General features: G+C 54.6%; 12 protein-coding genes and 3 long non-coding RNA genes across 33 annotated transcripts; 5 read left to right on the top strand and 10 right to left on the bottom strand.

The window, feature by feature from the left end:
* The first annotated feature begins 54,113 nt into the window (after nucleotides 1-54,113).
* On the top strand, nucleotides 54,114-127,744 carry NFIC (nuclear factor I C). Of its 6 annotated transcripts, none has more exons than XM_027969892.3 (11): nucleotides 54,114-54,169; nucleotides 70,924-71,455; nucleotides 100,434-100,505; nucleotides 104,605-104,679; nucleotides 105,619-105,742; nucleotides 106,355-106,479; nucleotides 112,241-112,366; nucleotides 114,306-114,490; nucleotides 115,051-115,198; nucleotides 117,096-117,181; nucleotides 121,342-127,744. In XM_027969892.3, exons 1-11 carry the CDS (start codon nucleotides 54,167-54,169, stop codon nucleotides 121,357-121,359), a joined length of 1,494 nt encoding a protein of 497 aa, XP_027825693.1. In that variant the 5' UTR covers nucleotides 54,114-54,166; the 3' UTR covers nucleotides 121,360-127,744. The 6 variants fall into 6 exon arrangements, with proteins under 6 accessions (XP_027825693.1, XP_027825695.1, XP_027825697.1 ...); XM_027969890.3 differs by lacking the exon at nucleotides 54,114-54,169 and adding an exon at nucleotides 60,774-60,857; XM_027969894.3 differs by lacking the exon at nucleotides 115,051-115,198 and having other exon boundaries at nucleotides 121,342-121,457.
* Nucleotides 57,602-62,406, bottom strand: LOC121819620 (uncharacterized). Its single transcript, XR_006059896.2, has 2 exons — nucleotides 62,304-62,406; nucleotides 57,602-58,017 (listed from the first exon to the last, which is right to left on the bottom strand). It is a non-coding gene; the product is annotated as an uncharacterized LOC121819620 (long non-coding RNA).
* LOC121819619 (uncharacterized) lies at nucleotides 101,524-106,186 on the bottom strand. The gene is made up of 2 exons (XR_006059895.2): nucleotides 106,037-106,186; nucleotides 101,524-104,710 (listed from the first exon to the last, which is right to left on the bottom strand). It is a non-coding gene; the product is annotated as an uncharacterized LOC121819619 (long non-coding RNA).
* A 2,393-nt stretch (nucleotides 127,745-130,137) lies between the features above and the next one.
* Nucleotides 130,138-133,058, bottom strand: LOC114114843 (small integral membrane protein 24-like). Its single transcript, XM_027969889.3, has 3 exons — nucleotides 132,116-133,058; nucleotides 131,913-132,024; nucleotides 130,138-131,042 (listed from the first exon to the last, which is right to left on the bottom strand). Exons 1-3 carry the CDS (start codon nucleotides 132,192-132,194, stop codon nucleotides 130,922-130,924), a joined length of 312 nt encoding a protein of 103 aa, XP_027825690.1. The 5' UTR covers nucleotides 132,195-133,058; the 3' UTR covers nucleotides 130,138-130,921.
* Nucleotides 133,059-133,170: 112 nt separating this feature from the next.
* On the bottom strand, nucleotides 133,171-136,575 carry LOC101117756 (small integral membrane protein 24). Its single transcript, XM_027969888.2, has 4 exons — nucleotides 136,453-136,575; nucleotides 135,626-135,731; nucleotides 135,302-135,367; nucleotides 133,171-134,138 (listed from the first exon to the last, which is right to left on the bottom strand). The coding sequence occupies exons 1-4, from the start codon at nucleotides 136,517-136,519 to the stop codon at nucleotides 133,973-133,975; spliced, it is 405 nt and encodes a 134-aa protein (XP_027825689.1). The 5' UTR covers nucleotides 136,520-136,575; the 3' UTR covers nucleotides 133,171-133,972.
* SMIM44 (small integral membrane protein 44) lies at nucleotides 135,302-138,670 on the bottom strand. Its single transcript, XM_060416322.1, has 3 exons — nucleotides 138,426-138,670; nucleotides 136,453-138,285; nucleotides 135,302-135,367 (listed from the first exon to the last, which is right to left on the bottom strand). Exons 1-2 carry the CDS (start codon nucleotides 138,625-138,627, stop codon nucleotides 138,047-138,049), a joined length of 441 nt encoding a protein of 146 aa, XP_060272305.1. The 5' UTR covers nucleotides 138,628-138,670; the 3' UTR covers nucleotides 135,302-135,367; nucleotides 136,453-138,046.
* A 3,861-nt stretch (nucleotides 138,671-142,531) lies between these two features.
* Nucleotides 142,532-151,399, bottom strand: DOHH (deoxyhypusine hydroxylase). 2 transcript variants are annotated; one of them, XM_004008617.5, is made up of 5 exons: nucleotides 151,311-151,399; nucleotides 147,734-148,068; nucleotides 145,933-146,009; nucleotides 144,329-144,569; nucleotides 142,532-143,242 (listed from the first exon to the last, which is right to left on the bottom strand). In XM_004008617.5, the coding sequence occupies exons 2-5, from the start codon at nucleotides 148,005-148,007 to the stop codon at nucleotides 142,923-142,925; spliced, it is 912 nt and encodes a 303-aa protein (XP_004008666.3). In that variant the 5' UTR covers nucleotides 148,008-148,068; nucleotides 151,311-151,399; the 3' UTR covers nucleotides 142,532-142,922. The 2 variants fall into 2 exon arrangements, with proteins under 2 accessions (XP_004008666.3, XP_027825688.2); XM_027969887.2 differs by having other exon boundaries at nucleotides 147,734-148,065.
* Nucleotides 151,400-154,754: 3,355 nt separating this feature from the next.
* On the top strand, nucleotides 154,755-183,999 carry FZR1 (fizzy and cell division cycle 20 related 1). 7 transcript variants are annotated; one of them, XM_042250174.1, is made up of 14 exons: nucleotides 154,755-154,864; nucleotides 176,932-177,052; nucleotides 178,093-178,218; nucleotides 178,321-178,384; nucleotides 178,457-178,584; nucleotides 178,979-179,061; nucleotides 179,343-179,526; nucleotides 180,163-180,228; nucleotides 180,614-180,716; nucleotides 180,799-180,983; nucleotides 181,079-181,312; nucleotides 181,621-181,725; nucleotides 182,211-182,312; nucleotides 182,580-183,999. In XM_042250174.1, coding segments are annotated over exons 1-14 (1,545 nt in total). In that variant the 5' UTR covers nucleotides 154,755-154,862; the 3' UTR covers nucleotides 182,622-183,999. The 7 variants fall into 7 exon arrangements, with proteins under 7 accessions (XP_042106108.1, XP_060272300.1, XP_060272299.1 ...); XM_060416317.1 differs by lacking the exon at nucleotides 154,755-154,864 and adding an exon at nucleotides 164,805-165,005 and having other exon boundaries at nucleotides 182,211-182,303; XM_060416316.1 differs by lacking the exon at nucleotides 154,755-154,864 and adding an exon at nucleotides 164,805-165,005.
* Nucleotides 184,000-185,902: 1,903 nt separating this feature from the next.
* TEKTIP1 (tektin bundle interacting protein 1) lies at nucleotides 185,903-191,931 on the top strand. The gene is made up of 4 exons (XM_027969886.2): nucleotides 185,903-186,040; nucleotides 188,578-188,816; nucleotides 188,921-189,046; nucleotides 189,135-191,931. The coding sequence occupies exons 1-4, from the start codon at nucleotides 185,907-185,909 to the stop codon at nucleotides 189,311-189,313; spliced, it is 678 nt and encodes a 225-aa protein (XP_027825687.2). The 5' UTR covers nucleotides 185,903-185,906; the 3' UTR covers nucleotides 189,314-191,931.
* Nucleotides 187,410-198,990, bottom strand: MFSD12 (major facilitator superfamily domain containing 12). Of its 2 annotated transcripts, XM_015095897.3 has the most exons (10): nucleotides 198,571-198,990; nucleotides 194,752-194,962; nucleotides 192,947-193,085; nucleotides 192,669-192,851; nucleotides 192,283-192,375; nucleotides 192,106-192,198; nucleotides 191,470-191,640; nucleotides 191,290-191,384; nucleotides 190,200-190,330; nucleotides 187,410-190,077 (listed from the first exon to the last, which is right to left on the bottom strand). In XM_015095897.3, the coding sequence occupies exons 1-10, from the start codon at nucleotides 198,866-198,868 to the stop codon at nucleotides 190,061-190,063; spliced, it is 1,431 nt and encodes a 476-aa protein (XP_014951383.3). In that variant the 5' UTR covers nucleotides 198,869-198,990; the 3' UTR covers nucleotides 187,410-190,060. The 2 variants fall into 2 exon arrangements, with proteins under 2 accessions (XP_014951383.3, XP_027825686.2); XM_027969885.2 differs by lacking the exon at nucleotides 191,470-191,640.
* Nucleotides 198,991-208,844: 9,854 nt separating this feature from the next.
* On the bottom strand, nucleotides 208,845-213,965 carry LOC121819618 (uncharacterized). The gene is made up of 2 exons (XR_006059892.1): nucleotides 213,417-213,965; nucleotides 208,845-211,893 (listed from the first exon to the last, which is right to left on the bottom strand). It is a non-coding gene; the product is annotated as an uncharacterized LOC121819618 (long non-coding RNA).
* Nucleotides 210,057-215,917, top strand: HMG20B (high mobility group 20B). 2 transcript variants are annotated; one of them, XM_015095895.3, is made up of 10 exons: nucleotides 210,057-210,108; nucleotides 210,389-210,444; nucleotides 210,923-211,031; nucleotides 211,521-211,724; nucleotides 212,606-212,726; nucleotides 213,112-213,158; nucleotides 213,435-213,507; nucleotides 213,746-213,961; nucleotides 214,555-214,687; nucleotides 215,220-215,917. In XM_015095895.3, exons 2-10 carry the CDS (start codon nucleotides 210,407-210,409, stop codon nucleotides 215,230-215,232), a joined length of 954 nt encoding a protein of 317 aa, XP_014951381.2. In that variant the 5' UTR covers nucleotides 210,057-210,108; nucleotides 210,389-210,406; the 3' UTR covers nucleotides 215,233-215,917. The 2 variants fall into 2 exon arrangements, with proteins under 2 accessions (XP_014951381.2, XP_042106107.1); XM_042250173.1 differs by having other exon boundaries at nucleotides 211,503-211,724.
* A 2,980-nt stretch (nucleotides 215,918-218,897) lies between these two features.
* Nucleotides 218,898-225,112, top strand: GIPC3 (GIPC PDZ domain containing family member 3). 4 transcript variants are annotated; one of them, XM_015095893.4, is made up of 6 exons: nucleotides 218,898-219,208; nucleotides 219,969-220,154; nucleotides 220,305-220,485; nucleotides 221,538-221,650; nucleotides 221,934-222,015; nucleotides 222,137-225,112. In XM_015095893.4, the coding sequence occupies exons 1-6, from the start codon at nucleotides 218,966-218,968 to the stop codon at nucleotides 222,286-222,288; spliced, it is 957 nt and encodes a 318-aa protein (XP_014951379.2). In that variant the 5' UTR covers nucleotides 218,898-218,965; the 3' UTR covers nucleotides 222,289-225,112. The 4 variants fall into 4 exon arrangements, with proteins under 4 accessions (XP_014951379.2, XP_042106099.1, XP_042106100.1 ...); XM_042250165.2 differs by having other exon boundaries at nucleotides 221,934-222,028; XM_042250166.2 differs by lacking the exon at nucleotides 219,969-220,154 and having other exon boundaries at nucleotides 221,934-222,028.
* Nucleotides 225,113-225,277: 165 nt separating this feature from the next.
* Nucleotides 225,278-236,864, bottom strand: TBXA2R (thromboxane A2 receptor). Of its 2 annotated transcripts, none has more exons than XM_015095894.4 (3): nucleotides 236,507-236,864; nucleotides 231,142-231,994; nucleotides 225,278-226,490 (listed from the first exon to the last, which is right to left on the bottom strand). In XM_015095894.4, the coding sequence occupies exons 2-3, from the start codon at nucleotides 231,925-231,927 to the stop codon at nucleotides 226,245-226,247; spliced, it is 1,032 nt and encodes a 343-aa protein (XP_014951380.2). In that variant the 5' UTR covers nucleotides 231,928-231,994; nucleotides 236,507-236,864; the 3' UTR covers nucleotides 225,278-226,244. The 2 variants fall into 2 exon arrangements, with proteins under 2 accessions (XP_014951380.2, XP_027825683.1); XM_027969882.2 differs by lacking the exon at nucleotides 236,507-236,864 and adding an exon at nucleotides 235,879-235,935.
* A 4,083-nt stretch (nucleotides 236,865-240,947) lies between these two features.
* On the bottom strand, nucleotides 240,948-253,134 carry CACTIN (cactin, spliceosome C complex subunit). The gene is made up of 10 exons (XM_027969881.2): nucleotides 252,937-253,134; nucleotides 249,779-250,268; nucleotides 249,125-249,220; nucleotides 248,524-248,669; nucleotides 247,557-247,719; nucleotides 247,362-247,476; nucleotides 243,841-244,033; nucleotides 243,283-243,405; nucleotides 242,923-243,203; nucleotides 240,948-242,422 (listed from the first exon to the last, which is right to left on the bottom strand). Exons 1-10 carry the CDS (start codon nucleotides 253,107-253,109, stop codon nucleotides 241,932-241,934), a joined length of 2,271 nt encoding a protein of 756 aa, XP_027825682.1. The 5' UTR covers nucleotides 253,110-253,134; the 3' UTR covers nucleotides 240,948-241,931.
* Nucleotides 253,135-254,488: the final 1,354 nt, after the last annotated feature.

The raw sequence follows: 254,488 nt of genomic DNA, 5'->3' as shown, positions 1-254,488 counted from the left end.
GCGCCCAAGTGTGCTGAGTGACACGTTCATTCATTCATTCAGCAAGTGTCTGCTGTTCACTGAATGCCAGCTGAGTGGCTGTGGCTCCCCTGGTGGCTTAGTGGTAAAGAATCCACCTGTGAATACAGGGGATGAGGGTTCAGTCCCTGGATAGGGGAGACCCCCTGTAGAAGGGAGTGGCAACCCACTCCAGTTTTCTTGCCTGGGAAATGCCATGGTCAGAGTAGCCTGGTGAGCAACAGTCCATGGGGTTGCAAAGGAGTCGACACCACTCGGCGACTAAAACAGCAACAACTGAGTGACTGACCCCATGCTGGCCATCAGGGACGTAGCAGTGACCAGATGGTTCTGGGCTCTGGCTTCAAGGAGGCAGCCAGGGGTGGGGGCAGGGGAGACATTGTACAGTACATATTTTTGTAATTGGGGTAAAATTCACCATTTTCAAGTGTACAATTCAGTGTCATTAAGTACATTCACAATGTTGTGCAACCATCACATCTATCTAGTCCCAGATGATAGAGTTCATCACCCCAAAAAGAAGCCCTGTCCCCATGAACACTCACTCCCCAGCCCCTGACAACCAGGAACCCACTCTCTGTGGATTTGCCTGTTCTGGACGTTTCCTATCAAGGGAATCACACACTGTGTATCCTCTTTTTCTTTAAAAAGTTTTTTTATTGTGGGCATAGCTGATTTACAGTGTTGTTTTAGTTCCAGGTGTATAGCAAAATGACCTGTGTCCTTTTTAAAAAATATATTTACTTGGCTGTGCTGGGTCTTAGTTGCAGCACATGGGATCTTTAGTTGCACCATTTGAACTCTTAATTTCGACATATGGGATCTAGTTCCCTAACCAAGGGTAGAACCCAGGTCCCCTGCGCTGAAAGCACGGAGCCTGAGCCATTGCACCACCAGATAAATCCCATGGCTTTGTGTCCTTCTGTGTCTGGCTTCTCTCACTGAGCATTGTCATCGTGCTCTCAAGGTCTAGCCACATTGTAACGAGTGTCAGTGCTCCTCTTCTTTTTAAATCGGAATCATATTCCAGTCTGGATGGCCCATTCATCCATTGATGGGCATTTGGGTCTGCTTTTTGGTCACTATGAATTACACTACTATAATTATTCATGTGTGAGTTTCTGTCTGAACACTCAGCTCAGTTCTCTAAGGTACATACCTAGGGGCAGAATTGCTGGGTCCTGGTCACTCTGTGGTCCCACCAGCAGCTCATGAGAGTTCCCATGTCTTCACAGCCTCACCAATACTTGTTACACAACAGATTCAAATTGGAATGTGGAGGGAGAAATCCCCCCATTGGAGCTGAGGTAGTCAAGGACCCAGAAGTGTCCTGAAGAGGTGAGACCTGAAGGAGGTAAGATCCAAGAGAGGAATTGACTTTGGCTGAAAAAGCACATATAAGACAGTCTGCAGACCCTGCCCTACTCCAGTGAAGTCCTCGAAGGTCCCCCCCCCCAAAAAAAATCCTGAGACCTGGGATACAGAAGAGTGGGCTCCAGAGTAAGAGCCTGTAGTGGGGATGTGAGTAGAGGGGGGTGGCCACACCCAAGCTGGGCCTTTCCAAATTCATGGGAGGGATACTAAGCACTTGATTTAATGAGCCACTCGTCCTGCCAGGGGCTTTGCAGAAACTATGTCTTTTAATCTTATCAATGACTCCATTTTACAGTTGAGGAAACAGGCTCAGAGACAGGAAATGCTTGATTCAGCTCCAGCAGAGAGGCCCAGCTCTGGTGGGAGTTGGAAAGGTGAGTCCGAGTCCACCTGGAAGGCTTTTCTGGGTGGAAGGAACAGCCTGGGCAAAGGCTCAAAGGCTTGGGATGTGGTTTTTAGTTGGGCCACTGGCTAAGACCTCAGCACTGGATGAAGAGATGGATGCAGAGGTGATAGGTTACAGAGGTTCTTTGGTGACAGCACTACCATGTGCTGGACCTTGTCTCTGCCCTCCAAAGTTGCAGTTGAGGAGAAAGTACTTATAGGACCCCCCCCCCCAAAAGAAAAACCAAAAGTACTCCATCCCCACAAGAAAGAGTAATTTGCAATGTACTAAAAGTTGTAATCACAATGAAACCAACAAATCTGGGACATTACCTTTTGTTTTCCTTTTGGCAGTGGCACATGGCCTGTTCGATCTTAGTTCTCCAACCAGAGATCGAGCACATGCCTCCTGCAGTGGAGATGGGGAATCCTAACTACTGGACCACCAGGGAATTCCCTGGGACATTATCTTGATGTCAATAGGGAGTCACAGAGGATTTTGAGCAGGGGAGGGGCATAATAGGCCACCTCAGGTGACTTTTGTGCTGCTGTTGAGGTGTAAATTGGCATTCTGGATAACAACTGGGCAGGGTAATATTTCTATCAAGCATTTATTAAGCACTTACTGTTTGCCAAGTGTTGTTTCAAGCCTGTGTCATCCACTACAGTAGCCACTGGCCACCTGTGGCTCTTTACATTTCGATCAGTTTATCAATCTATAATTTCCTCAGTCACACTAAGCCACATTTCAAGGGCTTAAGAGCCACGTGTTCATCACTTCTGAAGTTTTCTCGGACGACACCAGTCTAAACATTGTACATGACATAACCTGCCACAACCTTGTGAGGTGCGTCCTATCAATAGCCTCACTTTGTGAGTCAGTAATCTGAAGCTCAGAGAGGTTAACTAACCTGCCTGAGGCTGCACAGCTGGAGGTGAACCCAGGATCTCAGGTTGGTCTCAACCACTGTGCTATCCCATTTCCCTGTACTGTGTAGTGGCTGAAATGAGATGTATTAGATCTTAGTTCAAGTTGTTATTTGAGATAGTCCAATTTAAGCTTTTAAATTTAACTCAAAGTCATCAAACAATTAAAATGTGCACCTGTACAATACAGCAGTTGTACCTGAGTATCTCCATAGAGTGACTTAGGGGTGTGCTTGGGATGGCTGAGTCCTGGTTGTGAGGTAGGGTGTTCATCTTGGGAAAGTAGGCACCCAGGGTGTATCAGTTAGCTGTTGCTGCATAACAAATATTCTATCTTCAAATTAGCTGCTTAAAACATCCCACACATTTATTATCTCACCCAGTTTCTATGGATCAGAAATCCAGGAGTAACTTAACTGAGCTGTGGTTCAGGGTCTCTCACAAAGTCAAAGTCATTATCTGAGGCTCGACTAAGGCTGGAGGAGCTGCCTCCAAGCCGGCACCCTAGCATGGTTGTTGGCTGGAGGCCTCAGTGCGTTACTGCATGGACCTGCCCACACGGTTTCTCATGCCATAGCAGCTGGCTTCTCCCAGAGAGTGCATTATCCAACATGGGGGAGAGAGAGAGTTAGAGAGAGAAATAATATATATATTTAAAACTTTCTCTCTGGGGACACGTATATGGTTGTAAGAATGAGAAGAAAAGACTAGTGATGGGGGTGGTTTTGGGGAAGTGAAGAATTGGAGGCCAAGATTAAGCAGAGTTGAAGCTCAGCTGAAATCTTTACAAGGTGAATATATTATTATTTAGGAATTTAAGAGTTAGTTTTAAATATTCTTCTTTAAAAGATTTTTTGATGTGGACCATCTTTAAAGTCTTTTATTGAATTTGTTACAACATCGCTTCTGTTTTATGTTTTGGTTCTTTGGCCACAAGGTATGGGGGATCCTAGCTCTCTGACCAGGGATTGAACCCACAACCCTTGCTTTAGAAGGTGAAGTCTTAACCACTGGACTACCAGGGAAGTCCCCAAATATTCTTTTTTCTTTTGAAGATGAAAGAATGGAAATGACAGGTATGAGAGTTATTTGGGGGGAAATACCTACATTTAACTCAAGTGCTCCACTGTCCTTCAGAGAGGCCCTCAGGGCAAGGAATGGGGTGGGGAATGGGGGCCACCTCCAGCCAACAGCCTGCAAGGAACTGAAGCCTACCAGCAACCACCTGGGCTGGGAAGTGGATCTTGACCCAGTCAAGCTTTCAGATGAGACACCACCCCAGCACAACACCTTGATTGCAGCCTGTGGGAGACCCTAAAGCAGAGAACCCAGCTAAGCACCCCTAGATTTCTGAAACTAGGAAGTGGTTTAAGCCATGAAGTTTTTAGGTAATTCATCGTGCAGCAGTGGTAAATAACACATCAGCAAAAGCTCATCAGCTATGACAGAGACTGCTAAGTACCTGGAAGAAACCTCAGAAAAACCTGAGAGAGAAAACGGTAAGATCTTACGGAAAGACATAAATGGAAAAGCAGACAGGTGGTGAACTGGGTGACAGAGGAACCTGGGGCAACTCACGATCTTAAGGGATCAGTTCTCTCCCAGATGAACCTTGAACTTCATCACAATTCAGATCCCTACAAAGTTTGCTTGGAACTGGATAGGCCAATTCTCAAATTCATCTGGATCTTTGAATTGTAAGGGAAGCAAGGCTGGAATGTCCTGAGATGAATGGCTGTTTATTGAGCATATACTATGTGTCAGGCACAGTTCCTTGTGCACTATTAGGTTTAACTCATCTATCACCCCAGGAGGTGGGATCTCATTCACAGATGGGGAATACAGAGAGATTGGGTGACTGGCCACAGTCTGCCCACTGAACTGTGATAAAGAATCCACAAGGCCCTGCAGAACAGAAAGACATCTTATAAAACTATAGTAACTAAAATTATACCTCATCAGTGCCTGCCCTGTTTTATTTGCTCTTCTGTTCCCTAGATCCCAGTACATAGTATCTGCTCACTGACTGTCCTAAAATTATAGTGTTTAAATCTGGAGGCTAAAGCTTAAATCTAGAGACTGCCCAGGGTTTGACTCTCAATTATGACATGTATCAGCCCAGTGGCTCATCTCTCTGAGGCTCAGTCGCCCCCAAGGCTGGAATATGAGGTTTAATGGGCACACACTTCTGAGCGTTGTTGTGTGAATGAGTACGTTAATATCTATAAAGCCCAGAGTAAGTGCTACTGCTGCTGCTGCTAAGTCGCTTCAGTCGTGTCTGACTCTGTGCGACGCCATAGACGGCAGCCCACCAGGCTCCTCCGTCCCTGGGATTCTCCAGGTAAGAACACTGGAGTGTGGAAAAGAAATCAATCCCATAGAAAATTTACTTTCCAGAGGCTTGGCTCCTGGCCACCAGCAGGGGGCAACAGAGACTCACGCCTTCGTTCAGTAGTATTGGCGCCTTCACTTGAAATGGGACAAGCGTTTACTGAACACCCAATGAGGCTTCCCAGGTTGCTCAGTGGTAAAGAATCCGCCTGCCAAACAGAAGGAACGGGTTCGATTCTTGGGTGGGGAAGATCTCCTGAAGAAGGAAATGGCAACCCATTTCAGTATTCTTGCCTGAGAAATCCCATGGACAGAGAAGCCTGGCAGGCTTCCATGGGGTGACAAAAGAGTCAGATACAACTTAGCGACTAAACAACAAATGCGTGTTGCAGGCGTGCTGGGGGCTGGATGAGGTGGTGAAGGAGACCCCTGGGCTCTCTCCTGGGACATGAAAGCTACCTTGCCCAAATTTCTTAGCCTGTCCCTTAAAGCCTGTGGGATCAGCCCCACCTCCCTTCTGCCCCCTCATTTCTCCAGCTGCCAGGCCTCTCCATCTGTGATTTCCTCCACCGGGAAACCCTCCCACTCTGGAGTTCTGAGATGCTGGCTTGGGGTGAGGGCACAGGAAATCTTCCGAGTACAGGGAACAGAACTGGCCGAGGTGGAGAGGTGGCAATGGTCTAGATCCTAGTGACAGAACAGGAAACCTTTCACCCTGGTTGGCCTCAAAGCTACACGGAGGATGCAGGCAGGGCATGTGGTGGTTAAACATGGTGACACAGGATGTGAAGCCCACGAGGACAGAGACCAGTATGCTTACGTCTGGGTCCTCAACATTTGTCACTCTCTCTCTAAGCCTCAGTTTCTTCATCTGTAAAATACTGTGCATCATCCAGGATTGTTAAGACAATCAAGATTAATGCATACGAATAACAGCCATTGTCATTATAATACAACACTTACAGACAAGACAAGATCTCCTAAATCAGAAAAGTGAACACTGTGGATTCGAATGTCAACAGGCATTTATTGAGCTCCAGCCGTGTGCCAGGCGCTGCTGTAGGTAGGTCCTGGAGACACAGCCGGGAACAAAATGCGCGCGCGCGCGCACACACACACACACACACACACACACACACGCGCGCACACACACACACACACACACACACACACACACACACGGCCCTGACCACGCCCCCAGCCCCTCACCACGATCCCGCCTCATCTCCGCCCCTCTCTTTCCTGAGCCTACCAGAACGAGGTGGAAGTGGGGATTATCTACATACTCATGAGCCCATCAGCCAATCCACAGCCTAAACTCAGGCCTGTCTTTAGAGCCTCGGGGGTTGTGACCTCAGAAGTGACGCAGTCAGCGATACTTAAAGGCGCAGTAACCTTCTGAAGAGCAGGGAGTCTGGAACTGACTTAGAGCAACATATACCTGCCTCTTTTTAGGAGTCTGTACAATATAGGTTGGGAAATCAGCGCATACTAATAGCAAAGGAAGAGCGTTGCCGTTGTGCTTGAAGTCAGGGATACGTTTGGAGCGCACACTCCCTGCCAGGCACTGGAGCTGGAGTTTCAGCACCTGGGGTCGCGGACAGCTCCAGAGCCCAGCTGGAGGGCCCTGAGTGGGTGGGTGTACCCGTTTGTAGAGGGTTCTGGGAACAAGGTCCAGAAAAAGCGTCCCAGACCCTCAGCCAACCCACAGGAACAAGGGCCTACTCTCTTTCTGTCTGTCTACTCCACCCCCATGCTATGCTATGCTATGCTGTCACTTCAATCGTGTCCGACTCTGTGCGACCCCATAGACGGAAGCCCACCAGACTCCCCCATCCCTGGGATTCTCCAGGCAAGAACATAGGAATGGGTTGCCATTTCCTTCTCCAATGCATGAAAGTGAAAAGTCAAAGTGAGGTCGCTCAGTCGTGTCCAACTCCCACAAAAAGCCTCAAAGGAGCCCAGATGCATGAGTCCACTTGACATATTCAAGCGGAAGTTCCTCAGGTCAAAACTATTCCTGGTCCTTAGTCCTGCTAGTCCCACGTCGGCTCCATGCCAATAGATGGCAGTTCCATCCTTCCACGTGCTGGGCCCACGTATGTCAATGTTATCCTTGACCTTTTGCTTGCTCTTTCCATAACTAATCTATTAGCAAGTCTGTCGCCTCTGCCTTCAAATATCCTAACTCTCCCACCTGGACCAGTGCAGTCCCCTCCATCCAGGTCCTTGGCTCATCTTCACCACCCCCCTCCCCCAACCCATCTGTCCTACCTGAAGCACACTCCTCAGAGGGTGCTCATGAGCACCTGAGTCAGGCCCCAACCCTCCTCTGCCTACAGACCTCCTGGGGGTAAAAATCCAAGTCCTATCCCCGGCCCTGCATGACCTACCTTGTCCCCTCCCTGCCTTCTCCTCCTCCCTCTCTCCCCCTCGCTCACTCTGCTCCAGCCACACAGGCCTCCTCACTGCTTCTCCAGCATGCCAGCCATGGCTCACAGTCTCTGCACTGGCTGACCCTTTGCCTGGAACCCTCTTTCCCTAGATAATCACCTCCTTTCCACTCACAGGAACTAGCCTGGAGGGAGTGGGGGTGGGATAAGTTAGCAGGGGGTTAACTGTCAGGCATCAAAGGCCCTGGAGACCTGGTGGGGATGTCAGTCTCTGTCCCAAAGGCAATAGGGAGCCATGAAAGGGTTTTTTAGGAGGGAGGGGTGAGGTGTGCGGTCACATCTGCATTGTTTAGTCGCCCTCTGGCTGCTGTGTGGAGAACATAGTGCAGGGGAGACTGTAAAGAGAAGAGGCTTGTTCCAGCTCCCAGGTGGGCAGTGCTGTGGCTTAGATGAGGTCAGGGCCCCCCCAAATTCCCCTCGGCAGAATCTGGGGTCTGCCTTGATTGTGCTATGCTCAGTACAGGGCCTGGCATACAGCAGGTGCTCAACAAAGGTCTGATAAAGGAAAGAAGGAAGGAATGTCCCATGCTCAGAACCCCGGCTTGGAAACATTTGACACTGGATTGACTCTCACACCAAAGCTGCAAAGAAGACATTGTTGGACCCATTATACAGATGAGGAAATTGAGTTTCAAACAAAAGAAGGGATTTGCCTGAGCAAACCCAGGCTGATTCAAGACTCAAGTCCTCTGGAGGTCATGGAAGGTTTCCAGGGGCCAGGTGGCATTTGGCTGGAGCCTAGAGGATGAGGATGAAGGTCAAGGGCCAGAGGTGGGCACTCTTGGCTATAGAAAAGGCATGAGCCAGTGTTAAGTGGTGCGATGGAAGGAGAATGAAAGCCAGTTGGAAACCTGATGGACAAGGCTGGATGGTCAGGGAGAAGGTCCCGAGCTGGGAAGGTCTCTGTAGAGGTGAGCTTCTGTGTCAGTCCTGCCCACAGCCCTGGCATCACCCCTCCCCTTGAGTGTGGACAAAGCTTGTGACCTGTTCTAACTAATGGAATATACAAAGTGATATATCAAGGTGATAGCCTCATTCCCATGGTTAGGTTACTTTTTCTTCTCTTGTGGTTTTTCCAATTGTAGATAAATATATGTAACATAAAATTTACCATTTTAACCATTTTCAGAGTGCAGCTCCAATGACATTAAGTACATTCACCTGATTTATAATATAAGCATTTAATGCTATCATTTTTCTCCTAAACGCTGTTTTAGCTGCATCTCACAAACCTTCATTTTCATTTTCATTGAATTAAGTGTTTTCTCATGGCACTTCCATCTAGGTTATTAAGAAGTTTATGGTTTAATCTCAAAGTTGTTGGAGATTTTTTTCCACATAGCTATTACTGATATCTAGTTTAATTTTGTTACATATTTTGGTTGGTTTGACTTCTCTTAAATGTAGGGTTTCTTTTATGACCCACCTTGATGAATATGATTAAAGAATATGGCCTGTCTTGGTGTATGTTCCATGTTCACTTGAAAAGAAAGTGTATTCTGCTGTTGTTGGGTGGCATGTTCTAGAAATGCCATTTCAAGTTGGTTGATAGTATTGTTCAGGTTTTCTAGATATTTGCACGTTTTCTGTCTACTTTTTCTATCCATGGGGCTTCCCAGGTGGCACTAGTGGTAAAGAACCTGCCTACCAGTGCAGGAGATGCAAGAGACACAGGCTCGAACCCTGGGTTGGGAAGATCCCCTGGAGTAGGAAATGGTACCTTACTTCAGGATTCTTGCCTAGAGAATCCCATGGACAGGGGAGCCTGGTGGGCTACAGTCCCTGGGGCTGCAAAGAGCTGGACAATGTCATTGCTGTTTTCCATCAACTGCTGGGAGCATAGTTTGAAGTCTCCAAGTATACACGTGGATATGTCTGTTTTCCTTTCGGAATCATCAGCTTTTTTTCTCTTCTTGACTGTATTGTCGGATTGTTTGCTAGTTGTATGTGGCAAGAAGCATACCCATTCCAGATCAGTGAGTTGGCCCTTTTCTCATATATGTCCCTTGTTAAGATGTCTGCTTTGTCTGATTTTAATATAGCCACTCCAGCATTTTTTTAAGTTTAAAAAGTGTTATAATGGTTGATTTACAATATCATTCAGTTTCAGGTGTACAGCAAAGTGATTTAGTTATATATATTCTTTTTCAGATTCTATTTATTACATGATATTGAATATAGTTCCTTATGCTCTGCAGCAAACCCTTGTTGTTAGTCAACTTTTTTAAACAAACAAAAAAAAACCTTGGTATTTTATTCATCATGGATTTTTGTATTATATTTTCTTTTTTAAAAAAATAGTGTAGGAAATATTGTTTACTTACTGAGTTGTCTTTTGTGGGCTTCTTTTTTTTCTTTTGGCAGCTCCTGGTGTATGTGGGATCTTAGCTCCCCAGCCAGGGATCAAACCTGAGTACAGTGGGAACTCAGAGTCTTAACCACTGGACCCCCAGGGAAGTCCCCTGTTAATCTCTGTTATGTAGAGTGGTATTCTGGTGCCTTTTGCTTTATTTGTTTTGGGGGCACCGCATCTTCCTTGCCATGTGTGGGCTTTTCTCTAGTTGCAGGCGGTGGGGGCCACTCTCTAGCTGCAGTGTGCAGGCTCCTCATTTTGGTGGCTTCTCTTGTTGCAGGGCATGGGCTCTGGAACTTGGGCTCAACAGTTGCGGCACCCAGGCTTAGCTGCCCCAAAGCACGTGGAACCTTCCCAAACCAGGGACTGAACCCATGTCCCCGGCATTAACAGGCAGATTCTTAACCACTGGACCACCAGGCAAGTCCCTCTAGTACTTTTTAAATGCTTATTTTCTTGGTATATTTCCCACATACTTTTACTTTTACCTATGTTTTATATTTAAAGTGGGTATCTTGCTAATCATGAATTTCCTCTGTTTTTGTTTGCTGGAAAAGCCTTTATTTCTCCTTCATTTTCAAATGGTATTTTCACTGGGCATAAACCTCTGGCTGGCCAGTATTTTCCTATCAGCACTTTAAAGATATCTTTTTTTTTTTTTTTTAATTTTGCTTACATAGTTGAGTCTGATCATTCTTGTCTTTGGCCCTCTGTATGTGTGTGTCTTCTCATCTGCCTTCGAGAATTTTCTCTTTGTTTTTAAATTTCTGCATTTTGAGTGTGACATGTATGGGTCTGTTTTAGGGGGAATATTTGTCCCGTTTGGTATCTTCTGAGCTTCTTGGAACTGTGACTCCATATGTTTAATTTTGGGAAATTATTGGCCATTCTCTGTTAAGATAGTCTTCTGCTTGCTTTTCCTCATCCTTCTGGGATTCCAATTACACATCTATTAGATCGTTTGATCTTGTCCTATGGCCTTCGGGGGCCCTGAAACTGACGTCAAGAGCAAGCTTCAGGCTTGTTCTCTGGTTAGGAGTTGGATAGGGTTGAGGAGGGGTTTTTTTGATATTTATCTTTTCAGCTGACCTTGACTGGTGGCAGCCTGTAGTGGTGAGCTGTAATTTTTAAATACCTCCAAGTCTTTTGGTAGACGTGGTTGGATTGCAAGAAAACTGTTCAGTCATACTTGGATACAGACAAAAGATGGAAGGTGGTCTGAGTGGCAGGAGGCTGAAGGGGGCTTCCCTACTTAACCTCCTCCTTTAAAATTTTTAAAATTTATTTACTGTCATGGTCTGGGCTTGGGCTGGAAAAGAATTTCCAGACATGAGACAGAATGAGAGGGAAATAAAGCTTATTAGAGTGGGAGACGCTGTTAGAACAGTGGGCCAACTCAAGAGAGAACCGACAGTGAACAGGGGTCCTTACTCCACTTCTTTTTTTTTTAACTCCACTTTTACAGCAAGCATACAAGGAGTGGGATAGGGGCCTTGCGGGTCATTTGCTGATTGGGTGAGGCACGTATACTGGCTCTGGGAAAGAGTAAGCCAAATACCTTCTCCCTATGGGGTAGGAGGGGAGAGAGGTTATACTGCTCAGGAGGACCTGAAATCCATTAATAGTTTCAGCATGGGGGAGGGAAGGACGATAAGGGGCTGGTTTTTCTGTTCCTGCATTCCGAGACCCTCCTTGGTTTTCTCTGCTCTTTCATTCTTGGGTCAGCACATTCCTCCCTCTCTTTATTTTTAGGGCCAATTCTTTGGCCCCTTTTGATGCCCTACTCATGTCTATGTCTACCTCTTTGCCTTCCCAGGCATTTGGGAGCCCAGTCTCAAAGAAAAAGGGGCAATGACAGCTCTGATTTCTTCAGGCTGTACAGGGCGTCGTGGGGCTCTGGGTTCCCTCTGCCTGCTCTCTGTCAGGGTGCATTTACAGGGGGAGATGAGAGGCCACGGAATGATAAGGTTACTTGTTTCAGCATCATCTGGCTGTTGGTCAGGGAATATTCTTGTCGTACTACCACTTGAGATTTGTTGTATTCTAGAAGAAACAAACTTAACAAGAAAGTTAAAGGTACGTGGCCCAAAGATTAATAGAAGTAGAAAAGCTGCTCAGGGGCTATCAGGAGAGCTAGGCCCAGACACTGGTCATGACATTAGTGTTTCACTAGGTACAAAAAGATGCAAGAATTTGAGCTCATAAAATCTTTACCTGAAAACAACTGACTGTCTGAAGGCCAGTTCTTCTGGGTGTTTCCCAGAGCACAGAGTGCCTTATTTCTAATCTCCACCCTGAACTCCTTTCAGGGGGTGTTGAAGTTCATCAGCTTGCAGTGGTCATGACGTAATCTTTGTAGAGGCAGCTGGCAAATGCCAACTTCCAGTCAGCTGGGTCGCTTCATAGCCACATATTTGACCATGCTTTGGGGGCATTTCATGCCCATTGTGCCCCGCAGTGCTGGGAAGGCTCATTCCCAGGTCTAGGGAAGATTCCACTGATAAGCCACTTAGTTTGCTGTTATTGGACCAGGCCTTGCAAGTAGCAGAAGTCTCTGGACCATACCTGTCTTACTAGCCTCTTGGTCCAGGAAAATATTCCCTCTTGTTGCTTCTTCCAATATCTAGAGTTACATTATTACTATCATTGCTCTCATATGGAGTAAGGTAAGAAACAACCTTCTGAAACAAGCAACATAGAAAATAATATAGCTCGCAGTTACTAGTAAGATCACAAGCAAGAATTTAAGTCAAGAACTTTCATTAGAGATACCCTAGTATTCCTCAGGTCATCTGACTTAGTTAAATGATTATAGCAAGGTGTGAATCTCCTGGTTGTACTTCATGGAGCATCTGACCTTTATCCAGAGATTGGGTATTGAGATTTGCTTTAGAAACAAACTTAGAGTGGCCTTTTAAATAACTTAGTTATTTAAACCTTTCAGCAATATAACATAGCAACAAGGAACTATCTCAAGAGGGAGTTGTAGTAAACACAGAGCTTAGTTAACAAAACTAGAGCTTAACATTAAGTGAAATATAATTTTTTTGTCATTGTGAGGGCATTAACCCTGTAACCAGGGAAGGTTTTAACCTATCAAATAAAAATGAGGTTTGTCAGGGAGCCAGGAAAATCCAAGGAGCCGTCTTGGATTTCCCATAGCCTTGACTCTTTGATTTATGTTATTGTCCACCCATTTTTAATTCCCTGATTTAGGAGTAGACTGTAGCCATGTTTTAAGGATATCAGGATAGAAAAAGTCTAACCGCGAGGGCTTATTTTTTCGTAGAAGCAGAATGAGCTTTGTCTACATGTACCATAATCTTAAATAATGTTTATTTACTTTACCAAAGCAACAAAAGATTTTAAAAACAAATATAAATCACTTAAAGGCAAATAAATTCATAATCTGTTATCGAAAGCTTCATTCTCAGAAAACTTTGTTCTCTTAACATAGACAGAAAGTTTACCAGATAACAAACAAAATTTGTTTATTGCTTAACCTTAGAAGTCTTTTCCATAAATCTTGAAGTGGCAGTATTCTTGCAAAGGCATCAGAGTGGAACCATAGAAGGCATATTTAAAACCTGACGAAATTGCAATTGACAAAGTAGCCTGGTCATTGCTGTGAAATATAACACCTTACTATGATAACTAGAATTATAACTGACAACATTTTACCAGGACATATCAGATTTTCATGAATTTCACATAATTTCTAGGATATCTATGTTAGTAACATCAACCATACAATATAACCTGAGAAGATTCATCACTCCTCCAACGATACTTCCCATGTAATTTAACATGTACGTGTCAAATGAACTCAGGTAGTTCAATATCTCTCTTTGGGATGTTTCAGGAGCTCTCTGAAGCATCCCAAAGTTAGCTAGAAGTCAAATGATTTAGGAAGTGTTTCCAATAAATATCAAAAGGGTTTATAACACTCAGTCAGATAGGATCATATAGGTCACTGTGAAACAATATATTCATTTAGCCAAAGTAACAAAGATTTCAAAGGTAAACACAGAACAGATCACTTCAGAGGTAAAAAACTTAAAATCCATTATCAAAGACAGTTCAACGTCTCAAGAAAATTTGCATTTATGCACAAAACTCTTCCCTTGGGGTCCACTTTCCATAAAACTTCTTAACACTTTCTGTACCCATTACTTTGTTCTCCCATCCTGAAACAGCCACCTGTAAGTCAGACCTACTTCTTTTTCCCTTCATAAAATGTAATTTCATTCCTCATACCTTCGTTACTGAAAACACACATCCTGCTTTCCTTAAGCAACCAAGAACTGACTTTTATATTAGCATTCTATAGACTGGTGAACACAAATACCAGTGATAATTCCTTAAAATTTTTTTTTCTTTTTGCTTTCTGATAGAGAACATCTCAGGATGGCATCAAACATTATTCATTAATAGCCCAAAATCTTTAGTTTCTCTGTAAGAGGAAGTTAGTGTTTAGTTATGAATGTTTCAGAATCTTACTTTATTTGGAAATGACCTAGCTATTCAATAAACTTCTGTCACTTAGTTTAGCACAACCCTAGAAATTCAGGTTACCAAAATCTAGAGAGACCGTTTTAGACAGACATTTTTAATCTTAATAGAGTTTATCTAAAAGCTCATATCTCATTTACATTTTTTTTGAAGTTTCTTCACTTGGAGGTACCTTCTTGGCTGAGAAACTTGTAACAGATATAATAATATTTAACAATATAACAGTATTTAACTTATAATAAACCTAGGCACGATGAAAATATTATACTTAAGATTAATGACTCTTGGACATGTCTATATTAGATTTGCAAGCAAACATTTATACTAGATATTTAGTATTGTATTCCCAAGTTCATTCATGTGAATCTGAATTCATTTAGGTTAATTTCTCTTGTATTTAGAATTGTCTGATTTGTAAGTGCTTACTTTTCTTTCAGTTCAGTTCAGTTCAGTCGCTCAGTCGTATCTGACTCTTTGCGACCCCATGAATTGCAGCACGTCAGGCCAATTAAATTAGAACTCATTTACAACTTCAGCAATATTATTTAAAAAAAAAACAAACCCAAAAGACACACACTGAGACATACATAAATCAGATAGGCAGACAGAGATCTCATAGTTTTCCGCTTGAGATTTAAAATGTCTCTTTAACAGCACCCCGCCTCTCTTTTTGGCTTGAAGTTCTAATTTGCTCAAGGTTGAGGTCTCAGTCAAAGTTGGCTGTGTATTTCAAGGACATGGAAGGGGTTAACTTCAAGTTTTTCCCTAGGCAGGCCTTTTAACAAGCTAGTTGTTTTTAATTTCATATGCAAAAAGAACCAGTTTTGCAGTTTCCAAGAAAAAAAATTCATGTTAGTTTTATAGCTAAAATATAGACCAAATAGTATTGAAATTGACTCTGATATCGGGGCAGATCAGCTGATAAAATCTTGGATTGTCTCTCTGGTGGGAAGTGAGGTCTTTGTCCCATCAGAAGAATCTAAAGGGTTAAGGAAATCTGCAAGAGTCGGGGAAGCTTGGTCCTTCTCCACCTTGAGAAACAGGAGTAGTTAGAAGGGAATTTTTTAGGATGTTCAGGAATGGGGGAAGCTTGGTTCCCTCCCCACCTGAGAGATAAGCTAGTTAGAAGGGGATTCTTTAGAATGTTAGGAGAGTTTTTGATCCTTCAGGCTTTTGAATATAGGAGAAAGACCTGGACCAAAGGGAACCTCAGAATCCTTTCCTAGAGGTCATGTGGCTATGAAAGGTCAAGTAGGGGTTGTCTAGGAAATCTGATGGAGAAGACGAAGGGGAACAGGAGATAGGGAGGCAACAGAAACACATGAACCGTGAGTCCCTCAGATCTGGATTCTGACTGAGGGCCACGAAGGACTGGATGAAAGGAAATTCTGAGTCCTTTCCCTGCTTTTGACAAAAGCTAGTGTGCCTTTCCAGAGAAGGCAATGGCACCCCACTCCAGTACCCTTGCTTGGAAAATCCCATGGGTAGAGGAGCCTGGTGGGCTGCAGTCCATGGGATCGCGAAGAGTCGGACACAACTGAGCGACTTGCCTATCACTTTTCACTTTCCTGCATTGGAGAAGGAAATGGCAACCCACTCCAGTGTTCTTGCCTGGAGAATCCCAGGGATGGGGAAGTCTGATGGGCTGCCGTCTACGGGGTCACACAGAGTCGGACACGACTGAAGCGACTTAGCAGCAGCAGCAGTAGCAGTGTGCCTTTCAGAGGCCATTTTTTGGGTCCCCCCGTTTGTTTTGGGGCCAGGTCTTTTGCAGGGTCAAAATTTTCCGGTTTCTGAGAATGTAGTCAAAGGGTGAGTCTGAGAAAGGCTCCCAAGATGTACTCGTACCATGTGACCCAGGCAGAGAAAGACAGAGCTCCCTGGGAGCAGCCGGGTGACTCACTGTTAGGCGATTCCCTGAAACGTGGAAGGCACTCTTGGGATGGCTCAGAGGCAACACCTCGGCTCCTGTAAATCAATCCGGACCGAAAGGGAAAGAAACGAAAGTGACAGGGAAGAAGGCTGAGGAATCCGCCTTACAATCCTATCGGGGAGGCAGTGGTAAGGAGACAATTGTCTCTGTTTTGCTTCAACCACTGTGTGCCCGACTCGGTGCACAGAAGTTGTCTTGCTGGGGGCGGATGCCCTTGCGGCCTGATCCATTCTGTGTCCCTGTTATCTTCACACAGGAGTCTTCATATGGCAGGCACCCTAATGGCTTTTAAGTGCCTGACCTGTGCCCACACAATATTGGTTGGCCTAGTCCTCAGTTGGAGAGAAGAAAAAGGAGAGACCCTCTCCCATTCGGGCAGCAGCTACTGGGGCGCTTTGAGCAGTGGGGCATTTGGAAAACACCAGAGGGTAACCCTGGCCAGAGTTTCTCAGTTGCTTCTACAGCACTTGCCTGTTCGCAGAGGGTCCCTATGAAAAAGGAGAAGTGAGGAGGTGGGGAAAGAGACCCCAGGTCTCTTTCGGGCCACCAAAAATGTTGTGGTCCAGGCACGGGGTTGGAAAAGAATTTCCAGACATGAGACAGAATGAGAGGGAAATAAAGTTTATTAGAGTGGAAGACGCTGTTAGAACAGTGGGCCAGCTCAGTGGGCCCCGACATTGAACAGGGGTCCTTACTCCACTTTTTTTTTCTTAGTCCATACCCAGGGTACAAGGAGTGAGATAGGGGTCTTGTTGGTCATTTACTGATTGGGTGAGGCACGTATACTGGCTGTGGGGAAGAGTAAGCCAAATACCTTCCCCCTATGGGGTAGGAGGGGAGACAGGTTGTACTGCTCAGGAGGATCTGAAATCCATTAATAGTTAAACGAAATGTGGGAGGGAAGGATGATAAGGGTCTGGTTTTTCCGTTCCTGCATTCCAAGACCCTCCTTGGCTTTATCTGCTCTTTCATCCTTGGGTCACCACATTTACTTATTTATTTATTTGGCCATGCCAGGGTCTTAGTTTTGGCTTGTGGGATCTTTCACTGCAGCACGTGAATTCTTAGTTGTGGCATGTGGGACCTAGTTCCCTGACCAGGGATAGAACCTGGGCCCCCTGCACTGGGAGCTTAGAGTCTTAGCCACTGGACCACCAGGGAAGCCCCCTAAGCTCCTTTTGCAACTAGGGAAACAGGCTCAGAGTGACTCTAGCCCTGTGCCCTCGGGATCAGGGGATGGGAAGTCAGGGGAGGTGCTGGGAGGCCCTCACTGGGCTCTAGTCCAGCTAGCTGCTGCTGAAGGCTTGGGCATTCCCTGACCCTCAGGGGTCTCAGTTTCCCTGGGCGGAAGTGCAGCTGATGAACCAGAGACCCCTCGATTGGTGTGTAGGTGACCCAGCAGCCCAACCACCTACCCTGATGAACAGGGAGTGGATGAGTCTCTGAAAAGTGAAGCAAAGGAGTTAGTCACTCAGTCCTGCTGACTCTTTGTGACCCCATGGACTGCAGCCCACCAGGCTCCTCTGTTCGCGGGATTCTCCAGGCGCGAATACTAGAGTGGGTTGCCATTCCCTCCTCCAGGGAATCTTCCTGACCCAGGGATAAAACTGGGGCCTCTTGCATTGCAGGGGGTTTCTTTGCCATCTGAACCACCAGGGAAGCCTGGCTGGGTCTCTAGGTCTTCCTTGTTCTGTTTGTGTGTGTGTGTCTTTTTCTCAGTTTGTCTTTCTTTGTCTCACTCTCCCTGTCTCTCTCTCTCTCTCTCTGTGAAGTCGCCCTCTCTCCCTTCCCATTTGAAAGCCGCCTCCCACATCTGTCTTCCGCCAAGGCCCGGGCTCTGACCCGCCGTCTGAATGCCTCACTCCAACCACACATCTGTGGGGTAATTGTCTCCTACGACCACAAGGTACTGAGGCAAATTATAGTTACGGGGCGGGGGCCTCCATGTGGGCGAACCCGCGTCCGCTGGGCTGGGCCCTGCTGGCCTCAGCTGGGCAAGCTGGCCAAGGCGTGGCCCCGTTTGTTCCTTTGGTTTGTTCGGGCCCTGGCAGCAGCCAGGCCCAGCCCCTGGTCCCTCCCCACCCCCACCCCCTTGCCAGACCTGCAGCTTTTGCGCCAAGAGGAAAATGCCTTTGGGGAGAGTCAGCAGGAAATGCCAGTGTTTGCAAAACCCTGACCCGGTTCATTCATTCATTCATTCAACAAATAGATTACTGGGCGCCTGCTCGGTGCCAGGCGATGTTCCAGGCACTGAGGCCAAAGCCGTGAAGAAGACAGACAAAAGCTGACTTCCCCACCTCCCCCCATGCCTAGGGGATGGCCACAGATGAGCAATATGTAAAATGATAAAGAAAAACTAAAATTGGAAGAGGGGATGCTCATGAAGGGTAGGGGCACTTTTTAAATAATTTTTTAAAATATTTGTTTTATTATTTATTTATTTTGGCTACTCTGGGTTTTAGTGGTGTCACGCAAACTCTTAGTTGTGGCATGTGGTATCTAGCTCCCTGGCTGGGGATTGAACCCAGGTTCTCTGCATTAGGACCTCAGAGTCTTAGCCTCTGGACCACCAGGGATGTCCTGTGGGGAGCACTTTTAAATGGCGGGTGGGGGGTGCTGGGCGGGCTCCTCAGAGGTGTCATCTAAACTGCGACTTGAGGAGGTGAAGGTGGGAGCTAGGTAGGTGTCCAGCATCCCCCTGAAATCGCAGAAGTGAGCCCTCCTTGCTGTGTGTCCCTAGGCTCCTGACTTAACTTTTCTGAGCCTCCATTTTCCTGTCGGTACTGACTTGCATGGCTCCTGGCATGCAGTTGGTGTCAATAGTGGTGATTGGAATCGTCAGGTCTAATCTGCACCCTTGCACTTGGTCTGTGATCTTTGGATCCTGTTGCGTGCCTCACTGGAGTCCCAGTGAGGGCTTGGACCCAGGTGCTGTCTTCTGGGAGCCCCCAAGCCAGACCCAGAAACTCTCAGTCCTGTGTGCTTGGGTGTTGGAACCTGGGGCCAGCAGGTATGTGTCATACAGTGTCTTTCCATCAAGAAAAAAGTGGCTGATAATCCAAGCCTCTTAGGATGGGTGGTAAGAGTGTGTAGTCCAGACAGTGTACTGGGCATGGCTGGGTCTCTCTCTGTCTCTCTCACTCACTCTGTCTCTCTCTGAGTATCTCCGTTTCTTTTTTATCTCTGTATAACTTTCACCCTCAGGGGAAGGTGGGAAATATTGAGCTGGGTTTTGAAGGATGCATAGGAGTCCACAGGTAATGCAAAGAGGAAGAATGTGTCAGGCAGAGAGGCCAGGGGGAAGTCAGTCCCATTCCCGGCAGGGGAGGCTTAACCTGGGGACACTGGGGAGCATGGAGGGCGGCAGGCAGGAAAGAAAACCCATGAGAGCCATGTTTTAGTCAGAATCCTCCAGGTTGGTGGGAGACAGGGCAGAAGAGGTGGGCCTGGGGCAGGCACACTCCCAGTGTGCCCCTCTGCTTGCTCCCAATGTCACGGGGGCCAGCTCCAGTCCCGGCTGCACCCAGTCTCACTGCCACCGTCCCCCCTTCCCTCATCCACTCCTAACTGAAAGCCTTAAGGGCCGTAGGAACCTAGGGGCCACATGCTTTCTGGCCAGACCTCGCCTCTGCCACTTCAGAGCTCCTGGCAGCCCCTAGCCGGGTTGGGAAGTCTTGCCAATCTCTCCTGCTGCCAGTGTGAGGCTAGGACATCGACTCACACAGAGAATCGACCAGCCGCTTCTCATGGAGTTCAGGCACACACTTGGTGCTCCGTAAATGCACAGCAATGATTAGATGATGAGATCAAAGGGATCCCCCTTGCTCACTTCTGCTCAGAAGTTGGGAGAAGAAAGGGAAGAAGTCAACCAGTGATGATCGCATCCCCTTCTAAGGGCTTCTGTGTTTTGTCCCATCACCCCCTCCCACCCCACCACTGTCCTCAGTGATGTCATCTGACATCTTGAAGACAAGGAGAGTGAAGCCCAGAGAGGCCCAGGAACTGGTCTGGGATCACACAGCCAGCCTCGGATGCCACCTTGTTTGTGCACCAGGAGTGCCTCTCTCTCCCCAGCTCTCTAAAGGTACCATCTGCTGTCCCTGGCCCCACCTGGACTTAATGAGGCCTGAGGCCCCAGCACCACCCCAGCCAGCATCCAGCACAGGGCGGTGGGTGTGTGGGACGGCAGGGGGGTTGACGCCCCCCACTGCACATGCACCAACTCCCTCCCAGCCCAGCCTTTCTTCCCTGATAGAGCTGATGGGTGGCTGGTAGGCAGGGGAGGGGGGAGACAAGCCACGCTCCTTCCGGGGGTGGGAGGGGGGATTCCCAATCAGAGGCTCATTCACAAATCCTTGGTTGGTATGACAGTGCTGACTGCTCACACACGCACATGAACACACACACACACACTCACATACACACAGGGCCTGCGACGGCCTCCTCGGGGTGTGGGTGGCCACTTGCAAGAGCCCGGCCTGGTGTGTTTCAGACCAGTGCATCCGCGCCCCTCCCTCTCCCCCTCAAGCCTGTGATCTCCAGCTTTGAGTGTCCCTCAGAGAAAGCCCCTCGCCCCGGGGGCTATGGAAGCCCGGACCCCGGACCTGCACCCCTGGCGGCCGGCCCAGCCTGTGCTTCTGACCGAGTGAGGCGGCTCGGGCCGCCCTGCCCTCCGTCCGAGCATGGAGGTGCCCGGGCCCCTCGTGTCCAGCAAGCCGGGCGAGACCTCGGTCAAATGGCAGCTCTGCTACGACATGACGGCCAAGATGTGGTGGATGGTGAGTGAGGAGGTGCCTGCTGTTGCTGGCCAGGGGCTTGGGCAGGGACTCAGACCGCCATCTCGGGGGGCAGGAGGGGACGGCGGGCAGACGGGGGCTTCTCGCCCCATTTTCCAGCCTCTTGGATCTGGGGACACTTGGACGTTGGTGAAGGGGAGTCAGGCATGGTTAGCGGTTGGCGGTGACCCGTCCCTGAGTGTTTAGAAAATGGGGAAAGGTGATTGGAAGTGGGGAAACCAAGGCCAGGCGATGGAGAAAAAGTTATTCCACTTGGAAGCATGACCGGGTTGCCCAGAGGCAGCTGAGAGTCCAGATTTGACTGTGTCCAGAGCGGCCAAGGGCGCCGAGAGAGGCCATCCTCTGAGAAGGTTTTCAGAGAGTTGACTGGACCTGAAACCTGGCAGTGGCCGAGACTCAGTTGCCCTCAGGGCCTACGAAAGGAAGTTCTGAGCGCAGGAAGGCATGGGGCCTGGGGGCTCTGGGGGCCAGATTAACAGACAGAAGGCGGCAGGCTTATGATCTGAGCCACTGTAGGAACCTGGCCGCACCTCTGCCCGTTTCTGGGCTCCCAGACCTCAGAGAGGGTATGGGCACCCCGTAGTATCTGCTCCTAGGACTGGGCACCCTTCTGGAAGCTTCGAGGTAGATGGGCACGTTCAGGTTCCAGCCGATGGGAGAGGAGACATTCTAGAGTAGGCTGTGGCTCCTGGAGGCTGGGGGCTGGGGGCTGGACATTTGCTGCGGCTCTCTGACCAGCATGAGGCCGTAAGCCAGTGTACCGTTGTCTGCCCCACTGCCCATCTATCCATCTGTCCCTCCAGCAGCTGGCCTACCACCCAAAGTGGAATTGTGAAACCCTCTGCCTACCTGTATGGTTCTAGGTCTGAACCTGGGTGTGCTGTGTGACCTCAGGCCAGTGACTTGCCCTCTCTGGTCCTCAGGTTTCCCCATGAGGGAAACGGTTTGGGGTCTGGACATCTCAGGCTTGGCAGCCAGTGTTCTCCAAGGAGAACTGAGCCTTAGATGGGAGATCTCCTTTGATCCCTCATTACAACCCCCCTGGAGTTGAGGTGACTCAAGTTGGTTGGGGGCAGGAGGAGCTGATTGCTCTTGGAGTATGAAGGTTTTGGGGTCCACCAGTTCAGAGGTGTTCCCACATTCCTGAGAAGTGTTGTGCATTGCTTTCATTTTCATTCCTCATTTAGCCAACACTGATTAAACACGTACTGTGCCTCTAGCCCTGTTCTGCTGCTGAGGACACACCAGTGACCCAGACAAAGATCCCTTTCCTCTTGGGGCTGATGTTGCAATACGGGAAAAAAGCAAAATCAGTGCACAAAATCAGATTTAGTTATGATTGTGGAAGGGGTTCTAAGAAGCTGGAGGCTTTGAGCTAGGCTGGGCAATCTAGGAGGCCTTCACTGAGGAGGTGACATATCACCTGAGACCAGGCAGATGACAAAATTCATTAGAAGCGAAAAGGGCCCATGCAAAGGCCCTGGGGCAGGACTGTGCCTGGTGTACTGGAGGAACAGTAAGGAGGCCATGTGGAGCAGACTGAGCGAAGGGTAGAGAGGGAGGAAGGGAGGGGATGGAGGGGATGGGGCCGGTCGTGCAGGGTCTTGGGGGCCATTGGGAGGACTCAGGCTTTTACCCCGAGGGAGGTTGGAGCCCTGAAGGGCTGTGGGCAGAGGAGGGATGGGGCCTGTTTTACATTCTTTAAAGTTCCCTTGGGGAGAAGGAATTGTCTGAGACTGACGTGGCAGCTGGTACCAAGGGGAGGCCGGGAAGCATCCACGCCAGCTATGATGGGTGCCTGGGGGGTGGAGGGAAGTGGATGGATTGCAGATGAAGAAAAGCGAGAACCTGACGATTAGATTGGAAGCTCAGATAACGGCATAATTTGCTTAAAGTCACCCAGGAAGTGGCAGGCAGAGCTGGAAACTGGAGGAGACAGCTGGGGCTGAAGGTCAGAAATGAGCGGGCAATTCCCTATCACCTACCGCCAGGGTCTTGGGAAAGTCGAGCAGAACTGGCACTTTGTGACAAGGAAAATAGTTCTGTGCAAACTTGAGGTCTTATCAATAGAGGCAGAAGCCCCAGTACAAGGGAGGTTATGGATCAGCTATTGGGCTTCCCTTGTGGCTCAGCTTGTAGAGACTCTGCCTGCAATGTGGGAGACCTGGATTCGATCCCTGGATTGGGAAGATTCCCTGGAAAAGGGAAAGGCTATCCACTCATTCTGGCCTTGAGAATTCCATGGACTGTATAGTCTATGGGGTTGCAAAGAGTGGGACACAACTGAACAACTTTCACTTCCATGGATCAGCTAAGGACAGGTATCAAACCGGGATATATCCGGAAGAGCAAAGAGAATGGGGTTCAACAGCCTGCAGGTAAAGACTGAGACTTGGGGCCTCAGCCCTAAAAAGCCTGGGCAAATTTAGTCAAATTCACCATCTTGTTCTGGACTCAAGTCTCAAGCTTGGTTACCTGGGCCCCACACAGAAGATCTGCCCCAGCCCCACCCACATGGAGCTCCCAACACAAGAGCTGAAACAGCCAGACCCAAGATAGGTCTTAAATCTCCCCAGGTGAGGCTGTCCTTGGGCACAGGAAGCCGAGGAGGTTGTAGGGGAGGGCGTTGAGGTCTATGTAATGCCAGAAGGCAGGGTTCAGCCTCTGCAAGGAGGGTTCAGCCTCAGCTCATCCTTAGGAAGAAGGCTGAAAGGTAATAAGGCATCCATCACAGGAGGCATCCAAGCCCCACCTGGTGGGAACTGCATCCTCTTAAGTGGAGAGGATCAAGCGAGTCTAAAAAGGTCCCTTTACGCTCAGAGCTTCAACGATCGCAAGGTGGGTGAAGGGACCAGGCAGCATTCAAAATGTGGGTCTGGACAGGGGAGTGTGGGGAAGTGTCCAAGATTTCAGTCTCAGTCCCCAGTACCCCAGGCAGACTCAACATCTACAGTGACCGGGGTCCATGGGACTGTCAGTGTCCTCAGAAACATTTTAAGTTTTTTTAAAAAATAATGAGAAGAACACTGAGTATGATAATAATGAACATACAGCAGTGAGTCTAGCCCGGATTATGTTCATGTGTTTACCAACGCAGCCAGAAAGCATAATTGTTAATAATTTTATTTTTAGGGAGGAAGGCAAAATTCACTGGGCCCTCAAAAGTCATAATGCAGCTCTGTTTGTTCACTCTCTGTTCATTCATTCAAAGAGCAAATTAGCTCACATTTCTGAACCTCAATTTCCTCACCTGTAAAATGGGGGTGGGGAGCATGAATGATAAGGCCTCTCTCCTACAGGGTCTTTGTGGGAAATCCAAAGAGCTTATGACGGTGGAGGTGTCTGGCAAGCTGTTAAGGGCTGTGCCCAGGTCAGGAACTGTGTGATACTCACACAGCTAAAGCAGGAGAGATTGTGGTTAGATTCTAGGAGGACTTCATGGCTGCTCGCTCCATCTATTCAGAGGGTGCCTACTACGTGTCAGCAGCGAACCAGGCTGACCCAGCCCTGCCCTTTCTAGGCTCATGGTCCAGCTTGGGGTGGGGGTGGGGAGTAAGAGAGAAAATGAATAAACACAGGAGACAATTTCAAATTGATAGGGAAGCTTTAAAGACATATGCAGAGAGAGCGATGGACCTGACCGGGGAGCCGGGTGTGCAAGGAAGGTCTGTCTCTTTGAGTTGCAACCTGAGTGATCGCAGGGACTAAAGATCTGGAGGTCGTGAGCACAATGCATGCAAAGGCCCTGGGGCATGACTGTGCCTGGTGTGTTGGAGGGACAGCAAGGAGGCCCGTTTGGCTGGAGCAGAGCGAGCAAGGGGGAGAGAGGGAGGAGGGGATGGGGCAGGTCGTGCGAGCCTTGTGGGCTTGTGGGGAGGACTTGGGGTTTTATGCAAGGGGCACTAGCAAGCCCTGGGAGGGCTGTGAGTAGCGGAGGGCCTCCCCATCTGCCAAGGAGGTCTCTCTGCCAGTCTGCGAGTACCGCCCGCTGCCTCCCCCGCCGTGTGCCCGGCGCTGGGGTGGGATTCGGGGGGCACGCAGTCTCCCCAGCCCCCGGCCCGCGCCCGCCCGGCCGCCGCCCACTCTGCCCACATCTGAGGGACTGAGGAGCCGGACAGTCTGCTGCAAACCACGGAATGTTTCCCGGAGCGCCCGGGCCGGGAATGTCGGCGGTGAGGAGGGGAAGGGCGGGGAGCCCCGGAGAAGAGAGTTGGGGAGACACAGAGAGCAGGGCCGGGGCGGGGGGATGGGCAGTGCAGACCCGGACAGCACAGAGGGCAGAAGGGGTCACAGTATGCCACCCTCCACTTTACAGAGGGGGAAACTGAGGCACGGGATGGTAAATGGATTTGTCCACAGAGCTAGGGTTGAAGCAGCATAAGGATTCGAACCCAGGCCACTAGGCTGCAGAGCCTGGGGGCTTCACCGCTAAAGAAGTCAGTGCGATATTTTGTGAATGAATGAAAGAATGAATGAATGGTCTCCAAGTGAGTGAATGAAGGCAGCCGACCCTGCCAGCCCCGCCTCTCACTTCAGCCCGAGACGACTTGTCCCTGACCACATGCACGAACCCCCCACCTCCACCCTGACTCCAAGTCCCAGCACTTTCCCACCTTCCAGAAGCCCTTCCTCTCTCCCACCCTTTCTTCTCCTGGGCTGGCAAATGTGGGGTGTGAAGACCCTCCCCTGGGGGCTCCTGAGGCTGCCCCTCCAGGAGCAGGGCAGAGCTGGCCGCTGCTCATTCTAGAAGTCAAGAGAAGGGACAGAGTGGCTCAGAGAGGGACAGCACCTTTCCCAAGGTCACACAGCGAATCGCCATAACTTCACCGTGCTGAGCAGACAGCTCAAGACAATAACCAACTGGAGTCTTCCCAACAAGCCCACAAAGGAGACTTGTTGCCCACATTCCAGATGAGGATACAGACTCAGAGAGGGGCGGTAGCTGTGTGAGGATGCAGAGATGTGCCAGAGCAACATAGCGGCGCAGGGCTTGCCTTCTGAAGCAGCCTCCATCTCTGTCATCCGTGAGTGGCTGCTATTACTGGAGGTCAGGTCACCCGGTTGGTGAGTGTCACACCCTGGCCCCACACCAGCTGCTGACACGGTGCTCTGGTCCATCTCTACACCTGGTGGCCTTGCGAGGCTCCGAGAACCTGAGGGGCAGAGCCGAAGGCAGGGTGGAAGAGGCTGGTCCTTAGATGGAAACCCAGGGAACAGGCTCTGTTCGGGAGGGCTCCCTGGAGGAAATGGCATGTGAGCCAAGCTGGGGCGGGGGGGATGCCAAGGCTTTCAGCTCAGAGAGATGGCAAGGAGGGCATTCCTGGCAGAAGGAGCCACACAGAGGCAGGTGTGGCGGTGGGGATGTGCTGGGTGTGACCGAGCTAAGGTGGGGAGGAAATGAGGAGGCAGAGTGGGGCGAGAGGGAAGTGTGAAGCCAGACCCTGGTGGGCCTAGCCTGGAGGGATGCAGAGCAAGGCCTTCCTTCTGGGGTAGCAGGGAGCCATAGAGGGTGTTTGAGCATGGAGGGGTGTGACCAGATTTCAGGCAGCTGTGACATTTGGAATGGAGGCCAGGAGGAAATGGAGGTGGTGATACACATGGCAGAAAGTGAGACCTGGGCATGGGTGGGAGAGTCCCACGGGGGTGAATGAGAATGTGGGGGGCCACAAGCTGTGGAGTGGGAGATGGGGGAGGATGTGAGGCTAATGCTGGGATCCCAGCTTCAGGGACAGAAAGCAAGGGTGGGATTGTTCCTGAGATGGGAGCATAAGGGGCAGGCAGGACTGTGCAGGAAGATGCTGAGTCTAGCGACCCTAAGGGATGGTCTGGGAGGAATACTAGGTAAGGTGTGGAGAAAACCACTGGGGCCCAAAGTAGTGCCTGGTTCATGTTAGGTGATCAGTAACTGCTTGTCCGTGGCAGGGAGCGATAGAGGGATGGAGGGGTGGATGGATGGATGAGTGAGTGGGTGGGTAGGTGGATAGACTGTGGGTGGATGAATACTTGAGTGAGTTGGGGGATGGATGGATGAGTAGAGGGATGGATAGACTGTGGGTGGATGGATGGATGATGGATGGAAATAAGTGGATGGATAGACTGTGGATGAGGGATGGATGGATGGATGAACATATGGACAACTGGGTGGCTGAATGGACAGATGGGTGGGTGGAGGTTGAAGACAGAAGTGGCTGTCAGAGTGTGAAGGACAAAGGACCGAGTACAACCCGGGAAATCCCCAGTGTAGGGCCAGGCTGGTGAGATTTGGGGCAGGCAGAAATCATGTTAGTTGCCCCCTAACTGCTTCTCAGTGAGGCCCCCCCAAGCCCTCTCCTCTGCCCTCACTCCCTGTAGATGGCTATGGGGCTGGATGCTCCTCTGCACACACACACATGGCTCAGCTCTGGGGGGCCCACCGCACACAAATCAGTGGAAAATTAAACTAGTGCCTGTGCGCTGGTTATCGGTGGCCTCAGCTGGGCCACTTAATGACCCCTTTCTGGGGATTGTTACCAGCTGGAGATGGCTGGGGGAGGGCATCAGCACCAAGCCACCCAATCTGAAAGGGAGAGGGAGGGGGTGGTCCCTGGAAGCAGTGCTGCTGGGGAGAGCCGAAGGGCCATATCTTGGAAAGATGGCGCTGGTTGCTAGGTATGGGCCCACCTGGGCCGCGCTTCCTGGTGGGTCTTCCCTCGGGGCCTCTGCCCTGCAAGGCCTCCTGCAAAGGCGCCTCATAGTTTTAGCTCATCTTTTAAGTCTCGGTCCGCCACCTCCAGACAGTCCTCCCAGACGAGATCAACTACTCCCGTCATTCACGCTCAGAAACGTCTGCCCTGCCCACCCGTGTGTATAATCTTAGCTCCCTGGTGTCACGCAAGGGAGTTAAGAGCAAGAACTTCACTTTGCCACTCGCCAGCTGTGTGTCCTTGAGTAAGTCGCCTTCCCTCTCGGCGCCTCCTTTTCCTCATCCGTAAAACAGGGATGATAATAACTCCTTCCTCATAGAGCTGTTGGGAGGATTCAGTGAGCTATTCAGGGAAAACTGGTAATTACTGAACATGGACTAAATGCTGGGCAGTGCCATTTACGGAGGGGGTCCCTGAGGCCCACAGTTGGATAAACTGACCTGATACTATCATTGTGTCCTTCAGTCCTGATTCCCCAGCTCCCATCTTGGTCTCCACAGTCTGTTATCCCCATAGTGGCCACCAGAGGGAGGCAGTGAGCACCCGGGTCAAGTTACACTTCCGCCACGGCCCCTCCCTGTTCCCGACAGACTTCCAGGGCCTGTAACTCCCTTGGGGGGCGGAAAACCCAAGTCCTCCCTGTGGACCACAAGGTCCTGCATAAACCGCCCCACCGCCTACCTGCCCGCCTTTCCTCCCTCTCCCCCTCGCTCACTCTGCTCCAGCCACACAGGCCTCCTCCCCCTTCCACAATGAACCTGTCACAGCCCTGCCCCAGGGCCTTTGCACTGACCATGCCCTCTGCCTTAGATGCTGTTTCATATCCCCTTTGCCAAGCTGGCTTAGTTTCATTCCTCCGTCTTCAGCTCAAATGGCCCTCAGACAGCCTCACTTCCCAACTAAAGCAGGTCTTTCTTTTGTCCTGTCCTTACTCCTCCCCCATTCTCCTGAATGCAGCAAGCACAGGTTGCAATTATATTCTGTAATTCCGTATCCCCTACTGTGCCACAAGTGGGAGCGGGGATTTCTGCCCTGGCCTTCTCTGGGTTCCCAGTGTTCTGTATAAGGCATGACACACAGGAGGCGCTGAAATTATGTATTGAAAAATGAATAAAGGAATATTAATAAATATCACGTAAATAATGTGGCTGACAAAGTGGTCACGAACTCCCATCTCTCCAAGCTCAAGCATCTTTATTTCCCCTCCGCTGGCTGACATCACTTTGCTGATAAAGGACCATACAGTCAAAGCTGTGGTTTTTCCAGTAGTCATGTACAGATGTGAGATTTGGACCATAAGGAGCGCTGAGCGCCGAAGAATTGAAGCTTTCAAGCTGTGGTGCTGGAGAAGACGCTTGAGAATCCCTTGGACTGCAAAGAGATCAAACCAGTCAATCCTAAAGGAAATCAACCCTGAATATTCATTGGAAGGACCGATGCTGCAGCAGAAGCTGCAATCCTTTGGCCACCTGACGCAAAGAGCTGACTCTTTGGAAAAGACCCCGATGCTGGGAAAGATCGAAGGCAGGAGGAGAAGGGGACGACAGAGGATGAGATGGTCGGATGACATCACTAACTCAATGGGCATGAGTTTGAGCAAACTATGGGAAATAACAAGGACAGGGGAGCCTGGCATGCAGCAGTCCATGGGGTTGCAAAGAGCTGGACACAACTGAGCGACTGAACAACAGCAAAGGTCTTAATTGTGGCACGCAAGATCTTCCTTGTGTCATGGGGGATCTTTCACTGTGGCACACAGAGTCTTTAGTTGTTGTGTACAGACTCCAGAGCACGTGGGCTTCAGTAGTTACAGTAGGTACATGTACAGTAGGTACATGGGCTTAGTTGCTCTGCAACACGTGGGAGCTTAGTTCCCCGACCAGGAATCAAATGCTCATACCCTGCATTGCAAGGTGGATTCTTAACCACTGGACCCCCAGAGAAGTTTGTCGTGTATCTTTTGAATTAGGGTTTTCTCTGGATATATACCTAGGAGTGGGATTGCTGGGGAATATGGTAACTCTTATTTAGTTGTTTTTTTTTTTTTTTCTGGGAGGAATCACTTGTGTCCTCCAGGGTTTGTTTTATTTTATTTTTTTTCAAAATTTATTTTTTATTTTTTAAATTTTAAAATCTTTAATTCTTACATGCGTTCCCAAACATGAACCCCCCTCCCTCCCTCCCCATAACATCTCTCTGGGTCATCCCCATGCACCAGCCCCAAGTATGCTGTATCCTGCGTCAGACATAGACTGGCGATTCGATTCTTACATGATAGTATACATGGTAGAATTCCCATTCTCCCAAATCATCCCACCCTCTCCCTCTCCCTCTGAGTCCAAAAGTCCTTTATACACATCTGTGTCTTTTTTGCTGTCTTGCATACAGGGTCGTCATTGCCATCTTTCTAAATTCCATATGTATGTGTTAGTATACTGTATTGGTGTTTTTCTTTCTGGCTTACTTCATCCATGTATAATCAGCTCCAGTTTCATCCATTTCATCAGAACTGATTCAAATGAATTCTTTTTAACGGCTGAGTAATGCTCCATTGTGTATATGTACCACAGCTTTCTTATCCATTCATCTGCTGATGGACATCTAGGTTGTTTCCATGTCCTGGCTATTATAAACAGTGCTGCGATGAACATTGGGGTACATGTGTCTCTTTCAATTCTGGTTTCCTTGGTGTGTATGCCCAGCACTGGGATTGCTGGGTCATAAGGTCGTTCTATTTGCAATTTTTTAAGGAATCTCCACACTGTTCTCCATAGTGGCTGTACTAGTTTGCATTCCCACCAACAGTGTAGGACGGTTCCCTTTTCTCCACACCCTCTCCAGCATTTATTGCTTGCAGTTATTTAGTTTTTTAAGGAACCTCCATGCTCCTCTTCATAGTGGTTGTATGAATTTACATTCCCACCGACAGTGTAGGAGAGTTCCCTTTTCTTCACACCCTCCCCAGGTGTGAAAGTAGGTAGTGGGGCCAGAGGGTGGTGGAGGAGACAGGCAGTCAGTGTTTAATGAGGACAGAGTTTCAGTTTGGGAAGATGAGAAAGTTCTGGAGATGATGGCGGGGATGGTTTGCATGTCAATATGAATGTGCGTAATGCCGCTGAGCTGTGAGCTTAAAAATGATTAATACATTAAATTTTATGTTCTATGTATTTTACCACAATTTTTTAAGGTGCATCCATGCAGTGGACTTCAGCCCTTAACAAGGTGCTTTGGTTATTGATCCGTAACCATCTCTTGCTAGCGTGTCAGGTGTATCCAACTGTTTGTGACCCTGTGGACTGTAACCCACCAGGCTCTTCTGCCCATGGGATTTTCCAGGCAAGAGTACTGGAGTGGGTTGCCATTTCCCCCTCCAAGGCATCTTCCCGACCCAGAGATCGAACCTGCGTTTCTTGCATCTCCTGCGTTGCAGACAGATTTTTACCGCTCGAACCCTGGTAGAATCCCTCTGTTAGGACAAACCAAGTGATAGAGGTCGCAATGCTTATGGATCCCACGAGAGGGCAGCATGTGACCAGGAGACCTGCCCTAACCCTTTGATCCATATTCCCACGTTATTGAAGATTTCCTTTCTGTTTCCTATCTTTGTTTTATTTACCTCCGTATTTCTGTCCTTTTTTCCTAATCCTGTCCTTCCATAGGCAAATGTCTTCAGTGTCAATGTGTATCTTCTTCACATCTTTGTGTCCTTGAAAATGTATTTTGTTAGGCTGCACATATAGGTAATAGGCCTGGAAGTGAAAGTGAATAGTGAAAGTGTTAGTGGCTCACTCATGTCTGACTCTTTGTAACCCCACGGACTGTAACCCCCCAGGCTCCTAGGTCGATGGGATTTTCCAGGAAAGAATAATGGAATTTTTACAGGAAAGAATAGAGGATTCCCTTCAGGGAAACTTCCTGACCCAGGGATCGAACCTGGGTTTCCTGCATTACAGATGGATCCTTTACTGTCTGAGCCACCAGGGGAGTTAACAGGCCTGCAAAAATGATGCAAAAGTGAATGGTGTGTCTGTGTGCCAATAAAACTTTATTTCTGAAAGGCAGGGATGGGCTACATATTCGTCAAGGTTCTCCAGAGAAGCAGAACCAACAGGGTGTGTGTGTGTGTGGGTGTGTGTGTGGGTGTGTGTGTGTGTGTGTGTGTGTGTGGACATAAACAGACATAGGTATAAGTAGATAAATACATTTATTTTAAGAAGTTGCCTCATGTACTGTGGGAACTGGCCAGTCTGGAATCTGCAGGGCAGGCCAGCATGCTGGAAATTCAGTTAAGAAGTAATGTTGCACCTTTGAGTCTGAAATCTGCAAGCTGGGCAGGCTGAAGACAGGCAGGACTTCTGTGTGACAGTTTTGTGGCAGAATTCCTCCTTTCATCAGGAAACCTCAGCATTTGCAGTTGGATCCTTCAACTGACTGGATGTTTGGTTGTTTCCAGTTTGGGGCTTTTATGAGCGAAGCTGCTGTGGCCGTTCCTAAGCATGTCTTCTTGTGGGATGCTGCATTGCTGTTCGGAGAAGGTGATGGCAACCCACTCCAGTGCTCTTGCCTGGAGGATCCCATGGATGGAGGAGCCTGGTAGGCTGCAGTCCATGGGGTCACGAAGGGTCGGACGCGACTGAGCAACTTCACTTTCACTTTTCACTTTCATGCATTGGAGAAGGAAAAGGCAACCCACTCCAGTGTTCTTGCCTGGAGAATCTCAGGGACGGGGGAGCCTGGTGGGCTGCTGTCCATGGGGTCGCGCAGAGTCGGACACCACTGAAGCGTGGCAGCAGGCTGCATTGCTGTTGGGTGTATATATCTACCTCTGGCAACTGCTAGTGAGTGGCTGCTTCCCAGAGGGGCTGCTGTAGTCTCACACACACACACCCTCACACACGCACACGGGCTCTCAGCAACCCTCAGCACCCCCTGTCTTTCCCTGACAGGTGTAAGGTGATACCAACTGCACTGCTTATGGTGGACCATTTCTCCTCTGAAAGCTGCTGGTTCATACACATTGTTCAGTCTGCTCTAGGGATACCACCTTTTTGAAATGGTTTTGAGGAGCAGAGCCACCATATTGTATACCTCCAGGGTAAACATTCCCACTGGGATGTCTTGGAACTCAATTAGACTAGAGTGAGAGTGACTCCACCTGCCATATGCAATACAGCAGCCCTGACTAGGAGTTCCTGTACACTCCAGCTGTTGGTCCTGGCATTTCTCCTCCTGTCCCTTCATCTCTCTATTCGCTCTGTTCCTAGTGTCCTAGGAACAGAAGTCTTTCATTTTAATGTCCTAGAATTTACACATCCTTTGCTGTCTCATGTAGCTCAGTTGTTAAAGCATATGCCTGCAATGTGGGAGACTAGGGTTCAGTTCCTGAGTCGGGAAGATCCCCTGGAGAAGGAAATGGCAACCCATTCCAATATTCTTGCCTGGAGAAAACCATGGACAGAGGAGCCTGGCAGGCTACAGTTCACGGGATCACAAGAGTTGTACACAACTTAGCGCTGTCTTTCTTTCTTTGTCTTCTAGTTTGTGCTTCAGAGGTTTTGTTTACAAAGTCGTTTCCCACCCCCAGGTCCTAAAGTTCTTCTCCTACATCTTCTTCTGCCAATGGTCCCATTCTTTTTTTCACATTTAGGTCTTTAATCTAGGGAGACATCCATCTGTAGGTGACATCAGCCAGGGAGACAGTTTGAGTTTTCTCAAGGAGCAAGTCAGTTTTCCCCAAGACCGTTTGTCCAGCTGCCCTAGTCTTTCCCTTGTTGGCTTGTGATGTCACATCTGCAGATATCCGAGGACACACCTCTAGACTCTCGAATGTCTCTGATGAGTCTGTTTGATGACTTTATTATAATTACTGTAGTGTTTTGGCTGCCCTGGGTTTTCGTGGCTGTGGGCGGGCTTTCTCTAGTCATGGTGAGTGGGGGCTACTCTCTAGTTGTGGGGCACAGGCTTCTCATTGTGATGGCCTTTCTCTTGTTGCAGAGCATGAGCTCCAGGGCACACGGGCTTCAGTAGTTGTGGCATATAGGCTTAGCTGCCCTGCAGGGCAGTGGAATCTTCTCAGAACAGGGATAGATCCCACATTCCCTGCACTGGAAGGCAGATTCTGACGCCCTGGACCACCAGGGAAGTCCCATCATTTGATTATTTTAAACATCTTGACCTACTGGCTGCAATTGGTGAGACGTGGAAGTTTACTCTATTTGACAGTGGGCAAAACTGAGACTCAGGGGAAGGCAAGACAGTTCCTAAAGTCATACTGTCCGAGGCTGAGGGGACAGTCAGGACCGGAAGCTGGGGCAGGTTGAGTGTTTTCTTTGGTTTTGTTACATCTGTTAGTTGCAAAGCAGGGGGAGGGGGACGGGGTCACAAGTTTTTTCTATTAAAAGGTAGATGGTCAATATATTTAGCTGTGTGGGCCATTCAGCCTCTGTCGCCGTTACTCAATCCTGCAGTTGTACCATAAAAGCAGCATATATGACATGTACCTAAATGGGATGGCTCTGTGCCAATAAAACTTTATTTATAAAAACAAGCAGTGGGCTGGACGTGGTCAGAGTCTGCTGACCACTGGCCTAAATGTTTATCAGACTCCTACTGGGTGTCGAGCCCTGTTCCAGGCACTGGAGATACAGCAGTGACCAAGCCAGGTGTACACAGACACAGTATCTAATCAATGCTGAGGCTATGAAACAAACAAACAAAACTAGGATGATAGGCGGGTGGCAAGTGGAAGGGATGAGGGAGAGAAGGCCTTATAGAGAAATGTCCTGAAAGATGAGAAGCCAGCCTTAAGACATTGGGGGAATATAGCCCTGGCAGAAAGTGTAGTCTGTGAAGAGGTCTGGGCACAGGACCGGTCCTGGTGTATTGGAGGAACAAGAAGGAGGCCCATGAGGCACGAGCAGAGTGAGTGAAGGGGAGGGAAGGAGCAGGGGAGGGGACGGAGGGGATGGGGCAGGTCATGCAGGGCCTTGTGGGCCGTGACGATGACAGTGGATTTTACTCTTAGAGCAATGAAGAGCCATGGAGAAATTGGGAGACATTTTTCAGATGGGATTGGGTGGAGGCAGGAGTGAAGTCCAGGAAACCAGAGAGGATCTGAATCAGCCCCCACTGGGCAAATTTCTTCACCTCTCAGATTCTCAGTTTTCCCATCTATAAAATGGGACCCATGAAATCCACTTAACCCCGCAGCAAAGCAAGAGTGCATGGAATGTTCATACCCGCAGGTTGTAAAGTCAGAGGCAGATCGGGGGTCTATCCTGAGCACTTAGAAACCACGTGTGCCCGGTCGGTGCCCCACGCACAGTGGACCCACAGGGATGTTACAGGCTATGAGCAGTGGAGGAAGTTAGGTAACTGGCCATCTGGAAGACAGAAGAGCTGGAGGAGGGAGAGAGCAGAGGATGAAGGACTGAAGCCTGGCCCTGCTTGCCAACTCCTCGGGGCAGAGCCCCTCCTGCCGCCTCCCATCTCACTCTCCCTGGATCTGCGCCAGTCACAGGGTGGGGGGGTTCACAGAGCTGCCTGATAGATTCAGTTACAGTGGTGAGTGTGTGTCCCGAAGGCTGGCGACAGGTGGTCAGCATGGGAGGAAGTGGATCGTGGGCTGGACCAGCATGGAGTCTGCCCTGTATGACTGTCTGGGCCATATAGAGATCGGGGAGTCTATCCTGCCCCCTCCCTGCCTCTGGGGACATCCAACACCTGCAAGGAGGCAGCGGGAAGCCAGCCTGGGCATTGGGAGGAGTGGGAATGCCACCCTCTCCCTCATCCAGTCCAGTTACTGCCGCTGGCCATGTCCCTGACCTTTCTCCCAGATCCCGGAGCTGAGTAATAGTTACCGGAAAAAGAAGTCAGCCAGCTGAGTGGTTGCAGCGCATCCTCCTTGGGGGTGGGGGTCACTCTGGATCCCCAGCCTGGTTGTTGGAGGCCAGGGTACCATGGCTGTGATGTGTGATGGGAACAAGTTTCCTCTTCCCCTCCCCCTGCACTGTTTATCCCCTATTGCGCCAACAGTCCCCCAACACAGGTCCCCCCCAAAAAAGTGACACTGCTGACCTCCCCTTGTAGCTCCCCACAAGGCCTGATGGGTGGATGCACAGGTCCAGGCATCTCTGGTTGCCCCATGTTTCCTGGCGCTTTAGTCCTGCAAGTGTCTGAGTCCAGGAGGAGCCAGGCAGCACCTTGGCCGGGAGCCTCGGAGGGCAAAGTGAGCTGGATGCGAACCTCAGCTCTGTCACTTCTTTGCAGGATGACCTTGAGCAGGTGAGCCTCCCTTTCTGAGCATCATTCTGCCTCTGGGAAATGGGAGCCATAAAACAGCCCTTCCTGGTTTTGTGAGGTTGCCAAGGGATTCCCATGTGAGCGTCGCAGCACAGAGCATGTTCCTGAGTGGCTGTGCAGTACACATGAGCAGCGCCACAGTCGTGTGCAGCGTGCTTCCTGGGTGCCTGTGGAGCTGGCATTCCAGGAGAGAGACAGACTACAGAGGAAAAACAACACATACTATCAAGGGACGCTGAATGGCATATGGAAAACTGAAATGATTGTTAGACTTCATTATTTTGCAGTCAGCATTCGTTTTTAGAATATTTTTTATTTTTGGCTGCACTGGGTCTCCACTGCTGTGTGCGGGCTTTCTCTAGTTGCCATGAGTGTGGGGCTACCCTCTAGGTGTGGGGCGTGGGCTTCTCATTGCTGTGGCTGGCAGGCTCTAGAGCGCAGGCCCAGTAGTTGTGGCCCTCAGGCTTAGTTACCAAGCAGCATGTGTAATCTTCCTAGACCAGGGATCAAGCCCGTGTCCCCTGCATTGGCAGGTGAATTCTTAACCACTGGGCCACCAGGGAAGTCCATCAGCAATGTTGATAGCCAATGGATGGTGTGGCTAGCCCACATTTCAGCTTCCAAGCCCTCCCAAGGTCTAGGATTATTCAGCACCAACCGTGTACTATGCTCCAAATGCTTAAACCTGCAAAACCCATTCTCCAGAAGAGAACTTGAGGCCTCGGGTTTGTCCAGGGTCAGGAGCCGGTTGTGCAAGGCAGAATCTGGGAGTGGATCTGCCAGGTGGCACACTTCCTAGACCCGTCTCCCCCTCCTTGGGCAGAGCTGGCGCCCTCCCAGAGGCACCGGCCCCTGCAGCCCCCAAGCTTCCCCCAGCAGGTGTCCAAGAGGGCTGGGTTGGGGAGGGGGTAGCTCCAGTGGAGCAGGGCAGAGCAGGAGCGGAATGCCACCTCCCCCAATGCTGCCTGGGAAACGGCAGGACCTAATCCTGGCTCCAGAGGACACATCGTACCCATACCGGAGATTATATAAACCAACCTCTCCAAGCGCTGGCTTTATTCTTTCAGGCTTTCCCCCGCCCGCCCCGCATCTGTCATTCTTTAACCGCCTTGTTAACGGAGCTCTTGGCCAGGCCCCTCCCAGAAGGGGGCGGGGTCTGCAGTCTGACCTTAGCCACCGCCCCACCCCCAATCCGTGAAGATACAGTGGCCTCTGCCCACCCCCAAGTCCAGGCCTAGGTGGTGGAAGGGGCTCAGGGGTGGGGGGCTGGGCGTGGTGGGTGCAGCGCGTGTCTGAGGGATGGTAGTGGTGATGGTGGTTGCTAAGTCGTGTCCGACTCTTTGTGATCCCATGGACGGTAAAGCCCGCCAGGCTCCTCTGTCCATGGGATTTTCCTGGCAAGCATATTGGAGTGGGTTGCCATTTCCTCCTCCTGGGGATCTTCCCAACCCAGGGATGGAACCCGGGTCTCCTGCACTACAGACAGATTCTTTACCGACTGAGCTACCGAGGATGGAAGCATAGGGCCGAAAGTGAGGACACCCAAGTCAGGCTCCGGCCCCTCTCTGACCCCAGATTTGTCCCCTCAGTTTCCTCTTCCAGAAAGTGGGGGTCCCGCCCTGCAGGTTGTGGAGAAAGCCCCGGAGGGAGTGAGCGTATAGCAGGTGCTCAATTAACGCGGGCTGATGAACCAAAACGTGGGATGCACGCCGGGGACAGGGCAGCTTGGGACTGGACGGAAGACCTCATGGCCGTGGTGGTCCTCACCAAGACTCAGTGTGTTCCTTTGTGAAGTGGAGAGGCCACCTCCCCTCAGCCAAGCCTGTTCAGAGAGTCCTCAACACAAGGAAAAAAAATTTTTTTCTATTTCTTTAATTTTGTATCTACATGATATGATGGATAAATGTATGGTGATGGTGATGGTGGTTATGGTGGTGGTGGTTTAGTCACTAAGTCATGTCTGACTCTTTGCCACCCCATGGACTGTAGCTCGCCAGGCTCCTCTGTCCATGGGATTCTCCAGGCAAGAATACCGGAGTGGGTTGCCATTTCTTTCTCCAGGGGATCTTCCTAACCGAGGGATTGAACCCACATCTCCTGCATTGAAGGAGGATTCTTTACAACTGAGCCACCTGGGAAGCCCAAACATATAGTTATCATCAAAAAAAAAAATTAAAATAAATTAAAAAGTCTCTTATCCTTGAGGAAAAAAAAAGAAAGAACAACAACAACAACAAAAGTAAATAAATATGCAAGCCAGGCCTATTGCACAGACCAGCAAACCAAGACTGGGGTCCTCTGCCTCTGGGGCAGGGCGGGGAGAGTTGAGAAACCCAGAGGGCTGCCTCCCACCCCTCCACCTGATGGTGCCCAGTGGATGGGAGGCTGAGGAGGTGGAGAAATGAGCTGAGGGCATCAGTCCCCATGGTCCGATTCAAATTAATGCCAACCTGTGCTCTGAAACTCTGTCCCTCCATTGTCAGCTGGGCCAGGTGGGCAACAATGTCGAGGTGCCCGCCCTCCCCACCCCGCGGCTCTGCCCTTTACATAACCCAGCAGCACAGCCGGAAATCACAGTGCCAACGACTCTCTCCCTCTGTAACCGACTTCCTGCCGTTATGACCCACCTTGGGTGCCAGCCACCCGCTCCCCGCCCCCCAGCCTGGGCTGCAGTGCTAGGACTTCAATCCTCACCTGAGGCTCCCATTCCCAATAAATGCCCCCCTAAGTGGCACATCTACCTGGGTGTGACCTGGGGCCCAATTACCAGGCTCCTACCGCCCTCCTGACTTGCTCTCACTACTTGTTGGCTTCCCCCTACCTGGCTGCTGGAGGTCAGAGGGCAAAGGGCAAAGGCCAAGGAGCTCCCTTTTAAGACCTAGAGGAGCAGGAGTTGCCCCCTAACTTTTCGAAGGCAAAGAAACCTCCCATTTGGCAGGACTTTTAGGAGCAGCTGGCAGGAGGTGGGAGAGAGCCCCCATGGTGGGAAGAGGAGACCCCAGCCCTACTCAGGGGATGTGGGAGGGCTGTCTCTGGGCCCCTCCTCCAGCCAGCAAGGCAGCCTGCAAAGAGTGGCAACTGTGATCATCATGTGGATGTGCCCATTTTACAGATGGGGAAACTGAGGCAAGGATGCCTCCTGCTCAAGGCCACACCATCTGTGAGCAGCAGAGCTCGGGTCTGAGCCTTCAGTGGCCTGACTGCTGGGGCCTGGCAGGTGGGATTCAGGGGAAGAGGCCTCCTGGGCCCTGTGGGACTGGAAATCGCAGTGTCACTCCTGCCCCTTTGCTTCACGGAAGTGCATGATATCTGTTCCTTGCAGCAGCCCCGCCAGGCACATCAGTGAATTCCTCTCAGACCAATGGGGAAACTGAGGACCAGAAAACAGAAGCAACTTGTCTGAGTTCCCATATGACAACAGGAGACACGCAGCCTGGGGAGCCCTGAGCTGGGCGGTCACGGGGACCAGGTGGGCTGTGTCCCCACGGCCACCCTGAATTGCTCAGTGGCTCCCACCTCATGAGGTCCCAGCCTCAGCTTCTTCATTCGAAGGAGAGATACCAGAGACACAAGAGTGGGACTCTGGAGGCTGTGCCCAGGTTGGCATGTGTGGGCAGGCTCCAGAGTGCCAGGCGGTGCCCACGTCCACACCCAGGTGCTGTGCCAGGCCCTCTGGCAGAGGTGCTGGGTGGAGGCCTTCCCCAGTGGCCTCTGTGGAAGTCTGGGCTTGACTCCGGCCACCACCCTCCATGGCATTCTCAGTATCCCCAGCAATGGCAAGCTCCCCCACCAAGTAACCAGGCAAACTAATGACCAAACCAGGATTCCAACCCAGTTCAGCCTGACTCTAGAGCCAAGGGATCTGGACAGTATCAAAGCCCTCAGGGATACACTTCCCCAGCTGCTGGGCATCCCCTGCCCATGGGCAAATGGTCATGCCTCCTGGAACTGCAGTCTCCCTGTCTTGTCCAGAAGGGTCATCACTCACTTGCTCTTTGCTCTTCTCCAAGGATATGAAATGTTTCCAGTAGAGGGAATATTTCAGGTACATTTCCTGCTCTACCAGTCTCCAAACCCAGGAAGTGCTACTAGGTGTCTAACCCCAGTCTCTCTTGCTGCTTTGCTCCCCTTTCCTCCTGTTTGGAGGGCTGCAGGGATGAGCCCAGAGAAGCTGGGGGGCTGGAGGAACTCCACCCTGAGTGGGTCAACAGCAGCACCTCCCACCTTCTGGGAGGATTGGGGTGAAGGGCCAGGGAGCAGACCTACCTTGGCAGAAACAGGGGTATGAGTACAAGATGACCTGGGAAGCTAGCTGTATGTTGTACAGAACCCTGGAACAGACCCGCTTCTCTCTGGGCCTCAATTTCCCCATCTATAAAATGGAGGCAACAGTCCTACACCCCTGAAAGGGCAGCTTTGAGAATTACTGCATTGAGTCTGTAAAAGTTAGCACAAAGTAGGGCCCCATCGGCTGTTGATGTTCTTATTATGATACGAGTGAGTCTGTCTACACCATAGGCAAAGGTGCTACCTGTGGTGATTGTGGGCAGGTGCCTTAATTTGTGCATCAGTGAAATGGGCTAAGGAAGAATGGAAGCTCGGTGGCAGGGGGTAGAATGTGAGATGGTCATGTGTAGAAGAGGCATGGGAGGTACCTGGCACACAGTAGGTGCACAACAAAACTGTCCTGTTTTCATTGTCCTCACATCCCTTAGCTGTCAGGAAGATAAATGAAGCCCGCTCTGTAAAGGTCTGGCCCGCCGCAGGAGGATATATGCTTGCACACAACGTTTCCAACTTCCAAAACACCTAGCCCTCTCTTGCAGTTTCTCCCCCGTGGACACTGTGGATATTTGGGGAAGGGGATCATTCTCTGTGAGACTGTCCTGGGCACTGTGAATAAGGAGCAGCATCCTTTCCATCCCCCCCCCCCGATCATGACAACCGCAGATGTCCCCAGACACAGCTCAGTGTCCTCTGGAGGACAGAACCGCCCCTCTGAGAACCTCTACAGCCTCCTTAGCACCCTCACGTTCAGAGATCTCCTTTAGCAGAGGAGAGAATTCAGGCTCAGAGAGAGCACAGCACATCAGGGTGCAACCAGGCTCTACAGTCTCCCCAGGCAACCCATTGCTCAGGACACTAGTCCCACCTGGGGAGGGGTGGGCAGTCAATGTGATCGGCCATGCCAGGGTTCCAGAAACTGGTAGAAGGAGCCCAAGGCATGCCACAGTTGCAAAATCTGAGGGTGGCATGCCTGGGCAGTGCCACTGCCTTGGCCCCGCAGGCACCATCAGGATAGAAAAAGCAACTCAGAACTGGGCACCAGCACAAACAGTGGAATCCCGGGCCTGGATATGGGGTGGAGAAGAAGGAGCCAATCAGCTTGCGCCTGGCCGCGAGGCCTATCAGAACATGCCTGGGTACATGCTGGCCAATGACAATGCTCCAACAAGTCACGCCCCATCTCCAGGTGAAGCCCATTGGCCCAGCAAAGGGTTTCGGAGTGGGTCCCTTTAGTCCCCCAAATCTACCCCTCTTGGTCCCTTAGAGACATCCTTCTGCTGGTGCTTCCTAATCTGTGGGCCTCAGAGTTGATCTGAGGGAGCTCTTTGCTCAGATGTGAGCTCTTGGCCTGTTATCGTCTTAACAAAGCCCGAATTATACTTAAACGTTCAGTAAGTCACTCACTAAATACTTGTTGAGCAATTGCCATGTACCAGGCACTAAGGAAGTGAAGATGCAGAGGAAAAGCCACATTGGAAGGAGAGGAGTCAGGGCAGCAGGCATGGCACATGCAAGGCCCGGGGGCAGGGCCTGACCGGGCGTGTTAGAGGGATAGCTTGGAGGCCTGTGTGTCTGGAGCAGAGTGAGTGAAGGGGGGAGAGGGAGAAGGGGCAGGTCATGCAGGGCCTCAAGGGCCGCGGGGAAGACTTACTCATCCCGAGGGCAACAGGGAGCCCTGGAGGGCTTTAGACACTGATACGATGTGCTGTGCCACCTAAACACTGGGATTTGGGGTGCAGTCCTGCCTTTCTCTGGGCCTCCCAGTGGCGCTGGTGGTAAAGAACCTGCCTGCCAATGCAGGAGACGTAAGAGACTTCAGAGTTCAATCCCGAAGTTGGGAAAATCCCTTGGAGGAGAAAATGGCAACCCACCCCAATATTCTTGCCTGGAGAATCTCATGGACAGAGGAGCCTGGCAAGCTACTATCCATTGGTTCGCGGAGTCCGACATGACTGAAGCCACTTAGCACGCACAGACGCAATACGTACCTGTGGAGCTAATGTGAAGGCAAAGGAACATCCCAGCAAATAGCGTTTTACATAGTAGGCATACAATCTTCACCTGATCTAGCACAGCCCTCATTACCACCCACCTGGACCCCGGACATCGCTCATCCTGGGCCCCGACTCCCACCTGTTCCCTCAGTCTGTCCTCCCCGCAGCAGCTAGAGGGCGCCCGAGAGAACCTGAGTCAGGCCCCGCCCCCTCCTCTGCTTGGTGCGCTCCAGGGCTCCCATCTCCCTGGGATAACAGTCCAAGTCCTTTCTGAGGCTGGGAGGCCCAGCTCGACCTGCCGCACCCTCTTCCTGCCCTCCCTTCCTCCCTCGCTCACTCTGCTCCATCCACAGGGACCTCCTTGCTGTTCCTCCAATGCACCAGTTGTGGACCTGCCCCAGGGCCTTTGCAGGTGCTATGCCTTCTGAACCACTCTCCCTCTAGACACCCACATGGCTTCTTCTCCACCTCCTTTAGCTTATTAAATTGCACCCCCAAGCCTGACCCGCCCACTTCCCATCCCCATCTCTCTCATTTTTTTTTCTCCAAGTTACTCATCACCACCCAACTGTACATTCCCCTTCCATGTCTTGCTCCCCACCTATCTGCCCCTTTGCACCATGAGCTCCATGAGGGCAAGAATTTTTCGCTTTTTTTGTCCCCTACCGCATCCTCAGTGCCCAGAACAGTGCCTGGCAACAGAAGGTGCTGGATCAATGTTGTTAGATGAATTAATGAAAGAAGACTAATTCTCTTTAACCCCTCTGCATATGTTCTAGCTCAGCCCCCACCCCCTTCCAGTATCCCCTCTGCCCCACCCCTGCCCCACCCCACCCCCCAGCTCTGGGGGAGCCCCCAGGGTTCCCTGGGCTGAGAGAGGGAAAAGCAGGTGTGGTAAGAAGAACCCAGGGCTCCAGAGTCTGGACAGAGCCCCCCCCATACTCTGGCAATTGGGCAACCACCTCCAGCAGCCGTCAGCCACTTTGGCTGTCAACCGGGATTTGCTTTCTGAATTAGAGGAGGGGGAGTAATCAGGGCGGGTGTATTTGTGTTTGTGGGAAGGCTTCATGGCCTGGCGGCCTGGTGAGGTCTTGCTAGGTGACTGGCTGGAACTCAGTTCTGGCCCGATTCCCGGGATTGGGGGGACCGAGGAAATGGAGCCGTGTGTGTGTGTGTGTGTCTGTGTGTCTGTGTGCATGTGCACGTGCGTGCAGATGTATGGAGGGGTCTCAAACCCCACCCAGCCCAGAAGTCTCATATGGCCCATCTTAGGGGGCGCCAAGACCTGGGAAAGCCCTCTGCTCCTTCAGGGCCCAGGGTCCCTGACCTGCAGCTCCAGAGATCTCTGCCAACCAAACCCAGTGTTGAGGTTTCAATGATGAACAGATGGTCTCTGGCCTGGCAGGGAGCTAAGTGCCAGGCTGAGCCCTGGGGGACAGGGTGGGCCCCTAGAGGGCTCACCAGAGTCAGGAGCTCCTCTGCGTCCAAGGTGGGGAGAGTGCCATCTTCATACGGTCCTCCCCGGTGTGGCCACGTCGTGCTTGGCAGAGGACTGCCTGGGGGAGGGTGGAGGCCTGGGCCTGCTGCCATGTCAAATTCCTCCCGGCAGCGGTGGGGGGTGGGGTGGGGAGGGAGAGGTTTTTTGTTTTTTGTTTTTTTTCCAACAGAATCCAAAGGAGGAGAGAGAGCTGTTGGCAGGAGGAAGGGATTGGAGCTAAGCCTAGGCCGGGCCACTCTGAATCATACTCCTGGCCTTGCACTCTCGGCAGCTGGAAAGGGGGGGCAGGTGGTGGGAAGGGAGGATTGTGCTCTTCATCCTCTGCCTGCACCCCCTTTTCAGAGACGAGGGGTGGCCGCCTCAAAGGACAGCAGACCTGGCCTTCAAGGTCCATGCCTGGCTGCTGCCTTGTCTCCCCCCATTTTCGCTTAGGCTGTTCCTTTGGCCTGGGGTGCCCTTTGCATCCATCTCAGGGTCTCCCCAAGCCACACTGAATCTGGTCTTCCTCAAATCTGGTCTTCTGTCCCTGCCTACCTGCAGGCCTGAGGTTGGAGTCTGAGGTCAAAAAAAAAAAAAAAAAAAAATCACTAATACCAATCCTGACTTTATTTAATTGCGATATTTTGTTGGTCCTAGATTTTCTGCAGATACTTTAAAAGATTATTTATCTTGACGACTGAGCTTTTGGTGCCCTCTTAGATATCACACCCCTTGATAAGTGCCCCATTGGCCTCACCCCTATTGCAGCCCTGGGGATCTAGTTTGTGCCAGGCCGAAATCAGTCCTGAGGATGGAGACAAGGCAAAGAATACAAAGGTCATGGGACTTCCCTCATGGTTCAGTGGCTCAGACGTCATGCTCCCAGTGTAGGGTCCCCCAATTCAATCCCTGATCAGGGAACTAAGATCCCACATGTTTCAAATAAGAGACCAAATGCCACAACTAAAGACCCCACACGTTTCAACTAAGACTTGGTGCAGCCAAATGAATGAATGAATGCCAAGTTCAGGCATCTAGTTCCTATCACTGGAGGCAGATGCTGAACCAGTGAGAGCCTCAGGCACCGGCAATGATGGAGGAGCCCCAACATTGCACACATAGCTCAGCCACTGTGTGACCCTGGGCAAATCATTTCCTTCCTTGGGCCTTAATGATGTTTCTTCTATCACACAAACTAATAAGGGTTTCCCTGCCCCTCCTTGAGGGCTCTTTGTGCAAATGGTTTAATAGCCGGAAATGGCTGCTTACACAATGTAAAGCTGTTATTAGGGCTTCAAGGCCACCCGTGGGCCTCAATTTACTCATCTATAAAATGGGGGTAATGATACCTGCTACAGTTAACCTCCCAGGGACCCAGAGAATTCAAAGGGGAAGGATGGTGCTTTGTGGGGGAACTGTGTGAAGGCTGGGAAAGTAGGGATGGTGGTTTCTGTTTGGAAGACTGGACCCCCCACCCCACCATCAAAGTAACACCTCCTGCAGAAGCATTGAAAAGCTTACTGGCTGTGTGACCTTGGGCAACTCCCTCAACTTCTCTGTGCTTCAGTTTCCTCATCTGTACTACGGGAATGATAACAGTACCTTCCACTGGGAGCCACGACAGTGAGTTAAGGCAGAGATCAGCAAACTACGTGTCAAGGGCTAGATTATTCTGTTCAGCCGTTGAGCTAAAGTTTTTTTGTAATAAATATTTTTAAATTAACTAATTATTTGGCTGCACTGGGTTTTATTTGTGGCATGCAGGATCTTCATTGCAGTATGGGATTTAGTTCTCCAATGAAGGATTGAACCCGGGCCCCCTGCATTGGGAGCTTGAAGTCATAGCCACTGGACTACCAGAGAAGTCCCTAAGCGTGTTTAAATTGTTGAAGGGAATCAAAAGAATACTATTTCATGACACATGAAAATGATGTGAAATTACATTTTGGTGTTTGTCAATAAAGTTTTGTTGGCACCCAGCCACACCCATGCATTGACAGGTTGTCCACAGCAGCTTTTAAACTACAGAACAAGTGGGTGCAACAGAGATCCTCTGGCCTGAAAGGCTGAAAATAGTCATTCTCTGGCTCTCAGCTGGAAAAGTTTGCAAGCTCTGGGTTCCTTTGAACTGTGGTAGGCACAAAATGAGCCTGACCCAGGTGTGTTTGCTACTGTTATTAAATCTGGCCCAACCCCACCTCTGTCAACTTCAAATAGCCAGCATTTCCCTCACACCACTGAGGATTCCTGAAAGCCTGCCTTACTGCCTCATCCTATTCCATCTCCTCCACAATTGCCAATGGCTGGGCACTTAGTTTGTTCCCAGTTGCTAAGGCAAATCTGCAGAGGACAGACTTGTGTCTCAAGCTGGTTTGTTACTACAAACAAACACCTTCCATCATTCACTGGGTGTTAGGTCCCATTCTGCTGCTGCTGCTGCTAAGTCACTTCAGTCGTGTCGGACTCTGTGTGACCCCATAGATGGCAGCCCACCAGGCTCCCCCGTCCCTGGGACTCTCCAGGCAAGAATACTGGAGTGGGTTGCCATTTCCTTCTCCAATGCAGGAAAGTGAAAAGTGAAAGTGAAATTGCTCGGTCGTGTCCAACTCTTAGTGACCCCCTGGACTGAAGCCCACCAGGCTCCTCCGTCCATGGGATTTTCCAAGCAAGAGCACTGGAGTGGGGTGCCATTGCCTTCTCCATTCTAGGCACTTGGCAAATATTAAATTATTTAATCCTTAGCATGACCCTGATGCTAGGAAAGACTGAAGGCAGGAGGAGAAGCAGATGACAGAGGATGAGATGGTTGAATGGCATCACCGACTCAATGGACATGAGTTTGAGCAAACTCACGGAGATGGTGAAGGACAGAGAAGTCTGGCTTGCTGCAGTCCATGGAGTAGCAAAGAGCTGGACATGACTGAAAGACTGAACAACAATGACTACTGTGTTCCCCTCCCCCATTTTACAGATGGGCAAATTGAGGCTCAGCAAGTTGAGCTGACTTGCCCAGGGTCACACTACAGGGATCTGAACCCAGGCTAGGCAGCTCCTGTCTGTGCCTTGAGGTAGAGATCCAGAAGCTCTAGTCCTTGTAGCAAAAGGAGCAAGGATTCAAAAACTCTCTGGTTCACTGGCAAACTGTCCCCACCGGATACATCTGAAGATCACTTAGGGCCAACTCATTGATGTTTCACTCCCACCTATGGCCTCCCAAAGGCAGGCCCTGAACTCTGAGATTCTCCAGGAGAACTGGTCATCACTGCCAAGACGGGAAAGTCACGACCCCTGGGTGCAATCCTGTTATGGATTTAGGTTGTTGTTCAGTCATTCAGTCATGTCCGACCCTTTGTGGCCCCATGGGCTGCAGCACGCCAGGCTTCCTTGTCCTTCACTATCACCCAGAGCTTGCTCAAACTCAGGTCCATTGAGTCGATGATGCCATCCAACCATCTGATCCTCTGTCACCCCCTTCTCCTCCGCCCTCAATCTTTCCCAGCATCAGGGTCTTTTCCAATGAGCACTTCATGTCAGGTGGCCAAAGTATTGGAGCTTCAGCTTCAGCATCAGTCCTTCCAATGGATTTAGGGGTCCAAATCAGTAGCTGCTTTGCACCTGGACCTGATGGAGCTGGGGGCAGAGGGCTCTGCGGAATCCAGCAAGCCTCAGATTTATGCCTCACCTTGCCTGCTCCCCCACCCCTGCTGCCATCTGACTGGCACTCTCCCCATCCCTCACCAGGTCTGCAATGATGCATCTGCTCCTGTGTTTGTTCAGTCTTGGCCACCGGATGTAGAGCAACTGAAATTCCCTCTGGAGGGCGTGTCCCATGGTGCAACTACTTTGGCGAATAGTTTGGCAGGTTCTTATAAAGTTAAACATACCTACCACCATGGGATCCAATCTTTTACTCTGAGATCTTTGCCCAAGAGAAACGAAAGCTTATGGCCATGGAAGACTCTGACATAAATGCACTTGGCTGTGATCATTCTACTCCCAGACCTTTACCACCACAAGGAATGAAAGCAAATGTTCATAGGAAGGCTTGTGCCCAGAGGTTCATAGCAGCTTCATTTGTAATAGTCCAGAACTGGAAACAACTCAGATGTCCATCAGCAGGTGAACGGATAGACACTGTGTAACATATCCAGACTGCGGAACACTAGCCCAGGATAGAAAGGCATGAGCTGTTGGTACAAGGGACAATGAGGATGAGCCTCAAAATAAGTATGCCCAGTGAAAGAAGCCAGACACAAATAATGTTATTGACACTTGGCCACACCCATTCATTTACTCATTGTCTGGGTCTGCTTTTGTGCCAGAGGCAGAGCTGAGTGATAAGTGATTTAGAGTAGTTAGGAAGTAACTCTGGGCCTCAGTTCCCACATCTGTAAAATGGGGCTAAGCTAAGTCTATCACCTGCACACAGGGTGTCTGCTGCAGCTTTGGGACTATGTGGCTTTCTTCATGTTCTTATGTAAATGTTGAACACATGTTTTTAACATTCAGCAGTTTGGGTTTTCTTTTTTTTTTTCCTCTGCCTAACAAAAAATCTTGGAGATAAGTTCATTATCAGTGCTGTGGTTGAGGAACCCTAGTGTGTGTATAAATCTTTTAAATATACATTTAATACATACACATATTCTATAATGTACAAATATAAATTATATAATTAATAATAATTATACATGTTGTTGTTGTTTTTCAGTCCCTTAGTCATGTCCGGCTCTATGAGACCCCATGGACTGCAGTATACCAGGCTTCCCTGTTCTTCACTATCTTCTGGAGTTTGCTCAAACTCATGTCCATTGAGTCAGTGATGCCATCCAACCATCTCATTCTCTGTCGCCCCCTTCTCCTCCTGCCCTCAGTCTTTCCCAGCATCAGGGTCTTTTGGCTCCTATGCATACGTTTATACGTTTAGTACATATACATTTTATATGATACATTTTTTTGTATATATAAGACTTAAGATAAACACATGTGATTATTTTTAAAAATGGGATTTTAAACAGGCATTGCTCCCGAGACTTTCACTTATTCAACAAATATGTACTGAGCCCCCACTGTGCACCAGGCACTGTTCTCAGCATCAGGAACACAGCTGTGAACCAAGCAGACACCCTCCCCTCTCCCAACATGGAGCTGACAGTCTCTTCTTAGTCCATCCTAATTTTGAGTTCGTGATTTTGCTGTTTATTTGGGTAGATGCTGGCATGAGTTTAATCCCAGCCTGACTAGCGACTTGCACTTATCATTGTTCCATTTATTAGTAAATTTAAATGTTTGCTTATAGAATAAATACCCTAAATCCTCAAAATAAATACCACTAGGATAAACAGAACTTTCACAATAGCTCACACCTCAGAAATGCTTCTCCCCCATCCTATGTTTTGGGCTCTTCTTCCCAGAATTAATCATGCTTTTTAACCTAGAATGTCTCCTTTCTTTGCTTGAAAATAACTGTACCTCAAATATGTATTCCCCAAAAATGTTGTCTCATTTTAGTTATCTTAAATCCATAAAGACCTTGAGGCTGGGAAAGATTGAAGGCAGGAGGAGAACCGGACAATAGATGATGAGATGGTTGGATGGCATCACCAACTCAATGGACATGAGTTTGGGCAAACTCCGGGAGTTGGTGATAGACAGGGAAGCCTAGTGTGCTGCAGTCCATGGAGTTGCAGAGTCAAACACAACTGAACAACTGAACTGAAATTCATAGAGGGACTCATGCTGTGCCTAATATTGGGGAGGTTTTGTTCCACTCCATGTAATATTGCTAAGTCCATCCGTGCTGTTTGCCTGTGGCTGAGAACACCACTGTAGCTGATTACTATGCCATTGGGTGAATTTCCCAGAATGCATTTCTTCTGTGTTTTCTTCGAGATGAGAATTTGGGTTGTTTCTGGGTGTCTGCCTTCTTCACAGTGCAGTAATGAACATTTGGGGGCATGTTTCCTGGGGCAAAAAGTCAAGGTTTCTTGTGGATATTTATCTGGGTGAGGAATGGCTATGTTATGTGGCACATGAATGTTCAGTGTTGTGATTAATATCAGTCTGCTTTCCAAAATGGTTGCAGTGTGGAGGAGTCCTGTGAACCCACAGCCTCTCCAACATTTGGTATTGTTGGACATTTTAAATTTGGAACAATGATACAGGGATGAAACTGGACCTTGATGTGGCTTTGTCATGCATTTTCTTGATCCCTAAAGAGGTCAGGCATCTCCTCAACCTTCATGCACTTTCTGGTGACCTATGTGTCATCATTTGCATGCTTTCCTCATTTTCTTTTGGGGATGGCTGCCTTTTTCATATTGAAACTTCTTTTTAAAGGACTGTACCATTCCATCAGAAGGCTATACCATTCTTTATAGCATGCATTCTTAGCAAGGGCAAAAATCAGTTCTTGGGGAGTAAAAAAATCTTACTCTTTCCATGTAGAAAACATAGCTATACATATACTATATAAACAAATATTTGGTATATCTGTGGTATTAAAATTTCATAAGAGGTGATTAGGGAAAAAAATGTCTAAAACAACCAGGGAGGGATAATGCAAAAAAGGCTGAGAAACACTGATTTATAGCAATTTACCCAAGTCTGTGGCAATAAACATCATTAGGGGTATACCTTTTCCCAAGTTCAGGATAGACTCCCAGAAATTGAACCATAAGGTCTGAACTTGTCTTAGGCCTCTACCATGTGTGCCAAACTGCTTTCCCAGTTCATATATACTTTTACCTCCAAGTAATTTATGAAAATGCTTGTTTTACCACATCCTCACCAGTACTGGGTTTTATCAATTCAGAAATCTTTACTGATCTTGATGAGTAACAAAGCATGGTAAGTTCTTATTATACTTTCTTTGGTCTCTATAAGGCTGGGCATTTTTAATATGCTTGCTAATCAGTCTGTCTTTTGGAAATGTTCTAGGGTGGAAGAAACATAAGTCAACACATCTGGGAGAAAGGGGATCTTTTATATATACAGTGGTGGTAACTTAACAGAGTAGTGTCCTACAGTTATGCAGAAAGCAGAACTTGTAAGTGATGAACTTGGATATTCAGCAGAGGGGAATTTCCAGTTGTCAGAGGTGCAGATCAGTTTCTTCTTGCTGCTTATAGCAAAATGTGAGAGGAAAGATAGATGGAGAGAAGCACTGTTAAGCAAAAAGGAAACAAGACTTGATGATTTGGGAGAATCTCAGCCTATGCAGATTGCCAAAGAAGCCAAAATTAGGAGATTCATTGTCAGGAAAGCGTCCTCTGGACCATTATCACTTACAGGTTGGGTGAAGCTGGGCAAGAGTCTAAAACCCGGTCTGAGCCTCAGTTTCCTCATCTGTGAAATGGGGATATAGAGGTAATAGCACCCACCTCCTAGGGCTGCTGTAAGAGTAAATGAGTAGTCCTGTGTAAAGCATTTAACTCTATGCCTGCAGACCAAAGGATGGCCTTGTGGGCAAAATGATGGGTACGGGGGCATCTTCCAGGCCTCCAGTATAGCCCTCAAGAAAATCACTGCAGATGGTGATTGCAACCATGAAATTAAAAGACGCTTACTCCTTGGAAGAAAAGTTATGACCAACCTAGATGGTATATTCAAAAGCAGAGATATTACTTTGCCAACAAAGGTCCGTCTAGTCAAGGCTATGGTTTTTCCTATGGTCATGTATGGATGTGAGAGTTGGACTGTGAAGAAGGCTGAGTGCCGAAGAATTGATCCTTTTGAACTGTGGTGTTGGAAAAGACTCTTGAGAGTCCCTTGGACTGCAAGGAGATCCAACCAGTCCATTCTGAAGGAGATCAACCCCGGGATTTCTTTGGAAGGAATGATGCTGAAGCTGAAACTCCAGTACTTTGGCCACCTCATGCGAAGATTTGACTCATTGGAAAGGACTCTGATGCTGGGAGGGATTGGAGGCAGGAGGAGAAGGGGACGACAGAGGATGAGATGGCTGGATGGCATCACTGACTCGATGGACCTGAGTCTGAGTGAACTCCGGGAGTTGGTGATGGACAGGAAGGCCTGGCATGCTGCGATTCATGGGGTCGCAAAGAGTCGGACACGACTGAGCAACTGAACTGAACTGAACCCCAATCTCTGTCTGGCTGACGTTAACCCACCCCTTCCCTCCTCTCCTTTTCTCTCTTCTCCTCCCAGGTACCTAATTCCCTGAGGCAAGGGAGGAGTGGAGTGTTCAAGCTGGGGATTAACAGAGGCCGATTAGAGAGGAGCTGGGAGCAAAGGGTCTCTGTCCTCTTCACCCTTTCCTCTCCAGAGCCAGAGCTGGGGTATGCGCCCTACTTTCTTTGGCTTCAGGTGTGTGAGACGGAAGGCTCCCCCTCCAGAACCTCCCCATTCCGACCTGCGGAGCACCTGGTTAGAGACGTCAGGATCAGGACCCATGGGTTTCTGATATGCTGGTTGATGAGTTTCCCTTTCTTCTTAAAAATCCGGCAAGAGGGACTTCCCCAGCAATCCAGTGGTTAAGACTCTGCCTTCCAATGCGGGACGCAGGGGGTTCGATCCCTGGTCTGGGAACAAGGATCCCACATGCCGCTGGGTGCAGCCAAAAATTTTTTTTCAAGTGGGGGAGGAATGCGTAGAAGAAAGAAGAAAACTTCAGCGTCCCAGAGCGAACGCTCCCTGGACGCCGGAGATATAGGCTACTTCCGTACCACTGAACACATACTATGTTGGCAGGGCTGTTGTTACCACCGATTGCCTGAGATTTTTTTGGCCGGCCCCCGGTTTGCCCAGCAAGGCACAGAATGAACTTCCGGAAGCCCCCAGAGTCAGCTAGGGCTCTATAAGGGCAGTCAGGGCCTGATTCTGCTCCCGGAGTGCTGCCTGCCCCGACTCGAAACCCTGGCGCTCTCCCTGTGGGAGCTGAGAATCATTTCCCCAAAGGGATCCCTGAATCCCCGAGCCCCAGTTGGGGGAAGTGAGGTCGCAGGCGGGAGGGGGGAACCCAGACCGAAGGACGGCCACAGAATTGCCTCTACCCCACTAGGTCTCAGCAAGCGCCCCTCGCATCGTGCCGGGGTTGCGCCAGAGGCAGAGCCTGGGAGGAGGAGGGGAGAAGGGGGCGGTGCCTATTCTGCGGCTGCCCGAGGAGGGGGACTGCGGGAAAGCGCTCAGTGGGGTGGGGGTGGGGGGACGCTGCGGCAAGGCTTCCCAGCCCGCAGCGGCCCGCGAGGCAGGGGCGGGGGCGCTGACCCTCCCCGTCCGGCCCCTCCCCCGCTGCGGAGGCTTCGCCATTAATCCCGACCCAGGGAGGGGGCACCGGCTCCCCCCAACACCCACGGAGCCACCGCGTGCGCTCCCCGCCCCCGCCCCGCCTGGAGCCCCTGCGGGATCCCCAGGGAACCCCTGCCCCCCAGGTCTGTCACCCTCGCTGTCCGAGTCTGTCTGTGTCCCCATCTGTCCCGTCTCCCCGCTGTGCGTGTTCGTGTCTGTGTATCCGGGACACCTGCACTTGGGGGCAAGGGTGGCTGCGGCGATGGCCGGGAGGGAGGGGTCGTGGGGTCGGCATGGGACTCAGAGGTCTGAAGTGTCTTCCTGCGATTGTCAGTCTGTGCGGCTGTCTGAGTGACACCCTGCAGGCTGTGAATTTGTGTATGTGACAGCGTGGAGGCTGTGGGTGTCTAGGCGACACCCTGCAGACTGTGAGCATGTGTCTGGGTGACACCCGCAGGTTGTGAGTGTGAGTCTGTGTTGGTGGCATCCTGCAGAAGGTGTGCGTCCGAGAACCGAACCGACTGAGCGTGGGCCCCGGGGTATCTAGGTGACACCCTCAGGCTGTGTGTGTCTGTAACACGTCGCAGGCGCGTCGCTGTGCTTTCTGTGTCGGTGCCGGAGTCGAGGAGGCCCGGGCCGCGAGTGTCCCAGCTGCCTCTGTGTGTGTGTGTGTGTGTGTGTGTGTGTGTGTGTGTGTGTGTGTGTGTGTGTGTGTGAGCGCGCGCGCGCCGTAAAGGTGGATCCGCTCCCTCTGCAGCGAGCCCGACCCGGGCCCAACGACCAGCTGCCGCGACCGTTCTCCCGGCTTCCCCTAGCGCGGGCCGGGCCGGGGATGGAGCCGCTGCCGAAGCCGCCGGAGCCGGGGCCGGGACGCGGAGCTGCCTGAGGCGCGGGCGGCGAGCGGGACCGGGGGGAGGGCGGGCCGAGGGGAGGGTCCTGAGCCGGGGGGGCGGGCACGGCGCGCCCCCTCCCTAGCGCGCTCGCTCCCTCCCCCGCGCGCCCTCCCTCACCGCCTCCTCCCGCCGCCTCCGGCCCCCCCTCGCCGGGGACCGAGCGCGCTCGCTCCGGCGCCGGCCTCGCCTCCTCGCAGCAGCGCCATGGTACGTCGCCGCCCCCACTTTCGTTTTCGCCGGGGGAGTTTTTGGGGTGGTGCGTGGGCTCCCGGCGAAAGTTGCGAGGTCTAGGGGGGCAGGGGGCGGGGGCCGCCCGGGGGAGGGGCTCGATGCGGGGAACCCCCCTCCCGCCCGCCGCCCCGGGACCCCCGCCCGCCGATCCACCCCCCCGCGGCTGGGGGCGGAGCTGGCGCGCGGGGAGCAGCGGGGGACCCCAAGTGGGGGGCCCCTCACGGGCGCGGCGGAGTTAGAGGGGAGGGCGGGGCTCCCGAGAGAGGGTCCCCCCAGGCCAGGCCTCCGCCCCCTCCTTGGCCCAGCGGGAGGGCGCGGCTCCAGGCTCGAGACCCCCGAGCACGCAGCCCGCTGGGGATCCGGGGTCGGGGAGGGGGCGCCCGCCGGGGCCGTGCGGGCCGGGGGTCGCGGCGGACCCAGCGGGCTGCCCCGGCCCGGGCGAGCGCGGCGCGCCAGCTAGCGGAAAATGGCCGCTGCGGAGAGGGGCGGAGAGCGCGCAGCGGCCGCCGCCGGGCGCCTTGAACTTGGAGCCGGGCGGGCGGCCGCGCTCGGCGCGGCGCAGGGGCAGCCACCCGGCTGGCCCTAGCGCTGCCTGAGCCCCGCCCCCGGGCCGACCCCGGCCCTGCCGCGTCGGGCGACGGGTCCCAGCCAAGAGGGGTCACTGGGTCTAGGCCAGGCGCGCCCCAGGCCCGCAAGCGCCGGTAGCTGCACTTGAAGGTTCCGGTGTCCGGTCCGCCGGTGTCGGTGGCATCCGCACTCGAGGGCTGCGTTTGGGGGCCCCTGTGCTCTGCAACGGGTCAACACGGGTTCCTGGGGGTGCATTCGAGGGTCTGTGCGGCTGGGTGGTCCCATCCCTATCCGTGGGTCCCCAGGCGTGGGGTCCTCTCCTTTATGAATCTGTGTATCTGCTCATCCACGTGGCTGTGTGTGTGTTGTGTTGCGTGTTGTTAGAGCATTGTGCAACTATGGGACAGTGTGTACGTGTTGGGGTAACTGGGAGACTGTGCCATGCGTCCCCGTGGGGCGGTGTTGTGAAGCAGTGTGTCTGGGTTGTGTGTCTCCGGGGAATGTGATGTCCCTGGATGACCGTGGGGTGTCCCCGTGTGAATGGGAGGGGGGGTTGGGGGTTGCCACTGAGTGGGGAGCTGTGTCGTGTGACTGCGTCTCAGTGGACATTTCGGTGTCACTGTGTGCGTGTGACTGGCGCTCAATGACTATTCCTGAGGATGGGTCTACGCTTTCTCCCCCACTCCCCCCAGTCCCTTTCTTCCCTGTAACCCGAGCTACCAGGTGGGGAACGGTGGCTTCCTTCACTTTGCCAAAGCTCTGTCCCTTCCTCTCACTCCCCACCCAGTTCCTTCGAACTCCTCTTGCCTCGGGGTCCCCCATCCGCACGGCCCCAGGTGGTCTCAGCTTGAGGTTTGGGCGCGAGGTGGCGCCGGGACGCGATCACTCGGCGGCGACGTCTCCCGCCAGGGGCTGCGCGTGCGCGGGGACCTGGCCTAGAGGGGGGGCGGGGCCGCGGGGGTCCCCACTCCCCCTCTGAGGAGGTCCGGAGGGATGGGTGGTTACCCAGGCTCGCGTGGGTGAGGTCTGGACCAGAGAAGTGGCCAAGGAGACCCTCTGGGCTGGATGGACAGGGAGCCGCGCCCCGAGCCCTGCCTCCGGCACTTGTCTGGGACGGGGCAGACGCATGGGCACGCAGTGTTGGTTTCTCCCCTCCAGGGGAATCCCCGCCGCGCCCCCACGCCCCACCCCAGGGCGCTTTATATAATTTTCTAAATATAAAAGCCCCAAGACTAGGCTCGAGTCTTTGGGTCTTACTTTGAACCTGCATCCCTTTTGGGAGTGCTGTTTGGGAAGGGGAGAAAAAGGGGTCCCACAGTGACACAGGGAAGCATCCACACGCAATACTTGGGTCCTCAGCTCATGTGAGCTCCCCCACCCTCAGGCCCCTCCACAGCCTGTGCTCCCCATCCCGTACACCCACGGCCAGCGCTGAAACACTGTCCCCCCATCCTCCATCCCCCACCCCCAGGCACTGCCCTCCACCACACTGGCCTCCCTCCCCACCCGTCACCGGGTTCGCAGGGGAACACCTTCGTGTAATCGCAGTCAGTAGCACACACCCGTGACACTCACAGCTATCTGTTCACAGCCACACATGTATAGAATTTTGCCCCTACACAGGTGCACACACAATCACACACAGGCAGGCAGCAGACACACAAACAGGCACCTGCGTTTGTGGGAGGGGGAGGAGCCAAGCCCATCCCGCCCTCCCCCAGCTCCATGTACAAGCCACGGTCCCTGAGGATCTGGAGAGCAAAGAGGAAAGCTGTGGGGGCAACTGTGGGAGGGGCGGCGGACAGCCATGAGCGAAGAGCAGGAATGCACTGTGTTGTGTGTCACTGTGCGTGTATTGTGTGCGTGTGTGATAGTCACTCAGTCGTGTCCAACTCTTGGCGACCCCATGGACTATAGCTTGCCAGGCTCCCTCTGTCCATGGGATTTTCCAGGCAAGAATACTGGAGCGGGTTGCCAGTTCTTCAGGAGATCTTCCCAACTCAGGGATCCCGAATTACAGGCGGATTCTTTACCGTCTGAACCACCAGGGAAGCCTCTGTGTGACTGTGTGAGTGTGTGTGTGCGCTGGTGTATAATCCTGGGAGGTGTTCTGCCTATGGGTGCGTGTGCTCCTAAGCATGTATGGTCGTGTTGTGGTCTGAGTATGTTATTGTGGCTGGTTGCACTTGTATTACACTTGGGGTTGTGCATGCCCTCGTATGGGTCTGTGTGTCTCTGTGAGTCTACGTGAGTCTGTGTGTGTGTCCCCTTGGGTCTGGGTATCTGTCGGGGTCTGTGACACGCAAGAATCTGTGTGTCTCCGTGTGAGGTGTTTCTGTACATCTGTGTGTCTCTTCATGACATGCTGGGTGTATTTGTGTGCCTCTGTGTTGTATGTCTGTGTCAGCCCCAATGTCAGCCCACCACCACTTCTCAAGGCTGAGGACCTTAACCTCCCCTTCTGGAGGTTCTATTTCTCATCTGTAAAATGGAGACACACAGGATGCCCTGCAAGGTTGGAGGAGGAATCATCCTGCCCACCTGGCTGGAACTCAGTTTTCTGGGTATGGCAGCTGGGGGCTTCCCAGGTGGCTCCTGCTCTTATCCTTCCTCCCTGAGCTGCTCTTGCTTTTTACAATTTTGCTGTGGATTCCACTCACATTTTAAAAGTTTGCCTTTTAATAACACAAGCCACTCATGAACATCTTAAGAGGATGTAGAAGTGCCCAGAGTAAAAATCAAACCTTCCTCGTCACCCCCACCCTGTGGGACTCCCTACTCCAGAAAAGCCCTATTTTCACCCAGCTTTGTCTGAGCAGCTACACGTGTAACAGAAACACATTCTCATAAAGGATATATGTATATTCTTTAAAAAAAATTCCCAAATGAGATCTTGAGTCTACAGCAGAGGTTCTCCCCAGGGGACAGTGAGTGAGGTCTGGGGACACTCGTGGTTGTCACACTGGGGGGCGGGGCTCCTGTTGTCCAGCCCTGTACAGTGCTCAGGACAGCCCAACCAGAGAGGATGGTCCGAAGTGTCGAGTGGGGAGGAGCCCTGGGCTGCAGAGTGTTTCTTGGAGGCGTCTCCAGGTAGGAGTCCCTTGTTCTTTTGTGGAGCTGTGTAGTATTTCCAGGTGGCACTGCTGAACTGGTCCCCACGACGGACATGGTAGCTGGCTCCAGATTGTTGGCATTTGTGTTATAGGGTGACAGTCAACACCCTCCTGCGTCTGTAGCTGGGACAGTTACAGAGGAGCCTAAGAATGAGTGATGGGGAGAGCATTTTTAAACAAATGAGTTAACTTATGTTCCAAAGCGCCAGGAGCTAAAGTCATGCCCCTCCTCCCCAGATGTTTCACACATAGGTCCAGTCCAGCAATTGTTTTTTTTCAAAAACACTATGTGCATGCCAAACATTGGCGGGTTTACCCACAACAGGCCAGAGGGGTAGAAACTATTATCACCCCATTTCTCAGAACGGGAAGCTGAGGCACAGGCAATTTGGGCTCCTGGCTAAAGGAGACGTAGACCCAAGGCTGTAACCCTGCACTAAAACTGCCCTGCTGTGGACCTACTGTTTACACTGTAGGGACCTCTTCCTGCTGAACTAGATGATATAGATAGATAGATACAGACAAATGCATTGCTAAGTCGCTTCAGTCATGTCTAACTCTTTGCGACCCCATGGACTGTAGCCCGCCAGGCTCCTCTGTCCATCGGATTCCACAGGCAAGGATACTGAAGTGGGTTGCCATTTCCTTCTCCAGGGGATCTTCCCAACCCAGGGATCAAACCTTCATCTCTTATGTCTCCTGCATTGGCAGGCGGGTTCTTTACGGCTAGCACCACCTGGGAAGCCTAGATAGATAGATAGACAGATAGATAGACAGATAAAACTCTTCACTCTCAATGGTGAACTTGCACCCGCCACCACTAATGTATTAATACTGTCTTTCCACACCTTATCTCAAGGATTCCAATCTGCCCAACCTCCCAAAATGTGTGTTGTATCTATTGTAACCATTTTACAGATGTGGGAACTGAGGTTTAGAGAGAGACAGAGAGAGTCTGTGCTCTCCAAACTGTGTTCCAGAGTAACCCAAACTGCCTGGTGAAGGCTGCATGCCGGGTGGGTGTTGGGAACAGTCTGGCAGTCGCAGCCACCTGGGAGAAAGCTCCTAAGGCAACTTGAACTTGAAAATGTCTGTGAATTGGGGATTCTGCCCTCCAGGTGTTCACAATGTTTTTAAAAATAATAAAATATTGCTTTCTGTTATTTTGGCATTTGGATTCCTAGACACCTGTCTCTCCCTTTCATCCTGAGGTTTAAATGACCCCCATGGTTGCACAGTGGGAATTTAGAAAAACAAAACATTAGTGAAGTGCCATTTGAGTGACTGTCACTCACAGCAGGGGGAGCCGGCAGGACAGAGGGCGTATGTGTCCCGTGTGAATCCTGCTTCCTTCTGGCCTAGCCCCAGGGCCCCAGGTCAGTAGCATCTTTACCTCGCCTCGAGCCTCGGGATCCTCCCCTATAATATGGGGAAAAAGCATTCTTTCTGGGCATGGGCCGGCTGCCCCAAGTTGGCGAGGGGTTATCATTTGTCCTTGGAGATGGGTCAGAATGGCCAAGCTTTCTAAGAGCATCTCAGTGCATATTTAACGGAAGGTCAAGGCGTTTCTAAGTGCTGTTCTTCTGCTGACCAACACCAGGAGGTGGGCACTGTTCATCCACTTCACAGGGGAGGATGCCAAGGGGGGAGCTTCCTGCTCTTTGAGGTGGCAAAGGTGCCTGAGAGAGGCTGGGAGGGTGTGCAGGATGAACCCAAGGAGGGGTGAGGCCAGGTCCGTCAGGCTCCCTGGGGGCTCAGACTGGAGGAGGGCAGGTCTGTTCTCCAGAGGGAGAACAACAGAGCCTGCCTTGTGGGCTCTGGGGCCAGGTAACTGGGCTCCAAGCCACTCCAGTGCCTCAGTTTCTGGATCCGTCAAATGGGTACACTGTGGGTGGGGGTCAGTAAGAATCTCTGGACACCTAGGAAGAGGCTGCAAGGGTTTATCTGGCCAGCCTGAGGTTCTTCCTGGACACCTTCCTCCTGGGGTACTGGGGAAACATATGGGGGAGGCCCAAACCCCACCCAGTTCTCCTTTGGTGCTGGCTGAGGAAGCAAGAGCAGAGTTCTGGAGGCTCCCCTGCTGGTTGGGGCCCTTCTGGCCACGGAAGGGCAATTGTAGCCAAGCCCCTCTGCCTGGGAACTGCAGTCCCGGTCTGGCTTTCCGGGGCGATCAGGGGGAGAGGACACCATGAGACCCCCTTCTCCGGCCATGCACCCCGGGTTGTACATCTTTAAGGGGAAAAGCGCGCTCGCGCCGGGCCTCTGCACACGTCACTTCTTCATTCTTTCCCTCCCCCCCACCTTGGCTCCTTTCTCCAACTTCCCGGCCAGCTTGGGGCGGGTTGGGGGGCGGCCTTCAAAATCCACCTTCGGCCCCCAAATGTCCCGCAAGAGCCACCAACCCCTACCCACTCGACTCGGGCGGGCGATCCAGGGGGACCCGCTGCGGCCGGGGTGTGCGCAGGCCCTTTGGTCCCCGTCCGGTGCCCTGGTACAGGGCGGCTCGAAATTTGTAATAATAAGCAATGTTGGGGGTTCAGGAGGCATGGGGAGCGCGGGGGGAGCGGTTTTCCTTCCTCGCTCGCGCTCTTTCCCCCCCCTCCTCTTTTCTTTGAAAGTTGGATGTTGAGAAGTGGGAGGTTCGGGGTGGGAGGGGAGAGAAATCGGGGGAGGGAGGGAGGTGGTTGCCGGAGGGAGGAGAGACAGAGACACAGAGAGAGACAGAGACGGGGGGGGGGGACAGGAAAGGAAGAGAGAGAGACAGAGAGAGGGAGAGAGAGAGGGAGTCGGGCGCAGGAGAGAGGGAGAGCGCGGGAGGGAGGAGGGAGGCAGACCAAGGGAGGAGGCGGCGAGGAGCGCGCCGGCCGCGGCCGCGGGGGGGGGGTTTGGAAAAATGACTCAGTAAGTTCAGCGCGCCCGCTCCGGCCGGCCCTGCGCCTCCCGCCGCGCCCGGGATGTATTCGTCCCCGCTCTGCCTGACCCAGGTACGCCCCCCGCCCGGCCCCGGGTGCGTGCCCCCGGTGCCCCGGCCCCGAGCCCCCCGCCACCGGGCCCCGGAGTTTGGAAGCCCGAGGAGGCGGGACGAAAAAGGCGCGCGTCCCTCCCGCCCCCGCCTCAGGCCAGGGTCCGGTAGGCGGCGGGGGGATGGGCTGGGACCCTCATCCGGGACGCCCGCCCTGTGCGCCCCACGGGACCTCTCCCCCTGGCGGACGTGGGGGCTCACCCTGCAGTCTCGCCCTCCCCAGACGCAGGAGGCGCACCCCCACCCCACCCGGGAAGGTCGAGGGGTGCCGGGGAGAAGGCCAAAGGCGGGGTTCTGTGCGAACCCCTGGACTGGACCCAGGCCTGCTTATAGGAGAAATCAAGGGGGTCCCGGTTGGACCCTGGACGCCAGGAGACTCTGGAGGGGAGGACCCCTCTGATACGGGGACGCACGGCCCCCCTCATAAGGTGGTGCCCCGCCACCCCGGCCCTGGCCGCCTTTCCCCCATTATTGGCCCACGTGTGCGCGGAGGGGGAGGGGGCACGCGAAGTTGGAGGCACCAGCGGTGGGGGGAGGGGGTGCGCCAACTTCCCGTCGGGTCTCCCACTCCCCGCGCGCCCCCAACCCCGGCCCGATATTTTCGCTGCATCGATTGTGGATTATTGAGCCGCCGCCGCCGGCGGGAGGAGCCGGGAGGCCGGGCGAGCCCGGGTCTGGCCCGGGCACTGCGGCGCTGCAGACGCCCTCGCCAGCCCGGCACCTGCCCCTGCCCCCTCCTGTAGCCTCTCACCCCTGGCCGCGCTCCCAGGCTGCCCGGGCTCGGCCCTTGTGCAATGACCCAGGGGGTGTGTGGGGAGGGGGCGGCTGTGCCTGGGGTTGCCCCAGGGGACCCCTTCTCTCCCCCAGCTTCCTCCAGGGGGACCCTCCCAGGTCCGCTGGTTCCACCCTCCAGCTCCGCCCCCACCCCACGTCCTTGGATGTCTTTAACCATGGGGGTCGGGCCTCAGTTTCCCTCAAAGTGACAAGCGGCTGCGGAGGCAGTTTCTGGAGGGAGAGGCAGGGTCAAGTGCGGGGCCGCAGAAGTTGGGCATCCAGCGGGGCACCGAATATCCTGAGGACCAACTACTGTGTGGGGAGCACGTGGATGCTAGTCTCTGCTGGACGTCCCCTGCCACAATTGACGATCCTGGGGTGCCCCTCCGCATAGCAGGCTCTTTCTCACAGGCCTCCTCCAGCCCCCGCAGTTTCTGGCTCCCTGCAGGGTATATAAGGGCCCATGCCAAGGGGGCCACGGGGCTTGTCTTACCCCGTATCCTCCGAGTGACCTTGGGGATGTCCCTGCCCCTCTCCAGACCTCCCTTCCCCTTCAGAGCAAATTTTGGGGTCCCCCAAAGCAGTCATCGCTGGCTCCCCTCTGCCGCCTGTTGCCCTAAAGCTCCCCAAGTACCGTGAGGGTCCTAGTCAGGGTTGCTGGGTGACCTTGGGGCTCAAGGGGTGGCCTGGGTGGCCCCGAGGTGCCCCCGCCCCCTCCGTCCTTCCCGCGCTTGCTGGCTCCCTCCCTCTGGGAACCGCCCAGGGGGGCTGAGCCCAGGGAGGCTATTCCAGGCGAGGAGATTGGACGGCAGCCTATTGTCACTGCGCCCTGGAATTCCCCCATCAGGACTCCTTGGGAGACAGGCCTCGGTCCACGTTGCCCGGGGGTGGGGGTGGCAGTGAGAAGCAAAGCTGGCCTTCCGCTGCTCCCCGGGCCTGGCTTTCCCCGGGCACAGGGCAAGGATCAGCCAGGCAGGCTCTCGGTGGAAACATGGTAATGAAAAATACCTGAGGTTCTGTGTGCAAAGGACAGGACGACCGGGAGACAGTCAGGTGGAGAGAGAACTTGGGAGCTCCCAGGCCAGGGTGGGGATGGGGTGACCCAGAGGCAAGGGGATCCCTCTCCTCTGCTTATTCTCCCATGGGTGCCCCTCACCCTGGAGGGATGCCTGGGAGCCCCTTCAGCACAGCCTCGGTGTAATCTCCAAAGCTGCATGCAGGCTCAGTCTGGTCTGGGCTTTCCAGCTGGGGGATCTGGAAAGACTGTCCACGGAGGACCCCCACTCCTGGCTGCATCTTAATCTCGCCTTACCCACCTCTCTCTGACTGCCTGCATCTCTCCCTGTCTCTCTCCCTCTCCATCTCTGGGCCTCTGTCTCCCCTCCTCTACTGACTAATTTTACAACCTGAGCCCATCCGAAAATAGCTCCCTTTTAGCTGATCCGACCCGGATCTTCTCAGAGCCGAGACCGGCTGGGGATGTGTGAAGGGGGGGAGCCGGGCTGCTCCCGGTGCCAGCCCGCCCTGTGCCCCAAGGTCCTGCCCACCTGGGGTGGGGGTAGTGCGGCCATGGCCCAGGCGGCCCTGGAGGATTCTGGGAGCGCCGTCCTTGTTTCAGTGGTGACTCAAACGCTTTTCACTTTTACTCTTAAGAGGAACTGTGTGGAGCAGCCGTTACTTCCATAAATCCTGCCGGCGGGAAGGCCGGCCTCCCCACGCTTGCCCCGCTCTGGGCCTCCCTCCCTGCCTCCCGCCCGCCTCTACCGCCACGTTAGTTATTCCGGGTTTGGGGCCAAATCCCTCTTGGCTGCAGTGCCCAGGATTCCCCGGGGCTGAGGCTGGGCCTGGGCCGTGGCCACAGCAGCGCCGGCTGCCAGGGCCCCCCTCATTCATTCATTCTTCCCTTCATTGCTTCACCCCATTGCCTGGTGGGGCAACACTCTTTTAAAAAATCACTGTTTCTCCAGTGGGGAGACTGAGACTAGGAGAGGGTCCCCGACTCTGTCTTGATTGAATATAATAGATCTTCATTAAGTGCCTCCTATGGGCCAGATGTATGTGGCAGCGGCTTGTGGCAGGGCACAGAAGGCATGAAGTGCCAGCCTGGTATGAGTTCATGGAGGCTCTGCTGGGATTAGGGGGGTGGGTCTCCCAGCCTTTCAGGATTGGGAGAGGGGCCAAGACCAGAGAGGGCTAGGGCCTGCCCCCGGGTGGCGCAGCATGGCTGGTGAGTCTGGAACTGGAGCCATTGCCCACCTGACTGGTTAGGCCTGGGCAGGTGGGTGCTCCCTGAGGTTACCCCCTCCATGACCTGTGGTCTGGTGGTCTCCGATTGGCTCCTGTACAAGGCACAACCTCGCCCCATGTTTCTCTCCCTCTCTCTGTCTCTCTCTGAGTCTAAGTCCGTGTCTCTCCCCCTCCCTCCTCTGCAGTGGAGGTGCTTCAACACGTCAGGGTCGGGTGCCTTGTAAATCACGACACTGGGCTTCTGGCCGAGTCAGCGTTCTCTCCCTTCCTCCCCTCCTCGCTCGCTCTCTGCCTGAGCTGACTTACCTTCCTGTCTCCCACCTAACGGATGGGACCCACCAAATGTCCTGGGGCTTCCTGTCGCACGAGCAAGCGGGTTCGCAGTGACCCGCACACACGTGTACTGGCTCGTGGCCTGGGTGCGAGTGGACCCTGGGTGTGCCATCCCCAAAGCTCACACTCCCACGTGTGTAGGCACACAGATGTGCACACACATGTGCCCTGCCTGGGGTCGAGAGGTAGGAACCCAGGTTGGCCTTGGATATGCATGTAGATCCTGCCCAGGTGGCTGTGTGTCTCTAGGCAGCTGACCTAGTGCTTCCTTGCATGCTTCAACCTTAGCTTGGGGCCTGGTATACAGTCGGTGCCAAATAAGCTTGGCTGTGATGATGATTGTCACTAAACTAAGCACTGCAGCTTCCCAGGTGGCACTAGTGGTAAAGAACCTACCTGCCAAGGCAGGAGATGCAAGAGACACAGGTTCAATCTCTGGGTCGGGAAGATCCTCTGGCGGAGGGCATAGCAACCCACTCCAGTATCCTTGCCTGGAGAATCCCATGAACAGAGGAGCCTGGTAGGCTACAGTCCATGGGGTGGCAAAGAGTCAGAAATGACTGAAGTGACTTAGCACAGAAACTGATAACTGGATTAAACACCCCATAGGCATTTTCCAGCTCTTCCTCCTTGCCTTCTGTCACTGTCTACTCAGGGCAAGCTGGGAGCCAGGGGCAGCAGTGACTCCCCAGAACCTTGAGCCCTAACCACCCCCACCCCCACCAGCGTTTTTCTCTTGGTCTTTACCCCCCTACCTGCCTAGCCCTGTACAGGGTCTCCCTGAGTTTGACCAGACCCACGTGGGAACTGGCTTCCTTCATCCACTGGGGTGTGTGCACTGGGAACAAGCAGAGGATGAAGTTGGTCCTTTCTAATCTGGATGCCGTTGAAGCAGCAGTGAAGAAACAAATCAAAGCCACACCCTTGAGGGGCTGCAGTGTAGTGAGGGGATGGCAGGAGCCGGCTGATGCTTTGGCTTCCCGAGGAGGAGGTGACACGTGGCCCAGGGCTGAGCAGCAGAAGGGGGCCACATGGGTTTGAGAGAGAGCAGGTGGGGTACAGAACAGGAAGCCCTGAACAATGACCAGACCCCGGGCTCGAGGGGTTGGGGGAGCTGGCAGTGGGGCCAAGGATCAGGAAGTTCAAGGTCATGGGACCCAGGTTCAAGTCCCAGCTCAGCTCCTTCCTGGCTCTGTGGCTGTGGGCCAGTGGCTTTGGGGCTCTGTGCCTCAGTCTTTCCCTCTGGACAGTGGGTACAACAATTTCCCCCATTTTGTAGAGTTGAGAGCTCAGTAAATGCTCAGCCTTGCTCCCCGTCTCTCCCCCTCACACCCGAACCTTCTGGCTCAGCATCCACCCAGGACCCCAGGGCACAGAGAGTAAAGTCAGGAGATTCAGGGCTCAGGCTCACTGGTCACTTTGCCAGATTTTCTCCTCCCTGGACTTAGTTTACCCAGAGTCTTCCCAGGGGGTCCTCAAAAGCCCTGCCTGACCTGCCCATCCCCTCCCTGCCCTCCCTCTTTTCCTCTCCCTCTCCCTCACTCTGCTCCAGCCTCACTGGTCTCCCCTCTGTTCTCTTCAAACATAAGGCGTGATCCTGCCTCAGGACTTTTGCCTGTGCTGTGTTCTCCACTTGGAAAGCTCCTACCATGGACGCTCATCTTTTAGGTCCTTGTTCAAGTGTCCTCTCCTATGAGAGACCCTCCCTGACCACCTCCAGCTAAAAAGAACCATCCCCAGGGGACTCCTTGGACCCCCCCCCCCACCACCACCACCGCTGCCGCCACAAACTCCTTTAAATTTCTTTAGAGCACATTGTTCAACCTGACATTTTTTTTGTTCCATCCGTCCTTTCTTTCCCTTTCTTTCCTTCTTTCTGTCTTTCATTTATTTATTTATTTATTTATTTATTTATTTATTTATTTATTTTAGCCATACCTCCAACTTGTGGGATCTTAGTCCCCCAACCAGAGATGAAACCCAGACCCTCAGCAGTGAGAGTGTGGAGGCAGAGTCCTGACCACTGGATCACCAGGGAATTCCCTGTGTTATTTACTTATTGGCTGTGGCTTGTGGGATCTTAGTCCCCCAACTAGGGATTGAACACATGCCCCCTGCAGTTGAAGTGCAGAGTCTTAACCACTGGACCGCCAGGGAAGTCCAACCTGACATTTTATTACATTTCCTAGCTTGTTTAAGGAGAAGGCAATGGCAACCCACTCCAGTACTCTTGCCTGGAAAATCCCATGGATGGAAGAGCCTGGTAGGCTGCAGTCCATGGGGTGTCTAGGAGTCGGACATGACTGAGCGACTTCACTTTCACTTTTCACTTTCCTGCATTGGAGAAGGAAATGGCAATCAACTCCAGTGTTCTTGCCTGGAGAATCCCAGGGATGGGGGAGCCTGCTGGGCTGCCGTCTCTGGGGTCGCACAGAATCGGACATGACTGAAGCAACTTAGCAGCAGCAGCTTGCTTAATATACATCCCTGTCCAAATCAGGATCCAGGTGAGGGCTGAGCCCAGGACTCTGCTGGGCCCCAGCATCATGCATGGAGCTAGCACTCAGTAGATGTTTGTTGAACCATCAAAGGCATTTTTCCCTCATTGGATAAGAGCCGTTCATAAGCTATGATGCTCTGAACTTGGAAGGAGAAATCACTAGCAAGAACACTTAGTCTGGCACCAAATGGGCCTGCATTCAAATATGAGTTCTGCTGTTTGACACTTAACAGACAGTGGGCTTACCTGGAAGAAGGGACATTGGAACCTGAGTTTAGAAGGATGCACAGGAGTCTGGGATAAGCACTTAGGAGGTGGACAAGAGATTCTCAGTAACATTTGTTGAGTCACTGAGGAGGGAGAATGCTTTGTGGAAAACTTTTGGTTTGGAAATTGGAGTTTCAAATCCTGGTTTGCTGTCCTGGACTCGCAGAGTGGGTGAGCCACAGGGACGCCCAGTAAGGGACACAGCCCAAAGCACAGTTGACCAGTCCATAGTGCCCAGCAAGGGCTTGGACCCAAGTGTCTGCCTGCCAGCTGCTGCTGTCCTCTTTGGCCAAGTAAGGTTTTTGGAGTTCTTAATTCTCCAAACAGGAATCAAACCCATGTCCCCTGCAGTCAAAGCATAGAGTCTTAACCACTGGACCACCAAGGAAGTCCAGCTTGACATTTTATTATACTTCTTAGCTTGTGAAGTCCCAGTGGGCCAAGTAAAGTTTCTGGGGTTTCTTGCTGTCTTCCTTAACCTTGCATCTATGATTACCAGAGCAGTGGATAAGCTCCCCACTGATCCCCAGCAGGGTGCCAGGTCCCTTTTTGCCCATTGTACAGGATGAGAAACTGATGCCCAAGGCATAGCAGTGATTTGTTCCTGGATTATACAGAAAGTGAAAATGGAGGCCATTGTCACCCAAGCTTGTTCCCTCCAGTCTGCCTGGCAGCAAGTGCCTCAACCCTGGGCCTCAGGGTTAGGGGAGACTGATTGAGCTGGACTAAAAATGCCCAGCAGTGTGGTCTAGGCTAGGTCTGGGAGAACCCTAAGGAAAGCAGGAAAGGCTGCCTGAAGGAAGGAACATTGGAGATGGGGTTTTGAGGGATGCATAGAAGTTCAGGAGGATTCTTGGCTTCTAGCTTTCCTTGGCTGTCTCCCTTGCCCTGTCAACCAGTGAGGGCACTGGGAAGTGTCTGGAGAAGAGGCCTTGGTTGTCACAGGTCTTGTGGGACAAAGAGAGCGACAGGCCTGCCTCTCACCTGGGTTGACCTCCCTGGGAGGACATGGAGGCTCAGGCAGCAGGTCCGTGACCCAGTTACAGGATGTTTGTCTTCCTTCCTCCAGAACCAGCTGGGGTCACCAGTGACGTGGGCTCCCGCCCCTGCCCACCTCCCTGGCATCTTTCCCCAGAGAGGGCCCAGGGAGGAGGGGGTAGGCATACGACAGGGGTGAGAGGGCTTGGAGAGGGGAGGAGAAGGAAAGGGAGAGAGCTCATCAAACGGGAGGGGGCTCAGAGGCAAAGGGGTTCAGGGAGAGATAGAGTCTGGGCCCAAAATAATCCTAGCAACAACAACAATAATAATAGCATAATTCAGGCTTTTGAGAGCTGGGCAGATAAGGGGGTTCCTATGCTAGAAGGAGATAGCACCCCAGTTCAGCTGGCTGACACCCCAACTGCCCCTTCCCAGCTCCCTCTGATCACTCCCCCAATAAGCTCCAGGCCTCGGATGACAGCCACAGCCCAGGCCTCCTTCTACCATGGTGTCCCCTCCATGGGGGACAGTGCCCCATGCCTCCATGGATTCCCTGCCCCGATTCTCTGGCCAGACTCCCAGGCTCTGGACCCAGGTCTGCAGATCAGCTGTGTGACCCTGGGCGAGCCACTCCCCACCCCCGGGGCTGGCATGTTGAGTGACATGGTGACACAGGAAAAGCACCTCTGAGGTTGGAGGGGACCTGGCAGGAGACAGCGCCTCAGCAGGTCAGCTGGGGCAGGGTGGGGTGGGGCATGGAAAGGGGCTGTAAGGTCCAGTCCCTGCCACAGCTGTTACGGTGACTCACATGTCGGGGGACACTGGCATAGAAGGGGCTGGGCTGGCACAAACAGTACCCCATCCTGCCCCACCCCATGAGAACAGAAGGCTATTTTCAGACCCTCAGTAATAGGGGAGATCTGAGGTCGTCTCCCACCCCCAGTACCCATGGCTACAAGTGACCCAGGGGAGATGGGGTACAGGACAAGGAGAGGGCACCTGGGGTGGAGAGTACCATGGGCATCCAGGCCTGGAGGTGGGACCGAGCCTGGCCACATCCACCTGGAAACCAACTGGTAGCCCAGAGCAACTGTGTCACCATCTCCCCGAGAGACCCCTGCCTCACGGAGAGCAAGCTGTTCTGAGAAAGGGGCGGATAGGGTCTTGGTTTGTGTCCTCACACAGACGCTGAGAGCCTCTAGGACCTCAGCCAAGTCTCTGCCTGTCTCTGAGCTTAGCCTCCCCATCACGCAAGGCATAGAGGAGCCTGAGGCCTTTTCCTGCCCCTAGAAGATTGTAAGCAACTAATCGTTATGGCGACAACAATGTCAATAACAATAATAATAATAGCATAATGCAGGCTTTGGAGAGCTGGGCAGATAATGAGATTCACATGCTAGAGAGAGACATAACCTCCATTCAAGAAGCCCAGTGCAGCCCCCAAGCAAGAGTGGGGATCGAAACTTCTCTTCTCTGTCTTCCTTTCTCCTTGAATTTCTCACCCCTTGAGGGTGAGAAAGCATACCTGGGATGTTCTGCAGACTCAGTTTCCCTTGTTGAAAATGGCAAGAATGAGACAGCCTCCTCCCACCTCCAGAGAAGAGGAAAGGGGCCTCCCATGGCCCCATTATTCTCCTAGGTGCCCAACAGTGGGGAGGGCTGCTGTTGTTTTTATGGAGAAGTTGGTTAGGTGTGGCTTCCTGTCCCAGCTCTGCTCCTCGTGACTGAGTCGCTTCTTGGGGGTCTCAGTTTCTTCATCTGTAAAATGGGTGTTGTGGCTGCTCAGTAGCCCCACTCAGGCAGTAGGAGGGGGCTGTTGAAGTCACAGCTCTGGGCAGGTCTCTGACCCTCCTCGGGCCTCAGTTTTTCCATCTGTGGAATGGGTCTGTGGGGGGCAGGCTAGGGTGAACTGGCCCCTGGGAACCCCTCTCTCCAGCTCTGAACCTCCATGACTGAGCTCCCCTTTCTCTACTGCATGCTGATCTTGCCTCCTTGGGCCTCACCTTTCCCTGCCCCTGCAATGGGTCTGTATAGGAACTGCCCCACCCTACCCCACCCTTTCATTAGCCCCTGACATACAGTAGGCCTCAGTGGACCTGTAGACCTCTTGGCCTGTGGACCTCAGCTGGTTCTGTCTGTATCTCTGGGCTATAGAAAAGATGTCTTGTCCTCATTTTTTCATCACTGCCAAGAGCCAGTAGAGGCAACCCTTGAACCTCCATCTCATGTCAGCTGCCTCTGCCGAGCAGTGGGTCTGGCAGACAAGTGACACCTGTTTGCTCCTGAACTGTCAGTGCCCAGTGTGTGCTCAGCCCTGCTTTGGACATTTGAGCTCACACTCTAGTTCAGTGCTTTGCAAAGTACAGTCCAAGGGCCCAAGGCCCACTGTCTGTGTTCATAAGTTTTACTGAAACACTACCATGCCGGTGACATCTCTGTGGCATCTTGCAACAGAGACTAAAATACTCACTACTGGTTCTTTATGGTACTTTTAAAGTTTCTGACCCCAGTTCTAGAAGGCAGAGAATGGATCCATGCCACTATTCTATCAACCTCAGTTTTCCCCATCTGTTTAGTGGGTCCCCATCAACTTCCACCTGGAACCCTCAGCTTGTCCTGCCTGTACATTGGAGTTCAAGACAGCCCTCCATGACTGGCTTCCTTGGCCTGTGCCTTCCACCATGGTCAGAGCCTCAGTTTCCCCATCTGGGCAGTGGGTTCTCATATGACCCAGTGAACTGCTGGGCCCCTCTGGCCCTGTTTTTTTCCCTGGGAGTTCGGAGGTATCTGCAGAGGACCTCTGCACCCCTCTGCTCCACCATCCCTCCAATGGGTCTGCCTGGGGCCTCTGCAGCCTCAGTCTTCCGGGCCGGGCAGTGGGTCCACGGGCCCCAGCGCCTCCTGATCTCTGGCCTCTTCCTCCCCGCAGGATGAGTTCCACCCTTTCATCGAGGCGCTGCTGCCTCACGTCCGCGCCTTCGCCTACACCTGGTTCAACCTGCAGGCGCGGAAGCGCAAGTACTTCAAGAAGCATGAAAAACGGATGTCGAAGGATGAGGAGCGGGCGGTGAAGGACGAGCTGCTGGGCGAGAAGGCCGAAGTCAAGCAGAAGTGGGCATCGCGGCTGCTGGCCAAGCTGCGCAAGGACATCCGGCCCGAGTGCCGCGAGGACTTCGTGCTGGCCATCACTGGCAAGAAGGCGCCGGGCTGCGTGCTCTCCAACCCCGACCAGAAGGGCAAGATGCGCCGCATCGACTGCCTGCGCCAGGCCGACAAGGTGTGGCGGCTGGACCTGGTCATGGTCATCCTCTTCAAGGGCATCCCCCTGGAGAGCACCGACGGCGAGCGCCTGGTCAAGGCGGCGCAGTGCGGCCACCCGGTGCTCTGCGTGCAGCCTCACCACATCGGTGTGGCGGTCAAGGAGCTCGATCTCTACCTGGCCTATTTCGTGCGGGAGCGAGGTGAGTAAAGGGCGTGCGCATGCACGGGGCTGGAGGTGGAGAGGGCTGGGGATGTGCCTATCGCCTATCGCACGGGCGTCAACCAGGCCCGCAGATCTGAGCGAGGAGGCGGGTCCACGTGCCCTGCGCGCGCGTGTGCGTGCGTGCGTGCGTGCGTGCGTGTGGCTGACCTATGAGAGGTCCAAGGAGGGAGGCGAGTCTCGCAAGGTTTGAGCAAGGAGGGGGGCCTTCTTCAAGTCAAAGGGAGGAGGCACATGCCTTGTGAAGTGTAAGGGAAAGAGAGCCGGTTCACGGGGAGAGTGGGATAGGGGGCAGGTGTGTCCTGGGGGTCTGAAGGGAGGACATCGGACCTTGATGTCCAAGGGGGTTGGCAGGTCACAGGAAATGAGATGCTGTCCCAGAAGGTCTGTTGGCAACAGGGGTGAGGATGGGCCACTGACAGGTGGGAGAGGAACAGCCTTATCCTTCCTGGGGAAGCTGGAAGGGTGCTGGGTGGCACACTGAATGCTGGTTGATCGATTCTCAGACCTTCCCAGAGTCCTGACAGGTGTCATGTTGATGCCAAGTGGGAAGCTGGGGCACCGTGTGACTTGAGCTATGTCATCAATCTCTGGTCGTCAGGGTTCCCTACTCCTGCCCTTATAGCTGGGTGTTTCTGGTGTTTGCTGGCTCTGTGGTCAAATGGTCCACATGGAGACCAGTGGGGTTTGTGAGGATGGAGAAATCCAGGACAGCTTCCTGGAGAAGGAGGCTCCCCTGAGCTGAGCTCTGCAGGATGACTGGGCAGTGACGAGCATGGGGCTCTCCCAGGGGGTCAACAGCCTGGGCAGAGGTGCAGAGGCTGGACAGGTGGCCCAGTCCTGAATGTCAACAGGTCCTGGTGGTCGTGGGCAGGGCCTGGTTGCGCGGACAGTGGGCTTCACTGACCCACTGCTTCCTGGTGGTGTGGCCAGTGGAGCTGTCACATGGAGGTTATCCAGGTTCTTACCTGGATTGGACCTGGGGAGATTCTCGGAGATGGTGTGTGTAGCGTGTTGAACTCTGGTCTGCTGTGTGGCGGGTGGCAGCTGTGACTGTCTTCATGCGGATGGAATCAGGTGTGCCCTGGGGAACCTAACTGGTACAAGTCCCGTGCCCTGCTGTTCCCACCCAAGCTGAGCCTGGTACCCTTGTGGGCATGAACCTGCACACACCTGGGCTGCCTGAGCCTGTCAGGTGGGTGCACTTGGCTTGGAGACCCAGTCCCACCACCGGTAGCCCCACAGGAACCCACTTGATCACACAACCAGAAATGACTGGGGAGGACTTGGGAGGAGGGGAGAAGGGGCAGTGAGAAGCGGGGACTCCAGGCAGGACCGCCCAGCTTCTGATCGTAGCCCTGCCGTGTGTCGTGTGCCGGCTGTGTGGCTCTAGACCTAGCTCTGTCCTGTAACTCAGTTTCCTCCTCTGTACAGTGGGAGGAACAACCATGCCAACTCCTAGCGGTGCTGTGAGCCTTCTATGAGGTTTCCTGGTCACCATGGTGTGTGGGAGGGACAGCCAGGCCAGAGTTCCCAGTCTTGACCTTGATTCCTTGACCTTGACCCCATCCGCCCCATCCCTCACCCCCCACCGGAATTCGACGGGGCCAGAAGCAGAGGGGTAGACAAGGTGGCTGTTGCGGCCTGGTGGGAGGAGGGGAGGGCACGGGCAGCCTGGGGGCTGCAGCATTCATTACCATGCAGGTCCCGGTCTCTCCCACCACATCCATCCTCCGCGCCCGGCCCCACCCCCACCTCCTCCGCGCTGAGCTGATAAAATTTTGAAGCAAGTTTTCTGCCGGCGTCAGCACAATCTCCGGGCGGCTCCCCTCCCCCATCGACCCCCTCCCCCCTCCGCTCAGCAGGCAGGCGGGGCCTCCAGGCCTCCACAGACACCTTCGTGTCCCTCGGCCATGCTTTTGCTACCTATCTGGTCAACCTCTTCCAACCTCCTCACATGAGGGCTGGGGAAGGTCAAGGCTGCACCCTCTCCTGCTTCTAGCCAGCTCCATCATCCCAGGGGACCGCCGCTCAAACACGCCCCAGCTGACCCAGCTGGGAGTGAGGGTCGGGTTTGAGGGCTGGGCAGGGAGCCCAACCCCAGCTCAGCCTCCTGCCTGCCTGCCTGGCAGCTGAGTTACCCAAAACAAGTCACTGAATCTCTCTGCGCCTGCTTTCCTTGTCTTTAAAATGAGCCGATCAAAAATAGCTGTTGGAATGTTGGATTCTTATGATAAAAGTGTTCGACAAATAACCCCTGTGGGGTCATGGAGAGAAGTACCCAACACAAGGATAGGACTTTGTGGGCCGTTATTTTTTTTTCTTGGACCATTATTATTATCATCCTTACTAAGGTTATAATTTCCCACCTCCATGCCTTTGCCCATATGGTTCCCTCTGCTGTGGATGTCATTCCCATCTGGAAAACTCATACTTATGCTTCAAAACCCCATCTCCCAGTGCCACTTTCTTTCTGTCAAGCAATTTTTCTGAGGACTTAGCAGTTATTTTCCATTCTCATGGCAAGCCTGTGAGGCAGGAATCATATCCATTGTACAGATGAGGAAACGGAAGCCTCAAAAGAAGGAAACTAAAAAGTACCCTGGAAGATGTTACCTGCGCTGCCCAAGGTCACAGTTAGAAAAGGGCAGGATTAGGGTTTGGACATGGGCAACTTCTGTTCCTGGGGCTTCCCTGGTAGCTCAGCTGGTAAAGAATTAGCCAGCAATGCAAGAGACCCAGGTTCGATTCCTGGGTTGGGAAGATCCCCTGGAGAAGGGTTAGGCCACCCACTCCAGTATTCTTGGGCTTCCCTGGTAGCTCAGACAGTAAAAATCTGCCTGAAATGTGGGAGACCTGAGTTCGATCCCTGAGCTGGGAAGATCCCCTGGAGGAGGGTATGGCAATCCACTCCAGTATTCATGCCTGGAGAATTCCCATGGACAGAGGAGCCTGATGGGGTACAGTCCATGGGGTCACGAGGAGTCGGACACGACTGAGGCACCCCTGCTAGCCCTCCATGCTTAGTGGCAGAAGGGGATGGAGGTAAGTTGCAGTGTAGGATGTGGGTGTCCAGTCTGTGTGGCTTGGCCACCCCTGGGCTGGGTCTGTGTTCTAAGCTCCTAGTAACCAGAGCTTCCTCCAGGATTCCCAAGCTGAGGCTGCCCCCCCAGAACCCCCTGCTGAGCCCCAGCTCCCTGACTTCCATCGCAGGACCCCCATCCTCATCTGGGCCAGAGTTACATCTCATCGCAGGACCCCCATCCCCATCTAGGCCAGAGTTACATCTCTGTTCTTAGCCAAGCAGTCATCTGATGGCAGAGAGAACTGGCCACCTCTTCTCTCCTCTCCCCTTGTGGGTCTCAGGGCTACAGGGTGTCTGGGCCAAGGTCAGAGCACAGTGGCCACTCAAACCAGCCCTGCTGGGAGGCCATGGGGTTGATGGGGAGTGGGGAAAGCAGGCCTTGCTTGACTTCTGGGACAGGTCACAGGCAGGATGTTGAGATGGGCAACTGCCGTTCAGCTGGAAGGAGGTACCACCTCGGGTGTCAGATGTGGGGCCTCGGGGCCAACAGAATGACAGTGAGAGAGACTCAGAGACACAGGGGGACCCAGAGACAGGAAGAAACACGCGGAGACCCACACACTCGGCCGTCCCCTGTCCCCAGACCTGGGGATGAGGCTTGGCTCCCCCTACCCCCACAGCCTCTGTTTCTCCCTGGGGCTGTCAGATGGATTGCTGGGGCCCCACCCCAAGGAGGAATCCCAGGCCTCCCTCCCCAGGTTTATTTTGGAGGATAGAAGAGTGGGGACAAGCCGGGAGAAGATCCCTTTAGCCCTGGGGCTGCCAGGCTCCTCAGAGCCCAGGGCACCACCTTGGGCCAAACTTGGCTGCCTCGGGCATCCATCTGGTGTTGTTGCAGACACGGGGCCCTGATTCCAGGAATGGACTCCGTGTGTGCCCTGAGGGTGGCCTAGGGGACAGCTGGGGGACCCTGATGAGGGGAGTGACATGAGCTCTGCCTTGGGACATTGGGGCTGCTTGCTCCTGGCATGCCCTTTGTGGGTGGATGTGCCATTGAGCAGGAGATGGGGAAGCTGACAATTCTCAGTTAAATTAATAAAAAGCTAAGGACAGGGAGGGGTGTGGAGAGGCATGGCGGGTACTCTGGTTGGGCCACAGAGAGATTTGAGTGAGAGTGTGCCAGGCCACTGGGGGGGCATAGCCAGTGCAAAGGCCCTGGGGCTGGAATGGTCCCAAGCACAAGGGCTGGAGGGTGGGGCCCAGGACCGCTGCCTGGCAGTGGGAAGGCCGGCCTCTTCCCCGGCCTCTTGTTTGGGAAGGAGCCCGGAGGAAGCAGGGCCCAGAGAGAGAAGCTGTCTGCCCAGCCCCAGAGCCCAGCCAGGGCTCCCCACCCCCTCTGGCGGCCTGAGAAACCTGAGGCGGGCGGGCACCATGCCAGGGCGGGTGGGGGAGGGGCTGCCAGGCCCGCCCGCTCCGGCAGCTGCCAGCCCGCCCTGAGCCGCCAGCCCAGATGGTGCCCATCTGCTGACGCCGCCGTGGGCTGGCCTCCCGTTCCCGCCTCCTGTTCCCGCCTTGTTCGGTGCCAACCTCCTGGAACGGCACTGTGGGCAGGGGCCTGCTTGGGAAGCTCACAGCTGCTCAAGGGGCTGCCCAGGGTGCCCAGGAAGGGGGCAGAAGGATCGAGGGGGGAGGGGTTCCCACCCCCTCTTGGATGAACCTGGGAAGCAATCATAACAACAGATGATAGTAACAGCAGACATGTATTGCGTACCCGATGCTGAGCCTGCCCCACATCTGGTTTAATTCTCTCCACCACCCAGGGAGACCATCCTGGTGGCTCAGATGGTAAAGAATCTGCCTGCAATGCAGGAGACCCAAGTTCAATCCGTGGGTCAGGAAGATCCCCTGGAGGAGAGCATGGCAACCTATTCCAATATTCTTGCCTGGAGAATTCCACGGACAGAGGAGACTGGTGGGCTACAGTCCATGGAGTTGCAAAGAGTTAACACGACTGAGCGACTAACACTTTCACTTTCACCACCCAGGGAGGCAGCAACTATTACCTACTCCCGTGTTTCAGTAAGAAAACAGGCCCAGAGATGGTCAGTCACTTGTCTAGGGTCACACAGCTCCTAAGAAGTAGAGCAGAATTAGAACCCACAGATCCTGAGTCCTCAAAACCACTAAAGGAAAAAACTGAAAACTGCTTTTGGGATTACTGAATGGAACCCACACCCTCCCAGTTGTACAGATGATGAAGAGAGCTGGCCCAGAATACATAGTGAACCAATGAATATAATATTGGTGAACCCTCCTGAAGTGCCTACCGTGCCCCAGCCTGGGGGCCAGGATCCTCATAAAGTGCACCCTGGGCTCGGATGGCAGGAGAAAGGGCAGGAGAAAAGATCGAAGGAGCCTGGGTCGGCTTCAGCTCTGCCTGGGCTTGCTGTGTGACTTAGGGCAGAGCCCTGCCCTCTCTATTCTGAGGTTGGAGGAGAGCTGAGCCAGGAAGGTAGGGCCTTGTGGGACCACGGAGAGAAGCAAGCTGGACCTTGACGGAGGGAGGGTCCCCCATCTCTTCAAACCCCTGTTCCATTCCAGCCCAGGACACTGTGCCAGGGGAGACAGGACGGATGTGGACAGGAGGGCATGTGAGAGCACCCATTGGCTTGTATGATGGACACAATTTGTGTCCACACTTGTTCCAGGCTGTGTGAGATGTACTCCTCTCTCTGACCCTTCATTTTCCCACCTAGAGAGTGGAAAAAGTAACTGTGTTGTGTCCACTGCATTGACAATTGGAGTCAGTGACCCCTAGATAGCATAAAACAGGTGGAGTGAGGGTCTCCTGGCAGCCTGGACTCCCCCAGGGCAGGGAAGCCAGGTGGACCAGCTGTCTGTCCATGCAGGGGAGGTGGCTGCCCAGGGGTGAGGTTCAGACACCAGCTGATGATGTATTTATAGCGGTGGTGGGAGGCCTCTGGGTTCCTGGTTAGCGGTGCCAAGGATGCTGCTAATGCAGCAGGTGGGAGCCTCGCATCAGGAAGAGGTAGGGATGACATCTATAGCCAGATGGCCCAGGTTGAGATCCCACCGCTCATGTGCCATGTAGCCTTGGGCAGGTGACATCACTGCCCTGGGCCTCAGTTGCCTTCCCTCTGAAAAGGGCGTGAAACAGATGGTGCCTGCTTCGCTGGGCTATATGGGGTTAAGTGAGATAATGCATGAAGAGTGCTAGGAGAGGGCCTGGCATACAGTAGGTGCTCAAACATACGTGCTAAGTCACTTCACTGGTGTCTGACTCTTTGCGACCAGGTGGACTGTACCCCACCAGGCTCCTCTGTCCATGAGATTCCCCATGCAAGAATACTGGAGTGGGTTGCCATGCCCTCCTCCAGGCTCAAACATAATTTGGTGCCTTTAAAAGGAAAGAGATCCTGACCCACGTTACAGTGTGGATGGACCCTGAGAACATGATGCTCAATGAGAGAAGCAGACACAAAAGGACACACTGTCTGGTTCCACTCACAGGAGGTCTTAGAGGAGTCAGATCTAGAGACAGGAAGTAGATGGTGGGGCCAGGGGCTCTGGGGGTGGGGGTCAGTTAATGGGGACAGTTTTCCTTTGGGAAAATGAGGCAGTTCTGGAGATGATGGTGGGGGTGGTTGCAAGGCAGTGTGAAGGTATCCAGTGCCACTGAACTGTGCACTTAAAAATGGCTAAGGTGGTGTATTTGGGGGCCTCCCCTGGTGGTTCCAGTGGTTAGGACCCTGTGCTTCCAATGCCAGGGGCATGGATTCAATCCCTGGCTGGGAAACTAAGATCCCACGTGCCAAAAAATAAATAAAATAACAATGGAAGTGGTGGTGTTAGTTGTTCAGTCATGTCCAACTCTTTGCAACCCTGTGGACTGTAGCCCGCCAGGCTCCTCTGTCCATGGGATTCTCCGGGTTAGAATACTGGAGTGGGTAGCCATTCCCTTCTCCAGGGGATCTTCTCAACCTGGGATCAAAGCTGGGTCTCTCGAATTGCAGGCAGATTCTTTACCACTGAGCCACCAAGTGAATTTTATGCTATTGATATTCTGCTAAGTCGCTTCAGTCGTGTCCGACTCTGTGCGACCCCATAGATGGCAGCCCACCAGGCTCCCCCGTCCCTGGGATTCTCCAGGCAAGAACACTGGAGTGGGTTGCCTTTTCCTTCTCTAATGCATGAAAGTGAAAAGTGAAAGTGAAGTCTCTCAGTCATGTCTGACTCTTAGCGACCCCATGGACTGCAGCCTACCAGGCTCCTCTGTCCATGGGATTTTCCAGGCAAGAGTACTGGAGTGGGGTGCCATTGCCTTCTCCGACTGATATTCTACCACAATTTTAAAAAATTATTTGTTGTTAGTGATAATTTGTAACTCAATTAGGCTTCATTTTCAAAATTAAAAAAAATGATAGTAATAATGAATAATACATCCTCTATTATTATACAATGATAAGTTATAAAAATAAAACCAGTGATGGTAATATAATCATAGTTACTATTAGGGCTTCCCTTGTGGCTCAGTTGGTAAAAAATCTGCCTGCAATACAAGAGACCCAGGTTCAATCCCTGGGTGGGGAAAATACTCTGGAGAAGGAAATGGCAACCCACTCCTGTATTCTTGCCTGAAAAATCTCATGGACGTGGGGTCACAAAAGTGTCGGACACGACTGAGCATCACCACCTTTATCATCATCATCACCATTACTGTGTTTCCAGCTCCAGTTCTGCCCTCTGGCCAGCTGGGCAACCTTGGGCAAGTTAATGCCCATCTCTGGGCTTCTGCTTTCTTCATCTGCAGGCTGAGTGGAGGCCAGTGTTCAGTGACTCAAGTTAAGATGTGATCTCTGAGAAAGGAACCTCTCAGCATGACAAGTGCTCAGAAATTTTAAGTTCTTTCCCGGAGAAGGGAATGGCTACCCACTCCAGTGTTCTTGCCTGGAGAAACCCATGGACAAAGGAGCCTGGCGGGCAGCAGTCCATGGGGTTGCAAAGAGTCGGACAGGACTGAGCAAGTAACGCTTTCCTGAGTAGATCGCCCCTCCCCCACGGACACCGCTGCTCGGGTGCCCAGCTTGCGCGTCCACACCTGCTGAGGCTCCCGAGGACTCGAGAGGTGTGGAGCCCGCAGAAAGCGGGAAGCATCTCCCTGCACCTGTGGCGGCCGCCCCAGTGTGGCGGGGCTGCAGTTGCCACTCTGGCCCTGCGCCCGGCCAGCCAGGGGGGGCTGAGGGCAGCTAGGGACATCTCCGGGCACCCCCACCTCCACAGACAGCTGCCAGTCCAGCCCCTCTCCCTCCAGCTGGGTGTGGGCAGGAAGTCACAGATGGTCAGAGTCAGTGAGGGACAAGGGAGGGGGCGCGTGGGAACACTGGGTTTCTTGTCCACATCAGGAAACTGAGGCCCAGAGAGGGTCCTTCCTCAGGTCCATTCTATCCCGCCTTCTGTCCCAGGCTGTCTTGTGTGGGCGTCAGGATGGGGGGACAAGGGTGCTCTGCAGGAGGTCTGTGTTCGATCCCTGGGTTAGGAAGATTCCCTGGAGAAGGGAATGGCCATCCACTCCAGTATTCTTGCCTGGAGAATCCCCATGGACAGAGGAGCCTCATGGGCTAGAGTCCTTGGGATTGCAAAGAGTTGGTCATGACTGAGCAAATACCACTGGTACTTCAGGGTAAATGGCTTACAAGTGGGAAAGAGGTTTCAAGAGAGGCAGGGGGGCTGTTCTAGATCCTCCACAGGACAAGTTTTGGAGTTCCCAAGGCCTGTTTTAGACCCTTCACAGCTAGGATCTTAGGACCTCCCTGGTGGTCCAGTGGCTAAGACGCCATGCTCCCAGTGCAGGGGACTCAGGTTTGATCCCTGGTCAGGGAGCTAGATCTCACATGCTGCAAACTAAGACTTGGCGCAGCCAAATAAATACTAAAAACAAACAGCCAACCAATGCTGGGATCTTCACCTTTTGACAATTCTAGAATTCTCCCAGGGAATTCCAGAATTTCCAGAATTCCACCTGTGGGATTTTCTCATGTCCAAGGACAGGCTCTGAAATGTTCTCAACTTGGGTTCTAGAACATCCAGGGCCAGTTCTAGAATTCTCTTTCTGGCAGGGATCCAGAACGTTCAGGTCAGAGTTGAGTAAGCCTGTCCTCAGATGTCTAGTGACTGAGCTGAGTATTCTAGAAAAGACCCTTACAGAGGGAGACAGGTAAATTTTTTAAGGCTTTTTCCAGACTTCCTGAGGCAGGGGCTGCCTGCTTGAGTGGGCGCCCTGTGGTGGGGAAAGATTTGGGAGCAGGACTGTGAGAAACTGGGACTAGGGGGCCCTTGAATAAGTCGGGATTTTGTTTAATCTGCAATAAAAGTCTGTTGTTTATCACGTGTGGGGACACGGAACCCAGGGTGTTTCCAGAGGCTGCGGGGGAACAGAGCACACAGTATGTCCTCGCTGGAAGGCAGAAGCTGTAATTGACCCTGGTGACCTCTGGCAGGAGGAAGGGGTTGTCTGTATGTGTCTGGGATGTCGGGGTGCATTTTGGGGGGGGAACTGCAGGCATACTGAGGGCTTACTAAGAAGTAAATCCTCAGTACATACCAGGGATTATTCACACCATTTTGTTTCACCGTAATCCCACAAAGGTAGGGATCATCATGAACCACATTTCACACATGGGAAAATAGAGGCCCAGGGAGGTTAAGACAACAACCTGAGGCCACACAACTAAATGGTAGAGTCAGGATTCGAACCCAGGTGGAAAAGAATCTGCCTGCAGTGCAGGAGACCTGGGTTCGCTCTCTGGATCGGGCAGATCCCCTGCAGGAAGGCATGGCAACCCACTCCAGTATTCTTGCCTGGAGAATCCCATGGACAGAGGAGCCTGGCGGGCTACAGTCCACAGGTGGTCACAAAGAGTTGGTTATGACTAAGCGACTAACACTCACTTTTCACTTTCACTGGCAGATATGAGGGAATACAGAAGTCCCCTAGGAAGGGGCTGTTTGGGGTGTGTCAGGGACCTCCCTTAGAATGTCCCAGGATCCCTCCTTTGGGCCTAGAGAGTTTGGGTGCTGGTGAGCAGGTGCCAGGCTCAGCTGGATCAAGTTGGGGCTGCAACCTGGCTGGGAGTAGGCCGGCCTCAAACCCTTGATGTGGTGGAACCAGGGAGGCAGGAGATGCAGCCCAGGCCAGGAGTCTCCCTGTCTGGGTCTCTGTCTCTTTGTCTATCTCAGCCCCCTGGTCTCTCTCCCCCGGTCCTGGCCAGTCTCCACCCCTCACCACCCCAGGCCAGCCTGTGGGCTGCCCGGAGGCGGCAACAGCAATTGAATGGGCCCCTTGTTCCTGACCACACCCGGCCCTTGGGGTCACTCCAGGACAAGCCCTGGCAGCCTGCTGGCTTAAAGGGCCAGTGCCCAGAGAAAGGGGAAAGGAGGGGGCCACCGCTTTACTCCCAAGCCCCACCCCCCAGCCTCCCAAAGATGGAGGAACTGAAGTGCATGCGTGGGGGTGGGGGTGGGCAGCATCGCATCCAGACATCCCAGCCGCACATGGTCAGATGGCGGCTGCATGTGCCTGGTGGCGTGTGGGTTTCATCTGGGAAAAATTCCTCCTCTTCTCTCGGCTGCTGGGCAGATGAAATGGTATCTGGGTCAGGGTTTGATACACAGTCGGTGCTCCTCTGTGCTCATGGCATTGCTTGAGCCTCATGGTGTTCCCCTGCCCTTGGGATTGGGCAGTTACCTCTTCACCTTCCTTCGTTACCTCCACTTCTCAAGTGTCAAATGAGGCAAGGGTTAGGCTGGTTAACAGAATTAAAAGGGTTTTAATTGCAGCTGAGTTTCAGGCTGCATTTATTGAGTGCCAGCTGCACACCAGGCCCTGTTGAGAAAGGTCCTGTCTGCAGCCCCATTTTACAGAGGCACTGAGAGTTTATGCGGCTCAGGTGTCAGTCAACCCTTCCACCTCCACCCTCCACCCAGGGCTGTGAAGCTGAAGGCTGCTCGCTTGCCTTCTCTGGGCCTTGGTTCCCCTTCAGAGCAATGGGAATAGCTCCTGTCCACTTTCAGGCTGGAAATCGTTCACTTCTCCTGCCCAGGGGATGCTGTGGCTGGGGGAGTCTGGGACATCCTCCACACAAGGGCCGACCTAGAAGGCCTTCAATTGGGCTGCCCTCGCTGGCCGCTCTGGGTAGCCTCGGCGCTCCTATGCCCCAGGCCGGCCCCTCAGACAGCCTGGGACAGGTTGCTGCCGGATGGACAAGCCTGTTCCCTGCTTCCTTATGTAACCGGGTTATGCAAGGGCAGCTGGCCTGCTTACATAAGGGGAGGCCGGGCCAGCCCCATCTGGGGAGGGGGAGGCTCTTAAAGGGGCTGGCGTCCCCCAAGTCTCCCCTTCAGGACTCTGCACCGACCCATGGATGGGAGCCTTTACCAGCTCTCATCGTTTCTGTCGTTAGAGTGCACCGTCATTATTATTACTGCTGTTGATGTTGCTCATCATCGCTCTGTTCTTTCCCAGGAGGCACAGAGCCCACTCTGCTTCTGACCCTCAGCTAGTCCCTTCTGTCCCTGAGCCTCAGTTTCCCCATCTGGGCAAGGGGGTGTCAGCAAAGTAAGGCAGTGGGTCTTAACAGGGGTGCTGGCCCTGCCACCTGCTTGCTGTATGACCTCAGGAAAATGGCAGCCCTCTCTGGGCCTCCATAGCACCATCTGTAAAACACGCTGCCTTTCAGGGTTGCCGAGGGGAAATGAGTTCAGATGTGTGAAGGGTTAAGATAGCATGGGGCATGCATGCGCTCAGTCAGTACAACTTCTTGGTAGTTGATAAATATTTATTAAGTACTTACTGTATGCCAAGCCCTTTTCCAGGTCCTAGGGACACCACCATGAACAAGACAGACAGAAATCCAGCCCTGGTGAGGTTCCCAGTCGGGTGGGGGAGACGGACAAAGAACAAGTTCATGATGAGGGCTGTCGAGAAAAATAAAGTTAAGGAACACAGAGTGATGGACTATTTGGGGAGGGACTGTCTGAGGACCTAATATTTGAGCTGAGACCTGAGGGGTGAGGAGGAACCAGTTGTGCAAAGAACTGGGGGAAGGGCACCCTAAGCAAAGGGCACAGCCAGTGCAAAGGCCCTGGGGCAGGACTGGACCTGGCAGGTTGGAGGAACAGCCAGGAGGCCCGAGTGGACAGAGCAGACTGAGTGAGGGGGAGACAGGGAGGAAGGGAGGGCAGGGAGGGGAACTGGTTTTTTACCACTGGGGAGGTGGGAGCCCTGGAGGGCTGTGGGCAGAGAAGGCATGGGGCCTGACTCAGTGCTCACTGGCGCCCTCTGGCCACTGTGGGGAGAACAGGCTTTGGAGGACAAGGGTGGGAGTTGAGAAGACAGGGTGGGTTCCCACTCAGGCCAGGGATGGCCAGGGGCCAGCCAGGCAGAGGCGGACTCCAGAAGCATGAGAATTCAGTGGCATTGGTCAGTCTGGGCAGAGCAAGACCATGCACTTCACTTGGACGATCACTTGGGTCATGAGACCCCTTCCAAGGCTGGTGCTGGCCCTCCTGTGCCCTTGCCTCCTGCCTGGACCCAGGCAGGGAAAAGGGGGAGCAGGTCGGCCCCCAGACATACCCAGGGCCCTCTCCTGGGGTCAGGATATTGTTTGCAGGCAAGCTGAGGTAGGGCAGTGGTTCCCCAGGTGGCCCGCAGGGCTCTGGGTGGGCAGGCAACTGTGAGGCCCCCAGCCTCCAGCTGGGGGTTCTGTTTGCATGGCTGCATTGTTCCCGTTTTTTTATTCCTGACCTCACCTGGTAGGCTTGGGCTGGCACCTCAGTTTCCTTGGCTGTGAAATGGGAATGATCGCCTGTAACTGCTCTGTGGGTTCCAGGAGCACTGGCACACAGTAGGCACCAATTCAGGGATCAGTAGCAATAATGTGGGAGGCAGAAAGTACCACTCCCCCATGCCTGACATGGGAGACAGGTATGAGGAAACCCATGATACTCATTGAGATGGGCCATTGGGCAACTGGGTGACTCCTCTATCTGAGCCCATCTTGTCCTGCAAATGAGACCACAGCTATGGAGCCCCTGTGGCATGTTGCATGGTTAGTCACTCAGTCATAGTCAGCTATGTGGCCCCACAGATGGTAGCCCTTCAGGCTCTTCTGTCCGTGGGATTTCCCAGGCAAGAATACTAGAGTGGGTTGCCATTTCCTTCTCCAGGGGATCTTCCAGACCCAGGAATTGAACTTGCATCTCCTGCATTGGCAGGTGGATTCTTTACCTCTAAACCACCTGGGAAGTACAGAACCCCTGTGACACCTGGTCAAAGGCCAACACAGAAAGCTGTTTAGACTGTTACTATGCTGTCCCAGCCCCATGTGCCACGTGGGAAAACAGACCCAGAGAGAACCAGGGGCTTAACCTGGAGTCACACAGTTGGGCAAGAAGTTGCCCCTGAAACAGATAGCCTGGCTCTAAGCCACTCCAGTGCCTCAGTTTCTGGATCCATGAAATGGGCACACTGTGGGGGTCAGTGGGAATACCTGGACACCCAAGTAGAGGCTGCAGGGTTTATGTGGCCAGCCTGAGATTCTGTCTGGATGCCTTCCTCCTGGGGTACTGAGGTGACATATGGAGGGTCTTTGGCCTCCACCCTGCAAGTTTCCCTTAGGTGCTGACTGAGGAGATTCCTGGAGGCTCCTGGGTTCACTGGGGCCATTCTGGCCAAGGAGAGGCAGTAGGAGCCATGCCCCTCTTCCCAGAAACTGTATCCCTTTCTCTCTGGGGAAAGCAAGCCTATAGGGTCCTCCTCTGCCCTGCAGAATGTCTAGAGCTGGACAGTCTGGCCCACCGCATACAGACAGTGCTGTCTGTCTTTGCTACACACCCACCATGTGCTGCCTGCCCAGTCTCTGCCAGACCCAGACACATTCAGGCAGCAGGTGGTAAGGCCAAATCTCTGCGTGGGTTCAAGTCCTGGCTGCATGCACTTGATCCAATTGTTTGACGTCCCTGAGACCTCTTCTGCCCCTCTGTAAATCTGTACATAGCTCTTGTGATTGTATACAGCTCCTGGCATATAAGGACTCAATAAATGGCAGTTACGATTATCATTATTTTCATACACTGTCTCTATAGTGTATGACTATGTATTTCATACTCCGTCATTACAAGCGCCTTCTGTACCTGGCAAACTCCTACTCAGACATCAAGGCCCCAGCTCCAATGTCCCCTCTAACAGAAAGCCTTCCTGGGTCCCCAAGCCAAGTTTCTGTTATTTTGGGGGGATCCTCCTGTCCTGAGATCCTGCCTTTGATAGCTAGGCCTGGAGCAGTTGGGTGGGCTTTGCAAAAGAGGATTTCCGCTGATCCTCAAAAGACCAGGGGGGCCTGAGATGGGCAATGCTTGGATGACATTTCGTATCCTGCCCTAGCCTGTTGTGGAAATCCACTGTATCACCACTGGTTGGAGTCTACACTCCTAAACCTGGTCTTTCCCTGTGAATATCCCTGTTTTCCCAACAGGGGGTTCCCGTGTCCTACACGCATTTATTTTGTACCTGTTGTATACCAGGCCCTAGCAGGATCATCCCAATTATTCATGCTATAGGCCCGTATTGAGTGCCTACCATGTGCCAGGCTCTGCAGGAATAATCACACTCACTTGTCTACAAACATCTGTTGACTGCCATCTATGTGTAAGCACTGTTTAAGCACCAATTGCATGCCAGGCTCCATGAAAAGAGGCCACAGGAGGACCAGGGAAGAAAAGTCTCCCCACCAACTATGATGCCAGGCTTGGCCCTCGGGTTTCCTACCTCCTCCTGCATTTCAGGCAGCAGGTTACAAATGTGGGCACCAGAACCAGACTGAGTTCCCATCTGATTGTCCTTACTGACATGAGACGTGGGACAAGCCCCTTCCCATCTCTGACCCCTCTGGAAAACGGGGCTCCCAGCAGTCTGAAAGGCTTGCATCTCAAAATCTATTTTCTGCATAGAAGGAAACTGAGGTAGTCAGCAGGCTCCCCATTCACTCCAGGTGTGATTCCCCGCCAGGCAACACTAGGGAGAGCACTCAGTCTTAGTTCAGAGAGGGGCAGTGCTGGCCCAAGGGCACACAGCTCAGGGCGGGCCTCTGCCCTGTTCTAGAGGCCTCCCCTTGGTGCCTGCCTCCCTGGCCCAGGCTGCCAGCCTCCGGCCTCCCCCAAACACCTCCCCCACCCCTCCCTGGGGCTGCTGAGTTGGTGACACGAAGCCTGAGCAACTTCAGAAAGAAGGGAAACTGGGAGGGGCTGGGCGCCCCCACCCCGTCCTTGGCAGGGGGTATGCTCTGGGCTTCCGCCGCCTCACACGGCTTCCGGGGCCGCGTCCCCTCCCGCGGCCACACGTGCGCACTCAGCCCTTGGGCACATGCGGCTCCACAGCTCCCAACCCCTGGCGGGGCTGCCAGGGAGGCAGGCCGAGGCCTTGGCTTGGCTGCGGGCGAAGCCAAGAATTCACTCCAAATGTAAACAGCGAGTTATTTTAAGTCTGCCCCCCTCCCCGGGTGGCGCTGACACATTTGACATTGGAGGGGACGGGGAGGGGGGGGGGTGCCGAGGTTGCGCGTGTGGGTATTTTTAACCTTGTTTTTCACATCCTTGGTGCCACCCGGAGTCTGGTTTGTGCCGAGAGAGTGGCGGGGGGCACCAGGCCCCGGGTGGCAGCAGGCGGGTTCCTACCCCTGCCTGGCACAGCCGCCACCCTCCTGGCACAAGAGCCTTTAACCCCGCAGAGGCCGCAAAGGAGGCCTGGCACCCCTCACCGAGGCTGCCCCCCACCCCCACCCCAGGGGATCCCGGACTCCAGGCCCAGCCATCCCACTCCTCCCGCGCCCACAAAATGGCCGCCTAGGTCGGAGAAGCATCTGGAAGCCGGGAGGAAGCGCTGACAAAATGGCCGCCAGAGCGCTGATGTCATAGGTGGCGTGGCCGCCAAGAGCGGCCGGGGTGGGACGAGCCCCGGCCTGCAGGCCTCAGAGTGGGCCCCGCGGCCTACGGGGGCCTCCCTGCCAGCTTCTCGGGCCAGACACCCCCAAACCGCCTGTGCCAAAGCCCCCCAGAGCCCACCGGATGCCCCAAGTTCGGCCCAAAGCCACGCGTTAGCACCTCCCGGGCCTGGCGCTGTGGCCGGCCGGGGGGTGGTGGACGGCCGCTGTCCTGACCCGCTGGCGAGGTGTCCACGAGTGCCCGGCGGGGCCCACAGCCAGGCCGCGCTGCAGGCGGGGGCGAGAGCCGGGCCGGGTGGGAAGAAAAAAGAAACTTTTCTTTGAAAGTGATTCCGAAGCAGGTTGGCTGGGGCCCAGGCGGCCGGCAGCAGGGCAGAGGGAGATGGAAAGTGTGGTCCAGACTCGAGGAACGTGGCGGGTCAGGAAGGACAAGGCGGGGGGGGGGGGGGGGGGGGGGGGGGGGGGGGGGGGGGGGGCGGCGCCTGGGAGGTCACCCTTTCCACCAGACGCCTTTTCCAGATTTCCCCCTGAGGGCTGAGGATGTCTAGCATCTTGCCTTTTTTCCCTTTGATTTATCCAAATATCCCTGGTAGGAGGGCCACCAGGGGGTGGTTTAGAGCCTCTCTATCAGGATGTGGAGGCTCAGAGAGGGAAAGTACTTTTGCTGAGATCACACAGCATTGGTGAGACTGACATCCAGTTCTCCTGGTGGTTGGCCTTGGGGGTTCTGCAGTCCTGAGCCTGCAGGGGCAAGACGGGGTGTCCCCAGGGAGAGTCAGGATTTGTACTAGAATTCCTTGAAGCCCAGAGTAATTTTGGTTCTGGGCCTTCCTCCTGCTACTCTGCCAGGAAAGTCCAAGTTCAGTCTGTTAGTCACTCAGCCAGTCCAACTGTTTGCAGCCCCATGGACTGTAGCCCACCAGTCTTCTCTGTCCAGGGGATTTCCCAGACAAGGATATGGAAGTGGGTTGCCATTCCTTCTCCAGGGGATCTTCCCCACCTAGGGGTCAAACACAGGTCCCCTGCATTGCAGGCAGATTCTTTACCGTGGGAGCCACCAGGGAAGTCCAGGTTCAGTTTAGCTTGAAGCCTTCCTGCTGTGACTGATCTGGCCTTCCTCGAGATGGCCTAGAGGAAACCTTGACCTCAAACTTCATGGGGCAGAACTTTGTGTCTCTTTGGTACATTGCTGTGTCCCTGGACTCTAGGACAGAGCCCGGTATACTGTAGGTGCTAATACATGAGTGAAAGAATCAACCTTTCCCCTTATGCTTGGGTTTGCACAGAGACTCATGTGGGAGGCAGGTGGAGGCTTGGAACACAAAGCAGGTTGTAAGATTATGGGACATACCTGGGAATCCATGATCACATTTCTTAGGAGGGACATGCGGGTGTGAACCCCCAAACTTCCAGAGCATCAAGGCCAGATCCTGTGGACATGAAATCCCACTTGAACAGGAACTTGAATAAAGGTCTCCTGAGCCAAGCAGGCATTTGCAAGAAAGGCATTCCAGGCAGTGCAAAGGCCCTGGGGCAGGACCATGCCTGGCATGTTGGAGAACTAGGAAGGACCCCATTTGGCTAGAGCAGAGTGAACAAGGGAGAGAGGGGAGAGGAGAGCAGGGAGGGGATGGGGCAGGTCATGCAGAACCTTGTGGGCCACAAGAAGGACTTGGGACTTTTATACATTTAAAGACCCACACTTGGGAATTCCCTGGTGGTCCAGTGTCTTAAGACACCATGTTCCCAACACTAGGGGCCTGGGTTTGAGCCGATTGGGGAACTAGGTCCTGCATGCTGCAACTAATAGTTTGAATGCCACAGCTAAGACCCAGCGCAGCCAAGTGAATATATTTTAAAAACTTTTTTAGTTAAAAAAAGACCCAGGCTCAGTCCAGTGTGATGAGAACTCAGACAAAAGTTGCACAAAGTACGAAAGGAGGGTGTTCCAAAAGAGATGTTAGATCCGGGCTTGGAGAGATGGTTGGAGTTGGCATGAGAGCAAGAGGGGCAGGGAAGTTTCCATGGCAAGAACGAAAAGGATGAGGGCCAGGGTCGCCTGACCAGCGAGGCCTTCCAGGACAAAGTTGAACCTTGGCCGGCGATGTTTAAAAGTGACCGGTGACACCCAGGAGCTGGGAATTCCAGGGCCTGGCTTTGGTTCTCTCTCTAGCTGGCCGGTGCTGGGAGGCAGACGTGGCAGCCCGGCAGAGCCAGCTCCATTTGGAAGCCCGCTGAGGTTGGACGAGAAAGCCCGCGTGCGAGTTCTCTGTGGCAGCGGAGGCTAGCCCAGCGGATGCACTGTGGGGCCTGAGCGGGAACCCTAGGCTCTTCCGTATCCTGCCAGGTGTAAATGGGTATAATCATAGTTTCAGCAAGTCCTGTCCTTTCTACATCCAAAAGATGAATTAAGTGTGACCCTTTATTCACTCTGTCCACCCCTGGCTGACACCCTAGGCCAAGCTGTTATGCCCACTGGGATCCTTGTCTACCCTTCCTCCTCCCTGGACTTCCAGCCGCTGAGAGTGCAGAAATCACTCAGCAGCCAGATTTAATGTGTGTTTGCTTTATTATGGTGAAATATATGTGATATAAAACTCACTGTCTTAACCATTTATGAGTGCATAGCTCAGTGGCATCAAGCACATTCATACTGTCCTGCAACCATCCCCACCATAATCTCCAGAACCTTCTCATCTTCCAAAACCGAAACTCTGTCCGCATTGAACATTCACTCCTTTCCCCTCCCCCAGCCCCTGGCCCCACCATCTACTTCCTCTCTATGTGGATCTCACTCCTCTAGGACCTTGTATGAGTGGAACCAGACAGTATTTGTCCTTTTGTGTCTGGCTTCTCTCATAAGCATCACATCTTCAAGGTCCATCCACATAGTAGCAGGTGCCAGAACCTCCTTCCTTTTTTAAGGCTGAGTAATATTCCACTGCATGGCTGGACCACAATTTGTTTATCCTTTGTGCTTTGATGGACTCTTGGTGTGTTTCTGTCTTTTGGCTTCTCTGAGTGTAGCTGCTGTGAACATGGTGGGCAAGTGTCTGCTTGAGCCCTGTTTTCAGTTCTTTGGGGTATAGACATAGGTGTGGGTCACATGGTGATTCTATGTTTAGCTTTTGGAGGGACCTGCACCAAGCTGTTTTCCACCACAGCTGCACCATCTTATGTTCCCACCAGCAATGCACAAGGGTTCCAATTTCTCCACATCCTCATAGCCAGAGACATTTTAAAATGTAACGTAGATCCAAGCATCACCCTTGTGACCAAAATCGAAGCTTCCCACAGGGCCCAGGATGGGGGGGTGGGCTGCTGCCCTGAGTGGCCTGAGGTCTCCTGGCTTTATGTACCGTGTTTGGGCCAGGTGCTCTGTTCCTCAAACATCCTATGTTTGTTCCTGCCCCAGGGCCTTTGCACTTGCCGTGCCATCTGCCCTCAGCTCTCCACAAAGCTGGTTCCTTCCCTTCCCTACGTGTTTATAGAGAGTTTTCTCCTGACTTTTTGGTTAAAAGTCACCTCTGCCCCCACCAGCCATTCTCTGTCCCCTGACCCAGCTTTATTGCCTCAGTGGAACTTAGAACCAGTGAAATTATCTCAGTCTCCTTCTGTTGGCTCACTTCCTGTCTGTCTCCCCTCCCTTGGCTCCCTGCCACTTCTCCAGTGCCCGACAAGCATAGGTGGTCAGTAAACATCTGGGAGATGAATGGCGGGGCGGTGTCTGGATCGCCAAGTTAGGAACTGCTGGAGTTTCAGCCACCAGGATGGCGAGAGTTGCTTGGTACAGAGGGGGTGGGTGCTCCAGGGCGGGAAGGGCTGGACCGGAGGCCATGGCGGCGCCTTTGTCACAGGCTGGGACAGACCAAATTTGGGCTCATGGCCACGGACAGGAAAGAACAGTTTGTACACGCTGTCAATGGGATCCAGTTTACATTTCTGTTGCTGCTGTGATCATGTGTTTGTTTGAAGGAAAGGCCACGGGAGGTGATGACGTTCCGGCTGCCGACAAACACCCCGCAGACCTGGGAAGTCGAGAGAACTGGTGCTGGGCCAAGCCAGGGTGTCGCTTGAGACACATCCGCTGTCTGTCCAGGGCCAGTCTCACTTATCCTAGCATGAGCATGGTTAGCTGCGCTTTGGGAATGGTGCTGGAGAGCTTTGAGTGTCTCTCAGGATAGAAACCTTTCAGGAAAGTCCCAGAGAGAGGAGAGAATGTGAGCCACGTAGATACAGAGGGAACAGTGTTCTAGGCAGTGGACACAGCTGGTGCAAAGGCCCTGGGGCAGGGCGATGTTGGAGGAACAGCCAGGAGGCCCATGTGGCCAGAACAGAGTGAGCGAGGGGGAGAACAGATGGGGAGGGGAGAGAGGGGATGGGACAGGTTGTGCAGAGCCTGTGAGCCACAAGGAGGACTCGGGCTTTTACCCCAAGGGAGGTGAGAGCCCTGGAGGGCTGTGGGCAGAGGAGGGACAAAGTTCATGTAACTTCTGAGCTTGGAAATATGCTGTCACACAAACAGTATTTATCCTTTAGACTGTGATGGACCCCTCCCCTCCTGAGGCTCCTCTGATTTCAGCCTCGCACCCATATAAAGTAAGGCAGCAACAGAGAAACCCCACTTGATAGATGGGGAAAACTGAGGCTCAGAGGGAGAGAGGCCTGACTCAACCCAGATCACAGGCCAACTTGTGTCAGGGCTGGGTCACCAGCACAGGAGGGCTCCAGGACTCCCGCTTCTGAAACATGCTCCAGGATCATACAGGTTTGGGCCCCACAGCCTGTTCTTCATGACCCCAGGGTGCCTGAAAGACTCTGAGGAGTCCCACAGCTGCCCAAGAGGCCCACAGCAAGGCTTAGGCTTTTTGACTACAAACCCCAGGGTCAGGTGGAGTCTGTGGACACCCAAGGCACACCTGTAGGTGCCCCACTCCCCAGGTCCCCTGCTCAGTGGTCAAGAACGTGCATTTTGGTTCTGTGGTACTTCTCTGGGGTGTCTACGTTTTTCTCACACAGTCTGGAATGTAATCTGAGCAGCACCAAGTGCCAAATCGAACACCTGATCTGAGTGGGGCTGCAGAAAATCACGTCTTTGGGGATGGGCAGTGGGGGACTCCAGGAACAGCAGCAGGTCAGGAGAAAGCTTGTCAACAGGCAAATGTCTTAAAGCCAGCAATCGACATGATATAAAATTCGATGAGACATTCAAGGATGTTTCCCCTGGCCCCCTCTTTCTAAAAATAAATGTTACTGGAGAATAGTTGATTTACAGTGCTGTATTAGTTTCAAGGGTACAGCAAAGCGATTCAGTTATACATTTACATGTATCTGTTATTTTCAGGTTCATTTCCCACATAGGTTATTTCAGAATATTGAGTACAGTTTCCTGTGCTATTCAGTAGGTCCTTGTTGTTTATCTGTTTTATATATAGTTGTGCATAAGTTAAGCCTTTTCAGGTGGTGCTAGTGGTAAAGAACCCACCTGCCAATTCAGGAGACCTAAGAGATGCTACGGAGAAGGCAATGGCACACCACTCCAGTACTCTTGCCTGGAAAATCCCATGGACGGAGGATCCTGGTAGGCTGCAGTCCATGGGGTCACTAAGAGTCGGGCACGACTGAGCGACTTCACTTTCGCTTTTCACTTTCATGCATTGGAGAAGGAAATGGCAACCCACTCCAGTGTTCTTGCCTGGAGAATCCCAGAGACAGTGGGCCCGTGTCTGTGGGGTCGCACAGAGTTGGACATGACTGAAGTGACTTAGCAGCAGTAGCAGCAAGAGATGCTGGTTTGATCCCTGGGTCGGGAAGATCCCCTGGAGGAGGGCATGGCAGCCCACTCCAGTATCCTTGCCTGGAGAATCCCATAGACAGAGGAGCCTGGCGGGCTGTGGTCCACAGGGTCGCAAAGAGTCAGACACGGCTGAAGTGACTTAGCACATACGCACTCACAGTGTATGTTAATCCCAGACTCCTAATTTATTCCTCCCCATCACGATTTCTCCTTTGGTGACCATAATTTTATTTTTGAAAATCTGTTTCTGTTTTGTAAATTAAGTTCATTTATATCATCTTTTATATTAGATCCTGCATGTAAGTGACATCATTTGCTATTTGTCTTTCTGTGTCTGACTTCACTCAGTGTGATAATCTCTAGGTGCAGCCATGTTGCTGCACATGGCATTTATTTCATTCTTTTCTTGGCCAAATAGCATTGCGTTTTGTATATACCCCGCATTGTCTATCCATTCATCTGTCTATGGACACTTCGGTGGTTTGGCTGTTGTAAATAGTGCCACTGTGAACACTGAGGTGCATGTATCTTTTTAAATTATGGCTTTCTATGGATAGGTTCTTTAAGAGAGGAGCAGATAAATCTGGGTTGGCCCATCAGCTTTCCTTGCTGTGTGACCTTGGGTAACTTACTTGCCCTATCTGGGTAACGTATGGTTGTCAGCCTCAGTCAAGGATTGCTGCAGGGTGCTAGGACTGTCAAATGCACAGCCTGACCCCTGGCCTTTGGTACGCCATCTGTGCTTGGTCGTTGCCCCTCTTTTGTTATTGTTATTTAGCATCATCATCTCCTATCTTCTCACTCTACACCTTAGCTCTCTGCTCAGTGAGGTGAGGGTGCTCTGAAATTTCCTTGACCCATGCAGCAGGGTCTGGGGCATCTGCCCCCATGGACATTAGGGTCTGGGGGCTCTTGTCCCATGAGGGGCTTGTTGACATAAGTGAAATGGCTGTTCCTTACTGCCCCCAGCTGTCCCAACACCACAAATAGTAACAGAAGGAACTTTGGCAAAAGCTGAGCATCAGGGGACCCCCAGCTAGGGGCTTTATCTGGTTAGACAACAGGGTTCAAACACTGGGGAATCACCCCAAACTACTAACAAAGAAGGGGTTCTGTCAGGGGGTACCGAGCCCCCCTCCAAGGGCCCCCACTGGATCCCTCCTAGTCAAAAGCACCGGACCCAAATGTGAGGCCTCAGGGTGTCTGGGCATTGACCCCAGGTCCCATTGCTGTCACCTGGTGTTGTGTGAGTTTGCATATGGCGCCACCTCGCTTTGTGCCTCAGTTTCCCCATCTGGAAAATGGGGGTGATAACCACACATCCCTCCTGGGAGAGTTTCAAAGATTAGATGAGTCAGTGGCGGTGAAACATGCATCCCAACACAGCCAAAGGGATGACTCATGAAGTATTAATTACTGGAATGTACCGTTTCACATGATGTGGGCTTGATGACCCTCCAGGAGCTCCAGTCACAGCCCTTCACCCACCAGGGGCTGCCACTCTCATCTCTGGGTTGAATGACCTCCCTTGCACCTGACCCAGCCTGAAATTATATACTCCTGGTTAATCTGCCTCCTTGTCGATTGCCTGGCACTCCACCACTAGGACATCAGAACCATGAGGGCAGAGAATTTTCCTCATCTTGTTTGTTGCTGTGTTCCCCCAGGCAGGTGGCACCCAGAGGTGCTTGGCTATCAATTTGCCAAGTGCTCAAAGGAGAGAGGTACACGTAGTGCAGTTCAGCCCTGATTCATGGTGAGGAGATGGAGGCTCAGGGATGTCAGGCGCTTGTGTGAGGACACACAGCAGAAGTTGGCAGACTTTGAATAAAGTAAATGCTCCAGACCACGTAGGTCACTTCCGGTTTCTGTTGCATATTCTTTCTCTTTTGACAGCCCTTTAAAATTGTACAGGACACTTTTCTTTCATTATTACCTCCCCCTAAAGAGTCTTTTTGGGCTTCCCAGGTGGCACTAGTGGTAAAGAACCTGCGGGTTTGATCCCTGGGTCGGGAAGATCCCCTGGAGGAGGGCATGGCAGCCCACTCCAGTATTCTTGCCTGGAGAATCCCATGGACAGAGGAGCCTGGCGGGCAACAGTTCATGGGGTCACAAAGAGTTGGACAAGACTGAAGTGACTTAACACACACAAAAAGCCTTTTTAGACAGATTTTTCCCTAATCAGTGAACCTCATGAAATTTTAATAGCACAGGGGTATTATGTATCTATTTATATATTGTATCTATGTCTATATATCTGTGTTTTATTAAATAAAAGATTTAAAAAATTTTAGCCCCCTCCCTGCCCCAAGAGCCAGTTTTTGCTCCTACTGAGAATGGTTGGACCTGGACTGGACTCCCTCCCCAGTCCAGACACCAGAGGCTGGGCAGCTCTCGGTGGGATTCCCCCAGGCCAGCATCCCTGGCCCAACCGCTCAATGCCAGGAGCTCCTTCCCCTGTCATGACAACCACAGATGTCCCCAGACATCGTCTTGGGGAGCAGGAATGTCCCAGTCAAGTCCCTCTGTGCTAGGCAATTTCTTTCCATAGACATCAACTTTGAAATATAGACTCTCTGAGCTGGGCCTCAGTTTACAAACCTCATCAACTGGGTAGATTTAGTCAGATAGTGCCATGAAGCGCATAACACAGTAAAAGCTCAACAAATGAAAGCTGCCCGCTTGGGGACTGGGATGTCGGACATTAGCCAGCCGTTAGGCACTATCCACTCTGGGTCTCTAAGTAGAAAGGAGGTGGAAGAATTATCTGTGCTCTATTTCTGATTTTTCATGGAAATATCCAGAGCAGCTCAGCCTGATAGAACTTTCTGTGATGATGGCGTGTTCAGTGCTGGCCAATTCAGTCACCACTGACCAAATGTGTCGGTCCAATATTGAAAGGTAACTGGCATGGCTGAAGTCCTGAAAATTGCATTTAATTTCAGTTTAGCCAATTTAAATTTCAAGTCACACGTTGCTTGGGGCTCCCACACTGGATAGCTCCAGAAGATTGGGAGTTTCCAGAAGTCAAATGACTGGCAAATGGTCAGCAGGTGGGTGAGAAATAGTTTGAGGTTTTTAGGGATGATTAAAAATAAGATGGCATGATAGAAAGGAAGGAGGTTCTGACACCTGCTACAATGTAGATGAACCTCAGACAACATGATGCTCAGTGAGAGAAGCCAGACACTGGAGTCAAATCTATAGAGATAACAAGTAGATGGTGGGGGCCAGGAGTTGGGGTAGGGGACAGAGAGTCAGTGTTTCATGGAAACAGAGTTTCAGTTTGAGAAGATAAGAAAGTTCTGGAGATAGATGGTGGAATGATCACAAGACAGTCTGAATTTACTTAGTGCCACTAAGCTGTACACTTAGAACCAGTTAAATGGCAGAGTACATGTAATGTATATTTCAAAACAATCTAAAAATCAAATTAAAAAAATTTTAATGAGATGTCATATAAGTATAGCATCGTATAATTTAGAAACTATACTTATTTAAATTTAAAAAAAAAAAACAAACTCCCAGGAGTATAGGAAACAGAGAGAAAGGTGGGGGGTGGGTTGGGCGGGGAATGAGCTTCTTCAACCCAGTAAAGGAATTTACAGAAACCCACAGCTAACATAGTTCTTAGTGGTGAGAGACTGGATGGGTTTCCTCTAAGATTAAAAGCAAGACGAGGACACCTGCTCCCACCACTTGTAGTCGACAGGGTTTTGGAAGGCTTGCTGCTGCTACTGCTGCTAAGTCGCTTCAGTCGTGTCTGATTCTGTGTGAGCCCATAGACGGCAGCCCACAAGGCTATCCGTCCCTGGGATTCTCCAGGCAAGAACACTGGAGTGAGTTGCCATTTCCTTTTCCAATGCATGAAAGTGAAAAGTGAAAGTGAAGTCACTCAGTCGTGTCTGACCCTTAGCAACCCCATGGACTGCAGCCTACCAGGCTCCTCCACCCATGGGAGTTTCCAAGCAAGAGTATTGGAGTGGGGTGCCATTTCATTCTTCGTTTGGAAGGCCTAGCCAGCACAATAGGGCAAGAAAACAATCAAGGCATACTGATTGGGGAGGAAGAAATAAAATTAGCTCTGCTTGCAAGTGATGCAGTTGTCTACACAGATAATCCCAAGCAATCTATTAAAAAAGGGGGGGTGGAGTCTTAGAACTAATATGTGAGTTCAGCAAGGTTGCAGGATACAGAATTTTGTTGTTGTTTTTTAGTCACTAAGTCATGTTGGACTCTTTTGCAACCCCATGGACTGTAGCCCGCCAGGCTCCTCTGTCCATGGGATTTCTCAGGCAAGAATACTGGAATGAGTTATCATTTCCTTCTCCAACAAGCTTAACACCCCCAAACCAATTCTGTTTCTAAATTTTAGCAATGATCAGTTAGAAACCTAAATTAAAAGGACTTCCCTGGTGGTCCAGTGGTTAAGACTCCATGCTTCCCCTACAGGAAGTGTGGGTTTGGTCCATGGTCAGGGAACTAAGATCCTGCATGCTGTGCAGTCAAAAGAAAGAAAGGCCTTAACCAATTTCTCTTCCATAAGAAAAGAGAAAAAGGAAAGAAACTTGAAAACACACTCTCGTTTAGGTCCCCTAAACCTACCATGTATTGAATGTCAGTTTGGCACCAACATTTTACAGTTGTTATTCGCTGACATGGAGACCTGACAAACACTGGGAGGTGGGTTGTGTTATATCCTCATTTTACAGATGAGGAAGGTGAGGCTCAGACACATGATATGGCCAGCCTGAGGTCAAGAGCAAAGGATGAGGGCGCCAGACTAGAGCCAGCCATAGCCCAGCGCCATGGCTTTCAATCCATAGGAAGTAAAAGCACCCAAGGCAGAAACAACCAGAGAATAATAACAGTAATGAAACTCTCCTCTGGTGGGTGAAGTGCTTACAGCTCTGAGGGAGACGCTGTAATGATGCCCATTTCACAGATGCGGGGAGTGAGGCATGGGGAGAGGCCCGCAGTCCCGGCTGCCTAGTTCCAAAGCAGGAACACACAGACAGCACTCGAGAAATACCCCCACCTCCTTGGGTAGGCGCCTGAGTGCCAGTCGGGCACCGCTGCCTGCTGAGTCCATATGGGCGCTGGTTCTGGAAGAGGGTCTGTGCCCAAGGCCTGGAGCCCAACGGCTGGCTGCCCGGGCTGGGCCCTTCCCAACAGTGGCCACCCATGCCCAGCCACACAGCCATTCAAGCAGGACAGGCTGGCTCCAAGGGGCTGCTGGCTGCCCAGCCCGGGAGTTGCCACGGGGCGTGGGGCCCAGCCGGGCACAATCCCCTTGCTGCTGCCCAGCCTTGCCCAGCCGAGCTGGCCACACAGGGGGCTGCTCAGCCAAGCCAAGGAGGGCTGCCTGCACATGCTTCTGTCGTGGATGGGACGCGGAGGCGGGGAGGGGGGCCACTCCTGGGTTCTTTACAGCATCCACGGTCTTGGCTGCCAGCAGGTGCTCAGCACACAGTGTGTACAAAGCTGCAGGTTCCATGCCGGGCAGATGGCACGGGCTCAGTGACTGTTGTGAGCAGTGTCATCATTACTATTATCCCCAGCAACCCTGGGTGAACTGAGGCCCCAGGAGGGGAAGTGACCTCCCCAGGACCACATGGCCTCGGATGCTCCCAGAGCTGGGATGGAAACTCAGGCACTGAACTGCAGATGCCAAGCAGTTTATGTTGGTTGCTGCATGTCTGGGCACATGTGCAGAGTATGAATTAAATTAACAAGGGGAGGCTTCCCCGGTGGGCCAGTGGTTAGGATTCTGCAGTTCCATTGCCGGGACCGTGGGTTTGATCCCTGACCAGGGAACTAAGATCCCCACAAGTTGCTCCCCTGGTTGGGTGGGGGGGAGATTAAAAAGTAAGTAAAAGAAAATGATACACTACTGTAAAAAAAAAACAAAACAAAACAACAAGGGGTGTAGTGCAGGCACTTTTTCGGCATTCTAACCATCTATTTTCTTTGTCTATAAAATGGGGACACTAATAATGCCAGGGAAGTGGCTCTTAATGGTTTAAGGGAAGGTATGAAATGAGAACAACAAAGCGCCATATCTACGGTCATCTTAGGGACTTAAAAATAACAATAATAATAATGGGATAGATGTTACCATGTATATAGAGCTCAATATGCCCTAAGTGCTTAATATATACTGTTAATATCCCCTTGCCACCTCCTGGCAACCCAGTCGGGCCTGTGAAATGCTTTCACACATTTGAAAGAGAAAACTCTGAGGCTCAGGGCAGGTAAGCAACTTGCCTGAGGTCACACAGCGAACAGCCCTGGGCTTGGAGTGTGGCAGGAGGCAGGGGCCTGATTCTTTCTGCATCATTTGATGGTGCTTCCTGCCACCTTTGTCCTTGACCTGAGACATAAATGAATAGGGCTCTAGGGGTTCTGTCCATCTGGGCTTGGCCATGTGCTCCCCTGCCCCCAACCCAGGGTGGAGGGTGGGGGTGCGGACTGCAGAGGGGGCTGGCGTGACTCGCCCTTCATCTAGTTCTCTGGAGCCAATAACGCTGAGCTCAGCGTCTGTCTGCTTCACCCGGCTGCCAAGGAGCCTGATTATTTTTAGATAAGATGGGGGGGGCGGGCGCCGGAGTGGGAGGGAGCCCCCAAGTTGGGCAGGGGAGGGGGAGATCACAGCTGTGGAAATGTGTCCCTCAGCCCCCTCTCTGGGGACCCTGAATAGCAACCCAAGACCATGGGCTGGGCTCCTGGGACTCTGAAGGCAGAGGAAGATGGGAGGGGGCCTAAGGGGTCAAGGACTCACCTGTCTGGCCCTCAGTTTTCCCATCTGTAAAATGGGCATGAGGGTTCCCACCTCATACAGTGGAGGCAGGATTAAATGAATTATCCTTACTTGACAGAAGAGGAATCTGAGGCTCAGAGAGCACTTCCCTATGACCAAGCCAGCTCCTGCACTTGGGTTCTCACCCATGACCCCAGTGACAGAAGACATTCATGACCCTCTGTGGCAGCAGCCAGGGAACGCCATGCTCCAGACCGCTGTCTCCATGGTGCTGGTCCCAGCTAGTGCTGGGCTGACGCTTCCTCCCCTCGGGATAGGGACCCCTGTGGCAATGTCACCAATTTCCCATCCCTCTCTTTGCAGATTCAGAGCAGAGTGGCAGTCCCCGGGCAGGGATGGGCTCCGACCAGGAGGACAGCAAGCCCATCACACTGGGTGAGTCTGGAGGTGGCGGGGTGGAGGGTACGGTTACATTCCCATCTTTTATTTAGGAGTAATTTTGGGAACACCCTTTGTGGGTTCTGTGTGGTCCTGTGTGAGTACATGAGTCATTCCTGGAGTAGGTGCTGCTATTTTGTGAGGAGGAGACTGAGGCCCAAAGAGGCATATGAACCTTCCAGGGGCATGCAGGGAGCTGGGGTTGGAACCCATGACCCTGAGCTCCAGCATCTGGGCTCAGAGGTGCTCCCCCAACAGTCTCACAGGATGTTCAATGAATGAGTAGGACAAGTCAGTTCTGTGTTGGGGTGGGGTGGGGGGGTGGGAAGCAGGAGAATTTGCTTGCATCAGGGCTGGGAGCAGACACCTGAAGGACAGAAAGGTTTTGGAAGCTGAAGAGATTTTGCTTCTACTCTATCCCCTGGCTCCTATCTGTCACAGTCTTGTCTTCCCTGAAGTGGTCAGAGGGCCCCTGTGAGCACTTGAGTCACATATTGCCCCTCCCCCACCCACAGCCCTCAGGGTAAAAGCTCAAGTCCTTCCTGCAGACCAGGAGGCCCTGTACAACCTGCCCCATGCCCTCCGTCCCCCACCTCCTCCTTCTCTGCCCGTTGCTCACTCTGGTCCAGCCACAGGGGGCCTCCTCACTTCTCCTCCAATATGCCAGGCACCAGCCTTTCCAAGGCCTTTGCACAGGCTATACCCTCTATCTGGACAGCTAACTGCTCTGTCTCTCTCAGATCACCCAAGTCTTAGCTCAAATGCCTCCCTCTCAGAGAGATCTTCTCTGAGCTCCTTAGCTCAAGCCGCCTGGCCACTCTCAATCCCAGCCCTCTGTTTTAGTTCCTTTAGAGGAAGTTAGTGATTGTGTATGTATTTGCTTAGCTGCTTAGTGATTGCATATGTGTTTGCTTATCTCACCTGGTGGAACATCCCCTCCTAAAGGGCAGAGGTGTTTGTCTTGATCACTGCCCTGTCCTCAGTACCTAGAACAAGACACAGTACACAGCACATGCTCAAAAAACATTTATAGAAAGAAGAAAAAAAAAAGGAGAGGAGGGTTAAAGCAGAGAGGAAAAGGGAAACTAGAGAGATAGTACACCAGGAGCGAGGACAGAGGAGAGATGAAAAGGGAGAAGGGAAGAAACACCGGGTGGATGAGGGCATCCCCCATGGAACATCCGTCACAGGCATGCACAGGGAGGCTGGATGGTTCCAGGAGGTTCACAGGCCCCCGGGCCACATCTCACTGGCCATCTGTGACCTGAGTCCTCCTTGGCCTCCTGTGATCCCCACGTGCCTCCTTCCAAGCCAGATGTTCGAGGCAGGCGGCGGGGGCTGCGGCGTTTGGCCGGGTCCCATGGGGAGCTCCAGCGTCTGGTGGAGGAAGTCACTTCCTCCCCGCCCGCCAGGGAGTCCCCTGGAGATGGAGCTGGGCGAGCGCTGCACAAACAGGAAACCCCTGTGAGGGGAGGGTGGAGGGGCGTGCTGACAGCAGCTGGCCAGCTGGGTCAGCAGGAAATGGCCATGGCCACTTCCCCTGGACACTGGGAGCCACCGCCCTGTCCTCCTCGGGAATGTTGTGGTCCCCAGCCTTCCATCATGGGCCTAGGCAGGCAGTAATTGCTCAATAAATGGTGGACACAAAGCTCTTAAGCAAGGAGGGGGTTTAAGTGACGGACAGCGGGGGAGCCCACCGCTGCTCTGCGCTCCCTGCGGCTAGTGCTGCCCCCTAGGGGCCCGGACAAGAACTACTCCTACCACCGCCTCGAAACCGAGAGCTGCCACCTCTATTCTGACCGCTCTCCCGGCTCCAACTCCAGCCCTGTCAGCCTCCAATTCACCAAGTGTGTCCCCACCCCAGGGCCTTGGATTTCCCTGATGGTCCAATGTTCCACGTTCCCACTGCAGGGCACGCGGGTTCGATCCCTGGTCAGGGATTTTCCGCAGGCTGTGTGAAAGTGAGTCACTCAGTCGTGTCCAACTCTTTGCAACCCCATGGACTATACAGGCCAGAATACTGGAATGGGTATCCAGTCTCTTCTCCAGGGCATCTTTCCAACCCAGGGATCGAACCCAGGTCTCCCGCATTGCAGGAGGATTCTTTACCAGCTGAGCCACTACGGAAGCCCAAGAATACTGGATTGGGTAGCCTATCACTTCTCCAGCAGATCTTCCCAACCCAGGAATCGAACTGGGATCTCCTGCATTGCAGGCAGATTATTTATCAGCTGAGCTACCAGAGAATTCCCCACACACTGTGTGGTGCCTCCAGAAAAAAATGCCCTATGCCCTATGTTCCAACCCTAGGGCCTTTGCATAAGCCATCCCCACTGCCAGGAACATTGTAGCCCACAGGCAGGTGGCAAAACATTGAGTTTAAGATCATCCTCTGTGCCAGGGGCTGTCTGGGCACTTCTCAAATTTAAACTCACGTTTCTCTTTTCCACCCCTACCCTGATGTCTTGGTTGAATGTCACCCTCCCAGTGAAGCCTTCTCTGAGCCCTTTGTGCAAAATAGGTCCCCTCCCCATCAGGCTCCCCCACCTTGCCACGCCCTGACACAGCTCATGTTTGGCTTAATGATCTTTAAAAGTTTTTTTTAATTGTGGTACAACACACACAAAATGTATCATTTTAACCATATTAAAATGTACCATTCGGTGGTATTACGTACATTCACCAAACTGTGCACACATCACCTCTCTAGTTCCAGAATATTTTCATTACTCCCAAAGCAACCCCATCTTCATTAATCACTCCCCTTCCTTAGGTAACCACTCGTCCACTCTGTGTCTGTGGATCGGCCTGTTCTGGATCTGTCTCCCATCAGTGGAATCACAGCCTGTGTGTCCTTCTGTGTCTGCTTCTCTCACTGAGCATCCTGTTCTCAGGGTCCGTCCACATGGTGGCAAGTGTCAGGGCTTCTCTCCTTTTCATGGCTGAGTGATGCTCCCATGTGTAAAGGGACCACATTCTGTCTATCCATCATCACTGATGGACATTTGGGTGTTCTCTGATTTCAGCTACTGTAAATCATGCTGCTATGAACATTTATGTACAAGGGTTTTTGACTTCCTGCTCTTATGTGGCTTCCTTTGCCCACTCCAGACTGTGAGTCCTGGAGAGCAGTGGCCCATTAGTCTTGTTCCCCATGGTTTCCCCAGTGTCCAGCTCGGAGGCAGACACAGGAAGTGCCAGGGAAGCACTTGCTGAGAGAATGGGTCCTGCCTGTGAGGGCCTCTGGGCAGGACAGGCCTGTTCCCTCCCAGCTGTCCATGTGGGTCAGGGCTCTTGCCCTCTTGGGGCCAGCCTCAGTTTCCAAATCCATGAAATGGGTCTAAACCACCCCATCCTGGAGAGGAGGCTGTCCAAGTGTCCAGACAGCCCCTGGAACAGTGAAACTGCCTTTAATATTAGGCAGGAGTGGGTCTAGGCACACTGGAGATTTTAACTGCTGCCTGTGGACCCTCCATTCAGCCCATGGTTCTTAGCCCCTGCTGTCTTCTAGGTTCTGGTCCAGGAACTGGGGATGCCATAGAGCTCCCAGCCTGGCAGCAGAAAGCTAAAAGACTGCAGTGTCGCATGGGGCAATAAGTGAGGCAAAAGGACTGAGCTGGTCCCTCTTGGGTTGTAGCATTCACATCTCACAATCACCCAGGCTGACAGGGTGTATGGTCCCCACTTTTGAGACCAAAGAGGTAAAGTGACTTGTCCAGAATCACACACCAGTGGGCACCCTAGCTGGGATGTGAACCCAGGTCTGGCCTCCACTCAGGTGTGCAGCCTGCCATGCCACAAAGACCCTGGAGGAAGGTTGGGAGGCTGGAGGACAGGAGGCTGGCTGCAGCTGCGCTGAGAAGGACGGAGCAGAGACTCAGGAAAGAAGATCTGCTCCAGCTGCGTTAGGGAAGAGGACTCCTCAGCCTGGAGGGGTTGAAACAGCCATCCTCCCCCTGCAGTCAAGGAGAATGGGGTAGACGGGGGTGCCTGGTCAGGCACCCCAGAGTCTGGGCAGCCCAGAGGTGTCAAGGTCGGGGAACAAACCCAGCTCAGCCAGACGCCTGCTGAGCCCCGTCCTCCGTCTCTTTTCCAGACACCACCGACTTCCAGGAGAGCTTCGTCACCTCTGGTGTGTTCAGTGTCACTGAGCTCATCCAAGTGTCCCGGAGTAAGTGTCCCCGCCTACCCTGTTCTGGGACCTGCTGGGGGAGGGGGGCAGCTGTCAGGAAGAAGAAGTGGCTTTGGGATGGGGGCTCCCAGGGGGAAAGGGACTCAGGGAGGGAGGAAGAAGGAACCCATATCCCTGCCCCACTCCCCCTCGTCCTCTCCAGCCACCCCTATCACTAAACTAAGGTTCCTAGGAAGGGCAGTATCCAGGCCCTTTCCAGAGTCCAAGGTCAGGCTGACATGCGCTTCCCCAGTAGGGACTCTAGATGCTGGGTGGAGGGGCCAAACGAACTTCCGCCCCAACATCCCCCTCTAGGGGCCTCCCTCACTCCATGAGGAGGAGACCCCAGAGGGTCTCCCAATCTGCTTTGCCTCTTGTCCTTTTGCCTTACCTATGGACCTGCTGGGGACCCCCCACCCCCCAGACACCTCCATTTCAAATCTAAACCTCAGGGAGCCCTGGTGTCTCAGATGGTAAAGAATCCACCTGCAATGTGGGAGACCTAGGTTCAATCCCTGGGTTGGGAACATCCCCTGGAGAAGGAAACAGCAACCCACTCCAGTATTCTGGCCTGGAGAATCCCATGGACAGAGGAGCCTCATGGGCTATAGTCCGTGGGTTGCAAAGAGTCAGACACAACTGAGTGACTAAGCACAGCACAGCACCCTACCTCAACCCTAACCATCTCCCTCCCCATCCAGATCAGCAGAACCTGGCCTCGGAATGCTGGGAAGCTTGGCCTCTGGCTCAGGCTATGTCTCTGCCTCACAGTGTGACCTTGGCCTCTCTCAATGGCCTTGTTCTTCTGATATATAGAATTTAGGCCAGTTTCAGCCAAACTAGTGCCAGCCCCCAGAGGGCTCTCCCCACCCCTCCAGGGCAAATCACAGTCCTGGACCTTGTCCCCTCCCTCACCCTCCTCTCTGTCGCCTTCTGCAGCACCTGTGGTGACTGGAACAGGACCCAACTTCTCCCTGGGGGAGCTGCAGGGACACCTGGCATATGACCTAAATCCAGCCAGCACCGGCATGAGAAGAACGCTACCCAGCACATCCTCCAGCGGGTATGTCCCCTGGGCCTCACCTCTGGGCATTCCATAACCCCACCCACCCACCTCCATCCAGCCCCAGCTGGTTCATTCGTTTCCGTGTTTCCACATTCCACCTGGAAAACTCTTATTTATCCTTCAAAATCCAGGACCCCACACTAGACTCCCACAGACTAGAGCCCTACCGGCCCAGCTCTTGAGATAAGAACACAGCCAATGATTCTTGCTGAGATATGCTGTGTGACCGTGAGCCAGTCACATTATGTTTGCCTCGGTTTCCTCGTGTGTAAAATGGGATCATGATCCTACCGGGTTGTTCTGGGGATTACAGCAGCTCAAGAGATGAGCCAGGTCTTCAGGGCTTTAGTCTCCACTCTGCTAATTTTCTAGCTTGGACCTCAGCCGAGTCCCTCCCTGTCTCTGGTCCCAGGTGTCCCATCCAAGTAACGGGCAGATTGTAACAGGTGTTATCTGAGGGTCAGGGGCAAGTCCGCGGCTCGCGTGGCGTCTCGCGATAGCACCCTCCTCGCCCCGCCCTCCCCCCAAGGGCCGGAAGTAGCGACGCCCGCTGGGCCCCCTGCGGTAACCGTGGTAACCGCCCTGCTGGCTTCCTCCTTCGCCCTTTAGGAGCAAGCGGCACAAATCTGGCTCGATGGAGGAAGACGTGGACACGAGCCCCGGCGGCGATTACTACACCTCGCCCAGTTCTCCCACGAGTAGCAGCCGCAACTGGACGGAGGACATGGAAGGAGGTGGGCCTGGCGGCGGGAGCTGGCCGGCTTTCCGGTCGGGGTTACCGCGGCTGGGACTACGTATTCCGACAGGCACTGCGCGGGCGCCAGAGAGTCGGGAGTCGGCCTGGAGCCATGGGGCCTCCTGGGGATTGTAGTCGCGCGGGTTGCGTTCGGCTGGACGTAAACTCCGGGTTTGCATTCCCGGAGCTCTTTGGTTCCACTCTGGCCGGCTTTCTTGCCCTCTGCCTGTAAACAGGCTATCTCTGTGAGTTTCTTGCTCTACAGAATTGACTCAGTATAGATTCGATCAGCAGGGTGCTTCTTCTTGGGGTTCCCCATAGACCCTCCAATATAGGGTCGCCGCTAGAGGGTCCTGATACATAGGTTCCTTACTCACGGGGTCCTTTCTGGAGTTCCTTCCCGACCAAGATTCCCATCTCCAGGGGATCTTGGTATGGGTGATTCCAGTTCCATAGGAGCCCCTCTTCTCTTATAGCATCCTTTCCCTGGCAGGTTTTCTTGTTGCTCCTTTGTCTTCATAGGGTCCTCTCCAGAATGTCTGTCTCATGAGGCCCCTGTTCTGTAGGGTCACCTGTTTCATAGTGGCTCTTTTCTGTTGAGCGCTGGCTGCTCCGGATTCTTTGTTTACTAACCGTCTCCCCAAGGGCATTCTCCAAAGGCTTCCCTTTGGCGTTTCCATCTCCACCGTCGTTGTCATCTAAAGAATCCCTTTATGGGAATTCCCTAGCGATTCAGTGGTTAGAACTTGGCGCTTTCACTGCAGAGGGCCCTGGTTGGATCCCACAAACCGCGGGGCGCAGCCAGGGGGAAGAAAGAGAGAGGCAGCCTTTCACCTTAAGATTCCGCTCTCTAGTGAGCCAGCGCTAGCCATAAAGGAAGTGGTTTGCAGAGTCGCCTGTGGAGAGGACGTCCCTGGCATTCCTCAGATTCTCTTGTCCCCCAATTTTAGAAGCTTGGCTTTACTCGATGTCTTTTCCCTTACTGGTTCACCCCATCATATAGCCTAGTGGTTATGAACGGTGGACTGTTGAGTCCCCCAACCCTTAGCAGCTTCCTGGTGCCCCCACCTCTCTGTGCCTCAGTTTCTTCATTTGTAAAATGAGGGTGTTAATACCTACATTACCCACTCCATAGGGTTGTTGTGGGGATTAAGTAAATTTATGATATCTAATGTTCCTAAAACAGGCCTGGCACATAATAAGTACCCAGTATAACTTTAGAATTTATTTTCTTCCCTCCTCCTCCTCCTGTTTCCCTCTTCCCTACTCATGTAGAGCCTGATGTCTTATAGAGATATGTCTATACAAAGTGCCATACCTATAGGATCCTTGAAAAGTATTCTAAGATTACAATTAAAAGGGCAGATTCACTAGGAAAAGAATCTGATATATATATATGAAATTGAATCATTTTACTGTACACCTGAATCATCGTAAATAAACTATGCTTCAGTAAAAAGAAAAGAAGGAAGGAAGGAAGAAAAAGAAGGCAGGTTCAGGCATCAGAGAAACAAAGGTACAAATCCCAAGCCTGCCTTTTGCTCACTATGTAGGCTGCGTGCCCTTGGACAGGTGACTTAACTTCTCTGAGCCTCAGTTGCCTCATCTCCAAAGTGGGAAGATGAGAACAATCATTCTTTTGGAGAGTTGGAAGGAGGACATGGTGGAATGTGAATAAAGCAACCATCTGGCATGTGATAAGTGACCAGGAAACAGGAGGGTTTCTCAGTGTTCACGTCCTTATAAAATTCCCATCTCTTTGAATCAGTCTGTAACACAGCTGGTTGTGACATCTGAGATCCCAAGGGTCCTCCCTCTTCCTCATTGTGGGCTCCCAGAGCAGGTACCTAATGCTGGGGGGACCTCTCTCTGTTAGGCACTATGGACCTCTCTCTAGGACCTCTCTCTATTAGGCTCTAATTTATGAGTCAGTGTCTCTATGGTTCTGTCTCTCTCAAGTTTGTCTCTATAAAGACCTGCATTCAATAAGCTTTAGGTCTGATTGCAGATAACAGAAAACTCAACAGGAAGTACATTTCTTTCTCAAATAGATGTCCAGCCATCAGCAGCCTGGGCAAGTGTGATGTGAGGGTTTTAGTCTCCTGCATATGCAGCACTGAATATGGTTTTTATTCCTACATTGTGGTCCAGAGTAACTGCTGGAGCTTCAACCATCATGTATCATATCCAGCCATTAGGAAAGAAGGGTCAAGTATGGGCATGTCCTCCCCCTTTAAACATAATTCTCAGAAGACTCTCTTAGCTCTTCTGCTTGTCTCTGAGCCCCTGAGTTAGTCCTAAGGCCATAGTTGGCTGTGTGATGGATGCTGGGAAATGTAGTTTTACTTGGGGCAATCGTGTGCCATCTCAAATTAATGGTTCTGTTACTAAGAAAGAAGGATAAAGTAGATATTGGAAGACAGTGAACTTCTGCCCTGTCATTTCCTGATTGGAAACTCAAAAGCACTTCTCATTAACTCTGTAATTGAAGAGATTGTCTACATATAAAGTATATACTATTTAGAGCTGAAAGACAGCCTGTGCTGGGGTAGCCATAGCAGTCCTGAGAGGAAAAATTATAGCCTTCAGTCTGTTGATTAAGAAAAGAGGAAGGCTGGAAATAAAGAGCCCAGCTTTCAATACAGGATGCTCAAAAAAGAAAAACAGCATTTTAAAAGGAAGGGAATACTGGAGAGAGTCACTAGGGCTGGATCTGAGAATGACATGGCTGTGACAGGGGAGGACAAGAAGGAAGCCTGTAACAGCTTCTGGTGTGTGATAGGGAATCACAGAGCCAGAAGGGGATGCCAGAGGGGGTCAGTCCCCCTGGAGCTCCCATTGGTTGCCTCAGATGATGACAAACTTGCTTCCTTCTGTGGGCATCTCAGTGGGCATCACACACAAACACAAACACACAAACCTCTAGTGTGTGCCTGTCCCTGCTTCCCTGTTGCTCACAGCCTGTTGGGGAGATGGATTCTGTCTTTTCCTCCCCGCTCCTCCTCCCCCTTCCTCTCCTTCCCTTCCTACACTGCCTCCTCCTCTTTCTCCTCCTCCTGACTTCCTCCAGCTTCCTGTCTAGACAGCCCCCAATTAGCTGTTCATTAAGGGGGTTAAGCTGATTAGAGCAGTCTCTCCCTTCCTCCGCTGTGGCCTCCATGGGCAGCAGGCAGCACTCAGCTAACTCCCAACCCCAGCCTCCACACTCCTGCCTTAGGGGAGCAGAGGCCTATTGCGGGGGGTGGCGGGGGCGATCCAGCCCCTTTAGGACAAGACCACCCCGCCCAGTCCAGGCAAGACCCCCTGCCTAGGCAAGACACACCCCCCCCACCCAGGCAAGACCCCTGCAGCTACATCTCTCAGGCCCCTTATACCAGCTTCCAGGCCTTTGCATCCTCCATGCCCAGGCCAGGAGTGCCAAGAGTGCCTGTTCGTGTGGCCACCTCCTCCCGAGGCCTTCCCCGATTACTCAGCCAAGCCTGGCAAAGAGAGGATCCCAGAGTGCTTTGCTCTCGCTGCTTCTGTGGCCCTTCGCCAGGGGACATAGGCCCTTCACAGGTAGTTATTCCATTGTGGGGAGGGGGGTTGGCTTACCTCATCCCTTTTTTAACTTTGCTGGGTGAGGGGGCAGGTGGGGGTGGCAGAGCATTGCCTGTGGTTATGGATTGGGTTTGAGTCCCAGCTCCACCACTCTGTAGCTCCCCAGGGTCTCACAGAGGGTCCTCACCCAGGTCATCTCTGCCCCCAAGGGACACTGGGTGATGTCTGGGGCATCTCTGGCCATCATGACTGGGAAGCTCCTGGCTTTGAGTGGGTGGGGCCAAGGAGGCTGCTCCACACCCCACAGAGCCCAAGATGGTCCCACAGAGGGTGACCGGCTGAGATCAGCAGTGCTGGGGAGAGCATCCCATATAGTAAGTGCCCACGGAGTGGTGGCGGTTCCTACCAGAACTGTGCTCCGCCCACCCACCCATCCACTTTGCACCCCCTCTGCCCATGCTGTGTTGTGGGCCCTGGAGACTAGAAGGCTCCACCATGGTGGGCTGCAGGGGTATGGGCTAGTTTGTGGGTCTCAAATGCGGGAGGTACAGGCCTACCTGTTAGATGAAGAGTGTGTGCTTAAATGGGGGACAGACAGGCATTTGAGACAAGCAAGTGGAAAGATGCTGAAGGGAGCGGGGCACCTATTGGCACCTGTCTCCAGTTAGGTGTGTATCTTCCACCAGCGGCATAGGGATGCTCAAGGAGGACGTATACATATGTGTATTGAACAGAAAGATGGCCGGTTGCATCAGGATGGAGTGGTCAAGGGCACACCTGCTAAGTGGAGAGATGCTTACTTTGATGGGGCACCTAGGGGCACCGTGTTAACTGCCACGGTTGCGCACGTGGGGCTGTTCCTGGTGTGTTTGTTGGACGAACTAGAAATGTTCAGATACAGGAGCATCAGATGGGGTGTGTGGAACATGAGGGTGACTCTTTCTTGCAATGCAGGGCCTCCCTGCCCCCACCCCACGCCCTGGCTCCCTCAAGTTCTGGAAGCTCTAGAAAGGCCTGCGGAGGTGTGGCTGGGGGTGGGTCTGGGCCGGGCTATTTCCATGCAGGACAGGCTGTTCTAGGAGATCCTGAGCGAGCGTCTGACAGCCCTAACCTCATTCTCAGCACAGCCACGCGCCAGCCAGGTGCCTGCTGTGCGTGCAAACGTGCGTGCGTGTGCGCACACACCCTCCATGGCTGTAGGGGCCCACACACCCCGCCCTGGGTCCTACCAGCTCCTCCTATCCCTGAGAAAGCCCAGACCTGCCCCCAAGCCCCTGCTCGGCTGCCTGGCCCCTCTGGACCGCCAGCCCCATCACAGGACATGCCACCGACCCCCTACACAAACACACAGTGGGTGCGCACCCAGAGCCATCACGGGCAGTGGTCTTTGTAATGGCGAAAGCAGTTTTGGCCTGAATGCCCTTAATGGGCCTGACACTTGGATTGGGCTCACGCCCCCACCCCCGCCCCCAGCGGTGCTAGTGCAGCAACCAGAGCGCCCTGTGGCAAAATGCCTCGGGGAAGAGGGTGCAGCAAGTGTCCCAGATGGGACAGCGCTAGGGCCACATGCAGGTGTCAGCGCACAGAACCACGGGCAGGAGACCGCAGAAACAGGGCCCACTTACTTTATACCATTCTTTCATTCACTGAGGCTGAGCTGGAGACCTTCTGGGTTCCCCCAGGGCATTCAGGGTAGGTAGTGAGACCCCTATTTGCAGAGGAATGGAAGCAGGTGATTCCAGCACATGGGTTTGTGCTGGATCCTGGTCTGACGACTTTACCTGTCGTATCTCATGTAATAGTCACGATGACCCCAGAGGGAAGGTTCTGCACCCCCAGGAAGAATGCCGGGGGCATAAGCATAGAGCCACTTGGACTTTGGGCCAGACCTTCCCCTCTGCCCACCCTGCTGCCTTCTCCAGGGCTCTGGCGTCCCCCAGGGGATGAGGGCAGCCCTGAGCTGACCCACGTCTGGAAGAAGAGAAGATGCGGGCCAGGCTTTGTTATCCAGGGGTCCATGAGGCATTAGGTCCCTCATCCCCGTGGGCCACATGACCTTGGGTGGCTCCTGCCCCGCTCTGGACCTCAGTTTGCCCTCTCTGCAATGGGCTCCCGGCCTCTTGCCCACGAGTGGCTGGTGGAAGGACGAGGAGGCCCAAGGGTCCTAGGAGTGGAGAGACCCTGCCTGCAGGCCCTTAACTATCTGGCTCTCCTTGCAGGCATCTCATCCCCAGTGAAGAAAACAGAGATGGACAAGTCTCCTTTCAACAGCCCATCTCCCCAGGACTCACCTCGCCTCTCCAGCTTCACCCAGCATCACCGGCCCGTCATCGCCGTGCACAGTGGTGAGCACTGCAGGCCCCAGCAGTGGAGGGGTGGCTGGGCCCTTTCAACAGGCCCCTTGCAGCCAGGGAAGTCCCACCAGTTGTCTGACTACAAGTCCTATTGCTGTAGCCTCCCATCCAGGCAAGAAAGCCTGCAGGTGCTGTGGCAGAAAGCACCCAGGCCTGACTCTTTGGAGGCCTCAGTTTCCCCTTTTGTACCAAGACGTGCAGCCAGGGGCTCATCTCTCAACCTGCTCCCCGTATGTCATACTCAAGTGACCCATGGACAGATCCCAGGGTTGGACCGCCACGAAAAGAGGCAGACACACAGGACACACACGGTGTGTCACACACGGACCTCCCTGGTGGTCCAGTGGTTAAGACTCTGTGCTTCCACTGCAGGGGCCATGTGTTGATCCCTGGTTGGGGAACTAAAATCCCACATGCTGCTTGGTATGGCAAAAAGATTTAAAAAAATTTTTTTTAAGTTTAATACAAAGGCCACACACAGGCCACACAGGAATATGGATGCTCCTGGCCACCCACATGGGCAGCATCACACTCACAGCAGCAGAGACAGATTCTAGCCACCACGGGGCTTGAGCTAAGCCAGTCACCCGTCCATCAGGGCTCCCTAAATGTCCCCCACCCAAGGCTGTCTATAGAACCAAATGAGTTAAATCAGACTGAGTTAAACAGGAACCTGAATGTCATCTGTTGTCCCTTGGTTGTGATAATAATGATTTGGTGCCATACAAAGGCAGGTATGTATACAGGACAGAGGCAAAAGTCAAGATAGCACAGCAGTTTAGACTGGGACTCAGCAATGCAGGACCCCCAACTGCCACCTGTTCTTGTAAATAAAGTTTTATTGGCACAGGGCCACACCCATCCATATACACATCATCTGTGGCAGCTTTCAGGTGACAAGGGCAGAGTTGAGTAGCCCTATCAGAAACCCTATGGCCTGGAAAGCCAAAAAGATTTACTGTCTGGCCAGAGAGAGAGAGAATAAAGGGGAGTGACCACTAATAGACACAGGGCTTCTTTTGTGGGGAAAGAAGATGTTCTGGAATTAAAAGTGTCACTGAATTATTTAGAACAAGAGAGAAAAAAAGCAAATGCCACACTGGACTATTACTGAGCAATGAAAAGGGGTGAGACCCTGACACTCACTACCACGTGGATGGACCCTGAGGACATGGTGCTCGGTGAGGGAGGCAGACACAGAAGGACGCACAACGTGTGACTCCACTGATGGGAGACGTGCAGAGCAGGCAGATCCGCAGACACAGAGAGTGGGTTCCTGGTGGTCAGGGGCGGGGGAGGGAATAGGAGTGTTGCTAATGGGAACAGGGCTTCTTTTGGTGGATATGAGAATATTCTAAAAGAGATTATAGTGATGGTTGCACAGCTCCATGAATGTGCTAAAAAAGAAAGTGAATGTACACTTTAAGAGGGTGTATTTTATAGTGTGCAAATGGTATCTCAATTTTTAAAAAATTGGCCCACCTTCCATTTATGGAAAGAGCTAGCTGAGCCCTGGGTCAAGGTGCGGGCTGTGGGGCTAGTCAGTGTGGGCTCAGACCCCCGGGTCTGCCATCTGCCTGTTGTGTGGCAGGGGACAGTCCCTCTGAGAGTCACAGTCATCCTCTGTTCAACAAAAGGGACGGTGGAATTTCCTGGTGGTCCAGTGATTAGGACTCCACACTTTCACTGCTGAGGCCTGGGCTCAGTCCTTAGTCAGGGAACTAAGATCCCATTAGCTACGCAACATAGCAAAATAACAATAGTAAATTTTAAAAAATGAATAAAAATTGTAAAAGGGGTGATTCCAGGCCCCCATGGGCTCATGGTGGAGATGTAGGTGTAACCCACTTGCATAAAACACAGTGACTCTGAGACAGGGCAGCTCAGTGGGAGCCCCCGATGACCACTGCCCACCCCCCAATCTCTACAGGGATCGCCCGAAGCCCTCACCCGTCCTCAGCCCTGCACTTCCCCACCACCTCCATCCTGCCCCAGACGGCCTCTACGTACTTCCCGCACACGGCCATCCGCTACCCGCCTCACCTCAACCCCCAGGACCCGCTCAAAGATCTCGTCTCACTGGCCTGTGACCCGGCCAGTCAGCAGCCTGGACCGGTGAGTGCGGGGCGGCGCGACCGCCCCGGGGGCCCCAGGGCATCGTTTATGAGTGCCAGGCGGCCCTTCCTCCGACTGGGCAGCTTCTGGTTTGCAAACATCTGGGTCTGCAGCCCCTGGAGTCAGACCAGTGGGAACTTAAGTCTGTTTCAAATGTCTGAGTGGACGACCTCGAAATCAGACACGATTACCGCTGAGCTCAGGCTGGCTTTGGCCAAATGTCCACTAAAGCTTTGCTGTCCGGAGGCTTTTGGACCTGGGGACTGTGGGCAAGGTGACAGATGAAGGGGTACTCGTGGCAAATGCGGGGAGACGTGTCCAGGCCACCCGTGCGGTCTGGTGGTGCTGATCCTGTTTAGGAGAAAGTGGGCACGAAGTGGCTTGAGAAGGCGGTGATGATACGGCCATCCCAGGATGCTGGAGGCCTGCGGGGCCAGGCGAGCCCCGGGCACCCACCAAACTCGTCCCGGCCAGGCCCATCCACAGCCCCGGGGTGGACAGCAGCCCAAGGCGGAGGGGGCACCCGCCGCCTTAACCACCTGTCTCTCTGTTCCCCCCAGTTAAATGGAAGTGGCCAGCTCAAAATGTCCAGTCACTGCCTTTCTGCTCAGATGCTGGCACCCCCGCCCCCCGGGCTGCCGCGGCTGGCGCTCCCCCCTGCCACCAAACCCACCTCCGAGGGAGGAAGCTCGTCGCCGACCTCGCCCTGTAAGCACCCAGGAAGGCGTCCTCCAGGGGCCCCTCCCCTCCCTGGCCCTGCTGCTGGGGTTGGGGGCTTAGGCCCACCCGGTGTGTGCCGGCGAGTTTGGTGGGTCCCCAGACGGAGGCCTGGTCCACGCAGGGCCGCGGCAGCCTGGGGAGATGGCCGGGGGCGAGTCTGGGGTCGCCTCCGTTGGCAGAGTGGCCTGGGGCCCCCCGCGTGCCACCCCGCCCCCACTCCCATACCCAGGCCCCAGGCCCCCCTCTGTACAGCGAGCAGCAGGGGAGGACCTCAGACTGGAGGCAGGCCAGCCCCAGCCGCCAGGTGCCTTCCGTCTGTGAAAAAGGGGGCTTTGCTATGACGGTTGCTGTTTTAAAGTCAGGACATTTCACGTAAAACTCCCACATTTCCCCTGGATTCTCAGGGAAAACCGGCCACAGTGGGCTCTGTTCCTGGCTGCCAGACTGGGCCACACCTTCAGGTGGGACAGTCCCCGCTTGCCTGTCTGTCCCCAGGAGGCCAGGAGGGGCTGCCCCGCCTTGTAGACCTTTCTGCTTTCTAGATGTAGGTCTGGGTGGTAGCCTAGTGGGAGGCCCTGGCTGGGTCTCCTAACCTTCCCGAGCTTTCCACTTTGGGGATGTGGCTGGAGAGACTACAGCTCACCAGCCCCCAGTGGACCCTCCCCACCATGATCCAGGTATCCCCATCGCCATGGCTCTGCCCCCAGCCTCTCCCTGAACCCCATCTTTTTGAATGTCTCTCTCTCCCTCACTCCCCAAATGAGCTTCCTCACCACCACCCCCCCAGCAGGAGGGGCCAGCCCCCCTCCCCACACACAGCACTCCCACCCCTAGTGTTTCTTCCCCAGCATCCACTGCCTGCCAAGACCCCAGGCAGCCTCACATGTAGACATCTTTCTCCAAACACCAAGACGCAATGCTGGAACACTGGGCTCCAGCCCCACCCCTGAAGCTCCTTCCCTGTGTGACCTTGGGCAACTGTCCTCCCCTCTCTGAGCCTCAGTTTTCTCAGCCGCAAAATGGGACAGTCACCAGAGGTGGTGCAGAGCGAGTCAGTGAAACAGATCAGGGAGAACACAGCAGGAGGCAGGCACAGGGCACAGAGTTGGCATGAGGGGCTGGTCATCACCTTCTCGCCCTACTTCCTCATCTGTGAAGTGGGCAGAATAGTCTTGTCTGCTGTGTTGAGGCCACTGAGTTAACCCTGGAATGCTGCCCACTGCGTGGTATACAGTAGACACTTAATAGACAGGGAGTGAACGTGGATTTCTTCTCTTTTGCCTTGTACCAACTTCTCTACTGCAGGTCCAGCCTGCTTTCCCCCTGCAAGCTCCCCAAGCCTCGCTGCCTCCCACTTAACCCTTGCTCCAGTGGAGACCACACGGGGATCCTCCTGCCACCCACTTCCCCCCACCCCAGCCTGGATTTCGAATCATTCCCTCACCCACAAAGCGTGATCAGTGAGATTAAAATATAAAGATGCTGCGTGTGTGCACCCAGCCTTCCCTGAGCCCTCTCCAGGAGGGAAATTAATAAATAAAACGCCCTCAATAATTCATGGCACCCCGCACGGCGGGAGGCAGGCCACGAGAGCAGGATGGACCAGGCACTGGAACTCTCTGAATAATTCACAGGCGGTTTCTGGATTATGAATCTTTCATCCCGCGCCTTCCCTCCCGGCAGACACCTGCCCGCACAACCCCGGGGGCCTGAGCCTGTGGGCTTTTCGGGGTGCCCGGACCGTCCGGGGGAGGGCGGCCAGCTCAGAGGTGCCAGGTGCTGGGCGCGCAGGCCTGGCTATCTGACCCTGAGCAACGGCCACCCTCTCTGGTGCTCCCGCGCCGCCCCCGCGCTAACGGGCTCTCGGTCTCTCTCCTCCTCGCAGCCTACTCTACGCCCGGCACGTCCCCTGCAAACCGTTCCTTTGTGGGATTAGGACCAAGGGATCCAGCGGGCATTTATCAGGCACAGGTAGGGGCCAAGAGGCCGGCTGGTGGGGGGGTGGGAGGGACAGGGCAGAGGGGCCGGCCGGGCGTGCAGGGAGCCCTCCCCAAGCTGTACCCCTGACATGGCGGCTGTTGAGTGTGGCCGGGGGACCCGCCTGCCAGGTCCTTTCAGGGCCTTGAGCCCATACCGGGGGATGTGGTAAAGCCCCAAATCCCGCCAGGGAATGTGGGGCTGGGCTTGTCACTGCCCCGGTCCTATTTGTACAGATGGGAAGACTGAGGCTCACAGAGGAGAGGGGCTTTGCTCAGGATCACACACTGCATCAGCCCAAGCTTTCAGACCCCCAACCTTCATCCCCTCCCACGCTGGCCAGAGGGAGGCAAAGGGTGGCAAGGGATCCCAGGATGCCAGAGGAAGCTGGGGAAACCAAGGCAGCCCATGGCAGGGGGCTAGGGCCTCCTGGTAGGGCATGCAGGCCCCCACCCCAGGCTCCAGCCCGCAAGGTGGGAGGGAGACAGCAGAGGTGGGGTTGGCATCACTGCCACTGAGTGTGCACCAGGTTGGGGGGACCAAGGCTGGCTGAGGACAAGACAAGGAGGCTCAGAGAGGAGGAGTGAGTTGCCTGAGGCTGCACAGCACTGCGGGGCCAAGCCTCAAATGTGTCTGGAATTGAGACCCGTGGCTCCCAGCATCTCTTGAGGCAGGAGGTAGCCTCAGCCCCTCCCTGTGTGTCCCCACCTCCCACCTTTGGTCTGGCATCTGTATCCGTGTGCAGGCCAGGAAGGTGCTGGCAGGTGGTGTTCAGTGGTGGTGGCTGTACCCCCGAGCCCTGCTCCCTGGTTGGTGCGTGTTGAGGAGGGGATCACAGGATGTAAAACGGCTGCTGCAGCCCCTCTGAGTCTCAGACACACAGAGAAACGTCCTGGGGCTCCCCAATAACCATAGAGCATGGGGATTTGCAGGGTCCCCAGGGGTCACGTTTGGATCCTCAAGCCACCATGAGAGAGTGATCTCTTGTAACAGAGTCCATGGGCAGGGGGCAGGGGTGAGGGCAAGAGGTAGACAGGTAGCCATGTCCCCCTTCCTCCGCTGAGATCAGAATCGACCACTCGGGAGGCCCAAGGAACTTCCCGCCATAGCCTGGCCCCCTGGGGACCATTCGAGGCTGCCCTGGCTGCTGCTGGCAGCTCAAGGGGTCCAGAGTGGGCGGGACCTAGCAGTCGCCCTCCCTCCCTTCCCAGACTTTAGCTGGGGGTCCTGGGGTCAGGAGATGAGGGCTTGTGCCCAGCTCTCCTTCACCCACTCTGAACCTCAGTCTTTTCTTCCAGCCTTGGGCACCTTCTGGGGAGTCCTTGAAGGGTCTGGAGCATCAGGGGACCAGTTTGATCCAGAAAGGGCATGGAAAGGCCAGGACTGCCCCTCGCACACCCGAAACACTAAGTGTCCCACCTCACTGAGCCCTGCCGGGATCCAGCAGAGGGATTGCTTGCTCAGAGTCACCCACTGAGCTGGCGCAACCCCAGGCCACCCTGCTTCCAGCTGGGTTTCGAGTTCTGCCCCGGTGTGGATACCCCTGCCCCAGAGTGCTCAGGGAGCCAGGAATTTCCTCTTCCACTCTCACCTGACAGCCCTCCCCACTGGAGGCTGGGCATGTCCTAATTGCTTCCGAAACCAAAGCTAATAAAAGCAACGGACGGGTGTGGGCTGCCTTCTTCATCCTGCCCCAGTCTCCCCCATCCATGGTGTCACCTCCCCTATTATCAGCCTCTGCATGGGGGGAGAGGGGACCACCCCAAGTGGACGGCCTAGAAGGAGAGGGAAACCAAGGCAGGCAGGTGGGGTCAACCTTTGTTTCTCTGTGCCTATGGTCACCCCCTGCTTGGTGAGCAGCCCCGCTGGGGACCCAGAGAGGGTGGGACCGGGACTGTGGAGGAACCTGGGGGAGGGGGCATCTGGGCCCCTTCCTGGGAGGGGAGAGGTTGGAGCCTGGTGTCTGACAGAGGATGAGGATGTCCAGGCAGGGGGCTCAGCGCCGCCGAGGGCTGGGAATAGTGGGGAAGCAGCCTGAGCATAGCTGGCAGGCCTGGAGCGTGGGCTTCGGCCTGGGGGCCCAGGGGAGCCAGGGAAGAGGTCAGAGGGAGGAGGGGTGTACACAGCCAGGGCTAGCAGCCGGAGAGAACTGCGTGGGGCTGGTGTCAGGGGCCAGCGAAGGTGCTGGATGGAGGACCCTGCCAGAATCGGGTAGGCAGGACCCTGCGTCCCTGGACTAAGGGGTCCCCCGACCCCAGCAGACCCCAAAGGGAGGGAAGGGGGAGGAAGGAGCCACGAGACCCATTCCCCCCTCTCGGAGCCCCTGTGCTAAGGGCTGAGCGGAGAGGCCTCCTCTTTCTGGCACAGTCAGCACTTCCTCCGCCTTCCTTGTTCCTGGCGGGTTTGCTCTCCTCTGCACACGCCCCCCGCCCCTACCACCTCCACCCCGACTCCCAGCCTGCATCAGCTTCTCCCCTCCCCACTTCCATCTCCTGCCCTCACCCTTATCAGCGCCTGGCCCCCTGATCAATATTCTCTGACCCAAATCAGCACCCCTCCTCTAATCAATGGCAATTGATCTCTCCCTGATCAATTGCCTACCTTCTTCATCTCCCCACCCCCGTCTCTCACCATCTCACCCCTCCCCTGCAGTCCTGAGCCAGCCATCACTTTGGCCTCCAGAGTAGGGCTCTGTGGGGTCTGACACCTCCCCCCACTCCCCTGTGTGAAGGGGTGGGTCCGCCTGGCCTAGCATTTTCCCCCAATCCTTCTCTGCCCATCACACCTGGTCAGCAGATGAGCAGAGGGCCTGAGTGGTTAAGCCATGTTCCCAGAGCCACACTGGGGGCTCCAGCCAGGCCAGGGGGTGACAGAGCCCAGACCTCACTGTTGGCACCATGCAGCCTTAGTCTCCTCCTCAGCTGATGGGAGAGGATGTTGAGTTGAGGGTGCCTGCCCCCCCACCACCACCATTACGGGGGCCAGAGTCGGGCTGGCAGAGAGCTTAGGAGAGGAGGAGGCAGGGAGGAAGGGCCTGGGGAGGCCGGCCACCACAGGGGAGGGTCACGCCCAGAATCTGTCTGGTTGCCAACGGAAACCAGACATGAGGTAATGGCCAAGATGAACTTGAACTTGGCTGGAGGTGGGGGGCTGGGAGCCACGGCGCCAGTTCGATGGGATGGCCCAGCGGCTGCAGGCAGCCTGGTGGGATTGATCGCCCGGTTGGAGGGAGTGTGACTGGTTTACATGAGGAGTGGGGTCAGGGATGGGGCAAAAGGGTCCCTACCCCAGTCCCACTCCCCAGGTGGATTGGATGTATTTCCAGGGGAAGGGTCTGTACAGCAGCTTCCCTGTGGGGACCCAGGCCAGAGCTGTCCCTATAGACCTGGCTGCCTGACCCCAAGCCTCAGTCTCCTCTGTAAAGTGGAAGTCATGACCCCCTCAGTGGCCAGGCTAAGGGGTCAGCCCCAGGCAGGGGGACAAGCAAGTAGCTTCTCAGGCCCTAGTTCAAATTCTGCCTTCTTCCCTCAAACGCTGATGGACTTAGGCAAGGTACTTTACCTCTGAGCCCCTGTCTTCTTCACTGCAAAACGGGGTCGGGGGCAGTAGTCCCTCTTTCTTGAGGGTTCTAGGGGACCCATTAAATGCGAAAATGTTAAAAGTAAAAAAGAAACAAACAACCCCAGTCACAGTGCCTGAACATGGTGCCTGTCTGTAAAGATTCACCAGTGGCCCTCCTTCGACGAGGGGGAGTATCCCCTCCCGCATTTTATACTCAGGGTTGGAGGTGGGGTTGCCAGATTTAGCAAACAAAACCTCAGAGTTCAGGTAGATTGCAGTTCCAGATAAAGAATTAAAAAAAAAATTTTTTTAAGCACAAGTATATCCCAAAAGTTGCGTGGGATATACTTACACTCAAAGGTTTATTGAGGATTCAGGTGTAACTGAACTTCTGAGTTTTATCCAGCAGCCCTGCTTAGGGGCCCAATCACTCGCCCAGGGTCACCTAGCAGGTTACACAAGTCTGGGACAGAGGTCATAGGTTCCAGGGGTCGAGGGGGCCAAAGTGGGTATAGACTGTGGCCCACAGAGCCTGACCCCCATCTCTCTCTCTCTCTCTCTCTCTCTCTCTGTGTCCCCCTCCGGCCGCCCAGTCCTGGTATCTGGGATAAGAAAGATTTCTTCCCACGCCCTGCTCCTTCGTCCCAGGAATCCCAGGGTGCCGCATGGCCGGCCCCCGGCCCACGTTTTCGGTGGAAAGCTACAGCAAGCAAGAACGCCCCGCCGCCGACTCCCAGCCCGGCCGAAAGACAAAATCACACAGACACAAACACAGGAGGAAAAAAAAAGAAAAAAAAAAAAAAAAACGGAAAAAAAAAAAAAGACAAACGGGGGAAAAAATTACAATACATAAAAATAAACCCACCCAACCAAGAAGATAGACGGTAAAGATGACAACGCTTCGGACTCTCGGGACACCACGGCCGGACGGACCGGACGCTCGGGATCGTCCTAAGTTATTCATCTCCTCTCGCTGCTGCTGCTGCTGGTCAGGGAGGCCCAGCCACCCCCACCTCCTCCCAGGACCAGGTGAGCGCAGCCTGGAGCCCACGCCAGGCCCGCGGGGCAGGGCACCCAGTGTGGCCGCTGCTCCACCCGCGCGCCCACCGCCGCCTCCGGGACAGTGTTCGCCAGGCTGGGGAGGCAGGCCCTGGGGGGCCACCAGGGACCCCAGCAGCAGGCAGCGGAGGCAGCTGGGTGGGCAGGGGGCGACGGGGCCAGAAGAGGATGGCGGGGAGGCCCCGGCAAGGCCAGGGCACTAGCATGTGACGGACGCTCGGCGAAGGCGCGCCCGGCAGGCGTGGACCTCTACCTGCTCTTTCGCGAAGCCCCTCCGCACCTGCCGGGTTTGGGAGACGTCTCTATGCAAATGACCCCCAGCCCCACCCCAGGCACAGGAGGCCACCCCAGCGCACCCCAGCCCCCCTCCCACCGGCTCCACACCCCCCACCCACCCTGGGAGGGCCCCACGTTGCACACACTGTAAGCAATGCACTTTTCCAAGGAAGGGGCTGGGGGCGGTGGAGCGGAGGGGCCTGGGGGCTGCTCTGGTCTCTCTACCCACCCAACCCTTGAACTGGGGAGGACCCCCCACCACTTAGCCCGTGGAGGTGGGAGGTGAGAGCGAGTGGTTTAAGTGCCTGATTTCCACCGCCCGCCCCCCTCCCCTGTGTCCAGCTGGGATGTGAGTGGCCGTGGGCCTCCCCTCTCCCTCCTTTCCCGCAACCTGGCCCCTTCCAGTCACTGACCCCTCATTGCTATGCCCCCATCAGAGCTAGAGAGATGGAACCTCCGCCTCCAACAGGCCCAGGGGGCAGAGCTGGGCCTCCTCCCGGCACCCTGCCCTGCTGGGGCACGGGGCCTGGGGTCTCAAGAAGCTGGTGTGCCCCCTCCGCCCCCATGCCTCCTCTGCCAGTGCCTTACATCCTGGAGCGACAGCCCCTCCCTGGTGCCTCCCGGCCCAAAGGGGGACCACGGTTTGCACTTTCATCCCCCACCCCCTGCCGAAGTGGGGCACAGCCAGGAGGCGTTGCCGCTGGGTGGCCAGAAGGAGAGGGGCCAGGCCGCCTGTGGTCCAGAACGGCCGGGGGCTCTGGCTGGGGGCGGGGAGGTTGGCGCCTTGGGGCTCCCTGCTACCATGTAGGGGGGCCTCCCATCTGCTAAACATTTTCCGTTGAGCCGCTCCAAAAACACTAAACCTGGGGGCATGGGGTGCCCCTTCACCCCCGCTCCCCGGCCCCGTCCACGCCTCCTCCCCGGGATAGCCGTCTCGGGAAGAGGGGCCTGGGAAGGGTGTTAGGTGTTCTGGGATCACCAGCCCAAACACAAAGCCGCCTTCCGGCCGTCTGTCTGAATCCCAGCTGGTCTCCACGCCTGGTGCTGGGGAATGCCGACCCCCATCCCCGGCCTAGGCCAAAGCCATGGCCCTGGGAGGGCCTCCGCCCACTGCTCCCAGCCTGACCCGCCTCTCCCTCTCCTGGTAAACCCCTGGTGCCCCGGGCCTGGCCAGCCTCCTCCCACCTCCCCAGACACCGGACTTTCATCCCAAACTAGCCCGAGGGGCCTGGCGAACCCACCCGATCATAAAGAGAAAGATACCCCCCACACACAAGACCCTTCCCCTCCAGCTGCACTCCCACTGTCCGGAGGGGTTCGAGAACCCTTGGTCCGTCCGTCTGTCCCCAGGCCCCCTCCAGCAGGTGGCCGTTGGGGACCAAAGCATGGGCCGCTCTGGGGGAGGGCAGGAGGGGTGGGTTGTGCAGTTTGGGGTATCCAGAAGCTTGTCAGCCGGGAACCTGAGGGTGCGGGTAGGCAGGGAAGGGGAAGGGGCACCCGGCAGCCCCCAGCTTCCTAACTTTGCATGGTGCTTAGTCGAGGATTTCTGTGACCTGGCTCCTGACTTCAGCTCGAGGCGGCTGAAACTGCATGGCAATTGATACTGGCTCTATCTCCCTCCCCACGCCACCCCCAACTCCAGCCCTCCACCACCACCCTCCTTCTCTTTAAAAGAAAACAAAAAAAAAGATACAGAAAAAAAAAAACCCTTAAAAAAATTCCATGTTTCCTAATTTGCACGAAATTTTCTATCACATGATGTGCCTTGCCTTCCAAGAATAAGTATTACCTTTAAACAATATCAGCGCACACAGATAGCTGCATGCACTGCTCGTGTAGTTTAAAAGGAAAAAAATGACAAAACAATGACATGAAATAAAAAGTAAAAATTGAAAAGGGATGTATTTCTATTTGTAAAAAAAAAATTAAGAATCAAAAAAAATCACACGCTTAAAAATCACATTGCTTAAAAAAAACAAAGCGATGCCCGCAATGATCACCCCACAGCTTGCCCTGCCCCCAGCCTGCCCTGGGCTCTCGTCTCCCCATCTCCTGCTGCATGGGGGGTGCCCCCTGGTGCTCTGCAACCCCCCCACCCCTGGCCCCATCCTCGGGCTCCAGAGGGGTCATTTCGCATCCCCTGCCCACAGCAGCGGACAGACCTCAGGGGTGTGCCCTGGCCCCAGGCAAGGGCCTCTCCCCTCACTGGGCCACAGGCCAGCCCCCCCCAGACGCCGTGCATGCACCTATGCGTTCTCACCCCCCCACCCTGGGGCGGCCACCCTGCCGACAGCCAGACTCCCCCCGCCTCCTCTCCCACAGGCTGGCATCCCCCTGGCTCAGGGTCACATCGCTGTCTCACTACCCCCCTACAGCCCCCTCCTTCTTGCCAAAGGACCCATCCCCATAGACTGATCTTGGGGTAGCAGGAAGGACCCTCTTGCCAACCCCACCCCCACCCCCCCAGTTCTACTATGTCTTCCAGCTGTGACTGCAGAGGGGGTCTGGTATGAAACAAAAAAAGACAAAACCAAACCCGATATATGCAATATTTGTCTGTCTGTACCTGTAAGGTCTAGCTCAGCCACGGAGGCCCGGCCGAGGGGTTGGGGCCAGGGGGCACCGCGTCATAGGCCCCGTCCAAGGGGCCGGCCATTGCTGTTGTCTTCTCTTCGGTTTTATTTTCTCGTTTCCCTTTTTGCCTTCTTTTTCTTTCTCTCTTTCCTTTTTAAACTTTTCCTCCAATTTTCTCTGCCTTTAACTCTACCAAAGCCGAGACAGTAGCAGTCAGTGAAGTGTCCAGGCAAGAGACCCCGAGGCCGGGTCCACCAACCTTGGGCCCATCCCTCCTCGCCATCTCCGGCCCTCCCGGTCCCTAGGCCCCTCAAACATCTCCTGTCAGCGTACGCTTGGTGGGCAGTCCCCATTCGCTCCCCGGCCACCACCTTGGATGTTAGGATTGTCTCCAGAGCTGGGTGGGGCCTTGCAGCCAGACCCTGGCTTTCATCTGCCACTCTGCTCACGCCATGTTTTCTTCTGAAAAGACACCTCAGCCAGCCCCAGGGTCAGGGGCAGAGACCCGGCCCTGGCCTTGACCCTGCCCTTGAGAACGGCCCTTTGGCCCAAGAGCCCAAGGCCCTGTTTGTCAGTTTCCATAGGGCCCATTTCCAGCTTTCATCCCCCCAGCCACCAGGGAAGTGGGGACAGCCAGTGGCACAGGGGAGTGGGTGGCACGTCCCTATGGGACCCCTCCTCCATAGGCTCACCTCGAACCATGGTGTCCCTCATGCCTGCACCCCACAGCACCCTGGGCCTCAGAGCCCCTCCCTTCCTTGCCTGCTGTGCGTCAGAATAAGGCAGAAACACTAGGAATCAGGCTCCCACCTGCCAATGCGGTTGGGGTTCACGCCCTGGGAGGGAGGTGGGCAGGGTGTTGGGTGTTTTTGGGTTTTGTTTTTTTTTGACACTTATGAAACTGACATCTCAAACCCCATCCCCTCCCAAGCCCACCGTCACCCCCTCACTCATAGCCTATCCCATGCAGAATCCCCCAGCCTGACCTTGGGGTCCAGCCCTTGCTGTGGAAAAGACTTAAGGAGACCTCCCCAATATATGCAGATCACCTCCATCCCTCTCTCTGGAGGGAGGTAGCAGACCCTGACCAGGGTGGATGGGGAGGTGTGGAGAGGCAGGCCAACCCCACCCTATCTGACCTGGGGACGGAGGGTGGGTCCAGGGTCCCCAGTGCCCAGGTCTGGAACCCACGTTCTAGCTGGGTTATGAGCCCAGATTCCCACCCTGAGTTAGACAATCAGACTGGAAGGGAACCCCAAGGGAGGCTGCAGGGAGGGGGCCCTGCTGCAGCTCCCCAAGCAGCAGTTTCAGCCTCAGCACCCCCCACACCCCCAGCTCCGGAACTTTCCCTCTGTCGCCAGAGACAGCAGCATTCCAGGAGCAAACAGATTTGGCTGGACAGCTACCGGTGAGGCAGGATCCCAGGGCCAGGAGCAGCCATCCAGCCCTCTGTGAGAGACGGGACCCCAGCCACCCACTCCCTCTGGCTTCTCTGATGGTACTTTGACCTCCAGTGTAGGGCTATACTATACATTATATATATACATGTATAATTTTGGAATTTTTTTCTCATAATACAGATTATCCAGTGGCTACTTTTTATTTTGGCCTGGAGTCTCTCTCTCTCTCTCTGAGACCCCTGATTTTTACTTTTTGTGTGTGGGGGAGTGGGTTAGGGAGGGTGATGGGAGAGAGGTTCCAGAGACATGCCCTCAGGTCCTACCTCTCCTGCATCCTTCCATCTTTCTGCCCCTTGGGACACTCCCTGAGAGCCGCATCTCCAAACTGACACCACCTCCCCCGCCCCCATTGATCTATCCCTAAGCATTTCAGAGTGTGTGGGGTCCGAGCTGGCCCCGGAGGCCCACCTCTACCCCACCCTGCTCCCCAGGCGAAGCAAGGAGACCCAAAGCAATCCCAGCAGGACTTGTTGCCAGCGATACCAAAACAGACTTCCCAAGCAGTGCCTCACACGTCTGCTGGTGTAACTTTGAGGTCCTCCTTCCCGACGCCCAGGGGCTCCCTTAGGCCTCAGGAAAGAGGAGGCGGGATCCAACAGGAACATGGGCTCCAGAAGAGGAAGACCCACTCCCCCCAAAACTCCCGTCCTCCACACCACATGGCTAGAAGGAGACCCGCTGGAAAGGGGCCAGGAGCTACCCAGCCCCACTCCGGTCGTGAGCCCCAAAGCTCACTCCCTAAGTGCATCAGCACCCCAGCCTCCCATCTTGGACCCCAGCCAGGCCCCCTAAAACCAAAGCCCCTTCCAGTCCAGGGGTCCTGGCCCCTACCCCCAACTTCTCACCCTCTCCCCCTTGCCAGGGCCACACATGGGGGGTGGGAGGGCGAGACAGCAGGGTGTCTGAGGGACAGAACACGTGTTGTCAGTGGGGGGCAACAGGGAGAAAGGAGGGAAACTCGTTTTCTCTCTGAATTTTCTTTCTTTCTCTCTTTTTTTCTCTCATTTTTTGGTGGTGTTGCTGTTTCATTTCCTGTCGCCTCGGAGATATTTTTTGAGTTTTTTTCCCCCATTTTGTATTTTACCAATATTACCAGGATAGTTTACTCTTGTCTCTCGCTTTCTGCTTGCCACACATACTGGATCTCTCTCTCTCTCTCACTCACACACACACACACACACACACACACACACACACACATACACACACACACACCATGCTCATGAACCTATGTCAGGAGAAGGTTGGTGCCAGGCCAGCCCACTGCCCATCTCCTCCCCCCTCTTCTCCTCCCCAAGGCAGGGATGGGGGACAAGGAGCCGGACATCCGGGCAGACCCAGACCCAGCCTTCTTGCCTGCTCCCCTGCCCCGTGCCCCCGCATCATACTCCGTTCATAACCTTGTATATTACGCAGTCGTTTCAGTTTCCGCGGACGCGCCTACCTAAGTACCATTTACAGAAAGTGACTCTGGCTGTTATTATTTTGTTTGTTTGTTTCCCTATGCAAAAAAAAGAAAAAAAGAAAAAAATGAAAAGGGGGGTTCCATAAAAGATTCAATAAAAGGCAAAAAAAAAAGAAAAAAGAAAAAATGTATAAAAATTAAACAAGCTATGCTTCGACTCTTTCTAGCTGTCTTGGGTCCTCCTTTCTGTGTTGCGTTCAGGCTGTTCCAGGTTCTTGTCAAAGTGCAGGGAAGAGGCTGGAGGGGGAGGTAGCCTCAGAAAACCAGTCTTGGAATTCCTCAGCGCCTTTGATCAACAAGTTCCATGGGCATCTATGGAGCACCTGCTCTGTGCCAGCTCAGGTAATTCCACCTCCTGCCTGGCTCCAGGGACAAAGCCTGGCACACAGCCAGTGTTCCATAAATGTACAGAGTGCCTTCCTTCCTTGTTTTTCCCCCACCTAGCAAAACCCCATTCATTCACCAAAGATTCCCTGAGTATCTTCTGGGTACCCAGCCCTTGGGACACAGTGGAGAACAAAGTGCCCTAAATATCTGCCTTTGTGGCACAGTTCAAAGTTGGGAAAACAGAAAATAAACATAAAAATAAATGTATGCCAGAGGAGATAAATGCCAGGGAGACGAATAGAGCAGAGTACGGGATAGGAGAGTTGGCCTCACGTGAGGAAGTAACCTTTCAACAGAAGTTTGAATGGAGAGAAGAAACAGCCTCCTGAAAATCTGACAGAAGAGTGTTCCAGGCAGAGGGCACACACCGTGCAAAGGCCCTGGGGCAGGACTGTGCCTGGTGTGCTGGAGGAACAGTGGGGAGGCCTGTGTGGCTTGAGTGGAGTGAGGGAGGGGGAGAGAGGGAGGAGGGGAAGGCAGGGAGGAGACAAAGCAGGTTGTTTAGGGGTTTGTGGGTCACAGAAGGACTTGGGACTTTAACCCCAGGGAGGCAGGAGCCCTGGAGGGCTGTGGGCAGAGAAGGGGACGGAGCTTGGCTTGGTTCCTCTACCCTCACCTCCAGGAGGCCCTGCCCACCTGCCTAGGTGGAGCCCATGCTTGCCCTCTCAGCACCCCAGCATCTCTGTCTATCCAACCCCACCCCTGACCACTCAGAACCATTCATGTCCAGCTCTCCCCAAAGCCGCAGAGGGTGGCGGTAGGGAAGTATCATGCCTATCAAAGTCGCTCAGTTGTGTCCGACTCTGCAACCCCAAGGACTGTAGCCCACCAGGCTCCTCTGTCCATGGGATTCTCCAGGCAAGAATAATGGAATGGGTAAGCCATTCCCTTCTCCAGGGGATCTTCCTGACCCAGGGATTGAACCTGGCCTCCTGCATTGCGGGTGGATTCTTTACCATCTGAGCCATCAGAGAAGCTTGTCATGCCTGTGAGGGGCAGCCACTCCCCCTTCTTGGGGGGGGGGGTGTCCTTCATCCTACCCCCTAGCAGTCCCCCAGAGACCCCAAGACATGCAGTCAAAGCTCCCAGGCTGCCCAGGCTCCTTCCATCTTACCCACACGCCACCCCGCACTCCGGGGAGGGACGTTTCTATCTCTTTTCACTGATGGGGAAACTGAGGCACAGAAAGACGGCAAGATGAGCGGAGAGGGACTCAGGTAGGATGCGCCGACGCGGACACCCAGGGACGCAGCCCACCTCGCCACCCGGTAACAGGCGCAGAACACTCGTGAGGCAGGGATGAGGGATCCCAGGACCCCCGGGTGGACGCGCACCCTTCCCTTGCCCCTGCTGCATTCCAGAAGGGATGGTCGCTTCTGCGCTCAGCGAAGAGGTTCTGGCGCCCCCTTGTGGTCAGACCTAGGACCTGGATCCAGGAACCAGGTCCCGGGTGGAGGAGTCAGCTAACCCCCAACCCCACAGTCCCGCTTGGGAGGAAGGGTGGGGGGCGGCAAGAAGGGAAGAGGGGATCTAGAAGGAGCTTCTTTTGCGGGATGGGGCTCTCATCTCGGGTGAGGCTCAACTTGGTGGGGGTTCAGCTGGGATGGAGGGTTCAGCCGGAGGCTGGAGGTTCATCCCAGGGTCGAGGCTCAGCCGGGGTGGGGGGACTCAATCTGGCCTTTAATCTCAAGGAAAGCCGAGTCTTCTTCATCCATTGGCCCCTGGGGTAAAACAATTTGGGGGCTTTGAAAGGGCTGTCCCAGCACTGACTCCCCACTAAATGCCATAAAAGGGGAAGGCTTGCGACAACCAAAAAACTCCCCCGAAATGCCCCCAGACACCTCCTAGTAGGGAAGTCCCGCCCCTGCGGAAAGGGAGGAGCCCAGAGAGCACCTCCCTTCTCCCTTCCCGCCCCACCCTCCGCACGGCCACCCACGCGGAAGCGCCGGGCCTCGCCTGGAGGAAACTGGAGGACTGAAAACTACGCTCCCAGAACTGTCTGAAAACACACCCTCTGACCTTCAGGATCCCCCAAGTCTGAGGCGGCAGGCTCATTTGCCCCCACCCCGATCCTCACCATTTCAGCATACAGAAAGCTGATACTTGCTAGATGCCTTTAGGGTGCTGGGTCCTGCCCTCCGGAGTTTTGTAGACAGTATTTCATTCAGTTCCTCATGACAACTTAAGGATTTATTCTTTCCTTTTACAGAACTAGACTCTTGGGCACAGAGAGGTTAAGTTACTTGCTCCGGGATACACAGCAAAGAAGTGAGGACTCCAGCTCCTTCTCCTCTATGGAGCCTCCCCACCAGGAGTGCAGGACAGGAAGAGGGGGTAATGATTCTGTGTCGCCCCCTACTCCCAGCCCTGCACCCTCACCCCACCCCCTGGGAGTGCTAGCGTGCAGGACAGAGTGCTGAAACTCCGCACGGGGTAGGAGAAGCCTTCATCTCCCCCGAAACGGCCCTGCGCGCTGAGCCAGGGACAGCGAACAGCGCCAGGAGAGGGACTGGGACTCCAAGAAAGCGCTTGAAAGAGCTTACACCTGGGCAACAGGAGGACCTGCCTTCTCTGATGAAATCAAAACCTGACAGAAATTGGAGGTGGGAAAAGAAATCAGGTGCTGGGTAAAAAGATGCTTGCGATGGACTGAGTAAAGAGACATGAGACCGTGGTGGGGGGAGGTTCTTGGGGGGATGTGGGCGACTCCTCCAGGGGCACCCTCCAAGCTCAAGAAGGATCATCAGGTGGAGACCAAGCTTGGGAAGGGGTACAGGACCACCAGGTAACACACAGAGAGCCCTCTGAGAGGGATTTGGAGCGGGTTCTGAGAACTCTGAATCCCAGAGAGTCATCTTATTGGCCCCAGGACCAGGTCCTTTGCTGACAGGGTGTGGAGAAGGCATTGGGGCATCCCTGGAGGACTGCCTGGAGGAGATGTGTGGGAAGACTTCATGAGGAGGAACTTGCCATTGCTTCATGGTTCGGAGGCCCCTCTGCCTCCTCCAGTTCCAGTCCCCAGTCGTCCTCTCCCTTCTCCTTTCTCACAGTCTCCTCTTCCTTCTCTTCATTGCTGTGGAGACCAGAAGAGCCCCGATAATCCGAGTTAATAAGGACAGACAGTGCTCCAGGCCTCTGACAATTCTCCCAGAAGCTCTGAGTCCTACAGGCACCCTTACTGTTCCCATGACACAGAAGCGGACGAGACTCAGGCAGCTTAGGACACTGGCCCCCTTAGAACATGAAGGAGTTCAGGATCGCGAACTGTATGAACCAAAACTGAGCTCTTAATTTCTGGCCTCTTCGGCTTCCTGGGTTTCAGAATTGTGGGTGAGTGGACCGGCACAGAGATGAAGGGCTTGAGCGACAGATGGGTGGATGGATTAATGAGTGTGTGGATAGATGAACGAATGGACGCATGGATGGGGGGTGGGCAGGTGAGTGGATGGATGGATGGACAGATAAGAGAGATGGATGATGGAGGGAGGGAAGGAGAGAGAAAAGGTGGGAGACAGGTCAGGGGGGATGATGGATGGATAATGGGCAGGTGGATGGATAAATGGGTGGTGTTGGCATGGGGGTGATACTTTATAGACCCCCCTATTGAAACACATCCTAGGGATGGGGTATCTCTGTGAGGAAGCCACCCTCGTTTTGCAGGTGGGTAGTCAGGAGCGAAGTCTGTGAGGTCCCCCTGGGGGCCTCTCAGAATCAGAGAATTACCCCGCTGGTCCTGCCCAGTCTTGGAGGATGCTCGAGAGGGAAGGGGCTCCTAGAGCTTGGAGGGGAGAGGCTTGGCGCGAGGAGGGTCTTAGAGGGGCAGGACTCAGAGAGGGGAGGGGGTCGGTAGGGGAGGAGCTTAGAGGGGTGGGACTCAGAGAGGGGCGGGGCTGAGATGTTAAAGAGTAAATGATGGGGAGGGGCTCAAAGGGTGAGAACCCACCTGTCCTGGGACTCCCGGCACCAGACGGCGTAGACCAAGGTGAGGACAAAGATGAGGAAGAGGAAGGCCAGCGCAGCCCCCAGCCCCACCAGCCACGAATTCCGCTGGGCCACTGCGGGCGGGAGCAGGGCTGGGTCAGCGTCGGGGCCTCCAGGTTGGGACTCTCTTCCCTACCCTACCCCTACTCCTTCCCAAGGCCTTACGGGGTTGGGCCTCCACCAGCCTTGGGATCAGAGCTGCGAGAAGAGAGAGTTGACCGGGGGTCTTCCAGAATCTACCCATCCTGTGCCCTCTGTCCTCGCCCCTATCCAGCAGATTCTGGGGTTGCAGCCCCGGAGGGAGAAGGAAGTGGCCTGCTCAGTGCACCCCAGGGCAGGGTGTGGCCGGGGCCCCAGGAAGTAGGAGGTGGGGTCCCCTCCCTGAATTCCGGGCACCATGGGGAGGGGCTCAGGGTCCTGAGCTTCCTTGTTCCTGTCTCCCTGAGGCCCATCCTGACCCTCACTCTCCACGGTAAGAGCCACAGTAGGGGCGGCTCGAGAAGGGTGGGAAACTCATTTCCTGACCACTAGGCATTGCACTGGCTCTGAAGTCCCAGCACCTCCATCAAGTCTCACACTCTGGTGGTCAGAACTCTTGTCCTCACATTGCAAAAGTGGAGCCAACTCGAGACTCAGAGAAGTTAGGCCACTTCCCTGGGGCCACACAGCATCCCAGAGGAACACAGTTCTCCCAGCTAGGAACACCCTCTACCCTAACCCTCTCCCGTCCTAGGACATGAACCTCCAAATCTGACCTTAGCCAGCCCCTGCATGTGCCCGTCCCCTGGGCAGCCTAGGCTTCCATCCCAGTGCTGCCAACAACGGCCAGGGAGACCTGGGCTGGTGGCGTCCTTCTTTCTAAGTCTCAGTATTTTCAGCTGGAAAATGGGACGAACTGCAAACCGACAGAGACTGAGACCATAAGGATGCTAGGCATTCAGCGGAAGCATCTTTTAGGGAGATTATTATATATTTTTATTCACGACTTTTCTGCCCCCTGGTGGCCGATCCTGGGATAGTCTCAGAAGCTCCCCACCTTTTGGGCTACCGCCCCAGCTACTGGCTCCACAAGGGAGCCCTAATGCAACTACTGAAGCCTGCTCGGCAACCAGAGAAGCCAATGCAACGAGAAGCCTGCAGAACAAGAGAGGAGCCCCCGCTGGCCACAGCTAGAGAAAAACCTGCGCAGCAACGGAGACCCAGCACAGCCAATCCATAAATAAAATGATAAACACCACCTTTATCAAAGTTCTCATTAGGAAATGGTTAACATCCAGGGCAAGGTCCAGGGCCTGAAGAAAGTGAGGAGAGCAGAGGAGGCTTGTCCCCTCCCAAGATGGTGCACCCAGAGGCACCCCACCCGTCAAGACTCAGTTTCTGGAAATGGAATCACATGAGCCAAAAAGCCGGGGGTGGGGGGAGCAAGGCTTTCCCAGGAGACAGCCCTCGGGCTCAAAGTTCAGGGTTCAGGACAGCAGGATCAAGATTGCAAGGGGAGCATATGATCTGCCCAGCACCTGGGCACGGTGGAGTTTGGTCTCCCACAGCTGCCCGGGCATTGCTCCCAGCCCCCAAAACTGTCTCCTCCTGGGGAAACTGAGTCCCCGGGGATAACGGAAGCCCTTCTGAAAGGCTCTCCCCCAAGAGGCAGTCCCTGGCCTATACTGGTCCGTCCTGAAGCTGAACAGGAGGGAGGAGGTTTTGGCCAATAGATGTCTCAGGCAGTGGGGAGAAGCAGGTGGAGTGGTGAGATTGTGGGGGTTGGGGGCTTCTCGGGAACCAGGGATGGTCTCTGAGTGGAAGAAGAATCACCAGACAGAACAAATCCTAACAATACAGACTGCATAACACATGAAGAGCCCTCCTTGGTGGGGAGTGGGCAGGGTTCCAAGCCTCTTCATTCAGGGCGCTGTACTCTCAACCTTAGATGGAGTCACCACAGTGGCTTCAGGTTCAGTTCATTGCTTCTAGGGTGTGGAAGGGGCATCTCTGGCGGGCTGCTTGGAGGAGGTGACTGAATCTTCACATGGCCGTGTTCTTGACTTTCTCGTAGTCCCTGCGCTCCTCATTTTCCTCTAGCTCCAGCCCGAAGTTTCTCTTTCCTTTCTTCTTGGCCTTTTCCCCCTTCCCAGCTTTTTTCTCCTCAGCCTTTTCCTCCTTCTCTGCCTTCCCCTTCTTGTCTTCTTTTCTGTAAGGACACAAAGACCCCAAACCTTGGTAACAAACCAGAGTCATTCCCACTTAACAGACCCTCACCTGTGCCAGGCCTTTACCTGTCCCAATGCTTTACAAAAAGTCTTTGCTGCATCTTCAAAACAGCCCCTACAAGGCAGCCTTGTGATTTCCATTTCACAAAGGCAGAACTAAGGTTCAGTTGTTCATTGGAAGAATGGATGGATGGATAGGAGAATGGATGGATGGGGGGATGGATAGATGGATGGGTGGATGGATGGGAGAATGGATGATGGATGGATGGATAGATGGGAGAATGAATGGGAGGATTTGTGGGTGGGAGTGTAAACAGATGGATGGGGAAGGAATGAACCTGGCAGGGAGCAAACTATGAATTAGGAGCACTTATTGGACCTGGAGCCTCCAGCACATCCTAAGAGCAGGAATCACACTTTACTGTGGCTGAGCTGTGTCTAAACATAGTCCAGCCCAGACCCCCTCCCTCAGGCATCTTGGGCTCAGCTGAGAATCTTCCAGCCAGGATAGTCTCCTCCCAGCTCCCAGATCCTACTCCTGTCCCCAAACCTTTGCCCAAAGTTGGGGTGCTTGCTCCATAAGAGCCTCCAGCCCTGAGCTCTCACCAGAGTCACATCTGGAAACAGGATCATGGGAGACCCTGAATCCAGGAGAGTCACCCACACCAAATCACACGCTTGCACACAGTCCCTGCACTATCCCACACCACCATCTTGTTCAACAGGCATTTAGTAAGTGCCTACCGCATGCCAGGCCCTGAGCAGGGCCATGGGGACACAGCCTGGACCAAAGCTAAGTTCTGTTCAGAAACCGGTAAATGACTTAGATAATTTCAGTTGGCAATATATGCAAAGATGCAGGGCTGTGTCAGAGAGAGCATCAGGAAGGCTGTTCGTCAGATTGGGCTTCTGTGGGGAGGAACCATCTGAACAGGGACTGGAGGAGAGACAGAGCCAGCCAGAAGATATGGGCAAAGGTGTACAAATCAGAACAAACAGTAGGTGCTAAGGCCCTGGGACCAGAGTGTGCTTGAGGTGTTCCAGGACAGAAAGAGGTCATCAGTGCACACCCACCCCTCCTGTCCCTGAGAGGCGCCTCATACAGACCCACTGACCACACGCTCTCATGCTCACGCAGCAGTACCTCAGATCCACCTCCTCATATGGGTTGGGATGCATCCTGAATGAGGGCCGCTCTTCATCCTCAGCTCTGCAGAAGAGATGGGAGTCAGAGGGGTGGGGATGGATAAAGGGCAGGAAGTGGAGGCAGCCTCAGTCTCCCCCAGATTGAAGGAACTCCAGGAAGCAAGAGCCGCCGGGCGGAACTGCATGACTGTCCTGGGCTGGGGGTGCAAGGGGGGCAGGGGATGGGGAGACAAGGAAAGGGACCAGAGAGGGTCATGAAGTGGGAGGAGGTGCCCAGCACTTCAGGAGTGGGAGGGGAAGGGGTGAGGAATGGGGCTCCCACCTCGCTTTGGAGCACCAGAGGCGGTTGGCCAACATGAGAACGAAGACAATGAACAGGAACCCCACGACCGCAGCCAGGCCCACCAGCCAGGGCTTCAGATGGCGCTCTGTGGGGAGGCGAGGGCAGTGAGGACTCAGAAACGGGAAGGGTGGAAAGTGGAGTGTTAGTCCCTCAGTTGTGTCTGACTCTGGGCAACCCCATGGACTGTAGCCCACCAGGCTCCTCTCTGTCTGTGGCCAGAATACTGGAGGGGGTTGCCACGCCCTCCTCCAGGGGATCTTCCCAATCCAAGGGTCAATCCCAGGTCTCCCTGCATTGCAGGTGGATTCCTTACCGTCTGAGCCACCAGGGAAGCACCAGGGAAAGGTGGGGGCCCCCAAGAGGACAGGGAAAGAAGAGTGCAGGAGATGCTCAGACATTAGCATGGGCGACCTAGATCCCCAACCAGGATGGAACCCACGCCCCGGGCAGTGGAAGTGTGGGGTCCTAACCCCAGGACTGCCAGGGAAGTCCTTTTAATTTGTTTGCTTGTTTTTGCAACACCGCAGCTTGTGGGCTCTTAGTCCCCCGACCAGGGGTTGAACCCAGGCCTTGGGCAGTGAGAAAGCAGAGTCCTCAACACCGGACTGCAGGGAAGTGCCTCAGAGATGGGGTGGGAAGCCCCGAAGGAGTGGGAGAGTTGGGGAGGGGGCCTCCCTTCTCTTCTGCCTCTCCCCTCTCTTCTCAGGGTCCTTGGTTTCTCATCAAGTGGGGAGGGGGTGAGCCCATGTCCGAGCCCATCCCCCAACCTGTCCTCCCACCCCCCAAACCAGAGGTCAGAGCCTTACCCTTCTGGGCCTCAGCTGGCGACAGGAGCAGACCCATGAGCAGAAGCAGGATCCCTAAGGTCCCCATCGTGCAGAGGAGCCAGCAGCCGGGGTGCTGGAGTGTGCGGTCCCCCCGTCAGGGTCAGGGGAGGCCCTGCCCAGCCCCTGATAAGGGGGCAGGCAGGTCTGGGGGCGGGACAGGCCCCGAGTGAGGGCCCCTCCCTTTGCCCCACCTGGTTGGCATCCCACACCCTCTCCCCCGCCTTCCAGGAGGGCAGACTCTGGACCTGGTTGTAACGATTAACTCGGGAGTCCAGCCCCTCTGCTCTTCGTCCCACCCCTGGACAGCCAGCCTGCGGGGCCCCCAGGCTCGCCCCACAGGAGCCGAGCTGAGATGGCCCTGACCTTGCTTCCTGACTCAGTGCTTTTACACCTCATTACATTTCTTTCTCTGCACATACCACAGACTTTTGCCACCTGCATTTTACAGGAAGGCCAGGAGTGCCAGGCTGGGCAGAAACAGCCAGCACTGGGATGTGAACAAGGTCTCTCTCGTCACCAGCTTATACTGCTTCACTGTGGCTCCCTGACCCCGGGGCACCCACAGCCAACTCCAGGGAGAGCACAAGGAGCAAGAAGGGAGGGGCCGCTGTCCACCTTCAAACCCTGGAGAATGGGGCCCTGGAGCAGCTGATGACTCAGGCCCCAAGCTGTTCTGGCTGTCAACCTTGATCACTAAGTTGATTAGATAGATGGCCCTGCCTGGCAGAAGGGGGACCCTACCCCACAGCCACCATGGGACAGCCACGGCCCAGGCACATGGCAGGAAGACTGGGGTGGGGAGGCCTGGCCCTTCTCCGGGCCTCCAGCATCACTGCCCCCTCCCTTCCTGAGCTCTGACCATGGCCACGGTGCATGAGGGCCACTGAGTGGAGCCCAAGGCAAGCCCAGTCAGCCCAGCCCATCAGGCACACTGTGTGCCCTGCCCCATGCAAAGCTCGGGAGGGAAGTAGGCCCCTAGCCTCAGGCTAGTTAGGAAGTCAGGACCCCCAGAGACAGACCACCCCATAATCTAGCTGAGAGGACCTGGAGATGGAGGAGCCCAGGGGGCACGCCTCTGCTTCCCCAGGCAGGTTGCTGGCTGGGCTGGCCTCATTCCGCAAAAAATTCTCTCCACTCCAACCAAGCCACGTCTGGGCTGCATGCCTCTGTTTTCCCATCTGATAAATGGGTGGATAAGTCCCACCTTGGAGGACTGAATGAAATAAAATACAGAAAGAGCTTGCTTAGCATCCCACAGCTCTAGCTAAGGGTTGGCCACTATTGTTGTGAGATTTTTTTTTTTAATCTCCTTAGTGTTTTTGGTTTACAGGTTGCCCAGGGCTTGGTGGAAACTGGGCTGGGTTAGGCTCTGGCAGAATGGGGGAAGCCAGAGCATGCAAATAAAACAGTGTCCAACCACTGGAGCCTGCCAGCCAAGAAAGACCATGTTTTCTCTGTCAAGACAGCGCAGATCAGTGGAGAAAAGGCTCTGATGGGCATGAGTCCGCTTTATATTAATAAAACTGCCAAAGGGGTTGGAGCTGGCCTCCTGGGCCCCAGGGCAGGGCCCAACTCAGCCCAGCTTCCAAAAGGAGCTCCGGACTGGCGGATCTTTGAAGGCAATGGAGGGGCGGCGGGGGACCCTGTCGGGGGCTTCTGCGGGGGCCCCCTCACCACCCCCACCCGTGTCCTCCTCGCCCCGCCAGGCCAGAGCCAGCTGCAGGTCCAGCTCTTCCAGGTCTTCGCCCTCGGGGCTCTCAGGCAGCTCCCGGGGGGCATCCTCCTGATCCGGCTTCGGGCCAAAAGCCCAGTCTGCGACAGGAAGGTGATGAGGAGCATCGCCAGGCATGGCCACCTTCTGCCCTCTTCCCTGGCTACTGGAGACCCTTGGGACCTCCCTCCCGCCGTGATCCTGCACTAGCCCACGCCAGGTGAGGTAGAGAGTGGCTCACCAGCCAGATCGTGGGCAAGGTCCTTGATGAGATGGCCCACAATGGCATAAGCCACGGCCACCACCAGGAACGCAGCCAGCAGCAGGTACAGCACGCCCCTGGGCAGGCGGATGGCGTCCAGCGGTGGCGGGCGGTACTCCTCATAGAGTGGCGGGGCTGGGCTCCAGTCGTCCATCCCCTCCTCGGCTGCCAGCCCCGGCATGACAGCCACCCGGAGCAGGAGAGGCCCGGAGGTGACCTGCCTGGCGGAAGTATTAAGGAGCTTTGGGTAAGAGGATTGGGGCTCCCCTGTGGCCACCATCTGCCTGGGTGATCACATTGCAAACCACTTCCGCCCACTGCCCCCCTCCCTTGCTCAGCAACAGCCACTGCCAGGTGCTACCGTGCACATCCATCACCCCCCACAGGGCCTTAGCACAGGTTGCTCCCTCTTCTGGGAAAATCCCTACCCTCCTGGAGCTGATGGTCAAGATGGGGAGATAGGGGGTTTCCCAAGTGACTCAGTGGTAAAGAATCCACCTGCACTGCAGGAGATCCAGGAGATGTGGGTTCCATCCTGGGTTGGGAAGATCCCCCGGGCGGAGGGCATGGCAACCCACTCTAGTATTCTTGCCTGGAGAACCCCATGGACAGAGGAGCCTGGCAGGCTATAGTCCACAGGGTTGCAAAGAGTCAGACGCGACTGAAGTGACTTAGCATGCATGCATGCGCGCACATGGTGAGATAGGCTCTGAGAAAAGCATAACCTTGGAGTAATGACTGTATTGTGTTAGAAAGGGAACAGTGGGGCGGCCCTGGTGGTCCAGTCATTACGAATCCTCCGGCAAAGGCAGGGGACGCAGGTTCAGTCCCCGGTCTAGGAAGATTCTACATGCCACAGGGCAACTAATCATGCTAGTGCCTGCAAGCTGCAACTAATGAACCCCTGTGCCACACGTACAAAGCCCACACGCCCTAAAGCCTCTGTTCACCACAGCTTGAGAAAGCTCCTGTGTGTAGCAATGAAGACCCAGTGCAGCCAAAATAAATGAGATTAAATTTTTTTAAAAAAGAGAAAGTGAACAGTGGTTTGAGGGTGGGGTGGGCGGGAAGACCACCCTGCCCTCAGTGGTTTGAGGGCAGCATAGGGCTGCTAGGAGGGAAGTTAAAGTTTGCAATAGGGAAGCCGAGGTCATGTTCAGCTGATACTTGACCAGAGACCCAGAGGAGGAAAGGACCAGTCCCGGCAGTACCGGAGGGAAGAAGTTTATTGGATGCGAAAGCCCTGCAGCAGGACCGACTTGGACTTGGTGGACATGACCAGACTCGGGGGCTTACCGGCGCCCTCCGGTGGCTGCTGTGGGGAAGACAGACTGTGGAGGTGAGGGCGGGATCTCACTCAGGTGCTCACAGGCGCCCTCCGGTGGCTGTTGTGGGGAGGACAGATCCTGGAGGTGAGGTTCGGAGCCAGGGGATGGATGGGCCAGAGGGATTGCGCTGATTCAGATGGGCAATAATGAGGCTGGACCAGGTGCAGGCAGAAAAGTGGGGCGGAGTAGGCAGAGCTGGGGCAGACTTTAAACTGATCAAACCCTGGTGTTGGCAGGCTGAACACCTGGAATGACAGGAGTTTCCAGTTCCTGTAGGAGGAGCCACTGTGGGAGGTAATGTCTAAGGACTGCTAAGTTTGGGAAGCCCCATCAGCTAATTGGAGGTATCCAGACTGGACCCTGCGGAGAAGGCAATGGCACCCCACTCCAGTACTCTTTCCTGGCAAATCCCATGGACGGAGGAGCCTGGTGGGCTGCCGTCTATGGGGTCGCACAGAGTCGGACACGACTGAAGCGACTTAGCAGCAGCAGCAGCAGACTGGACCCTGAGTCAAGAGCTCCAAGGACGTTCCCCCACCCCCACCCAACGGCTGGAGTCAGGACGGTGGGTATCATTGAAGCATAGATGGGATTTAAGCCCCAATAGTGGATGGCTGCCGTCCATGGGGTCGCTGAGTCGGACATGACTGAGCGACTTCACTTTCATTTTTCACTTTCATGCATTGGAGAAGGAAATGGCATCCCACTCCAGTGTTCTTGCCTGGAGAATCCCAGGGACGGGGGAGCCTGGTGGGCTGCCGTCTATGGCGACGCACAGAGTCGGACATGGCTGAAGTGATTTAGCAGCAGCAGCAGCAGCAGCAGTGGATGAGGCTGCCTGGCTAGGATGTGGGTGGGGCTTGAGGACCCAGCCCTGGGCCAATGAAGGATAGGAAGGGGAGATGAAGGCGCACCAGAGGCGGGGTCCCTGAGAAATTCCCAGGAGCAGAGGGGCTGGGCAGTCAGAGGCTGCCCCGTGGGGGAGAGTGCAGACTGTGATGTGACAACCAGATTTGGACACAGGGAGGCCACACTGTAGGCTTCCCTAGTGGCTCAGCAGTAGAGAATCCGCCTGCAGAGCAGGAGCTGCAGGAGACCTGGGTTCAGTCCCTGGGTCAGGAAGATCTCCTGGAGGAGGGCATGGCAACCCATTCTGGTGTTCTTGCCTGGAGAATCCTCATGGACAAAGAAGCCTGGAAGGCTACAGTCCATAGGGTCGCACATACTCGGACATGATGAAGGGACCTAGCACACACTCACAGGTCATCTGTGGGCAAGGACAGTTCTGGGGACTTGAGGGGCAGTCCTAGTTGGAGCCGGTTTGGGAGAAAACCAGCTGGCAAGGGGCTGACAACCTCCTAGGGCTTATGGAGGCGAGAGCTGGAAGGCATGGGGTCAGGACTGTGTGTGATGGTGGTTGTTTTTCTGCTCTTAAATTACAGGGACTTCCCTGGTGGTCCAGAGGTTGGGAATTTGCCTTGCAATGTGGGGGCCGTGAGTTTGATCCCTGGTCAAGGTATTAAGATCCCATATGCCACAGGGCCAAGTTGACGAGACGGGCTGGGGCCCTGGGGAAAAATAGGGGAGGGGGCTCGCAGCCAGCACCCGAGAGTGATGCTGCAGGATGACAGGAAATGTTTGTTCTTCATCCTGGCACCTGACTCAGAGCTCCCAAGAACCTGTGAAGCCCAGGGAGAGGGCTTCGGGGTGGCTCAGATGGTAAAGAATCTGCCTCCAGTGCAAGAGACCCGGGTTTGATCCCTGGGTCAAGATGCCTGGGAGGAGAGCATGGTAACCCACTCCAGTATTTTTGCCTAGAGAATTCCATGGACAAAGGCGCCTGGCAGGCTACAGTCCACGGGGTCGCAGAGTCGGGTACGACTGAGACACAACTGAGTATACCCAGGGTAGAGGGGCTGGGAACTGAGCTAATTGCCAATGGCAAATGATTTAACAGACCGTGCCCATGTTGAAAACCCTACCGGAAGGGGCTTGGAGAGCTTCCGAGCGGATGAAAGCATCTGCCCCAAACTCCACGAGGACAGATGCTCCTGTGCTGGAGACCCTCCTGGACTTGCCCCTCTTCATCTGGCTGTTCATTTGCCTCCTTTATGATAAATAGGTAAGTAAATTGTTTTCCTGACTTGAGGGGGTGGTGGGAGCCCCAAATTATAACCAGTCGATCAGAAGTATGGGAGGTCCAGACTCGAGACCAGCGTCTGAAGTGGGGCAACTCTGCAGGTCTGACCCCTGAACCTGCAAGGTCTGCACTTACTCTGGGCAGATGGTGTCAGCACTGAACTGAGTTGTAAGACACCCAGCTGATGCCAGTGTAGAAACTGAGAATTTCTTGGTGTGAAAATGTGTCACACATGAAATGAATTATCTTGTTAACACTCATTTTACAAAGCGGTAAATGGGCTGCTAGAGACTGCAGGTGGAGGAAGTAGGGGATGGAGGTGGGATGGGAACTCATAGCCCGAGCTCTTAGCCATACCACAAAACCCGTTCCCTTATGTCTCCAATACAGGCTGGGTGAGGATGAGTCTGACTTGAGGGGAACTGGCTGGGCAGATTTTATTCCTGGAAATTGATGGTGAAACGAGCACTGGCTTGTGGTTGGTCACACAGTCTCTGGGGCAGGGAAGACGCCAGAGCTGAGCTCTCTACACGCCTTTGTCCCCCACACTTAAGATGTTCCTTTAGAGCTGCCACCCCTCACCTCTGCTGCCCCCAACACACTCTGAGAGTCATCACTTGGCAAAAATAATTTAATAGTCCATCTAGGCTGTGTCCCTGGGATCTGCTTGCCCTCCCTAAGCCCTTAGCTCCAGGCCACCCCACCCCACAAAGGAAAGCTCCAACATCCCCAACCCTGGGGGCCTGGGTTTCCCCACAGTGCCTTCCCCGCGCCCTTTCATTCCTAGAGAAGCGGGGCCACTGCCCCCCGACTCCCCCAGAAGCAGCTTTGTTCCCACAACCCCTCGGTCCTCCTCCCCTCGTACTCAGTGGCAGAAGTGACTTCAGCGTGGCCCCCAGGAGCCTGCGATCAAGATGCAAAAGGGGCCGGAAGACAGGGAAGCAAGATCCGATTCACTCCAGCATGGTTTATGCACCGAGTCCAAAAGGGAGACCCCCCGCGAAGGCCCTAGGAGAGGGGTGAGCGCAGCCGCTCCAGCCCATCCGCATACTGGAAGGTAGACCCCGTCTCGTACTCGTACATGTCCAGGGCCACCTCGCAGCTCTCCCGCACCACACGCTCAGGGTCGGCCACGTGGGCTCGCAGGGCGGCCAGGCAGGCAGGCCGGGCGATGGCCCCCAGGGCCTCGGCGCACTCGTGTCGTACCATGGGGTTCTCAGTGGGCTGTGCCAGGGCTGCCGCCAGTTGGGGCACTGCCGCCTCGTGCTGCATCTGGCCCAGAACGTAGCCGATCTCATGGCGGAAGAGGGCGCTGCCGCAGCGCAGGCCTACAGGGGAAGAAGGCTGGGGTCATCACAGAGCGAGGAGGGGGCGGGGCACCGGGGGACAGAGGGACCGAGAGGGGTCGAAAGGGGTTTCCCGTATCTGGGAGCACTCCCCAACATCCCCACCGCCAGTCACGGAGTTCAGAGGTGGGACCCTACGCCACCAGAGGGACTGGGGAAGCAGGGTGGGCCCATCGGGCTCTGGAAACCCGCCCCTCCCTCCCCTCTCCCCGGAGGCCAGACTGGGCATGGCCGCCTCCTTCCCGTCCTGTCCCCCTGCACCCCGGCTCCGTGTTGTGCCCACACTGCCACTTCGATCTGCAGGCGTCTTATACGTTTGTGCTTCTGGGTCGTTTCCTGCGTGATCCCCACACTCCATAGAGTCTTAGTGACCCTGACAGGCAGAGTCCCAGGCTTTTCACCAGCACAGCCGAACAGAGGGGCCAGATTTCTCCTGCTAGGGCCCCAGCCTCGGGCCCAGGAGTGACCTGCCTGTGACCTGATGTCCTCTGGAGGCAGACCTGGGATTCGAGGCCAGCCCGCCTGACTGTGCAGCTGCTGCTCCAGGCAACCACCCAGGACAAACCCACACCTGCCCTCTCTGCGCTCCCACCCCAGGTCCATGTGGCGGTGATGTCCCAGCATCTCCCTGGCTAGACAGGAAGCTCCAGGAAGGCAGAGGGGCTCTGAGCGCTCTGTGGACCAGAAGCAGCCACCTCAGGAGTTGGGGAGGGGAGTAAGGGACCCCAGGATTCCCAGAAGCCCCTCCTCTCCTTTTCTGCTGGATGAGCCACAGCCCCTCAGACCTGCACAGGGCTCCCTGCAGAGCTGAGAAGAAAATGCCACCAGCAACAGTAATGGGGGCCCCTGGGGTCAAACCCAAACTCTGCAGCTGAGACTGCTGTGTGACCTTGGACAAGTCCCTCTGCCTCTCTGGGCCTAGGCTCCCACCACGGAGAAGTGGGGGCAATAAGAGTATCTGCCCCAGGATGCACCTGTCCAGGATGCTACGCAGCTCTGTGCAACAAATATGGCCACGGGGGCCAAGGGGCCCCGACCCCGACCCCCACCCCCGAAGGCCCTCCTCACCTTCGGCCAGCGCCAGGGCGGCCTCCTTGCCTCCAGCGTCGCGCAGGGCGAACATGGCTCGGTATCGGTCGAAGAGTGGCCGGGTCTCGTCCAGCAGCGCCTCCCGCAGCTGCCCCAGGTCACGCTCCTCAGCGGGCGGGGCCGGGTCCACAGAGAGGTAGGGCCCCTGGACCACTGACTCCCCACTCTGCTGCTGCAGCCACTCCAGCCGCCGGACAGCCAGCTGGCATGTCTCGGCCACCTGCAGGGAGAGGGGCACACAGGCGGCCGCTGGGGATGGAAGGGAAGGGAGTGGACATGCCAGGTCCCCCTCCAGCCCCCAGGGCTCCCGATTTAGCAGGGACAGAGCCCACAGACTCTGGACTAATTGATCCTTCCAGGCTGGAAACAACCGGCAGGGACTGCTGTGATCAGGGAGTGACAGGGGAACAGTGGGTCAGGAGGAGTCACTCCGAGGTGACCAGTGAGAAAGGCATCAGGTGGGATCAGCCAGAGCAAAGGCCCCGAGGCAGGACCGTCAGGGGGAGCTAGCAACAGACATGGCCTGAGGCCAGGCCTGAGGAGGCCAGACTGCTTAAGACTGCTGTCCTAAAGGTGATGACAAACCATGAGTCCTGAGGCACAGAATAGGTTAATAGATGATGGATAAGTAAATGATCGCTCCACACACAGGAGCATCACTCAGCCCTGAAAAGGAGAGAAACCCAGACACCTGCTACCACACGGATGGACCCTGAGAACAGGTGCTCAGTGAGAGACGCAGACACAGCAGGACACACAGGGTGTGACTCCACTGATGGGATCAGGCAGATCCCAGACACAGAGTGGGTTCCTGGTGGTCAGGGGCTGGGGCAAGGAATGGAGGAGTGACTGCTGATGGGGATGGGGCTTCCTTTTTGGGGGATGGACTGTTCTGGGAATCAGACAGTGGTGATAGTTTTATAACTCTACGCATATACGAAGTCAAAGTCAAAGTCGCTCAATCGTGTCCGACTCTCTGAGACGCCACGGACTACATAGTCCAGTGAAATTCTCCAGGCCAGAATACTAGAGTGGGTAGCTTTTCCCTTCTCCAGGGGATCGTCCCAACCCAGGGTTCAAACCCAAGTCTCCCACATTGCAGGTGGATTCTTTATCAGCTGAGCCACAAGGGAAGCCCATGGATGTACTAAAAACCATCCAAATGACCACTTTCAGGGAGTGGGTTTTCTGATATGTGACGCATCTCAATAAAGCTGTTGTTTAAAGAAAAAATAGGGACGGCGGCAGGGAGAGACTGGATGACGCTGGGTGGAGGTGGAGAGGTGGGTGGGTTGGGAGATCTACACGATGGAGGGACTGCCCGTGGGAGGCTAGGAGAGAGGCGAGTGGGGGCTGGGCCAGCACCAGTGGAGCAGGGTGGGTGTTACATGTGAATCAAGAGTTCACTTTTTAAAAAGTATGAAGAGTTCAGTTTTGCCCATAGGGGCAGTGGCTGGCGTCCATCTTGACTGCAGCCCCTCTTGGCATCCCTGGGCCAGGTGGTCACCCTGGCAACCAGACACAGGGTCTGAGGTCAGTTTCTGGACCCGAGATGGGGTGGGGATGGGGTGTCGATGTGTTACCTCAACAACAGGGTCAGTAGAGTACTGCTTCAGGATCTCCAGGACCTCTGGGTCCCCAATGGCCCCCAGGGCCTCCCCTGAGAAGAACAGGGCAGAGAGCGTACATTGGCTGGTTAGGAAACACCCCAGATGCCTTCCCCCTCACCGCCCCTGCCTGTGTCCTGTGGGTGGGCCACCCAGCCACGAGTTTTGGAGCAGAGACCAGTCCATTCCTGAATGAATCTGCACCAGTGAGTGTCCCTTCCCCAGAAATCAGACTTTGCTGGAACCTGGCTGACTCCACACTGGCCCACACCCCTAGAGCTCATGGCCCAGAGGGGAGATGCAGTGTGTCCTTACAACTTGGGGACATGGGTGGCGAGAGCCAAGAACAGTCCACTAAGTCGAGTCCATCACGGAGAGCCCCGAAAACCTGGAGGAGGTTTCTAAGCTGTGATGTGGGCAAGGAGGGTCAGCAGACAGGCACCATCCTGCCTCAGGGCCTTCGCACTGCCCAGAACCCCTTTCCCCAGACAACTACCTAGATTACTCCCTTACTCCACTCGGATCTCTGTCCAGCAATTAAAAACAGCAATGCTGGACTTCCCTGGTGGTTCAGTGGTTGAGATTCCAAGTTTCAAATGCACGGGGTGCAGGTTCAATCCCTGGTCAGGGAACTAGGATCCCACATGTCCCATGGAAAGGCCAAAAAAAAAAAAAAGGCAACACCTCTGGCACCCCTTCCCAGGCTTTATTTTCCTCCTTGACACTTAGGTAAGCGTTTGCACCATAACATGACTGGGTATTCCAGAAAATCACACACACAAAATTGAGGTTTGGGCTCGAATATTTCTCTGTAAGGAGAGCTCCCAGAGGAGTCCATGGTTGGGATCCTGAGAGGAGTCCGAGGCAGCCTGACAAAGCTGGAGATTACCTCAGGGAATATTCAAAAGGACCAAGAACAATCATAAATGGAACCACAGCCCCTCACTGGCTATCTGAGTCTCTTGCGAGAATAGCACCTGGCCCACAGTAGATGGTCCATGAACATTTGTCCAGGGAATTCCCTGGCAGTCCAGCAGTTAGGACTCTATGCTTTTGCTGCAGAGGGCACAGGTTTGATCCCTGGTTGAGGAACTAAGATCCCACAAGCCATCTGGAGTGGCCATTAAAAAAAAAAAAAAAAAAAACTGTCCAGGAAGTGAAGTGACTGAGTAACCTTGGGTTGGCTGGCTATGGCCACTGCCTGTGTTCGTATGAGCAAAGAACAGTATTTCCATTTTTAACTGTTTTTTTTTTTAGTCACTCAGTTGTGTCCGACTCTTGGCAACCCCATGGACTGTAGCCCGCCAGGCTCCCCTGTTCATGGGATTCTCCAGGCAAGAATACTGGGATGGGTTGTCATTTCCTTCCCCAGGGGATCTTCCCGACTCAGGGATCAAACCCAGGTCTCCCGCATTGTCTGTGTATTTTCTTTTAATCAAAGAGACAGGGACTTCCGGTGGTCCAGTGGTAAAGACTCAGCTTCCAATGCAACAGGTGCGGGTTCAATCCCTGGTGAAAGACCTAAGATGCCACACGCCACATGGAGCGACCAAAAAAATAAAACCAAAAAGGGATCACGATTTACGACTCATGAAATTCACATCTCAGGGCCCATAAAGCTGGACTGGCTCGAGGCAACACCCATCCATTACCTGGGATTTACCTGGCTCCCGTGCTTTGGCAGCAGAGCTGAGACATGGGGCAGAGATAGTCGAAGGCATTCACCACCCACCCCTTCCAGCGCTCGCCAGGTACAGCCCGCACCCCGTCTGCTCACCTGCCTCATGGCGCACCATGGGCTCCTGGCGGGTGTCCCGCAGCACGTCCAGCAGCACAGGGATGGCCCGCCGGTCCTGCATTTGGCCCAGGCAGTAGGCCAGCTCATGCTTGAGCAGGGCTGAGTCATCATCAAAGGCCCGGCTGATCCAGGAGATGGCCACTGGACCCCCGAGCCCACGCAGTGTGAACAGTGCCCGGAAGCGGGCCTGCAGGGGCTGCTGGGGGTCAACCAGCGTCTGCCCCACTGCCTCCACCTCCTGCTCCGTCACCATGGTGATGCCGCCTTCCTCCCCACTTGGGGCTAAACCAGGGGACTCTCAGCTTGAGAACCTGCTGGGAGGGGAAACCGAGATGCCAGGTTAAAGGTGCCATTTGCTGCTAGCTGACTTGTTCATCTCAGAGTTAGCACCTCAGCGGGGTGGTTTCCAAACTGCTGAACAGCCTGGGTGCCTGGGTCCAGCCCTGCCTACCTGCTGTGTGGCCTTCCCTAAGGCACTTTTCTCTCTGGGCCTGTGGCCTCTATCCACCTCACCAATGAACTCTACTCGTCTGCTCGCCACACAGCAGCCAGAGGGGCTGTGGAGACTGGTCCCCAATACGGCCTTCGGGGACTCTCACCTCCTGGTGTCTGTGGACTGTGTGGACCTCACGCCACATCCCAGCGAATAGGGCTGACTCGGGTGAATATGGGAGAAATGGCAGTGTGACCTGGGAGGGTCATAAGGACCCTGTGGCTTCCTCCTTGTGGCTCCAGGGGCCCACATGGTGGAGAAACTGAAGCCTCCCACCAACAGCCAAGTGAGAAGAACGGTGGCTTGAGAGCAGCTCCCCCGGCCCCGGTCCAGCCCTCAGATGTCGTAGCCCAGCCACGGTCTGCACGCAGCCTCACAAGCGATCAGAGCCACAGCCACCCAGCTAAACCAGGCCCGGACCCCTGACCCACAGAACTGAAAATCAGTGTTACTACTGTTTAGAGCTGCTGAGGACGTCCCTGGTGGTCTAGTGGTTAAGAATCCTCCTTCCAGTGCAGGGGACGCAGGTTCCATCCGTGGTCGGGGAGCTAAGAGCCTACATTATTGTTGTTGTTCAGTTGCTAAAACTCTGAAGGCAGGGACTGAGTGCTAGTCACTCCTGTACACCCAGCACACAATTCCTTAATAAGAACAATGACCATAGACTTCCCTGGCGGTCCAGCGGTTAAGAATCTGCCTGCCAATGCAAGGGACGCTGATGTGATCCATGGTCCGGTAAGCCTGCGAGCCACAGTCGTTGAGCCAGAATGCTGCCGGACTGAAACCCACAAGCGCCCTAGAGCCTGTGCTCCACAACAAGAGAAGCCATTGCAATGAGAAGCCCCCACACCGCAACTAGAGAGAGCCTTCACGCAGCAACGAAGACCCAGCACAGCCAAAAAATTAATAATAAATTTTTTAAAAAAAAGAAAGAAAAAGAAGGGACTACCCTGGCTGTCCCGTGGTTAAAAATTCACCTTCCAACGCACAGGGTGCAGGTTCCGCCCCTAGTTGGAAAGTTGAGATCCCACATGCCTTGTGGCCAAAACACCAAGACATAAAACAGAAGCAATATTGTAACAAATTCAACAAAGACTTTAAAAATTATCTACATTAAAAAAAAAAAACTTTTAAAAAAAATTTAAAAAGAACAATGACCATAACAATAATAGCAACTGACATTTACACAGGCTGTGCTACCTGCCAGCCATCTATTCTAAGCCCTTACATTCCTAAACTCGCTCCATCCTCTCCATGACCCTTGAGACAAGCACCATGGTCGTCAGTGTTTTACAGGAGGGGCCACCAAGCAGAGAGGTGAAGCACTTGCCTAGGAACCCAGTGAAGAGTTAGAGATCCCGGCAGCTGGGCTGAGGGTCAAGGTCTAAACCACAAACTCAGGGTTGAAAGGAAGGACTAAAGTGAAAGGACGCAGCTGAGGCTGGTCTTCACCCTCCAGACCAGTGAGGACGCTTCGTGAAGCTTACGAGCAGGCTGTGGCTCCCAGCAGAGTCAGGAGGGCCAACCTGGTCTAATAACGGAGGGGCAGTTGTCTGAGCACAGGTGACTATCAAAGGAGGTGGTACTCAAAACAGAGATCATCAGGGACTTCCCTGGTGGCCCGGTGGCTAAGTTTCTGAGCTCGCAACGCAGGGTCTGGCTTTTAACCCTGGCCAGGGAACTAGATCCCTTACGCCAGAACTAAGATTCGGCGCAGCCAAATGAATAAATGAATATATAAATAAACACAAAAGAGGGACCATCAGAAACTGCAGAAGCCAGGCGTGAGCAAGCTCATTAGGGACCATCCAGATTCGACTCATTGTTCTACAACAGATGAGCTGTGACCTGTCTGGGGTCACACAGCCAAGTCAGGACTCCTGACTCCCAGTCTGTGCAGGGCCTCCTTCAAGACACAAAGGAGAAACACTGTTTTGTTTCTGCTGTGTCTCCAAGGCCTAGCACAGTGTCCTCACCAGAGCAGCAAGCACTTAAGTGTTGTTGAATGAACTGATTATCCACTGCCTGCCAGGCAGGGTACTGAGTGCCTTATACACAGTATAAATCTGTATCATCTGTAAAACGGGTGTAAGGGGCACAGGGAACTCACTGAGTTGCTGCCAGTGGAATTACGCCCACAGAGCACTTAATACCACCGCTGGTACTTACTATGCATTTGATAAAAACAGAGCTGCTGTTAAGTTACTTCTGCATGTAGCCCAACGTCCACGTCTGTGCTCAGGAGGGTAAGGTGTGTGTGTCCCGGGTACACCTGGCCACCTGTACGCCCACTACTCATACTTCTACGTCCATTTTTTCAGTGGGAAGGGGGACAAGGCTGTGAACGTAGGGTTGCAGAGATCACTCCCCAACCAAAGCACGGGGAATCCGCTCGCCCCTGCGAAGGTGTGTCTCAGAGACAGACTTCAGTGAAGAGTGAGTAAGGGATGGAAAAGGGAAGTTCGGAATTCCCGAAATCCGCTTCCTCTAAACCAATTCCCAACAAAACGACCTCTGATAACTAAACCCCCGCCCCCGCTGCCGCTAAGAGGCAGGTCGCCCCGACACGGCATCACTCAGGGCTGCTCCCAGGACCCCCCAGCGACGACCGGCTCCCCAAAGCTCCCTGGAGGAGACTCCCAGGAACTGATGTCTCATGGCATCATTGACTCAATGGACGTGAGTTTGAGCGAACTCCGGGAGATGGTGAAGGAAAGGCTGACATGCTGCAATCCATGGGGCAGCCTGTGTCAGACACAACTGAGCGACTGAACAGTAAGATCCGTTTACGTGTGTCCCCCAGTACCTGATCCTTCACAGTTTGGTTCTCCCAGAACCCCGAGAAAGAGGTCACCCAACACGGGACCTTCCCCGCGCCCCGCGTGCTGACTGCTCACTGCGCGCATCCCCGGAGACAGGGCCTGCAGAACCGGAGCGAAACAGTTCGCCGGGACCTCTCAGAAGGGAGGCCTTTCTACTTCCCAGCGAAAGAATCTTAGGGCCGAGACCCCAGTGAGGCGTCCTCCCCGTCCCCCTCGCCGCCAGAACACCCCAGTGACCTACCGAACCCGCCCGCTCCGCGTCTGCTGCCACCAACACTTCGCCGACCGCCACACTGCTACAGCGCTCCGGGGGCCGCCATCTTGCCGCCCACGTGACCAGGCCGGCCGGCACCAACGCAGCCCCGGGGGAGGATCCAATCTAAGGCTCCGCAGCACGAGTGGGCCCGCAAGCGCGAGTCAGCAACGGGGCCATAGCTCACACTCACACACCAGGAGGAATCTACGGGCACTTCTCGGGGAAACGGAAGGGCAGCTTCCATCCTTTCCACATAAGAGATTTTCTCTCCGGCCTCCCCACCCGATCCCGATACGACGAATGGAAATGGTTTGTCCCGATTCAGCCGAGAGGTGGGGTCGGCAAGCGACGCAGCTTGCTTAGTGTTCCTGGGGCGTGGTCAAGTCTCAGGGGCGTGACCAATGGACGAGGTAAATAATGCTGCTGCTGCTGCTGCTGCTGCTGCTGCTGCTGCTGCTGCTGCTGCTGCTGCTGCTGCTGCTGCTGCTGCTGCTGCTGCTGCTGCTGCTGCTGCTGCTGCTGCTGCTGCTGCTGCTGCTGCTGCTGCTGCTGCTGCTGCTGCTGCTGCTGCTGCTGCTGCTGCTGCAAGTAGCTTCAGTCGTGTCCGACTCTGTACGACCCCATAGACGGAAGCCCACCAGGCTTCCCCGTCCCTGGGATTCTCCAGGCAAGAATACTGGAGTGGGTTGCTATTCCCTTCTCCAATGCATGAAAGTGAAAAGTCAAAGTGAAGTCGCTCAGTCGTGTCCGACTCTTAGTGACCTCGTGGACTGCAGCCTACCAGGCTCCTCCGTCCATGGGATTTTCCAGGCAAGAGTACTGGAGTGGGTTGCCATTTCCTTCTCCAGAGTATCTTCCCGACCCAGGGATTAAACCCGGGTCTCCTGCATCGCAGGCAGACTCTTTAACCTCTGAGCCACCAGGGAAGCCCAAATGCTAGACAGGAAGGAATGAAAAAACGGACTTGACCTAATCATTTATTCATTCATTTATTTATTCATTTAACAAACACTTTATGGGACTTCCCTGGTGGTCCAGTGATTAAGACACTCTCCCAGTGCAGGGGGCACAGGTTTGCTCCCTGGTTAGGGAACTAAGATCCCACATGCTGTATGGCGCTCCTCCCCGCCAAAAAAGAAAACAGACAGGAGGGACCGTGGAGGCAGAGAGAAGTATTCAGATGCTGAGTTAATTTTGAAGGTGGAACAAACAGGATTTGCAGCTGGACTGCATATGGCATTTGGGAGAGTTCTGATCAGGATAAGCACAAGGTTTCTGACACCTGAAGTGAATGGAGCCACCATGAACCATCCACTTGAGTTCAGTGACTCAGTTGTCTGGACTCTGTGACCCCATGGACTGCGGCGCCAGGCTTCCCTGTCCATCACCAGCTCCCAGAGCTTGCTCAAACTCATGTCCATTTAGTGATGCCATCCAGCCATCTCATCCTCTGTCATCCCCTTCTCCTCCTGCCTTCAGTCTTTTCCAGCATCAAGGTCTTTTCCAATGAGTCAGTTCTTTGCATCAGCTGGCCAAAGAAGTGGAGCTTCAGCCTCAGCATCAGTCCTTCCAATGAATATTCAGGACTGATCTCCTTGCAGTCCAAGGGACTCTCAAGAGTCTTCTCCAACACCGCAGTTCAAAAGCATCAATTCTTCCGCGCTCAGCTTTCTTTATGATCCAACTCTCACATCTATACATGACCACAGGAAAACCATAGCTTTGACTAGACTGACCTTTGTCAGTAATGTCTCTGCTTTTTAATATACTGCCTAGGTTTGTTACAGCTTTTCTTCCAAGGAGCAAGCACTATTAACCTCCCTATACTAACCATCCAGTTAACTCTACTTCTGAAATATGAAATAGACTTGGAATTCAATCACTTCATTCATTTTACCGCTTTGTCTCCAGGATGCTGCCTGCAAAGGAAAGAGCGCTTGTAAGGGATTATGCCAAAAGAGTAGTTCCTCAAAAAGGTAAACATAGAATTAGCATAAAAAAGTGAAAGTTGCCCAGTCGTGTCAGTCTCTTGTCTCTTTGCAACCCCATGAACTGTATGGCCTGCCAGGCTCCTCTGTCCGTGGAATTGTCCAGGCCAGAATACTGAAATGGGTAGCCGTTCCCTTCTCCAGGGATCAAACCCAAGTCTCCCACATTGCAGGTAGATTCTTTACTGTCCTGAACCACCAGGGAAGCCCAAGAATACTGGAGTGGGTAGCCTATCCTTTCTCCAACAGATCTTCCTGATCCAGGAATCGAACCAGGATCCCCTGCATGTGATCCAACAGTTCCACTCCTAGAGAGAACTGAAAGCAGGGACTCCCTAATTGTACACCCATGTTCATCACAGCATTATTCACAGTGACCTCAGACCTTGGTAACCTCTAGCATATTTTCTCCGTATGAATTTGACTACTCTTGGAAGCTTAGCAAGTGGGATCAAACAATATTTGTCCTTTTGTGCCTGGTTTATTTTGCTGAGCATAGTTATCCTCAGAGTTCATCCACACTGTAGCATGTGTCAGAACTTCCTTCCTTTTAAAATTTCCTTCCTATTGCATGAGTGGACCACATTTTGTTTATCTATTCATCCATCAGTGGACACTTGGATTGTTTCCACCTTTTGGCTATTGTAAATAATGCTGCTATGAACATTGGTGTACAAAGAGGTATACCTCTTTGATTCCCTATTTTCAGGTCTTCTGGGCATATACCCACGAGTGGAATTTCTGGATCATATAGTAGTTCTATGTTTAACTCTTTGAGGAACTGCTGAACTGTTGTCTATAGCTGCACCATCTTATGTTCCCACCAGCGACAAACAAGGATTCCAATTCTTCCACTTTCTCATAGAAACCCTTGTTATTTTCTGTGTTTTTTTTTTTAATGTACACCATTTTAAAAATCTTCATTGAATTTGTTACAATAATTGCTTCCATTTTATGTTCTGGGTTCTTCTTTCTTTTTCTTTTTCTTTTCTTTTTTTTTTGGCTAAGAGGCATCTGGCATCTTTCTTTCTCAGGAATCAAACCCATACCCTCTGAATTGGAAGGCAAAGTTGCAACCACTGGACCACCAGGGAAGTGTTAGGGAAATTAAAATGGAGGAAGTCCTGTTCAGACTTCAGAAGCAGGGGAGCAGGCCTCTGACCTGCATCTGACCTGCCTAGACACTGCTGGGATTCTGTGCCTGCCTCCAAGCACAGCAAGCCAGACAGCACTTCAGATAAGAAAGGAAGTGAGTCCTGGAATCTCTTAAGCTTCTGAGGATCTGGTCAACCCTCTGGGGTTTAAGAAGTCTTATGACTCACGAGGTGAAACAAACAGCATTGTAAAAGTTCAAAGAAAAACTGGAGCTAAACTGTTGCGCTCAAACTGATGATGATATCATTTTCTGCCTGGGATTAGAAGTGGGTGTGCCCGAAACTGCAATTTGAAATCTTACCAGTTGGTTGGACACCCCACCTGGGACCTATCCTGTTAACAAGGGACTTCCTAACGCTGTTCAAGTCTGGATGTTGGTCAGCCGAATCTGGTGATGTGTGTGCTGTTACTTTTCTCTATTGTTTCTATTTCCTTTCTTTGAAAAAAAAAATTATTTTCTAAATTCTGGCTGCCCTGGGTCTTTGCTGTTGCTGTGTGGGCTTTCTCCAGTTGCAGCGAGCAGGGACTACTCTTTGTTGTGGTAGTCAGGCTTCTTGTTGCAATGACTTCTCTTGTTGCAGAGCTCTAGGCACACAAGCGTCAGTAGCTGCAGTTCCTGGGCTCTAGAGAGTTATGGTGGACAGGTTTAGCTGCTCTGAGGCATGTGGGATCTTCCAAGATCAGGGATTGAATCATGTCCCCTGCATTGGCAGACAGATTCTTTACCACTGAGCCACCAGGAAAGCCCTCTATTTCCCTTTTTTAATGACTGCATCTCGAAATTAAATCAAATAATCCTCTATTAAATATTGGAATTATTTATTGTGTGTTTGACAAGTGGTTTGTTTTCTAAAGGAATCCTTTGAACCTAAAAGGAAAGTAAAACTTTTAGCAAACAGGAAGTCCTGTTATTTTGTTTTTAATAGTAGCCATCCTAATGGATGTGACGTATACAATTTGTGGCTCAGACGGTAAAGCATCTGTCTACAATGTGAGAGACCTGGGTTCAATCCCTGGGTTGGGAAGATTCCCTGGAGAAGGAAATGGCAACCCGCTCCAGTACTCTTGCCTTGAAAATCCCATGGACGGAGGAGCTTGGTGCAGGCTACTATCCATGGGGTCGCAAAGAGTTGGGCACGACTGAACGACTTCACTTCACTTTAAAAAGTGAGATATACTGATGAATGGATAGAAGGATGGATAAATACAGAATAGGGCAAAAGTAGCAAAGTGTTCATTGAGAAAGTGGACAGTAGGCATATGACAATTCATTGTAAAAGTCTTTCAATTTTTCTGTGTACTTGAAAGTTTTCATTATAAACTGTTCGAAAAATAGGTGGTGGGGAAAAGGAGGGCAATTTCTATTCTCCATGTTTCAGCATTTCAACGTTAAATATTTGAAAAGTGTTTTTAACTATTAAATGAGGAATCTTTGAGTCTGCAAATCCATTTTGAGGAATTTCACTGACACTAAGAGTAAAAAAAAAAAGTGAAAAAAGAAGCATTCGTTTCCACATTATTTGAAATGGCAAAAAAAAAAAAACCACTAACTTCCTCCTCTGCCTCCCTCAGCGTTCAGTTCTCATCATCACTCACTTGGACCAGTAAAGGGGCCTCCACCCTGGACACCCCCGCCCCGCCTCTCTCCATTCCCCCACATTCTGTCCTCCCCTAGGAAGCCACCTGAGGGCGCCTGTGAGCACCAGCGACAGCTCCCACCCTCACCACCATAGTCTGTCTTCCCCGCACCAGCCACTAGAGGGAGCGTGTGAGCGCCTGAGTCAGGCACGGCCTTTCCTCTGCCCACAGCCCTCCAGGGCTCCCACCTTCCTGAGTAAAAAGCCTGAGTCCTCTTGCAGCCCTCAAGCCCCTGCACGACCCGCCCGTCCTCTCCCAGCCTTCCTTTCCTCCCTCTCTCCCCCGCGCCCACTCTGCTCCAGAAACGCAGCCTCCCCACTGTTCCTCCAACACACCAGACACAGTCCTGCCCCAAGGCCTTTGTGTATGCTGTGCCCTCTGCCTGGAAGACATGTTCCTCCAAACACCTTTGTTCACTCTTTCACTCAAGTGCAAGTGTTTGTGCCTTCACGCAAATGTTACTTCCTCCAGGAAGCCTACCTGAGCGTTTTAATTACCTCAGCCTTTGCAGTCCTTAACCCAGTCCCCTGATTTATTCTCCACAGTATCTATATTTTACTGTGTGTGTGCTCACACTCACTGTAGTCGTGTCCAACTCTTTTCGACCCCATGGACTGTAGCCAGCCAGGCTCCTCTGTCCATGGGGATTCTCCAGGCAAGAACACTGGAGTGGGTTGCCATGCCCTCCTCCAGGGGATCTTTCCAACCCAGGGGTCAAACCCATGTCTCCCGCATTGGCAGGTGGACTCTTCCCACTGAGCCACCCAGGAAGCCCATATTTTACTGTACATTTTACTTAATTGCTTTGTTTCCTGCTTTCGCCACTAGGACACACTAGCATATAAGCACCATGAGAGCAGGGATTTATGTCTAATTTGTTCTCCATGATGAGATACAATGGTGTGCTGGTTAATGAACAACCTGGAAAAAGTAATTTAAAACCCTGATTTGTAGTATTTGCCAATTCTTGGGGTGTAAATATTCCCACCATGGCCCATTCACAAAATTCCTGATAGTGTCTCTTGTGCGTCAATGTACATTGACTCACTAAGTGGATCCCCAACTGCTATTCCATGCTTGGCACAAAATAGATGCTGAAGGACTTCCTTTGTGGTCCAGTGGTTGAGAATCTGCCTGCCAATGCAGCGGACATGGGTTTGATCCCCAGTCTGGGAAGATTTCACATGTTGAGGGGCAGCTAAGCCTGTGTGCCACAACTACTGAGGCCGGAGGGCCCTGGAGCCTGAACTCTGTAGCAAAAGAAGCCACCGCAGTGAGAATCCCAGGCACTGCAACTAGAGAGCAGCCCCCTCTCACTGCAACTAAAAAAAAAAAAAACCTGCACAGCAAGGAAGACCCAGCACAGTCAAAAGTAAATAAATAAAATTATTAAACACCACAAGCATGAGGTCCGTGAATGAAAAACATCAACATGCCATGCACAGCAGAGAAGTCTCTTTGATAGGCCAATGGCTGATGTAAACATTCAGTCATTCATTTTGCAAATATTTATTATCTGCTGCATGGCAGGCACCGAGAACGAGCAGGCTCTGGCCTCTTGGAGCTGATATCCCAATGGTTGTTACTTTCCTTCTCATGTTTTAAGTTTTTTGGAGGATAGTTCATTTAAAATGTTGTGTTAGCTTCAGATGTACAGCAAAGTGACTCAGTTATACATATGCATGTCTTCATGCTTTGTAAGATTCTTTTCCCTTACAGGTTATTATAAATATTGAGTAGAGCGCCCTGCGCTGTATAGTAGATATTTTTTGGTCATCTTAAAAAAATAAAATAAAAAAAGCTGACATTAAAAAACTAATTTATTTATTTATTTTTGTCTGTGCTGGGTCTTCCTTGCTGTTGGGGCTTTCTCCAATTGCGGTGAGTGGGGGCTACTCTCTAGCTGGAGTATGTAGACGTCTCATTGTGGTGATTTCTCCTGTGGAGCACTGGCTCTAGGGCTTGCTTCAGGCCATGTGGAGCACAGGCTTAGTTGCTCTGAGGCATGTGGGATCTTCCTGGATCAGGGATCGAATCTGTCTCCTGCATTGCAGGCAGATTCTTTACCACTGAGCCACCAGGGAAGCCCTATTTTTTTTTTTTTTGGTTGTACCTTGGGGCTTGTGGGATCTTAGTTCCCAGAGAAGCAGGGATTGAACCCTGGCACGTGTATGTGTGCTAAGTCACTTCAGTCGTGTTCGACTGTTTTCGACGCTATGAACTATAGCCATCCAGGTTCCTCTGTCCATAGGATATCCCAGGCAGGAGGACTGGAGTGGGTTGCCATGCCCTCCTCCAGGAGATCTTCCTGACCCAGGGATGGACCCCACATCTCCTGTGGCTCCAGCATGGCAGGTGGATTCTTTACCACTGAGCTGCTGGGGAAGTCCTATCTATACACAGTAGTGTATAAATACGTAGTACTTTTCCACTGTCCTCTTGTGTGTTCGAAAGCTGATCCCAGAGAGCTGGCTTAACAGCGGACCTGCCTGGCTTGCGGGGCTACCATCAACAACCACGTTGGGTGGCTCGGGCTTATATCCACACTGAGCTGCCCCGTGGGCCAGGCGCTGTGTTGACTCCAGAAGGCTTGGGACTGCATGCCGGGTGTGAGCAGCCCCAGGGAAGCTCTGGGAGTGAGAGGAGATAGACCCAGGGCTGAAGGAAGCAGATAATGGGTGCCACGCCCAAAAGCTGGGCCTGTGTACCTCTGTGAACTTGGAATCTTGAACATGCAGGTTTGTGGGGAGACTGATAGCCAGGGGGCAGTCTGTGCTAAGTCGGACCCAACCCACTTTCAGCTCTGAGGGTTCTATTTTTTTTTTTTTTTTAAATAATTGAAGTACAGTTGATTTACAATGTTGTGTTAGTTTCCAGTATACAGCAAAGTGATTCAGTTATTTGGATGTATTAAAAGTTAAATTAGTCGCTTAGTCATGTCTGACTCTGCGACACCATGGACTGTATGCCGCCCAGCTCCTCTGTGGATGGAATTCTCCAGGCAAGGATACTGGAGTGGGTTGCCATTCCCTTCTCCAGGGCAACTTCCCAACCCAGGGATCAAACTCAGGTCTCCTGCATTGCAGGAGGATTCTTAACCATGTGAGCCACAGGGAAGTCCATTTGTATGTATGAATATATCTATAACTCTTTTTCCAGTTATACATATATATACTCTTTTTCAGATTCTTTTCCATTATAGATCATTACAAGATATTGAATATAGTTCCCTGTGCTACATAGTAGGTCTTTGTTGGTTATCTTTTTTTTTTAATTTTTATTTTTGGCTGCACTTCCTTGCTGCCTGGGCTTTCTCTAGTTGCAGTGAGCAGGGGCTCCTCTTCCTTGCAGTGTGAGGACCCCTTGTTGCGGGGCACAGGCTCCAGGCGCTCAGGCTTCAGTAGTTGCAGATTCAATCCCTGATGAGGGAACTAAGGTCCCACAAGCAGCAGGGTGTGGTCACATTTTTTTTAAATTTTTTTTAAACATAGACATTTGCATTGAGATGACTGCAGAGTTGTATGCAGTTGTAAGAAATCACACAGAAGATTGTGGCAACTGCATGCAAAACACACACAGAAGGGCTTCCCTGGTGGTCCAGCGGTTAAGAATCTGCCTTGCAATGCGAGGGACATGGGTTTGATCCTCGCTCCGGGATGATCCCACATGCCACAGGACAACTGAGCTGGTACGCCCACAGCTACTGAGCCCAGGCGCTGCAGCGACTGAAGCTGCCCGCCTAGAGCCTGCGCTCCACAATGGGAAGCCACCACAATGACAAGCCTGAGCACTGTGACGGAAAGTAGCCCCTACTTGTTGCAACCAGAGAAAGCCTGCACACAGCAACAAAAACCCAGCACAGCCAAAAAAGAAAATAAGTAAATAATCTTAAACATGCACACGAGGAGGCTATGCCCAAGGAAGTGGAAGATTCCTGCCAGAGGACTTGAACCTCAGCCAAACGACAGGATTCCAGTCATTGAGTTTCCAGCAAGTGGACTTTTTGAAAGTCATGATCTTCTTCCACAGGATTTTCCTTGTGTGAAAACATGAACTTTTGCCTGGTTATCCTCTTGAATGGCCAGAAAAAACTTTCCAGCCCAACCGAGATAAAATGAACTTTTCCACACTGAGAAACATCCAGAGGCCCTTTGTGCCACTAAAACTGCAGATGGAATTCGAAGCAGCACAGGCTCAGCGTCCTCCATTTCTTCCAAGCTCAAACCTTTCACCGGATATTAGGATATTATGAGGGGTAACAATCAGACGACTGGATTTGAAGATATCCCTTAAAAAAAATTTTTTTTTAATTTATGTTAGATGTGGTGGGTCTTCGTTGCTATGTATGGGCTTCTCATCACGTGGCTTCTCTTATTGCTGAGCATGGGCTCGGTTCTTGTGGCACTCAGGCTTAGCGGGTCTGCAGCATGTGGAATCTTCCCAGAGCAGGGATCGAACCCACGTCCCCTGTGTTGGCAGGCAGACTCTTAACCACTGTGCCACCAGGAAAGTCCAGATTTGAGAAGATTCTTAATGACTTGTCACAAAGTGCACTACTGGAAGAACCCCCTTGATGTCGGCTATGATGCAGTGGGCTGCTGATGGAAACAGAGGGGCTGTGTTTTATTTAAGGGGCTTCCCAGGTGACTCAGATGGTAAAGAATCTGCCTGCCAAGGCAGGAGACCCAGGTTTGATCCCTGAGTGAGGAAGATCCCCTGGAGGAGGGAATGGCTACTCACGCCAGTATTCTTGCCTGGGGAATCCCATGAATGGAGGACCCTGGTGGGCTATAGTCCATGGGGACGCAGAGTTGAGCACGACTGAAGCGACTGAGCACAATGCATCTTGTTTATAGTCGTTGTCTTACCATGATTTGATGTGCATAAAATTAAAATTACTGACATGTGAGAGCACACACATACAAAGGACTAGTGTAATGTCGTCACCGGCCACTGACATTGACAACAATATACCAAATTAATCCAGATTTCACTAGTTTTACTTGCACTCATTGATCCATGGGAATATAAGTTCTATACAAATTTATCACTGTGTAAATTTGTGTATCTGCCCACTGCAATCATAATACAAAACAGTGCCAAAACCAAAAATGTGGCAGGTTGAATAACGCCCCCTCCCAAAGTCGTCCTGGAGTAGGAAGTGGCAGCTCCCTCCAGTATTCTTGCCTGGAAAATCCCATGGACAGAGGAACCTTGAAGGCTACAGTCCATGAGGCTACAAAAAAATCGCACACAACTGAGAAACTAGCACTTTCACTTTCACTCACATCTGTACACGACTATTGGAAAGACCATAACTTTGATTATACGGACTTTTGTTGGCAAAATGATGTCTCTGCTTTTTAATACACTGTCTAGGTTTGTCATAGCTTTCCTTCCAAGAAGCATGAGTCTTCTAATTTCATGCCTGCAGTCACCATCCGCAGTGATTTTGGAGCCCAAGAAGAGAAAATCTGTCTCTGCTTCCACTGTTATCCCTTCTATTTGCCATGAAGCGATGGGACCAGAGGCCATGATCTTAGTTTTTTGAATATTGAGCTTTAAACCAGCTTTCCACTCACCTCTTCCCCCCTCATCAAGAGGCTCTTTAGTTCCTCTTTGCTTTCTGCCACTAAAATGGTTATCATCTGCATATCTGAGGTTTTTTATATTTCTCCTGGCAATCTTGATTCCAGCTTATAACTCATCCAGCCCAGCATTTCGCTTCATGTACTCTGCATATAAGTTAAATAAACAGGGTGACAATATACAGCCTTGTCATACTCAATTCCCAATTTTGAACCAGTCCTTTGTTCCATGCAAAGTTCTAACTGTTGCTTCTTGATCTGCCTACAGATTTCTCAGGAGGCAGGTAAAGTGGTCTGGTATTCCCATCTCTTGGAGAATTTTCTACAGTTTGTTGTGATCCACATAATCAAAAGTTTTTGTGTAGTCAATGAAACAAAAGTAGATGTTTTTCTGGAATTTCCTTGCTTTCTGTATCATCCAACAAATGTTGGCAATTTGATTTCTGGTTCCTCTGCCTTTTCTAAACCCAGCTTGTACATCTGGAAGTTCTCAATTCAAGTACTGCTGAAGCCTAGCTTGAAGGATTTTGAGCATAACCTTACTAGCATGTGAAATAAGCACACTTGTATGATAATTTGAACATACTTTAGCACTGCCCGTCTTTGGAACTGGGATTAAAACTAACCTTTTCCAGTCCTGTGGCCACTGCTGGGTTTTCTAAATTTGCTGACATATTGAGTGCAGCACTTTAACAGCATCGTCTTTTGGATTTGAAATAGTTCAGCTGGAATTCTATCACCTCCACTAGCTCTGTTGATAGTAATGCTTCCTAAGGCCTGCTTGACTTCACACTCCAGGATGTCTGGCTCTAGGTGAGCGATCACACCATTGTGGTTGTCCAGGTCATTAAGATCTTTTTTGTACAATTCTGTGTATTCTTGCCACCTCTTCTTAATCTCTCCTGCCTCTGTTAGGTGCTTACCCTTTCTGTCCTTTATCATGCCCATCTTTGCATGAAATATTCCTTTGATACCTCCAATTTTTGTGAAGAGATCACTGCTGCTGCTGCTGCTAAGTCGCTTCCATCGTGTCCAACTCTGTGCGACCCCATAGACAGCAGCCCACTAGGCTCCTCTGTCCCTGGGATTCTCCAGGCAAGAATACTGCAGTGGGTTGCCATTTCCTTCTCCAATGCATGAAAGTGAAAAGTGAAAGTGAAGTCTCTCAGTCATGCCCGACTCTTAGCGACCCCATGGACTACAGCCTACCAGGCTCCTCCATCCATGGGATTTTCCAGGCAAGAGTACTGGAGTGGGGTGCCATTGCCTTCTCCGAAGAGATCGCTAGTCTTTCCCATTCTGTTGTTTTCTCTATTCTTTGCATTGTTCATTGAAGAAGGCCTTCTTACCTCTCCTTGCTGTTCTCTGGAACTCTGCATTCAGTTGGGTACATCTTTCCTTGACTTTAAATGTCTAAATTAGTATTATTTTGTGTTGCTTGACTGTTTTCCTTTCTTTCTGCATTTTCTCACTTCTCTGATAAAATTTGGGCTTCCCTGTGGCTCAGCTGGTAAAGAATCCGCCTGCAATGTGGGAGACTTGGGTTTGATCCCTAGGTTGGGAAGATCCCTTGGAGAATGAAAGGCTCCAGCATTTTGGCCCGGAGAATTCCATGGACTGTATAGACGATGGGGTTGCAAACAGTTGGACATGACTGAGCGACTTTCACTTTCACTGATAAAAATTTATCTTTTGGAATTCGAGGAAGACCTAGGAGTCTAAAGTTTTTCTATGGACAAGAGGATGTTGGAGGACATGGGGTGGGGTAAGGCCTAGTTCCTGGAAGGCTCCATAGGGTCATATTCAGTTACAATAAGATTTAAGAATGCTGTTCTGGGACTTCCCTGGTGGTCCAGTGGTTAAGAATATACCTGTCAATACCTACAAGAGACCTGGGTTTGATCCCTGATCCGGGAAAATTTCATATGGCATGGGGCAACTAAGCCTGTGAGCCACTGCTATTGAACCTGAGCTCTAGAGCCCTGCTCTGCAACAGGAGAAGCCACTGCAATTAAAAAAAAACAAACAAACACGCACTGCGACAAAGGTAGCCCCTGCTCGCCGCAACTAGAGAAAGCCTATAGGCAGCAGTGAAGGAAGACCAGTGCAGCCAAAAAGAAACAAAGAAAGCAGGCCAAGCCAAATTCTGGCTTTCTGACTCGTTTTCCTCTGGGGTTTTTTTTTTTTTTTTTTTTGGTTTGCAGGATCTTAGCTATTATATGAGGCATTGAACCCAGGTGGCCACAGCAGTGAAAACACTGAGCCTTAACTACTGGACTGCCAAGGAACTTCCTAACTGCATTTTAAATGAAGCTTCTGTTTATTAATTTTCACACAGATCTCCAATTCTAGGAGTGGACTTGCTGGGTCATCTGATAATTCTACCTATAACTTTATGGGCACTGGCTAAACTGTTCCCACAGTGGCTGCCCCATTTTACAATCCCACCAGCAATGTATAAGGGTTCTATGCCTTTGCCAACGTTCTATTTCCTGGTGGTGGTGGGCGGGTGTTTTATTATTTTTTAAAATCACAGCCATCCAGTAGGCTGAAGTGGTAGTTTTGTGATCTGATTTGCATTTCTCCCTGTACTGCAGGTGGTAAGTATTTTTTTTCATGAGTTGGCCATTTCTTTCTTTTCTTTGGAGAAACATCCATTTGGATTCTTTGCCCATTTTTTGAACAGAGATTTTTATCTGTTTTGTTGACTGAAAAAAAAAAAAATACAAGTGACCTAGAGGTTGAGAGTTATGTTTTATTTGGAGCAAATTTTTAGGACTGAAGTCCAAGAGGCAGCATCTCAAGTAACCCTGAGAGAACTGCTCAGAGGAGAGTGTGTGTGTGCGTGTTTGTGGTGGGGGGTGTAAGTGTGTGTGTGTGTTTAGGAGTCAGGTTACATAGAAGTTTTGCAACAACAGGCAAGTAGTCTGAACGTCCAAAGTAATTTTGTGAATTAAAGAAAACCAGATAACCCAAGTTAAGGAATTTAGTGCTTTTCTCTGTATGAGAAGATGCTGGAGTCTGGGCTCTGAAATCACTCCTTTGATATGCATGTCAGCTATCTGGGGACCATATCCTGTTTTCACACCCTGAGTTCCTCTGGACTCACCAGAGGGAGTGACTGTAGTCTGAGCGCTGATAGAGGGCAGATATTCTCCTTCCCAAGTTCCCTCAGGTTCACTGGCTCACACTGGAGGGCTACAATTGCTGATGACTGTGACATCCTTGGTTATTGACACCACAGGAAATACTGAATTTCTCAGTTCCCTGCATGGAGGATCTGGAGGAGCACCCAAGAGGACTATAAGATGGTATTGAATGAATGAGTGAGTAAATGTGTTTCAACAGGCAGTGGGGTTTGCACAACCAGCAAAGCGCACCCACCTGCGCTTATCTGGGGGTGTGACTGCTTCAATCATTGCGATGATGGTTCTGCCCAGCGGGCACCTGTTTCGCGTGGTCCTCTAAGAACCACGCCTTAAACTGAACCGGGTCACTACCCCAGATTCCCACGTAGCCGCCTCCTCAGGGCCGCAGATCCAGTTCAGGGGCGGTTGCCCTGGGCAACCTGTCGCGCCACGCTTCCTGTATTGATTCGAATCGCAACTTACGTCACGTCCTCCCGAGATGCCCGAGGCGCGCAGGCGCAACCGCGCGAACTGGGCGGGGCGTGGTGGGGCGCGGGCGCGATGCTCGGGCGCGCGGGGGCGTGGCGGGGCGTGGCGGCGGCACGCAGCGCGCCGGCGCGGGGGCGTGGCTGGCCGCGGGAGCGCGCGCGGCGGAGGAGGGCGCCGGAGGCCGCGGAGCAGCGGCCGACGCCATATTAAGGAGCGCGGAGCCCGGGATCCCGTCAGCTGCGGCCGCTGCCGGACGCAGCGGAGCTGCGCGCAGCGCAGGTGGGCGCGTCGCGGCGCCGGGAGAGGCGGGGCCGGTGGAGACAGCGGGCGAACGGGAGCGAGCCAGGTGAGGCGGCTGAGGTCTGGGGACCCGCCCCCTGGACCCGAGCTGCGACCCTGAAGCCGGGCCGGGCCTGGCAGCGGCGTGGGTCTGTCCCGGGCCTCCGAAAACGAGCCGGCGATCAGGCCCACCACTTCCAGGCTTGAGCCCCGCTCCGGGAGCCGGCCAGACCCCCGAGCGCCGCCCCCAAATCCGAGCTAGGCCCGAGTGACCTCAGCATCCCACCTCCCGTCTGAACCCCCATGTCCGAGCCTTCCCCCAGACCAGGCCCTGGCTGACCTCCCCAACCCGAGCCCCCTGCAGCCCTCCATCTCCCCGCGAGGTCAGCGTCCCTGTTCTTTCTAATTACGAGGTTGAGTTCTGACCACCCCTAAACCGGGGGACTCACCACTCCGCCCACCAAAACGGCCGGCCGACGCCCTAATCCTTACTCTGCATGTCTGGCCTGTCAACCTCGGGTCTCCCGAGCTCGGGCCCGGCCCAAATTGAAACTGCCCTCCCCCCCCACGCCCGCCCTCGAGCTGTCACGACTCACCCAGACCTGGACCAACCCCCGTCCCCGCCCGGATAAAACACAATCCAAGCCTTGTGGACCCTGAACAACCGGGCTGAGGGTGCGGAGACCCTATCCGTCGGCGCTCCCCATTGTACTCACCGCGCCTCTCTCTGCTCCTGGCACACGGAAGCAGTTAGACGACGAGTTTTGAATACCTAAGTGCCCCTCTGGCTCCCGGCCCCTCTGGTTTCTGCTCCTGCCTCCCTCCCTCCCAGTTTGTCCCGTTCTGACCACGACCCACCCAGAATCCACCTCTTCGTTTCGCCGCTGACTCCACCAAAATCTGAGATGGCCTGGCTGTGCCCAACCGCCCTCCAGCCCGGGATCATTCTGGTCTTCCTCCAAGCACAAGCGCAGCCACTTGGGAAAGGCCACAGTCACCCCGTCACAGCCATCTTCCTCAACTAAAAACTGACCCCCGCCTCCCATTGGCTTTGCCTATTCTGACCTGCCCCCAATTAAAAGCCTGAGTTCCACTGTTGTGTCCATGTCCAGCCTTAACCTGTTTTGTTTTCCTCCATCATATCAACTCTGGGTTCAAGGGGCCTTTCAGACTGGGGACTAGATTCCCCCGCCCCCACCCTGGTACGCTGAGCAATGACCTCATGCCTGTGGCTGTTGAGGCAACACCCCATCCTCTGTACCCCTCCACCCCACTTCTTACCATCCCTTGAGTGAGGACAATTTACCTAAAGAAAAACCTTCCACTAAGACCTCATGCCGCCAGATCCCTCTCCCAGATGGGGCCAGGTGGGAATGTCTGTGTAATGAAGATCTTTGAGGGGGTTCCCTTGTAGCTCAGTTGGTAAAGAATCTGCCTGCAGTGCAGGAGACCTGGGTTCGATCCCTGGGTTGGGAAGATCCCCTGGAGAAGGAAATGGCAACCCACTCCGGTATCCTTGCCTGGAAAATCTCATGGACAGAGGAACCTGGTGGATTGCAGTCCATGGGGTCACAAAGAGTCGGGCACATAACACACTCCTGATGGTAGGGGCTGGATCTGTCCTCTGGAAGCTGTTGAGATGTGGGGGTAGGGGGGCTGTCCCCAGAGTGGTGCACTTTGTGGCTTGGAACATCTCCCAGCCCATTTATGGACTGTCTCGTGCATCCTCGTGGCCTGTGATGTGGAGGGTCCCTTCTGTTTTGGCCACACCGGCCTCGTGTTTCTTCTGAACTTGAAAGTGGAGGCAGGTGTGCTGGCCACTCGCTGGTGCTTTGCGTCGTGAGTGAGGTTTAATTGCTCCCAGAGGGTTCCATTAAGGATGCAGGCCCTGCCTCTCCAAAACCCAGAGCCCTGGTCCTCGGACAGTGCTTGGCTCAAAGGACACTTGCTTTGCTGTGGTGGGGGGTAGCGTCTCCCGTGACTGCGCTGGCCAGCTTGCTGCCAGGACTGTTGCCCAGGCAGGTCTCAGAGTCTGTGCCCGGGCCGGCGGCATCTGTCTGGGGCTGGGCACAGGGGACCTTGAAGCCTCACAAGGCTTCAGAAGCAGATCTGCATAGAAGCTCACACTGGGCCCTGTGTTGCGGCAGGAAGTCTCCTGCCATTCATGTTTACTGGAGCTGCTGGCTGGGGCAGGTTTTGTGTACCAGGGACTTCTGCCTTTGGGGAGGCCCATGGTGGTGTTCGCTGTGGGGACCTTTCGCTCAGTGTTACTGAGAGGGATGAGGATCAGAAGCCAATCTATCTTCCAAACTGTCTGGGACTCTGAGCTGACCTGGAGATCAAGGGACTTGTTCTTAAAGAAACCAGCCGACTTGGAATACCTTATAATCCTGGAGATTTTTGTTTGGGACACTGGTGATGTCTGGGGACATCTGTGGTGGTTACGACTGGGGAGGCTTCTAACATGGAAGGGCTGGGGGCAGAGATGGGGCTCCATACCCCATGGGACCCAGGACAGCCCCCCACTGAGAGTGATCTGGCCATGACCCCGAAAGTCCATGGTGCCAAAGTTGGAGGCCTGGGACCAGAGCACCAACCAAAGCCTATGAGTGCAGAGTCTCCGTGTCAGTGCCCTGCGACGCTGGGGCTGGAGAGTCCTGGCTGGAGCGGATAGAGGGTGGGCAGTCCATCTTGGGGATTGGCAAAGGGAGCCAGCGGCCTGCAGAGCTGGGAAAGGGGTGTTCAGCCCTCTTCTGCCCCGGTAGCTCCCAGTGCTGCTGGGAGCAGTGCTGCTGCTTCGCTGTGTCAGCCAGCTCGTCAGCCCCACTGGTCTTGGCCTGCCTGCCCCTCACTGCCTCCCAAGTCTTTGGCTGCTGCAAAGCCTGCCCAGTACAGGCAGGGAGTGTTTAAGTCAAGGGACAGGCGCAGGGCCCAGCCCCCACTGACAGTCTCCATGGGACATCAGTGGCCCCAACTGCTGTGTCCTGTGTCCTTGGCAAGTGACTGCCTTCTCCTGGCTCAGTGTCCTCAGGTGTGAAGGGAACGAGAGCGCACACTGTGCCTGGCCTGGTTTAGTCACCCCACCACCACTCATGTGGCAGCCTGCACCTTCCCCCTGTCCTTCAGTCTCCTCCACTGTCGCTGTTCGGTCATTAAGTCGTGCCTAACTCTTTGTGACCCCGTGGACTGCAGCACACCAGGCCTCCCTGTCCCTTCACCATCTCCCAGAGCTTGCTCAAACTCAAGTCCATTGAGTCAGTGATGCCATTCAACCATCTCATCTTCTTTCACCTCCTTCTCCTCCTGCCCTCAATCTTTCCCAGCATCAGGGTCTTTTCCAATGAGTTGGCTCTTCGCATTAGGTGGCCAAAGTATTGGAGCTTCAGCATCAGTCCTTCCAGTGAATATTCAGGGTTGATTTCCTTTAGGATTAACTGCTCCAATGATGTTTCTCTTATTATCTGATTTTTGTGGGTAACAGCTTTACTCACACTTCACTCACTTAAATTGTTCAGTTGGGTGGTTTTCAGTATGTTTATGTGGTGTGTGCATCTGTCTGTCACCACTGTAGTTCCAGAGCGTTTCCATCAGCACTCATTCCCAGCCCCTTCTCACCCCTGGCGACCACTAACCCACTCTTGGTCTCTGGATCTGCCTATTCCTGGCATTTCGTATAAATGGCGTCACGCAACATGTGGCCTTTCGTGTTTGGCTTTTCTCACTGAGCGTCATGTCTTTGGGGTCGTTCATGCTGTAGCATGTCCTCCTTTCTGTGGCTGGATAATTCTGTTGTGTGGATAGGCTCTGTCCTGATGTCTCTGCACCAGCTGGCAGGCCCCTGAGCTGTTGGCACTTTCTGTCTGTTGTGAGAGAGCTGCTGGGGACATGGGGGCACCCACCTGCTCCATCTCGGCTAGGACACCTCTACTCTCTCTTGGTGGCCTCCCCTCACCCTCAGTTTCTTGTCCTCATTTGCTGCTGCTGCCCAGACCTGGCTCCTGACTGCGGCCCACGTGGCCAGCAGCCCGTCAGCCTCCCCTATGTGGCATGTCCAGAAAAGGTGGCCCATTCCTCAGACCTGCCCACCCCCCTCCCTTGTGTCCCCCAACCTCACCTGGGACTCCTCCTCTCCACCCCCCACATCTTGTTAGGATCACCTGCTTTCTTACCTGAGCAAGCAGATCCCAGCCCCCCACCAGCCCACTAAACCACCTCTCATCAAGCCCCTGCCCCATCCTTCCCCACCCCTGCCACCAGCCGCCCCAAGGCACAGCCCAGGAGGTTGTGACAGCCTCGTCACCTTTCCCCCTTCCTGCTCCCAGTGTGCTCCCCCCAGACCATGCCTTCCAACCCCCCACTCTTCCCCAGATCAGAACTAGCCTGGGAGTCATAGGGTTGTGACCCTCAGTGAGAGTGTCATCTCTACCAGGCCTGAAGCTGCTTCAGGAGGCAGGGTCAGGCTGCCATGGTGACGGGGAGGCCGCTTGAGGAGGTGGGGGAAACAGATGGGGGGTAGGCCTGAGTGTCTGTCTGTCTGCGCTCAAAGGACTGAGCACTGAGAGGTCAGTGCTAGTCTTCAGAACCGGAGGAGGCAACTTTTCCCCCTAAAGAGTCCCCTAAACCAGAGGGTCACCATCAAAACTGAGGGTGCAACATCAGTGGGAAGGGCAGAGATGCTGCCCAACCCCGCTGCCCAGAAGGGTCCCCACAGGGAACGACCTGGCTGCGTATCAGTGTGTGTGGAGGGGGCTGCCCTCAACATGCTAGGCTTTTCCTTCTGCCACTCCCACCCTGGACCCGTGAGTGGAAACCACAGTGAGGAGATGGAGGAAGTACCTCTGACACTCACGGCTGCCTGTGAGGGGTGAGGTCCCTGAGCCCAGGTGTGCAGGCGGGCACAGAGATCTGTGAAGGCTCTGGGGTCCTGATGGGCAGCCATCAGGAGCTGTGGTTATACAGATGGTCACGAGTCGCTGCTGTGGTGCTCAAGTCCTTCTTCCTTTCCGTAGGCTTGCATCCTTTGAGCTGCTGCAGACCCAGATGCCCTTAAGGCCTGAAAGCTTCACCTAGTCTGACGGGAGGGGGTGCCCTGTGAGCCAAGAGGTGAGGGTGAAGGACCTGGAAGTGAGACTCTCTTGGGGGTGTGGTCACGGGCAGGAGAGCTGTGTCGACAAGGCTCTCCCTGCCTCCAGGCTGTGAGTCCTCGCTGCTTGGCAGCTCCTACACCTGCCCGCACACGGGGCTGTAAGCCTTTGCTAAATGAGTGAGTGAGTGAATGAAGGACAAGAAGAGGCTCCCCAGGTTCACCGCCTGGCCTCCCCACCCAGTGATGCTCCTTAGTCACTTGGAAGACACTGTCCCCTACTGGGCACAGCCCTCTCTGACTCTGGCCGTCCTCAGGCTTGTCCTTCCTTGTCCTTAGACATGAGGGGCTGCTCGCTGGTTGGGTCCCCTCTGCAGGTGCAGCCACTCGCTGCTCATGTCCTTGTCTGTGCCTCCGCTGTGGCAAGGCCCAGAGCCCAGGTCTGTCAGGAGTCAACGCCGGTACAGCCACGGCCAGCCCTCCAGCCGGCGGGAATCCCACTCCTCTCCTGTTCTCAGGACGCTCCTCCCTTGTCCAAGGGGAGACCAGTCCTTGTCACCTCTGGGGACAGTAGGGGAGAAGATGGGGCCCTGCCCTGTGCTCCCCACATGCCGCACAGCCTACATCGCTGGGCGGTGGAGGGGCGGGAAGCAGGTGCGGCTGGGACCTATCGTGCGCCCCTCACTGAGCCCGGGAGACCAGCTCCGCTCCCTAGAGTCCCCTTTGGGTCAGACTCCCTACCAGCTACTCCATGGAAGTTGCACCCAGTTTCACCCCTGCACTTGTGGTGTTATTCCATTATCCCCACTTTTGAGATGAAGAGACAGGTCCTGAGAGGAGAAGTTGCTTGCCCGTGCCAGTTGGCCAGTAAGGGTCGAAGCCCAGACTCACAGCCAGCTCTGTCCCCCTCCACAGCCCGGCCTGGGACTGGTGATGATCGCAAGAAGGGGATCTGCCAGGGCTGGCCGGCCTGCACCCACATGGACAAGGCAAAAGCAGAGACTCTGCTGGGAGCAGAAGATTGGAAGGCCCCCATTTCTGGTTGGGTCTCTCTCTGTGGGACTTCTCCCCTACCCGTCAGAATCTGGCTGGACTAACGACCAGTTGCCCTGCCTTCTCAGGGGCTGCTGGTCAGGAAGCCATGGACTGGCACCAGGGCTACCGCAGTCTTTGGTTTCTTCAGCTGCATGCCTTATGGGTTTAGGTTTAGGAACCCCCTCAGAGGCTCTGCCCCGAGCTGATGGTTCTCAGGGAGCCCCAGGTATTGGTCACCACGACCCCTAATTGGATATCTCCCACTGGAGCCGACTGGTGCTGCTTCACCCTGGCTGTAATGACCAATCTCGAGAGGGCCTGGGAGCTTTAGACAGCTGGCCTGCTGGTCCCCGGGTGCCCAGCAGCTTCCTGAGCCCCAGGGTCCCTCCTTTGTGGAACGGAGATAGAATTGAGCCTGGAGACTGCATTGAGTCATGCACCTGGACTGTCTGGCGCTTTGCTGGGCTGCTGGAGAGGCGCAGGTGGGCTTCGTGTTCCTGCCGTCAGCTGTGTCCTGACCGCCTCCCCACAGGGCTGGGAGCAGAGTCCCATCCCCTGGGATGCAGTGTCTACGGGCTCTGCTGGCTTGTGTCCTCAGAGAGCCTTTGGGGAGCCTGTGTGACCTCCCTCCTAGAGGCCAGATTTACCCTCTCTAGCGTGATGCTGTGCCTCCCCCCCACCTCAGGGGACACTGGACTGTGTCTGGGGACATCAGTGATCCACTCAACTGGGGGGATCCTCCTAGCATCAGACAGGTGGGGGCCTGGGGGCCTGCTCTACACCCACAGCACCCTGGATGGCTGGGATGTCAGCAGTACCTTGGGGATGGGGGAGGCCAGCAGCTGCCTGGAGTCCTGAGTCATGAGCCACGTCACGGGGTGTCTCCTTTGCCTCAGAGCCCCACAGCAGGAAAACAGCAGGAGCGGTTCTCAAGATAAACAAGCCCCCAAAGGACCTGCAGTTGGTCTCAGCACTGCTGGAAGCAGGGCACGGCCCTGTGGGCCTGGCACAAACTCGCGGGGGGTATGCCCAGGATCCTGCTCTCAACCTGAGGAGGCCTCGACAGCAATGGTGGGAGGGGCTCACTATCCTGGGTCCTGCCCCACAGGCCACTGTCTGACCTCATTTCCTCTGGGCTCAGGGAGGGGTGGTTCCTGCTCACCCTTGGGGCTGCAGTGACTGGAGGTGAGCACCTGCCCTTGTGTTCTTCCTCGGGTGGCACGCCAGCTGTCAGGAGAGCTCTTGGGGCTTGGACACTGGGTTATCTTCTGGCCCCTGAGTCCCTGCCAACCCAGGGCCAGCCCATGCTCTGTCATTTCACTGGCCTGGCCCTGTGGGCCTTCCCAGCACTGCATCGGATCATCCATCCTCTCTGGGGGGCCGTGACAGGCACTGGGGTGTGGAGTGACATCTCCAGCACCCACAGTCATGACAAGCACAGATGTCCCCAGACTTGGCCCGGTGTCCCCAGGGCAGAACCACTCTGGTGAGGACCACTAGGTTGTACTGAGTGCTTGGTAACTGGAAATCCTGTAGGCTGGAGGGCTGGGCGAGATCAGGGGTTAGTGAGAAACTGCAGGGGAAGCCTCCTCCAGTGGGGCAGCGGCTGGAAAGCCAGGAATTGTTAGGAGACAAGCAAAGAGGGCAGTGTTCCTGTGCACAGCTCGCCATGCCCCTGCCATGGAGACTTCTGGTCTCACGCCGGGTGTGCGTGACCCCCGCTGTGTCTGGCTGCTTATTTCTGTGAAAGGTTGGTGAGTTCCCGAGACGCAAGAGTCCAAGAAGCACAAAGTGACAAGGCAGGAGACCAGGGCTTCCTTCCTCAGTAGACCCCATCCTCTAGTTCCTCTTCCCCAGACTGTCTAAACCTTCTGAAAACAGCTTGTTCTGCACAGCGTGTTGTGCGTGCAGTGGGTCCCCAAGACCCCCACCCCTTTACCACTGGGAAAAAGGCCAGGCCCCCAGGTAGACCTCTGAGCTCTGTCCCCTGCTTTCCTGAGCAGCCTACATACAGTAGCTTCCCCGTACACACGGGTTTGCACATGTGTGCCAATTTCTAAGGGGAAATTCTTAGAAGTCAAAAAGGATGTGCGTTTTTAGATTTTGAAAGCTGTTGCCAGATTTTGGCTCCTGCCAGCAGTGGGTGGGAGTGTCTCCTCCGTGGGCGAGGGTGTGTCCTCTGATCCTGGAGCCCTGCAGCGTGAGGTGGGAGTCAGCATCTCCTGTCTGCCTCTGACCGTCCCCCTCCCTCTTAGAAGGACCCTGTGATAACACTGGGCCTCCTGGGGAATCCTGGGTCTACCCCATCTCAGGGGCCTTAACCCCGTTTGCAGGGCCCGTTTTGCCATGTAAGGAACACAGCCACGATCAGGGACTAGGGACCTCTCTGATCCTCAGCAGCCACACCTGTCAGCAGTGAGCCGCCTGCCCACCACCCGGCCTTCTGCAGACTGTCCTGTTGGGACGTAGCCCACAGATGGCGAAGGGCGCTTCACGTGGGCGTGCTGACTGGATTCAGATTTAGTGCACAGCCGGTGCCTGGACACTCAGCGTTTTAGCAGCAGCCCCTTTGTGCGTCCTAGAAAACCAGTCTTCACGGACTCTGCAATGGCCTCGGTGCTTTGGGCTCTTAACTTCTGGTGTGTGGGCTGCGCCTGCACCGCTGTCTGGGCCCTGCCATCTGACCACACAAGGAGCCACTAGGGGCGTTGACACGGTGGCTTTGGTCTGTGAATGGAGAGGCCGTGGTTTCCATCAGCCCTGTGGGCACCCTCCTCGCCATCCCTGAGCTGAGGCCCCAGAGGGGATGCCCCTGAGCACATGGGCTCCCGGGAGCTTCCTGCCCGCCATGTGGCAGCTGAGGCCGTTTGGGTCTGTGGAGTACATTCAGTATGTCGGGCTGGGAAGTTAGCCCTCTGAGCCTGGTTTCCGTGTGTCTGCCAAGCAGGGACAGCCACTGACCTAACTCGGACGCTGGAACAGAGCTCAGTGGCTCCTCTCAGTGTCCTGCCGCTCATAACCTGCTCACAGGCCCCTTGGGGGAGGAGTAGAAGGCCAGAGAAGGAGATGACTGGCAGTCATTTCAGAGGCTGTGTCTTGCGGCCACAGTGGGCAAAACGTGTCCAGGGACCTCTGCCAGACAGGATGCCAGTGGCCACAAAGGGGCTGCTTCTTTCACAGACTCACCTGAAATGAGAGTGGGGGTTGGCAGTGTTGCAACCCCATTTCTCTCAGCAGGAAGTCCATGACAGGGCTGTGGGCCAGCAGGGCTTGGAAGAGCCCCAGGCCAAGTGAGGGGGTGCCGTGGCCTGGGGTGGGGGAGGGAGGGCAGGTGGACCTCCAGGCAGGAACCCTGCTTGCCCCACCTGACCCCTGACCCCTGACCGCTTGCCCGGCCTCGAGTCCTCATCTTTGCGAGAGGGTGCAGGCAGCCGATTCACAGGTGGCTGTGTTACGGCCCCTCAGGGTTGAGCCCCCTTGGCTCTGCTTTGGCCGAGCGTCTGCCTTTGGGCCAAAGCCGCGCTGAGGACACCCTGTGCCTGGCACAGTCCCAGTGAGGGACGGGGACCTGACAGGCTCGTGCCAGTGCCTCTGCCTCAGCCCAGGGTCAGGCCCAGGAACTCGGGGAGTCTGTCTGAGGTTTGGAAGCAGGACGTGGGCAGATCCGCCTGAGCATCTCTTAGTCTCATGGTCACACGTAAGAGCAAATGTTCTTTGATTTCCTTTTCTGTCTGCATGGGTTTGACGACTCTGGGACTTCCTAAGAGTGGAGTGACCCAGCGTGTGACCTTTTCTGTCTGGCTCCTCTCACTGAGCATCCTGTCCTCAGGGCCCGCCTGGCGTGTGGCAGGTGTCAGAACCTCCTTCCCTTTTTAAGGCTGAGTGATACTCCACTGTGTGGAGGGACCACATTTGTTCATCTGTTCACTGTCGATGACTCTTGAGTTTCTCTTCTTGGTTTTCGTGATTAGTGTATGTAACGGCCCTTGAATACCGGCTTCTTTGTGGGTCTGTTTCCTTTCTCCTGGGTGTATATCTGCGTATATCTCGAAGTGCACTTGCTGGGTCTCGTGACTGTATATTTGATTTCTTGAAGAGTTAACAGGGCTGAGGGGCTGGGGGCAGTCAAGTGTTTAACAGGGACAGAATGGGGAGTGAGTGTTTCATGGGCCCAGAGCTTCCATTTGGGAAGATGGGACAGTTCTGGAGATGATGGGAGGATGGTTATGTAACAGTGTGTTTAGTGCCATTAAGCTGTGCACTTAGAGGCGGTGGCGATGGTGAATTTTACGTTATGTGTACTTTACCATATATATTTTTTTAAGGCAGGAGTGGACTTCGCCAGGGCACTACATCTAGCAATTTGTATTAGTAAGCTTAATGTCTGGCCAGGCTTTGCTTTCTTTGTTCGTATTTGGTCTGTCACCGCTGTGTGCTGGCCTGGAGGCTCAGGGGCTGGAGCTGGCCTGGCCCCACCTGCACATGGCCCTCCAGCTGCAGGAGTAGACTGACAGTGGCGGGAGAGGCGGCGGGCTCTGGGCGTGCCGTGCTCGGCCCCCTCCCGAGCCTCGTGTTGCCCTCCCTCAGGGCATGCTCACGTGCGGTCGTGGGCACCCCGGACCCAGGTCTGCTGTCCCCCTGGGAAGGGTGTGCTGCTCTCGATGCGTCCTGTCCTGGAAGGTGCACAGCCCTCCTGTCTCAGGCCTCTCTCTTCAGCTTCCCCTCATGCCGCACTCTGACTCCGGTCTTCAGAGAGGCCTCCCGACTGGGGGACCTGGCCGGGAACCTGTCTGTGCACTGGTGGCGATGTCCCTCCACCAGGCAGGCCTCTTGCCCAGTCATCTCCATGGGGAGGGCCAGGCAGGTGATGGACCCCCTCCCCACTCCTGCCCCCTGTTCTGTGCTTTGGGATCAAAGCTGCTCTGCTTAGAGGAACAGGGATCAGCACCACCCCTCCTTTCTCTAGGGGCCCTAGGAGCGAGGATGTGGTCCAGAGGTGGCAAGACCCGGGCCTGTGCAGGAAGAGGAGGGCTCCTGGGGGCAGGTTCCCCACAGGACAACCAGAGAGGAGCCTGTCTGCCCCATCACGGCCCTCCAGGCTCCTAGGGGGAAGGCCCCACCCACATGGCAGGGGGACTCGGCTGTCGCCCAGGGTACCCCATGGTCACCAGCGACCAGGGGACCGCTGTCTGTCGGTGCTGACCTTCCCCCTCTCCCCACCAGGCCGTCCAGGGCTGCTGAGCACGGCTGGCAGGCCGTGCCTGCCCGCCTCACCATGGACCAGGACTATGAGCGGCGCCTCCTGCGGCAGATCGTCATCCAGAACGAGAACACGATGCCGTGCGTGAGTGCTGGGGCTAGCGCGCCAGCGCCATCCTGCCCGGTGGAGCCTGTGTGGTGGGGCTGGTGGGGGCCCAGGTGTGCTCAGCCGCTGGGCTTTGTCCCTTGAGAACAGGTGCCCAACAGGTGACACACGTTCTCCCCCATGGTGGCGGCATGTCCCACCCAGGTGTGACCCCCAGCACCTCCCCACACTCCTCTGCTGCTGGGGCCACAGACCCCTCATTCTCTGGGTGACTGGGACAGATGAATGGGGGGAGCTGTTTTGCTCTTTCCCAAGCTCCTACCCCCTCCGCCATTTTGTAGGCTCCCAACACTTGGCAGGCTGTGCCCACCGCTTCTCAGCACTCTTGGCTCTGCACAGGCTGTCCAGCGTGGGCTCCTTCTTGCCTCTTCCAGTGTCTGGGGTTGTTGGCACTCCTGGGCGCACAGACCTGTCCACCCCACCTCTGCCTTGTCTCTGCCCCCCCTTCCTCTGTGTGCTGATGTCTCTGTCTCCTCTGAGGACACAGGCCTTAGGTTTGGGGCTGTTCTGCTCCAATGTGAGCTCATCCTGCAGAGACCCAATTTCCGGTTAAGGTTGCACCCCAGGTCCCAGGGGCGGGACCGCAGCAAATCTCTCTGGGGAGCACAGTTGAACCTCCCTTATAGGAGGAAGGGCGTTCCTGGGACATTCGCACTGCCTGACACCGCGGCCGGGGAAGAGACCATGTGGGGATGTGGGTGGCGGGACAGGTGGACGCCCTGTGTTCTGTGCCGCCACCTCTCCTGTCCATGTGTGACCCTGGAGATGGATTACAGGTCGTGGTGATGCCCGCACTTGGGCTCTCGCTCTCTAGCCACTTCCTGCCCAGGGAGCGGGACACACGGACTGAGCCTCAGACGTGGTGCCATTCACAGGCGCCAGCACATGGGTTACTTCCAAGATCAAACCCTTAGCCAGAGGCCACGGACAAGGAGATGTAGCGGTTGGGGCCTTGGTCAGGGAGGAGTCACTGGCCTTGGGGGCTCTGAGGCACCCAGCCCACCCTGCCGTCCTTCCAGGTGGCGGAGATGCGGCGAACCCTGACCCCTGCCAACTCCCCCGTGTCCTCCCCCAGCAAGCACGGAGACCGCTTCATCCCCTCACGAGCTGGTGCCAACTGGAGCGTGAATTTCCACAGGATCAACGTGAGGGGCTGCCGAAGGGCGGAGGGTGAGACCCTGACTGTGCAGCCTGGGGGCAGGGGCCCATCCTTCCCACTCACTCTTCCTTCCCCTCTCCACCCACAGGAAAATGAGAAATCCCCCAGCCAGAACCGGAAAGCCAAGGACGCCACCTCGGACAATGGCAAAGGTCAGCACTCGGGTCTCCCCCAGCCCCAGCCCCCCACCCCCAGCCTGGCCTCATGGAGCTTGGTGCCCACAGATGGCCTGGCCTACTCAGCGCTGCTCAAGAACGAGTTGCTGGGCGCTGGCATTGAGAAGGTTCAGGACCCACAGACAGAGGACCGCCGGCTGCAGCCCTCCACGCCTGAGAGGAAGGGCCTCTTCACGGTGAGCCCACTGGCCGCTGCCGCCTCCTGCGCAGCCCTGCTGGGAGCTGGAGTCCAGACGGTGGGGGCCCCTTTAACCCTTGCCTCATGCCAGGCTCACCTCAAGCCGCCCACCACTCCTTTCGTGCGCGAGCCCCAGGGCAGCGTCAGGGGCCTGGCTTGGGACCCCCCTGACACTCTGAGTTGAGGAGCTGGTGGCTGTGGGGCCAGGAGAGATGGGCGGATGCCAGCAGGCCTGTGGGAGGACACCTCAGGGGCCAGGCCTGGTTTTCTGGGGACACGTGTCTCTAGTCAGAGCGCTTCCGGCTTGGCGCCCTGTGTGCTCTCCCCCCAGGGGCTCAGGGCACCGGGGCTTTGGGGCATAGCATCCACTCAGAGGTATCCCCCACCTGCAGTACTCCCTCAGCACCAAGCGCTCCAGCCCCGATGATGGCAATGACGTGTCCCCGTACTCCCTGTCCCCCGTCAGCAATAAGAGGTGAGTCCAGACCCGCACAGGGTGGGGAGGCGGCAGTGCTGGGGGCTGTGCACAGGTCAGCGAGGTTCCTGGAGGAGGCTCCAAGCAGAGGGGAAGTGGGTGTCGGCGCTCAGGGCAGCTGAGCACCCATGGCAGAGGGTTGGTGGCCATGGGATCACCCACAGGTCTGGAGTCACAGAGTGTCAGTCAGGATGAGCCCAAAACACCAGGGGCTGTTGGAAAGGGAGACTGTGAGGTCCGTGCAGTCACTGCAAAGCCACTACCCCACCTTCTCCCTGCAGTCAGAAGTTATTGCGGTCTCCACGGAAACCCACGCGCAAGATCTCTAAGATCCCCTTCAAGGTCCTGGACGCTCCCGAGCTGCAGGACGACTTCTACCTGAACCTAGTGGACTGGTCCTCCCTCAACGTGCTCAGCGTGGGGCTGGGGACCTGCGTGTACCTGTGGAGTGCCTGCACCAGCCAGGTGGGTTTCGCTGAGCGCGTGCACACGTGTGTGTGTTGCGGAGGGTGGTGCTAGGGAGCAGCCAAGCCAGGCCGGGCCCTGTGTGAGCCCTGGGGGAGCTGCTGGGTCCTGGATAGTTCCCAGCCATCCCCTTCTCCTACCCCGTCTCCTCAGGGTGCAGACCATCCCTGCCCTGGCCTGACTTCCAGCAGTTACAGTCTTTGCTTCCGGCTTGAGCACAGGGCCCCCACCCAGCAGTAACTCCCCCTCCTCTGAGTGGCTGCTGGCCCTCAGGGTGGCATGTTTGAGGGACAGAACTACATGTTGGTGGGTTCAGAGAAAGTGAGTGGAGCCCCCCACAGGGACACCGGCACACCCGCATACACATCCCCCACAGCCCGTGGCTGACGCCTGCTGCAGGCCCCCCCGGCTGTGATGCCCGTGCCCCTCCAGTCTGTGCAGTCAGCATCCCTGTGCTTGTGTGTGTCCCTGAGCCTCCAGCTACCTCCTGGGCCCACAGTGAGGCCGTTGCCCACAGGCCTGAGGTGTGAGGGAATGAGAGAGTGAAGGGGTGGGTGGATGGATGGATAGATAATCTGGGCCTTAAAGGAGGAGTGGGCCCCACATCTGTCGCACCAACATTACGCCTTCCACCAGGTGACCCGGCTCTGTGACCTCTCCGTGGAAGGGGACTCAGTGACCTCCGTGGGCTGGTCTGAGAGGGTCAGTACACCAGCTCCATCCCCTTGCTGGGCAGGGTAGGCACAGGGGAGGTCTGACTGGACTTCACTGGAAGGGACTTCCACAGTGGTGGGGCCTTGCACACCCAGAAGGAGCCTTATGGTCATTTGTCTAGCCCCAGTGACATCTGCGCCCTGGCTGTCCCCAGCCTGGTTAGATGACAGACACGGGGGTGGACAGGTTTGCTCCACATGTTGACGCGTGTGGATCTCTGCGCATGTCATGTGGGTGTTAACAAACCTAAGCTCCATATGACTTACCTGCCTGGGTTCCGAGGAGGGGATCCTATGGCACAAGCATTAAGAGACTTTGGAGGGAGGGGAGGGCCCCATGCTGGGCCTGACACCTGCCCATGTTGCCATCCTAGGGGAACCTGGTGGCTGTCGGCACACACAAGGGCTTCGTGCAGATCTGGGACGCCGCTGCGGGGAAGAAGCTGTCAATGCTGGAAGGCCACACGGCGCGTGTCGGTGAGGAGCCACCTGGGGGCAGGGGTGGGGGTGTGCTGTGGGGCCAGGCCGCATCCTCAGCCTGCCCTCCACCTGGCCACAGGGGCGCTGGCCTGGAACGCTGACCAGCTCTCATCCGGGAGCCGGGACCGCATGATCCTGCAGAGGGACATCCGGACACCCCCCCTGCAGTCAGAGCGGCGGCTACAGGGTCACCGGCAGGAGGTGTGCGGGCTCAAGTGGTCCACCGACCACCAGCTCCTCGCCTCGGGAGGCAACGACAACAAGGTAGGCCAGCCCCTCGCTCCCTGCAGCCCCCTCTGTGGAGCGTAGGTGACGGGGGTGTGCCCAGGGATGCCAGCCTCACAGCCCCGTCCCCACAGCTGCTGGTATGGAACCACTCAAGCCTGAGCCCCGTGCAGCAGTATACAGAGCACCTGGCCGCCGTGAAGGCTATCGCCTGGTCCCCCCACCAGCATGGGCTGCTGGCGTCTGGTGGCGGCACGGCTGACCGCTGCATCCGCTTCTGGAACACGCTCACAGGGCAGCCGCTGCAGTGCATTGACACTGGCTCCCAGGTGTGCAACCTAGCCTGGTCCAAGCACGCCAACGAGCTGGTGAGTGGTGGGGTACAGGACGGGTGGGCGGCAGGGGGCAGGTGGTCAGGCCTTGGCCAGCCAGGTCTGGCAGAACCTCACCCAGGCGTCCATACCCAGAGAGGCCATACCCAGAGTGACGCCCAGAGAGGCCCAACGGCTCTCATGGGCAGTGTGGTCCCCATGTCTGTCCAATCGTGGATCAGGGAGCCAGGCTGGGGGCTGTCACCTGCTGGTCTCTGCACCCTTAGGCAGGTCCTGTGTTCTTGTGCTTTGTGGATGCGTCTGGGGGCCTGGGACCCCGGCACAGTGCCCTTTCTGTCCCCTAGGTGAGCACACACGGCTACTCACAGAACCAGATCCTGGTCTGGAAGTACCCCTCTCTGACCCAGGTGGCCAAGCTGACCGGGCACTCCTATCGGGTCCTGTACCTGGTGAGTCTCCCTGCCAGGCCCAAGAGGCGGTACGCCCTGCTGCCCAGGTCTGTCCCCCCATCTGGGCCAGCTCCGGGCCCCGGGGCCGAGCGGCAGGTTGCGGCATTGTCACTCTGAGTCTGTTTCACCAGCTCCCTGCCCTGTGAGCAAGGGTGGCTCTGCGCACTGTGTGATCTCCAGGTGTCTGCTTCCACATGGAAGTGGAAGATGCTGCAGATAACCCCCGTGGACTTGCTCAGGTCATCTCTAGACGGTTCACTAAGCAGCCACTCTCACGTGTCTGGAGACAGGAGCCCCTCTCCTCAACACACATGCCTTCGTCAGCATTTTGGTGTTTTCCAAGAAAAAGTTTTGTCCTTAAGCCAGCGAGTCCTTTGCCGAATCGCACAGCAAGGTCATCCCTCGTCACAGCAGGCAGGATGTCCGTTATGTTTACCGTGGGTGCCTGCAGCTGCAGGGACAGTGGTCTCTCTCTCCTCCCGTAGGCCATGTCCCCCGACGGAGAGGCCATCGTCACCGGTGCTGGAGACGAGACACTGAGGTTCTGGAATGTCTTTAGCAAAACCCGTTCAACAAAGGTAAAGTGGGTCGGTATCAGCGCCACATGTTCCCAATTGTGTGCCCCCAGCATATCCTGCCCCCCCCGCCCTGCCCCACCAGCCTTGATCTCTCCAGGACCCCCAGCCCCTCTCTGCTTCTGCATTGCCTGGCCCTCTTGCACATCCTGGGGCGCTCACCATGCTCGGTGCCTGCACAGGCCCCTCCTCTGGCCCAGAGCCACGGGGTCACTCCGGGCAGAGCTTCCCTCCCATGCCTGGGCTGAGGGCTCAGCATTGCCCCTGTGTATCCTGCAGGAGTCTGTGTCCGTCCTCAACCTCTTCACTAGGATCCGGTAAACCCACAGCTACCGGCCGTCCTGGTCGCAGAGCAACATCTTGTCAGCGTGCGTGGACCCTCTGCTCCCCCCCACACGGGCCCAAGATCGGCAGTGGGGTGGGGCGGGAGCCGGGCCTGGAGAGACCCTGAAGATTCCATTAAAGCCTGATTGCGAACCCTGTTGGCCGGTGTTTGGGGCAGGGCCGGGGCGGGCAGCAGCAGGAGTGGGGCTCTGGCTCCCCACCCTGGGCGGCCCCGGCTCGGACAGTGTGCCCAGCAGAGGACGACTCCTGGACTGGCTATTTCCATCACCCATCACCACCACTGCCTCATCAGGGCTGCATGCTATGCCCGGAAGCATGTGCCCACCGCCACCCACGCCTCCCGCAGGACAGGACAGCTGGACACCTCGCCGGTCGGCCAGGAGGGATCACAGGGACGTGCCCTCTTGAGGGGGTCTCTGCAGCCACCTCTGCTCTCCCTGACCTGGCCGCCCCCCGCTGACTCTTGAGTGCACGACATTGGGAGCAGGCCCCAGGCAGGCTACATGCCAGAGGTCATCTCGAGGTGGACTTGTTATCTGAGGAGAACTCTAGGGGGATCTGTCACTGTCACGTGTTCACCCCAGCTGAGCCCTCCTTGTTGCTCACGGGGTCACAGGCAACTGTGATTCTTGGCACTTGCAGGGTGACCAGTCAGGGTATCCTGAGGGCAGAATCGATCCCAAGGGTCAGGTCCTGTGGGTACCTGGCCCTCCCCAGCCCTTCCTTCCAGGCTACCCTAGTGGGTCCTGTCTGCGCCTTCAGCCAGAGCAGGGGGCACCCCAGGGTCCCCCTCAAGTTTCCCGAGCTTCCCCTGGCTCTGGGCCCACCTCCCTGTCATGCTCCACCCTGTTTCCGCTGCACCTGGAGGAGACGGAGGAGGGAGGCTAGGCCTCTGTGGCCAGGGGCCCGAGCAGCTGCCTGCCTCTCCCCTTCTGAGGTGGGAGGACACGGATGGGCGTGGACAGGGTGGGGCAGGCCGTGCAGGATCCCTGCTCTTGGCTCTGAGTACCTTTGACCCTCAGCAGCCAGCGTGTGCATGTGTACATACGTATTTGTGACTTTCCTTTGGATTTGTTTTTGTGTTTCTGTAAATTGGTCCCCAAATGTTAAGGCTCGCTGGCAGGGAGCTGTGACCCGTCCCCACCCCTGGGGAAAACGGGTCACAGCTCTTAAAGCCCTAGCATTCAGAGGGTGGGCGGGTGTCTGAACTTGGGGGAGGGTGGGCCTGCCCCCAGCTATGTGCAGGGGGCAGAGGGACAGTGTGTATAGACATGTGTATGCCCATTGGTCCAGGTCTTATTTTTGTTTGAGTCTTTTTTTTTTTTAATAAGAAAACAGTCCTGTGTCTACCGCACCCGGCCTGGCTCTGCTTGTGGGCCCGCATTTGAGGGCACAGACAGGGCAGAAATGATGAAGCATGTATTGTCTTCCAGTGCAGGGGCAGGGCTGGGCATGGGAGCGGGCGGCTGGTGGGAGAGCCAACCACGTGGTCATGCCCAGTGGGTCTGTCAGTGTGTTTGGCTCTGATGGTCTGCACTCACCGTAACCCCAGAGCAGCCTGAATGTCACAAGCAGGCGGTGACAGGCTGAGGAGGCCGCTTGTAGGTGGTCAACAGGGAGTGCCAGTGTCCCTGAATGCCTGGATCCCTGATCCATGCCAGTCCTTGCAGCCCAGCTGGTGGCAGGTTCTGTGGGAGTGAGAGGGTGGACCCAGGGGTGGCGGTGTGAGTAGCCAGCAAGGCCTGGCTTAGCGCCCTGGGCTTGGAGGGTGCTGGGGAGGTGGGTAGGACTTGTTTCCATTGCTCCTAGACTGACAGAGGGGAAGGGTGTTAGTGACAGCTGAGGGTGAGATGGGGAGGAAGAAAGCAGCCAGGCTGGAGGGGCTGCGACACTGGATGGGCCCCCCAGGTGGGGACCCAGGGGGTCCTACAAGAAACGAGGTGAGGCTCCTGCAGTGAGCAGATGCCCACGACTGGTACATCCTGTGAAGATCCTTGTCTTGGGCAGCAGGGACGAGGGAGGCCGGAGTCCAGACCTGCCCTTGAGTAGCTTCTGTCATGCAGGTGAGTGGACAGTAAAGTGTTGAGTGCATGTGGCAGGCACAGTGTGAAGGAGGGTGGGGGGCTTGGGAAGAGGCAGCTAGCTCTCTTGAGCCCAGGGCTGAGGTGGGAGTAAGGGTCCAGTGTGGGGCACAGACAACAGCCGGGCTGAGGCGGTGCCCCAAGCCGTGGGCATAGCTATGCAAAGGCCCTGGGGCAGGACCATGTTGGAGGAACAGAGGAGGGAGACCTGTGTGTGTGGAGCAGAATGAGCAAGGGGGAGAGGGAGGAGGGGAAGGAAGGGAGGGGACAGGGGAGGTCAGGCAGGGCCTGGTGGGCTGAGGAGAGGATTTGGGCTTTTACCCCCAGGGAGGTGGAACAGGACCATGTTGCGTGTGGAGACCTGGACACAGGTGGGAAGGGACCAGGGAGGAGGCTGTGCCCTGTCAGGTGCTGGCAGGAGTATAGCCACAAGCCACTGGAGATGGTGAAACAGCCAGGTTCTATATTTGTTAATTTTTGTGTGTGTGGTAAAATGCGCATAACATATTAAGGTGTACAATTCAGTATGTTTTTAGTATGTATCCTATGTTGTGCTACCATCATCACTGTTCCAGAATTTTCCATTCCTGAAAAGAAGCCCCATCCCCATCAGCAGTCACCCCCCGCCTTCCCCCTCCCAGCCCCTGACAACCAGAAACCCACTCTGTGGACCTGCCTGCTCTGGACGTTTCCCATCAGTGGAGTCACACCCTGTGTGCCCTTCTGTGTCTGCTTCTCTCACGAGCGCCGTGTTTTCAGGGTTGTGTCAAGTGTATCACTCTGTTCTGTGCTGAGAAGTGCTCCCCAGCACGGAGGGACCCTGCTTGGGGTTTCTGTTCTGCGGTTGGTGGGTGTTTGGGTTCCTTCCGCTCTGGCTTCGGTGGCGTGTGCTGTTGTGAACTCGTGTGCAGACTCTCAAAACTGGGTAAAGGACTGGATGCGGGGAGAAGGTGGAGCTGAGATTGTGGAAGGGAGATTCAGAAAGTTGGTTCTGTTCCAAGATGCCCCTGTGGGGGTGTTGGGGGACAGAAAAGAGACGGTTGGACCGAGCCCCAGGCCGGCCTCACCCAGGAGCTCCACCGCGGGCCCCTCTCCTGAGGGAGGGAGGCAGTGGCTTGGATGGGGGCCAGTAGGCCCAGCTGTTGCCAGGACACTGGGGTGGCCTTTGTCGCTGTCAACAATGGCCCCACAGGACTTGGAGGCAGGAGCCCCCAGGCACGCAGAGGCAGACATGCAGACCCTGAGGCGGCAGGCTGCCTGGCCCTGTGTTCCCCGGGGGACCCTGGAAGTGGATTTCCCTCCGCCTCTCTACAGGTGAGCACATGCTGCCCTGTGCCGCTCCCCCAGTTTGCTTCCCACCAGCCTCAGTCTGTCTCCATAAAGGCTCCCCTCTCCTAACCTGGCTGCTCCCTGCACCCATCCCCTCCCACCCGTGCCTGGCTTGGGACCTGGCAGGAGTTGGTGCAGGTCACGTGGTGGTTCATGCCTGCACAGCACAGCCAGCCAGCAGAGCAGAGGGTCCTGTGAACCCCACGCTGCTGGACCAGTTTTCACAAGGGGCACAGAATACACTCTCTCCCCTCTGGGGGCTGGAGGTCAAGACCAAGCTGTCTGTCTGCAGGGTTGGGGCCTCTTGAGGCCACGAGGGGGCGCCTGTCCCCTGACCTTCTGGGCTGAGGGTGTGGGCGGTCTGTGGTCCCTTGGCTTGTAAAGGCATCACCCACACTGCCTCCGCATCACGTGACCTCCCCTGCCCGTCCAGATCCCCTGCCTTACTGGGAGTCTGCATCGGGGTCATGTTAGGGCCTCCCTCACCCAGCGTGACCCTTTTTTCGGCTGCGCTGGGTCTGTTGCTGCACGGGATTCTCATTACAGCAGGTTCTTTTGCTGTGTAGCACAGGCTCTAGAGTGTTCAGGCTTCAGTAGTTGTGACTCCTGGGCTTGAAGGCACAGTCTTAGTAGGCACGCAGGCTTTAGCTGCCTCCCGGCATGTAGGATCTTTCTGGACCAGGGGTCGCACACGTCTCCTACATTGGCACAGGGGGATTCTTCACCACTGAGCCCCCAGGGAAGCCCCACCCCCTCTGGAGTTAATCTGCTAAGACCATATCTCCAAATAAGGTCACATTCTGAGACTCCAGGTGGACAGGAACTTGGGGGACACCTTCAACCCACTAGAGGACCCATTAATCATTAATAAGCTATAATGGTATACTATGCAGCTTTACAAAAACAGGTGAGCGAGTACCTTGGGTGCTGCATTTCCAAGAAAATTAAGAAAAGCTGTGCCACCTCGATTGAAGCAGGGTCCCACAGGTGTGCAGTGGGACACAGGTGCGTGCAGACACTGCTGCTGCAAGGGGATGGACAGCAATGAGTACAGGACGGCTGTGAGGGTTGGGGGAACGACGGAGCGGGTCAGGGCTGGCAGCTGGGGTGGGAGATGACCTTTCTTCAGTGCTCTATTTAAATGCTGGGCTTCCCTGGTGACTGAGGTGGTAAAGAATCCACCTGGGTGGGGAAGCTCCCCTGGAGGAGGGCATAGCAACCCACTCCAATATTCTTGCCTGGAGGATCCCCATGGACAGAAGAGCCTGGCGAGCTACAGTCCATGTGGTCACAAAGAGTCAGACATGACTGAGCAACTAAGCACAACACATTCATTTAAACGGCAGTAGGTGTCTCGATTCTAGACCAAGAAGGCTTCATTTATTAGGAAAACATTTTTCTTTCAGCTGTAATGCAGTGTTTTTATTTCTTGAGGTAATAATTGACACAGACACTTTCACTGTGTGTTGTTTTAGGCTGTTTAAATTCCTTTCCACAAACCACATGCACTTTGTGGTTTCAGTTCATTTTGTAGCTCAAAAGGGTAAGGCCTGACAGAGGGTCCCTGCAAGCAGCAAATCCAGCCCACGGCCACTTCCCAGACACAGTAGGCCACACTCTCCTCTTCTGGTTTGTTTGCCCTGTGGGGTGAGAACCCCAAGCAGGCACAGAGGAGATGGTTTAGTCAGCAGCCCTGCTGGCACCATCTTGGGGTCACAGGCTCATTCCCTGGGGCACCCACATCCCTGGAGCTAGATTGCCAGGTCACTGCACGCGCCCACCTCTGTCCCTCGGGCAGTGGGGCTGCCAGGGTGTCTAGAAGGGGAGCTTTAGTTTTAATGATGCCTGCTTGAGGTTTTAGTGTCACCATCAGCATATTTCCACTTCCCTTGGCTCTGCCAGCCTCAGTTCTTACATCTTCCCCTGCTGCCCCACAACCTTTGCACGAGCTGCTTGTCTCACATCACTGTTACCTCCTCCTCCAGGAAGCCCTCCTGAGGTGCTCAGCCTGGGAGAGGGTCTGGTACCAGAGGCCCCTGGAACAGGAGGCATAGGTGCTTCTTTAAATGTGAGCCAGTCTTAGTGCCTGGGTGCCCCTGGGGACTTGGAGGAATGGTGAGGGCACTTCCTGGGAGCCTGGGCTCCTCCACACGTTTTCCCTGGATCCTCAGCCCATGGCTCCCAGGCAAGACCAGTGACAGTGAAATCTGGGCCACTCAGCTGTAGCTGAGACCATTTCCAGTACACTTCCAGGCCAGGGTGGCTTCCTGGAGGAAAGGGCCTGCAGGTCTGTGAGGTTGGAGAAGGGACTTGGTAGAGGCGAGAAAAGGTGAAGAAGCATTTAAGAGGTTCCTGGGGGTCGGGGAGGATGGGGTAGAGAGGAGGGGCTACCAGGGGGCAGCCTCCCACACCTCTGGCAGGGCCTCTGCCTCTGCACCGATGCCAGCAAAGAGGATAGAGAGGCCCAGGGAGGGCAGGGGGGCTGCAAGCTCAGTCACTCTCCTCCCGCCCCTTGCCCACAGCGATGACTACCTGTCCCAGGAGGGTCCCCGCTGGACTCCGGCCATCAAGCAGGCCACGCGCTGGAAGTACACGCCCATGGGACGCGACGCGGCCGGCCAGCTGTGGTACACGGGCCTGACCAACTCGGACTCCCGGGAAGCCTGGTACACGCTCCCACGGGCTCCGGACAGCCCGTACCGTGAGGCTTATGCCCGCTGGCACGGGTGCTATGGCCACCGGGAGCGCAGCCTGCCCTCCGGTGAGCGCCCGACCCCTCCCGCCCCTACCTTCCCCCACCGTTCCCAGGCCTGGAAAACAGGTGGGGCCGGAGGTGCGGAGCTGACCCCAACCCCCACCCCGCAGCCTACACCCAGCGTCTGCGGGAGACGGCCTGGTATGACCCCATCATCCCCGCCCAGTACACAGACCCCAGCACTCGGTGGGGAAGCGTGCTGTGGAAGGACAGGCCCATCAGGGGCAAAGAATTCGGTGAGGCCGGGGGCAGGGGACGGGGCTCGGGGCGGGACCGCCTGGGGGCGTGGCCAGCCGTGACCTGGGTCCTGGCCCCGCCCCACAGCCGTCAACAGGCACCGTTTCGGGGTGGAACCGCTCTGGCGGGCGTCTGACTATGTGCGGTACCTGTCAGCGCCCCAGCGCCCACGCTACACCGCCCAGAACTACCGACAGTGGGGCCTGGAACCCTACTGTCCCGCCACCAACCAGCGGCCCCCGCCCGTCTATACATCCAGTCACTGATAAAGATCGTGCTGCTGCCCGACGCGGCTCTGCAGGGGCGCAGGCGCCACCACTCCCACCCGCCCTGGGCGTCCGTCCACCTCTGGGGCCAGGGCCTGGGGGCAGTCAGGTAAAGGGAGAGCCTGGTGGCCAAACTCGAGGCAGAGGCAGACAGACGCCCACCCTGGCCCCGCCCCGGGCCGAGGCAAACCGCCAAGGCAGTCCCGGCCCCAGGCAGCTCTTTATTCATGGTCAGCAGTGGCCTGGGCACAGGGGATTGCACTCGGGGACCCCAGCCAGGCACGCTGAGCCTCGCCGCCTCCACGGCCAGGGTTTGGGCCCAGCCGCCCAACCCCCAGGTTGGGGCTCCTGGCAGGCTTAGCGACAGCTCTGTCCTCCAGGGCCCTGCAGCACCCGGGAAACCCTTGGCTGGCCAGGGCTGAGCTCCATGCAGCCCCTGGGCCCAGGACCCTCATATTCAGCCCCACATAAGACAAAGCACCTCCATCATCCAGGCCATGGGAGATGGGTTAGAGTTGGCACTGGAGTACACCAAACCACAAGAATCCCACCAGCTTGGTGTCTTCCCCTTACCCCAGCAGGGATAAGCTGCTGGGACCTCATCCATCCTGACCTCCACCCACAGCCAGACAGAGACAGGACAACGCAGGGGAGGGAGCGGAGGGGCTGCTCCAGACCTCTGGCCATCAGATGTTCACAGTCGAGGTTAATTTACAAAGGGCAAGGGACCACAGGGTGGGGTCAGGGCTAGGCTCCAGGGTCCCCTGCAAGAGAAGGGGTGGGAGTGGGGTTGGGGGGATGGGCCAGCCATCCCCCGGCTGTCCCAGACCTACCACCACCCAGGACTAGTTGGGGCTTTTGTGGAGTGGGGGCACCTACGACTCACATTTCCGAAGGCGGATGGGCCAGACCAGGAGACTGCACAGAGCCAGGGTGGCGGCTACGCCCACACCACCTGTCACGACCACCATCACCCAATGGTAGAAAGCCACACAGGCTTTGCAGCAGAGCTCCAAGCTGGGGAGGAGCAAGAGGGAGTGAGAGCTATCACTAGGTACCCTCTGGCCCCAGGCTGGACCTCCTGCTCTTCTCAGGAGGTGGTGGGTCACCCTCCACCCCCTTATCCCCTCCAGCATCTGATACCTCACCCAGTAAGGTCAGCTCTGCCTTCAAAGTCTATCCCAGACTCCCCATTTGTCCTCCCTCGGGACCCCCAACCCAGTCCAGCCCAGTACCACCCCCACCCCTACATCCTAGTCCTCTCCAGTTCCCACCTTCACTGCCCCATCTGTCCTTCCAAGAGCCACTAGAGGGCGCAGTGAGCAACTGAGTCAGGCCCACCCCTCTGCCCACAGGGCTGGGGCCACCCCCAACCCTGCAGTCATCCTCCCCTGCTGCTGCCTCTGCACGACCTGCGCCATCCCCTCCCTGCCCTCCTCACTCTCCAGACACCCAGGCCTTCTCCACTGTTCTTTCAACATACCAGGCCTGGTCCTGCCCCAGGGGCTTTGCTCAGGCTCTTCCTCTCCATTTACCTAGAAATCCCTGACATCCCCCAGGTTTCAGATCCCATGTCACCTCAAGGAAGCCCTTCCTGACCTCTTGCCCTAGTGGGCCTTCCTAAGTGGTGTCCTTCAAGCCCTCGTACACATTTATTCATGGGATAGTACTGTGCCTGGAACCCTAAGGCCTAAGGATCTGAATGACAGGGATTCCAGGCTTCCCACTGCCCTGTCCACTCCCATCACCCAACCCACCTTTCTGTCATCAGCTCCCAGCACAGGGCACACTGTCCACTCTGAATAAATGGGTTCTGGAAGTGGGGAATAACCTGGTCTCCCTGACTCTGAGGCCACCACCACTGTGTTGGGATCTTCTGTCGGTCATGGAATCCATAGTCTGCGGGCAGTGCCTGGCATACAACACAGGCTTGGCACACCTTACTAGACATGACAACAGCTGGATGGGGTACTCACGAGCAGGGGTGCAGGCTCTGGATGGCCATAACTGCCAGCCCATTGGCCACCTTGTCCGAGAAGCTCATGGCGCCGTACACGAAGGCTCCACTGTGCTGGAGGGACACAGGCAGGGGGGTCAGCACCCCAGGCCTCGGCCCCAGTCCCCAACCTCGACTTGGCCCCACTCAGCAATCCTACCGTGTGAGGGCCGATGAGGTCAGCTGTCATGGCCAACGAGGTGACCAGGATGGTGGCACAGCCCATGCCCAGCAACACAGCCGCCACATACACAGCCATGCCCAGCTCATCTGCCAGCGCCACCCAGGCTGCAAAGGCCAGGATCACCAGGAGGCCCACAAAGTAGGTCATCTGCAGAGCACCCAGCCCGGCGTCAGGCCCACCTCATTGGGCAGCCCGGAGCCGGACACCAGCCCTTTCTGGTCTCCAATCTGGCCCCCAGCCCCAGCAAACGAGGACTGAGTTGAGTCATCCCTAAGAAGCCCCCAACTCTGACCTCGGAGAATTCCGAGGTTCTGAGCCTGCTGGTACTGAGTGATCCATGGAGCGCATGTTCTACCGCTAAGCTGTCTGCCATGGCTGCCACTAGAGACTGGTGGCTACTCATGTCTCAACACAAGTTAATAAAGGAAATCAAATGAAGTGTTTGGTTCCTCAGTCATACCTGCCAGGCCTACTCCTGACCTCTAGAGGGCTGTGGGTGGTCACAGGGTGCTCAACGCCCGGTTCTACAACTCACTTCCCATCAGGACGTGGGTGCCCTGTCCAGAGTCGCCCAGGTTCTGGGGGCACCCCCCTCCCCGCCTTCCCACTCACATTCCTCCCGATGCACTTGTTCACTGGCTTCATGAGGAAGGAGGAGCAGAAACCGCTAAGGTACATCACCAGCGGGATGGTGGCGATGAACCTCTGTGGGGTGGAGAGGGCGCAAACACGTCGGGCCTGGCTCAGCAGGCTCAAGGACCCCTGTCCCAACCTGTCCGCCCGGCTCACCTTGGGCAGGTGGAGGGAGTAGGTGAGGTACATGGCTATGTACGTCTGGGACAGGTTCACAATAAGCCTCGTGCTCATGTACAGCAGGCCAACCTAGGAACACATGGAGCATGGGGCCAGGGGGCAGGGTGCCAAGTCAGGATGAGTCACCCTGCAGCTTGCCACCCAGCAGCTGGCACCTGACCATTAGCAGTGACCGCCTAGCTGGTCAGGTGGAGAAGATGGCATGATCTATTAGTAATGTCTGTCCTGGGTGTGGACTGCGGAAGGGGTGCATTTGCTCTAGTGTCTGCCATCTCTGCCTGCAGCCAAGCACAGTGAGGGCCCTGGTGGGGGAGAAGCATCAACCCCAACCTTGTTTGACCCTCCTCCCCCTAATGTCATACCTGATAAAAGGCTGGCTCCCGAAGCCAGTGTTTCCAGAGCAGCAAGGGCTGGGCGGTAGAGGGAGCCAACAGGGGGCTGTGTTCACCGGGCTCCTCCACCTGCCGCCGGCGCCCCTCCCTGGTGCCCAGGTGGAACAGCAGTGAGAAGATAGCTCCGACACCCACCACCAGCAGGGAGAGGTTCTGGGGACCGGGTAGGAGAGTGGTCAGCAGTGACACTTGGCCCCAACCCTGCGCTCAAGTCCTTGGGAGCACCCCTCCCAGCCCCCCCAGCTCACCCGGAACACTGGCACATCCTGGACCCCTAGTTGGTCGCTGACATCCTCAGCGGGGCCAGTGCGGGGAGAGCCCTGCAGGTGTAGCAGAAGCCAGGCAGCTCCATAGACAGTGATGTTGGCCACCACAGTGAAGGCGTACCTGTGGGACAGTCAGGCCTCAGAGCGGCCACCCAGAAGCCACACAACCGCTTCCTTCCCAGGCGGTCACCCAGTCAGAGATGCTAGCCATGCCTGGGGAAGTCCTGGCCACATGATGTCAACCACCAACACATCAGGTAGTCCCCGGAAAGCCTCTGCTGGCCTCAGTTTCCCCAGTCTCCACATTATCAGACTTCCTGCTCTGAACCAAGACTCCACCAAGAGGTCCTGCCTACCCAGGGCCCAGAGTGCAGAGATTCCACAAAGCAGGGCCGAGTCAGGCTGCAACCCAGAGACCTGAGATACTCAGAAACCCTGGGCTTCAGCTGGGCAGAGTTACCTGGGCCCGCACCTGCCTGTAGCCCCTGAGCCCTGTCCCCCAGGGCCTCACCAGATAAGGAGCCTCTGGGTTTCACTGGGACTCTGTTTCCCTTTCTGAAAGTGAAAACAAGAACACCCCCAGTCACGAGGCTCTTGTGGGTAGAAAGCACCCGGAGCTTGACGTCTATGAGTCCAGCCCGCCCCCTGCAGCTGGGGCCTTTGGGGGCCCCAGTCATTGGGCAATCCCCCGATGCCGTTAGTGCCTGCAGCTCCCAGCCCTAATGGGGAACTGGGCCGCGGAGAGGCGGGGCCTCATGACCAGCGTTCATGCCTGAATGGCCACCTGCAGGAGCGACATCCCTCCTGCCCAACAGTCACCTCCTGATCCCCGCTCCCCCGACACAGGCCCCACTCTGCTCAAACCCTCTCCTTGGGCACATGTTAATCAACCTCCTGGGCTTGTCATGAGAATGAAAGATGGTTTGCTGTGCTCACACACGGCAAGTGTTCTAAAGGGCTCCTGCTACCACCGCACCTAGAATCGCCACCTTTAAGTAAGTTAGTGGATGAGCTGGGGGCCAGCTGTACCCACATGTGACAGGTAGCATGCTAAGATGCCCAGAGATCCCCCTGCCCTGCTTCCTCTCCATCTAACCTCTTCCCTTTGGGGAATAGAACCTATGAATACAATGGGATGTCAGGCCATGTTAAGATAACATCGTATGGCAAAGATCAAGGGATTTTGCAGATGTAATTAAAACAGACTATCCCTGGCGGGCCTCCTGGAGAAGTAAATGGCAACCCACTCCATGGAAAATCCCATGGACAAAGGTGTCTGGTGGGCTACAGTTCATGGGGTCGCAAACAGTTGGACACGACTGAACGACTGAGCACATCCTGGGTGGGCCTGATCTAATCAAGTGACCCTCAGAAAGAAGGCGGCTCACACCATCCCTGAGATCAGAGACTCTCATGCTGGCCACAAAGAAGCAGCAAACCCCAGGACTTCTAAAAGGAAGCAAACATAGCAAACGATGACAACATAAGCGGGGCAGAGGGACCTGAAATCTCAGCCAACACCTCAACTGCAGCCTCAAGCCTGAAGCTGAGAACCTAGCTAAGTGAAGCCAGACTCCTCACCTGCCAGAACTGTGAGGCAGTCCATATGTGCTGTCTGAAGCTGCTGATGCAGTGCTATTTGTTACGCAGCAACAGCTGAATGATACACTGATCGACGGATGTCCATTCTGGGGCTGAGACCCAGAGCCACACAGCCAAGCAGAGCTCAGACATGGTAGGTTGCCCTGGGCCCCCTGCCCCACCCTGCCCTGCCCCAGAGGTGGTACCTCAGAGCCGTGAGCTCCACCTTCTCGTGGTCGTTGGTGACGAGCTCTGGGATGAGGCTGAGGTGGGCAATTTGTGTAGCAGCCCAGCCGAACTGGAAGATCACAATGAAGGGCCCGTAGTAGAGGAGTGCAGCCCACTCAGGTGTGGCGGGCCCACAGCCCAGGCAGGGGCTGAAGATGAAGGGGAAGGACAGCAAGACACAGATGGTGCCTGTGGACAAGCAGAGGGGGAGGGCATGTCACAGGCCTTCCCGCTGGCCCCGGGCCCCCCAGACACAGACACAGACACAGACAAGGGTACACAGTGAGTGAGGGCCAGAGGCCCGGGCTCCCTGGGCTCACAGCCCTGTGACAGATAGGGAAACTAAGGCAGAGAGATCTAGGGGTCCCCCGAGGACATACACCCAAACAGGACAGAGCAGCTGGGCCTCCCCATCCAGGCTACCTGCCCCTTGTGTGTGGTGGGGAAACACACAGAGTAGGTCACATGCCATACCCATGAGGGGGCAGGGGCAGGAATGGGGGGCCCCGTGCCAGCTCAGGACTCCCCAGGCTCGCCCCCTAGGTGACAGCTCAAGAAACTGAAGCAGAGCTTGAGGCCATGCAGCAGGTTGAAAGAGCGCTGCGGGGTCCCCTGGGGAAGTGCCCACCACTTCCCCTTCCTGCCTCCCCACCAAGGAGGACTTCTCCTCCAAGTTCCTACCAGGTGACGCTGGGTGGGGCTGGTTGGACCCTGCCCTCCCTGAACCCTAGTGTCCCCATGAGCCCATGAGAGGGCCTCTACCTGGAAAGTACCCTAATTCCTCAGAACAAGCACAGGTCCTTCTCGAGGCCTCAAAGGCCCTGCCGACCTGCCCCGTACTCTCCCTGCCCTCCCCTCCTCCCACTTCCTCCCCTCAGCTCACTCTGCTCCAGGCACTGGGCCTCCAGCTGTCCCTCCTGCCCCAGGGCCTTGGCACCATCTGTGCCCTCTGCCTGGAATGCTTCTCCCCACATCTGAGCAAGACCCACTCCTCTCCATCCCTTGGGACTGAACTCAAATGTCACCTCCTCCAAAAAGCTCCCCTCCCAACCAGCTCCGTTGCCAGCAGTCCCCTCCCCACCCAGACACCATCTGAATCCTGCTTTCTCTTCTTCATGTCCCTTAGCACTCACAGAAATTCTTTGTCTGTCTGCCTGTCTGTCTGAGGGTGGGTGACAGGTCTCTCCAGGTCACTTCTGTGTCCCTGGCACCCATTACAGAGCCTGGCACACCAAGATCTTGTCAATGAGTGAATAATAACAGTGGCTTCTGTTTACAGCCCAAAGCAGTACATGTTATTATTAACCCCATTTCCTGATGAGGAAACTGAGGCCCACAGAGTGAGCTATGGAACTAAGAGTCCGGCCCTCCACCCTTCTCCTCCCATCCCCGGAGGGCCTGGAGTCAGACTTCCGTTCTTCCTCTTTCCTGCCCTGGCTCGGGCTCTGGAGGTGACCTCATCCCCCAGACCTTGGGCCTGCCCCCACAGTCAGATTGGGAACTGAAACCCAAACCACCCTCGCTATTTCTCTGGAACTGGTGCCTGAGAAGGGCACCCCGGGCCCCTCCAGATGCCTGGAGGTCTGGCGGCCACTCAGGGCCAGACAGGAACTACTGTAGACTCTGGTCAGAAGAATGTGCTGCCATAGCCAGACTCTACCCTGCCACTGCTCAGGTAGTTAACCATTGTCAGCGCCCCAGGCTGCCTGGCTGTGGGACTTTGGCAAGCGACTTTACATCTCTGGGCCTTTGCCTCCAGAAAAGGGAGCTAATGAAAATACCCCACAAGATGGGTGTGAGGATTAAGAGTTAATGAAATTGGGAACTTCTACTACTCTGAGCCACTTCCTGTCTCAGCAACTTCAAAGCCATGAGACTTCACACCTTTGCAGATGCTGTTTCAACTACTTGGAATGCCGCCCCATAAGCACACACTCCTATTCATCCTCCAAAACCCCAAAGCTAATGCCCCCTCCAGTGCTCTGCTTCTTCCTTATGAAGTCCAGTCTACCCACCGGCCCCAACCTGGACCCCACAGGAGTATCCATGTGCTCTCTGGGTCCTCTGTGGGCTAGAAGGGGAGCCCAGATGCTCATTAAAGGTGAACATCAAGTCCGTCCCCACTACCCACAGATTCAGGGGCAAAATAGAGTGGAAGTGGGCACTGTGGCCAAGGTGACCTTCATTCAAGTCACCTTATCAGGCCTCACAAGGGGCCACCCTGGCTTCCTCTCCCCACAGATCTTCATGGATCTTCCTATGTGCTAACCCCAAGGCAGGGGGAGGGTACAGGTAGATGTCTGGTTGGGGCACCCATTCCCCACATCTGTTTTGCCTAAACACAAAGCCTTCAGTTTAGGGGACTTAGATTTTGGTCTGGGGTCAGGTGAGACCCTCACTGAAGCTCAGCCCTCTGATTACAAAAGGGGAAGTCGGCACTGCTACTAGGTCCCATCTCAGGGCCTCTGCACAGGCAGCATCCACTGCCAGGGCCACCTACCCACTGAAGGCTCCATCTCCTTAGAAGGGTCTCATCTGTCCATCCCAGAAAGCAAAAAGAGTCCTCACACCTCTTTAGCCCAGGAACGACCTGTTTGGTGTGTGTGTCAACAAGTCTACCCAAATATTATGAACAAAATTGCATTCGAGATTGCGAATTCAGCTCTGTAAGCGATCCCAATGTGAGCCCATGGAGGGACACCTCCGTCTGCGGTCTGAGTCACCTGCCTCTACCTGCTCGTCTAACAGCCTGAGCGTGCTCAGTGTCTAAGAAACCTGAAATCCAGCCCAGAGCCGCTGCAGACACAGCAATGCCGGCCACCCGCAGGCAACCTGGAGGTCTGCTGAACCTTGCAAATATGTCACGCACAAGGGCCCGGGGCAAATAACTGCCTCTTCAGTCACTGTTTTCAAGGGCAGGGAGATACTAGCCCAGCCCTCCTGGCTCTTGAAAAGTTGCCACCCTGAATTCTCATAAGTGGCAGGATTCCCGACTCTGCTTCTTGAAATGCCTGGCGTGCCCCAAGTGCCAGGATGCGGCTAGTACTTCTGCCAGGAAGAGAACAGTAGGCAAAGTGGCCCACAGCTAATCTCAGGGCCCAGGGTCCAGGCGGGCAGAGGAGGGACTCTAGGAGCTGGGCCTTATCAGGGGTGTGCACTGGGGAGGGTACTCCTGCCCCTGTGACACCTACCTCCTCCCCTCGCAGACAGCCCTCTAGTCCAGGCAACTCCCCCAGAAGGAACAGAGGGTAACCCCATAGCCTTCTCTGAAGAACCCCATCCCATCAGCTGGACAAGCACAGAACCCTGACCTTTCTGGCTCATCCGGCCCACAACCCAGTTCCCAGGGCAGCTCCCCAAAGTCACCAATTGCCAGGTTGCCCAAGATGGGGCAGAAGACAGACGGACAAAGTGCACTGAGGGGACAGAGAGCGACACGGGGTTCTAGGCAACCTAACTCAGAGCCGTCATCGGTGGTCACTCTCATACAGACAGAGAGAAGTCAGGCCAGACCAGACAGACTGACAGTGGAGGCACTGGCAGGAAGATCCAACCCAGAGAGGGTTCAGGGTGCCCCTGAGCATAAGACAGATGAAGAAAAGCGACACTAGAGGGTCACACCCAGAGTCACATGGAGGAGGCTCCACGGGTCACCCAGCAGCCATCAGACAGACAGAGGAAGAGTACAGAGCAGTTAAGTGGACCGATGGGAAGGCTCATGGGCTGGGCAGATAGAGGACTGAGCAGTGGGACAGAGGGGCCGGCAGTCTGATGAGGGAGGCTGGACCGGGGCTTACCGACCAGGTGCCAGGCCTTGCGCGGGCCGAAGCGGGCGCAGCGGCCTGCGGCGCGGTCAGCCTCGAAGCCCACCAGGGGCGTGCACAGTCCGTCGGCCACCTGGCCGAGCAGTAGCAGCAGGCCGGCGCCGCGCGAGCTGTAGGCGCGCACCGAGTGCAGGTAGAGCAGCAGGTAGGTGAACCACATGGACGCGCACAGGTCATTGAGGAAGTGGCCCACAGCGTAGCTCAGCCGCGCGACCAGGGACAGCGGTCGCGGGGGCGCTCCGGCTCCGGCCGCCGGCGGCCCCGGGCCCATGGCGGCGCTTCGGGCTCGGCCCGTCCGTCCGGCGCTGGCAGACTGGACCCCAGAGCCGGGCTGTCCGCGTCCAGTTCTCCCCGCAGCGCCTCTCTCCTCCGCCCTACACCGCCGAGCGCTTTGGCAGCTGCGGTGCTGGTGGACCCCGGACAACCTCGGGAGGGGCGGGGAATCTCGGGAGTGGCGTCCATTCTCGCCAATTGGAGCCACACGCCGGAGAAGGCAAGCCAATCATCACGAAGAGGGGACGTGGCCCTGGGGCAAATTGGTTCTCTACGCCGGGCGCCAGCGGATTCAGCCCCGCCGGGGCTGCGAGGTCCTAGTGCCCACCGTTCTTATCCTTGGTTTGCGGACCCCCTCCCACGCAGGTTGTGGGCGACGCCAAGGGTGCTCCTAATCAGACTCGCGCCTTAAGACACACGCCGTTTCAGTCTGCCCGCAAATTTACGAGGCCTCTTGTGGGCCAAGGAGGACGGGGTGGGCTGGGGACGCGGGTGGGTGAAAGAGCGGTCCGAGTCCGACCTCGCCTGGGGCCCGGTGATTTCCGGGCCTGGAGAGACCCAGTCCGACGCAGAGAGGACACATTAGTTCTAATTAATTAGTTATTAACGATAATGGGGATGATCAAAATATTAACACCAGCTGGCATTTATGAGCGCTGATCGTGCCAAGCGCCCACGTGGATTTTCTCCTCCCAGCAGAGCAGGAGGCGGAGCAAGTCTCCAATTTCACAGGCGAGACACCGCTTTGGGGCTCATCGTGAGTCAGGTGCACGCGACTCTGAGGCCAGCGGTCTCGACTCCTCTCCATCCTCCTTCCAACGCCTTCCCCCACCCACCACCCCCGCAGCCCTCGCCACGATTGGGTCATCGCGCACACAATTTTAAGTTCCTCCAAGAGTTTGGTGCAGTTCCCCCCCGGCCTCCGGGTCTCCACCAGCAGTGGTTTAAAACTTGCACTCCGGAACCAGAGGCCGGGATCCAGGTCCAGCCCCATCCACTCCGAGCTCCTCCTGCTGGGACAAGTCCCATCTCTTCCTGGGACTCCCCAGCTCTAGAATGGGTATGCTGTATGTTTAAAAGGATCTAAGCGTCATGGGACTTCCCTGGTGGTCCAGTGGCTAAGACTCCGCCCTCCCAATACAGGGGACCTGGGTTTGATCCCTATCATAGAATTAGATGCTGCATGCCACAACTAAGACCTGGCCCAGCCAAATAAATAAGATAAAATAAAATTTTTTAAAAAGGATATAAGCATCAGCGCTTAATATTCTCAGCCAGAAAGCCTTTTCAGCACCCTCTCTTCCCCACTCAGTTATTACTCTGGGTTCCACAGTATCCTGCTCTCCCCTGCCCCATTTGTAACCCTTTGTCTTCCCCACTGGACGATAATCCCTGTGAATACACACTCTTAGTTACTGGGTTGTCCCCAGTGATGCTTGGCACATAGTAGGAACTCAAGAAATATCTGTCAAATGATTGAGTAATGGACATAAAGGCAAAGAATCAGAAATGCAGAAAAATGCAAACAGAAATTGGGAAACAGAGGGGAACCCATTTATAAACTTAAAGTTCACAGGACTTACCTGGTGGTACAGTGGTTAACACCCAGCGCTTCCACTACATAGGTTGTGGATTTGACCCCTGGTCTTTCAGGGAATTAGGATCCCCCATGCTGGAAAAAGAAGAAAAGCAAAAGGTAAACTTGAGGCTCCAGTAACCCAAGGGGTGCCCAGCCCAAACTTTGACACTGATAAGGACCAATTACTGCCACACACATTTTTTCATGGAGAGGAGCTGAAATGGGTATGAATGGGAAATAGTGGCTTCAAGAGAGATAGCCTGGTAGAAAAAGAGAGGAGATAGGGGTAGACCCAGATCTCTGATAAACAGATAAGGAGAGATCAGAGAACCACATTTCCTCCCGGCCAAGTTTGCCTCCTTTCGATTTCAGGGTTTTTTTTTCCTTCAACTTTCTGCCACCCTCTGAGGCATGTGGAATCTTGGTTCTCCATCAGGGATCGAACTCGAGCCCCCTGCATAGAAGTGGGAAGTCTTAACCACTGGACCACCAGGGAAGTCCCCAGAAGATGACTTCAACACTACTAGTGGACTTCTCTGGTGGTCCAATGGTTAAGTAAGACTCCAAAGACTTAACGGTCCAAAGACTCTGTACTTCCACTGCTGGGGTGTGCTCAGTTGCTCAGTCATATTCCACTCTTTGTGACCCTGTGGACTGTGGCCTGCCAGGCTCCTCTGTCCATAGGATTTTTCAGGCAAGAATATTTGAGTGAGTTGCCATTTCCTCCTCCAAGGGATCTTCCCAACCCAGGGATCGAACCCAGGTTTCCTGAGTTTCCTGCATTGGCAGGCAGATTCTTTACCACTGAGCCACCTGAGAAGCCCCAGTGCAGGGGGCGTGCGTTCAATCCCTGGTTGCAGGAATATCCCACATGCCGTGTAGCACTGCCAAACAAATAAATAAAATAAAAAATAAATACAACCCTATTAGCCTAAGCTTTTAATTTGCATTCCTCCTCTCTTTTCTTACCTCAACACTTCACACCCATTTTACAAATGAGAAAACTGAGGCTCAGACAGAAATTCCTTGCCAGAGGGCAAGCAGCTGACAAGAGGTGGATTCAAGATCCCTGGAATCTTGGAATTCCCTGTGACTTCCAATATCTTTGAGTTAATTATTCACTTTCAGGTGAGGTCTCACCTGTGGGTAAAAGATGTTTGAGTTTCCCCTCTTTTATCAGCCTCCTGTGTGGATCAGGAGCCCAAGGCATCAACCTGGCAGCCCCTGGGGGCAGATCCAGCAGAGGGAGGAGGGGCTGTTTGGTGGAAGTACCACACATCTCTCATCTCTGGGTTTTTGGTCTATTGAAGCCAGCTAGTACTTCTTGGGACTTCTCTGGTGGCTCAGATGGTAAAGCGTCTCCCTACAATGCAGGAGACCCTGGTTCAATCCCTGGGTCAGGAAGAGCTCCTGGAGAAGGGAATGGCAACCCACTCCAGTACTCTTGCCTGGAAAATCCCATGGACGGAGGAGCCTGGTAGGCTACAGTCCATGGGGTCACTAAGAGTTGGACCCAACTGAGCGACTTCACTTTCACTTTTCACTTTCATGCACTGGAGGAGATGGCAACCCACTCCAGTGTTCTTGCCTGGAGAATCCCAGGGGTGGCGGAGCCTGGTGGGCTGCCGTCTATGGGGTCACACAGGGTCGGACATGACTGAAGCGACTTAGCGGCAGCGGCAGCAGCGGCAGTAATTCTTGGCCCTGACTCTGGCAAGTGCCAGTTGCTCAGTCGTGTCGGACTCTTTGTGACTGCATGGACTGTAGCCCGCCAGGCTCCTCTGTCCATGGGTTTCTCCAGGCAAGAATACTGGAGTGGGTTGCCATGCCCTTCTCCAAGGCTTCTTCCCCACCCAGGGATCACACCCGGTTTCCTGCATTGCAGGCAGATTCTTTTCGGTCTGAGCCACCAGGAAAGTTGACTCTGTGGGGATGGCAGGAACAAGACTGATCCGGGGAGCCAGGGAGCTGCCTCAGAGCATTGTCATTCATTCATTCATGAATGAATGAATGAACTCATTCACTCACTGGATCTGGTCTCAGCCTGAGTGATGCTGGAGACCCAAAGATTCTGAAGCCCCTAATTCTAAGTGATGGCTGAGCTGAATCCTCCAAACCCCGCCATGATCAGTGCTGGGACTGGAAGAATCAGACCAGGAAGGGTGACAGAATGTCAGAGGAGTTGGGACATTACCCTTAGGTCACTGAGCCACAGTAGAGTTTTGAATAGGTAGGGAGAATTGGATAAAAAAGTCTATGAGGGGACTTCCCTGGTGGTCCAGTGGCTAAGAATCAGCCTGCCAAAGCAGGGAACATGGGTTTGATCCCTGGTCTGGGAAGATCCCACATGTTGTGGGGCAACTAAGCTGATGTGCCACAACCACTGAGTCCACATGTTCTAGAGCCCAGGAGCCACTGCAGTGAGAAGGCTCAAGAGAAGCCACCGCAATGAGAAGCCACACACGGCAGCTAGAGAAAGTTCCCATGCAACAACGAAGGCCTAGCACAGCCAAAAATAAATTAAAAAAAAAAAAAGCCTGTAAGGGTGGGAATGGAGGTGAAGGTGGTTTATCCCAAATCAGGCCTCAGCTGCCTGGGTGGATACCAGCGGAGGGCATGTAGGCCCCCCTAATAAGGGGGATGGGGTCAGGTTTGCTGGGAAGATCAGAGAAGGCCATGCCTAGGGGAAGGGATGCCAGGAAGGACAGATAATGCTGGGCCCTTGGGTAGGACAAAAGAAAGGACAGACAAGCTTGTGTTCAGGAGATCCAGACATGCTTTATTCCCCTCAGAGCGTCCACAGCCGCCTCAGACGCCAGACCCGCGGCTTTCCTCCTCCAGCTGCATATCGGATGACCTGGCAGCCCCCATCCAGCATCAGGAAGTTACTTGCTTTGATCTTCTCTCTGACCTTTGATCTTTGGTCAAAATGGGTGGGGGGTGAGGGGGTGGGCGGACACTCAGAGGGGGAAGGTTCTAACACTCAAAAAAAATTTTCCTTACATCCCAGGGCCCACAACCAAGATCAAACCAGGCAGTTTTGTGCAAGCTACGGGGTCATAGTTTCCCCTTTCTATAAAACGGAGGTGAGAGTGTGTATGATGCTCAGTTGTGTCCAACCCTTTGAGCCCGCCAGGCTCCTCTGTCCATGAGATTCTCCAGGCAAGAATACTGGAGCGGGTTGCCATGTCCTCCTCCAGAGGATCTTCTCGACCCAGGGATCGACCCCCATTTCCTGCAGCTCCTGCATTGTAGGTGGATTCTTTACCCCTGAACCACCAGGGAAGAGGAGCAACTCTGATTAGAGTTGTTGGGAGACCTTAGGGGGATCAGGCAGATAGAGCACTTCCTGGACCGTTGAACAGGGTTTCCCAATCTTGTTCACTGCTTACACTTCAGTTCAGTTCAGTTCAGTTCAGTCGCTCAGTCGTGTCCGACTCTTTGCGACCCCATGAATCGCAGCACACCAGGCCTCCCTGTTCATCACCAACTCCCGGAGTTCACCCAGACTCATGTCCATCGAGTTCGTGATGCCATCCAGCCATCTCATCCTCGGTCGTCCCTTTCTCCTACTGCCCCCAATCCCTCCCAGCATTTGGCACTGGATTATTCTTTGTGGTGGGGGCTGTCCTGGGCATGACAGCACTTCTGGCCTTCACTGGGTAGATGCTAGGAGCAGCCCCACTCGCCCTAGACATGACAACCAAAAATGTCTCTAGACATCAGACCCCTGGATAGGGGTAGGAGGGGCGCTGAATTACCCCTGGGTGGAAACCACAACACTAGAAAATTCTCTGTACCAGAGGCTTCAGTCTCGGTGGACAGGAGTAACCAATGCTTTATGCAGCACTGACCAGCCAGGTCCGGTCGCGAGCACTGTGCTTGAATTAAACTCGTTAAATCCTTCCCACAACCTCATACAGGCAGACGTGCTTATTAGCCCACTTTGCGGTGGGGCAAACTGAGGCACAGAGTGTTTGGTAAATTGCCCAAGTCACAGAGGTGGGCCTCAGCGCCGCCTCCCTGAGCCCAGGAGGGTCCAGCAGCAGCGGTGTGTGTGTAGGGGGAGTGTCCCCTTCCCAAGACTGAGACCCCGTCCCCACACACCTTCCTTCCGACAGCGTTTGCCTCTGCGTTTCGCTTTTGCCTCCTTGGCCCTTCATTGCTCACAACGGCAATCCCCTGAATTAAATCCACTCTGTAAAAGAGCCTAAGGAAGGCAGGGATATCACGAGAGCGCCGACCGCATCCCGATCCTTCCTGGGGATGGAGAGAAATTGAACCGCCCGGTGCTGGCAAATGCGTATTAAAAACAGACGTAAACGCGGAGGCGTGGGTTAGGGGGATGGCGTCTCTGGTTGTCCAGTGGTTGACTCTGCTCCCAATGCAGGGAGTACGGGTTCTATCCCTGGTCGAGGAAATAAGATCCCGCACGCTGCACAGCTCAGCCCTGCAAAACAAAAACAAAACAAAAAGCCCCGCAAACCGTAACCCCGCCCCAACGCCTGCCTTGTCGGTCAAGCCAAAGAGGCGGGGCTTGGAGGGCGGCGGTGGGAGGCACCACGCGTAACTTCATGTTTTCCCAGCTACACTGGAAAAGGGGTCCAGACAGCTGGTTCCGAACGTTTGAAACAAAGGCGGCAACACAATCGTATGAGGAAGGACCAGAAGTTGCCAGAGCTCGTTACACAGGCGGTGATGAGGTCTTGCTGTGAAAAATTACCCAGCCCCAGAGGCAGGGCTCTGGGCTTCACATATGAAGCCACTGGGCCAAAGGCTGCGGACTCAAGAGTTTGCAGAGGATGTTCACGGTGTGATTGATCATATGATCACAGGAAGCAAGCTGTGGAACGCCGCTGGCGGTCCGGTGGGTAGGAAGACTACAGGCTTCCACTGCAGGGGTGCACAGGCTCACTCCCTGGTCAGGGAACTAAAATCCCACATGCTTCTTGGTGTGGCAAAAAAAAAAAAAAAGCAAGATGTGAGCTTACATTCCTTATAGGAGTGCATTCACACCCGTGTGTGTGTGTGTGTGTGTGTGTGTATACATGTTGTGTTTTGCTTTGTGCCCCCCAACCTTCCCAGCTGAAAGTCCTAATCCCCAGGACCTCAAATGTGACCTTATTTGGAGATGGAGTCATTGCAGATGTAATGAGTTAAGATGAGTCACAATTGGAGCAGGGTGGTTCCCAGTACAACCCATGACCTAATAAAAAAGGAGAAATTTGGAAATACACACACGCACAGGAACCTCGTGTACATGTGAAGGTGGAGATGCAGTGATGCTTGTACAAGTCAAGGAAGGTTGCAGATGGCTAGGAGACCCCCCAGAAGCTGGGAGAGCTCAGAGAGCATGGAACAGACTCCGCCTCAGAAGGAACCAGTGCCGACAAAGCGCTTGATTTTGAACTTCTGGTCCCCATAACTGTTTTTTTTTTTTTTTTTCCTCCGCACTACAAGGGCATGCAGAGCTTCCCTGACCAGCGATCGAATCCATGCCTCCTGCAGTGGAAGCTCAGAGTTTTAACCACTGGACTGCCAGGGAAGTCCTTTTTACGTATTATTCGTTAATATTTTAACCATTTAAAAATTATTTCTGTTAGAGCTAGGTCTTCATTGCTGCGTGAGCTTTCCTCCCATTTCCTCGAGTGGGCCCTGCCCTTTGTTGCTGTGCGCCGGCTTCTCATTGCAGTGGCCTCTCATGGGCTTTAGGGCATTTGGCTTCAGCAGTTGTGGCTCCCAGGCTCTAGAGCACAGGCTCAGGAGTTGTGTCGCACCGGCTCTGTTGTTCTGAGGCAAGTGGGATCTTCCTGGACCAGGAATGGAACCCGTGTCTCCTGCATCGGTGGTGGATTCTTTACCACTAAGCCACTGGGGAAGCCCCTATTATTATTTTTTAAAATAAATTTCAGTTGTTCAAGTCACCCAGTTTGTGGTGCCTTGTTCCTATAGCCCTAGGAGACTCACAGAGTAAGTGTGTGTATAGGTAGGTAGGAAAAGTTTTGGTAAGCAATGTGACAAGCTGATAAGGGGGAGTATGGTATGGGTCTGGTAGCCTTCACACACGACTTTAATTTGTACAAATGAAATGAATTTGCACTTGCATCATAAAATTAATTTCACAAAGACAGTTAAGTCATTGTTAATGGATCTTGTATTTCTCAGGCGACAAATTGGGGTCCTCTTCCTGGTTTCACATGATAAAAATTTCCAGGCACTTCCCTGGTGGTTCAGTGGTTAAGAACTCTTCTTCCAGTGGGAGGGGATGCTGGTTTGATCCCTGGTTGGGGAACTAAGATTCCATATTGTGGAGCAACTGGGCCTGGATGCCACAACTAAGATCCAATGCAGCCAAATAAATAAAAATATTTTTTTTTAAAATTTCCAAATGGAGCATAGAAATGAATACAAAGAAACTAACATGAAATTATACGAGGTTAGACAGCTAAACCAGTTCCTGGTTTTATTGAGAGCTAGGACTTGAGAGAAGTTTGTGGCTAAGGAAAAACCTATTTATACTCTGGGGGGCCAAAGTATCTGCTTTTAGATCAAAGAACGAAAGATGTAAAGTCAAACAGTAGAAATGCTGCTTCTTACATGTTGCTTCTTGGGAATGAGTGTGTGTCTGGATCACATGCATTGGAGTGGATGCAATGCCATTTGGATTCAAGACACTTTTGTTTTTCCCAGAAAATACCCACGCAGCAAGGAATTTGTCCTGATGCCAAGGAGCTGCAAACTGCTTTCAAAATCGACATTAATAAGTTGGGAGATCGGGACTGACATATACGCTAGTATACATAAAATAGATACCAATTAAGGACGTACTGCACAACACAGGAAGCTCTACTCAATACTCTGCAATAGCCTATATGGGAAAAGAATCTAAAAAGAGTGGATATATGTATATGTATAACTGCTTCAATTTGCTGTAAACCTGAAACTAACACATCATTGTAAATCAACTATATGCCAATAAAAATTTAAAAAAAAATCAATCTCAAGACCTTTCATTTCTTTTCCACGCACAGGAAGACCCCTGAATTCCTTGTGTGGTACCTTGGGAGTGGAAGGACACGTTTCTATGGCAACATCAGTTTTGTCAATCAAGCCAAAGAGGCAGGGCCTGGAGGGTGGGTCTTTCCTATTCTCCTGGCTGGAATTCTCACCTAGATATTTTCTAACCCAGCAGAGAGAGGCAAGCAGGCGTGGGAAGTCCCACATCTGATGAAGCAACAGAGCAGGGTGTGGAATTTGGGTCTGTCAAGATTCCAGGGCACAGCTTATCTTCCTCAGCTCTGGGATGCCTCTTAGAGAAACAAGTTCATTGAGATCTAATTCACATTCCAGATAATGCACCTGTGTAAAGTGTACAATTGTGTGAGGTTTGGTACATTAATGGAGTTATGCAGCCATCAAAGCAGTCTAATTTTAGAACGTTTTGATCACCCCAAAAGAAGCCCCCGTGACCTCCTTTGCCCCTGCCCACTGACTTTCTAGCCCCAGGCAACCACTAATCCACTTCCTGTCTCTCTGGAGCTGCTCCTTCTGGAAAATTCATATAAATGGAACCATACACTGTGTGGCCTTTTGTGACTGGCATCTTTCACTGAGCTTAATGTTTTCAAGGCATATCCCTGTCCTAGCATGACATAGCAATTTATTCCTTCTTATAGCCAAGAATATTCTACTGGATGGCTGGCCCACAGTATTTACCTATTCATCAACTGATAGACATTTGGGTTTGTTTCCACTTTTGCACTATTGTGAATCATGCTGCTGTGAACATTCATGTACAAGTTTCTGTGTGGATGTATGTTTTTAATTCTTCTGGATATGCAGTGGATGCATTGCATAGTAATTCCTGGATGCTGGTGGTTTAGTCTCTCAGTCTTGTCCGACTCTTTGAGACCCCATAGACTGTAGCTGGGAGAAGGCAATGGCACCCCACTCCAGTACTCTTGCCTGGAAAATCCTATGAATGAAGGAGCCTGGTAGGCTGCAGTCCATGGGGTTGCTAAGAGTCGGATACGACTGAGTGACTTCCCTTTCACTTTTCACTTTTATGCATTGGAGAAGGAAATGGCAATCCACTCCAGTGTTCTTTCCTGGAGAATCCCAGGGACAGGGGAGCCTGGTGGGCTGCCGTCTATTGGGTCGCACAGAGTTGGACAAGACTGAAGTGACTTAGCAGTAGCAGACTGTAGCTTGCCAGGCGCTTCTCTCTACTGGAGTGGGTTGCCATTTCCTTCTCCAGGGAATCTTCCTGACCCAGGGATTGAACCTGGGTCTCCTGTATTGCAAGCCCATTCTTTAACTCCTGGGTACATCGCATGGTAACTCTATGTTTTGGTTTTTTAACCTTTTGAAGAACTGCCAGACTGCATTCCAAAGCTGCTGCACCTGCCTGTTAGAAATTTACGTTATACATTTATTTGTTTATTTAATATATATGCATTGACAGCACCTGTGGGCACTATTCTGGGTGCTGGCAATATAGCAATGAGCAAACTGGCAGCTTATAAGGAGGAAATGAACACAAAAAAAGATAAGATGGGGTGTATGGGGTGGGGTACAAGCCTGGGAATGTCTCACTGGAAAGGGGTACATTTAATCTGGGGAAAGGGCATTAAGGGCAAGTGCAAGGGCCCAGAGGTGGGAATGAATGAAATGGACATATCTAAGGAACGTTGAGGTCGCCAGAGTAAGTGAGGAGGAAAATGCAGGGAGGCGAGAGCGGAAAAGTGCTGTGGGTAGGTTGTTTGGGGTCTAACGGGTCATCATGAGCATCCAGTGACCACAATTATCCTGGGGTAGTAGGAAACACAGTCCAGGCTGTAAGAGGACCAGGCTACTGTCTGGGGTTCCCCAAGATCCCAGAGCAGGGTCTCCTGGCCCTCCATCTTCACGAGGTCCTCGCAGCTTTCTTGTCCCCACCGCATTCTTCCTAGTTGCTTCCAGCCCAGCTCCTGGTCTCAGCTTCGCCTCATCCGGCCTTCTGGACATGGACCCTGTGCAACGCTTCCATTGCATAGGAGAGAAAGCTGAGGCCCTTTCACAGCAGGCCCTTTCACATGCAGGGCGGGGCACGGCCCCGTTGGGGGCTTTAAGTCCAGTCAATAAACGGGAAACTTCTCCACCCGGTCTGCTAAGAACAGGTCCCACTGTGCAGTGGGGAAAGGGACTGCTCCAAAAGACCTTAACCCCTTCCCTAGCAACCTACTACCGTCCCCATGACAACTAGGGCGGGGCCGAACTCCGGATCCTGCAGGGGCGGGGAGTCTCGCCTTCAGCAGGGGAGGAGGAGTCTGAGCTGCGCCTGCTGGCCCTTTAAGAGGCTCCACCCGGCGAAATCTGAAAACATCCTGATTGGTCCCGAGAGCGGCCGAGCACAGCCGAACTTGACGCGCCCGCCTGCAGCTTTCCCTACTTAACCTCCCACGCGGCTCAGTGGCTACCGCAGCCAATCACCAACGGGCGCGCCGACCTTCATCTGCATGGTCACGCCCCAAGGGAGGGGTATACCCAATCCGATCGCTCGCCGAGTCGTTATTAGCATGTCGGGGGCGGTGCAGGGCGGAGCGGGCGGCAGGGGCGGGCTCCCGGCGGTTGGTTGGAGCGTCGTAGCAGCCGAGAGGTCCGGGAAAGTTTCTTTGGAGGTGAAAACAGCCGCGGAACTCGGGGCCCTGCGAGGAGGCGGGGGCGCGGGGATCCCAGGGCCGGGGCGGGGACCCTCCTGGGCCGGGAGGGTGCGGACCCAGGCCTCCTGGGGGGCGATCGCCCAACAAAGGATCCCTGGGGCGCCCGCCCCCGAGGGCCTCCCCGCCCCCGGTTCCGGCCCCCCCAGGCGCCCCGGACCTGGCATTACAGGGCTTCCCAGCTCAGCCCCGCCATCGCTGGCTTGGGCGACCCTCACTTGGCCACGCGTCTACGTTCCAGGTGCTGCCGGGAGTGGCCATGTCCCACGGCCCCAAGCAGCCCGGCGCGGCCTCCGCGTGAGTGCGACATCCCCTCCCCCTCAGCTCACTCGGGGCTGCAGCCACCCCGTCCCGTTGGAGCTTCTCGACCCCCGCGCCCAGGGTCTTGACTCCTCTGACTTGGAACAGGAGCCCCCCACTTGGGGGTTCCCACGGGCTTCCCCTAAACCTCCGTGCTCCAGTCCTTTTCAGGAGTGGCCTGCTGGCCTCCTCTAGTTCTCCTGCCCTAACCCCGGATCCTGACCTCCTCAGACCCCTGCTCTCAGAACTCAGGCCGCTAGCTGCCAGCTCTTTAGTCGTGGGGGAAGGGGTGGGTGACCCTGGCGTCCCGTAGCTCTAGTCTCTCCGAGGTCCCTTGTTGCTCCCCTAGTGCTCCAGTCTCAACCTCCGTATCCTGACCCTCTCAGAGCCCTCTTCTGAGGACTCAGGCCCCTTGCTGCCAAATCCGTCGTCGAGGGTGGGGAGTGGGAGTGACCCTGGCTTCCCGTGGCTCCAGGCCGGCGAGCGCCAAGGCTCCAGGACAGCATGGGGGCTTCGTGGTGGCTGTCAAGCAAGAGCGCGGCGAGGGCCCGCGGGCCGGAGAGAAGGGGTCCCACGAAGAGGAGGTGAGAGTCCCTGCACTGCCGTGGCGGTAGCCCTTACCCTTGAAGCTCCGCCCAGAGCTAAATTTGAATTTGCTGTGGCTCCGCCCACAGTCCAGATTTCCCTGCCCAAGCTGAGGCCCGCCCCATGCCAGATACCACGCCCCCAAGAGCTCCACTGCCAGTCTAGGCCCCGCCCGCTACCTGGGGACTCTGCTAGTAAGGCACGCCCATACAGGGGACACGCCCACAACACAAGCCTACCCCATCCTTGGGTTAATGCTCTGTCTCCAGTACCTCTCTGATCCCTTTACCCATGGCCAGGGTAAACCTTAACCCCACTCTTAACCCCACTCTCCCAATTCTGAACCCTGACCAGGCCATACTTCCATACCTTCTGGGTCCCACCTCGTGGTTAGGCCCTACCCAAGTCTTCCAGGGCCCCGCCCCTTCCCCTCTGTGCCCAGCCCCAGCCCTCCAGACCCCTCCCAACAGCGCGACTGGGTTCGGCAGCCGGTGAAGAAGCGCGGCTGGCCCAAGGGCAAGAAGCGGAAGAAGATCCTGCCAAATGGGCCCAAGGCACCTGTTACCGGCTACGTGCGTTTCCTGAACGAGCGGCGCGAGCAGATCCGGACGCGCCACCCGGACCTGCCCTTTCCCGAGATCACCAAGATGCTGGGCGCCGAGTGGAGCAAGCTGCAGCCGGCGGAGAAACAGGTGGGGACGGCCTGGGACCACTGACTGACCTGCCCTCACTCACTCAGACATCCATCCTCCATCACTTACCCTCAAGGAACAGGTGTGGCAGGCCCTTCGTTCTGCCGGAAGGACTGACCACCCGTTAGCTCTCTCCAGCTTGTTGAAGGGAGGGGAGGGTGGCAGTTGGCTGGAATAGACATAAAAGTTAATAAACACCGTTATAAAAGAAGTCAGGGGTGGATGCTGGATTTTTGTTAGAGACCTTACAGTTTTAAAGTTCTGGTAATTAATTTAAAATTTGCAAAAACATCAAGGAAATGTAACAAAATCACCAGCAGCTTGCACCCTCTACATGGGATTTCAACAGGCAAAATGGGTTTCGGAGGGCAGGTCAGCCCAGAGGTGGGAGCCTGCAGACAGTCAGACACCAGGGAGTGGTTTAGAAAGGCTGGAATTGGGGTGAGGTAGTGAGGTCCGGGATTCTCCAGGCAAGAACACTGCAATGGGTTGCCATTTCCTTCTCCAATTCAGGAAAGTGAAAAGTGAAAGTGAAGATGCTCAGTTGTGTCTGACTCTTAGCAACCCCATGGACTTCAGCCTACCAGGCTCCTCCATCCATGGGATTTTCCAGGCAAGAGTACTGGAGTGGGGTGCCATTGGGAGCCTGGTGGGCTGCTGTCTATGGGGTCGCACAGAGTCGGACACGACTTAAGCGACTTAGCAGCAGCAGCAGTGAGGTCCGGGTGTTGGCAGGTGGCCTGAGCGGCAGAGTGAAGGGCCAAGTTTTGTCTGGAGGGCAGCAGGGAGCTGTGGTAAAGTGTAGCACAGCGGGCTGAGTGATGGAGCCTGCGAGGCCTCCCCTGCCACTGGGCTGAGCCTTCTCTCCCTGCCCCCACCAGCGGTACTTGGACGAGGCTGAACGGGAGAAGCAGCAGTATATGAAGGAGCTGAGGGCCTACCAGCAGTCAGAAGCCTACAAGATGTGTGCAGAGAAGATCCAGGAAAAGAAGATCAAGAAAGGTGCAAAGGGCCTCAGCCCCCAGGCAGCTGAGTTTTACCCTGAGACAGGTGACCCAAGCCGATGCCCCCCCACCCCACCCCCTCCCAAAGGGTCTCTCACGGTCACGTGGGAACAAGGCACATGTAACCAGACAGTTGTGAGTGAACGGGGCGATCTGTACTGAGATGGGACACACATGGATATGAGGGTTGGGGGAGGGGCCCAGGAGGGGCCTTTGATCCAGGATGAGCAGGGCTTGGGGGGGGGGGGGGGGGGGGGGGGGGGGGGGGGGGGGGGGGTGTGTGTGGAAATAATGGCGTTCCAGGCAGAGGGGACAGCATGTGCAAAGCAGGGGGTCAAAGGAGACCAGGGAGACTGACCCTGCTCTCCTCCCTCCCCCACCAGAGGATTCCAGCTCTGGGCTCATGAATACCCTTTTGAATGGACACAAGGTAAGCGTCGCTCCTCCAAGGAGAACACCTGGGCCAGAAAGGTCTGGAGTGTTTAAACCCCCGGGTGACCAAGGACCGTCGCTCATGGGGTGAAGTGAGCACCCTGTCCAGATGTGTGCGAGTGGAGGCGGGGCACTCACACAAATTGAGGGGGGGCAGTAAAATGGATTCTGACCCAGGTAGCCTCAGCAGATCCTCCCAAGCTTAGGGGATGTCCCATAGGAGGGTTGACTGCCCCCCCCCCCGCAAAGTTGCCACCTTGTCCTGTCGTCCCAGGGTGGGGACTGTGACGGCTTCTCGACTTTCGACGTCCCCATCTTCACTGAAGAGTTCTTGGACCAAAACAAAGGTGAGTGCTGACCAGCGGTTCTTGAAGCAAGCGTTGAATCAAGAGGGCATCGAGGCGGGAGGCAGTGGGTGTCTTCCTCTCTTGTCCTCGCAGCCCAGACTGCTGAGGTGTGGGGCTGGAGACAGAGCAGTGATGGAAGGCTTGGCGTGGGGCACAGCTGGGGGCAAAGCCGGCAGAGGGAAGGCGGCAGAGGGATGGCGGGGAAGCGTCAGGCTCTGACCCGGCTCCCCGCCTGCAGCGCGAGAGGCGGAGCTGCGGCGCCTGCGGAAGATGAACGTGGCCTTCGAGGAGCAGAACGCGGTGCTGCAGAGGCACACGCAGAGCATGAGCAGCGCGCGCGAGCGTCTAGAGCAGGAGCTGGCGCTGGAGGAGCGGCGGACGCTGGCGCTGCAGCAGCAGCTCCAGGCGGTGCGCCAGGCGCTCACCGCCAGCTTCGCTTCGCTGCCAGTGCCAGGTTTGGAAGCCCCGCCCCCAACAACCTAGTCCCGCCCCGCCTACCCCACGAGTCCCGCCCCCTGTGACCCCGCCCTCGACGACCTCGGGCTCTGCCCCGGCTTCCGCGAGTCCCGCCCCCTCTGACCCCGCCCGGCGAGTCCTCACTCTGGTATCCCTTCCCCCCCAGTCGCTTCGCAAACCCGCTTCTCTGTCCGACCGATGCTCCCCTGCTGACACTTACTCCCGGCTATCCTAAGCCCCCGTGGCCCCGTCCTCACTGAACGCTGCTCGTGCCAGCCCCGCCCACAGTGGCCCTCGCGCCCCGCCTCTCCCCTGGTCTAACTTCCGTGTTCATTCCTCGGCAGCTGATTTAGGCCAACTTCTCCCCTACCAGTCCCCAATCCCCCCATCACGACCCCGCCCTCTCCATCTTCCATCTTCTGACCTCTGCCACAGTTGATCTTGATTTCCCCCGGGTCCAGACGCCCTGACCGCGCGCACCTGACCCCGCTGACGCTCACCCATGGTCCCCTCCTCTTACCCCACCTTCTGAAGTTTGTTTCCATGGTGACCCCCGCATTGGGCTCTTCTGACGGGTCCCTGTCTCCCCAGGCACCGGCGAAACGCCCACGCTCAGCACCCTGGACTTCTACATGGCCCGGCTGCACGGTGCCATCGAGCGCGACCCCGCCCAGCACGAGAAGCTCATCGTCCGCATCAAGGAGATCCTGGCCCAGGTCGCCAGGTGTGTACCCGGGCAGGTCTGCCCCCCGTCCCATTCAGCCCACCTTGGGCTGCTTCGCGTGGGGAACACTTCAGGCTAGACGCGCCCTGAAGGAGCCTGGCTACATAAACCGGCTTTAGGTCTCCAGCGTGCTTTCTGGGGTCTGAGGCCGCTGCCGCCAAGTGGGATCTAGCTGCCAGATCTTATTCCGAGGCCACAGTGCTTGCAGAATCTACTAGGTGGGGCTGGTTTGATGTGGGCGGCTAATGGCCTAGCTCCTGGGGAGCCCTAATTCAGCCTGGTACTGTGTTAAATGCTGCTTGGGGGATCTTGGGGCCAGCACACCCCTGACTCGGGGGACCCAGAGCTTCACCACAGCTTCTCCGTGGGCTTTTCTGGGTGGCTCCTAGCTGCCCAGGATACGTGGGATCAACTCCAGGGCCCCCACCCTAGCATCTGAGCAGAGGGAGGTGGCCTCTGGGGTACCCCAGGATGGGCATGGGGGCTGAGACCTGATGTGTCCCCCATCAACTAATCTCTTCTTTTGTCACAGTGAGCATCTATGAGGGTGTTGGCCACCCCACGGATCCAGAGAAGACCAAGCTCTGGTCATGGCCCCTCCCCCAGTTGCACCCCCTGGAGGAGGGGTGGGGGTTCCATCCTCTGGGGCCAGGCCTGATCCTGCACCTTGGGGGCTCTAGCCCCCCTAAAATTAAATTTCTACAGTATCCCTCTAGCTTTGAATCTCCCCAGGTCCCCATCCCAGAAAACCCACCCACCGTGCACTGTGCACAGACTCCCAGGGCCCAGCCAGGCCTGTTGGCCTCACAGGTCACATCACACTACACAGACGTGGGAACACACGAGGGGCAATGTAACCCAGGACAGGAGGAAACCCACAGCCGCTCACAGCTGGTGCGGGGAGAGTTACACACCCTACACCCACTCCCCAGGACCAGCTCCCAGACCCAGGGCAGACAAAACCCACATCCAATACATGGGGACTCCTGCCTGGCCAGTGTCACCCTAAGTATCCACACGGGCAGGCACCTTGCAGGGACACACTCTCACACTCCTGGCAGGGCCATCTATCTGTCACCCTCACATTCCTGCACCCCTGAATGGGGGGGCTGGCACCACCCCATGCTCATTCAGCTGAGGAACCACCGTGGAGGCAGTTGTTTTGCCACCACTCGATCTGGACTTCTTAAATAAAAATAAAAAAGGTGGAATTTGAATTTCAAACTTAAATGCGTATGTTTTTTTTTTTTTTAAAGGGGAATGGGCCAAGATCCTCTGTTGGGATCCCAGGCCCACCCTCTCCAGCCCCTGGCAACTACTAGTCCACTTTCTGTCTCTGGATTTACCCGTCCTAGACGTTTCATATAAATGGAATCACGCACTGTGGGTCTTTTGCGTCTGGGTTTTCTCACTGAGTGTCGTGTCCTCAGAGTCCATGTTGTAGAGTTTCTCAGTGCTTCATTCCTTTTGCTGGCAGAGTGATATTCCATAGTGTGGATGGCCCATGTTTTGTGTACCCATTACTGGTTGATGGACACTTGGGTTGTTTCCACCTTTTGGTTTTTGCGAATCATGCTGCTGAGAACACACACGTAGACTTTTGTTTGAACACCTGCTCTTATTCCTGGGTAGATCCCAAGAAGCAGACTTGCTGGGTCAGATGATAATCCTATGCTTAACTTACTGGGGAATGCTTTCAGAGACTTCAGCTTTATATGGAATATTTGAGACACCCTAAAAATTCCAGAGATTTAATTTGACAAACACTGGTGTTATCAGTTGAATTTAGTCCCGCCCAAAGAAAATCTTGAAGCCCTAACCCCCAGAACCTCAGAATATGACCTTATTTGGCAATAGGGTCACTGAGGATATAATTAGTTAAGATGAGGTCATCTTGGAGTATGTGGGGGGGGGGGTGCCTCTAATCCAATGTGACTGGTGATCCTTATAAGAAGATAAAGATTTGGACATGGAGAAAGGAGACAGCCATGTGACAACAGGCAGACACTGGAGCAGAGCACACCCCCAAGGAAGGCCAAGGATGGTTAGCCACCAACAGAGGCTGGGAGTGGTGGTAGGGGGAGAGGATGCCACCCAAGGAGTCAGAGGAGCTTGGACTTGCTGACAAATTGATTTCTAGCCTTCAGAATTTTGAGAGAACAAATTTCTATTGTTTTTAAGCCTCCCAACTGGTGGTACTGTGTTATGGCTGCCCCAGGAGACTGGGAAAGATGGATATTGTCTCACACACACACACACACACACACACACACACACAAAGTGTGCGCTTCCTCACCTCACCCCCTCCCTGGCATCATACCCTCATTGCAGGTTTGGAGCTTACCATTCCTGGTCAGGTCTTTACATAACCTTTAGCACTAAAGGATGTCTTTCCACAAGAATACCATTTTGATGGATTTTTTTTTTTTAGTTTGTTTTCTAAAGATTTGAAAATGTACAGTTCTGTGGTTTCTAGTATAATCACAAAGTTGTGCAACCGCCAGCACCACCTAATTCCAGAATATTTCATCACCCCCCAAACAACATCCCCTTCCATGTTAGCTATCATTCCCCATCTTCCCCTCCCCCAGCCCCTGGCAACCACAAATCCACTTTCTGTCTCCATGCATTGGCTATTTTGGACACTTCATCTAAATGGCCCAGGCTATGTGGCCTTTGCAATCTGGCTTCCTTCAATGAGCATCAGGTTTTCAAGGCTCATCTGTGTTACGGTGTGTATGCCGTTCTGCACGTTTTCAAGCTTTAAGTAAATTTTCTTACCTTGTCCGAAGCCTTCTGCAACTTGCCTTTTCCAGCAACGCTTGGTTTCTGAGATTCTTCAGAGGCATGCTGCTGCTGCTGCTGCTGCTGCTGCTGCTGCTGCTGCTGCTGCTGCTAAGTCGCTTCAGTAGGGTCCAACTCTGTGCAACCCCATAGACGGCAGCCCACCAGGCTCCCCCGTCCCTGGGATTCTCCAGGCAAGAACACTAGAGTGGGTTGCCATTTCCTTCTCCAATGCATGAAAGTGAAAAGTGAAAGTGAAGTCGCTCAGTCATGTTTGACTCTTAGCGACCCCATGGACTGCAGCCTACCAGACTCCTTCGTCCATGGGATTTTCCAGGCAAGAGTACTGGAGTGGGGTGCCATCGCCTTCTCCGTTCTCTAGTGCAGGAAAGTGAAAAGTGAAAGTGAAGTCGCTCAGTCGTGTCTGACTCTTAGCGACCCCATGAACTGTAGCCCACCAGGCTCCTCCGTCCATGGGATCTTCCAGGCAAGAGTACTGGAGTGGGGTGCCATTGCCTTCTCCGCTTCAGAGGCATAAGGCCCCCCTTTTGAACTGCTGTAAGGCATTCCAGTGCTGTTTATCGAGCCAAAAGCAACATTCCTTTTGGTGATCCTGGGTCCCCAGGGGATTCTGAGAGAAACCTCCTAGTACCCAGAGCCTCCTCATCTGTAACCCAATGGGCTCAGAACTCCTGCCTTCTTCTCCTCCAGTTGAGGAGACTGAGGAAACACGGGATGAATAAATAAAATACCTGCCCTGCCAGGTCACACTCAGTGCTAGGGAGGAAAGAAAGCAGGGAAGAGAAATTGGGACCTGGTGAAGAGCTGACGTCTGAGCCAAGAGCTGAGGAGGCAAAGGAGTGAAACACTTGGAGATGTGAGAGACGTTCCAGGAGGGGGCACAGCCTGTGCAAAGGCCCTGGGGCAGGACCGGGCCCTGTGTGTTGAATGCGCAGGGAGGACGCCCATGTGTCTGAAGCAGAGTGAGCCAGAAGAAAAGAGGGAGGAGAAGAGGGCAGGGATGGGTATGTGGCAGCTCGTGCAGGGCCTTGTGGGCAGAATAGAAGACTAGGGTTTACCCCAGGGGAGGTGGGAGCCCTGGAGGGCTGTGGGCAGGGGATGGACACGATGCAGCTCAGCTATGCCAGGGTAAGGGTTCTCCCCACCTCCGACGGTTGTTGCAAGGATTAAATGAGTGCGCCCAGCAGAGAGTGAGCACTCTGGCACTGGCAGTTGCCCTATCCTTATTTGTGATCCTTATTTTTTCCCCTGCTCCCCGGGGAGAGCACAGCTGGCCCTGGCAGGGCCAGGACACCTGGGGCCCACCCCCGCATACACACTCCGCGGTGTCGCCTTCCCGGGAGGCTCGGATTCCCGGATCCCCTTACCCCGGGAGGCTCGGCTGTCGCGCCCTGGGCCGGGGGAGGGGAGACTGCAGGAAGCCGCGGATCCGGCGGCTGTGGCGGTGGCCCCAGTGACCGAGCTCTTCCTGCCATGGAGACCACAGCGGCCCGTGAGGCCCGGGGGGCCGAGGCTCAGCGCCTGCCCGCGCCCCCGCCCTCGCCCGCCGAGCCCCCGGCAGCGTCCCCGACCCCAGCCGCCCCCCGCGCCCGCCCGCGCCTCGTCTTCCGCACGCAGCTGGCGCACGGCAGCCCCACGGGCAAGATCGAGGGCTTCACCAACGTGCGCGAGCTCTACGCCAAGATCGCCGAGGCTTTCGGAATCGCGCCCACCGAGGTGAGGCCCGCGGACCCCAGCACCCGAGGCCCACTAGTCGACCGGGGATAGGGGTGAACCCTGGACTCTGGGACGGGGTCCCCAGATCCTCCATCTCCGGATGGAGGGGACCCTGTCTCCAGATCTCAGAGACTCACCTCTCGGATCCTGCGGTGCCCATACCCCGTGGACCCCCTTTGCATTCCCTGTGCAAAAAGGTGAGCAAGTCTTAGGGTTCGTGGATCCTTAGATCGTCCGGATAACACTGGGCTACCCAGCTAGGAGTGGACCCCAGCCCTCAGGGAAGCGCCTCTGGTTCCTGGGCGCAGCTGGGGACTGGGGTTCTAGGCAGCCCCCTGACAGGTGAGACGTCCGAGGTCGTGGGAGTCAGGGGCTGGGCCGCAAATGCGCCCCTCAACCCCCAGGGGGCGCCAGGAGATTTGGAACTAACTGCCTTTAAAAGATGGTCTGGGGTTGTCAGGTCACCAAAGGGTTAAAAGTGGAAGTCTGAGGGAGGATGAAAGAAGGGTGTCCATCTGTCCGCAGCCTCCTTCTCATCCTACTCCTCAGTCTGGGGGTCCCAGTCTCGCCTCCTAATCCATTCTGAGGATCCCATATTCTGCCCTTAAGCATGACCACGATCTTGGGGAAGGCGGGGGTTTCATGATTTTGTGCCGCAGTTTCCCTATCAGGCCCCTGAGCCCATCCCCTGGTTGTTCTGTGCAGATGGTGGGGAATGAGGGCTGTCGTTAATTTGGGGCTCCCTCTCCTCTTGGGGCAGATCTTATTCTGCACCCTAAACAGCCACAAGGTGGACATGCAGAAACTCCTGGGCGGCCAGATAGGGTTGGAGGACTTTATCTTTGCCCATGTTCGAGGTGAGACCAAGGAGGTGGAGGTCACTAAGACGGAGGACGCCCTGGGACTGACCATCACGGACAACGGGGCCGGCTATGCCTTCATCAAGGTGCCCACTTTGGGGGCGGGGCAGGTGGCTTCCAGGGTGTCCAGCCACCTGGGGTGAGCCTCTGCTCCTCTGTGGTGTGAATAGGCTCTGGGGACCCGAGTTGGGTGGCTGGATGGTGGGGTCCTGTGAATGACTCTGGGTCCCCCGCAGAGGATCAAGGAAGGCAGCATCATCAACCGAATCGAGGCAGTGTGTGTGGGAGACAGCATTGAGGCCATAAACGACCACTCAATCGTCGGCTGCCGCCACTACGAGGTGGCCAAGATGCTGCGTGAGCTGCCGAAGTCGCAGCCCTTCACCCTACGGCTGGTGCAACCCAAGAGAGCCTTCGGTGAGGGCCACCTGGGGCCTGGGGGACAGGCTGGGTGGGGTGAAGCTCTTTCACAAATGGGTTCTCTGGATATACGGAACAGCAAAGGGTCAGGGACAGGATGGAAGGTTCTAGATGCCCCTGGTAACAGGACCGAGACCTTCTGGCACTGTATGAGAAACAGGTGGGTTATTTCTACATTGTCATAGAGTCAGCCCAGGCATGGGGTTGGGGGAGGCCTGGGAAGAGTGAGAAAGGATAAGGAGCTGTCTGGATCTATTTTGTAACCTGACTGGCAGCTTTTAAAGTCCTGCTTTGAGTCTCTGGCGAGTTCTAGAGAATGGCTTTCACAGGGAACTCTAGAATGGAGCTTTTCAAAGAGAAGTCTGTGACTGGTCCATGGGTGAGATAAGGAGGTCACCATGCGTGTGTGAGTGCTCAGTTGTTCACTCAGGTCCTACTCTTTGTGACCCCATGGACTGCAGTCTGCCAGGCTCCTCTGTCCATGGGATTCTTGAGGCAAGAACACTGGAGTGGGTTGCCACTTCCTACTTCAGGTCATCTTCCTGACCCAGGGATCGAACCCGTATCTCTTATGTCTTCTGCATTGGCTGGCAGATGCTTTATCATTCAGCCACCTGGGAAGCCCTCACGACTAGGTTGTGAAAGTGAAAGTGTTAGTTGCTCAGTTGTGTTCCACTCTTTGTGAGCCCATGGTCTGTAGCCCGCCAGGCTACTCTGTCCATGGGATTCTCCAGGCAAGAACACTGGCGTGGGTAGCAGGGAAGCTATGACTAGATTAGGGAGAGCAAATTCTAGAGCAAGATGCTTTCTAGACTGGCCCTAAGGAGAATCTGAAGTAGTTTCTTCTAGGGAGAGTCATTTTGAGAGGAGGGAAATTTAAGGGAAGGAAGGATTCTCAGACAGGGTCTCTGAGGATTCATCCATGGAAATAAGGAGGACTTTTGGAGGGTAGGAATGTTCTAGAAGGGCTCAGCTGGTGGCTTCTGAGTCTTTTCAAAGATGTAGCTTCACCCGGAACACACGCACCTCCTCTACTCTGTCCCCTCCAGATATGATCGGCCAGAGGAGCCGGGGCAGCAAATACCCCATGGAAGCGAAAGTCAGCAGTGGGAGGGAGACCCTGCGGCTTCGGTCTGGAGGGGCCGCCACTGTGGAGGAAGTGGTGAGTGGAGGGGATGGGAGGCCTTCAGGGGCTCTTGCACACAGAGTTCTACCGCTGATGCTGACTCAGCATGACCCTGGGGAAGACCCTCTCCTTTACCCAGCCTCAGTTTCCCCGTTTGCAGAATGGGTTCTTGTCAGGCAGGGCAGTAATGGTGGGACCAGAAGCATTGACTCATGGAAGGTCCCAATCTGCTGTCACCAAAGGCATAGCGGCTTGGGGAGGGGGCCGGGCCGGAGGATCCCAGGCTTCTGACTCTCTACTTGGCCCCTCATGCCCCCAGCCCAGTGAATTTGAGGAGGAGGCATCTCGGAGGGTGGACGACCTGCTGGAGAGTTACATGGGCATTCGGGACCCAGAGCTGGGTAAGGGGCCAGGGTAAGCTGGGTGGACCCTGGGGGGAGGACAGCCCATGGGGAGGAGGCAGGGATCCCCCCCGAGCCCCAGGGAGAACCCTCACCCACTTCCCCTCTGCTTGGCCTGCAGCATCCACCATGGTGGAGACGTCCAAGAAGACAGTGAGCGTCCAGGAGTTTGCACGCCATTTAGACTCCGTCTTGGGCGAGTTCGCCTTCCCGGACGAGTTTGTGGTGGAGGTGTGGGCCGCCATCGGCGAGGCCAGGGAAGCCTGTGGGTAGTCTGCTCCAGTGCCAAGTGCAGCTCGGAGCCCAGCCCCCTGCCCCAGCCCTCCCGGTCAGTTTCCAAAGCCCAGCCATACTCCGGAGTCCAGAAGCCCAGACCTGAGACTCAGCTCTGCTCTAGAACACAGCCCAGTTCAGAGACCAAGCCTAGATCTGAGCCCGAGTCCTGCTCTAGAGTCCAGCCCAGTTCAGGGACCAAGCTCAGATCTGTGACACAACCCAGATCAGAGCCCCCGCTCTGCTTTAGAGCCCAGCCCTGCTCAGAGACCAAGCCCAGATCAGAGACCAAGCCCAGAACTGAGACTCAGCCCTGTCCAGAGTCCAAATCCCCCTTTAGAACCCAGGTCAGTTCTGAGGCCCAGTTCATCACGAGAACCCTGTCTAGTTCTGAGATGCAATCCAGCTTCAGAACCCAGCTCAGTTCTAGAGCCCAGGATGGCTCTAGAGCCCAGAACAGCTCTGGGGCTAAGTGGAGCTCTGATGTGAAGTCAAGCTTTGGAACCCAAATAAATTTGAAGGCCCAGCCCAGCTTTGAAATCCAACCTTGTTCTGGAAGCCAGGCCAGCTTTATGACCAAGCCCTGCCATAAAACTCGATCCAACTCTGCGGTTCAAGATAGCTCCATAACTCAGCTGAACCTGGATACTCGATGTAGCTCAGGAACGCCAGTTAGTTCTGGAGCCCACGTGAGACTCAAGAGGCAGTCCAGCCCTAGAAGCCATTCCAGCTTAGCAGTCAAAGATGGTTCTGAAGTGCAACCCTGTTCCCGAACCCAGGCCAGCTCAGGAACCCAGATGCACACTTCAGTCCAGCCCAGGTCCAGACCCTATCTGCGTCCTAGGGCCCAGTCCAGCTCCAGTGATGAATCCAGCTCAGAGACTGAGCCCAGCTCTAGCCCCCAGCCTTGTGCAACAAGTAAACCCGTCTCCAGGATTCAGACAACCTCTGGACCCCCACCCATTTCTGGGGCAAGACCTGCCTCCAGAGCTCAGCCTGATGCTGAGCCCCATGCTCACTGCAGAGCACAGAGCAACTCTAGAATGCCATCTAGCTCTGGGACAAGGACAGATCTCCGGGCTTGGCCTCTTTCCAGAGTTCAGTCCACCTCCAGCACTCCACCCAGCTCCAGACCTCAGCTCGGTTCTAGAGCCCAGGCTGGCTCTGAAATCCCACCTGGCTCCAAAACACAGTCAACTGCTGAGACCCAGGTGCATTCCAGAATACAGCTAATGTCTGGAACCTGGTCAAGTCCTGGGACCCAGAAGGATGCAGACACAGACTTCAGCTCCACAGCTGTGTCAAACTCCGAGAGTAGGCCCAGTTCAAGGACCCAGCCCTGCCCAGGAGCTCAAAACACCTCTGAGGCTCAGCTCAGCTCAGAAAGCCTGACAAGTTCTAGAAACCAAATCCAGGCCACAACCCAGGGCAGCTCTGGGACTGAGCCAGACTTCGGGAAGCAGACCAGCTCTGGAACTCAGCTCATCTCTAGAACCCCTCCCAGCTCAGAGATGCAGATAAGTGCAGGAATGAAGCCCTGCTCTGGAGTCAAGCACAACTCCAAAACCCAACCCAGCTCCACAGTTCAGTTCAGGTCTGAGATGCAACCCAGCTCTGAAACCTGGAGCAGTTCAAGAGTACAGCCCAGCTCTGGATCCGAAACCGGCTCCAGAACACAGACCAGTTCTGGAACCCAGCTGAGCCCTGAGATTCAGCCCAGCTCTAGGACCCAGACCAGTGGAAGAACTCAGCCCAGCTCTGGAGTCCAGCTCAGCTCCAGAACACAGCCTGCTTCTGGATGCCAACCTGGCTCTAGAACCCAGACCAGTTCTGGAACCCAGCTCAGTCCTGAGACCCAGCCCAGCTCTGGGACCCAGACCAGTGCAAGAACTCAGCTCAGCTCTGGAGTCCAGTTCAGCTCCAGAACCCAGTGCAGCTCTAGAATTCAGTTCAGCTTTGAGACTCAGGCCAGCTCTGAAACCCAGACCACTTCAAACACTCAGCACAGCTCTGGAGTCCACCTTAGTTCCAGAACTGAATCTGATTCTGAAACTAGAAGCCAGACCAGTCCAAGAATCCAGCTCAGCTCTAGAAAGGGGCCCTGCCCACAGACCCCAGGCCTTGACCCCAAAACCCAGCCCGATCCCACCCCTTATGCCCGACCTCAACACCTAGGCCCACCACCCAGAGCCCCGACTCCAGGTCCTAGCCAAATCTCTTGCCCCCAGCCCCAGCCCCATGATCTGGTACGAGGAACCCTGCCCGTCCCTGGCCCTGGCCGAAGCCCCTCAACTTCTCCCCTGGCCCCACACCCACAGTCCCCCTTAACCCCCCAGAAACCAGCCCTTTCCCCCAAGCCCCAGCTGGGACCCCAGAAGTCTACCCCACCCACCAAATCTGTCATCCCTAGTTTTGCCCCCAGGGTGGCCCTCCTTCGTTCTCAGCCCCTTGAACCCTCATTTGAGGGGCCTGCCCCCTCCTCCATGCTCAGGGAGTCTGGGTTACCTCCACGGGAGTCAGAACTCCTACCCCACCATGGAGGGCAGTAGCTTGGGCATGACATAGTTGGGGCCCCCATGGCCCCCATCCTGCTCCTCCTGCTCCTCCTTGCCTGGGTTGCCCAGAAGTAGCAGGTGACCTCATTCCACACCCACCCCCATCCCCGCAAGTGGGGTGGGGCAGGTGAGGAAGGGAGGGTGGAAACAGCTGATCCTAGGTCTATGGGAGGGCAGCCGGGTAGGGGAGGGCAGGGGAGGCAGGAGGCAGTTTCCTTCTCATGTACCTTGAGGACTCATGGGGAATAAAGGCATAAAGGCACCTCCCACCCCTGCAGCCTGATGTGTTATTTTGGCGGGTATTTGGGGGAGAGCAGAGGAAGAGGGGCTGACACGAAAACACTAGATGCTTCTTAAGTGCCTACTATGTGCCGAGCACCTTATAAGTGCTGATTGTGCAGGTGTTGAGGGCCCTACAGACACACATCAGTCTGTACAAGATCAATCTACTTTTATTGAGCAGCTACTGTGGGCCAGGAGCTGCTTGCTCAAGGTGCAGGGAGTCTGAGGGGTTGAGTGGATAGATGGTGAAACCACAAGCTGATGAAGGCATGCACTTAATCTGCAGTGGAGGAAGCAGGCGTGTACCCCATGGTCTCTGGGTATCTATCTCGTCCTCTCTTTTCCTCATCTGCAAAATGGGTTTAACCCAGAACCCGCTCCTGGGGTTGCAGGCAGGATTCCAGGAGATCTCAACCATGAAATGCTCAGGCAAGACTCAATAAAGGGTGGGGGTAGAGGAGTGAGGAGCCAGCCTCACCTCTAGGGGCTTCCCCGACTCCCGCCCTAGTCCTGCTCAGCTGGGGCTTCCCCAACCCCCACCCTAGTCCTGTTCACCAGCTGTGGGCTGGATAGGAATCTTGACACCAGAAACTTCAATGATGGATGATTTCAGAGCCAAAGGAAAATAAAGCCGAGGTGGAGATTATATTTTGGCAAGAGAGGGGGTCTGTTGGCATTCAACATTTCTAGACAGAGCCTTTACGAATTGGGGTGTCAAAGGGAATCAACCATACCCCAGTAAGCAGGTCAGATTCAGGGGTCAGAGCCCCTTATTTTTGGAGGATTTCTGCAAGGGGAAGCTTACAAGTCTGATTTCCTCCAGATACCTGCCCAGCACCGTCACATCCTTCCTGGGGTTGGGAGGGGACTCAAAGTAGGGGCTGAGAGAGGGGAAGGGCTTTGAAAAGGGGAGTCAGGGAAGACTTGAGGGGGTGTCCCTGGGGCTGATGGAAAATAGCACACAATTTTGTTGTTCAAACTCTCTGTCTATGCTGCACTCTTGGCTCCTGGGCATCAGGACAGACAGAAGCGACCGACAGGGAAGATAAAGGTCTGGTGGGGGACATTCTGGCAGGGTACTCTGTCCTTCCAGAGATGTCACTATGTCCAGCCTAGGACCTAGTGAATTGTTGACCTGCGGGTGAGCTGGGGCTGCAGGGACAGTGACCGGGACCGGGTGCTCAGGCGAGGGTAGAAGCGCTGGATCACTGCCCGGCGAAACAGGATGTACACCCAGGGGTCGAGGATCTGGTTCCAGGTGGCCACTCGCAGGTAGATGAGCAGCTGCCGCTCCGTGGGGCGGGACAGCTGCCCCGTCGGGCTCATGGCAGGCGGGCTCCGCAGCACCGTCTGGGCGATGAAGACCTGCCAGGGGCCAGAGCAGTCAGCCAGGGGCCAGGCTGGCAGCCAGCCCTGCCCTCTACCAACACCTGCCTGTGCCACCTGCTGTCCCCGAGATCCAGTGCTGATTCTGTTCCTGCTGGGCCGTGTGACCTTCAGGATATTTGCCTGACTTCTCTGAGCTTCAGCTGATGTGGCTGCAAAACAGCACACTTTTCCTGCTCCTCTGCTGGACATGATTAAAGATGGTGGACAAAGAGGACTTGCAGGTGCAAACAGGTGGCATCACTGTGACTGCCAGTGTTATTATTCTATTAAACACATGTTCTATATAAACTTTACACATGTCAAATATATATACTATATGTAATAATATATCAAATTATGGTATAAGATTTATATTAAATAATTAAAATTTATGTTATTTTGTCATTTTATATTATATTGAAATTTATAGTTTATAAAATTCTATGACAAAAATTTTATATTAATTTTTATGTTAAACATAGCAAATCAGTTTAATATAGTTTATTAAATATTGGATATATATTTAATATTACACAATATGTAATATAAGATAATTTATTATATACACTAATTTATAAATGGTTATAGAGTATACTAATATAGTTACCTAATAATATATTGTTAATTATAACCATATTATTTATTATATGGTATTTAAAATTATATGTCATTATATAATATATAATTGTAATGTGACTATGTATTACATATGAGTGATATAATTACTAAGTATTCATTAATAACATAAATATAGTTATATGTTATATAGTATTTAACAATTATATATTATATAATGATCAATATACTATTAAATATTAATAATATATAGTTATATGCTATATAGTATTTAACAATTATATACTATATAATGATCAATATATTAAATATTAATTAATATATGTAATTATAATAGTTTTGCCCAGTCGTGTCCAATTGTTTGCGACTCCATGGACTATGGCCTGCCAGGCTCCTCTGTCCATGGGCTTTTTCAGGCAAGAATATTAGAGTGGGTTGCCATTCCCTTCTCCAGAAGATCTTCCTGACCCAGGAATTGAACCAGCACCTCCTGCATTGTAGACAGATTCTTTACCTGCTGAGCCACTGGGGAAACCCCCTAATTATAGTTATATGTTATATAGTATTTAACAGTTATATACAGTTATATAATATATAATCATATATTATATAATAATTGATATAATTAATTATGAATGTATATAGCTATATGTTACATGGTATTTAACAATTATATAATATATAAATATATTATGATTGATATAATTATTAAGTGTTAACTAGGGCTTCCTTATATATGATTGATATAGTTATTAAGTATTTATTAATACTATATAATTATAGTACATATTATATAGTATTTAACAATCATATCACAGTTGTTATAATTATATATATTAATTCAAATACAAATAATTATTATAATGGGTATTATATTTCATAACTATAATTTAAATTATACTATGATTAATATTAATATTATATTGGATTACTACAGTAGTTTCCCGAGCACCTACTGTGTGCTGGGCAATTCTGGGGACAGTGCCATGGCCACAGTGGACTCAGGCTCTACTTTCACGCCCAGGTGGTTTCAGCGGGGCGGTGGGGGTGGGTGTGACCGAGCAGGCATGGAGGCACTGTTGTCGTCCAGAAGAAGCACTGGGCCAGGCTTGGGAGAGGTAATCAGATGGAGAATAGGCATTTCCCCAGCGAGATGGAGGGAAGTGTCTGTGGCCCTTTCCTCTGGGACAACAGGTAGCCACGGGAGGTTTCAGAGCATGAGTTGGCTCATGGGCCAGCTCTGGCCTGCCACCTGTTTTTGTTGTGCTTTGTTTGCTTTATTTGTGCCTTTTTGGTTTGTTGTTTTGCTAAGAATGTTTTTACATGTGTCAATGGTGAGAAAAGGAATAGAAAGCATATTTTGTGACATGTGACAATTACATGAAATTCACATTTCCGAGTCCATAAATGAAGTCCTTTTGGCACTCAGGCGTGCCCAGTCATTTCCAGGTAGCTTTCACACCCCAATACAAGAGCTGTGTGGTTGTCCCAGAGACAGTGTTTAAAAGGTATACTAAATGGCCTTTTAGGAAAAACTTGGCTGCCAAAGGGGACTTGGGAATCATTTAATGACTCAGTGGTTATTAAATGCCTTCCTGGTTTTCATCTGGCAGCTTATCTCCTATTAAGGAGATCAAACCAATCAATCCTAAGGAAATCCACCCTGAACATTCATTGGAAGGACTGATGCTGAAGCTGAAGCTCCAATACTTTGGCCACCTGATGGGAAGAACTGGCTCACTGGAAAAGACACTGATGCTGGGAAAGATTGAGGGCAGGAGGAGAAGAGGGAAACAGAGGATGAGATGGTTGGCTGGCATCATCGACTCAGTGGACATGAGTTTGAGCAAACTCTGGGAGATAGTGAAGGACAGGGAAGCCTGGTGTGCATGGGGTTGCAAAGAGGTAGACACAACTGAGCAACTGAACAACAAATATCCTATTCAGGCTTCCCTGGTGGCTCAGATGGTAAAGAATTCAACTGCAATGCAGGAGACCCGGGTTCGATCCCTGAGAAGGAAATGGCAACACACTCCAGGATTCCTGCCTGGAAAATTCCATGGACGGGGACCCTGGCGAGCTACAATCCATGGGGTCACAAAGAATCGGACACGACTAAGTGACTAACATACACATCTCTCTAATCTCTTATCCATCCTTCAGAGTCTCAGCTCCAATGGTTCAGGGGAGGGGCAGGGGTCATCTGGGGAATTCTAAGACAGTCAAGCCTGGAAGGCAGGGATCAGGAAGATGCTGAGGCAGACTTTTGTCAGGGAACTCTTGGTGAAGGTGACATTTGAACAAGGACATGGAGGAGTGAGGGAGTGATTCACATGGAGATCTGGGGTAGGGGGAGCATTCCAGGCAGAGGGAATAGCACATACAAAGGCCCTGGGGCAGCATCATGCCTTGCATGTTGGAGGAACAGCAAGGAGGCTGGTGTGGCTGGAGCAGAGTGAGCAAGGGGGAGAAAGGGAGGAGGGAAGGGCAGGGAGGGGGTGGAGAAGGTCTTGCAGGGTCTTGTGGGCTGCAGGAGAACTTGGGGTTTTATCCTGAGGGAGATGGGAGCCCTGAAGTGCTGTAGGCAGAGAGGGGGAAACCTGAATCAGATGCTCACAGGCATCCTCTGGATGCTGCTCAGTAAATAATAACGATAATAATTATAATAAACAAAAATAGAAATGGTCTCAGCTGTATGAAAAGAGACCTGGGAGGGACACCCCAGTGACTGAGTTTCAGAAGCACATTGCTCAGCCAGAAGCATCATACTATAAATTTTGCTCCCCCGGGGCCTGTCATGCCTGCAGCTTCACGTATCACACACAAAAAAATTATGCTCCCTTCTATTTCTTTTCCCACCACTGACACATGTAAAAACATTTAGCAAAACAAAGCACAACCAAATCTGCAATCTTCCTATCCCACAGATTTAGTTTTTGTTTTAGCCCTTATCACTTCCTAATATCTACCATCTCACTTATTTATGCACTGTTTATTTGCTGTCTTCCCCATGATCATGGGGTTGCAAGAGTCTGACACGACTTAGCGACTAAACCACCACCACCACAATCAAGGAGCTCCAGGAAGTCGAGCATTTTTGTCCTTTTTGTTCCCTGCTCAGCATCTAGACCAGAGCCAGCAACATGCTGGTTGTTCAATCAACGTTTGTTGAAGAAACAAATGGATGCATGAGTTCATTTCCTCCTGAATCACTCTGGGAGGCAGGCACCTTTTAAATCATCCCCATCCCCCATGGCTCAGATAGTAAAGAATATGCCTGCAGTGCAGGGGACACAGGTTTGATCCCTGGGTCGAGAAGATCCCCTGGAAAAGGGAATGGGTACTCATTCCAGTATTCTAGCCTGCAGAATTCCGTGGACAGAGGAACCTGGCAGGCTATACAGTCCATGGGGTCACAAAGAGTTGGAGATGACTGAGCAACAAACACTTTCTTCTTTCTTTTAAAATCTAAGGATTGAGGATTGAGGCTGGAAGAAGGAAGCCCATAGCCAGAGTCACATGGTAAGTCCTTGCTGCATATGGGCTGGAAATAAGTATCTGATTCTGGTCTTCAGACTTGTTCAGACTGAATCAGAAATGGAAAAATAACAACTCCAAAAGGCCAATTATATTAATCAGTGGAAGGACTTCAGTAAACTCACCTGACTCAGGGAACATCTGTGCAAAGCTGGGGTCCAGCCCAGAACTAGGCACAAGGTAGAAATGATTCAGTGATTCTGCTTGGAATATCCTCCCTGCTTTCGTCTAGCAGGTAAGCTCTTCTTCCTCCTTCAAAACCCCAGCTCCAATGACCCTCTTCTGGAAAGTCTTCTCTGATACCCCCCTGGGGTGGGTAGAGCCTGGGAGCCCCTCCCCTGGACATCTCAGTCGCAGGACACTGCTTCTGTTCCAGTCCTGCCCCCAGTTTGGGGTTATCTGTGTCTCACTCAAGGGAGTACCCCTAGACCCTGGGGTCACATTTTCTTGGGCTAATGAGAACCTAAGGGTTATGAATCTATTCAGGATTAACCCAGGCCCCAGGCAGTCCCCTCCCCCAACCCCCGCCACTCACCAGCAGTGGCATCCAGCAAATGCTGGCCACCACCATAATGCCCATGAGCTGCACCATCATCTCCACCTCGCAGTCCCTCGGGCGCTGCTGGGCAGTCGCCTGCCCATGGTAGACGTGGCACAGGGTGGCCACACTGATGGTATTAAGCAGGAAGGACATCCCCACCGAGATGCTGCCGAGGAGTGCAAACAGCAGGCCGAAGGCTACGTCCCCCGGATCGGTGCCGAGTGTGAGGAAGCACCAGGAGCCGGGATACTGCACGGTGTAGTGGCCCACTCCCAGAAGGGGCAGCAGGCCCAGTGCCAGCGCAGAGGCCCACACCAGTCCCACTGTTGTCCAGGCTCGGCGCTGCGAGGCAGTCGCGGGCCTTGAGAAGGGCCGGGTGATGCCCAGGAAGCGCTCCGAGGCCATGGCGGCCCCCAGCAGCAGTGGACACAGGCCAAAAAAGACCATGATGACGCCCATGAAATGGCAGAGGCTGCAGCCAGGGTCCACGGCCTGCCATTCAAAGAGGACGAAGTGCTGGGTCACCACGATGGCACCAGTGACCAGCAGCCCCATGAAGTCAGTGAGGACCAGGCCACAGAGGAAGGTCAGGAAGGAAGATCTAGACTGGGAGCTGCCCTGCCTTGCGCCCATCAGCACACTCAGCGCCAGCAGGTTGGAGGCCAGGCCCACCAGGCAGAAAGAGGCTGCGAACCATGGGGAGGCAATCAGGCGTCGTTCGTCCAGTGTGATGTTCATAGGCCGGAAACAGGGTCCCAGAGAACTGGCATTGGGCCACATGGTTCTGGAGCATAGCAGGGAGAGTCACCACTTCATCAGGCCAAGGCTGGTGGTGGTTCAGAGATACCTGTGGGGAGGCGGGCGGTAGAGAAGATTTTGGTGATTCATTCTGCATTTTAGTCTGAGTAGCCCCAGTGAACTCCTACACAAACTTCAATGCCCCAGCTCAAATAGCCCCTCCTTGAAGAAGCCTCTCCTCACTTATCCCACTCTCAGCTCAGTAAGCATTACTATTACTACTCCTAGTAGTAGTCCTGCTATTACAATTACTAGTATGACTTGCTCCAACTCTGTCCTGCCCCAGGCTCAGTGACCCTCAAGGATCAATTTTCCCTCTTCTGGGAATCCTGGAAGACACCAGTTAGTATCTGCCAGGTTGCAGAGAAGGGTTGAGAAGCTCTGGGTTTGAACTCTAGCCCTGACACCAACTATGCGACCTCAGGCAAATGATTTTTTCTTCTCTAAACTTCAGGTTCCCTGGGGGTCATCCATCTGAGTCCTTCATGGAAGGAAGGATGCAGGACAGATTTCAACTGCTGTAAAATAGGACACGTGCAGTGTGGGGAGGGCCACTGGCTGGCGGCCAGAGGTCACTGACTCTCAGGCCAGCTCTGTGGTCAGCCTTGAGGTCACAATTCCTCATGGAGACCTCGAGGAAGATCTGACCCCATTGATCTTTTAGCAACATCCTTCCTCCCATGTTAGAATCATGTAGACTCCTTCTCACCCCCAGCCATTTTTGTTTAATAAAAAATAAACCCTGAAATCCAGTTCCATTCTGGGGAAACAAACAAACAAAAAAACCCAGTTCACTGGAAGCAACTGGGTCCCCAGTGACAGGCTATAAACAGTAGCAGGGATGTAATGGGCTATGAACTACTCAGCATGGGGCTGGGGGAGAAAATTGGAGAGACGTGTGGGTCAGACTGTCTGGGGTGTGGATGAATTGACCAGTGTTTGAAGAGAAATAAAATGACACCATTTAAAAGTCAGCTCTCTAAAGCAATTATACTTAAATAATAATTTTTTTAAAAAGTCTCCTCTCAGTTCCCCCAAAGGATACAGCTGGGAGGGCACGGGGTCACCCATGGGGCCAGCCTCCCATGTGGTGTGCATGCATGTCACAAACCACGCTTGTGCCAGCAGTGAGGGGCCACTGGCCGCAGAATCAGAGTGGACAAAGGTGGGGAGGCAGGACGGTGGGAGGCACGGAGGTTCTAGGCAGCTGAAGCCCAGAAAGGTCCACTTATTTTTTTTAATGTAAAAAAATTTAGTAATTATTATTTTATTGGGCTTCCCAGGTGGTTCAGTGGTAAAGAATCTGCCTGTAATGCAGGAGATTCAGGTTTGATCCCTAGGTTGGGAAGAGCCCCTGGAGGAGGAAATGGTGACCCACTCCAGTATTCTTGCCTGGAGAATCCCATGTACAGAGTAGCCCCACCTCACTCCCCAGGGCTACACGTGGTCGCAAAAGAGTCGGACACAACAGAGCGACTAAACCACCACGACAACATTATTTTATTAATTAATTAATTAATTAATTAAACGGTACCAGGTCTTAGTTGCAGCATGTGGGATCAAGTTACCTGACCAGGGATGGAACCTTTCAGGGTCCCCTGAAATGAGAGCTTGGAGTCTTATAATCCCCATTTTGCAGAGGCAGGGAATCTGAAGTACAGAGAGGTTAAGTAACTAATCCAAAGTCACACAGCCTAGCCGGAGTTGATCGGAGATCAATGTGTACAACTGAGTCAAAAGCCTTGCAGTCAGGCAGAGGCTGGTGAGAAGTAAGTGTGGAGGGTCATCATTTCTAGGGAATTCCTTGGCAGTCCAGTGGGTAAGACTACATGCTTTCACTGCCAAGGTCCCATGAGGCACAGCCAAAAAGGGATAGAGTTTTTCTAAAATGACTGCCATGAATCCCCTCACGAACCTTGGAGGAGTCTCTTCCCTACTCTGAGACTCAGCCTCCCTTCTGATAAAATGGGGCCAATGACGAGCCCCAGGGCTGTGTTCCGTGACCAGCCTCAGCAGCGAGTGTGCTTAGCTGCACTCCACCTCACTCCCCATCTCTTTAATTCATCTCAGCAACTCCTTATCTAGCCTCATAAATTATCCAGCTCCTGGTAGCCAGCTCCTCGGAGCCTCCCTCCCAGGCTGACAGCCAAGGTCACCACCGCCTTGGTTGGGGTGGGGCCTCGAGTGAGAAACTAAAGCCTGAGAGAGGGTGGGATGCGGCCTTTCCACGGTGCGGTGCATGGCCCTCTGAGCCCTCCACTCCAGGGAAGGGGTATGCTTGTGGGCAGCTCAGATTTGATCTGCACTTGAGTTCCCTCGGGACAGGGCGCTCCCAACCTCCCTCCCTCCCTCCCTCCCTCAAGAGCTGGTATGTGTTGTTTCTAAACATTCTGGGACTGTCTGTGGTCACCCTGCCTCACCCTGGAGTGACTGCCAGCCCCTCCCACATCTCATGGCCCCAGGGTCCCCTACTTTGTGCAGGAGCTCATGTACCCAGGGACATAGACCCTGAGTCTGTTTCACACTTCCCATATGTGGGAATAAAAACTGCAACCCCAGGGCCCCTGGCCTGGGGGAGACTGGAAACTGGCACCACTTCCTCTGGCCCCAGCACGTGGTTTCCTGTCCCCTAACCAGGGGTTCAGGTGATAACAGCCAGCTCAAGTTCCCCAGGAAAGCGGGCCGGGAGGGGCACCTGGTGAGGCCTCCCTTTCCCTCCCACATTGACCAAGAGGGCTCCAAGGTCCAGAAGCACCGCTGTGTGGCCCTTGGGAGAACTGCTCTCCCTCTCTGTGCCTCAGGAGAAGCATGGACCCCAGATTTGCTGGACAAACCCAGGGATCCTATAACCTGAGAGTGGGAGAGTCTTGGACTTGGAAAATCCAGAGTTCTGGAATTCTAATGAGTCCCCGGTTCTAGAATTCTAACAAGGTCCCACTTCAGGAATGCAAAGGCCTGAAGCGTCTAGACTTTAAGGGGGCTGAGGTTCCAGAGCTCTGATTGGCTGGTCCTGAGTTCCAGAAATCTCTCTCTCTTGGGTACTGGCTCCTCTCTGCAGGACTGCCAGACGGACATTCAGTGCTCCCTCAGCTCACCTCGGGGAGGGTAGGAGGGCTCCAGCCACCACTGTCCCAGAGGCCTGGGTGTGGGCACCAGGCTGCCCGCCCCCCCACTACCACGGTGGCCCTGGCAGACTGTGGTCTTTGGATTCCAAGGGCTGGGCCCCTCCTCTGCCTGATGGTCCATCACTGCCTGCCCACTCTCCTCCTCCTGCTTCCGCAAGCCATCCATTTTTTAAGAAGTCCCTCTCCCTCTCAACACCCCACCCCCTGGCCTGCCTGCCTGTCCCCACGCCAGGGGCCTACCCACCCTCCCCCCGGAGGGGTGACAGTGACCTCAGACAAGCTCGGACTGGAGCCCCCAATCTGCCACTGTCAAGCAGGGGCTCGACTTCGCCAAGTCTCAGTTTCCCCCTTTCTGAAACGGGGACAACAAGGCCACTGACTTGCCTGCCAGCATTTGGGCTGGTCTTCCCAGGCCCAACCTGCTCTTGCCATTGAGACTCTGAGTTTTCACTCACACACACACACACACACACACACACACACACACACACACACACACACCCCACCCCAGCCTGGTGCCCGCACTCTTCCTGCTTCCTGGCTGTGCTCACAGCTTGTCTGCTGGCTGCACACACTGAGCAGCCAGGCGGGAGCCCTGATGCGCTGTATGGCCTCAGCCCATTCCCTAAGTCCTCTGATGCTGCCCAGCTCACCGAGGATCACACCCTCGGGCGCGAACATGCAGGGAGCAGGCCTGTTGCTGCACTGGCTCCAGCTCATGCCCGGTACACACCTGCACGCCCTAGGGTAGGGACCCTCTGCATGCCCTTGTGAAGCCACAGACGCCCACACAGACACAAACACTTACATGCAGGGCTCCTGTCAGCTCCCAGACCTGCCCCTGGCTCCCCGCACCACAAGGCTCAATTTCCGGGAACTTTTCCTGTTTGTGACGCCAACCAGGTCCCCACCCTAGTCAGCCTGCCTGGGTTAGAGCTGAGCCTTGGCCCTGACTCATGTGGTCCCCCTGAGCCTCAGTTTCCTCATCTGTCCAATGGGCATCCTCTGAGCGCTCACCACTGGCGAGGGGAACAGATGGGTGACGGAGGGACAGGACCGATCCAGGCCAGGCAGCCAGTGGTTAGTGATGGACACAACTCCGAGTGTGCATGCAGACACACAGCCAACCAAGCGTGTGCTTTCACTCGCAGCCATACCCAAGCACCTCAGCACTGTCTTTGGCTGCAGCGCTACAGGGCATAGAGTGGCCTGGCTCAGACTCAGGGGAATCCACACACAAGCACATTCTTGCTCACACTAGCCAGCAGGTGCCCAGGGCAGGCAGCACTCCAGACTGCAACCCAGGCTCAAGACTGCCCCTGGACACCCAGCGCGTAGTAGCTGTCACCGCCCACGGGAACACACCCACGGCAGCGCGGATCGCCCGTAGGATGCACCCAAGCCACACCTGCCCACTCTCATGCCCCGCCCCTTACCTCAGGGCCAACTGTCCTCAGCTGAAGGTGGTCGAGGGGGCGTGCAGGGGTAGGCACGCCGTCCTGGGCCCTGGAGCACGCGTAAATGACTGGCGGGAGGAAGGGCGTGCGGAGGCGGAAGCAGGGCAGCTCGGCCTCCCGGGTCCTGGGGAAACCGAGTCACAGCGGGAGGACTCCCGCGCTACCACGTCGCGCCGGGCACCGACGGAGGGCGCGGCGGCGCGGGGTCCCCGGCCGAAGGAGGGGTGACTAGGTCCCCTCCCGGCCTGGAGGGGGGCTCACGGGGTCTAAAAATAGCCCGGGGCGGGGGCTCTGCTCTGCAGCTGGATCCAGTCTCTGCCCGAGTTTCTCAGTCTTTCCGTCTGTCTCGCATCAGTCCCTCCCGCCCCGCGCTGGCCACGCCCCTCCCGCAGGCCGGGCTGCTGAGGGTCAAGGGGAGCCCCCCAGCCCCCGGGGAGACCGCGCGGCCTTCTGGGGGAGGGGGCGTCCGTGGGATCCCGGGCCGCAGGGGCAGGGGCGCGGCAGCCGGGGTGGCCGGCGCCCTCTCAGGAGCCTCCGCCCGCCCCCTCCCCCAAGCCTGCCCCAGCTAGGCCCCCTTCCGGCGCCGCTCCAGCCGCCAGGCCCCGTATTATTCGCCGTCTGGGTAGCACCCCAGACCGAGAGGGGGCGGGGGCGGGGTCAGCTCCCCAGGGCGCCCAGATCGCAGCCCAGGGGCCCAGAGCTCAGACCTGGTGAGCGCAGGGTGCGTGGTGGTTGAGGGGTGGCTGGCCCTCAGTAGATGCTTCATCAGTGTAGGGTTTCTTTGAGGGCCCTGTCAGGGCTGGGGGTGGGGGTGCGGGGGTGTTCAGAGGGGAGAGGGACCGCACTCTGAAGCTGGAAGCCTCGTGGGCAGCCTGCTCAGACAGGTTTTCCCGGGAGCAGGTGAGCAGGAGGGCTGTGGGCGGCTGCATTCTAGGGGGAGCACCTGGGCACCTAGGCTGGCATTGGGCCCCTGAGGTGGGGGTGGGGAGGTACGCTTTCCCTCTGCTCCCCAGAGCCCGTCACTGCAGGAATGATGGTGCTTGAGGCAGGGAGCTGGAAGCTGGGAAATGACTCCAGACAGGATGGACTTGAAAGCCCCAGGGCTTTGGGCCAGGGTCTCATCTGCCCAAAGCTGTGAAAGTAAAGGGTGAGCAGTCAGGTGCTGCTAGAGCAAAGGCGTGGGGACTGAACCCAGACTGTGGTGCAGGAAAGTGAGAAGCTTCTTAAAGGTCCTTCCTGCCCACAATCCTTGGGCCTCGGGTGAGTGAAGGGGGTCCATGGGTTTGGGACTGGCCTTCGAGGATGCATGGAAGGCAGGGTTGGGGCATAGAGGGGTGAGTCTGGGCCTCATTGGGCCCTGAGTTACAGCTTGGGGTGGTCTGGAACCCATTTGCCTTGGACTTGATCTCACGCCACTGAGTCCTTGGGGGCCTGGGAGGGGCACACCAGAACAGGCTCTGAGTGGGAAAGATGGACTCCTGCCCTGGCCCTGATCTCCCTTCCGCTGTGTCCACCTACTATCCTTCTGGCCTCTCCATCCCTCCAGATGGCCCCTCCTCTGTTCCATACCATTGTCTGAGTCCCCAGCAGGTTAACCCTAACTCCTCTTCCTTGACAAGGAGTCTCCCTGACTCCTATGCATCTGGCAGAACCCTGGCTCTGAGGCTGTCTCCTCTGTAAAGCCTTGATGCCCCCCACATCAAAGGAGGCAGTCTTGTTCCTCCCAGCCTTTTCTTTAGGGCAACTCTTTGCCCCAGCCCATATGGTAGGACAATTGTGAGCCCCAGGTAGACTGTAAACCACATCTGCCCTCAAAAATCCCCCAGGCTGGAGAAAAATACAGCTGATACAGACATTCCCAGCCTCCTGCATTCAGGGCATGGCCAAAGGAAGGGACAGGGCTTAGGGGGGCCCAGGAGGTGAGTCTGAAAGGCATCCTGGAGTGGGGATGGGGCAGAAGTTATGAGAACGGGGGCTTTGTGGAATGCATAGGAGTTCCACACATCCAAGAGACAGGGCAGAAATTATACGTGCAAAACTTTGGAAGTAAGAGAGAGCATGAGGCTTCAGGGGACTGTGAGGAGGGCAGAGGATGTGGGGCTGGGGCTCTAGATTAGGGGGGTGGGCTGAGATGGAGGATTGTTCCGTTCCCACTTCCTCTGCCCTGAGATAAAAGGACAGTGCTCCTTCTGGTAAACAGCCAGGGCAGGGGTCAGATAAACACACTTGACTTGAGATTAGCAAGTGCCTGGGTCACAGCAGGACTCTGCAAGGCAGGGGGCGAAAATGCTCATTTTATAGGCTGGGAAACTGAGGCCTGGAGGGCAGGAAGGCTGGATCCAAGGCCACATACAGGTGGGATCTGACCATGAGTTCTGCGCTTCCCCCACCTCCCAGGCTGTAGGCTGGAGGTCTCTTGGTCTCTGCCCCGGCCCTGGTCAAGGGCACATGGGAGTCGTGAGAAGTGTTGAGATGGTCTGTGGGGTGGAGGTGGAGGGCAGCAGATGGTGGAAACAGAGGTCAGGCTCAGGACTGGCTTCCCGGGGCTATGGTTTCCGCTGGGAGTCAGGGAGCATCTATTCTTAGTCTCACACTCAGCCAAGGGCAGGAAGAGGCTGAGGTGGGGGTTGGGGGCAATTGAAGGACGCTGGGTGGACACTGGGCAGGGGCTGGGTCCTGGGGCAGCTGGGTGCTGTGGTGCCTCCAGTCTGCCTAATGGGTCTTCCTTACACCCAGCTTGTGTCCCACCCAGCTCACTTACCCTCTATGCCTCCCCAGTGCCCTAGAGCCCAGTACCTGGACTTGCATTCAGCCATGCCCTGGAAGCCTTGCAGAAGGAAATGGCAACCCACTCCAATATCCTGGCCTGGAGAATCCCCACAGACAGAAGAGCCTGGTGGGCTACAGTCCATGGGGTCACAGAGTAGGACACGACTGAGTGAATTTCAGTTCACTTCACTGCCCTGGAAGTACCTGTTGTCTTTTCCTCTGCAAGGCAGGTCCAACTTCCTTCTCTGTCCGGCAGCCCTGTCTTCCCAGGCCTGGCATGGCCCTTTCCCAGGGAACCTTCAGAACCCCTTCTGGGACCCCTAGACCTTGTGCCTCCCCTGCCCTAGCCTGACCCCTTGCCTGGAGCAGCTCTCCTCCCTCTGGACTGGGGGCTCCTGCTAAACACGTGCCCAGCAATTCGGGGACATGGCTGCCTTGTTCCCCTCCCCCAGAGCCACTGCCTCCCTTGGGGGTGTACAGGCCACCTGGATTGCAGAAGTGAAGTGAGGAGGGACTGAGAAGCTGGGGCTGGTAGGACTCCTCTTGGGGCAGGTAGGGAACCTGAGGCTGGAAATGGGAGGTTGGAGAAGGCTGGGTTCTAACTCTGACTGCTGGTTTCTAGGCTTGAAAACGTGGGCCTCTGTGAGTCTGTTCCCCAAGTGGATGTAAATGCTGTCATGTACGGCTGGCGTGAGGTCTGCGTAATGGCTGCTAAAGGCCAGATCATTGCAGCCACACACAGCCTGCATGCTGAGGGCAGAACAGGCCCCACCCATCTGGTGAGCAAGCTCTGCCCCAGACTCGACCTTGCTCCAGGGCCTGTCCTGCTCCTGAGGGTGGAGCAGGCCCGGGATCAACTGGAAGCCAGAGGATGCTGATTGCTCTGACAATCAGCCATTGATTAGTGATGTCCATGGAGGGTCCCAAAGGGGATGGATGGGGTCTTCATGCTGCTGTAAAAGATACTCTTCCACCTGGACCAGGCTGGCTGGGTGGACCAGGGCCTGCAAGTGGGGAGTGGGCGCCCCTTGACTACATGCACTTCACCCCCGAGTCCCCAGGCCCTGCTATCTAGAACATGTCCGCTGATGGGAACATGTGGGGTGGGGCACATCAGCGGAGGCCAGAGCTGAACCAGAGGCTCCGGGACACAGTTAAGTCAGGGCTGGGAGACGACTGGGGGACCTGGGGCTGTCAGTCTCAGTGCTGGGGACCTAGGAGCAGATCACTCTCTGAGGGTGGCCATCCTGGGCACGGTGGGGTGTGGAGCACCCCCGCCCTGATGTCAGGAGTCCCCCAGGTCCTGACAACCACAGTTGTCCCTAGGCACTGCTGAGCATCGTCTCCTGGGTTAGGTGAGCAGCTAAGCACCCCCTGGAGTGTTTAGGAATGCGCCCTCCTTCTGGGGGGTGAGGGTGGGGGCCAAAGATGGAGGAAACCCTCAGATGACAAGGAGCTCCCTCGGGAACCATTACCAACTATTTTTAGGGGCTGTACTTGTTTTCTAAAGGTCTTGGTTATTTGGTGTCTTAGTTCTGACAGATGTGCTGTGGTTACACAAGATGTTAGCAATGTGGACAGCTGGGTGTGGATATGGGCGTTGAGGGCGGGAACGTGAGACAACCTCTGTGGCATTTCTGACAATCTAAAATTATTCTAAAATAAAATGTTTATTAAAAAACATGCACTCTCACAAGTAGACCAATTAAAGGAAAATAAACAAGATTTTTCTCCCCCCACCTAAAAATATCTTTGTAGAGAAACAACCTGAAATGTACATATTTCCAGATGAAATAAGGTGTCTGGACCACGCTGTCTGAGGAGTGGAGGCAGCCCTTCAGGCTTCTTCCCACTTGAGGCTGGAAATGTCTCCGTAAGAAATTGTTAAAAAGCAGTCTGTTTCTGGGGCGGGGCAGGGACAGCGGCTGGCCTGGGGCCCCGCTGGCAGTCTGTGACCTGGTGATTGTACCTGTCAGACTCTCCACTGTCCCCATTCAAGACTCGGCGACAAGGAGGGTGGCTCTGGGTGGCAGCCTTAAGGGACCAGAGAATGCCCAGGCCAGATGGGGCCCCCGGAGCGGCAGCTATGGAAGGATATTGCTCCCAGACTTGATAGTGGGCAGTAACAGGACCTCCGTGCCCATGGGGAGGAGACTGACCCCCAGCCAGCACAGGGGGTGAGCTGGGGGACCTGAGAGCTCAGACATCCCCAGATGGCCTCTTGGGGAGCATGCACTCAAGGCCCTGGAGCCTGGGACCCACTGGTCCCACACCCACCCGTCAGCGACCTGGGCCGGTGAGTGCCCTGCCAGCCCTGAGGCCCTGACTTCAGATGGCCGACATGGGGCCTGTCTCGCTTGGGGCTTAGCGTCACCCCAGGGACCGAGGTCTGGCAACACCTGCTGGGTCCCCTGGGCTCTGAAAACCCCCTAGCAGCCCCTCCAGTGTGTCAGTGCCACAGGCCCACCTGTCTGTGCATCCCCTCAGTGTTCCCAGGTAGGCTCCGCAGGGAAGTGGGACCTGTTCATTCAGGGAAGGGGGGGGCGCCCTGCGAAGACCAGGCCCCGCCAGGGGAGGCTGCCGGCTCTGCACAAGCCCTCTCTGGGTCGTGGGGCTCCAGGAGGGGGCCCGGCCATCACCGCCGGTAGCGGTAGCGTTTGAAGTGGAACCAGAGCTGGAAGATGCCGTTGGCGAACTGGCAGCGGAAGCCGTGGCGGTGCGAATACTCCCACTCGCGGTTGACGATCTTGAAGGCGATGTCCTCGTAGGGCGGCCCGGCATGGAAGCGGAGCGTAGCGAAGTCCTTGTTGTCGGCGCAGGCCTCCAGGAAGTACTCGGGCGTGGAGCGCTTGTCGATGAGATCAGGGTAGAAGATGTTGAACTTGTAGCCCTGCACGATCTTGGGTGGTGGGTTGTCGAAGTCGTAGTGCGTCTGGTTGTACTTGTTCCACTCGAAGCCGGTGTGCACGCGGTTGAAGAAGCGCGGCTTGCGCGGCCGGTACTTGTCTGCCCACAGGTAGGCCTTGCCAGTCAGCGGCATCTCCACGCTGAACTGGGCCTCGTCCTGGCCCATGCCCTCCTTGGCTCGCCGGAAGAAGATGTCCTCTGCACTCTCGCTGGCGTCGCCTGCAGGGGGTGAGGTGGGGGCCGCGTTACCTGGGACCCCGGACACCCTCCTCCGGTCCCCCTGCCTGTCACACTCCCCACTCCCAGCCTGCCTGCCCTGCGCCCCGTCTTCCAAGGTAGGCAACAAACACCACGTGTCCCCTGCCTGGTTGCCTTAAGGGCCTGGTAGTTAAAAGGCCCGCATGGGGACCTTGGATCCAGTCTCCTCGAGGCAGTTTCTCCTCTGTACCAGGTATGATGACTGTCCTAGGAGGCCCAGGCCCTGGCCCACGGCCATGTAAGGAGCTCAGAGCAGAGCCGGGCACTGGAGGTAAACACTACCGTCCCTGTGTCCTTTGGACAAATGAGGGACCAAGTGAACAAAGGGACACTCAGGAGAGCTGGAGGAGGAGGATCCAAGTGGGTTCAAGGACAACGCCTCCTTCTCTGCCAGGAAGCTCTGGCCTTGCCCACCCCATAAACAGGGAAGCCCCACTTCTTGCCCCACCCCCACTGCACACCTGTGACCTGAAGCTGCTGCCTCGACAGCTGCAGGCGCTGCAGGTCCTCGTCCGGCTCCAGCACGTGGGCATCCAGTGGCAGCTCATGCGCCGTGAGCAGCCGAGGGCTGTACTTGCCGGCGTCGTAGTCGTCCAGGCTCTGCTGGATCAGGTCCTCCTCCATAAGCACCGCCTCCCCGTCCCCCTCGCCCTCCACTGGAGTGGCCCCTTCAGCTTCCGGCTCCTCGGGGCCGCCCTCTGAGGGCCCAGGTGGAGTGGGGGCTGGGTCCTCAGGCTCCAGGCTGCAGAGAGGGCTGGGCTGAGCAGGGCCGGCGGCGGGAGAGGGTCTTGGGGAGTGGGGACAGATAGGCCAGGACTTACCTGTGGCCGGGAGATGGCGGCTCCTGCTTGAGGATGGGGAATAGCGGCTCACTCTCCACGCCCTGCTCCTGCTTCAGCTTGTACAGCTTCTGCCGCAGCACATCCTGGTGCCGCTCCCGGAGCCTGGAGGGCAGGCCAGGCAGTCATCCGGAAGCCCTATGGGGAAGGCCCCTACCCAAGATTTCTCATGACCCCCAATTTGCAGCAAGGACCAGGTTGAGGGCAACAAGGGGCTGCAGCACAGACACCGGGAGGGCGCAGGTCCCTGCCCTGGGCTGGAAAAGGACCACAGACTGGTGAGGAAGAGGATAAATTTAGAAGTGACTGCATTCTGTGGCAGACAGGAACTGTGTTTACATGATGGTCCCAAGCATGCAGAAAATTCAAACACTGGGAGCGTGGAGCCTGGGGATGGGGGAGGCAGTGGCCTCTGGGGCTTCCCGTGATATCTACTGACCCAGAAAAACAAAGATCAAGTGCTCAGTGGAGGCTGGAAGGACGGTGGAAAGGTGGCTGGGAGCTGGTGGGGGGGCTCCCAGGGAGGCCCCACTCGCTTACCTGGCACGTGCCATGTGGGCCCGCAGCTGTTGCAGCAGGCTCTCCCAGTAGCCCATGTCCAGGTTGGGGCCCCCAGCCCGGATCTTGCCCTCGATGCCTTGGAAAATGACCTGCAGCTGGCTGTATGTCTTCCCCTTGAAGACTGACTGCACGTCGGAACTGACTGAGGCGTTGACCCCCTCTCGCCGCTCACCTGCAGTGGGACGGGGGTGGCTCGGGTAAGGGCTGGGCCCAGGCCCTAACCCCTCAAATTTGAGAGGCCCCAGATAGCGAGGCAAAGGCTGACTGACCCCTGTCCCTCACACTGGCTGGCTTCCTTGTGTGGCTCATCAGACAGCGAGCTGTGTACCCTCCCGCCCAGCCCCAGGGCCTCTGCACATGCCATGCGAACTTCCCACCAGCAGTAAGTTCTTCCCCATGAAGCTGGCCTCCTAGATCCCAGCCATCCTCAGTCCTGAGACGATGTCCCGTCTGCTGAGAGGCCTTCCACAGTCACCAGCCTACTCCCTTGGCCTAAGGGCCTAACTCTCAGTTTCCCAGGGGCGGGGACCTCCAGCTGCTGTTTGCTTAGCACTGTGCTGGGGTGGGTGAATGGAGGGCAGGCAACCAGCTCGTGTTCCCTGCTCAAAAGCTGGCTTCTCCAACCCCTGCCAGTGGACAGAGGGTCAGTTAATCAGACAGGGTCAAGAAGAACCCGAGTCCCTTCAGCCAACCAACGTGGGACTCTGCAACCAGCAGTTGGGCTCCCAAGCAGCACTGGCTTCAGTGGGACCTGTAGGACCCGCAGCCTGGCTGTGGTCTCTCACAGGTGCAAACATATCATGGGACCAAAACTGAATCTGGCAGCAGCCTTCACACCCAGCCAGGCAGGACTGTGTCCTACACTGACTCAGACATAAGCCATGGGCTTATGTCTCAACATCTGCTTGTTTAGACACATGGAGCCACCAGTGAAAGCCACACCATAGAAGCCACAGGCTTAAGCCACTGTCTAAAGGACCTAAGGGGGCTTTAACAGGGTGGGGAACTGGGGAGGCCACACAAGTCCGAGGACCCACTTTCTCCTGCACACCCTACTGTATAGTGAGGATTCCCCAGCTACAAAGAGAGAAGGGGAGGTGATGGGAGGGGAAAAGAAAAAAAAACAAAGGCGGGCTTTCCTAAAGATCTAGGGATTAAGACTGCTTCCACTACAGTGGGTACAAGTTCAATCCCCAGGTGGGCAAGTTCCATATGCAGTGCGCCCGGGGGTGGGGCAACAGGAAAGAGGAAAGAGAAGGAAAAGAAGGAAGGAAAGGAAAGGGCCGGTCTAACTGGAAAGGGGGAAGACTGCCATCCTCAGGGCTCTGGGAACAGGGGGGTCACACCTCTCAGCTCCCCTCCTCTCTCGGAAATCAGGCCCAAAGCAAACAAACACACTTGCTCTTTGAGGACACCTGGAGCCACCTGGGGCCCCAACCACAACACGCAGGGGGAAAGGGGACAGAGGGGCCACTGATGTGGTGGGGATGGGGGAGGGGCCATGGGCCAGGCACTCGGGGAGCTCTGGAAACGGGGCTGGGGTATGGGACTGGGGACAGACACTTGGCATAATGTCCCTTCACTTTCCTGCAGCCTTGGGGAGGGCTGTGCTTCAGAAGGAAAACTCCCAGAGCCGAGCTCCAGCCCCAGCCCTGCAAATACCAGCGAGGGGAGAGGAAATGCTTCCTGACATGAAGCATGGGGCAATTTCCTGCCCCACTCCAGAAGTTACTGGAGGGTGTGGGGCCAAGATGCAAAAAAAAGCCGTGGGGTCCCAGAAAGCAGGGCTCCACTGCTGGTGCGAAGGCAGGAAGCCCCAGAAGGGTGGTGGCGGACAACCCCATCCTCAAGGGAACAGGGAGGAAGGGCCCAGGGAGGGGGCAGTGGGCCAGATGGGAGCCTCCAGGTGTCTGCCCCCGTGGGGAGTGAAGCGGAAGGTGGGGTCATCGGTGAAAAATCCCCCATGACTTCCACAGTCCTGAGCTGAGGCGTCAACTCCATAAAGGTGGATGCTGTTTTGAATGTTTTGACCGTGTGCTTACTTCTCTTCTGGCAGCCCTCCGGGAGGTTGTCCCCTGCACACAGGAAGGACACCCAGGCTCTGGGGAGGCTGCTGACCACCCCTGGTGGCTGAGCTACTCGCTTGCTGGCCTGGGTGTGCCCCCAGAGCCATGCCCCAGGCTGTCATCCAGTCCAAGGGCCTTGCGGCACCTCTCAACCAGCACCTCTGCCAACCAAGCAGGTGTTTCTGGACGTTTCTCTGTTGTTTCGGGGTTTTTCTGGTCGTACCGTGAGGGTTGTGCAAGCTTAGTTTCCCGACCAGGGACAGAACCCGGGGCCTAACTGCTGTGCAGCCGTGGAAGTCCTCTGGACACGCACTGCTGATGGCAGAGCCCCTTCCTTTCTCTGGGACTCACTACAGGATGCGCCCTCAGAGGAGGGCTGAGAGAAATACAACTCCACTTTTGAAGATAAAGGATGCTCCTCCTCTTCCTAAGAGGAAGGAAACGGCCCCGACCACCCCGTCTGAGCAGCATGTACACAGGCTCAGGGGACAGAGGGCGCCTGTTCTTCAGCCGCCGTGGGTGGGCAGCGAGATACGGGGCTGAGAGCTTAGCGACACAGGCTCAAGGCCCCCAGGAGCTGGATGCCGTTAAAGCCAGTGGCTTCAAGGGGCAGGGGGAGCGGGGCTCCTGTGATTGCTGACAAGCTTTTATAACACTGGCTCTCAACCAGAGTTGAATCTGCTTCCTCTCAGGGGACACTGGGCCATATAGGGAACATCTGTGATTGTCACAACTGGGAGCTCTTGGCAGTGAGTGGGTGGGGGCAGGGAGGCTGTCCACACCCCACAGGGCCCAGGACAGGCCCACAGAAAATGGTCTGGGCCCAGATGTCAGCAGTGCTGTGGGGGGAGACACTGCTTTAGAGCTTGTCCTCTTTGCAATTATACGCATGTAATCATTTTGAAGAGAAGAAAAGCAATTAAAAAGGAACACAGATTTCCTTAGTGGTCCAGTGGTTAAGACTTGGAGCTTCCACTGCAAGGGGCATGAGTTTGATCCCTGGTCAGGGAACTAAGACCTCACAAAACACATGGCGTGGCCAGAAAAACACCCAAAACAAGAAAAAAGCTCTCCATACAGCACAGGTTCCTACCAAGTGGAGCTAGGTCCTGTTCTCACTCAAACAGATTGAGCCTCCAGTGAAAACTTAACACCCAAACAGAAGAGTCCCACTGGTGTTGATACCACAGAACCCAAGAGCTAGGTGATTACTTAAAGGAAGCCCTTGGCACTACTGGGTGAGACTCCCCCACCAGCAGAAGAGCCCCTTGCTTAGCACCAGCCGCTCCTGATGGCTTGCAGAGAGGCCTGATGAGGCTGTGGCTACCCCAGGGGGGAGGCAGAGACTTGCAGAGAATCGGGTCTTCTGTGGAGCCACCTGACCTGCTCCTACCAGACCCAGAGGCGCGACACTGCTGGCCTGGCCCACATTACCTGGCCCCTTCCCTGAGGCCTCTAGCTTTCGGAGTTTGGAGATCTCGTCCTCTGTAATGATCGTCATGTCCCTCCAGAAGTCTGCATTCTTGCCCTGCTCGAGTTCCATGTAGACCTGGAGAAGGGGGCACAGACGGTGTGAGGGCACGGCTGGGGCCGGGAGGTGGTGGTGGGGGGGCACACCGCAGGGCGCACCTGGATGTCCTCTAGCAAGTCCTCCATGTCAGCCACGGTGAGGCCGTTGAGGAAGGTATAGGGCTCGTGCATCTCCACGGCCAGGTCGTCGTCCTCGGCGCTGATGTACTTGGCCAGCAGGTCGATGGGCTTGGCCCGTCCGTCCCGGATGCGGATCTTGGACCTGCCAGGGAGCAGAGGGCAGAGTCAGAGCCAGGGGCACGTCCTCCCTCCCGGACTGGGAGCCAGGAGAGAAGCCCAGCCCGCTGTGGGTGGCAGTCAGGGAAGGCTTTGAGGAGGCATCAGGCAGAGAAGCAAGAAAAGTTGGAAGGGACAGGCCCTGAAAGAGGCAGAGACAGGAGCAAGGTGGGGTCTGAAGAACAATGGGTGGGCCACGAGAGAGGGGCAGAGAGGACAGCCCGTGTGAAAGATATAAAGCCTCAGTGCTGTGCATGGGGACGGGCATCAGAGGCTAACCCTGTTCCAACCCCAGAGAGCCCTGTGACCAGGCAGGTTTGAGTCCCTGGGGACTGTGGGTAGCCAGGTGAATAGGGGCCAGGCCTGAGGCTTGCACAGCCCACATGACCTTGGATAACTCTTGACACCTCAGGAGACTTGCTTTCCTTGTTTGTAGATGAAACTGATGAGCAAAACGCCTCAAAGGCTGGGGACAGCCAGGGCCTAGCCAGTCACGGCTGGTTGGTACCCTCTACTCAGCAATGATGAAGGAAGCAGACAGAAAGTGAGTCAGGAGGGGCCCTGAAGGGGTGCGGGGTGCAAGCCTGAGGGCCAAGGGGGCAGGGTGGGGAGCAAGGGTGGGTTCCACCCCCTTAGGTCCAGGAAGAGGGGGCATTTAGGAGGAGGAGGGGCATGTCCAGGAGCAGGAGGAGGGGCGAGCCCAGGAGCAGGAGGAGGAAGAGGAGGAAAGGCGGGTTTAGTAGGAGGAGGGGCGGGCCCAGGAAGAGGAGGGGCTGGGGAGCCCAAGCACCGAAGCTTGGCCTGCTGCAGGTGAAAGTTGTCCTCCTGCTCCTCCCAGGTCTTGAAGTGCTCCGCCTCCTTCTCTCGCTGCAGCATCTCCAGCTCCTGCTCCCGCATGGCCTTCTCTCGCTCCCGCTCCAGCCGCAGCTGCTTCACCTGAGGACAGAGAATGAGGGGGGGACAGCAGACGACGGGGTCTCGTGGGGTCTGCCCTTATCCTCTCAGCCTGTGGGGTTCCCCAAGGTTTTGGGGGGTACTGTTCCTGGAGCCTGGCCCCAGGAATCCATCCAGGGCTGCCTGAAGCTCTGGACAGACCCTGGGGCCGAAGGGAACCTTCTTTCTACTAGAGACACAGTAGCTTTAGTGCCCAGGGCTGCTCTGGCCACCCAGCAGGGAGGGCCTTAGAATAAATCCTGGAGGCCAGCAAAGCTGAGGTACTGTCACTGCCTGAGCCTCTGGATCCAGCCATGCCTGAGGCCAATCTCCCCCGAACTTTCCACGAAAGCCAATCAGGTCCCCCTGGACTTAAGCCAGGGTGAGCCAGACTCACTTTCTGTCTGCTTCCCGTGGATCCCTCAGGAGGGAAGCAGGGAACCCCAGGGCGCCCCCACCTTTTGCAGCTCCAGACGGTTGTCTTCCTGGATCCTTTTGTTCCGCTCCTTCAGCTCCTTCTCCTCCAGGTGGCTGATCCCCTTCTTCTCTAGGGCCTGGAAGGGCCAACCACACGCCCGCTGAGACAGATGCCTCCTCCCACCACCCTCCCTGGGAACACCCAGCACAGCCTCCCACACTTCATAACTGCTCTACCAGGCGGGGACCCATCAGGCTGAAGCACCTGCTCTGCTGATGAGGGGTGTGAGGCTGAGGGAATCGGCTGCCTGCAGGAACAGCTGCCTGCAGAATTGGCTCAGTCCACTCCAGCATCGTGGAGCTCTGTCTGCCCCGACCATGGAATCCCACCCTACATGTGATGCTGAAACCCTGTTCTCCCATTCTGCTTGAGGTTAGGCTGGTTCTGCGGGTGGAGGGCCTGTAATTTTACACCACAGGAGAGCGTCATCAGAGGAGAAGCTGGTGGAAGCTGGTGTGTGTGCTCGTGCGGGCACACAATGTCAGTGGCAGGTACAACCTGGGCACATGCACTGGGAATGCTAAACAACGTCTTTGGAAATAAGCTGTAACCAGCGTATGAAGCAAAAAGGCAGAAAGGACTGGCAAGCAGCATGAGCAGGACTAAGGGCCCAGCCTGGCTGCCCGAGGCTCACCTTGTTCCAGATGAAGGTGCCCAGCAGATTGTTGTCACCAAAGGGGTTGTCGGTGTTGGTATAACCCATGTACTCCTCGCCCCAGCCCATCTTCTCCCGTTTCTTCCGCTCCTTGGCCTCCTTCTTGGCCAGCCGACGTGCCCGCTTCTCCTCGGGAGTCTCGAAGGCCTTCATCAGCTCCTCCTGCTGCTTCCGTTCTTCGCGCAGCCGCAGGCGTTCCTGCAGGCTCTGTTGCTGGCTCAGGGCTGCCGCCGCTGCCTCCCGGGGACTCTGTGAGTGCTCCCTGGATGCGGAGCTGGACGCCGAGGAGCCTGGGGACCAGGAACGTGTCCGTTGCCGCCGCTGCCGGCGAGGCCATTGGCCCCGCTGCTGCTGCTGCTGCTCATCACTCGAGTCAGACTGAGAGGAGCGGTTCTGGGCGCGCCGGTGGGCAGGAGGGGGGCTCCGGCTCTGCCTGCCTCGCCGTGGCCGCTCCTCTTCTGAATCTGACCTGTGGAGGGAACCCGAGAAGCTCTGCTTGCCGCCAGCTGGCCAGTCACCTGTCCCACTGCCACTGACTGGGCAGGCACGTGCTGGGGGCCAGGAGCTGGTCTAGGTTCTGGGAACATGGCAGTGACCCAAACACTGATGCTCCCTGCTTTTGTGGGGCTCACATCAACAAGTATGACACTAGATGGGACCATGAGCCACTAGGATAGAGACAGTGCATTAGGGCATGCAGAGGTCAGAGAGGAGCTCGCTAAGAAGGTGACACTGGAGGAAGTGTGGGGGAGCTACGGGGAGATATGGAGAGAGTGATGGGGCAAAGGGCACAGCAGGAGCAAAGGCCCTTGGGCAGGAACTCATCTGGCATATTTAAACAGCAGCAGGTAGGTCTGTGTGACTGGAACAGAGTGAGTGAGGGGGAGAATGGGAGGAAGGGCAGGAGGGCAGGTGGCCTGGGCCAGATGGTGAGGGAACTATAAGCTCTGTCCAAGGTGTCCAGGGGGGCTTTCCTGGTAGCCCAGTTGTAAAGAATTTGCCTGCAATGCAGGAGACATGGGTTTGATCCCTGGGTTGGGAAGATCCCCTGGAGAAGGAAATGGCAACCTACTCCAGTATTCGTGCCTAGAAAATTCAATGGACAGAGGAACCTGGTGGGCTACAGTCCATGGGATTGCAAAAAGAGTCAGACAGAAACTAGCAACTAAACAATAATAACAAGGTGTCCAGGGAGGGCAATGGCAACCCACTCTGGTGCTCTTGCCTGGAAAATCCCATGGCTGGAGGAGCCTTGTAAGCTGTAGTCCAAGGGGTCGCTAAGAGTTGGACACGACTGAGCAACTTCACTTTCACTTTTCACTTTCATGCATTGGAGCAGGAAATGGCAACCCACTCCAGTGTTCTTGCCTGGAGAATCCCAGGGACAGGGGAGCCTGGTGGGCTTCCGTCTATGGGGCTGCACAGAGTCGGATACAACTGAAGTGACTTAGCAGCAGCAGGGAGGGCTTACAGAAAGAAGGTGGTGTTTACCAGCTCTATAGGACAGGCAGGAGTTAAGACTGGCGGGAATACAGAGCCTTGATGGGGCAGGTGAGGCGGGCAGGCAAAGTACGAACCCTGGGGATAGATTCTTTAATGTTGGGGGCCTTTGAGCAACTAAACCTGTCTTTATTTTATCCGATGCTCCACCCATTAAGCTCAACCGACAAAAAATTTACACCTTGAAAACCAATTATTTGGCATTGAACAAAAACTACAAATTTGGTCAAATCTTCATAAATGACATTGATTTTCACGACCTATCTAGAGTGGCTGATTCTTGTGAATAACTAAAATCTTAGAAATCAATAGGTGACAATAACAATTTCTTGCTACCCACAAACCACTACTAAAACATCAACATTAAACGTTAAACCAGAGTCAGCAAACTTTTTCTGTGAAGGACCAGATGGTCTATGGCACAGTAACTCAACTCTGCTATCACAGGGCAAAAGTGGCCCGTGAACAGCACATGAACTAACGGGCATAAGTTTGTTCAATAAAATTTTATTTCTAGACACCGAAACTTGAATTTCATGTAATTTTAATGTGTCATGAAGTACAACTCTTTTGTCTTTCCCATCCCACCCCCGCCTCTTGACATTTAAACATGTAAAAGCTATTCTTGGTCCACAGGCTGTAGTTTACCAAATCCTGGTTTAAACCATCTCTTTACTATTTTCACTCCTTTTATCTTCCTGGAATTCCTGGGTGACAGTGATCTTATGAGACTCAAAAGGAAAAGCCACCTTCTCAAACCTAGAGGGTGATCAGTGGATGACAGCCACCCTGGCTATGGTGTGGAGAACAGGCTGGAGGGATGGGAGACAGTGCATGCTTCCAGAGCCCCTGTGGAGATCCTGAGAGCACAGATGACAGAACTTGAATGAAAGTGGGGCAGGGACTGTCAGTTACAAGCTGAGCCAGCAGTAGAACCCAGTTCTGAGAGTCAACCCCTATTTCCATGCTGATTCCCTTGTGTTGGAACAGACTCAAGCAGACTCAAGCCAAGTCTGGTCAGGTGCCCCATCTCCAGAAGAAAAGGGCTGTGGGCAGATGGGAAGCTGAGCAACAAGTCCGAGGGCTCAACTGAGTTCTGCCACCTGTCATCAACCGTTCTTCTCTCTCACACCCCAGGAACAAGTGTTATCACTTTTACTTCGGAAATCCCTCTCCAATCTACCCACTTTCTCACTGTACCTTCCCACAGCCTCCCCTCGAGAAATTCATCATCTGTTGCCTGGACAACTGTTACTACGTTCCTGCTCCTTGGTGTCACTTCTGCAGTCCCGCTGAGCCCCTTCTCCAGGCGAAAACCAGTGGGAATTGTGCAAGGTAATCCAGACATCACTTCTTGATTTGAAATCCTCCACAGCTCCCTACTCCCCTCTAAATAACCCTCAAATGCTTCAAGTGTACACAAGCCTGCACGATCTGGTCTCCAGCTTCCTCTCCGACCTCATCGATTCCCCAACGCCTAGCTCGCGAAGCCTCTCGCTTTCCTATCCCTGCCTGATTAATTCCGACGTGCTCAGACTTCCCCTTTTTCAGGAAGCCCTCCCTGACTAGCTCGAGGGGCTTTCAGCTCCCCAAAGGCTGGAGCTGGACCTCCAGCGCGGCTCACACAGCGACCCTACCTGCGCTCCCGACTCCTCCGCCTCCGTCTGCGTCGCCCCTCGTCGTCTCGGCGACGCCGGTTTCGCCGCCCATGGCTTCCGCTCCGACTTCGGCTCCGATTCCCGCTCCGGCTCCGTTGCCTTCGACCCCTGCGACCAGCCGACCGCGAGCGCGAGCGTGTATCCCGACCCATCGGCTGGGACGGCGGCGACGGCGCTGACACAAATACCCGGGGCCTGTGCCGGGGGCCTTCCTCGCTTGTGGCGCGTGCCTGGTTGCCCCACCCACGCCTGAGCAGGGAGGTTGGAACCCATCCTGTCGCCCCATGCCGCGGGGACTTCCATCCTCCTTAACCTCTCCACTATCCTCAATGTGGCCTAAGTGATGGACTCCGGCCGGACTGTCGCCGCCAGAATTTGGGATTCGCTCTTCAGGCAATACTAGGGGCAGGCCCAGGTGGGTCCTAGCACCTTAGCGAATCAGAGGGGTAGTGGGCGGAGCAAATGCGAACGGGACCTGTAAGGGGCGGGGCCTGGGGAGGCGGGACCAAGAAGCCTGCCCAGAGAGGAAGAGGAGCGGGCATGGGAGGGGCCTAGGAGGCGTGGTCAAGAGAAGGCGGGGTCTCTGGGGCGTGGGCAAGGAGACGTGTTTTGGGGGCGAACTCTCGCTGGTCTTGAGGCCGGGAAGCCCCCAGACTGTAGGTTTAAATCCCGGCTGCTCCAGTCCAGGGGTGAGTGCTGGGATGGAGACCGAGAAGTCTTAGATGATGGGCTGACCTTCTGTGAGAGTCCTCATAATGCTACACCACTGCCAATACCTGTGTTTCTTGGATTAAGCTTTGAAAAAACACTTCCATAACGTCTTAAGTTCCTCATTAACTCACTTTATAGACTGGCAAATTGAGGCTAAGAAAGGGAAAGTCACTCCAAAACCCCGCCCCCAATGAGCCAGTGTGGAGCTCATTGGTGGCCCATCCGCCTTTGTCCTGTGGGTGCTGGTAAACTGTGGCAGGGCTTTGAGCGGGGAGGGATATAAGGGGTCTTTAGGTGGAGTCCCTGCAGGGCCATTAGGCAGGGGCAAGACCACAAAGGGGTGAGAATGGAAGCCCGAAGATCTGGAGGAGCCCAAAGTCCTGCTCTGAGTTCCCCAAACCCCACCCCAGGGGATGGTGCTTAATTCTTTAAGCCAACTCTTTAAATGTGTAGAACACAACTTCCATACGCCATCCTAGATGCTAGCTTCGCATATTCTGCTTGGTGCTGCAGCGCGGGTTGGAGGGTGGTGGCATGGAGGCAACCCTTGATAACTGCCTGTCTTGGGATGTGGGTTGTCCTGGTGACAGGCTTGCCCAAAACGTGATTTTCCCCACCCGGATGCATCCTTGAGCATATCTCCTCTCTGACCATAAGGGGAACATAGTCGTGATCGCCTAGTCTTGTGTACCAACGAGCAGTGCCATCTGTGTCTGGGATCAAAACTGGGTTGTCAAGGGCTTGCTTAGAGACAGGATCGTGTTTTCAATGCAGTGTTTCTCAAATTGGGAGTCAGGGAGAAATATTTTCCCCTTAAAAG

The sequence above is a fragment of the Ovis aries genome, chromosome 5 (genome assembly GCF_016772045.2).
Source record: "Ovis aries strain OAR_USU_Benz2616 breed Rambouillet chromosome 5, ARS-UI_Ramb_v3.0, whole genome shotgun sequence".
NCBI classification, from domain to species: Eukaryota; Metazoa; Chordata; class Mammalia; order Artiodactyla; family Bovidae; genus Ovis; species Ovis aries.
The sequence above is the reverse complement of the archived record's forward strand: the minus strand, read 5'-3'. Positions and strand labels throughout refer to the sequence as shown.

What these genes read in the sequence shown, in the direction of transcription:
- CACTIN (XM_027969881.2), bottom strand. Translation starts at nt 253,109, where the DNA reads ATGGGTCGGGATACACGCTCGCGCTCGCGGTCGGCTGGTCGCAGGGGT. An exon ending in CGGAGGAGTCGGGAGCGCAG is followed by an intron (nt 250,269 to 252,936) that starts GTAGGGTCGCTG and finishes TTCCCTCCACAG; the next exon opens with GTCAGATTCAGAAGAGGAGC. An exon ending in GCCCACATGGCACGTGCCAG is followed by an intron (nt 243,406 to 243,840) that starts GTAAGCGAGTGG and finishes CCTGCCCTCCAG; the next exon opens with GCTCCGGGAGCGGCACCAGG.
- NFIC (XM_027969890.3), top strand. Translation starts at nt 60,828, where the DNA reads ATGTATTCGTCCCCGCTCTGCCTGACCCAG. An exon ending in CTATTTCGTGCGGGAGCGAG is followed by an intron (nt 71,456 to 100,433) that starts GTGAGTAAAGGG and finishes CTCTCTTTGCAG; the next exon opens with ATTCAGAGCAGAGTGGCAGT. An exon ending in CCCAGCACATCCTCCAGCGG is followed by an intron (nt 105,743 to 106,354) that starts GTATGTCCCCTG and finishes TTCGCCCTTTAG; the next exon opens with GAGCAAGCGGCACAAATCTG.
- TBXA2R (XM_015095894.4), bottom strand. Translation starts at nt 231,927, where the DNA reads ATGTGGCCCAATGCCAGTTCTCTGGGACCCTGTTTCCGGCCTATGAAC. An exon ending in TTTGCTGGATGCCACTGCTG is followed by an intron (nt 226,491 to 231,141) that starts GTGAGTGGCGGG and finishes GGCCCCTGGCAG; the next exon opens with GTCTTCATCGCCCAGACGGT.
- LOC114114843 (XM_027969889.3), bottom strand. Translation starts at nt 132,194, where the DNA reads ATGGGTAGATTCTGGAAGACCCCCGGTCAACTCTCTCTTCTCGCAGCT. An exon ending in GCTGGTGGAGGCCCAACCCC is followed by an intron (nt 132,025 to 132,115) that starts GTAAGGCCTTGG and finishes TCCCGCCCGCAG; the next exon opens with TGGCCCAGCGGAATTCGTGG. An exon ending in TGCCGGGAGTCCCAGGACAG is followed by an intron (nt 131,043 to 131,912) that starts GTGGGTTCTCAC and finishes TGGTCTCCACAG; the next exon opens with CAATGAAGAGAAGGAAGAGG.
- FZR1 (XM_060416316.1), top strand. Translation starts at nt 164,905, where the DNA reads ATGACTGTGACATCCTTGGTTATTGACACCACAGGAAATACTGAATTT. An exon ending in CCCAAGAGGACTATAAGATG is followed by an intron (nt 165,006 to 176,931) that starts GTATTGAATGAA and finishes TCTCCCCACCAG; the next exon opens with GCCGTCCAGGGCTGCTGAGC. An exon ending in AGAGGAAGGGCCTCTTCACG is followed by an intron (nt 178,585 to 178,978) that starts GTGAGCCCACTG and finishes CCCCACCTGCAG; the next exon opens with TACTCCCTCAGCACCAAGCG.
- MFSD12 (XM_015095897.3), bottom strand. Translation starts at nt 198,868, where the DNA reads ATGGGCCCGGGGCCGCCGGCGGCCGGAGCCGGAGCGCCCCCGCGACCG. An exon ending in AGGATGTGCCAGTGTTCCGG is followed by an intron (nt 192,852 to 192,946) that starts GTGAGCTGGGGG and finishes CCCGGTCCCCAG; the next exon opens with AACCTCTCCCTGCTGGTGGT. An exon ending in ACCTCATCGGCCCTCACACG is followed by an intron (nt 191,385 to 191,469) that starts GTAGGATTGCTG and finishes GTGTCCCTCCAG; the next exon opens with CACAGTGGAGCCTTCGTGTA.
- SMIM44 (XM_060416322.1), bottom strand. Translation starts at nt 138,627, where the DNA reads ATGCCGGGGCTGGCAGCCGAGGAGGGGATGGACGACTGGAGCCCAGCC. An exon ending in CCTTGCCCACGATCTGGCTG is followed by an intron (nt 138,286 to 138,425) that starts GTGAGCCACTCT and finishes TTCCTGTCGCAG; the next exon opens with ACTGGGCTTTTGGCCCGAAG.
- TEKTIP1 (XM_027969886.2), top strand. Translation starts at nt 185,907, where the DNA reads ATGGCCCCACAGGACTTGGAGGCAGGAGCCCCCAGGCACGCAGAGGCA. An exon ending in GGAGCGCAGCCTGCCCTCCG is followed by an intron (nt 188,817 to 188,920) that starts GTGAGCGCCCGA and finishes CCCACCCCGCAG; the next exon opens with CCTACACCCAGCGTCTGCGG. An exon ending in CATCAGGGGCAAAGAATTCG is followed by an intron (nt 189,047 to 189,134) that starts GTGAGGCCGGGG and finishes CCCGCCCCACAG; the next exon opens with CCGTCAACAGGCACCGTTTC.
- LOC101117756 (XM_027969888.2), bottom strand. Translation starts at nt 136,519, where the DNA reads ATGGGGACCTTAGGGATCCTGCTTCTGCTCATGGGTCTGCTCCTGTCG. An exon ending in GCCAGCTGAGGCCCAGAAGG is followed by an intron (nt 135,732 to 136,452) that starts GTAAGGCTCTGA and finishes GCCTCCCCACAG; the next exon opens with AGCGCCATCTGAAGCCCTGG. An exon ending in CTCTGGTGCTCCAAAGCGAG is followed by an intron (nt 135,368 to 135,625) that starts GTGGGAGCCCCA and finishes TCTCTTCTGCAG; the next exon opens with AGCTGAGGATGAAGAGCGGC.
- HMG20B (XM_042250173.1), top strand. Translation starts at nt 210,407, where the DNA reads ATGTCCCACGGCCCCAAGCAGCCCGGCGCGGCCTCCGC. An exon ending in GGAAAAGAAGATCAAGAAAG is followed by an intron (nt 212,727 to 213,111) that starts GTGCAAAGGGCC and finishes CTCCCCCACCAG; the next exon opens with AGGATTCCAGCTCTGGGCTC. An exon ending in CGCTTCGCTGCCAGTGCCAG is followed by an intron (nt 213,962 to 214,554) that starts GTTTGGAAGCCC and finishes CTGTCTCCCCAG; the next exon opens with GCACCGGCGAAACGCCCACG.
- DOHH (XM_004008617.5), bottom strand. Translation starts at nt 148,007, where the DNA reads ATGGTGACGGAGCAGGAGGTGGAGGCAGTGGGGCAGACGCTGGTTGAC. An exon ending in CATGGTGCGCCATGAGGCAG is followed by an intron (nt 146,010 to 147,733) that starts GTGAGCAGACGG and finishes TGTTCTTCTCAG; the next exon opens with GGGAGGCCCTGGGGGCCATT. An exon ending in CGCCCTGGCGCTGGCCGAAG is followed by an intron (nt 143,243 to 144,328) that starts GTGAGGAGGGCC and finishes CTTCCCCTGTAG; the next exon opens with GCCTGCGCTGCGGCAGCGCC.
- GIPC3 (XM_042250165.2), top strand. Translation starts at nt 218,966, where the DNA reads ATGGAGACCACAGCGGCCCGTGAGGCCCGGGGGGCCGAGGCTCAGCGC. An exon ending in TCGGAATCGCGCCCACCGAG is followed by an intron (nt 219,209 to 219,968) that starts GTGAGGCCCGCG and finishes CTCTTGGGGCAG; the next exon opens with ATCTTATTCTGCACCCTAAA. An exon ending in CCGGCTATGCCTTCATCAAG is followed by an intron (nt 220,155 to 220,304) that starts GTGCCCACTTTG and finishes GGTCCCCCGCAG; the next exon opens with AGGATCAAGGAAGGCAGCAT.